The sequence below is a fragment of the Panthera onca genome, chromosome C1 (genome assembly GCF_046562875.1).
Source record: "Panthera onca isolate mPanOnc1 chromosome C1, mPanOnc1 haplotype 2, whole genome shotgun sequence".
Classification (NCBI taxonomy): Eukaryota; Metazoa; Chordata; class Mammalia; order Carnivora; family Felidae; genus Panthera; species Panthera onca.
Genome location: NC_138346.1, coordinates 71,707,946 through 71,953,400, shown reverse-complemented (window position 1 = coordinate 71,953,400; position 245,455 = coordinate 71,707,946). Strand labels below are relative to the sequence as shown.

General features: G+C 39.8%; 1 protein-coding gene across 8 annotated transcripts; it reads right to left on the bottom strand.

The window, feature by feature from the left end:
- Positions 1–18,141: 18,141 nt before the first annotated feature.
- Positions 18,142–236,512, bottom strand: RBMS1 (RNA binding motif single stranded interacting protein 1). 8 transcript variants are annotated; one of them, XM_060626854.3, is made up of 16 exons: positions 158,590–158,608; positions 157,595–157,676; positions 110,585–110,760; positions 62,455–62,513; positions 57,227–57,318; positions 48,037–48,194; positions 45,747–45,826; positions 32,282–32,397; positions 31,336–31,385; positions 31,116–31,209; positions 28,576–28,623; positions 27,641–27,691; positions 24,603–24,713; positions 23,403–23,483; positions 21,564–21,648; positions 18,142–20,808 (listed from the first exon to the last, which is right to left on the bottom strand). In XM_060626854.3, exons 3-15 carry the CDS (start codon positions 110,734–110,736, stop codon positions 21,571–21,573), a joined length of 1,170 nt encoding a protein of 389 aa, XP_060482837.1. In that variant the 5' UTR covers positions 110,737–110,760; positions 157,595–157,676; positions 158,590–158,608; the 3' UTR covers positions 18,142–20,808; positions 21,564–21,570. The 8 variants fall into 8 exon arrangements, with proteins under 8 accessions (XP_060482837.1, XP_060482830.1, XP_060482829.1 ...); XM_060626847.3 differs by lacking the exons at positions 157,595–157,676; positions 158,590–158,608 and adding an exon at positions 236,000–236,512 and having other exon boundaries at positions 110,585–110,757; XM_060626846.3 differs by lacking the exons at positions 157,595–157,676; positions 158,590–158,608 and adding an exon at positions 236,000–236,511.
- Between the last annotated feature and the right edge of the window lie 8,943 nt (positions 236,513–245,455).

Here is a 245,455-nt window from a genome sequence, read left to right as displayed (position 1 = left end):
GTTTAGAGTTGAACTGGCATCCAAGCCAATGATCAAACTCTTATCAAACTTTTCTGTATCATGTGTGTTGTTTATATTTACATTTCTTCAGAAGGATCCTGGTGTTTTCAAGTTAAGTCTATTTTATTGGCAGCTCTGGCTTAAAGTTACTAGCCTCTAAAAATGGCTTGTTTGGATAAACTAGAAAAAGAAAATAAAAACTGATGAGATTAGTATTAAAAATGGTGCCAAACAGTAAATGATCCAGATTGGATTGGATTTGTTCCAGTCGGGCACAGCTGAGACGAGACATCCATACAGCTTTTGAGAAGAAGGGTGAAGTGTTTGGACCACACTCTTCTTCTGAGGCTGAGGCCAACAGTGTAGGGCTTTGGGTCTGCCTTCAAGGAAGTCCTGTGATAGTAACGAGAGATGCTGTCCATTGAGCTGCCTTGGCGTGCAGCTCAAGCACTTGAGATGCATTACCTCATTTAATTCTTACCAGCACACTGTGGAGTGGGTGTACGGTCCTGCTTTAGAGATTTTTTGACTTGTCCAAGGTCACACACGAGTGACAGGATTAAACTCCAGTCTGACTCCAAAGCAATTTCCATCGGGCAATTTCCAAAGCATTGCCTCTTGAGCATCTGACCAACAGTCCTGGAGGAGGTCTGGCGGCTTTCAAGCCATGTGGTATTTGAGTACGATGGAAGCAAGAGCTGCAGAGAGCCAGAAGACCCGGGTCTGAATCCTGACTCTACCACTTACTTGGTGTTTGAGCTCAGAAAAATTCCCTACATCTCTGAACTGTCTCCTTGTCTATAAAGAATGTGTGTCTTGCGTGTATGCTGGATTATTAGAAGACTTTTAAGCCGCTTTTCATTTCTAACCTTCTATGATACCATGGAGCATTCAAGGGTCTTTTAATTCCCCATATTTGAGGTGCACATTCAGTCTTTTGCTCACTTAGTAAACTCATACGTGAGGAAACACTTCGATTTGGAATTCAAGAACTGACAATTTCTGCCATAGAGATATTACTCTTTCTCTGCAAAATTCATTTCCTCTGTGGGTAGTCCCAGTGCTGACTATCTTCTATTTCCTGGGTGGACCTACTCCACTGTGTGCAGAGCGTAGTGCTCTGCTCACAGTAAACCATAGACAGAAAGGCCTCTAGAAATACAAAATGGTATTTCGTAATATTATCGCAAAGAATACCACTAAAGTTGGCGTTCATCTGAAGGCAATAAATGTGCTTCGAGTAGGTTAGAGAACCAAATGTCCAAGTATTCCCCTCCTTATGTGTAATTCACTGTAATATGCTGACAAGTTTTCTCTGAAAACTGCTGTCTACCATTAAACTGTGCCCTCTATTGCTTGTTTGGCTTGTACCCATTCTGTTGGTGAAAATGTATACTTTGGCTTTCCTGCCATGGGCATTCATCTCCTGCTACTCCCCCACTCTGCTCAGCATTCTTGAGGATCAAGTGACATGGGCTGGGCTGTGTGTGGGGAGCAACATTGGAAAATTCCTTTGATGTTGTGCCTTGTGATACTCAATGGCTAAATCCAAGCTTTTGCTATTTGACCAAATGCCAACTGGACTAGTTCCTGAATGAATATCTATGATCTTACAGATAGCTGGATGGAAAAATAAGAAGAAACCACTGGAAAAAAATATTTCAAGACTATTTTACAGGGCTAATTAAGGCAAAGCTTTGATTAATTGGAAAGTGAGTTGAGCAGAGCGTTAATGAAGAGCTAAGGTGTAACATTAAAAAAATTCATTTAATATATCCTGAGTGTCATCTATGTATAAGGAATGCAAAGAGGGTCAAGAGGTCATATAATCCCTCTGTCTAAAGCACCTTCTGGCTTTCTTCAACCCATTACTGTTGAAAATTTTGTTCTTTTTCCTTCTGGTCCTTTTTAATGCTTATGTTTTTTGTTACAATGATGTGATCATACAGAATATATACTTTGAATCCATTTTTATTCACTTAACCTTGTAAGAATTTAATCTAAGCATCATCTAAACTGTAATGGTGTGCTTAAACATTCCTTTATTTGGTTAAAATTTAAGTTGTTTCCACTTGTTTTCCATGATAGGAAATGCTATAAAAAAATCTTTACACAAAGAGAATGCCCCTCATTATTATTGTTAATTTTGTGTTTCTTATGACAAACTCTCATGTGGAATTATTGGATCAAAGAAGACAGTTTTAAGTACTCATTTAAATATTTCATTTAAATACTCAATGCAGAGGCACCTGGGTGGCTCAGTTGGCTAAGCCTTGGACGCTTGATTTCAGCTCAGGTCATGATCTCGCAGTTTGTGGGTTTGAGCCCTGCATCGGGCTCTGCACCGATGGTGTGGAGCCTGGTTGGGATTTTCTCTCTCTCCCTCTCTCTCTGCCGCCCGGCCCCCCACATTCTCTCTCACTCTCTCCTTTTCTCCCTTCCACTCAAAATAAATGAATAAACTTTAAAAATAAATAAATACTCAATGCAATATGCATTGCAGTTGCTTCCAACATATACTTGCACAACCATTGTTTGACTATAAATTTCTCCCTACTATCTCTATCATTATTGGGTTCTTGATTATTTACGTTTGCCTAAAACAGGCAAAATACTTTTGAATCAAAAAAACAAATTTAATGCGCATTATCTATGCAATTCACACAATAACCTTGCAAAGGTTTACAGATGAATAGCTACGGGGAAAGATTAAGTGACTCTCTCAAGACCGTGCAACTATTATCTGAGCTGGGACTTGATCTTGTTCCTTGAGCCCAGGCCCGCGTGCTGCCCTCTTCCACAGCTGCCCCTAAAACCAGGAAGCTTTAGGCAAATGAGCCTCCAAGATAAGCCTGGAGAGGCTCCATGATTGGTATGTATCAAGATGGAAATGAGCAGGACTGTCCAAATGGCTTTGTTCCTTTAAAAACCAAACACTTCCTCAAACTGAGTGAATTTTTGGTTAATTTACACATGCTGTTTCACCTTCCCACATGCACATTAAAAAGATTTTTTTTTTAAAGGAATGTTATTTAATAGTGCCTGAGTGTTGGAGTGTTTTAACTAAACTCAGATATACATGAGTAACTTCAGTGGAAGTTGTTCATGCATATCTGAAGCAGAATGTGGACTTTTGACTTTAGCCTATTAAACACAAGGAAATGCATCGTTAAAATTCCACTCTTGGCTCTCCAGCCAAGATGAGAATTGCCCCGGCCACAAAACATGACAGACAGGTCTGCTACGAGGCCCAAAAATTTGTTGGCATTACAGAATAGGGTAGGCAAACTCCAGTAAATCAAGGCCTCACCTTCATTTCTCAAAAAGCCAAATGAATGAAAGTGTGTGTTTCATTCCTTACAGTGATAAGTTGGGTTTTGCTGGCATGTAAATGTGGAGTAAAGGGGCAGAGTGCAAATGTGGAGGAAATGACAGATGCCCCCCAGTCAGTAGGTGTTTGGATGCCTCAGGTACCCATTTGGAAGGTCATAATGGAGAAATGATTTGGAACCATGTGGCCTTCCTGTTCTTTGCAGGGGTGAAGAGAAGGCAAACCCAGTTTGCAGGTCACAGTCCTGTACGATAGCAATGTCTGTCAGTCCTGGCTCCGCTGAGTGTGGCTTGGGCAGAGCAGTTTGTGCATCTTTCCAGCTGGAGGTTCTTGAGATTTAGAAGGTCCCCTGTAAACTGAGCAGGAGGTTAAATAACGGGGTTTAACAAAACTCAGAGACAGGCTCATCTTACCTAGATTACAAATCCTGTTCATCTCTAATCAGACTACTATTTAATGGACATTAAGAACAAAACAACAAATCACCAATATTTATTTCACAAAGATATGACCCTGACCATGGATAGCAGAAAGGATGCCTTGTTAACATCACCCAACAACTCCATTTAGATAATTGCAAAGAGGTCTGGATTTTCCAAGCGTTCGGACAATTTCCTTTAGAAGCTTCTATAGGGAGCTGAAAGTGCTTTGGTGCATCCTTCTGTCTGAGAAGGTGATTTGGATTCACTGTGCTTTAAGGGGAGAAGCTGGAAGCAGCAGGATGGATTTGTAGAGATGTGGACAAGTGAACGTCTCTCCAGGTCACTTGTCTTGTAACCAGATTATAGTTTTAACCAGTGAGGAATCCTGAAAAACAATAACAGAAAACAGCTTGGAAGCAGCTTTGATTTCAAAATTTCTCAGTGATGTCTCCACTCCACCAACGTATTTTCATAGCCTTTTGCCTGAAAGGCCAGGCAATAAATATGCATAACATTCAGAGCTCTGCCTGGAGCTGGGTTCTTGTTTTGCTGGAAGGCATAGAGAGAAGACATGCTGAGCAGATTACCAGGGGCATTTTCCCCTTTCTAGTGAAATGGCTATTCTCTCTGATGCTACTAGAGTGTTTTCTGTCACCTCCAAACACTACACACTGTGACAACACTGATCTATCTCCAAGGCCCGTACCGTCTGTGACACTCTGTGTAAGGTGCAGGCAGAGTTGGACAAGACGCTGAACCCCTCCCGCCCAGCCCTGGCCAGGAGGTGGAGCTGGGGAGGGGCTGGCCCTCAGTTTGCCTGTTGTTTTTGGAAGCTCTCATTTAGGTTTTTACTACTGGGTGGTCCCCTGGGCCTCCCACTACATTCCGACTATTTCCAAAACTTTCTGAGAGGTGGTGGTTCAACCGAATGAGCATACTGTCCTCACTCACGTGGAAAGCTGTAGGCGCTGGCTTCCTTCTGTCACACATTCTTTCATGTTTTCCCTCTTTATTTTCTTTAAAGTCAGTTTGAACAAAACAGAATTGTGACTCTGAAGTTCTAAGATTCTGGGTACAGTGGTATATACGCTGTTGTTGTTGCTGTTGTTGTGTTGTTGCTTTTCCAGCCCCTTATGTTTCAATGCTCAGTGATCTCCACGCTTTTTGGATGGCTCGCCAGAATAAGTAAAAGATTTTAAGGAGATACTCCCAATACTTGTTATTTGTTCATATATACATGTACTATTGAACTAATATATTCTGTTCATTAAAATCATACAAAGACAAACATTAAAAAAAAAAGGCAGTGGGGGGCGGCGCCTGGGTGGCTCAGTCGGTTGGGCATCTGGCTTAAGCTCAGGTCATGATCTCACACTTCGTGAGTTTGAGCCCTGCATGGGGCTCTGTGCTGACAGCTGAGAGCCTGGAGCCTGCTTCGGATTCTGTGTCTCCCTTTCTCTCTGCCCCTCCCCTACTCATGCTCTGTCTCTCTGTGTCTCAAAAATAAATAAAAACATTTATTTATTTTTTTTTTAATTTTTTTTTAACGTTTATTTATTTTTGAGACAGAGAGAGACAGAGCATGAACAGGGGAGGAGCAGAGAGAGAGGGAGACACAGAATCCAAAACAGGCTCCAGGCTCTGAGCTGTCAGCACAGAGCCCGACGCGGGGCTCGAACTCACGGACCGTGAGATCATGACCTGAGCCGAAGTCGGACGCTTAACCGACCAAGCCACCCAGGCGCCCCAATAAAAACATTTAAAAAAAATTAAAAAAATAAAAACACACAAAGACAACATTTTAAAAGGTAAAACAATATTAAGTTCTTTTATTTTCTCCCTGGCACACACACACAAGAAACTTTTTACTTTTACTATGCTATTAATGTCATATGCTCATTTTATATTTACATGTGCCTGAACTGAGTATGCTTCGCTTGAAAAGCTTGCTTTACCACTTTGTGATAGGATTCAGAAGTTTAATTCTGAGGGCAGTTTATGTTAATATTTGGTCTTAGTGATTATTGTGGCTAAAAACAATTCTACAAAGATAATGGGAGAAGTGCACTGTTGTCTGTAATTACTCTATCCTGACTCATGTTTCAGCCACATCTACCAGCTAATGCAAAGGCTCTGTTGAAAGTTCACTAATAAGTTTCCATCTTCCTTGGCATCAGTCATTTGCTCTTGTAATCCAATCAAAAGTGCTTCCCATTGGCCAAACCCCAGAGCAAGTCAGAAGGCAAGGGAGACTAGTTAATGCACATTTTCATAGATGGATACATGATAGATAGATAGATAGATATACTCAAAGCTCTCTGAAATTATTCATTTGAAAGATTTTTAAATAATTTAGAAAAATCCCACTTCCCAGTTTTAAAAATGTGTACATATCAGAATTTTTTTTTTAACAGAGAAAGCATTGTTTTCAGAAGCAAACATATACAATGATGGAAGCTATTCTAAATGTCCATTTGCAAAGTGTTCTCTCCAAGGCATGAATTTTTCAAGGCAGTCACTTTCTCACTCACCAGTACAATGTCAACATTACCTTGGTTGCACAGATTTGGTGTCTTTATTTTTTGCAAGGCTCACTGCTGGGTTGCATATTCCAACAGCTTCTTGTCACCGTAGGACATTTCAGAAAATGCTGTTTGTTTTTCTTTTTTTTTTTTTTAACGTTTATTTATTTTTGAGACAGAGACAGAGCATGAACGGGGGAGGGTCAGAGAGAGAGGGAGACAGAGAATCTGAAACAGGCTCCAGGCTCTGAGCTGTCAGCACAGAGCCCGACGCCGGGCTCGAACTCACGGACTGCGAGATGGTGACCTGAGCCGAAGTCAGACGCTTAACCGACTGAGCCACCCAGGTTCCCCTGTTTGTTTTTCTTTAAGTACAGTGGCAGAGGGTTCATCTCACCAAGTGACCCTGTTAACAGTTGTGGTTTGTTTCCACCAGGTAGGATTAGATTTTAGGAACAATTTGGGTGAATGGTGAGGGCAACAAGTGGATGGGTTGAAGTTCTTGCTAGGAACTCCTGGTGTGCGAATCGGGTATTCGAAGTGAGTTTAGTGAAGGTGAGTAGCAAAGTGAAGCAGCCATGATGCAACAGTAGGACCAAGGAGCCTTTACTTCCTTCCCCGAAGCCTGGGGTCTGGGGACAGAACAATAACCCATGCCCAGGGAGAAAATTGTTTCTAGGAATGGAGCATGGTCTGTATCTGTGATTTTGGTAGAGGGACTGTATGAGTTTGTTCAGAATGCCCTAACAAAGTACTGTGACTAGCTGGCTTAAACAACAGAAATTAATTTTCTTGCAATTCTAGAGGCTAAAAGTCCAAGGTCAAGGGGCTGGTAAGGTTGGTTTCTTCTGAAGCCACTCTTCTTGGCTTGTAAATGACTCTCTTCCCCTGGGGTCTTTGCATAGCCCTCCTTTTATGCATGTGTCCATGTTCAAATTTCCTCTTCTTATGATGACACCAGTCATATTGGATTAGGGCCTACCCAATGACCTCATTTTAACTTAATCACCTCTTTAAAAGCCCTGCCTCCAAATACAGTCAGTCACATGCTGATGTACTGGGGACATATAATTCAACATATGAATTATGGGATGGGGACACAATTCAATCCATGATAGGGACATGCCAATCCGTGGCCCACAGGGAGGAAGCCTGGGCAATAAGCCTCATTGGATCTTCCCTCCAGCCCACCAGTTCTCTGCATGTACTTTGCACTGGCCAAATTCAGGTGGAAGCCAGAGGACAGGGAGCCTGCTTGATGCTATACCCAAAGGTCAGTGTCCTAGGACATGCAGAGTTAAAAAGAGTAAAAAACAGAATATCCAGCTCACAAAATCACAGTGCTGAGCTTAGAAAACAGAAATGCCATTGGCCTATAGGGTTATCAATAATTTAACATAGAAGGAAAGAAGTAATGGTCAGAGAAGCCAGGGTACTCAGCTTTGGGGATTGCACTGAGATGCTAGCTTCAGAGAACTGCTGTTACTAGGTAGCTTGGCTTTGTGGAAACAGTTTGAATGTCTTGCATAGCACTTGCCTTTGTGAGAATCAGAAAAAGACATCGGCTGTGGGCAAATTAGAGAAAAGTGGTTTCCGTGGACTGAGCAGTCCTTTCAATGCACAGCTTTTGGGATCCTCATTTGTCCTCCTCAGCCAAACACACCCTGCATGACTCTGTGCAGTGACCGTTGTCACAGGCTCAGTGTCATGGTCAACATGTCCTCAGTCCCCTTCTTCCAGACCCTTACCACGGACACCTGGAAGGATACATGTTGATTTGTGGCTGCTTCAAACTGGCAGCCGCTCTAGTTCCACGTGGAAAAAAATCATTAAACTATGGCAAAATTCACATCGATCACTGGCTGTTTTATGAAATCCATCAAGCCCTTTTTGCTGGCAGTTTCTGGCTGATCTGAACTGATCTTTTGGTGGTTCTCCCACCTAAAGGGAGTACTTAGTGTTCTTTTAGACAATTGTTCCTTGTGAGCACCTCTTGGTAACCCCATTTTAAGAGTTTGGGATGACAAACACGAGGTCTGAGTATAAGCACTGGAGTTTTATCTATCCATCAGACAGGCTGCAGCTCACGGTAAGAACAACTCTGGGGGGAGCACATTCACATAGTCACTGCAGATTTGTATGGTCGTTCTGACAATTTTCTGGCAGGTGGCAGCATAGAGTTCTAAAAATGGTACACACAGAGTTCTAAGAGAGGGTACTTCCTCTGTCCCCAGTTGCTATAAACTTGCTGTCTGGGTAAGTGACCGGTTGGGTGCCCTGTGTGCGAGGGACTCTGTTAGGCATGGGAGTGGGTCTGGGGAAAGGGAAGGACCCAAGAAAGACTAAGACACGGTCCCAACTGCTCCATAGAGTGAAGAGGAGGACAGAAGGGTATCCTGTCAAGAGCTTCAGCTTCAGAATAATGTCCAGATGTACCGCCTTCTCTGTCCCACCCTCTCAAGTTCTGACAGTAAATGAGGAGTGGAAGGTCCAGAGGGAGAACTTCCACATCCCTCCCAGGTGGTGGCGATATTAGGCTATTGCTTGGGTTCTTTGGGCTCAAAGGGTTGAGCCTGTGAGAGACCCCTGACAGCCATGGCCAGGCTGGGAGTGGAGACTACTGGAGCTGAAGGGTGAGAGCTGGTAGGACTGAGTGGATGTTGGTTGCGGGAGGCTGGGTGCGGGGCAGGCCAGGAGCAGCCTGGTTGGTCCCGCAGCAGCTGTGGGCATCTGTGGAAACCACCCGAACAAAACCCAGGCACCAGAGCACCCTAACAATAAACTGCAGCTTGCTTGGCAAAGCCCAAGCAAAGCCCTTCTTTTTAGGAGAAAGGAGGGGAACTCTTTTTCAGTGTTCTCAGTGGGAAGCCATTTATACTAGTCATGCACTTGCCCCAGCACTACCCCCTTCCCATGGAGACTGGGCCCCCTTGGCTGTGGTTACTAACCCTGACTGCTGATCTTTGCCAACACTCACCCTCTTACCTCTGGGCTCTTACGACTGCTTCCCCGCCCCCCCCCCCCCCCCCACTTAAATCTTAAGTAGAGGTATTCTTTGTGAGAAAGACAGTTATTTCACATAATCTTAGGGTCTGTGATTACCACTTTGAAAATACTTGGGCATTATCTTATAAAGCCAAAGCTAGGCATACCTCATGGTACAGCAGTCCCCTTCCTGATATACCCTGCAGAAATACGTGTGCACATGTATGAAGTGACACGTACAAGCCTTTTTGATCATTCTTGTCCACACTAGCCAAAAATTGGAGAGAGCTCCCATGTTTATCAGAAATGGAATGGACACATGTCGATATGTTTATACAATTTTTACCACCATACAGTGGTACAAATAAACGCATTACCGCTATGCGAAAACACACGATTAAATCTTACAGATATGGGGCGCCTGGGTGGCTCAGTCGGTTAAGCGTCCGACTTCGGCCCAGGTCACGATCTCGCGGTCTGTGAGTTCGAGCCCCGCGTCGGGCTGTGGGCTGATGGCCCAGAGCCTGGAGCCTGCTTCCAATTCTGTGTCTCCCTCTCTCTCTGGCCCTCCCCCGTTCATGCTCTGTCTCTCTCTGTCTCAAAAATAAATAAAAACATTAAAAAAAAAAAAATCTTACAGATATAATATTGAGTGAAAGAAGCAAGACACAACAAAATATTTACATTTTTTAAATGATTACTTATTTATGAGAGAGAGACAGAGAGCAAGCAGGGGAGGGGCAGAGATAGTGGAAACAGAGAATCCGAAGCAGGCTCCAGGCTGTCAGCACAGAACCCGATGTGGGGCTCGAACACAAGAGGCATGAGATCATGAACTGAGCTGAAGCGGGATGCTCAGCCCACTGAGCCACATGGGCGCCCTGATGCAACAAAACATTTAGTGCACAATTCCATTTATATGAAGTTCAAATGTAGGCAAAACTTAACTGTGTGCTTTCGGGACACATATTTGGGTGGTAAAATCATAAAGAAAAGCAAGTAATGAAATCTTCTACTGTCCATGTAGTGTGACCCGCTGAGTGGAAGGAGGGGTTCATTGTGAAGAGGCATCATTGGGGATGTCTAGGCAGGCGGCCATGTTCTACTTCTCAAGGGCCGAAGTCATAGGGAGCCCATTCTGCAATGAAAATTCGAGCTGTATATTTGTGTTTTATGCACTTTTCTAAGCTTATCACACAATTAAAAAAAAAAAGTGAAAAAGAAAGTAACTCTTTATTGCCTAGTTATTCTCAGGAAGATTAAGTACCGGGTTGAATCTTGAAGGATAAATAAGAATTATCCACATGGAGAAGACTCAGACAAGAAGGGGCAAAGGTGCAAAGTATAGAACTTTTCTGAGATTTTGAAGTTCAAGTGGAGGTGTGGTTGGAGGTGGAAACGAGGTCTTGGGGTGCCAGGTGTTTAGACGCGGTGGGCTGGTAGAGGGATTTGAAGCAAGGGAATGGAATTTCAAGTAGAGGAGGGCTAGTAACAGGGACAAATGCAACAAAGAGGTCATTCAGATAAAGACTGAGGGGTGTCTGACTTGGGAAAGGAGGTCCCTGGCCTCCGGGTGGGAATTGTGCAGTGGGGCCTGGCAGTGGACAAGAGACTGGAGTGGGAGGAGGGTGGGAGGGGAGGTGGGGGAGTGGAGACAGATGTGTTTGGCAGCCCTGACCAATGCTGCAGGGAAGGCCAACAGATGAGGAGGTTTAGATCGGGGAACTCACTATTTCTCCATGGCCATAAAAGGATGTAGCTCTTTCGCTCCCCAAGTCTTGAAGGCATTTATTTCGGACCTCAGAATTCACTCATGGGAAATGAGATGGTCGAACTGGTGAGGAAGCATCGCCCTGCTCTGTGAGGTTGGACTACATTCACTTAGGAGGCGCTGGAAAAATCCCTGGGAGTCTCAGGAGACTGTTGCGCCTGAGTTTCTGCAGGATGTTGGATTTGTGGCCTCAGAGATGGCAACTCAGAGATGGAAACGTCTCTGTTCCCTTAATTTAATGCACACCGGAGTTGGTGGCTGAGAGCTTGCAAGAGACCAGTCTGTCTGCCAGGCCCTCGAGGGACAGCTTCAGGCAAATGGTGTCAGTCAACAGTTTCTCTTCTTTTCTCTGCTGCACTCAAACCATCTTATATGCGTTTTCCTTCTTGTCTCCCTTTCTAAGCCTCTCTTTCCTGCTTCTGTTCCTTCTCTTCTTTCAGACATCCTCTCCTTCTATCTCCTTTCTGGATTTTCCACTTCCACACCATTCCTGCACTTCAAGTCTCTGCTTCGAACCTTTTACCACATTCCGTCTGACAATGAGAGATAAGCAGACTACATGGGGCCAATTTATGGCATCACAGAAGGCCCCCTTCTTTTGGGGGAGCACCTGCCCCGTTATGGCAGAGAGACTCCTGCCCCTTGACATACAGTTCCTGTCTCCTCCTGGGCAGAGTTGGAGGATGACCAACTTCCTCACCACCCCCAGAGTCCCACACAAAGCCTGAGCAGGGGAGCAAGGCTGAGGCATTGGCACAGCCAAGATGGTGATATCGGAGCTGGGAGGCTGGTTGTACACAGGGGAACTGACCAAATGAGTAAATATACCAAATAAATATATCGGGATCCAGGTTACTTGCTGTCAGAGAAGAGAATTACAAACATGGGAAGGGAAAATAAACCCGGAGGTGTTGGACTGGAACTGGAGGCATAAACGTGTGAACACGTTTTTCAAAATATATGGATAATGTAGAAAACACGGATGTGAATGTGGGCATGTGGACACCTCCCCCCACATATACATTCCCTAACCCTGTTCACTGACAGGGCTTGGGAACAGTGACATATCAGTAACAGAGTGCCCCGTGTCCTCACATCTTACCTTCCAACGACCATTCTCAACTAAAAGGAACCAAGACTCTTTGGAGAAATGGCCGAAGCCAGAAGGAAAGCACAAGAGGAGCTTGGGACATCTACTGGTACTGGGGAGCAAGGAAACGCTTAAAAAATAATGGGGACATGTTTTAAAAAAACACAGAAGCTGACATGCACAAGGTCCCACTGACCAAATTAGGGACAATTTGAGCATTAAAACAAATAATGATTGTAACAGATTAGAACCCAGCGGATACAATAGGAAACCCTGAGCCCATCCTCATGTAAATAAGTAAATGAATAAATTCAGTTTGAGGAAGTCCAGGATATTTACATGGTTGCAAAGCATCTCCCCACGAAATACTTATTAAAAAAAAAAAATTTTTTTTTTTAAATTTTAAGTTTATTTATTTTTGAGACAGAGAGAGACAGAGCATGAACGGGGGAGGGTCAGAGAGAGAGGGAGACACAGAATCGGAAGCAGGCTCCAGGCTCTGAGCATCAGCCCAGAGCCCGACGCGGGGCTCGAACTCACGGACCGCAAGATCGTGACCTGAGCCGAAGTCGGACGCTCAACCGACTGAGCCACCCAGGCGCCCCCCCACGAAATACTTATTAACGGCCAAGTGAGAAGGAATAACTTTACTGTGGAGATGCCAGGCAGAAACCACCTTAAGTGATCAAAGGGAACATTGTTGGTAAAGAGAAAAATGGAAATCCTGCACCCCCCAAAGGGATTCGGTGGGGAGAACACAGCCTCACTTTGGTGATACTCCTGCCAAAGGTGCAGGACCACGTGGAAACTTCAACCAACCTGAGGACAATCTGCAGAATAACCGGCACATAATCTTCAATTGTGTCAAAGTTGTGGAAGTCAAATAAAGACCGAGGAGCTATTTCAGACGGAAGGAGACTAAAAACACAGCAAGTAAATGCAACGTATGATTTTGAACCGGACCTTTTTATTATGAAGAACAATGGTGCTCTCACTGGCATTCCTTTCCTTATTTTGGTGGTTGTATTGTCACGTAGGAGAATGTCCTCGTTTGTAGAGGATAACAGAGCACTGGGCTGGTAATTTGCTCTCAGACAAACCAGGCTAAAAAAACTCCTTTGTAGTGTACTTGCCACTTTTGTTTCAAAATTAAAAAATAAAATGGCACAACCATGTTGGTGGAAAAAGAAAGATATGTTATAGGGTGAACACAAAAATCCCATTAGTTGAGGAAGAAAACATGAAAATTTTTGTGTTTATCAGGGGTCGTGCAGGGCTGTGCCTCAACATCCTTGGAGTCCCCTATGCTCTCTCCTCAGCTCTCAGGGGTCGTTTGACAGAAAAAGCGAGATGTATTATTGTTGTTGACAGTCGTTGGAGAGCTGAAGTATTAGGTAATGGCAAGTGTCATGATTCACCTTCCCAAGTCACAGGCCTTGCCAGAGGACTTGAGCCCAGAGGCTTGAGCTGTAGCTGCTGCTTCACGGGAAGTGGAAGAGAACGGACCATGTGTTGGCTATCACTAGAAGTGCTCAGTTAGTGGTAGGACAACTTGTGGCTTACATCTCTTTTTCCATCTGAGGGGCTGAACTTGGACGGGAAAGGAGCATCTGGAATGTTTGTGCTGTTGCAAGACATTTTGTCCTTCAGGATCAGGGCAGAAGGAGGGATGAAGTATGTAAGAACATTTGAGAAGAGACTTAACTGAGAACATTTATTACAAGTTTACAGTCTTCCAGAGTCACTTTCATGGAGTGGGGCTTTGAAGTGCTGTCCTTGGCTTCCATTAAGGGGCCCTACCTGAAACAGCCTTGGGAAAGTGTCCTAGTATTGGCAGATACTTCCCAGTGTCTCCTGCAGAGGTCTCTATACAAAGGTAATAAATACTATCTTTTCCCAGAGGATTTGGTAGGCTTTGCTACCTTTGACAAGAGTAGATGTACTTTCTCCCTTTTCACCTTGGCTGCTAGGAAACTCAAAATTATTGCGGTTCAACTATAGGGACAGTGGAGGCCTTTTGGCTTGCAGAGTTACATTCTGTGCTCTCCTTCTCTCTTCACTGTTAATCTCCCAAGCCCTGATTTTTAAATGTGTTTTATTGTATTTCCTATAAGCTGCTTTAAACTATTGTAAATTAAAGGTTTGTAAACCAAATAAAGGGACAGAAGGATCACTGGAAGAGTAAAAGTTGAAGGAAACAGAAAATTTCCTCTGTAAGACAGAACTAAACATTAGGAAGAAAATTACACAGCAAGAACGCAAGAAGTTCCTTTGGTATTTCTTAAGAAAATAAGAGGTAAGAGGGCCAGGAACAATATTCACGGTCTCCAGCATGTGTCAAAGCACAGTGTTTGACAAGCGGGTACAATGGGATGCCTGCCTAGACTTCTGAGAAGAAAGTAATAAATATAAGAGTTCTCAAGATATTGTGGTGGAGTAGGGAGGCGGGTCAGAAAACCACACAGGTGTTTGCAAATCCACAATCTGGTCCATGCAGAACATCTGACAGAGGGCGAACAAAGTCAAAGTGATGCTATTTAAAAAGTATCCTACACCCTGCTTGATTAAAACAGACCAAACCAACACTTTCTTTTCCTACATTCCAGTATTTTCAGAGCAGGAGTGACAAAGAACATCAACTCTTTGGACATCTGCTCCAAGTCTCATTCTGGCACTAGCAGACCTATTGAAGACTTCATTTGTCTGCCTGACAATTTCATCTCTCAGAAGGCGCAGGGGCCGATGACGGAAACGGCTGCTTTGGCGTGAATTCCGATCAGTAAAAACGGAAACGGTTGGTAATGTGGAAATGACAAGAGTATCAGGAGAGAGTGTTTATGTCGTCTTGGCCCCTCCCGGAACTCCCAAAGCTCTTGATTTAGGTCATGCTTTTGTTACTTCTCCTTGCTAGATTGTCATTCATATGCTTGTGTCTCCTTGCAAGACTGTCCCTGGAGGACCGGGACCACATCATGTCATCTTTGTGCTTTCTGATGTCTGCTGCAGTATCTTTTTTTTTTTTTAATATATGAAATTTATTGTCAAATTGGTTTCCATGCAACACCACCCTCCAAGAACTCCCTTGTGCTGTCCCTTTATAATCACATCTTCCTCTCCCTCTTTAATTCCTGGCAATCACTCTCATGTCTGTCAATACACTTTTGTCTTTTCAAGAGTGGAAATGACTGACTTACTCTGCAGCATCTCAGTTGGCAGGACTAAGAGTGATAGGTAGAAATTACAAAGATGCAATTTGACTTCGTTATAAGCTAGTTTGGGATCTGTTCCAAAAACATACGTGATGCCAGGTAAGGTGGGAAGTGCCCTGTCACTGGAGGTATTCAAGCAGAGAAATTGGATTTAGGGACACTAGATGGTGGAAGATATCTGCAGCCTCATTTATGATCCGAATCTTGTGTAAAAGAGCATTGGAATAACCTAGATCAAATCTCAGCCTCTCAGAATCACATTTAAAATGAAATGAATAATAGCATTAAAGTTTTTATTTAATCCAAAGCCACCTGTTTTCAATTCTGAGCAGCCCAGAGACCTGCCAGTGCTTTCTCGTGCCTCCAAGTCATGAGGTCTGGCAAGGCTTTTGGCTTTCTCCCCTGCCCCCAGCTTCCTTGAGCCTTAAAGTCACATTTGTTACTCCCCGGGTCTGAGCAACAATGCTCTTGGTGAGGAGAGGGCTCTGCCAGCAGCAGGCAACAGTGGTTATCTGTGTGTCTGTTCTTAAAATTACTCTCCGATTCAGAGCCCGGTTACTCCCAGCTGCCTGTGCCTGGAGCTTCAGAATACCCTACCCACCCCCCGCCCCGCAGTTGCCCTCTAAGGCGCTACACTGTGTCTGTGCATGCAGGTCTCCCAAAGGAGAGCTCACAGCTGAAGGTGAAGAACAACATAACCCTCCCTCTAGTGGCTCAAACTAAAACACTCTGGCCCTACAAAGGTCCAGAGCGAGACGCTCTGGAGCCACCTCGCAGGGCTGAAATTCCACTGCTTCTCAGAGTTTATCCTGAACAAAGGGATAGGCACAGAGCAGAGCCTCTCAGCTATGCCAAGAGCTGCCTGCTGGGACCTGTGGGCACCCATCTCCCAGACCCACTCCCCACTGCCATCTGGCACGGGCCCCGGGTGGGAGCCGTGTTCTGTGATGGAGGGGTGGTTGTCTCATCACGTTGCTATCTGAGGGAAGAAACTGCCCAGCTTTTCTTAACCCCTGAGCTCCGAGTTTCCTCCCTCCTCACCTATGTGATATCTTCTGAAGCTTTGTGTGTAGGGAAGGGACCTTTACTCAAGGTAGCTAGAGCTTTTCCTTTTTGGCTACTCGAGTGGAATGAAGGCATGAGTCAGATCTGAACTTTGTTTGAGTCCCACTCAGGCTGGGAAGCACTCACTGCATTTCTACTGGTGAATTTTTAATCAGTGTTTGTGAAATGCAAGAGGTGGAATTCAGGCTCCTGTGAATTTACCTAGTGTCACTGGCCAACTTCACCCCAGCCAGTATAGAGAGGGATATATATGCATCCCAGGGAGCAACTGTCAGCTCGTCTGCCCTCCCTTCCAACCCAAAAGTTCCATCTCAGAGGATGGGCCCAGCCCACCTCAGACAAAGGTGAAATCCTGGCTCCCGAAGATGATCAGAGCAGCCACGACCTTTTAGCTGGGCACCACAGTTCCCCTATATATGAGGGATGGCTCTTTTGAAAGCACCATCACTCCGGTGATAGAAAGGGTGCTCTTGAAAAAGTGTTTACCAGTTTCCTTAAAAAAAAAAAAAATTGTTTTTAATGCTTATTTATTTTTGAGAGAGAGAGTGCGAGAGCACGCACGAGTGGGGGAGGGGCAGAGAGAGAGAGGGAGACACAGAATCTGAAGCAGAGCTCTGAGCCATCAGCACAGAGCCCAACACGGGGCTCCAACCCACAAACTGTGAGATCATGACCTGAGCTAAAGTTGGATGCTTAACCCACTGAGCTACCCAGGCACCCTCAGTTTCCTTTTAAAGGCAGCCACTGGATGTCTCAGGACTCCAGTGACATAAAGCCTTCCTAAAAGAACAAACAAAAATAAAGTTAACAAAACCTAAGATGCTTAGCAGCCCAAATAGCAGATCTTTCCTGCCTTTGGTCACTGGTCACATGAGAAAGCACTGCGACAGTGTGAGGCCACACTTCCTCCTGCCCTGACATCCTTCTCGCTCAAGCACTCATTATCATCAAAGGGCCATATTTCCTTTCCTGAAAGAGCCATTCTGTACCAGGGTTTCTCGGCCCTGGCAAGTTATGTGGTCTAAACTCCACTTATGTACTTCACACCCCACATGGCCCCACGGCAGGGAGGTGTACAGAGATGGGGGGTGTGGGTTCTTATTGCCTACTTCTCTCATCACCGAGCCATTGGGTAGCAGAAAAAGAATACTGTAGGACTACACTAGAACATTTAATCTGCCTTGGGTAAAGGACTCAATTTCCTGTTCCGAGTATTTCCCATAAAGCACCTTACTTAGTGTGGCAAAGAGAAGAGTTCTTCCTCCCCCATGAATGCTGAACAAGAGCTTCTTAGCCAAATGAGGTCACTGAAGGAGGCCCATGGTCATCAAGGCACGGATAAGATCACCCTGAAATCCTTACCCATGTGCTTGCTTAACACGACAGGGCAGTTTTTATTCTGTTCTGGGCAATGACAAATAGCACCACAGTCAAAGGGCAGCGGTAGGAAAGAGGGAGATGGGTCTGGCTTTCTGGTCTTTTAGAACAGACCAAAGGTGGACTTTGGCTGAGAAGGACTGTGGTCAGCTGATGGCTCATGTCTCCAGCTCCTATCAAAAAAGAAGGAGGTGGCAAGGTTTTCCCACTTCTTTCCAAGGACATGTATTTTGAGTACATACCGAATCTGAAGTAATTTTCAACTCACTTTCAGACCAACTTACTGCGCTGAAGAAAGAGATCAGAAGTGAAATGCATGAAATTCTAATCGACAATGAACCAATTAAAAAAAAAAATTGACAGGAAAAATAAAATTTCAGATGTTTTTTATTCAAAGGTTTTCAAAAGAAATAAAACAGAAAAAGCTAACAATCTGATCAAATGTACAGTTCAAAAATGTCTTTTGGCGTTTAACAACAAGTCCTAGGAAAGAAAACTACAGAGTTATCTTGAACCGGACAAATAAGTTACCACTGGCAAGTTTGTGGCACTAGTAAAACAAAAATAAAAAATTAACTCTCTTGATCATATAGATATCTCTATGAAAATCTTTTTTTTTCAATCTGTACAAAAGGTCTTTCTTCATAAATTAATTTTTTTTTATAATTTAATGGCTGTCTACTATGTGATGTTTAACTGATTTTTTTTTTATTTTTATTTTTTTATGTACAGAGGTTATGTTTCCCAAATCTTACCCAGACGAGTATGGCACTTAGTTCAGACATATCTAGCAGCAGATTTCTCCTCCCCTCTAACCGAGCTATCAAATTTCTGTCTTAACTAATGCAAAAATATCAAGTAGTGAGAGACCCAGGTTTATAAATGTATTAGGTACAAGGAGGGCGCTGCGTTCAGTCTGGACTTTCACAAAGCAGTAATATTCCAGGGAGCATAGAACCAATTAATACCACAACTTTAAAAAAGGAAACAAAAACAAAAACAAAACACATTTCTCTTAGGACTATGTAATTTTCACTAGAATCTACACTTCTCAGAGCAGCAAGGACTTTTGAAACTATGAAATGTCACTGACATCTATAATCAAATACAAGCATAAAATTTAAGAACTAAAAAATACTCGAAAGAAATAACTGCTCAGCCCTAGCTCCTGAGCTAGGAGGATTTGGTCTGTGGAAACAGGGAGGGCCAGCAACCTGTCCCAGCACAAAAGAAAATAGACTCTGAGGTAGATAACTGATCACACACCGTTGACCAGACAAGTACACAGTTTTGGAAGACAACTTAATTTACCGTTGCTTTTCAAACGTATGCAATCGTCTCACTAAAAGAGCTTGAAGAACAGTGAATCACCTTAGATGTACTAAAGTAGAAATAACCGTGTATTTACGAATCAGGAATTTCATAGTTTCAAAATTGGTTTCTCTTTACACTGAATACTTGTAGTGATGATGTAAAGTGTGGCACTGCTTGGATCCAAATCTTCCTTCATGCTTTTTTTTTTTGTTTGGGTGTGTCCATACATCAGTTAAAATTATAAAACCTAAATGCAAAGGTACAAAAAAAGGCACATTCTCCTAACCGCAAACTGGTCCGGCAAAAATAAAGAGCACAGAAGATATGACGCTGAGACAAGGTGGAGCAACTGGTTACTGGCTCTTCGGTCTTTGGTGAAGTTACCTTTAAAAGTGCCAAGTAATTTTTATTTCTCAAATTTATGTACTAGAGAGAGCGAGTAGCCAATCGTTTTGCTTCTATTCATATCTCAGCTTAGGTTTGAAGATAAAATCCTTACTTTTAGCTTTTGCCATTTAGTTGCAATAGCAACGTTTTTCGCTTTGCCAGATCTCAGGCAGAATTCTCATTCTAAAGCACTATCATTAGTATAAAGGAAGGACAAAACATTCGGTGACTCCCCGCCCCCGCCCCCCACCCCCAGCCCCAACGCTACCTACACTAAATCTAGAACATCGAGTTAGTTTTTTTTTTTCCTGAAAAAAGGCAAAAAAGACTTTACATTGCATCATACAGCAGATATCCTAAATCAGTCAAACTATCAGAGGAAACTGTTGGCATACAGCCTTACAAACAATTTACCCTATTAAAAGTTCCCCAGTCAGAAAATGTGTTTCACACAAAACATTTTTTCCCTTCTTGCATTTCACTACCTTACACATCATGTGAAAAATCATTAAAAACACCTACTACATATTTAAAAAAGCCAAAATTTCAGCAACTTTTATTGACTACCTTTTAAAAGCCCTATGCTGCTGTTTTACAAGGCATAATAGACCAGCTCATTTGGTCAAAGCGTTCTACATCATTAGTTTGAACTAACTTTTACTGAAACAGCTACAGCATCAAAGGAGTTAAGGCAAATTGGAATTCATAGAAAAGGAGAAGACACTTCACACTACGTTGAAAGTAAAACGGAAAAGCTAAGAAGAGAGACGCGGAGGGCAACACTGAATACAGGGACACTCACACGGCAAGCACAGAACGCCATGGGGGAGGTCGGACTACTTAAACTTCAGAGCCCATTTCATACAGCTGAAGAAAACGCAAATTCAACACAAAAATGGACAAAACCACAAAAATCTGGTCATGCACTTGGATAAGTCTTCATGGTCTTTGTGCATACCCAGAAAATTGAAGTTTTCTTTTTCTTTTCTTTTTTTCTTACTTTTTTTTTCTTTTTTCCTTTTTTTTTTCTTTTTTGCATCATAACATTTGATAAAAATCTTTCGTTTTGTTTTTTTTTTTGTTTTTTTGTTTTTTTTTTGTTTTTTTTTTACTAAAATAAACCTGTTCGGGGGAACAGCTACTAGATGAATTTAAGGGTTTTATGCACCTTATAGAACTTATAGCAAAAATAGTTTTAGTTGATTTCATTATAAATAACGTTTTCAAGAACCTGTGCAAAACTGTCAATAATTTCCTAAAGCACAATTGATCAGAAAAATCCATGATTGTTCAGCCTTCACACCCTTCTTCATGTAAGAACACCCTTCTGTACATCTGGAAGAGAAAAATAAAAGATAAGTGCTTTTGTACATTTGGTATAATACGGCACCTCCTTCTTGTTTTAACGGTGTAGGTGTTTGAGGAAGGCAAGGTGGTGGACGCCTCTGGTGGTAGGCCAATAAACGCTGGAACCGAGGGTCGTTCCGATGCCTTGACTCCACCTGTCAAACCTGGGACCTGCACCAGTTCTGGTGCACTTGCACCAGAACAAACAGAGACCCAAGTGTCTTAAGTTCCACACAGCTATTTTATTACGATCTACATGACCAAGTAAAAAGTTTTGAGACTTGTGGTCCAGGTGAGAGCTGGGAATGCAATCCTCCCATCTAAAGATACTAACATTAAATTCACAGTCAAGATACTGCTAATCTTATAATGCCAGATGAAGCAAAATCTCGTATTTCCTTCAGTTTGTGAGGAGTAAAGCAATATAAATTTGGGTCCGTGTACCATAGGTCAAATTTGATACCTGGTGTTCTGACAGGTTACAGATTTTTAGGGTGGGGAGGGGTAAGGAGGGTGAGAGAGTAACTATACACTTGACTTCAATACAAGGCACTATTCTTTTTGGACAGAACCTGGAAGTTGCACAAAATCACTGATTTAACATTTCAGTAACACTGGATTCCTTGGCCATGATTAAGGCAGTGTGACCAAATCTGAGCTATGCTAAGTATCACTATGATAAAAGAATCATAGACTTTTTCCTTGACGTGAGCCCTACAGTTACAAAGATGTTGCCTTCATACCTCACAGTTACTTATTAGGTTGAAAGGTGTATGGTGAATGGTCATTAGACGTCTCGACGGCCACCTGCTGCTGACCAGTTGCTTCCTACGAGAAAGCAGAACAGGTGACACATGAGCAATGGCATCCAAGCTCTGCTACTCACGTCTGAGCTCCACATCTTAAAAAGCAAGCACTCATTAAAAGTGGTTTTCTTCATATTACGTAGGGTTTTCAAGGTTAATTATTTTCCTAAGGAGTTAACATGTCTGACAGACCCAAAGAACCTCCCACCCCAACGTTTATGAGTTGTCTTTTCATATCAAGCTACAACTTACCAAACAAATATCCCTTGAGGCCAGATGTGACTTGGAATTCAGTATTTTCAGATTTTAGAATCTGAAAAATGGTAGGCACATGCTGTATATCACAGAACATATCCAGTGGGGTCTAGGGCTGCACCTCATAACCAAACACATGAACAGGTCTACACTGAAGGATATAAATATGCCCAGTAAGTGCGCTAGGATTCTTGCTTTCCATAAATTCGGGTTCAGTCTTGCCACAGGTCAGGTTTTTGCTGAAGCGGTTACAAAGAGAATGTTTACTTTCAGATTTTATTGTGTTTCAGAATTGCAGATAAGGGACTGTGGGTTCTGTAACTGTGGCTGTCAATATGTACACAAATTTAAATCAATCAGAGGAGAACAAAACAAAGCAAGAATGCCCCAAATGATCCAAACACAGGCCTAGGGGTGTTTCTGCAACTGGAACTTGTAGGATCTGCCTAGTGGGTAGGGCTGATTGGTTGACGAATTTCCTTGGAATTTTAAGGGTACTGTGCAGAAAAATGCTATGTTTTGTTCAATCGTAATTCAAGTGTCAGTCTTCTTCCATGATCATTATCATATCGGTATCTTCTAGAATAAAAACTAAGAGTTATTTAGCTATACTAACAGCCTCTATTAAAAAAAAGGTATGGTTTGTTCCTCATCCCTATTATGATTCTAAAACATCTGAAATATCTTACTTGCAATTGACTACTTCTTGTAGTTATTATTATTGACAATCTTTGGTACTAGGATTGCAATCTTTAGCTTTATCTTTTTTTTTTTTAACGTTTTAAATTTATTTTTGAGAATCAGAGAGAGGCAGTGCACAAGCAGGGGAGGGGCAGACAGAGAAGGAGACACAGAATACAAAGCAGGCTCCAGACTCTGAGCTGTCAGCACAGAGCCTGATGTGGGGCTCGAACTCACGAACTGTAAGATCATGACCCGAGCCGAAGTCAGATGCTTAACCGACTGAGCCACCCAGGCACCCCTTCAGCTTTATCTTAATTTGCCTGTAAGTATCACTTTACAGGACACAAGATAGATTCCTGAAGGGTATGAAATGTGCTACAACCTTGGGAAAATATTTCTGGGAGTTTTGGGGTGTGTGTGGCCTGGATGTTGCTACACTAATCGGTATGCATAGAATTATCTTTCACAGTTGAAAATAATCCTAGCTATACACGCCCTCTAAACTCAATTCTTTATGCAAATATTTGACTTCTGATGGATCTTTGAGTCCTATCTAATTTACCCATTTCTTTTTTTTTTTTTAATTGTTTTGAATGTTTATTTTTGAGATAGACAGAGAGTCAGTGGGCAGAGAGAAAGGGAGACACAAAATCTGAAGCAGACTCCAGGCTGAGCTGTCAGCACAGAGCCCGACGCGGGGCTTGAACCCACGAACCACGAGATCGTGACCTGAGCCGAAGTTGGACGCTCAACCGATTGAACTCCCCATGCGCCCCTAATTTACCCGTTTCTAAAGCTACTCATTGCCAGAATGGCCACTGGAGGGTCTGTACCAACCTCAACGGGAACCGCCGTTGTCTGCACATGTGTATACTGTGGCAAATAAGCTCCTTGCATAGCTGATGTTGCAGGCATGTACTGAAAAGGAGAATACGGTCAGGATGGGAAATGAGAAGCCATGCAAAATTCTGAGTGCTTGGGAAATTTTGAGATGGGATGTCAAGTATTTGAAACTCTCAAAGAAGAAATTTAAACAAGCCACCGCAAAATTTAATTACTAAGTATGTCGTATGGAAGGCAAAGTGAATGTTTTCTACTTTCTGAATTTGTCAAACTAAAATTCCCACCTGTCTTTGGATTTCCTAACAAAGAAATACATACATGAAGATCCCTAGGGCTTCTCATTCTCAATAATTCAATATCACTAATGTGCAATTTTAGAAGATCTCATCTCAAACGACCTCATTACTTTCCAGCAGCCCCCTGAACTAGTATCTATAGAGTTATTTCCATAGGTGGAGACCTGAGGAGTAAATGATGTGTTGAGTTTTTATCAGGTCACCGCAGAACAGGAAATGGACCCTTGGTTTCCTGATGCTGACAATCATCCTTTTCCAAAGGCCGCAAAGCTTTCTTGTTGATCTCAATGTGTATGAACCTGGCTGAGCCTTCACAAGAAGCTGCTGCTGGTTTTGAATGTAAGCAAGGAAAACATACCTCCCTTTGTTCTTTTCTGCCACCATCGATATGGTCTGAATTAAAAGCCTTTGTCCATCTTACCGTCTAAATGCTATGTTGATATGTATCAACCCCGAAAGTTCATCTGGTACCAGCTCAACCTCAGTACCCAACTAAGTCCCCTGGGCTTCGGAGAAGTAAGTCAATACTAAGACTCTAATACAGTGCCTCCAAATTTCATAAAAGAAGAAGTGAGGAACAATCTCCTGCCTTTATCACCAAGTACCACCTTCATCTTTTGCTTCATGAGACCAGGTCTGCAGTATGAATGAATGACACCAGTGATTAGGGCTCTATGTGGTCAAGTGTGGTTGCCAGATTCTGGTAAAGGAGAGCTACCCAAAGGACAGACATTTAGTTCATCAATTAATCATGTGGAAGGCAATGTTGGGGGGCGGTGAGAAGGGCTCGGACATAACCTTTGATGTCACAGAGCCTGTAATTGATAGATAAGACACAGGCTGCATTAATTTACCCCCTTCCCTTTGCTGAGACATAGGATATTAATTTGCCACCTACTGTTCCGGTGCTGCCTAGTGACAGATGACTCATCTGCTGGGCCAGAGGGCTGATCATAGATGCAGGCTGTAGTGACATGGTGTGCTCCATTGAGGGAGTTAACACGGCCCCCTGGGGAGTCAGGAGACAAGAACAGTGTAAGATAAACTCAAGGAAGGAATGAAGATTCTGTCATTCCTTTTGCAAAGGAAATGCCCTAGTCTGTTGAGATGTGAAGCAAAAATAACCTCTCACACTTGCAAACGATTTCCTTAACAATTGCCTAAAAATCTTCTAGCTAATGCTTCCTAAAACTTTCTTAAGAGCATTCATTTCACTGAAATCACTGCATTGAACATCTTCCCCTTTCCTTTTGCTCAGCTGTAAAGCAGGCCAGTCCAGCAGGAGGAGCTGTAGTAGGAAATGCAAACTATTTTTGGCTGGATAAGGCTACAAAAATGCTTCCTTAATTTTTTTAAAACTAAATGACAGCTGATGTTCTATGCAGCCACAAAACAGCACACATATCATACGGTGTCTTTGTGTGAAAATGTTCTGGACAGTCACTTGACTCAACATCAGGCTGTTAGGATCAAGATCACATTCTTCATTCACTCTGTTTCTCAGAACTTTCAGCTACAATTTGGCACCAAGGGAGGGAAGCAGATCCAGATATGATTAATACTCCAATTTCAGGTTCTTTGCTTTCATTTGAAAAAATTCTGGGCATTAAACATAAAATTAAATACGATTAAATGGGGTGGGGTGGTGGAGAACAAAAAAAGTATCGCCCATAACCCAGCCTCTCCCTAATACACAATAAACAATTTCATATCCTAGGTTTTTGCTTTGAATGTAACATTCTAGTATAAATATTTACCTAACTTAGTGCATAGCCATCATTATCATCATTTTTAATTTTTTTTTTTTTATGTTTATTTATTCTTGAGACAGAGAGAGACAGAGCATGAGCAGAGGAGAGTAGAGAGAGAGAGAGGGAGACACAGAACCTGAAGCAGGCTCCAGGCTCTGAGCTGTCAGCACAGAGCCTGACACGGGGCCTGAACTCACAAGCTGTGAGATCATGCCCTGAGCCGAAGTCGGACACCCAACCGACTGAGCCACCCAGGTGCCCCATCATCATTTTTAATGATTGCATAATGATACACTGATTGTCTAAACCGAAATGCAGTTAAATCCATTTCTGCATTTTCTCTAATTTATCCTATGTGATATTCTTATGGATTACATCATTCCTCTCACTTCTGCAATCACCCAATTACCTGAGAATGCAGTTATTCTGACACATCCTACCAACATTAATGTCACGTTTTTGGTATCATTGCAACTGATCTACCCCTTCAATAAATACGGTGTTATTTATTGATAATTAGAGCACAAATAAGGCAGAGACTGGTATGTGGGCACTTTAATTCTGGTTGCAGGCAGTCTAAACTGGGTAGGGAAAGGCAGATAGAAACCTTCTGCACACACTACCACTGTCTCCTCTAAGATGTTAAACTAAGATATGTGTAGGCTTTGTCTCCAAAAGTTGCCCAAAAAAGATATAGATGTGTGTCAGAAACTGTTTGTTGTTAATGCATGTCATAGAAAATTTCTTTTTAAATTTTTGGTGTGCATCACCAAAAAGTATGTGGGAACATGGAAATGATTCAGAAGCCCAGAATATGCTGAAGGAATTTCCTGCCCCCTTTTCTCATTCATCGGTAGGAGCTACTGTCCAGGACTGTGCACACAGAGACAAATATGTGTGCGTGTTTATATAGACACACACACGTGTCATCGGAGAGCTCATCTCCTGTGTTATCAGCGAAACTTGTTTTCTCTACTTCTTCAAAGTCATCTCAGCAACTTCCGATTTAGAACGTGTCCTTGGATTACTGTTTCATACACATGGTCTCATATTGCATGCTATCCTTCAGGAGCTGTCCTGAGAGAAATTCCTACCTCCTCTTATGGCCAACAATGGTTTGCTTTTCCTAAACAACGGATTTGTTATTATCTTACAAGTACCATGAATTGTTCTGCTTATCAGAATTCCCATTTTGCCTTAGTGACTAAAAGCAGAGGGCCAAATTTGTAGCCTTCTTATGACAAGCATATAGGCCACTGTGTTGGGTGCTGTTAGCTTTTTTTGGTGATTCTGTTCTCCACTTTTATTTTTCAACTGTTATTTACTTATTTTTTTAATTTTTATTTATTTATTTTGGGGGACGAGGAAGAGAGAGAGAGAGAGAGAGAGAGGGAGGGAGGGAGGGAGGGAGGGAGGGAGAGACGATCCCAATTAGGCTCCATGAAACATCTGTCAGGGCAGAGCCCAATGCGGTGCTCGATCTCACAAACTGTGAGATCATGACCTGAGGTGAAATGAGCAGTCGAACACTTAACCCAGTGAGCTACCCAGGTGTCCCCATTTTTCAGCTTTTAAAAGGCATGTTTTAATTCAACAAACTGGATTTTATGTATCTTTGAAAAACACATAAATACACTTAGTGTAACTCAATTAAAAAATGTAATATGCACATAAATATAACAAATGCTCACGCCACTAAGAAATCACATTTATCAAAGAAAGTGTTACTGTTTCAGTATTTATAATTTCTACAGAGAGGCTAAAGTAACACTGATAAAAATCTCTAGCTTAATTTGTAACGCTTTATACCTGCATTAAACAGAATGCAATTAAAAAAAAAGTGAACTGTTTCATCCCAACTACTGTTAAAAACAGTAATTTTAAAACTTCAAAATTTTAAAATTCAATTGGGTGGTCCTCTATAGAACTGGTATAAAGAAGAAAATGGTACCCTGCTTCAAATATGATACATTTTAAGTTCTTACCATTGCAAATTTAATTTGATGTCAAGTACCAATTTGTTTTAAGTCAAGGGCGAGTGGACGCTTTATACTGAACTTGTACATTCGCATATGCCATGCTTAACATATCCCAAATCCCATACCATCTTTGGCAAAGGGTTTTAACCCAGAGAATGGGTTTCTAAATGTTGCAAACCACAAGGCCATGAAGGTGAAAAACTTACAGGGTGCTGTAGGATATATGGTTGAGGTTGCATCCAAGAAGGACTTTGCACCTGGAAAAGGGAGGATTTTGAAAGAAACATTGATTTTCATTGGAATGCTAGCGACTTCTCTAGAGATCTTTTAATCATGTTAAAATCTACAGGAGGAAAATAAGGAAGCAATACTATCAATGATTAAAAAGATCAAGGCAGTTAGAGTTCTTGGCAAACTGGTCACTCTGAATAGGATGAAATGATTATTTAAAACCAAGTTCCACGTGCCCATTCAAGAAGTATTAACTGAGTACCAGGCATCAAAGAGAAAAAGGCAAAGAAGATATGGGCCCCACCCTTAAGCAATTTATTGTCTAAGCAAGGAGATAAACAAGTAAACAACTCAAATCGTGAAAGTGTTAAGACCTAGGCACTTTTGGAATGCAGATGAATGAGAATTAATTCCAGCACATCTCATTACAAACTAATCCTTAAAGTATGTGCTTATTTAAAAAGAATAACGGAATTCAATCCCTCTTTGATACCAGGACATTAGGTTTCAGGAATCTTGTCTGGTGGTCAACAATTTCTAGTTAGTGTGGAAAATAAAAATCTGAAAGTCAGATTTAGGAAATTAAACTCCAGTAACTACATCTTGACATGTACAGTCAAAAGGGCACCTGCACAGTAGACCCTCTGGGTTGAGGAATAAGCCATGAGAGTCAGGTTCCATGGCAGGAAAGAAAGCCTGTGCAGTCTGCCACTCCAGAGAAAAAAATATCAGTCCATTTCTTGATGCCCAGAGCGTTACTGAGGCTACACAACTGTTAAAAAATTAAGTTTCAGTCTCTAATTCTTAGCAACAAAACCCTCCTGTATCTTATCCCCTACTGTTAACTTCAAAGGTTCTATAGAGAGGATATGGGGGAAAGTCATGGGGGGAAGAATGTATTGTGATTTACCTTGATAGCAGAGCCCCGATACTTGTTTTCTCTGGTTTCCTTTGCCACCTAAGGCAGACCAAAGTTAAGTGCTTCTGCCTTGTTAACATTTCAGTTATCTGGACTGCAGTCTTTCCCCACTGGGGTACTACTGGTGGTTTCCTGCAGATGCCAATTTCTCAAATCCAATTGTATAAGCATATGGTGGTTTAGTGGAGAAAGGCCCACTCCAACACGAGTGCGAGGCCTTCACTGAATAAATTGTGGGGAGGAGAGCAGCTCCCTGTAGCCCCCAATTGGGGCAAGATGCTCTCATTTTTGTATGCTTTCAGTGGTCCTAATAATCTAACAGCTTACAGCATTATGGGGTTAGGGAGCTATAACACCTAATCCAATTTTCTTTCTGAAGCAGCAAACGAGCTCCTGTCAATTTCTTTTCCTCAATTTTCCCTAACTATAAAATGGGAATAATAATCTATGTTCTTTGAATTCTTCACCATTGGTTCTCCCCTCCTTTGGGTCATGGCTCCCTCTGAAAACCTGATGAAAGAAATAGAACTCTGTCTCCCGCCCACCGCCCGCCCCCCCCCCCCCCAACCCCGCCAACTAACTGCATACACACAAGCAACATTTTGCAAACGATTTAAGGGAATCTCAGACTACTTGAAGCTCATCTGCTGACCCCACTGTGTCCCTGAATTTATGGGGTTAAGAACCTCAGTTTTACAGGTTACAGCACTAAGTGGCAAATGGAATGCAATTCCACATGCATCTTAGGGAAACACAGAATGCCCAGGAGAAGAAATCAGGCCTTTGAAATGGAATGCTGTTTCCACAGTCAGGTCTCCTAATTTCTTTTTTCTATTCTATGAAACAATTCTGTGGCCGTAATGCTCACTGCCTTACAGTAAAGAGGGAAAAAGGTGGTAGGGACATGCATTAGTAGCTGAAATAGTTATAGCAGCACAATTCAAATCAATATGCACATTTACCCGAGAATAAGCTTACTTGTCCCTAGTTTTAATGATCTATATAAATGGCAGAGGTTTCCAAGTTCGGATTTTTAAACAGAACTACCTTTCATTAGGGAATTGTTAATTAGGGAAAACACATTACAGCAGATGTCACTGAGGCTTCTAGAGTAAGGGAAAATAGAAAAATTTTATGTCCAAAATAATGAAAGAGGCATGAAATCAGCAAATACCATGCCCAGCAGATTGAAGGACCAGCCCAAGTAACATTGAAAACCCAGACAGATAAAAGAAAAAATGAGTGAGAACTCAGGAAAAGGCAGAAAGAAGACCTAAAAGCTGAGGGAAGCTACGAATGCTCCATTAAAACTTCAGTTTCAGTGCACTTAACCACTTCTCTTTATTATTCGAAGCTACTTTTATGTTTTCAGACAGAACCACCTTAATGATATTGCTTATGTTGACCAATCCATTATTTTAAAAAGTATAATGAATATACTCTCATCAGCCCGCTAATCCTGTGTATGTATTAACGATGATGATGATAATCACGGCTAACATGTAGTGACTGCTCAGGATACACCAGGTACTGTACTGAGCTCTTTACATTATTTAGTCCTCATACCAAGCCTATGAGAAAGAAACTATTATTATCCCCATTTTAAAGATGAGGAAACTGAGGCTTACAGAAATAAAATAACACAGTTATTAGATATTGTAGTTCCCTAACCCCAGAAATCAGGGCTACAACATCTAATTCAATTGTTTAAAAAACAAACAAACAAACAAGAATACACAAAAGTTTAGTCACACAGGATCTCAACAGTCAACAAAAGAGAGAACTATATTCCCACGTGTCTGTATTGAACTGTTGTTATGTTTCTGTCTGGACCAAGGCGGTAACCCTGTTAGAGGTACTCTGCTATAGGAGGAGAAATGAACACCACCGGGTTCATGGCGAATAGGAGGTAACCCTGCAATAAAACCGAATCACAGAACAAGGTACTTCATGAGATCTCGGTGCTAAGTTGGGAATTTAAGATAAAGCCTCCCCAAAATAACCTGTTTAAACAGGGAGTCACCTCCTTTTTTTTTTTTTTTTTTTTTTTTTTGCTGCGAATCTCATTGCATTGCTCATTTAATGTTACCTGATGGAGACACATCTTTACTCATTAGCATGTTCACTTGCTCTTTTCTTAGTTCCTGCTGAGGAATAAACAAAGGCAACGGTGCACACCTATTCTGTATTTTACGTAACGTCAACGTTTTTTAAGTTTCAACTTCTGGGACACGTGGTGTCCAACAGCAAAGCCCGCTGTGGAGGAAGTATGTGGGTTCGTCCCAATTCTAAAATGCTATGATTTCAAGGACTGACAGCTGATAACCATTTTCTCTTGTTTTATATTCTCTTACATAAAAGTAAGTCTCTCTGTCAAATAAAAAGCAGCTTATTCTAAATTGGCTATCCAAGCTGCATAACATTGGACTTAAATTTCATTATAAGTGTTTAAAATTTTAAGACATAAAAACGCAGCAGAGATTCACAGCCGGCAAGTTGTCATACTCTTGATGAATCCTAAAGGTACAAACCTGGTAGGCAGATACAGGAGATGCAATATAGGGTGTGAGAGAAGTTTGAGTGATCATTCGGTTTGTAGCAATACTGTATGGTGAAGGATAAAATCTAGAACAAACACAAAAGCCTTTATTAAGTAATCCTTTAAAAAGAATAATTCCCGGAACAAATGTCTGATATCTTCCACCTTCACATTTTCCCTCAAGCCATTATGCATTGATCTTAATGACATACCCGTTTTGTATAGCAGCTGTGGTTGGGTCATACGTAAGTGTCATTCCAGCCTATGGGAAAGAAAAAAAAAAAAAAAGAATCACTCACCGCAAGGGCAAGGTTTACAAATTCCATTTTTTAGGTCATGGCAACATAAAACAGAGATAGTTTACTAGCATTTGATAAAAGTGAGAGTTTCCTTTAGGCAAACATAAACTCAATATGAGCATTCAGCTCTACACCTGCACAGTCTCGTTTGGTAGTTATTAGTTGCACGCAGTTATTGAAACATGGCGTCTCTCCAGCACAGTGGCTATATCTCAAGTGCTCAAATAGCCACATGTGGCTCGTGGTTATCACTGGACAGTGAAGACTCTAAACATTTCTCTGAGTCTGAGTCTCTGAAGACTCTAAAATTTCTACTGGATGGCACCTCCTTAGACATTCTTGAACTAGTAGGTTACTTAAAAAAAATTCATTGAAAATAAATATGGAGAAATGGACATCCAATATTTTTATTGTCTTTTTTTTTTTTTTTTTTAAAAGAACATTACTCAAAAGAATTAGGCAAAAAACTCAACGACAAATACACTGTTTTAATAATGTTACTTGGGATAATTTCTGAATAATTATAAATGTAAACCTTGAAGAGACCATGATGTTAAAAAAATACCAAACAGTTGTTCCATTTCTTCGGAGCAATTTAAAATTTTCTTTTACTTGATATGCAGCTAACTGGGAACCATTAACTGTACCCACCATCTCTCTGTCCATCTGGAGAGTCATCACTCTCTTAGCACCATTTTCACTGGGAAGAGTTTTAATGGGACATCATCTGCATCATAAAGCCTGAATGCTGGCACCTATTTCAGAAGTACAGCGGCCAAGTCAAGATGCTGCATGTGTACCCAGTCAAGTAGGCTCCCATGATTACACACCCACACTGAAGTCTCAAGAAGGGACTTACAAGTCTCACCTCTCCTTCTCTATGCCATGGTCTTCCATTAGGGATGTATTTGTTTGGGTTCTGCCTCTTCTTCTGTCCTCCATCCGCAAACTTACACAATAAAGGTTCTGTAGGAGCTGAATGAATGGGGACAAAAAACAGAAAACAAAATTGTATGTGTGTGCATGACAAAATGTAATTCAACTTTTTTTCTTTAAATTTTTTTGAATGTTTATTTATTTTTGAGAGAGCGAGAGAGACAGCATGAGCAGGGGAGGGGCAGAGAGAGAGAGGGAGACACAGAATCTGAAGCAGGCTCCAGGCTCTGAGCTGTCAGTACAGAGCCCGATGTGGGGCTTGAACCCACAAACCATGAGATCATGACCTGAGCCAAAGTCGACGCTTAACCGACTGAGCCACTCAGGCACCCCCATTTTTATCCCTTCAATAGAAGCTGTGGCAGGTGCCATAAGGGAATTGATAGAACACTTTAAGCCAAAGGTTTACGCAGACCCTTATATGATTATCCGCTGGTGAAAAAGATAGTAAAGAAAATATATTAGTTATTATTTTCAAACCACAGAGTGATGAACACATTTATTCTAAGGAACCAAAGCAATCTTTTCATTCACTTTTATACTTGTTTACGTGCAGACCCACTTGTTTTCAATTCTGTTGATGAATCTCCAAATGCAAATAACATTGTATCACCTCCCCCCACCCCCAAATTAAAAATGCTCCCTTAGCAACTCATCATTCATTCTTCAGAGAGGCCTTCAATTCCCCCAGGAGAAAACAAGTTCCCCTTTATACTATAGCTCATATTATATTTTTAAAAGAAAATTAAATTTTTATTTGTATTTTTATACCTAGCATTTATAACAACTTGGAAGTGTGGTGATTTGTTTGGGGTCTGTTTCCCCCTCTGGAATGTAAGCCCCCTGGGGAGCGGTGACACTTATTTCTTCATCACTGTATCCCCAGTGCCCAAGTATCTGTCATGTTGTAGGCATGCATGGCACCTTGGTTGAACCAATGGATGAATAAAAACAGGTCTCATATGTTTATTTGTGAAGTACAGCCTTGAAGACAGCTGTTGTAAGAAACGCAAAAACACCTACCCAAGCTATTTAAAGTTTTTTTTCTGTTCCTTTAATCATCCCTCTTGGGGTTGCTTTACTGTATATCCACATCATAGAATGATCCAAAGAACAACTCAAGAAATGAACGTAGAAAAGCAAAAGATTCAGAAACTATCACACAGGGATAAGTATTCATTAGCTTAAAAGAAAAAAAAAGGTGGGGGGGAGGTGACGGCATAGTAGTCTACCCATGACTTTTCATTTTCTTTGCTTTTCCACAATGAAAATAGTAGTATATTCCTGAAAGTTGTGCATATTTCGATATGTTTCTGGTTAATGTAATAAAGGCAATCATACCTTCCTGTCTGGTTCTCACATTCTGTCCTTTGTCTACTACAGAACTCTGATTACTACTTTCAAGTTCTGTTTCAAAGTTAAATAACCAGGAAGAGAAAAATATTACTTATGGAAAATTTACTCCTTTCTCCTTTGCCTCTTATTATCCTAATTCATCTCTTATTTTATATCACTGTTACCCACCCACTAATGACAGGGTGGAAGCAAGAGTGCCTCTCAACACTTCTCTGCCAAAAAAACAAAACACAACAAAAAACCCAACTGTAATTCCTTCTCAGTGAGGGATCTAGGCTGTCATCTGGTATGGCTTCCTCCTCTCCCCGGTGTGAACCAGTCCAGAGGGACAGGCTGGAATGTGGGCTCACTTCCGAAAGGCAGCTGTACTACAGGAACCAGAAGTTGAGAACACCACTGTGAGGTGTTTGGGGAGAATACCAGGGAATCTTGGCCCTACCACTGTTTACCTTCTGACTCCACCCCCAGGCCTCAGGCTTTCCTGAACAGGGAACTTCCATTTAAGACAAATGGGCGTGAAGGAAGACCGACTGGGGCCAAATCCTAGACTGCAGATGAATTACTCTGTCTTTTCAAAAAAAATGTACTGACTTTTGGAAATTTCTATACCCACCAACAATCTCAGAAGGTAAAGTAAGTGGATACAAAGGAGCAAGAGGGCTTTCTCATAGGTGATGATGTTTTTAATTCTATAACCACGCGTTTGGCAACAGGTGGAAACGAGGGCCAGGAGAACACTGCTTTCGAGTAGAAGGAAGGGATAAAGGGCAAACCTGCCTGAAAGTTAGGATTTTCCTTCTGCCACACGTGGGGATGTCTCACCTTGAAGTCTAAGGACAAACAGACAGCTCAGAAGCACAATCTCATTCTTCACAGATCTAAAAGTCCTCCTGGCATCGAATGTTTCCCAATGATGTTTTAGAATTTTTACTCCCCATAATCTTGTAGGGCAAGTGAGTAGAATAAACTCTGCAGTGCTAGCCCTTTGTGGGACTTCACTTTGAGGACACCCTTTTATCTAGAGGCATTATAAAGACCAGCTAGCTCCTAGACAGAGATTTAAGAGTTTTCCAAAAAAGATTTTAACCTGGCACACTGAATAATGCAAATGGACCATTTTCCTTCATGAGCATCATTTCTTCCAGAGAAAGAAGGCAACCAAGTTGGACACATTCTAGAAATTCACTCTGGGCTTCCTAAGTAGTCAGGTGTGAACAAAAGTATTTAGGCAGCGATCCCTGGGAGCACCAAAGCTCTACATTTGCTCAAAGGCCAAGTGTCCCTATCTGTGGTAAGATGCTGTCAATACATTTTCATTCTTCTAGACTATGCTCTGCCAAAAGAAAAAAAAAAAAAAAAAAAAGCAATCTCATGCAACAATAAAGCCTGCTAAAAACATCTAATGATGCGGTAAAAGTCGATGAGGTAAACATCAGGTAAGCAATGACACGTTTGCAAATATATCATTCAAAATGAAACGGAATAGGATGTAGTTGAATCTTTCAACAACGAATTATGTTTACTATATGATGTGGTGATGTCACTAGGATATTTTTCTCCCTCCAAAAGCAAAAAGGTAAGTAGTTTAAACAGTTTGATACTGGCAGGTATCCCATATTGTTGGAAAGCAAATTTCTTATTTTAAAGAATTACAACCAGCAGAAATGACAGTTTTTTTTTTTTTTTTTTAAACATAGTTGTTGGCTCCCTGTTTTAGGGAAATGGGAGTGTCCCAGGATTCCATGTGAGGCAAAATAAAATTCTAACAGCTTCTTTCCTCTGTTAAAAATTCTCTTTGGTCTGTTTAGCAGTTGGAACTTATTGAGTGCCTACTATGTGTAAGGTATAGTGTTAAGAACAAGGAATACAATTGTGGCTAAAATAGGGTCTTATCTCACACAGCTCTGGCAATCTAATGGGAACGAGAGTGCACAGAGTCTTATGAAAACCCATTTAGCCATTAATATTGTTTTGAGAGATGTCCGTTTTTTAATAAAAATGCCACCCAGAAGCGAGATACTTCTGATACTGAAATGGCTGTTATTTCTTTTACAGTGGCTGCTTCATGTGCCTGGGTGACATTATGAAAAGCAGGTTATCCCTCTGCGTTCTTGAGATCTTATTTATTACATGAATTGTACCGTGTGCTCCAGGAAAGCAACTATGTGAAGATTTCTTTAAGATATTTATGTTAGCATGAAGCTGAGCAAGGGTTAGAAGATTTCAGTTAGATTTCTGAATTGAAAGCAAACAAATACACCCAGATCTGTGTCATGGCTCACTTATTTTTAAGTGTGTGGGAGACTGTTGCAAAATGAGAGACCCTTATTTGATTAGCATATCCTGTGTCTTACTTCAAGCCAGACCAGAAGTCTCTAGCATTTGTGTTTTGAAGCCTAATACACAGTTTCCAGGTTGAATACTGAGAGATGCCAGGGGATGTCAGATTGTTCTACACATCAGATCCTTCCGGTGGCCTGCTTGGCTGTTCTTTTCAGAAGGGAGATATTGAGGAGGACTGACGTGCAGAAAAGGAAGTGCCATGAATACTAGCAATATGACCATGATTAACAGGTAGATTTGGGCATATCACCTCAAAAATATTCATATGTAAGTCACCCCATATCTTTTACATGGTCAATTTTCTAGATTAGCAATATTTTATCCTATTATGCAAAACAGTAATTGGTAAGAGTCCTAACAAATGATTTGTGACCTAAGATATATTCCTGTATTAAAGTGATATAAAAATTCTATCAAATTAGCCATACTCGATTGATTTTGCCAAATATGCAGAAAATTCTTAGCCGAATTTAATTAATCACCATATTTTGGGTTTGTAAAGGGTGTGCCTCAAAGGGTGTGAGAGAAGGTCAAATTCTCTTACTATCCAAGACAGAAAAGTTACTTATTTATCAGAACCAACAGGAACATGTAATTCCAAAAGCTTGACCATTGTAGTATATAACCTTCCAGAGATGATGCCACAAACGCAAACACTTACCTGATATTTTCTGGCACCTCTTCAGAGCCATCTAAAGTGACTGCATTGTAGGATTCTCCAATGCGCCCTCCACAGGGCCTTGTGAGCTGGGATGACCTTTTATGAATGCCTGATTTTGTGGCACGAACAATCTGGTCCCATCGTAAGGGACAATGAGCTCTATGGGCGATGCCCTTGCTGATTCACTGCCCATCTCTACCAAACAGTTTGCTTACCTATCTTCTGAAGCTCAAACTCTGTAACTATTTAGGCTAAAATGTCTTCCCTTGACATCCACACTAAAAATCACTTCTGGTATGCCTGCTTTGACTAACCACTGTGGCTCATAATTTGGCCTCCTAGGAGTCTTCCTCACCTACCCAATCCAGTGGCTCATAGAATTAGAGTTGTCTGTCGTTTGTAACAGAGTGGACCTTTTCCTCACTGTGTTCTAACAGCTGGAGAAACTGCTACTTCCAAACTCCCATTTTTCTAGTTAAGCAGTATTTATCCTAATCAACATTCTGTAAAACGTGAACTGCCCTCGATAGAAGCTTTTCCATCGGTTGTGGAAAACCAGCCCACTCAGCAACTGTAATTAGCTTTCTTTCTGATAACACTGCCTACTTTCAAAATTCCTCAACTAGCAACACGCAAGGAACTATCTGGGGCTCTTCCTTTAAAAATTTCGACGTAGGGATCTAATACATATTATCCATTTTTTGTGTGCACGTCATCACTTCCTGCCTAGCTTCCTCTTTGTTTCTAACCAAATCCTGCTGTCCTGTCTAAGCACCACACAGAGCGACAGCCTCTCTCCGTAGATGCATGTCCTCCTACGCCTATTTTGTTAGGTTCTCTCCCACATTCCTGACCCTTGTAGAGTGGTTCCATCTCCCACTCAGCTTTACCTATCAGTAAAATAATGATTTAACAACATTAAAGTCAGGTTAAATAAAAAATAAAAATGTAATCCTTCCACATCACTCCAAGTTAAATATTTTACTATTCTATATTTACTGCTTTTCTCAGTCTAAACTTTTCATATTTGCAACGGTAAGTCTTTTTCTCCTACTGTTTTCATTGTGGACCTTTCCCTGTCTTATTATGGAATCTTTTTTTTTTTTTTAAGTGGCTACATAAGGTTCATTTTGACATGGGTTTATGTACAGTTTCTTTGTTGTTGTAACTAACACTATATGAACATCTGTGTGTGTATCTTATTTCTCTCTTTAACCGCATTAGTGCCGACTGCTAAAATGGTGGTCAGGTTGTATGGTAACACTGGCTCCAGACTAGTCTCCCTGGTTTGAATTTTGGCTTTGCCATTTGTCACTTAGTGACTCCAGGCAAGTTATTCAATGTCTGAGGTTTCATACTCTGTGGAATGGGGATAGTAATTGTACTTATTTCAGAGGATTGTTACAATTAACATACAAAATGCTCAGAACAGCTCAATGCACAGTAGCTATTGTTATCATACTATGACGACAGGAGGAAGTCAAATGTTTGAATTACGACTCTTCCTCTCGCCTTTGAATTCTTAAAACAAGTTCTCAGGAGAGGGACTTCTGGTTTATTAATGTTAGAAACATTTTTAGAGACTGGCGTGTTTTCCGTGGACTTTGATTTTTGTGAGATTTTAACAAGCTGGCCAGGGGTTGCTGCCTTGGCTTCACATACAATGAAGAAATGTTCAAGTTGGAGTTAAGGATGAAGTTACTGGCAAATGCCTTTCAGAAAACTGTTTCACAGTAACACTTCCCACCCAAGGTCCTTATGCTTTAATAAAATTTTACTCTGCTATTTATTGTTCCTCCCTGGCAGAACCTGATAGCGAAAAGGTATATAAAACTGATCTGAGGGATCTGCTGTAGGCTGGGTATGATCGATGGAGCCCCATCACCGGCCTGGCATGGCACGCCAAGCATCTGAGGCTGAAACAGTGGCACATTTCCAGTTGAGATCCCTTGTTACTTTTTAAAAGCTAGACTTCCCCTCCACAGTAGAGAATGAGTTTGGGTTTGGAGCTGTAAGACAGCCCTCTCCCCACGGGCCACCCAGGAGTATTCCAGCAGTTTCACGGCAGTGATTGTTCTTCCTAAGAGCACAGCCCTTGGAGCGGCCGTCTTGACAATACACATATTCAGACTCTGCTCTATGTACACACTGGGTAAGGGAGACAGGAACACATCGCAATCCCAGGGGGTGTGATCACATTGTCCTAAAGCTACTACCAGGAGCATCACACATGTCTTCAAGGGTTTCTTTTGTCCAGAGCTGTCAACATTTTCTGTTTTTACAGAGTAACAATAGCTTAAGACAAACATTCAAGGAACAAAATAGGCAATAAAAACCCGTGACAGATTTCTAGCCTTTTCGTTAGAGTCGTAATTTTTCCTCTAAACATTACCTTTCTGCCTCCTGGCATAGGACAATGCCCAAATAATATCACCTATAGACAGAGACTTATGAAATGTGGGTAAGAGCAGTTCTCAAGCCTGCTGGGCATATACCCAGTCTGAAAAGTCAGAATAACACAGAAACAGATGTAAAACAAGCTGAGGTCTTTGGACAGAGCTGGCCAGCAGTTATGTACTTCACTGGAGCCCTTCCATGACAGACGAAGCTTCGGGCTGTGGCAGAACGATGCCAGCACAATACCGAGAATATAATGACTCACATATCCAGGGCTAGACACATTTTTCTCTTTTAAAATTCTTCGCCCTTAGCACACAGGAATGTATTCAGACTCCAATAACATCATGGAGAGGTCCAGAAAGAAAGATGAGTAATCACACTGCATCCTGCAGCACTGAACATATATGTGGACTTTGTCCGTGTGTGTGTGTGTGTGTGTGTGTGTGTGTGTGTGTGTGTGTGTGTGTGTGTGTGTATGCGTAGGCAAAAACAGAAGGCACGGAGCAAGCACTCTAGGATAGTTCCAGCTAATATGCCAACGTGCATTCATTAGTCTTCTCAGAGACTGTACTCTCTTCCAGGCAGGTACAGGAAGAGCATTTTTTAGACAAAACCCTGAATCATGACCATGAGTGACAGTGTTGTTGCCTGGGGCATGTCTCCTAATCTGAACATCTGGTCTAACTAACGAAAACTCCCCATCCCTTGTTTCTAACATTCACTGTGTGGGAAACCACCACCATATGATTTCCCCGTAACAGAATTTTTATCAAGTAAATATTAAGTTATTTCAAACCTCTGTGAAATTCACCTGGATTGTCTGACAAAGCAGTCATTGGTTCTTTAACCTCGGTTCGGAACCTTCCACGCAAATCTGATGTACTGCAAACCAGCTAGCACTCAAAACCAAGATAGAAATCAAGACAAATCCAAATAAAAGGACAATGCTTCAACATTTTCAGGGGAAAACAAGAGACTGGATGGGGAAGGATAGAGGGGATGGCCTTATGAGTAATTTTTTTCCAACACAAACTATTATGTGTATTTAAGAAAGTTTGCTGGAAGATAAAGCCTCTTTGGAAATATGGTAACATCAGGGCCACCTGAGTGGCTCAGTCAGTTAAGCGACTGACTCTAGGTTTTCAGTCAGGTCACCATCTCATGGTTCTGTGAGTTTGAGCCCCGCATCAGGCTCTGCACTGACAGTGTGGAGTCTGCTTGGGATTCTCTCTCTCTCAAAATAAATAACTAAACTTAAAAAACAAAATATATGGTAACATCAGGCACCAAAGCACAAGATTTTTAAGAAGCAATTTCAGAAAATAGGTTGCATTGAAAATCCTGATGTGGATTTTCACAGAGCTATAAACACGTACTACATTATGTACATGCCCCCAGGACAGGGTGGAATATGTCTGGCGCGGGGAATTCAGCCACATCACTCTGGTATGAAAAGAGCTGGCAGAAGAGTGGGTGGCACGTGATAAGTGACAATTTATGTGCAGATCTGACCTCCTGCTTAGCCACCTAGAGACTTTCTTAAGACCGCTACAGTTAAGTTGAGTTCACTGTTCAGTTTGTTAATTTTCATAGTGTCTTTTGGGGAATGCATCTAACGTGGGTTTTTTTCTGTACTTGCTTGGCTCCAATGTCACAGGCAAATTGCCAGTTGTGCAAGAATCTGAGTACTCTGACAGAAACCATCCTGGGTAATTCTGCTTATGCCGGCTCAACAACTTGCATCACTGATTAAACCATCCTCTGACTGTATTTATGAGACGTTATGTCTGCCTAGCAATGAGCCTACATTATTTAGACATTAAAGTGGAGGCTCATTCAATTTACCCTTGCCTGACAATATTTTTGTTTTTCATCTGGCTCTACTGAAAATAATATATGCATTCCTTGGAGAAACCCATGGTATGCAGTAGCCATTTAGGCAATTTGAGAGAGCAGTATCTAATAAACAGACTGGTAGTCAAAGAAAATTTTCGTATTATGTGTACCAAAAAAGGGGAAAAATCCAGAGAAGTTCAAAACTGCTTCAAATTCTGCTGTGGCTCTCAAATCCACTTGGGACTTGTTTTGGGGAAAAGTTGAGTTGACTGGAACTATCCTTCCAAGGCCCACATTATACATTTCAAACTCCTGCCTAAAGGCAGTTCAAACTCGTTTACATGCAAAGAAGTATTCAGAGAAACCCTCAAAATAGCCATGATTACTGTGATGAGCGAGCCCTACGTGAAAAAATGCTCTTGGAAACCACTTGGTAACCTCTGCTGTTATAGGGCGATGCACAGGCTTTCTGAGCCTAGCACAAAATTAAAAATAAAACAGCCCCTGCTGCCAAAGAACTTGCAGTCTAGTTGGGAACTAATACATAGAAAAAAATCAGGAAACGTTAGAAAATGGCACAAAATCAAGTTCTGATTCAGAACAGAGAGAGTGACTTGACTGTACCCCCCCAGCAATGATTCTCTGGAAGCAGAAGGAATCTGTTTCTTACCCCCCAGGTGACACCTGGCACAACTTAGAAGAAACTATTCTCTACTAGTTGCAAAGGTACAGAGACTCCTACAATCATTTACATGTGGTTTGGAAATCAAGGTCTTTTTTTCCTTGAATAGGTATGACCAATAGTCTTTAAACCCACTTCAAAGAAAACAGTTTAAATCATACAACCATGAAGTCCAATCTCGATCTGTGACACCCTGAGATCTACTTCATTCAGGAAACTGGTAGATCTTATCTCATCTCAGACTCACACAATAGCAAAACAATTGTGTGCAGGGGTATTCTTCCTTCTCGAACTTTCTTTGTTGTACGTAAAAATGAACTGAGAAAGTAAAGTGGTCACTGGTAGGTGGATGAGCAGCCCTTCAGAGGGACTAAGAGCATGGGGTCCTGACACTGATGACATGGGGAAGTGAGGAAAACACCAGGAGTCGGCTGTGCACACGTGGTAACCTCAGAAGGCCCTGCGGGGTAGGCTTTACAGAAAGCTCCCACGTATTAAATTTCTCTCTTGTCTTTACTTGGTTGGAGGGTAAAAACATTGCTTTTTATTTTCTTTCAACTCAAGTGCTGTTGATGGAAAACAAAACGAACTTAAAAAACAAAAAGGAAGCTCCTTCACAAGGTTGAGTTCCCTGGAATAGTGTATTCCAGGTCTTTTTATTGCACGCTCCAAACTTGTGCCCTCAGGCACTTCAAGTCCACAGGCAACCCTGCAAACTGTGTGCTGTTGGGTTTTAGCATGCCAAGATGAAGTGCGGTCTGTGGTATCACATGTACTTACAAATAGGTTCTTCCACGAAGTGAGACTTAACTAGATACAGAGAATTAAAGTAAATCTCTAATCACCACTACCAGCCACCCAATGAAGCATGGAATACTGGGGCTACAGCAGAATAAATACTCAACACCAGTTACACATGCACAGCCTAGTGTATGGGGTAAAATGGAAACGTCTTCCAGTTGGTGGTCGGCCGTTAGCACACGAGCGTGTGAACATGTAGTATTGTCTTGGTGAACAGTACAGTGAAATTGATACAAAACCAACAAACATATGGCTGATGTACTGTGCCGGGATGAAAACAGGAAGATGAGAAAAGTTTCTGCCTTCAAGGAGCTTCTGGTTTAGTCAACTGACACATTTAAACATATTAAGGGGACACAGAGGACAACCCAACTGAACAGGGGAGGCTCTCACATGAGGAGGCAAGATTTGAACACAGGCCTGAAGGGTGAGGGTTGGAGAGCCAGGTTAAAGGGAACTGGAGGGAACTAACTTGGAGACCATATGAGAGAAAGCAGAGAGGAACAGGGCAGCATGGCATGTTTGGAATACATCTGTAGTTTGGCCCGGGAGGACGGTACATGGTAAGGCAGAGAACAGAGAGAGGGCTCAAGAAGTAGGCAAGAGCCCTTTCACCTCTGGCCTTCAGTGACATTCTAAGAGCCTGGAAGGGAGAAGGGGGCTTTTCGCCATAAAATGACACAGAGGCCTTTATTTCATCAAACTCGGTGGCCGCAGGCAGGGAGGGTATCTGGGAAAGGAAAGGCTAGCTATCAGGCAGGCAATTAGAAGCCTGCTGTAATGGCCTTGGTGACAGAGAAGGGGTTAAACTAGGTTGCGGTGGGAGGGATGGAGGGGAGAGGGTAGGTTCTAGAAGTTATCAAGAGAAAAAAAAGTAAGGACTTGAATGGCTTTGTACGTGAGAGATGACGGATGGTGCGGAAGGCAGAGCCCAAGGTGACTCGACCCTGAGTTTCTGGCTTGAGTGCCTGGCTGGGTACCAGTTCCACTCACTGAGAAATGGCTAACTGAAGAAGAGCAGGATTAGACGGGAAAGGGGGCTCGTTCCTCTTTGGAGACAGTGAACGTGTGGTGACTGAGACCAGGCAGCCTGAAGCTCAGGGGAAAAGCCAGGGTGGGAGATGAGTGCTTCTGAATGTACATACCAGCTGAAACCTTGAGAATGCATGACGTCTATTAGAACTGTGGAATTTGGGGAAATAGCAACAATTAGGGTTTAGATAGAAGAAACAAGCCCACAAAAAGAGAAGGAAGTAACACAAGATGGGAGGAAAACAGAGAGATGGGTGAAAGAGACGTCAAAGGAGGACACGTCAAAGGATGAGTAATGGACCAGCAGCATCAAGTATAGCAGACAGACAGCATCACAAAGATAGAGAAGCCTCCAAATTGGATAGTCAGGAGCTAAGTGTTAAGGGCTGAATTGTGTTCTCATGGCTCCCGCCCCCCAAAAAGGCTGGCATCCTAACCCTTGGTAACTCATAATGACAGAACTCTTATTTACAAATAGAGTCTTTATGGTTAAAAAGAGTGGGTCCTGATTGAATGACTGGTATCCTTGTAAAAAAGGGGAAACTTGGACATGGAGACAGACATGCACAGGGGGAAGAAGGCATGAAGAAACACAGGGAGAAGATGCTCATCTACCAGCCAAGGATGGAGGGAGACCCCTCCCTCCCTGCCAACACCTTGACCTTGCACTTTCAGCATCCAGAACTGAGACAACACATTCCTCCTGTCTAAGCCACCCAGCTTGTGGTACTTTGTCACAGCAGCCAGCAGACTAATATGGACAGTTTACCACGCAAGACACAAGGAGAAGAAGTCAGGTTGGGGAGGGCTGAGGTATGAATGTAAGGCAGAAATGGGGACTACACTCTTAAAAGGTTTATGTGAGAAAAAAGCTAGAGGAACACAGTGCTTAGCTTAATTTAGTTTCAAGATCAAAGACACGTGAATGATCTCAAACACAAATGGATAAATGGATAGATTTTTCCGGGAAACTATTTCAAATTTAAAACGTATTGGCATAGTTCATAGTTTTGTTCTCTGTATTCTGTGATTTAAAAAAAGGCCTGTTGTAGTAATGGTCACAATTTTTGTTCCTAGTATTATTTGTGCATTTTCTCAACTTCTCTACCAATTAGTCATGCCAGAGATGTTACAAATTGAAAATAAAGGTTTTTGTGTTTTTTTGGAAAAAAAAAATAAAGGCAAAACACTTTGAAATTATAAGAGAGGGAGGGGATAACTGGCAGAGCAAGGTCCTGATGGGACGCGATCAAGGCCACAGCTTGGGACCCCCTGTTTTTTGAGACTTCAGGGAAGGAAGGAGTTAAGAATGGGGATGGAGGTGGTCCTTGTTGGGAAGAGGCAGGAAGTTGATGATGTTTCCACCTGTGATCTCAATTTTACTCATCAAGTAAGAAGCAAAGTCATCTGCTCAGAGTTGACAGGGGGTTAAGGAAGAACCGAGCAGGCGGGTGGAGACTGCCGCCAGGGAAGGATGAGAAAACTGAATGAGGACCAATGATGCTGGGGGTCTGGTCATGCTGGAGACAACATTTACCTGCCTGGATTTAATAGAGGCAGAGGAGGCGGCCTGTTGTAGAATTAATCCAGGTTTAGCATTCTGCAAAGCAGCTGTGACCAAGGTACGGGTACAAGAGAAGTCACGATACTGTTAAAGAAATGGTTTTAGCACTCAAGAACGGAGATGAGGTTTGGCAGGGATGGAAAAGTGGTAAAGAAAGATCCCTCTGTATTTTGGATCAAGTTTAGTGGTAGCTAGAATGAGAGCGATCTTGGAGTGAAAAGCTCGTGAGGTGTGGTATTCTTGGTCATGACAACACAAGGCAGAGAGCTGGGAGGAGGTGGTTAGAATGGACTGGACAGAAGGGCTGTAGGGACTGAGGTCCGGGCTCCATAAGGGGTGCACGGTGACACATGCTGAAACCTTCCACAAGAAAGGCAGGAAGATGGAAAGTACCTCGGCCCTCAACGGACAGGACTGCAGGACACAAGATTTACTGAGGATGATAGTGGTAAGATGGGGAGTTACAGGATGGCCTGTCTACCAGAGAAGGAGGGGCTTCTACAAGTCAGACCCTCTGTCCTACTGGGATGGCTTCCATTCATATTGAAACACCCAATGTCTGGAAGAGACACATTTTTAAGTCTTATTTGTAGGATCAAAGAAATAAGTTTTAAGAGCTAAGTGAGAGTATGTGGTTCTTGATACATCATGTGCTAAAATTATAGAGACATTACATAAAAAACTACTGATAAAATTTTAGATAAACAACATACCAGAAACTCCAGGTGGTGTCTTAATGAATTTTCCATTAAAATGACCAATAACAGCTTCGCACTTTTCTGTTGATTCCATCCTATTCATCCATAAAAATAAAACACACGTTTAGAGATCTCTTAGTTGTCATTTGGTTTTGTGCATGTGAGCACTCTTACAGGTTTACTAGATACAAATGAAACCTAGCAAAAATGTGAAGAAGAAAAAGTGGGTTTATTCTTTTATCTAATTGTTATATGTGTACTTCTGTCATAAAATGGAAACTGGTCTCCACAGAGTACTTTCTGAATCATAAAAGAAATACATTATACCCAGAGAGTTTAATATCAAGCACATCAAATGTGTCAGTTTTTTCTACTTGTTGGAAAACTGGCAATCGATACACAATAGTCTTTCTTGGTCATGATATTGAATTAAAACAGAAATGCCAGCTCAAAATACGACTGTATTTATTATTGCTGCCAGAATATTAGTCATTTGATGACCTTTCCTTTTATATAGTCACAAAAGGACAGACTCAAAAGTCATGATAAGAGCGAGTGAAAATCACAGGACACTCCTTGTATGGTTTTACGTTAGCTTCAGGTTTAAAATTAAGTCAGCAAAGTCAGTTATGTACCTTCTTTGTCACCCTGGCTTCAGAGAATGAGCAGAGGACGGAGCCTAACTTCACAATTTATTCTACATCTGCAGGTGGCTAAAAACGTTTGAGAAACATTTCAGGGAAATTACATTATTTTGACTTTTTTTTTTTTTTTTTTAAATGGAAGAAACACTGAATAATCTATTCAAAATGCACTACACTCCTGATTACCCAGAGAGTTACATCTTGGTTTTAATGGGTAGTAACAGTTTTAAAAAGCAATAGAATTTAATTGGGTTCCATCTTTGGATACAAAACTGAAACTGCTTGATCTGCTTTCTGAACACCCACAGAGGTAAGGGTTTTTAGACGGTGCTGAGCTTTTCACTGTTTCCCTTGGACCTTTGAAGCAATGAAGGGTACACTGGAAATGCAAGTTTTGGTGAGTTTCCACCTGTAGAAATTTTAGTTTTGTTTTACAATTATCTGGCTGAACAGAAAGAGCTGTTAGCTAAAAACCGGAAGAACCGAGTCCCAGACCAGTGCTTGGAAGTCTGGTGAAAATGCAAACATTTCTTCTTTGACTCCATTTTCTTACATGGAAAATAGTAAACAATGCTGTTTGTGTTGATTTCACAGGTCTATGGGAGACATGATGGTCACCAAATAGAATACTGCATATGAAAGTAAAATGCCAGCAGTTTTTCTTCTAAAATAAAAGTCAACACATTGAAAGATATAGATGTTATGTGTTCCTGCACAGTATGAATAGGTTCCTAAATAATGTAAAATCAGTTTTCGTGCATGGGCTTTCAAATTAGAACTATGTCAAAAATCAAAGCTCCTTCTGTTTAAGATTTTTCTGTTGGAAACCAAATTAACCAATACACTGAAGTATCCTTTCTGGGGAGGAAGGTATGAAAATAAGCTGTAAGGGGTCCCTGGGTGGCTCAGTCGGTTAAGCGTCTGACTCAGGATTTCAGCTCAGGTCACAATCTCAGGTTTGTGAGATTGAGCCCTGCTTCAGACTTCTGTGCTGATAGCGTGGGAGCCTGCTTGGGATTCTCTCTCTCCCCCTCTCTCCTCTGCCTTCCCTGCTCTGCTCCTACTCTCTCTTTCAAAATAAATAAATAAACTTTAAAAAAAGCTAGAAGTGAAAGCACTTTTGGATATATCTGTAACATATTTCTTAAAAAAAAAAAAAAACTAATCTGAAGCAAAACTGTAAAATGTTACAACTGCTGTAGCAATTTGTGGTTAGACAGGTGTCCAATCATTGTCTTACTTTCTGAATGTTTGAAATAATCTAATCCATTGACTTTATGATGAATCAAATTTCCATCTAATAAGAAAAAGCCATACCAATTTATTTATGAAATCTAGGAGCCTATGATTGTTACTTTTAAGAAGTTATAGGCATCCTGGTCTAATTAATCAAAACATTAAGGACACATATTTTCAAAACTATTGCTCATGTGGTATTTCCTTGCCCTAAGTCACCGAATATTTAGTGTCCTCCAGTTCAAGAATCCTAATGAACTCCCAAAAGATCTGGAAAAACTACCAACCAAAACTTACACATTTAAATTCATGGTAGAGCTGGCTCCCATAACCCTGCCTCTTCTCTTTTGGCTCGACTTTTATTTTGCAGGAAACTTAGCAGAGGTATTGTCACTGACATGATAAAGACACAGCAGCGTGCTTACCTAGCAAAGCCAACACCACGACTCGTACCACTGGAATCACGTAGTATCCTTGTAGAAATAACTTGTCCAAATGGCTTGAGCATAGTTTCAAGTTCTTGCTCATCCATGGACAGTGGCAAATTAGAAATATATAGGTTAGTAGGATCTTGTTCCTGTTGCTAAAACAGAACAGAGAATTGTCCGTTAATGTCGAACTGAAGTTGAAGTATTTACGTTAACACACTTACTTTTCTTGAGCCACTCTCTCTGCTCAGGTCCTTTTAGAGCGCTACCTAGAGAGAGCATGGGAGCTACAGAACACCCAGGTCACCTTGGACACTTGAAAACAGTGTCTGAAGCTTGGACAATCTGTGCAGGTCGGACATGATTCCACTGCGTCGTTCTTAGCGGATTTGGGGGTGGAATTGCTGGCATGCACTGCGGAGCTGGAGAGGAAGCCCTCATTGAACCACACTCTCAGCTGTTTGCAGCGCTCCCAAAAATAACCAACCTCTCCTCCACTACTATTTTTAGGAGCCCATTTCAGGCACACTATTGCACACAAGGGTAATACTGTGAATAATTCAATCCAGAAACAGATAACGGATTCTGAACCAAGGCATCTAAAGTCCACTGGGGCTTTATCTCAATCCCCTTCCTCTGCTCCATGGCAGGGTCCTTACTACTTACTTTTGAGTTGTGATCACCAACGGGGAAAGGAGAGCCCATAAATTCACAAAGACAAATAAACTCAAAGACATATAAAATGATAAACTCTAGGCAGAGCAAACTTTAGAATCTGCATAAAGGTGAACTCAAGAGTAAATGGGGGAAGGGAGGGTGCAGAATCTCAGGCACCCTCCCAGGCCCACAGAATCAGAAGCTGCATTTTAACAGGATTTCCAGGTAATTCATATGCATATGATGTTTAAGGAGCAATAATCAGATCATTTCCCACTCACCTTTCCTTTGCTCAGACAGAATCAGCTGAAACCAAAGATAGGCAACTGAATTTTCTGAGAACCAGTAACTACTAGGTATATTTACTAAGAGCCCAGTGTTAAATCATCAGAGAAAAAGCTTATATGACAACTGGAATATTTTCTGACCACGTTAGAATCACTTCTAATCACTTCTGCAGGATCACTTCTGCAACTGTAAGATTGGAATTTTAATTTAATTTTAAATCAGGCTTTCCTTTGATCTTACTAACCAAGTGTATCTTTACACACTGAACTATGCAGGCTTATGATTTTTCTTTAATGAGCACTTTTAGTAGTCATTCATTGATATTTTAGCATTAGGCAACAGAATGGCAAACTCATATTTTAGGTGTCCAAAATGCACAGTGCTTTGAAGCATACACATATTTGAATTGTACAAAAGTCTCTACTTTTAAATTTATCCTATCATTAATTAAACCTGAAATGAAACCCGTCCTTTTATGTCATCTGGAGTAAAAGTGAACTTTGACCTTTTGTGATATACTTACCTGGTAAGATTTAAATTTTTTTTTTTTTTTTCAACGTTTTTTATTTATTTTTGGGACAGAGAGAGACAGAGCATGAACGGGGGAGGGGCAGAGAGAGAGGGAGACACAGAATCGGAAACAGGCTCCAGGCTCCGAGCCATCAGCCCAGAGCCTGACGCGGGGCTCGAACTCACGGACCGCGAGATCGTGACCTGGCTGAAGTCGGACGCTTAACCGACTGCGCCACCCAGGCGCCCCATTACCTGGTAAGATTTAAAGTAACAACCTGGTATCCTAGGACCTGGCAAATGCTCTGGTATTCCCAAGCATTCAAGTTATCAAATCTGGAGAAACTATGAGCAAAAAGTATTGTCCCTATGACCTCCTGGTTCTGACAGCGGGCAGCAACATGGAATCAGGCCAGTCCCAAACGTGTGCAGCAGAGGCTCCAGGCCTGGGAGTCCCTGGGGTGTGTCAGTGTGGGTGGATCCAAAAAAAAAGTGAAATTTTTCAAATGCTCACTAGCAAGCCAAATACTTAACCTCATTAACCCTTCACAGACTGAACAAAATGCTAACTATCTTTGCTTTTAGCTGAAATTAGGATCAGCTCAATGTGGAACGACTGATTATTTTATGCTGAACAAAACTTATCTTTATATCTTTAAGGTATAAAAATTGGAAAGTGATTTAATAAATGCAAAACACTAACAGATAAAGTGTTTGGAAATATAAAGAAAAGCAAAACAGTCTTAGGTATGAAAGTTTTCAAATGCTTCTGCAGTAGGGTGAGACGGAAAATGTTCTCTCCTTATTTTCATTTCACTCACTACATTTGCCCCATTAATTGCACAGCTCCTGGGTTAATCATCTCACGTGGGCTCTACCCTCCCAAGTCCCTGAAGATTTCCTGTGGTGCAGAAGGCTCTATTTGTTCCTATGGAAGTCTGGTCCTTAACTGGCCACTACAGATGGAGTCCTTTCTCTGAGGGTGGGTCCTGATGAGCCCCGTAGCCTCCTACAGCCAAATGATGTGTACAGCATATTTCATGCATCCCAGACTCGCATAAAATAGCCTTGACTCCAGTCCCGTCTTCCAGCTGCTTATAGTTAAGTAGGAGAGATAGAAACACAAGTAATAAATGCTATGACAGAGATGGGTACAAATCACAATGGGAGGACGGATGGGGGGGAACGTGTCTTGGGAAGACAGTGAAGACTTTCCGGAGGGCATGACACTGAGTTGAGACTTGGGAAACAAACAAGTCGTTGAGGCTGAAATCAGATTGTGAAAGGCTTTCTAAAGAATTTGATTCTACTTGGTCAGTCACTGCTGTTGAAACTTTCCCATTTCAGTGCTGCAAACAGCAAGAAGGACTATGTATCCTGAGGAGTCGGCAGGCAGAGGCCAAAGTAACCTTGCCAGAGTGCAAAATTTTTTTGAAGCCTTGTGTTGTATCTTAGAAAAAAAAAAAAAAAAAGTCATGTAAATGTTGCAATCTATTCCCTAACTATTTAGGTTTGTTTTAGTATAGAAACAGTATTTCTGACCTCATACTTTCAAGTACTACTGATACTCTGGGGAGATAAGCCGTGTTTATCCTGTGATTTCATGTACTGGGGTGGGGGAGGGGAAGCAGGAGGAAGGAGGGACTGCCGTCCATGAACTGCAGTTAGAAAGCCACAGTCTGACAAACGGGGAGGTTCCAGAAGGATGGAAAGAAGGAAATGATATGATCAAACCTATCTTATGAGAAAAATCTCTGAATCATGCTTAGTCAGATTCAGAATAAAGCTGGGAACCCCCTAATTAAAAAGAATGAAAACCCTCCCTGGGCAAAGATAGGGCCTAAAAAATGTTACGTAAGAAACATATACCACAAATATTGTGGAGACTTCTCTATAAGTTACAATTGTAACAATTAAATGACTAACATTTAAGAATGTTCAGAGGATATTTGTCATATGTGAAGTATTTTTAAAAGGGTTAACAATGTAGGTACAAAATACTTCCTAAATCCATGTTTTAAAATACGATTAAAATATGTGTAAAATACTACATTCTTTAAAGTCTTGATTCAACCTGAAAATTTACCAGTGAAGAAAAAAATAAGCACTAAAATCAGAATCCAGAAAGAAACTGAGCTCTTAACCCATTCATTGGTAAATAGTGAGCTAAAAGTAGCCTAAACACAAGTGAATATTTCCTATGATTTTAATACATTTGTTTTCAACAGCAACAACTCAATTAGTTTTTTCATTTGGGATAATCTTTAAAGCTAATGCCATTTATTTTTCTTTTCAAATGGTCAACTTATCTTGCAAACATTAGCTACAAAGTTGCAGTAATTAAAAAAAAAAAAAAAAAAAAAAGAAAGAAAGAAAAGAGAAGAAACTCCAGGCTGGCAGGACTGGCCACAAAAATATCTAATCCCCAAAGTGTCCATGGATCCTAATTACCACATGTTCATAGTGAATGGAATATATAATACTTGTAGTGAGTGGGGAGTGGTTCTTGAATGAGGGTAATTTAGTTTCTTTAAAATCAGTGACAACCATAACTCTGTTTTATTGCGTACAATGTTATGTCCCAAAAAACAATTATTCTGTAAATTATGGGTGGCCAAACATAAAGTGGGGCCAACAGGCCTCTTTATATCCATCCTTAGGCATGGAAAAGGTTCAATGGCTTCTCTAACAAGTAGAAAACTAGCTCCCACATTGGCCATGAGAGGGATAAATGGCCACTAATGTTCACTTGAGTAGAAAAGCAGGGCTCAGAGGTCCCGTGTGGTGTAAAGCACTCAGTCATCATCTGAAAGAAATTAACAAACACCTCCCTGTGCATGTGGAATGGTTCCTAACATGCAAGAAAGGGACTTGGCAGGAAGACCAGACATCTGTTTTCCCTTGTACTGAATAGGTTCACCAACCAGCCGAGAGCTGCTTACAGGCATGTGAATGCAAACTGCCTGAAGCATGGTGGACTCTGTGTGGAAGGGGGATTAAATTCCTGCTCCTTTGCCTATTTACTGGGGAAAAAAAATGTGCTCGCTCACCACCAGGCAAAGAACATATGATGGCCTGCTGACTCCCAGCAGGCCTTAAGAGGTAGTGCTGAAAGGCCTGGAGAAGTCATTCTATTAACAGATATTACCAATGTTGATTTGGTTGTTAAGTCTTTTTAGCTTGGTATCTGAAATGTTCTCTTCTCTTTACTGATTCTGAGTCTTCTATTCTAAAAACAAACACATCTGAAACAAAGCCAAGATTAACAGAAATGGGAATGGCCTTGAGCCTTTGGCAAAAGCTTTTGATAAGTTTCATCAGGGTACTCTATAGACAGAGCTCAATAAATCTAATTTTTAAATGTCCCATTCTTGTCACTATCTGCTCAAGCTAGGAAGAAAGTTTTTCTCTCACTTAGTTGGCTTCTCTGGTCATCAACAAAATAAACATTTAGTATCTACCCTATGCCAGGTACCAAGAAAGGTACTGAAAGTTAAAACATGAATAAGAAACCATTTCTGCTGCTGAATGCTCTCCACTCTCAATTCTGCACTTCAGTTCTGAGTATCTGGGGAGTCCTTTTTTCAACCCAGGTACCCAATGTGTCAAACAATGTTATATGCTTCCTCACCCTGAACCCCACACCCCACCCCCTGACTTCCCTGGAATGCACTTTAATTTTTTCTAATTACATAAGAAATCAAGACTTTAATATGTAACAACTTGAATTTTCAAAACCTTATGTAGTATCCTGATTAATTCACTAGCAAAAAGTGGATGGCAATGGGTCCCTTATGACTCAACATAGGAGCCAGACCTTAACTTCTTTTAAAAAACTGTCTCCACAAAAGGTGCATGCCAGGTGCTCCTTTATCCAGACAGCATAAAGGGATGAAGTCAATTCCAGATCTTCAAATCCATGGTGCCACGCTACAGAACAATGGACCCTCTAGCATTTAAAATATCTTTTGTAACTTTAATGATATGATAAAAAATAAATCAGGTCCAGGAAACTCAATCTTTCCACAGAGACCTAAAGAAATTCAGAAATTCATGAAGTGCAGGATGTTGGCACACTGCCAGCATCTCTGAACCTACGTACTGTTCCTTCCCGACAGATGATGTAGAGCGGGATCACTCTTCCCAGCCAATTTACACTACCCAAGTCTCCTAAGGAGGCCTTTGAACAGTGCTCATTATCAATCCACAGGAAAGTGGCGTTCAGGTGCACTGTTGACATGTGCCAATCTAGACCCAGTCCAGTTTTGACTAAATGCAGCGTAAAGAGTCCTTCAAAACAGTGGTTATTTCATAGACCACGCTGCTTAATATCACTGGCACTGAAAAGATGCCTAGGTAAGTGCTCTTAGGGTTGCTTTAAAGAAGGCCTTTGCATTTGTAACAGGTTGTTCAATAGCCCTCTTTCTAACTTGGTTTCAGCAGAAGCCACAAAACAACGGTTGGCACTCTGACATTTTGGAGTGAGAAACCAGACCACCTAAAGAGAGCTGCTGAGAACTGGTTTGGGGTGCTTAGCTGACCACCCACCTCCGTCTGGCTACGAGAGATTGGAGAGGCTGAGGATGAACATGTATGTGGAGAGAAATGCTGATGTGTTCTGAGTCTCACCATGTGGGCTGCTTCCCTATCACTGCGAGTCAAGCAAGAGGGGCTTGAACAGACCACTCAGGAGGCTTGATCTGTGTGCCGTGGAGCTTGGTGGATACAATGGATCAATGTCCGACTTAAACCTGAGGAATCTAAAAGGCAAAAGGCTGGCTGAAAGGGCATATAAGCGTGGTTAGTAAGCTACCTACTCTCCCACAGACAGTTGCCAAACGCAGATCAGATGAGGGCCACGCAGGGTAGAACTGGCCCAGCATTGTGTTAAATCCTTCCAAGAAGGCAGCCTTGAAGGGCAAGGAGGTCTTAGCAGAAAGGGGCTGAAGTTAGACTCTTAGATTATCAGGAGCTGAGGCATATATTTACCAGTTTCAAGGAACCATGGGAGAAAGATCAATTAGGGGTGGTGGTGGTGGTGTAAGAGATCTCTGAAAACCTCCCAAAGCATTCCATGAAGGAAAACATTAGCTCTCTGTCTGGCCAGAGAAATTAATACCAGATTAGACCACTGTCAGGTCAAGAAACTTTCCCATCCTGTACCACTGTTCCAAGGTGGTGGGGCGGGGGCATAGGGGGCAAGAAATCACAGTTAGTTAGCTGATGGAAGCACAGGAAAAACAAGCTTGGGAAACAGGAGAGAAACTAATCATGCTCCTATCCTGCTGTAGGCTTACAAATTAGGGCAGACCTGAGCTGGAAAAAGGGAGAAGCTTCAATGGGATACTCAAAGTTTCATGAAAAAAAAAAAAAAAAAAAAAAAAAAAAAAAAAAAGTCCAAACAAGCCAACAAAACCCACCAGGACCGGACATTTAAATTACAGGCATCACACATACAACATCAGTAATGTGTTCTTAAAAATCAGATGTTCAGCATCAAAATGTTAATTAGGATCCCATTCCACATTATTTCAAATAATAAAAAATCATAATGTATTACACATTAATCACCATCCTCAATTTCCTAAAATGTCATTATTTTCCTATTTTTCTACAATTTCCTAAAATGTGAATTAAATACAAATGTGGGTATGTATATACCCACGTAACAGATGGTTGTATTGGGATATAAACCTTTAAAACATTGCTTCCTGATCACCAAGTAATCAATACAGCTGTTAGCAGACAATTGCAGTTTAAGCTGTGATTTCTTTTAGCACCAGTGACAGCCGAGACACCTATCTCTTTTGCTCACTCTCAGCAGTTTTCAAAACCTCTCCATGTGATTCTGACATTTTACAAACTGTACTTAGAACGTAACTTGAGACTCCCTATACAACATCTTGTTTAAAATATCGTATTATTTGGTGTAAGTACATTTAGAAATGGCTGAAAATGTGTCGAAAGGTAATTCTATTCCGTGATGTTTGAATATAAAAAATCAAGAGGCATTCTACCGAAAAAAAATTGATCAGAAAGACCTGGAATGAAAGAAGCAATGGAAGGGACATTTTAAGATAATGAGAGTGGCGGGAAAAGTCATGGGACCTGCCCTGGATATTATCCATGAGAGGATGAAGCAGGAACTTTATAGAACAGAGGAAATGGACAGAGTAGAGGGAAAAATAGAGTTGTTTTTTTGACTGTGTCTTGAAAGTCCTGCTTATAAAATGTACGGTTATCCATTGTTTACAGAGGCAGATTAAACATTTTGTAAATCATTATACAACACAGGTACTGCACAATCATAATGAAATATATTTAAAATCCTCATAATCATGATCTTTCAATAATGCCACAGGGAATTAATTACTCTATAGTATAGACAATCTGAAAATCATGATACTTTATAGATTTGTTTTTTTTTTTTTTTTTAATGTTTTTTTTGTTTTTGAGAGGGGGAAAGCACAAGCTGGGGAGGGGTAGAGAGAGGGAGACACAGAATCTGAATCAGGCTCCAGGCTCTGAGATGTCAGCACAGAGCCCGAAGCAGGGCTTGAACTCACGGATCACGAGTTCCTGACCTGAGCCCAAGTCGGATACTTAATCAATCCAGCTACCCAGGTGTCCCTCAGTTTATTTTAACTTCTTACTCTGGAGTTTGAGAAAATCTGAAATATGTCCAACTTATGTCCAAATATTGGGGCGCTTGGGTGGCTCAGTCAGTTAAGTGTCTGACTCTTGATTTTGCGGTTCGTGAGTTTGAGCCCTGTGTCAGGCTCTGTGCTGACAGTGTGGAGCTTGCTTGGGATTCTCTCCCTCTCTCTCTCAAAATAAAGATAAACAAACATAAAAAAATATATCCAACTCCATTCAAAGCTTTAAAAATATTAAAAGTCAAGGGCTACTTTAGAAAGGTGATTCCTTTCAGTAATTCCTGACATCTTTCATGATGTTGAATCTTTGAGTCAAGGTAAATGTCTATCTTGGTAGGGGCACCTGTGTCCTTCAGGAGCCTCAAGGTCTTAGCAGGTAACTTATCTCTTTCCTAGAACCCTTTAACTTCTATAAATCTTTCCTTCTGGAAATGGGAATGTCCCTGAGGGAATGATCACATGCTACTAGCCAGAAGTAGCAGAGGACAGCACAAAATTACTTTCCTTTGTACTTCAAGAAGCCAGAGAATATAAAATTATCGATCTTTTGAAAAGGATATACAAAATATCAAATTGGTGAGTTTCAGGCTTGAAAATATTTCCCACAGCAATTCAAGGACCACAAATGGAAAAAAAAATGCATATAATTATATGAATTTCTGAATAAGTGCCCCCTACAGGTACTCAGTATGACATAACCTGAGTTTACATTTGGGCAATAAAAAGACTGGGGCATAAACCTCACTTTAACAATATTCTTCATCTAGAATGCTGAAAGTTCATCAGAAACAACCCTTGAGTAAAGCCACTGTAGAACCACTAAAGAGGAGATTTCTAACCTATAAATAACCAGTGTCTAAAAATGTCGGACATGTGTACAGATTCGAAATAGCATTTGTGGCTTCCACCTCACTTAAAGTACTACTGAGGATGTGGGGGCACAGGACAGGTGTTCAGAAGTGACCCACGCTGTCTGGGATGGAGAGAGGATGTTCACAGTGACAGGCAAAGCACCAATGCCAGGCTTCGGAACCAAAGCCAGGGACCAGAGCAGCGACGACTGGCTCTCGACTCACCTTTGCCATTTGAGCTTGAACCCCACTAGCCTTCAGGGCAGACACAGCTTTTTGAGCTGCTGCAGGACTGTCGAAGTCGACAAAACCATAACCTGAAATGCAAAACACACTTCGTTATTAAGCCATTATTTTGTGATAATGTAAAGAGCAAAAAAAAAAAAATGACTCTAGTTGGTTTCCGATGTGGGCAGCAGAAACGAAACCCTGACGTCCTGACAGATGTCTGGCACTGACAGCTGCAAATGCAGCGTCCTTCTCAGGCTGTCTTTCCCTGTCGTCTCTCATGAGCTAGACCAATGTCCCTTCAAAGTAAAAAACAAAACAAAACAGTTTTCCCTTTTCTCAGGTGTCCTATACTTACTGGAAAAAAAAAAAAAAGACATCTAAGTTAACCAACCAAAGTTAAGAAAAGAAAGGGGAGGGAATCAACTTCAGAGAAATAGCGTTTCTAACGATTGATTTGGCGAGAAGGATAGAACAATACTTTGGAACTTAAGACATGACAGGAACAAAAATGTTTATTCCATAGACTAAACTATATTTTTCAAAGAAATTAAGAATACCCATTAAATACCCCAAATATAAAATAATCTAAATTTTAGTACTTGATTAAAAATATGATTACTTGTTTACTTGATTTACACCTCGTGATCCCCCTTCACTTAAAGAAGGGGGTAAAAAAATGCCTCCAGATATCCAAAAGAGCTGTTTCAGCAGTTCATGCTCTAAAACCTAAAACTAAACCTCCCCAAAGAGGCTCTGATTTAAAGCTTATTTACCCATAGCTTTAGAAACATTTTTAACAAGCTGGTCAGCTACTCCTTGGCCACAATGTATCAAAAGCAGAAAAAGGGAAGGGGGTGTCAGGCTAAGGGTAGGGCTGCTACAAAAGAAGCATATGGATGGTACTTACCAGTGAAAACTGGCAACAAGCGATAAAAGAGGAAAACTACACAAACAGGACTTACTCAGTGTAGAGCAATAGCTCCATGCATTTCGCACAATCCAGTGAATATCACTGTACTAAAATAGGCAATCTTTGATTTTTCCCTGTGATCATTCTTTTTTTTTTTTTTTTTTTTTTTTTTTTTTTTTTTTTTTTTAAATTTTTTTTTTCAACGTTTTTTATTTTATTTTTGGGACAGAGAGACAGAGCATGAACGGGGGAGGGGCAGAGAGAGAGGGAGACACAGAATCGGAAACAGGCTCCAGGCTCCGAGCCATCAGCCCAGAGCCTGACGCGGGGCTCGAACTCACGGACCGCGAGATCGTGACCTGGCTGAAGTCGGACGCTTAACCGACTGCGCCACCCAGGCGCCCCTCCCTGTGATCATTCTTAAGTTATTGGCAAAAAGCTAAATTGTATTTAACACACTGCTTAAAAGATCAGGGAAACCAGGCAAAAATACCAACAGAGATTTTATTGGAACTCAAACCTATTACAAAATAAATTTTAAATGAGTAAGAGTATTTTGAAAAACAAAAACACTGTTAGGACGCTGCACAGAGGAAGGGCCAGTCCTATCATTGACGTGTAGATACTGTAAAGATAGTTTAGACCGTGAAGTCCTAGTGCCAAAACAGACCAACATACAGATCAACAAGGCCAAATGCAAAGCTTGGAAAAGGTTCAAAGGTCAGTGTGCACTCTTAGTACCAAAAATACTTTCTGGTAACAAAACAAGTTGTAATGAAACAGAGTAAGCCATCAATTATAGAAATAGATGTTTCAGTAGAGATTAGATTAGTTAAAGCTGAAATAAGAAGCAGCTTCCTTCTATTACTTGGAATTGGACTGGAATAAAGCCTAGTTTGATTTAGACAGTGGAGAAATAGCCAGGTTGGAAAGAAAAAGAAGAGTCAGCTCAGGTAAAAGCAGAGAATGCTACTCAACTACCACATCAGAAATTAGGTTAAACATTCCGAGTGTTATGTAGAAACCTGTAGTTAACGCTAATACGCATCCCTCCGTGGGCACACACAGGCACACACTCTCTCACTCTTGTACGTATTTTATTACCAAACACAACTTGAGCAGGCCATAAATGAATACCCAACTACAATGAAATGATGTAACTCCTACTCATGGATATTTAAGCGTGTCCTCCACACAATTCTGCTGTTGCCAATAAATCACAAGAGACAGAGGATCTCAATTTTGATGTAACTGTAGTTGAATTTATTACCAGTCAAGTACTATTAGTATTATTTTATCTGTTATTTTCTTATTAGGAAAAAAAATCCATAATGGTTGCATGCTAGTTGTTTACATCCTTTTCTAACCACAGAGCTGTTTCATAAATATTTGCTTTAAAACAAACGTAACGGACAGGCATGCAACCACGTGCCCTTTTCCATTTTCTCTATTGTATCACTTTCTAGTAAAATATGAGAGTATGCAAATTTGAACTACAGGTTCTATGGGTTTCATTATAAATATATGTATAAAGATGTTTCTGAAGGTGGGATTCACTAAGTAACACAACACCCTCACACTGGGTCCCCAGGAGGGTTCTCAGCTCTCAGGACCAGGCATGTCCTGCTTCCTGGATTTTCCTTCACACTGTAGTGACTGATCCATGAGAATAGCTATGTTTTCTGTTTTTGCTTTGGCTATTAGGAAACATAGGCAGGCCATTTCTGTAGGAACCTGAGGTTTCCTGCTCTTACCCTTAGTTTCTCACTGGTCACCCATTTTTATTTTGCGTGCATGTGTTCTAGTCCTGTATGTAATTCTGTAAGCATTAATAATTAATCAGTGTCATCATCAATACTTTGTAAGTTGTTTCTTTTTCTTTTTTCTTTTGGTCCTGAATTGCCATATATACCAGTGCTGGCAAGTTTTTAAATACCTTTAGTTGGCTAAAAACGGACAAAAACTGAAATGCAGGAGAGCAACTGATTCGTGAATTTTCGCATTTAATAACTAAGGTACATGTTATTCAGAGCAATGTTTCTCTCTTCAGTGTAATTTTCTTTCTTGGATAGTGTCTATAAAATCTGCTTTGTGACCAAAAAAAATGTTCTGTGACCTCTAAGGTCTCTTAATTTCTAGGTGTAAAATTCTCTGATATAGTCAACCTCAAAAAATTAGTATATAACACAGGAACTTTCCATTTATGTGAATATAATCTCTTATGCATTACCTATTTATCCATCTATCCATCCATTCACCTACCTACCTTCTCAAGTTATCAGTGGCTAACATGTTATTTGTCTTTATCATGAGGTATGTTGTGTTATTTCTTCTCATCTGTCCTAAAATTACTTTTTTTTTCAGGAGCTCTCTCATTCTCACTTCCAGGATTTTATAAACCCATTTTGCTTCCTTGGTCCCCTCACTCCCTATCCACCCCTCACATATGCTGACATCTATCTATTCCTGAGAGTCTGTGTGAAACAAAGAGCCCTAAAAGATTCCTGTCATTGCCCTCGCACAAAGCAGTATCTCCTTTGATTCACTTCAAGAGAAGGTCTTTAAGAGATGTGGCGTATAGAAAATCAGTTCCGAATTATTCCTTCTCTTATTCTAAAAGCACCACAACTCTCTCCACTTACCTTTGAACACTTTCCAACTGTTAAGGCTTTGTATTATGAAAATAGTTTACATTTAGCAGGAGTATTTTTTATTTATACCTTTTCTATACCATGTTGAGCATTTTATGGATTTTGGGTTCTAGGGAATAAGTTCTCATTGGAGAAGAGTGCATAATACGTAGGAATTTTCAGTGCAGGGGCGTAGTGAGGAATTCACCCTTACTTAACTGGGGCAGCTTTGCTAATTTTAAACACACTGATCTGCCATGGAAGATTCTTTTTGGGGGGGTGGGGATGGGAGGAAAGATAGGGTAAAGCCATAAAAGCACTGGTCTACTGCGATTTCTCTCTCAGTTTGAAACAAATGTTTGAGATTAGCTTCCTGTTTTATGCCTGCAAAAACCCATTTTGCTTTATACAACTAAAAGATTTTTTTTTCTGTGTCCTGCGTTCCCAAATCATTTATAAATATGTGAAGTGACGCTAACCTTGGCAACTAAATGTAAACAGTTCAGTCTACAATTTGACTCCCTCTAGTTTAATTCATTTAAAATATTTATTGAGTACCTCTCTACATAAAGCAATGCTTTATTCCCTGTCCCCAGGCAAAACTGTCTTAATGTGCTATGTTGCTTCAACAGGACCTTAGATATTGGCCACAATGGCTTCTTTAAATTTAGGAGCTTTGAAGAAGAGTCAAATACAATGAACCACTTCACGTCTAGATTAAAGGAAATGGCTGGCTTCTAAGGCGAGGCCTTACCATAGGGTTCATTTACATTCTTTGCCTTTCTCAGACGGTGCTAAACCACAGCCATCACCACTACTTGAAAAACTAGGGTCTAATTAATGAGGAGATTTGCCTTCTCTGCCTATTCCTGTCAACCTTATTTCAATTCATGGGGTCAGTAGTTCGACTCAAAGTCAGCTGACTCCATTCTTCCCCTTTCCTAGAAATCACATGCCCATTGTTAAGATGCTGGATCATTAAAAGTCAGAACCGGGGAGCATCAGCACTGCCTACTGTAGACGCCTCCTCTTCCAGCTCATGGAGCTGGATGAGCTCATCCTAATTACATGGAAAACTGAAGGTCAGTGCATCAAATTAATGCAGCAGCATATTTCAAAGGGGGATATGACCTCCCCTCCCTATTACAATTTGGTCAGTGAAAATGGTTCTCTCCTCCCCGCTGCCAATATTGTCAACAGGCATTCAGCACAGAACAATTGGGAGTATTGAAACATGTAATTAAGTACTGCTTAAAACTACTCTATTCTAATTAATAGAGCCAATTTGCACAATATGTAATCTTTTCAGTTCTTTAGTGCAGTCCAATGGTCTTCAGTAAGCAGCTCTAATCTCCTTGGGCTAAGGAAAGAAAAGCTATTTTCTAACTTTACTTCCCTTTTAAAAGTAGCGGCTAAATGCCAACCACTATCCTGCACATTAGCTCCACTGGTGTCCGATCTGCGATTCTGGCAAAGTGCTAACTGCTTAGGGTTTCCAGCCAAAACTCGACCAGGGACAAATGTAAAGGCATATGCTGACATTGTGCAAGACGGGAACTGGGTGACACATAAGACTTGCTTTTTAATAGAATGGAGGTAGTTTTGAAACCAAAGATCAGGTTTAAAATTCCATCATTTTCCTAAAGCTAGGATTTAGTAGATTATCATCCAAGGGAAGATACCTTTGCATTTGTTCGTTGTCTTATCCAAAATTGCCTTCGTGGAGACTATTTTCCCATATCTAAAAGATAAACAGGAAAAAAAAAAAAGGAGAAGTTAAAATCAAGGAACACTTGTTAACATCTAAGTCCAGAGAACACACATACTTTTCAAACATCTGCAAACTTTAAGATACAAAATGTTCTATACTTAGAGGACAGAAAATGAGACTTCTAAACTCTAAACTAAAAAGGGGAATGGCTAGGTCTGCTATTTGAATCTTTGGATTACAGTTGGATGTTGAACTTTGAGGAATCAGAGGTACTTACCTGACAACCTTGGGACCAAAAAAAAAAAAAAAAAAGAAAAGAAAAAGGAACATGAGCTCTGTAAAAAGTTTCTTCTAGTAACACTATGTGAAAACAAAGCCAAATGTAAGGCTACAAAATTACTGAAGTACTATGATCCACAAAGACTTTATAAACTGACATGAGGGGAAAGCTGCCTGCATTATATCTATTCATTTTGGTTTTGCAGACAGCACTGCATGGCTCCACATCGTCACGTGCACGCACGTCCTTGTTTAACATGCCTGATGGTGTATTTAGTGCAGGTCTTTTTTTACCTAAGACTTTGATAGCTATTTATATCTATATAAACAAATATATAAAAATATATAACTAACACATTCATTAATATCTCTTTTAACTGAGCAGTAACAGCTATATAGTATACACGCTAATGTGTGTGTACATGCATGTGTGTATAAGAAATGAACACTAATGAAGGTTTGTATAAATGTGTTCAAATTCCTTAATGTACAGTAGACACTGGGGGAAGAAGGGAAAAAGTCCAGAATGCACTGCTACTGAAGATGAAATGGCAGCATGGCTTAAATATATGTACTGATCCTATATCCTTTATAGTGACTAGACCATAATGTAAGGTGCTGCCATCTATGTCTGTCTTCAAAACCCTAAGGGGAAAAAAAAAAAAAAAAACGCTTTGAAAAATAATTCTTAACAATGATTGGGACTCAGATATGCACATAACTTACTTCATGATCTGAAACCTGTGTCCTCATTTATACATGGTCAATTTTCAGATTTTACTTTCCTATGTTTTACTTTTAAAATTTCACGTTTTCTCATCATCTTGAGGACTAAAAAGTCTTAAAAGCTTAGGAAATGAAGCATCTGTGCAGCACTTTAAACCATTCTGAATACTGTAGGTTTCTAGTTCATGCACTGAACAAGCTGAAATGTTTTTATCAAGAAGAAACAAATGGCTTGAGCCACCTCTTTCCCTCAGTTAATTTTCACTCTGTGTAATCATGTAATCAAATGATTACTAACTAGGCATGAAAGTAAAGATAATTTAAGGTTCAAATGACAATTACATCCAAGAGGCATAATGCTGCACAAACACCTTCAATTCCCTGTAGAGACTCTGAGTATTTATAACAACATTAACACAGGTCACTATGCTTACCAGGAAAAAAAAAAAAAAAGTAATAATTAAAAAGAATCTGTTAATCAGAAAAAATAGGTGATTTTAGCAACCATTTCTCTACGTAGGTTATTTACATGCTTGATATTTACCAGTGCTCTCTCCTTTTGCTCAAGTTTTGGATGAAAAGATTTTTAGACTGCATTCCTGTCTCATACCATTCCAAAAGTACGGAAGAAGAAAGTTAGTACAGCTCCAATTTGGGATAAGGGGATTGAGAGTCACAGAGATTAAGAGACTTTGCTTGAGGTCACAGAGTTCAGGGTCTTTTGTAAACCACACAGAAGAAAGGAAATTTAGGGAAGGTCAGGGGCTGGCCTTCTACCCTTCTGGTCCTGCCCTCCACACTAATGATGGGAAGGAAAGTGAGGAGTGGGAAGTAGGAAAAAAGAAAAGGCTCCCCGTAGCCCTGGAACTCAATCCATGCCACACTCTCTTCGGGTTTCTGTTCTCTCTGGTCTCTTTGCTACTTTGAGGTCACTCCTCACTTCCACATCTATGAAACCCACACCTCTTCTGCTCTGAATTGACTCCCCCACAGATCTTGTTCTACTTCTCTGGGCACTCTTTCCATTCTTCTTTGCCCATTCAGCCTCTTCTCCCTCCTTAACCAAGTACTCTCATCTCAACCCTTCCTTTGCCTAGGAAATCCATCCAGTGCTATGGGGTTGTTTAACGCATCTTCTCTGATGGTGCCTGTCTCCTTTTGGAGTTGTTTGTTGTTGTTGGGGGGTCCCCCCCCCCCACTTTAGTTTTTGTCTCCTCCGCTTTCAACTTAAATATCTTAGTATGTTATTAATTAAGATACTTTAATATCTCATTCAATGTCACCTAATGCCCGATATTTTCTAAATCCCATCCCCAAAGAACCACAAACACATCTTCCCTGTCTTTTTCATTCAATAGCACTATCTCACTCCCAATCTCCCCTCAAGCTCGAGATCTTACAGACACCATCAACTCAGGCATTCCTGAGTCCAGGCAGTCAGTAACTCTTCTGAGTTGTCTCTGATGTGTTTCTAATATTCATCCTTTCCCTTCACTGTGTCTAGACCCAAGCAAAAAACACATAATAGCTCTTGCCTTGCCTCCAGCATCTGGTGCTTCCAACCCTGTCTGCTTTTATTTACCTTAAACATCACTTTAAACATGTCTCTCCCATCCCACCATTATCCCATTCTACCCATGCTTCAACTTGAAGAACCTGTTCAAACATTTTCTCTTCCATGAACCCATCCCTAATCTCCTCATCCAAATCCGTTGTGATTTTGTAAGAAACCAGAAAAGGGATTACATGTACTCAATTCCTACTTATGTTCTAGGCACTGTGCCAGGGACTTTGTATGCATGATCTTATTTAATTAACTTTGCAACAATCTTAGGAGGTAGGTGCTATTATTCCCATTTTTGCAAATGGGAAAACGAAAGCTCCTATAAATTTTAAGCCTAAGATCTCACCTAAAACCCCAAAGCTTAAATGAATTGTGTTTCATTTTTCACTGCAACTTACTCATGAAATAATTTTGAGAAACAAGTTTCCTTTATACACTGAGGGTATGAAAGGAGAGGAACCAAGCAGAAGCCCTCTTTGTATTTTATTTTACCTGCAAAGACCTCTTCTTATCAAGTGGGAGTAGACTTACTTTTCAAGCCAAAGCAGAGCTTCTGTTTGTGTTAAACACAAGAAATAAACATGTGGTTCATGGCTGAAAGAGGGATGGGGGGGGGGGGGGGAGGCGGTGTGGGAGAAGAGATATTTCTAAAATGTATCAGTTTTGCTTTCTACTGCGGTTTTTACCATGATTTGTGGGTTAAGCCTGAAAGACTGTGACTCTCAGGCAGAAAACAGTTTCCACTCAGTCTGTGCTGCTAGTATTCCATGTCGTCTCCCCGCACTGCAGTGGATCAGTGGACTGCCCGTATGGAGTTACCTGAGGGGTGCAGCAGGGTTTACGTCTCATAAGCTGTCTTCTTTTGGGGGCTATCCACTCTTCCTACACTTCCCACAGTGTCAGAGGTACCTCATTTCTATCCTACACTTCCCACAGTGTCAGAGGTACCTCATTTCTATCCTACACTTCCCACAGTGTCAGAGGTACCTCATTAAAATCACCAGGCTGGAAGATGTCACACTTGCCATCACTCAGGCCCTGGCTAAGGTAGCTTCTCAGTGGATGATGAAGTCAGCATGTTGTGGGGAGGGAGTACGGGACAAGTAGTTCTGATGACAGGTGAAAGGATCTAGAACATGGGGATGAACCGTCTATCAAATGGCACCTCAAGAAACAGGGAAAAGTACAGCAGGGCTTCAGAGCAGTCACCATTTCCCACTACTGGTTCTATCTGCAGTAAGATTTACTAACGTGGGGCCAGGGATGGGGGTGCTATAGATGATTAACATTTCGTCTCATTCTATTGTTGATCATCAGGGCCTAGGTGTAAAAATTCATAAAGCAACTATTCACCTACCCTTGTTCCAACATGCATTTTGTTTTAAAAAAAATCATGAATTGGGGCGCCTGGGTGGCTCAGTTGTTTGTGTGCAACTGGTGATTTTGGCTCGGGTCATGATCTCACGGTTTGTGAGTTTGAGCCCCACTTTAGCCTCTGCGCTGACGGCACGGAGCCTGCTTGGGATTCTTTCTTTCCCTCTTTCTGCCCCCTCCCCCCGCAAGCCTGCATGCACTTGCTCCCTCTCAGTAAATAAACTTAAAAAAAAAAAAACAAAAAAAAACCTCATTAATTAACAGGGACATGTTGGGAAAAACAGGCCTCTTGACTGGCAGAATTCATATTCTAACAACACCAAGGAGAAGAGAGCAAAGCATAGACTTTTATGGGGAAAATGTGAATATGAAGATTCTTTGGGTTTTCACCCGATTCAAAGTAACAAGGCTCAGACCACAGCTCTGGTACCCAAAATATAATATTCTTTGCTAAGAGTAGATAATCCACTCCAGAGGAAGCAAAAGGATAAAGAGTAATTAGGAGATGTGACTACAGAATCATTAGAATTTCAAAGGGAGAGGATAATAAGTAAAGACTCACATTTAAACCTATTGGCCCAAGTGAACTTGGCTGATAAAACCTGCTGATAATCTACCAACATTTCTTGTGCTTCTATCACAGCTTTAGACATTTCTCCCCCATTTCCTTTTAAATTTCTTTCATCTCAGTAAGTTTCAGTCTGTACTTAGTACATAAAACTTCATTTTCTCCTCGGCTCCCATCAGTCACTCCTAAGCTCTAACTTTTTATTAATTTACCTTAATTACAAAAGAAATGCATACTTGTAATTAGAAGACACAGAAAAGTAGGTTGAAATGTTTGTATCACCGGAAGTCCTGGGTAGGAATGTTAAAGCACATTAGTGCCTATCTTTAGACTTTGTCCAACGTGCGTGCACATATGGAACACACACGTGTGCAACCTGTGTACACACACACACACACACACACGTGTGCGCACAAACTCCTGTACTAGGGAACTCATGGCTTTTATCACATTCCAAGTTACAAGCCCAGGCTCTGGAAAGTGGAGTCCAACCCACCCACCACCAACAGATGGCGACAGTGGTTGATAAGTTATTTTAACATTGGTCATTCCAGTTGTAAATTTATTTAAGATACCACAGGGTTATGTGCAGTGTCTGTGTTTTGAAATATTTTAGGATCATTATTAAACCTGAAAAGGCAATGAGTATGTGGAAAACAGTAAGAAAAAGTATACACATAATGTGAACAAAAAATATATTTTAAGTTTGACGAAGGTGGGATATTGCTCATGTATAGAAGATGATTGGTTTTTGTTTATTTTTTAAATTTTTAAAAGTTTTAAGATAGAGACAGAAAGAGAGAGCATGAGAGTGAGCAGGGAGAGGGGCAAAGGGAGAGAGAGGATACCAAGCAGGCTCTGCACTACCAGTGCAGAGCCTGACATGGGGCTCGATCTCTTGACCTCAGGATCATAACTTGAGCTGAAATCAAGAGTCGGATGCTGACCCAACTGAGCCACCCAGGCTCCCCATGGTTTTTGTTTGTTTTAATAGCTGAACTGCCAGTGAAGGACAGATTGAGTATGCATCCTGTGAGATTCTGTGCCTGTGCAAAGGACAATAATCAGCAAGAAGGAGGGACAGGGAACTGAAATGACGTATGAGTATACGGCTATCAGTTCAACATCAATACTGGACAATATGATCTAATGAGTTAATTCAGGAGACTAAAAAAAGCAACAGCTTACATTTATCCAGCTTTTATTTTATGCCGGGCACTACTCTAAGTGTTTTAAGTCATTTTAATCTTAACAACCACCTTTGGAGTAGGTGAGGGCTTTTTCCCACTTTGTAGATGTGAAACTAGAGAGCAGAGCACGGGGCCTAGTAAAGGCAGCACAGCCAAGAAGTGGCAAAGACGGAAGACAGGAAGTTTGCTCCGGACAGCCATGCTGACAGATGCAGAAACTGGTTACCAACCACGGGCTGTTCCATAGGTTCAAAGCAATTCCCGTCTTGAGTCTGCATGGCTCTAAATGAGTGAGAGGATGAGGGCAGACTCTAACTGCAAAGGTTTCCAGGACAGATGCTGATAACATTCAGAAGGGAGTTACTGCACTTTCTGAGATAAAATAACACTGTTCTGCTTGGAATAAAATGCCCAATAGAGCATATGTATTAGTGGAAAGGAGGGATGACTGGCTTTAAAGCTTAAAAGGAATAATTCATGTATTTACTGGGTAATAATGGATTTGGGACTATAAGCCATAACTCTTGTCATTTTGGACTTTTGGGGGAGAAGAAAAACAATGCACATGCAAACACACCCACACAGAGATCATACTGCATATGCTGTTTTCTACCTTGCTCTTTTCGCTGCTTTACTTTTTCAGTGGCCTCCCAGGAAAAGAGAATTTCCTAAAATTTGTTTTAGCTCTTCTAACAATGGGTTGAAAAGAGGAAGGAAAAAAAGTATTAGATAACACTCATTTTGCTAATAGAAAAGTTTGTTGGAGAATGAAATAGACAAGTAGGAGTTTTTCAGTGAGGATTCAGAATAACATGGATAACAAAGCCATGGATATATGTTTTATATATATATATATATATATATATATATATATATATATACACACACATATATGTATGTAACATGGATAACATATATATATATTTCCATGGATATGTTATCCATGTTATTCTGAATCCTCACTACCTTGAATAACTCAACTTCTTTATTTTTTCTTTTTTTTTTTATGTTTTCTTTATTTACTTGGTAAAGGAAGTGGTAAGCATTTGAAGATGTGACATTTTACATTTTAAAATTAGGCAACCAATATCAAGCAAATTTTATAAGACTTTACCTTTTTAGCACTGAAGATTTTATTTAAGTTTATTTATTTATTTTTGAGAGAGAGTGCAAGTGGTGGGGAGTGGGGGGAGCAAACAGAGAGAGAGGGAGAATCCCGAGCAGGCTCTGCACTGTCAGTGAGGAGCCCAAAGCAAGGCTTGAACTCACAAACTGTGAGATCATGACCTGAACTGAAATCAAGAGTCAGATGCTCAACCGACTGAGCCACCCACATGCCCCAGCACTGCAGATTTTAAATGTTTCTGCAAGACTCTTCTAAGATCTAAAAATACAAAAGGTATAGAAAGTTATTCTACTTTTCATTTCAGTTGTTTTGCCTTAACGGTCCCTGTTACTTGGGTGTAACAAAGGCTGGGTGTGCCTTTGTGGATAAATGATTTCTGGCACATGGGACAGAACAGAAATCTCCCCATCTTATGCAGCTGAAATTGGAGCCAGAGTTTGAAGGAGGTAAAATGCTTGGCAAGGGAAAGCTGCTACAGCCCTAAAGGTCAGGAACAAACCTGGTGCTGAAGGTGAACGGAACACAGGAAAGACAAGAACAGTCAAGAAAGGGATCAGACCAAGAAACCAACCCACACAGCATGTCTTTGGCATGCCCTTCACCATATAAGGCCTATGAAAAATATACACAATGCCATTCTTGTCATCAAAGGGGGGACATTCTGTTGGGGGAATGTTAGGGAATCTTTAATATGAAAAAAGAACTAAGAGAACTTGAGGTGTTGTCTGATGAATGCTAAATCAAGGAGGCATAAAACATAGGATAAAGGTCAAGTTCATGACGAAAGACTTTGGGGAAAGCAGAAATTCAATAAACAGAAGAACCTGTCTAATGCAACCCGTGTTGGAGGAGTAAGGGACGCTAACTGTGCAAAGGTCCTAGAGGGCCTGGAGTTCCAGGAAAAGGAGTCAAGGAACAGGACAAGGCTGGAGGTGTTGCAACTGCACAGTGATTATGACGAAAGCAAGAGTTTAGTAAGATTAATGAAAATCTGATGGCTAGGATCAGCAGACAGATGCCACATTTTATTATTTTTGTTTTTGTTCTTGGTACTCAAGCAATAACACTCACGTTCAAGAAATTAAAATGGAGGGATCAGAGCAGCTAGGAGATGACTGGAAAGGTTCCAAAGGACAGAAAAGTTTTAAGACAGAGGACTTTTGTGAACTAGCCTTAAATGCTTAACTTGACAGCTGAGAAAAATAATCCATGGTGTCTGTGCTATGGAAAGCCGGTGGCTTGTTTCTATGAATGCAGAGAAGAGGGAGAAAAGGAGCCACTGCAGCTCACTTTTCCACACTGTCCTGGAAAGGACAAGGGGTTCCAGACCCTGTCCCAGACCTAGAGCTTGAGGAGACATGATCTGGCAGAAGCTCTGACCGTCCTTGGGCAGTCTCTGCCTCCGCTACACTGGTTCTGTCATGGCACAGGCTCTGGTGGAGAATAAATTACAGAAGCTCTGGAACAAAGCATCACATTTTTCAAGAGAAAATATATACACCTGCGGATCTGATTTTTCATAACACTAACATGTTAAGATAAACATGCCCTTCAGGAATACAAATAAAATTGGCAATTTGTACCCAGTTTTTGAGGTTTATAACCTCTTCTGACTAAATTTAGAGCCATGCCTGCTCATCTGCCTTTTCAACATTCCTGGGTGGCACAGCTAATCTATTATAATTGCTACACAAAAGTAACCAGTTCAGTCTGTTTATTGCATATATGGCTTGAACTAAATAATTCATAGAGAATGGACATTAGAACTACCTAATTAGAAATGGCTAAGATGCATTTTTGCCATATTCTATGAAAAACTTACACTTCTAAATAAAAAGCATACTATAAAGCATTTGATTTATTACACGGATTTGCTATTATAGTTTAATATCAGATTTGTTATGATCTGCAATCAGGGTAAAGTAGCTTTAGACTATTTTATGGTCTTTTAAGAGCACAAAGCATGCAAAGTGTCATTTACATTATCTTATGACAGAATTTTTGCCACAAGTCACTGTACTATAGCACTCAGGGATGCAGTCACAGACCTACATTAGCGCTCCCAATACTAATATGTCAGAGGAAAATAATACTTCCTGAAAACGGAAACCAGGGGCGCCTGGGTGGCTCAGTCGGTTAAGCGGCCGACTTCGGCTCGGGTCATGATCTCACGGTTCGTGAGTTCGAGTCCCACGTCGGGCTCTGTGCTGACAGCTCAGAGCCTGGAGCCTGTTTCAGATTCCGTGTCTCCCTCTCTCTCTCTGACCCTCCCCCATTCATGCTCTGTCTCTCTCTGTCTCAAAAGTAAATAAACGTAAAAAAAAAAAATAAAAAAAAAAACAAAAAAAAACCAGAAACCAGAATTTTACATGTAAAATAGAGATTATCTATCAGTCTCAAACACTGATTAGCGTCTAACTTTTAAAACAAAGACAGCTTGTTTGTAGAAAGTGGTCTTTTATTTCTGAACTGAATTTATGCACTGACAATGACAGAGCATTTTAAAAACTCTCTTCCTCTCCCATCAAAACCCGGAATGTATTTTCTTTGCTTTGACAATGTCACCTTCGTGTTGACTTCACGTTACTGTATCGTAACGAAGACAGTATTATACTAGAAAGTAGACAGATTTGCAGCCAGAGAGGTCTATGCTCAAGGGATCCTTTGGTCAATGACCAGCTCGGGGACTCTGGTGGAGCAGTTGTCTGGCCTCAGTAATCCTACCCATAAAGCAGAATGGTAACATCTAACCTCACAGGACCACTGCTAAGGGGCTGGCACAGTGCTTGACACAGAATACATACTCAATAACTAATAAATGCTGTGCTCTTCTCCCAACACACTCCAAATAATGGCACTTCTAATTCTTACCACTTGATAGCACTAAGCTAGACTACCTCCTTACCTTAATTTCGACATGATCCTGGGTTGCAAATGTTGAGAAAATGTAGACCTACCACTTTTATCGTGACTTTTCAGTACGGTCATTTGCATAATGTAGCCACTCAATATATACTGGCTGAATATGTGAAACATAAACATGTAATATGATTTTTTTTCCCCTGAAAGTGTTTGGTGTGGGGAACTGAAGGAGGTTGGCAGTAGTAGGGAGAAGGGAAATATTACATTTTGCCTTGGAAAATGAACACTGCCTTGTATTTTATTCCAATTTAGCTTATAAGAACACCAAGGAGGGAAGCGAGGTAATTTAACAGTTTAACACGAAGTAAAAATTAGTACCAAGAAGAGAACTGTAAAATGTTAGCAGGGGGAAAGACCCAAAAAACTAACAGAATTTTTGTTCCTAGATTGTTTTTCATGTTATCTCTAAATTTGTTGCTCTTATAAAGAGAAATCAAAACTAGAAATCTTTCGGACACACACACACACACACACACACAGGGTACCAAAGAACTATGTCAGAATCTGCAGAAACTGAATGCATTAAACTCCAACACTGAAAAACATATTAATGTTTTCATTAATTCAAACTGCTTCATTCAAAACAAGAAAAGCGTGACAGAGACTAAAAGTAAACAATGCTCTCTGAAGCAAAACAGAGTTATCTGAAACTATTAAAACAGAGTGTGCAAATTACCTAGAAATTTCTTTTGATTCGGATACAAGCAAAAGAGGCAAGAGCCAAATTAGACATTTCCTAGACCAAACACTAGTGTTGGCTTTGATCCAAAACACAGCACCAGTGTATTGATTTTCAAATGCAGTAGGTCCATCCTTTTCTAAAGTAAGATGTCTTGACTGCCCCAGGACCTTGAAAAGCCAGTCTGGAGAACAGACTGAAAAGGGAAATGATATCTCTTCTACTCATTTTTAGCTCTAAGAAATCTGGGGACACAGTATAAATGCATTACTGGTATATACACTTGGACAGTATAAGAGAATGCTAATGTAATCTGCCAGCACAGTTGATGTTCCTAAACTCAGATATTTCATTCAAGGGGCACTTGTGACCATGGTCACGGCTCTGAGTGGATCTGATGGAAAAGGAATGTTGGTTTCTCCCACGTGGGTTTCCTACTGGTTTGCCTCTGAGCAAACCGTCCTTAGACACTGTAGCTGAAGATAAGCAGTCATTCCAGAGCCAGAGCAGTGTGGTTCTGAAAGTTTACAGTCTTAACATTTAAGAAAATCAGAGGGGAATAATCTGTATGTAAAAGAATGGAACTAAGGAGAACCAAATGCTGTAAATTACTTCAGAATCAGTTTCACGAAATTACCATATCCCAAATGAAAGGGCTATACCTCACTTTCAAGATGGCTGGAATTCACTGCATTTTCCAGAAGATGTTCTCATTCTCCTTTGCGAGTAAGGGGGCTGTGAATGAAGGCTAGGACTGTTTACATGACTTTGTAATAATTTTCCCATCTTGGTTGTTTTGAGAAATCTTGCACAATAAGAGAGGTACTAATGGAAAGTGAAAATGCCATTCAGATTCTCTAAAATAACAAAAAACTAGATTCAAGAAATGAAGGCTAAAACTGATCTGAAGCAAAATCCCAGAGTGGATTGGTAAACAGAAGGTTAGAGAGACTTGTGAAAAGAACAAATACGAGTGAAGTCCTGAAGAGCAAACCATACACATTCAAGTTTTGTTCTTTCTGGGTTTTTTTTTTTGGGGGGGGGGGGTGCTAAGGAAGAAAGAGCTGCTTGGGAATGCCACACAGCGTATTTTTATTTGAGCTAAATAAAAATCATTATTTGCTCATGGAACTAGATGAGGACACCTGGGAAGAGAAGTTTGGTTTGGATGAGTGGGTACGTAAAGGGTTAAACAGGTGTCTGGGCTGAACTCTGTTGGTCAGTGATCACAGCATGGAGGGAAGGCTCTAGTGCTGTGCCACACGGCTCTGTTCCTGGCAGCACTTTCTCAACACATAAGCAACTACATAAATCAGGTAACTAATAGCATGCTAATTACATATATACATGTTCCAAAGCTGGCAGGGGAGGATGGTGGATGTAAGCTGTCAAAATTAATACTTTGAAACTGTTTCAACAGGCTAGAATAAATCCTTGGCCAAAGCCAACACTATAATATTTAACAGAGAAAAGTAAGTCATTTGTATATGACTTATTCTGGGGGCGGGGGTGGGGGGAATCAACTGTATAAATTTAGGTAATGCTTCAACATATTCATGTGAAAATACATGATTTTTTGATTAGGAACAAACAGGCTCAAGTTCTCTGAATAAAACAGACTTAGGTTGCACTAGAAAAATACATGATCCTGATCATAATGATAAATTATGCTTTTGGGTCTCTTTGCTCACCAATCCCCAAAACCCACCATTATGGGTTAAATTGTGTGCCCCATAAGATGTCTTAGGCTCCAGTACCTATGAATGTGATCTTACTTGGAAATAGGGCCTCTGCAGATATAATCAAGTTAAGAGGAGGTCATTATTAGGGCAGACCCTTATCCAATGTGACAGGTGTCCTTATAAGAGGGAAATTTGGATACAGAGACACAGAGATGCTGTATGATGACAGGTGGGGAACTGAGCTACAAGCCAGGAATACTAAGGATTGGTGGCAAGCCACTGGAAGCTAGGAAGAGGCAAGGAGGAGTTCTCCCCTATAGGATTCGGAGGCAACACAGCTCTGCTGACACCTTAATTTTGGACTTCTGGCCTCTAGAACTGTGAAACAATAGTTTTGTTCTTATAAAGCCACCCAGTTAGTGGTACTTTGTAAGAGCAGCCCAAGAAAACTCCTAAAACTCAAGCTTGCCTATCGCTATACACGTTGCTGTGCCTGCCCTGCTCGGTCTTAATTTCCTGACCTTTAAGCCATTACTTCGCTTGGGGAACTTTAGTGTCATTCTGCAAGACTCAGTTTCATGGTGTTCTCGGGCAGCAAGGCTTCCTGACCGCCCCTCCCCGCACCCCCCCTCCCCCGCTCCCCATGAAGTGGAGTGCTGTGTCTGCACTACGTCCACGGCAGCGTGTCCTCAGTGCATCTTGTGCGGCAGTCAGCAAGCTGCCTCACGGCCGGCGTGTCTGCGTCCTCGTTAGATGGGTACCTTTGAACTGCTTTCCTTTGTGTATCAGGCTCCAGAATAGTCAGCAGTCAAAATTCAGAAGAAAGGAGTGGAGGAATAAATAAATGAGGAACAACAGCCTGCTTTCTACATCGAACGTATTTGTTCTAAACCTCTCCTCTTCCCCAGTCTGGGCGCTTTTCGGAAGAGAATGAGCCCAATAGACAAGTCCAGAAATCACAGCCTCTGAGGCAGGCACAGCTGAGGGCCTTACAGATGCTTGCCTGGAAAGGGAGACTATATATATATATACGTATATATATATATATAAAGGCCTTTCTAAACACGACGTAGAGAGTTGCCACCACTAGCAGTGGTGAAGCAGAGAAGGATCTCACAAAAACTGACCTAGGAAGAGAGGATCACCGGCACTCAACAGAAAAATAAGTGCAGTGAATTCTTCCAAAAGTTAAATTTATTCTAAGATTAGTTTTAAAATGGCCTTTCTTTTTAGGAAGTGGTGGTGAAGAGTGGTGGTTATTTCAGTTTGTGTCCTTTTTGACAAAATATAATCTTAACTCTGTACCGGCTCTCTAACCTTAATTACTTTTGTTTAGTATACTGGCCCTTAAAATCCAAAACCTGGGGCACCTGGGTAGCTCAGTCAGTTAAGCATCCGATTCTTGATTTTTGGCTCAGGTCATAAGCTCAAGATCCGTAGACTGAGCCCTGCATTGGGCTCTGTGCTGACAGTGTAGAGCTTACTTGGAATTCTCTCTCTCCCTGTCTCTCTGCCCCTCCTCCCCTGCTCTCTGTCTCCATATAAAAACATAAACATTTTTTTTTTTAAATTCAAAAACCTGGGGAACCACTAAAACATGCTGGGTTGGTGAGCAGGAGGTTGGTATCTCTGCTTTGAAAAAGGGACCCATCTGGAGGACTAAGAAAATTAATGTCAATAAGAATAATGGTTATGTGGACAGAATCACTGGGTAAAAGAATAATGGCAAAAACATCTTTTAAAAAACCCACAGTTCACAGCATTCCACTCATTTTAATTTTAAGTTATAAACTGGGACAAAAACAGCCCAATAAACTCTGTAAAATTATACAGGAATTTACCATGCCCCCAATAAAGATATATCTGAGGGAAAAAAATGAGACAATGGGGAGAAGGCCTATGGTTAGCTTCCCTCTCTCCAGTTTTCTCCAGAATTCAGCTGAAGTGGGTACTATTACCAGCAATGATGCCTCCTTATACTTCCTGAATTATCCTGCTGAATTAGCAGAGCACAACCCTCACTCCCGACTTCCTGCTTTGTTCAGGGCTTACTTAACCTTGAATGCTTCAACTGTCAAGGTAAAACAGGTTCCGAATGTAAATGTTGTATTATGTCCTTTATCTTTAGAAAGGCCCTGTAGAATCTGCTAGGAGAGGATCTTCGTAAGAGAGCCCAAATCCTAGTGATACTAGAAAGTTACTGAAGACAGGGAGTCAAAGGAAGTCACCAGAAAGTCTCACTACGTAACACAGTCTTACATATATAAACACGTACATATATGCACGCACGCACACAGTTCTTTTCAGGTGAATGTAAAGTTCACTTACCCAAGATGCCATCCCAGGCCCTAGTGGGTGGAGATGGGGGTGGGGGGAGGAGAGGTGGCCTTTCTTTGAGCTTGAGTTGAAAGCAAAACGTAGGGATACGACATGATTATCTCCTGTGCTTACTGGAAAAATACACATAACATTCAATCTATAGGATGATCCTAATAATGACAATTCCCACTCTCTTGTAAGAAACATGGGACTGTTTTAGAATGCAGATAAAATAAAATACAAAGTGTTAAGTAAAAGTGAAGTACCCTTTCTCAGTACTTAACTGTTCAGAGCTCAGCTTAACAAAGTATTTGTTTTTCTTTTACCTGGGTCGGTCCCCACCAGGCCGGTATCTGTCCCAAACTGTATCTGACGAAGGTGATAACTGTCCCCTTAACACCCGGGCCTACACTGGGCACACAATTAATTGCTCCATGACCTTGAACGTTTCTACTACAACACTCTCCCAAAGAAATCAGGGAATGTCTTTAAGCTGCAGCTTGCTTTCTAGATCTGTCTCTAAGCCCTGACACTTCAAAGGGTTTCCAAACCATACACTTCATTTTCAGAAGCAATGCGACAGGAATGAAGGGCAAGTGAAGAAGAGGATGGGGGGGGAGGGGGAAGGAAATAAGCACCTTTCGGTCCAGTAAATGAAAAATTACATTTCCTTCTGGTGGCTGAGCGTACAACACAAAGAGATACCCAATTATAGAAATCAGAGAAAAGTTGCAATGGAAATTCAGAAGATAATAGCCAACCAGCATTTTTTAAAACCAACAAACACTTCAGAGACATGTGAAACCATGAAACTCCTGCACATGAACCTTGAATGGTGCGCCTTAAAGAAAACAGAGACAGAGTGCATTGGTTTTAAATAGATGAAAACTTGAGGGGTCGGGACCTGCTCTAGTCCCATGTGTAATGAGCTGCCCACGTTTGTGTTCGGCAAGGATGATAATTTTTAACACTCAGTTCTATAAATATTTTCATCCTTTTCAATGAGAACAACTACTTTGAATTACTACTCAGAGAGGATTTATCTGCAGTACCTGAAGATTTCCATTTCTCTGACATCATTTTACCTAAGGAGATTTTGCAGAGAAGGAGAATAAGATGTTACTCAGATAACAAGTTACTCTTGAGTAAGCAAATGAGCTAATAAATGGGGAATCGGTACGAATCGGTACGTCTACCAAGTGTGCAACGGACAAGTGGGCAGTTAAGAACCAGGAGAGAAGCGATAGCAAGTGTTTGATTTCTATGATAAACTTTGTAAAGAACTGTCACATTCGATATGTTGTAAGGACTTTCACACACATATCTTGCCCAAGCCTCATGACAACCTGGCAAAGGAGATTAGTCCTGAACGGGACACAGGAAAGGAACGAAGACCGAGGAAGAAAGGGGGTCATCTTTGCACTGCACTGCAGCAGAGATGAACTGGAAAAGGAAGTCAGGTTATTTGGTAGGTGCTCAGTAAAAAGGAGTCTGAATCAGGTTCTTCCTGGAACTCATCGAATAGCCACTTCCAGTGACAATGTGCTTTAAGGAAACTTGGCTAAATGGGAAGAGCTTGTCACTACAGCCAAGACTGGACCAGTGCCATGAAGATGGTGTTGGGCCAAGGAAATAACGCAACACAACCCTCTTCTTTAGGAAAATGAAACCAAAACATTTAAGGCCAAAATCCATCTCTTTAAAAGTCACCATTTTAGGCTACGTTGAAAGCACAAGTTTTAAGTTTACTTTTATATTAGTAGAGACTGGAGATAATTTGGGGGAGACAAAAAAAATTCTAATGTATACCTAAGACTTTATCTTGAAATGGGGGGGGGATAAAGTAAAAAAAAAAAAAATAATAAAAAAATAAAAGGTCAAAGCTCTTTAGCTAATCACATAACAAAAAGCAAAATGATGAAGATTAAAATCTATCATAACCCACAGTGCAGAAGATAGAAAGAAAAAGGCATTTGGAATCTAAAGAGTATGTTTTAGACACAGGTGTTTATTCTCAACAAAGAGAAATGACACGGGACCTAGCTGTCACCTGAAAAAGGGATGAAAGAGTGCGCAGGACATTATTTTGGGGGAAAATATTTTTTAAATCGTGCAATCACTAAGTGGAAACATGCAAAGGTATAAGGATCTGCAGTACCACTGGGCTCTGGTCAGAATGTGGAGGAGTAAGGAGACTAAAGGTGTCACAAATACCCAGGAGCGTCCAGTCCCTCAACTGGTGGAGCCTCTTACTGTTACATCCGCACAGCAAACCTGACACATGACAGGTGCAGGACAGCAGCCTCCTAGGGAACTGTTCACACTGTTGTGTGGGAAAAACGTTAATGTGCTCGAGACAACAGTGACAATCAAGGTCTTGACATAAACCAGCTCCTACCCTTGCTAAAAGAAGAGAAGGAAAGCAACGGGGTGTTCAGCGTTTCTTGTCATTTGCTCTCCTCAACTGCAGAAGGCTCAGAAGGGATTTTCATAAACTCTGAGCTAATTGGCCTTGCAATCCTGATGTAACCGTATCCCATGTAGTTGTGCCAATTAAAAACTTCCCACTCGAGGAGGACTCTTCTCCCCAGGATCTTCATTATGTACTTCTAAAACTACACGTAATGTTAACTGTTCTTGGCTTCTTTTCATTCCTAGGGCACATGTATGGATCAGTTCCCACAAGATTCATCCCACAGGTATTCCATGCATTTTTAAATTATTTATGTCTTAGTGGCTTCATTGCTGGCAAAGAGAACCAGACATTCATTAAAACTATAATTTGAGATGGTCACTGAGTCTGATGTACTTCTGCACAGACTACAAATTAATTCAAGCCTCCATCCCAACTGGGTTTGGATAAGCTGTCCGTCATTCTTTCCTCTTATTTGACACTGGGCAGCTCATGTCAGAGTATAAAATTTGGTTGTTTTTCCTTTTCTAATAGAGATAAAACACACTCTCTCTCAAATCAGCAACGATGATAACAACAACAAAGTAAAGACCCCCAGGTTGCAGACAAAATGGCCAGAAAGGCACACACCTCTGGCTAAAAGCAAACTGGCCATGCTCACAGGGCAGTGGACACTCTGGAGCCAAAGCTTAAAACCATTTCTCTTATGGAAAAGATTGAGAGTAGGTACAAAGATTCTGTGGCAAAGATTACATAGAAATATTATAAGTAATCTAAATATTAATTAAACTGCAGAACAGCCTGGGATGGAAAAGCTATGTAGTCAAGGATATTGTATATCCTTGTTACAATACCCTTGTTACTTTGCCCCAAGCAAAGAGGGAACAAGATACGGTATTTCCTGAGCTATAGACTGTCAAGAAATCATATACAAACATCCCTCCCTTGTTTTCTCTTGAAATACCTCAACCAACTCTATCCAATAGGAACAGAATTCAAACCACAAATGTGACCCACATATGTAACTTTAAATTTTGTAGTCACCACACTAAAAAGAGAAATATGAAATTATTTTCAACGTTTTACTGAACCAAACATATCGAAGATATTATTTCAACACGTAATCCGTGTCAAACATCAGAATGAGATGTCTAACATTTTTCCGAAGTCTGAAATCCAGGGTGCGTTTGACACCTCAGGCTCGTCTCCATTTGGACTGGCCACATTTCGAGCACTCTGGAGACGCCGGTGGCTGGTGGATATCCTGCTGTTTGCACAGATCTGGATGTTTATGTATTGCTGTCTCTTCTGCAGTTCAGCATTTCCCTCGCCATGGGAAATAGTAGCCTGACACCATTTAAATCACGGCTACAGCAACTGGCACCTACTACTTTAGATTTCTTATGGTAGCTGCCTACAGTGGGCACAAATTAGGGCAATAATCTAACTTTTGTACTTTCAAGTGATTTTTCTAAACTTGGCTGTAAGGGAAATACCAATCATTCACTTTGGGGGGGGGGGGAGGGCTAATCTTTGCAAATGTCTGAACAACAAGATATACTTGAAACATCCTGGAAGATTTTTCTTTTGACTTACTTGGTAAGATCTTACGTTTACTCTCACAGTATAAATTATGTCTCATGGCACATTCATGGCAGAACATTCTATAATTCTTCCTTCACCATCCCCAACTCTTGGGGCTTTGGATGAGCTTAAATCATATACTTTAAATGAAATGAATGACACATATGAAACAGGACTGCACATCAGAATGCCATCTCAAACATTTGCTTGGGAAGCCTCATTTCAAGAATAAAAATCTGGGGGCACCCACATGTCTAATCACTGTCTAAAAACAAGGAACTGACTAAATCTGAAGCCAATTGGCCTGCATATCTGAGATCTGCACTTGTCTCAAGTATCATATTTTAACTTTATTCTACACCACATGATGTTAGGGAAAAACCAGGGCAGATACTAGCCTCTAGAGCACCTTTCATGCAATTCAAAAAAAAAAAAAAAAAGATATTCTCTATTGGAGGAGGAAATCACTTACGCACAGGACTTTGTGACTTGAGTGTGAGACAGAGTTTAGCCCCACACACCCCCAGGCCAGGCATGTTTTGTACAGGTGGCAATGTCCCCAACTGCACATAAAGTCCTGGGAACAATGCATACAATAGCAAATCTGGGTAGCAAGCTCTGGACACACCAATGAACTCAATATGTAGGCTGCATATTTCCTATAGGTGCATAAATACTAAGAATGCCATCCTTATTGAATACTGTAAAATGGGGATAACCCCTCCTGATGGACAGGTGAAGCAGGAGACAAGGAGCAGAAATCCAGATTTTCAAAAGGTAAAAATGCTGTTAAAGATATACACTGGAAATTAAAATTTCTGAAGTTAAGTGAGTTCTTAGTATGAATAAACACACGATGAACTTCATAAAAAGGTTTTCTACAAATGTTCATAAGGTACATAATAAATGATTCTGAAAAAGTCCATCTAATGGTATAAATGGGAAAACCGGAACTTGTTGATCACACACTTTTTCATTCTTCTTTTGCTACAATAATTTGATTATAACAGAATATTTAATTTTGCCTGTGTGCTATAAAAAACATTACTGTACATTCTACTGTCCATCTCAATAGGGTTTAAATGAAAATCTACAATCACTTCAAGCCAAATTCACTGTCTCCTAACCAAACCCAATAGTCCTCCTACATTGGAAAAGCAGGCAGAGCATCCTGCTGTCTATCAGTCCACCTATCTAGTGATCTATCTTTTTTCTCTCATATGTATTATAATCTTGTTAAAGACAGGAAGCATGTCTTATTCATTTATATGTCCTGTATCTACCACAATGCCTGTCGCATAACAGGTGCTCAATAAATGGTGGTTGAACTAATGTGAAAAACATTAAACTGTGAAAAGGTAAGGTAGCGGCCATAAGGCACAGACTACAGGATGAACACAGAGAAATAGCCAATAACCACTCACCAGTTAGAAGAGAACAGGAGAGGGAAAGGAAAGAAAGGAGCTGCACTTGTTCCATCATGACCTATCTGTGTGAAGCACTGGTGGAAGAACTTTACACATATCACTCACTGAGTCCACCCCTGCCCCCCGCCCCTTTATGACTGAGAACACGGAGGCCAGAAAGGAAAAGCAACCTGTCCAGGGTCATCCACCTATTACACACGGAGCCAGGACTGAACTTGGCTTGTCTGTGCCGAATCGCATCCCTTTCCCTGTGCTCTCGGCTCCAGGGGAGGAGCCATTAAAGAAAAAGCCAAGACCCAGCTGTACAGACTCTGGAGAAAAGTTCTGTGCTCCACTGTCTAAGTAGCTATCTTTCTTCTCTCTCCTTTGCCTGTCACACATCTCATTCTGTTCTACGAAAACAAGTTTATTTTCATTATGAGCAACGTTACAATCTGAGCATAAACTCTAAATTAATGATCAAGTTACTCTAATAATATTCAACATAAAATTCCAGGAAAACAAATTATTTCAAGCCTTTGAAGTTTATGGTAACAATGGTTTTGTTACCTGTTGTTTTCCCTGTTTTTGATGTAGCTGGAAACAAAGCTATGCTGATGCTCTAAAATTATTTGTGACAATCGAAAATGGAACAACATTCGTAAATTCATTTTTGCCACAGTGCTGGGAACTGAAACACAAGGATTTATTTATTATTATACACCGTGAACTAGCTTAAAACAAGGTTTTCAGTAAAGTGTCCAAAATAGTAAAATAAGTATATGTATGTGCTCAAGTGTATGTACACATCTTTACACATGTGTATACATGTATATATACATATATATATTAAATAGCCTTGTGACTAAAGTAAAATGTAATAAGGTATAACATTTGTAAAAGACTAGTTTTCAGTTTATGGGTTTTCTTATTACACAGAAATATATACATATACATATACATATATATATATATATATATATATATACACACACACACACACATACACACACATACATGTATATATATTTTTTTACACAGAAATATATTTTACTTATTCTTAAAACTTCTTTTAAAACTTTTATTAATTTTTGAGAGACAGAGTGTGAGTGGGGGAAGGGTAGAGACAGAGGGAGACAGAATCTGAAGCAGGCTCCAGGCTCTGAGCTGTCAGCACAAAGCCCGATGTGGGGCTAGAACCCATGGACTGCAAGATCGTGACCTGAACCAAAGTCAGATGCTCAACCAACTGAGCCACTCAGCTGCTCCAACATAAATATATTTTAAAGGCACAAATTCTGTCCTTGAATTGGTCCTGTATGGACAATGATTAATGCTCATCAAATGCTCATAATATTCGAAGCACTATGTAAATCCTTGTCCCTGCCCTTTAGAGGCCTGTACTGTTTGGGTTCCCATCTCTCAATCATATTCCTTCCCCTTCTCCCCTCCTTCCCCAGGTAAATTTGGTGCTCTGTTGTGTAGACCTTAATGAATCAGTTTAGGTTAACTAAATACATGTATTTTAACTTTTTTTTTTAAAGGTTTTTTAACGTTTATTTATTTTTGAGACAGAGAAAGCATGAGTGGGAGAGGGGCAGAGATGGGGAGACAGAATCCAAAGCAGGCTCCAGGCTCCAAGCTGTCAGCACAGAGCCCAATGTGGGGCTGGAACTCAAGAGCCGTGAGATCATGACCTGAGCCGAAGTCGGACACTCAACCAACTGAGCCACCCAGGTGCCCCCTAAATATACTGATTAAATATTAATCAGTAAACTATGAGGAGAGGTTCTTTAGCAATGAGATTACTTTGGATTCTTAGTTTCTTCCAACTTTTGTATGTTTTTCATTTTTTTAATAAGCAGATCTTATTTTTGAGAGAAAATTTAAACCATACCGTTTTTAAAAAACCTCTGCTATAATTTATTAATGGATCAATATTAAAGAACATTAGCCAAAATATTAAAATAGTTGTGAGATTATCATCTGAAGACATATTTAATTCTGCTGAATTCTGCTGGAATTCATATTGAATTCCACTGAAGGATTCAAAAAGGGACATCTTTGGGTTATGTCCTTATGGTGAATGTGAGACTGTGGAACACAGTGGAAGTAAGAATGTCTGAAAACATACTCCCAAGAGGCCTGACACTGGCTTTTGGGTCACCAAGGAGTAATCTAGTAACAGCAGAAACACAGCTGACCTCCAGGTACTTAGGGGAAAAGGAAGAAAGAAAGGGAATCTCAAAGGAAACAATGAAAAATTATAGGAGGCTGGAGAGTGTGAAAAATCAACAACTCCTGGAAAACATGTGAAGCAGATGCAAACGCAATAATGAAGAAATGTAGATAACCAGAATTTTCTGAATTGCAAATTACAAAAGACGGGCAAAACTGTTGGCCACCATCCAGACAAAAAAAAAAAAAAAAAAACAAAAACCCAAAACCTTAAGGTCAGAGCTGCAAAAACCAGGAGTATGCGTCCATCCCTTGATGAACAGGTAAAAAAACCCTTCCAATTTAATCCTTTAGAAAACTGGGATAACTCACAGGTGTTGTCTGAATATACAGAATATATAGATGTTTTTAAAAAACTGCTATCCTAAAACACATGGAAGTCTGAGAGGGAAGATCAATGTCTTCAAGCTGACTTAAGCACCCAACTATTACAGAGGATGACCCTTAATCCAATGATTAAGAACATAAGGACATTTTCATAGCTTACTCTCATTTTTTCTATTTCTCTGTGAAATGTTCATTTTTTAAAAAGATTATAAACCTGGCAGATGCTCTTATAAAGTGGGAAACATTGATTTTCTTAGACTTAAAAAAAGTACACATTTGAGTAGACCAGTAAAAATTGTTAACAAAATCAGGGTCATGTCGAACATACAAGTATTCAATCTTTTTCACGTAATACACTGTGAGAATTTTTTGCATGTCATTAAGTATTTTTCAGAAAAAAGATGTGTAATGATTCTAACATGTTTTAATGGGCACACTATGAATTCATTATTTCTGAACATTTAATTTGTTCCCAATTTTTTAATACTATAAATAGTACTGTGATAAACATCCTTTTACTGATTTCTTCAGCCCTGTGATTACCTTCCTTCCACTCGGCACTGAGCCCTGAGAACTAGTGCTGACACTGAAGCTCATAGCCTGGTACCACTGTCAAGAATAGAAAGTCTCCCTTCTGACAGCCGACAAGGGGCAGGGGAATCTCATGGTCGCCATGAGGTGGGGAGGGTTAAGAGTCCAGAGAGAAATCAGAACTGGAAAAACAAACCATAAATCTACTTACATTGCCACAAAAACAGACACATTAATTAGATAACATCTGAGAATATTCTCCCTGTTCTTGGGGAGACCTAGAGATGGATATCCCTAAATGAAGAGGGGATAAGACAGCTGAGCTAGAGTACCAACTGTTTTCTGTTTTGTTTTTATTTTTAAAACATTTTTTTAATGTTGATTTATTTTTGAGGGAGACAGAGAGAGAGACAGCCAGCATGAGTGGGGAGGGGCAGAGAGAGGGAAACACAGAATCTGAAGCAGGCTCCAGGCTTCGAGCTGTCAGCACAGAGACCAACGCAGGGCTTGAACCATGAACCATGAGATCTTGACCTGAGCGGGACGTCCGATGCTTAACGGACTGAGCCTCCAAGGCGTCCCTGTTTTCTGTTTTAAATTGAACCAGCAGAGTACATTAAAATGACCGAATAATTTTATCTCAGACCTCAATTTCCCTTCCATTCCAAATTTCACAATAAATATTTGAGTGGATAAATGAAATGTGAGCAAGATCTAAAGCTGGAATTTCACCTCCAATGTATGTCTTTTCAAACATTTACAACTAAATTGAAATATATAATGTGGTCCACTAGTAAGATTGAGAAAACTCAATAAAAAATTTACTCTCCAAAAGAAAAGTTCAGTAAACCTGGCAAGAACTTCCTTAAACCCTTGTTCAATCTAGCAATGATACATGAGTTTCATTTCTCAGCCTTATGTTTGATCTCAAAACCTAGTAGAACTGCCTGTGAAATCTAGTGACAGTAACGTGTTATTCAAAGGGCTAATTAAAGATGCCCTGGTTCTGAGCAGCTGCCTTATTACTGTCATTTACAGAAATTTGTCTTAAATATCTGACCCCTTCTCCTTGAAGAAAATGACATCTACTCATGGTTGGCATAGTATCATGCCTTGCTTTTCTTTGGGAGGCAAATTCTCTTCCGAGAGATTGAAAGGTACAAACTTCCAGTTTTAAGATAAAATATATTTGAAAGTTGCTAAGAAAGTAGATCCTAAAAATTCTCATCATAAGAAAAAAATGAACTACGTGTGGTGATATTAATTAGACTTCTGGTGGTGATCATTTCACAATATATACATATATCAAATCTTTATGTTGTACACCTAAAACTAATAGTCAATTATATCTCAGTAAAAAATCACCTGAGACATAGGTTTCTATATACGTTTAAACATCTAAATAGACACACTAGTGCCCCTTGCAGCTACTAAAAGATGCAAAATGTGTAAGTAGGATTCGAAATGTGTAAATGCAAAGTAAGAAAACCCAACCTGGCATTATTTTACACTCATTTCACTCATTATACTCATTTCTTAATAGTGCCAGATGCCTATTTATTTAAATGGTCACACAGAAATAGAAGGTTTTTTAGAGGTCAGACACTCCTTCCACTCTGAAGCATCCACACCATTTGTTCATATTAGAGTCCTTAAGAGGCATATATCAAGTTAGCAGTAAAGAAGGGAATTTTTTTTAGGAAAAATTTTACAGTGTCATCAATCTACTACAACCCAAACAAGGGATCGTCAAGTGATATACGAAAAAATGATTATCTCCTAAGAACAGGAGTAAGGGACCCAAGAAGCCATCATGGCATGGAACACACCTCACAGAAACTGACTGATGAAACCAAATTATGATCAGGAAGTAGGTTACTACTTGGGTCAAAAATGCTCACTGCAGTCAAATGCTGTATCCTAGGAAGGACAGTGCACAGTTCTCACAGGGTAAGGAATTCCCCTTTCTGTGGAACCTCAGGCAAGACAGAACCTTATTTCCAGTGAATACTCAAAGTAAAATCAAAAGTGTCCTTTACTCCTACCTTCAAAAGTTGGCTGTTTAGCATTTCTGAAATTCTCTTTGAATCTCGTAAATTTAAGAAAAACAAAAACATCAAAATCCACATTAAAATGACAAACCCACTTTCGTTAGCATTGCAGCATTGACCCCATTGTCTTACTATAGCCAAATCATAGCAGGGGTTCTGTTCTAGGTTTGCATATGGAAATGGAACAAGTTTATTTGGGTCCCCTGTTTCATTACTAAACCTATCGGATTACTGGTTCTAATTAAGGACTGTGTTACTGGCTATCACAGTTATTAATGTGTATTATTACCATTATAGGACATTCTGACTTCTGCTATGAGTCACCTGGAGTAAAATAACCAACCAGAGAAAACAGGACGTAAGGATGACACAAGATGCCTTCTTGTGAAGCATTTGTGATGGTAAAATACTATTTTATAATTTTTGCTTTGACAGTAGGAGAATAATGACAACTGGAACCTAAAAATAATTCATCCTGAAGATGAGACCACAGTGTATCTATTCTAATTTTCATGTGTGTTATTAATTCAATAAATTCTTTACATAGTATTTTTTTTTTCAAAGTTCAAGAACATAAGCTTCTAGAAACTGGCTTTACTGACTGAAATTAGACTGATGTTAAAAACAATATTGTAGGACTTGCCAACGTATGTTTTATTTCCTACCGTATCTTTTGTTGGCCAAAACAAACAGCCTGGAATTAAGAAAACAGGTACCATTTGAATGGACATTTTTGTTTTTTTAACCTGAATGTTATATTTTCAAAAGGTCAACATGAGGGGCGCCTGGGTGGCTCAGTCCATTGAGCAATTGAGCGTCAGACTTGATTTGAGCCCAAGTCATGATCTCAGGGTTGGTTCCTGAGATGGAGCCCCACCCAGAGTCAGGTTCTACAATGACAGGGCAGAACCTGATTGGGATCCTCTCTCTCCCTCTCCCTTTCCCCTCCCCCAAAATAAATAAACTTAAGAAAAAAAAGTCAACATGAAATCAATAAAATTGACCTATTTCTGGTATCTTAATAACTAATTACTGACATGGTCCTCACAAAAGCTAGTAAAATAGGTAAAAAAAGGTAATTGGTAAGCATTAATACAGGTGGGGCAGCATGTATTACTAAAAAGGCAACAGTTCATTCTCTACAAATTTTAACCTACAATCAAACATTTACCTTTCTGAAATAAGTTCAAAGCCTTACTCAAAGACAGAACACGGGCAGGTGCATTTTTATATTCCTTCCACATCTAATGATGCTTGCCTGCCTTGAGAAGCATTTTAATGTAGGACTCTAACAATATATGGAAACATTAATGTGTTCTATGAAGATGCAAACATAAGCTATTCAAAAGGAAGAGGTCAGAATTTAATGTTCAAGAGGCATTTATAAGGGGATGGCAAAAACTTCACAACTATGACATTTCATGGTTATGTACTGAGTGTTTACCATATGCTAGCACTCAGTCTAAATGCTGGACTAGATGTTGGACTAGAGAGGACAGAGAGGAAAACCCAGTGTTTAATACAGGTAGGTGTTAGGTACAGGGGCTACAGGGTGTCCATCTGTTCCACTTAGCATCATCTTAGTAGCCCATCTATTTAGCACAGTGCCTGACATACGAGTAGATATTCAAATAAAAGTTTATTAAACTGAACCTGGTATACAATGATTCCCCCAAATGGATAGGCGATGCATCATTAATTCTTAACTTAAAACATGATGATGATAGTTATAGTAATAGAAACTTCCTTCTGTGAGTGTCTATGGATTAGTTAGTTTATATGACAGCTAGGCTATGTCTCTGTCTCTCCTAAAAATAATCTTGGAATGTTTGGTACTACCCCTATTTTACAAAAAAAGGAGACGAAGCTTCAGAGAAATTTACCCAAGATTATACAGTAATTTTAGTAGAATGACATAGAAAGTAGAGTCCTTCTTCTTCCCATTGAAAAACCCACATGTTAAGGTGAGTAACCTGTAGGACATTCAGGTCCTATAGACTAGTAGACAAAAACATCAGACAGTAAGTTGCTCAGGAGAGCAGGAGAGTGCTATACCAGACATTGTCACACCAGAAATAATCAGTTTATAAACGGCAGCTGAAAATACAGGAGAAGGAAGGAAGACCGAGTTATCAACATTTCCACGCAGGAAGAATAGCCTGTATGGAGAGGCTAAAAGAATGGGGACAGGGGGAAGTTCTCAAGGGAGACCTGAAACTACCCATTCCTGAGAAAGCCTGTAATAAGGGTCAGAATGTCACAGTCTGTGTAACATAATTTCCATACTAAAGATGAAGAAACTGAAACTTAAATGTTTAGTGAATTCTTAGGATGATTCTGTAACCAACCTTTGTTAGTAACTGGTGGATGCAGGGCTTGAAAACAGGTCTTGTGCTTCTTAAACCAACTCCAAATCATATGCTTTGTTTCTCATTTATTCTTTGAGAAGACAGCCCAGGTAAACTGTATCCCTTTAAATCCTAATAAAAAAGTAGGGAAATGCCCAATGGATGGGCAGAATGGGAACGAATCAGGTTGCCAGAGCTTCCGACTGGTTAGAGTCTCTTTTAACTGTTAAATATTTTGACTGTCACTCGAAAAGGGGATGGTAAGTAGCAGGAATAATCTTTCCCTTATATGCCGTGTGTAAAGGTTTCAGAAGGGTAGATATCAATCCCTTTAACCGTCCAGGCTATGTCAAGCATGGTGGCATAAATAGTATCCTAAGCAGAAAGTGATTGTTCAGAGTAAAGGACTATGGTATTACCTTCACTTTAGACTTCACAGAACCTAGCACAGAAAATGCTCTTGATACATATTTGGCGAATTACTTGATAAACACATTTCCCCCCAATTTCGGAAGACTTCTTAGTCTACAAGGTCTCCTCAACCACGAAACATCTCCCATGCCTGCCCATTTAAAAACAACAACAATTCCATTCTTGACCTCTTTTGGCATGGGTCTTTACAATTCTTATCAGAGATGGGCTATAATATTAGTCACCATCAGAATGTACTTTTTAATTCAGATATGACAACCCACATGTGATGTTAAAAATACTTAACACCCAATAAGACATAGGCACCAACCAATCAAAATGTGCAGCAGCCAGTGGGCCCTCCCAGGGCTGAATGTGGGACCTGTGCCAGCCTGATCACTCCTTCAGAATAGCAGCCCACTTTCTTGTTTTCCTAAATGGAGATTCTGTTCCTTTTGTTCAATTTTTTTCATTAAAATTACATCAAGAATCATATCATATCCTTAAAATACAGACAAATCATAGAAAATATCCAACTCTCCTTCCTATCTACTTCTAAATTTAACCTAGATTGACCTGAATTGCCATGTTATAAACTAGCTTGAGCTTCCATTCTGTCCCTTACTTCTAATTAAAGATAAATAAATCAACACAGAAATGGGGTTAGAGTGAAAACAGACAGCAAGCAAGAGATGCTACATATGAACTCTCTCGATGATTAATGCTATGACTGAGTCTTTCATTTGTTTTGTTTGTTTTAATGTGTATGTATTTATGTTGAGAGACAGAGAGAGAGAGAGAGAGAGAGAGAGAGAGAGAGAGAGGCAGAGAGAGGGAGACAGAGAATCCCAAGCAAGCTCCTCACTGCCAGCTCAGAGCCCGATGCAAGGCTCAAACTCATGAACCATGAGATCATGACCTGAGCCAAAACCAAGAGTCGGAAGCTTAACTGACTAAGACATCCAGGCGCCCCAAGTCTTTCATTTGTTTTAAGTCATTCTTAAAAGTTAAGACTTCAAAGGCAATACAATGCAATGGACGAACCAAAAACAGAGGTTAGTGGTCTTGTGTCCAATTACAAAACCTTCTAAACACTGCAGAATTCTGAACAAAATTTCTTAAAGCTTCCAAAAACACCATAGAGAACTTTTATTTTTCAATTGGGTTCCTCAATCTATTTAAACTAAATGTAATTATTATGCAAAAGTTCCTTTTTAAGAAAAGCTAACTATGCAAAAGAATGGCAACAAAAGAAAACTCATTGTTTGCTTTTCCAGAAGTACTATGAAAAAGAGATCCTCTCTTATTACCAGTGGAAAAAAAAAAATAAGTGCAAAACTATTGGTCAGAGAATGGGTCTTTGCAGTTTAACTTAAATCACGTAAGAAATGATTATCAGAGAAAGAATGAATGACTTCTAACTAAAAGCATAAATCACTTTTAGTGTTAACACAGAGGTGGAGCCATGGATGATTTCTTCCTTTCTAAGGGCCAGCGATTGCTCAAAATACTAAACAATATTCTGGCCTTGGTAGCTGTATTAATTCAAATGGTTTAGTTTCAGTGAAAAAACCCAGCATATTGCTCAAAAGGCATTTCAAACCACATAACTACCAAAGTAAATACAAACCTGCAAAAACATAACATTCTTGAACAATAATTTTTCTAACACCATGCTAGGCTTATTTAAACACAATTTTTACCTTATTTTTAACCCCATGTGTAACAATCATATAGTATCCAATATCTTGATGTAAGAGGACAGTCACAAGAATGGATTTCACTGATGCAAAAGACCAAGTAAGGCTGTAGAACTGGACAATTATTTGTTGTAGAATGGTGGACTAATCTGTTTCCTCACTGAAGGTCATCAAGTATTGGTATAAATAACCAACCCTGAATCAAAGGTTGGTCTGGCCACCACTTTCATCCATGGAATGAGCGATTCTGAGAGTTACATTTTTACTGATCTCTAACACCATATAATATTATCACAGGAATCATAACATTTCTAAACTAAAGAACTCTGCTGCATTTCACGAGTCATATCTGAAATCTAGCCTAACAGCACACCAACAGAGGGGCTCTGATATCCCTGATTTTCTGTTTGAATAGACTGTTTATACTTACAAAGTGCTTTCTCATGATCTCCATCTTAATTTAGAGTTCATGCTTGAGAAAGGAGGCTAAAATAAAGGGTAACAAGTTAGACATTGTCCATTGCATGGAGAAGAGTCAAGGGCAATATTTCTGAACTCTGACCATTCTAAAATAGAACAATGGCCTGCATGGTCATTATCTCAAATTTTACTACCTGAAACAAGTATTTCTAATTGTGATCCAATTAAAGAATGTTAGTATCTACTGCACTTAAAACATCATATGAAAGGACATTATTAAATAAATCTACCCAAAACCAATATTGGATATTTTTTTTTAATTTTAATTTTTAAATGTTTACTTATATATTGGGGGGTGGGGGGGGGAGAGGGAGAGAGGGAGGCAGCGGGAGAGAGAGAGAGAGACAATCCCAAGTAGGGTCTGTGCTGTCAGCACAGAGCCCGACGTGGGGCTTGATCTCACAAACCATGAGATCATGACCTGAGCTAAAATCAAGAGTTGGACACTTAACCAACTGAGCCGCCCAGGTGCCAAGTACTTTTTTTTTTTAAAGGGGTGTATGCATTTGACACTCTAAATAGTCCCTACAGACATTTTTGAAAGGTATCTCACTCAAAACATCCTCTTCACCAGAGGAATGAACAGATTTCTAGTTGATGTTTTTCATTATTTTACTTAGAAAAGTAAATACCACATTTATCCATCCATCTATACATCCAGACATAGAAGCAGCTGTGTGCATGTATGTGTGCATACATGTGCATAGGTACAAAGTGACCTGCTGTAGAAAGGGCTCAAGGGAGCTTATAAACAGGCATACCCTACCAGATAGAATAAAGGTACAAATCAATGGCAAGGAAGACAGGAGGCAAGGGAAAATGAGGCAGGAAGGAAAGGGCTTACTAACAAAGGTCAATTGTTTCAAGTGCCACACTTCTCATGGGTGGTGGTTAAGTCCGAAGAGCTTGTCTAATGACTGTCACCAGGCAAACATAGTGAATGACCTGGAGAGGAAGTATCTGATTGACAAGAAATCTATCCTAAACAGCTCTTCAGCACAAGTATAGTTCACTGATAATTGGCCCTAATGATAACTCTGAAATTCAAGTGTTAAGTGTAACCTGAATCATGATAGAGAAATGTATTCCCTTATATCCTTTTGCTATAAGAATTGACAATTCATATAAAACACATAAAGTAAAAATCTATAGTCAGAAAATTGGATTAATTACTATAACCGATTTCTTGACTAAACTGAAGATAGCTCAGTTATTGATTATTATTTTTTTTTTTAATTTTTTTTTTCAACGTTTTTTATTTATTTTTGGGACAGAGAGAGACAGAGCATGAACGGGGGAGGGGCAGAGAGAGAGGGAGACACAGAATCGGAAACAGGCTCCAGGCTCCAAGCCATCAGCCCAGAGCCTGACGCGGGGCTCGAACTCAGGGACCGCAAGATCGTGACCTGGCTGAAGTCGGACGCTTAACCCACTGCGCCACCCAGGCGCCCCGAGTTATTGATTATTTGGAGATATGAATCCCTGGTTTATTAACGCATTTTGTGCATAGATATTAAATATCAAAAAACAGAAGCAAGCAATGTTCTAGGTTCCCAGAAAGACAAAAAGTAACTCTTTAATTCTCCCTATCACAGGGCTGAAAGGAATCTGCCAAGGGTTTTAGACAGGTTTCATCTCACATCCCAACTCTGATGTTTGTATTGTGTAGGGAAGGGTTCTGAGGGCCAGCCAGGCCTCGCAGGAAAGGGCATTCTCATCAATTTATCGGCGATTCTGACAGGGAAGAGGAATTGAGGTGGCAGGTTGCCACTTACCTGTTTATTCCTTATCTCAGTTCAATTTGCTTGATGTTACCAATGAGGCTTAAAGCAGTTGGTTATTTATTTACCATTTCTTTTTAGATTTATTAATTTGTAGCCTGCCTTATTACCAAAACTATTTGTGTGTTACAGAAATACACATAATAATAGTAAGCAGATGAGAAAAACAGGGTAAGAGAGAAAAAAAATACATATCCTGGGGGAGAATAAAGTTTGTCCCTGAGGCAAATTCTAAAGCCTACATTTTCACTATGGCCTTTTTCAGCACTGAGTAATCCATATTCAGTGATGTATTAGAGAGGGAGAGGCAGAGGCAGAGGCAGAGGGAGAGAGAGAGAGAGTGTGTGTGTGTGTGAGTGAAATATGCACCTCAGAAATGGGACAGGTCCTGGGGCGCCTGGGTGGCTCAGCATCCGACTTCAACTCAGGTCATGATCTTGTGGTTTGTGAGTTCAAGCCCTGCACCAGGCTCTGTGCTGGCAGCTTAGATGAGTCAGGAGGATTGGGGAGGAGCAATGCAGGTAGGAGAGGAAAAATCAACGCAGGGCTGGAAGGCAACGCAGATCTGGTGGGCTGCAGACATACCCAAGGGTCCACCACAGCTGGAGTGAAGAGGTGGTGAGGTCAGAAAAATAGGGGCCGGCGGGCGGGGGGGCAGTAGATAACACAGGGTCTCATAGCCATCGTAAGACTTGTGAATGACATGTAAAGTGAAAAAGCCACTTGGAGTCAATAAGCCAGGACAAGTAAGTTTACCTGTCTTTGGAGACAGGGCCAACCTGTACATTTTGTGCAGATGTGGGCAGCAGTGGAGTACACAGATTTTAGGCACACACCCAAAGATGTTTATCTTTATGGTTCATATTGGTCCATAACATGAAAAGACAGGCTCAGATTGTGACACATCCTGGCAACTGCATCCGTGTGACAGCAGCACTCCTTGGATGGTGCGGCTGGGGAGATACATAGGTACAAGAGGGGAACGAGGGTTGCCTAATTTGCTGCTGTCTGAGATCATGTATGAAGTGCTACCTCCTCATTTCTCTTAAATGTGGTACTAAAATTCTTCCTCCTGGACACGTGTAAGTGTTGGACCCAAGGTGGAAACCTTGGTCTAGCTGTATCAGGGGTCAGAAAACCATTAATCTATAGAATAAGATCAGGGTATTCATGGATCCAATAAAAAAAATAAAACCAGTCCCAAAAAACTCATAACCAATATATCATTGCTGTCTGTGGAAGCTGAGTAAAGACTGGTGCTATTAGAACAGACAGCCAGAGAGGAAAGCAGAGGACAGAAGGAGAGGAAACTCACAGAAACTCTAGCATGATGACCTACTTCCAGAAGAATGTTCCTTGAAGATCAAATCTGGGAACTTGTCAGGAAGTCATAGTAGAGAATAAAACAGACGCACAGCCTACACGAGGTTTAGAATCTAGAACCAAATATTTTAAATTGTGACTTATAAAGCCACCAAAACACAAGTGAAGTAAACTCCTATGGCTAAAACACATCTTCAGGCAAGTTACTGAATGTTTCTGGTCTTCAAACATTAAAAAGAAGGACAACTGTTTCAAGGCCAAAGTGAATTTCAAGTGAGAATGGGTAGAAGAAAAGCACATTAAAACAAAACAAAACAAAACCCTTCCTTTTTCAAAAGATGTCCATCAATCTGAGTTGCTGAAAATCATGATTTTGCGTATTTGCCGATTTTAGTGTTTAATGACAGCTGAGGAACTACTGTCTTTATAGGGACGCAAAGAGAAGGGACTAGATTTTCCTTTACAATGGAAATGCCACTAGATATTTTAAAATATCATCAACCTCAAATGAGCCACTCTGACAAGAATGACTGCTGTACAAACTGACAACAGAAGACCGAGCGACATTCCACATACTGTGATTTTAAAAGGGGTAGTCAAAGAGACAGCATGAGAAGCATTTATTTCTGCCTCTTTCCAAAAGAAGTTTGAGACTGCTGGTAAAAATATAAGCAACACTACAAGACAGAAATGGATATGGAGAGCTCAAGGTGAAGGGGAAAAAAAAGCCAGGAGTAGAGTGTTACACAGGCGAGTCCCCTGCCAACTGCCAACAGGGGATGTAAATTTGGCTCAGGACTACTACTAGGAACAGTAGTCAAAATTAAGAAGGAAATACAATAATTATGAAACTGAATGCTCACTAGAATAAAAGCAAGCCCAGGACTTAGGAGAAGTTCCCTTTGTCCCAGCCTGAGGGCCAGAAGGAACTTCCTCCTGGGGTCTTCCTAAGGGCTACTACCCCCTAGCAATGCTTGGTCAGAAGAGCACCTGGAGTTTGAGATTCCGCAGTGCCTGCGTGCGATTCTACAAGGGCAAATAGCTATGTGGTTCATGTACTGCTTACTCTCCCTGATGACTCTGTTGTATCTAGGGATAAAATTCACACTCCCTGGAACAGTGACTATCAAGTTAGGCTCTTGAAGAGATGCTTTAGGAGTTCCACCAATTTGCCATTTGAATCTTATTATCTTAGCGCTGAAAAAAACCAAACAGGAAATGCAAGCAGATGTGCGGCACAACAACTTTAAAACACAGATAACAGCCTTCACGTTAAGTCACTCCAAATGGAGACGCTGGGTCAATGTGTCTCCTGCCATCTCTTTGTGTACATTTGAGCTTCTTCAAAATGAATCACTGATTAGGAAAGCTGTAACTCTGCATTGGCATTCTGGAAACTCAAGTCTGCGCATGCCCATTCATATAAAATTATACAAGCAACCTACACACACATCACGCTCAAACAAATGACAGACCAAGAGCAGGTACAACTAGTTGGCATACACCCTCACCATGACCTAACAGCCAATTGTATAATAAAGTTGCCTACCATGTTGACTCAGGATGAAGTGACGTCACTACGACTGGTACTGACTCTAAGTTTTAGGTGCTCCTGGTTGGACTTTTCGGTCTATCATGACGCATTTGAATGGCTGTATTATTAGGGATTCAACATAGAAACAAAACATTTCTAGTTCTCTCTAGCTTCTGGATCAAATTAATTCAAGAGGGTACTGAGATAAAATGCACTGTTAAGAAACTGTCACCTGTGCAACTGCTTATGGGTATAAATAAGCATTTTCCTGAAAGCTATACAACTAAAATGGAACACAGAAATAAATGAAGCATGTTAGGTTAACAGAATGCTGTTCTGCAACTGTCAACCGGAAGTCTCAATCTCAAATTTTTGAGTTCATCAAAACTGCCTCATTGTTTTCCCTGGTCAATTTTATAAACGTTACAATTCTGTATTTACAAAATATATACCTAAAAACCATTAGTTTGAAACATTTTTACTGTTAATGATTTCATTTGACTAAGGGGCTTTCCTACTAAAGAAAAATGTCTAAACTTCCCTTGCTGGAGCAGTTCTATTACAGATGTGGAGATAGTGACCCATCAGTCCCTGGAGACTGGGTGAGGCCTATCATTCCAGAGGGCAGACGAGCAGCCTCACCAATTGATGATATATTAATCTAATCTGACCTAATCCTAATAGAATTGAATACAAACATTACTCTTTTCTGTGTGTGCCATGACGAGGTTGGGAAGCTCGGTGATGCAAAAAAGAACTACAAATCCTTTAGGCAATCCTTCATAAATCTAATTTCTTCCAATAGCTTTTGACAAGAGCTGGCAGTGGAGAGGTTAAAGTTAACTTCTTTGGCAAGACAGTGAAGTACAGATATTTCCTACTCATGAGTAAGGACAGAGTTGAAGGTAGAGTTTACATTCGCTCATGAAAAGAGGCAATCAGGATGGGTGGGTGTTTCAGGAGCCAATGGGATTTATCCTAGGACTGCCACCACCTAATTTTGACTCAAAGAAAGTCACTTAATCTTCTCTGAGCCTCAGTTTTCTCAATTTTAACATGAAGAGACTAAAACAGAAGCTCTTAACTGGGACTGAATATCAGAAATTTCTAGGAGTTGGCAGTAACATTAATACATGCCAGGGTATGTTCTGAGCAGTCCACATGCACTAACCCATTTAGTCCCCACACGAACCTGGTCTTAGTATCCTGATTTTGTACGTGAGGAAACTGGGGCACACAGAGGTTGAGAAATTTGCCTAACGAAGTTGCAGAGCCAGGCGGAAGGCTCCAGAACCTGTGCTCTTCAGTATAATTGTACGTTACACTGCCTCTCTCTATTTCTCCGAATCTATTTCTCCGAATCTTCTGACTCAGAATCTCCTGAAGAGCCTGGGCATGCAATTTTTAATTCTGGTGAGCACTCCTTGTTAACAGCCTTGACTAGAGGAGATGTAAAGTTCTGTGATTCAGACTGGAGATGAAATAAATAAATAAATAAATAAATAAATACATAAATAAATAAATAAATAAATAAATTTTTAAATTAAATAAACGCTCAAATTTTTTTGTCTCAATCTGACTCAAAATTAAATGGCCTTTAACAGCTAACTGCATTGTATCAAACAAAAAAAAGATAATGAATAAAGGGATAGTAGGAAAAACTGAAGAAACAAAATGTTAGCTAGCCAGCTAAGCAGGAATGACTTACACAGGGCCATTTAAGTAGATGAACTATTGGAGCAAAAGCTATGCCTATAAAGGAGCCATAACAATAATATTTTCATAATTTATGGCTTAGATTTGGGAGTGACGATGAAACATTTTGGAAAAACCCCTGGAAAGGATCTGTGCTCCTATCCAAATGGGCTGGCAGCATAATTTGTTTCCAGGATCACAAATGACTGCCTCTTCACTTCATCTTTAAAGAAACAGTCCTTATGTTATCAGAGACTGGCCTTTTTGCAAAGTTGGAAGTCTGAAACTATGCATGTAAATGGGGATACTCAAATGGTTTCTCATAAAGGTTCTCTCACATTTGACACTTAATAGAGGCAGGAAGAAGCTATGGCACAAAGAGAAAATAAAGCAGACAAGTGATGCTGTTCTCATAGGCAATTTAGAGAAGCTTAAACCTGGGATAGCCAGGTCAGTGAGTACAAAGACAGCCAGGAGAAAGAGCCCATGTCCATTGGCAGAGCCATGAACTTGGTCAGGTTTGTTTGTGTTATGAGTGTACTTCCTCACTAATTCTAGATGCCCCATTTAAGGAAACTCAGCCTCTTCTCCTCCTACTCAGTCCACATCTCTCTTAAAAAATCTCATCTTTAAAGTCTCCAACATGAAACCACATGATCCTATCAAGGGCATGGCAAAGCACGTTATCAAACAAAAAGCAACCTTTTAAAAAGTTTAAGCCCCTAATACTCAACTAGAAAAATTTAAAAAAACAGTTACATGTTGCAGGAATATATAGACCTTATTGTTGACCATGAGGGCTGTATCAATTGAAAGTTTCTATTATACTCGATTCCACTGATGAATAAACATGTTTAATCACTAGTATCTCTTCTGCACTGAAGATTCACTAGTTTGGAACTGATGCACTATTTATTTCCATTTAATAACCACACCAAAAGCACACAAACTCATAAAGCAAATGGGCACTCAATCTGAAAAGCTTCCTGTGAGTGGATGAGAATTTCCAGGCAAGAATAAAAATAAGCTCTTTCTCCTGATCCCCTTATCTGCAATGGTACTAAACTCCCAGTTTCCTACACTCAAAATCTTACACTCAGCTTTGAATCATCTTCCTCCTTGGAGCCACTCCCAGTTTTACAATCCATCAAGGGCAAATCCTAAGGCAGCATGTATCCCCTAGCTTCCCAGTGAGGTACAAGCCTTCCTCTGGCATTAAAATCCCCCACCGTACGGTCCTAGTGAAAAAAAGGCAGGCAGCCAGGCTAGTTCTGGCTTTAAACCTGAGTTTGAGCTGCTCATTCCCACCCTGATCAAGTGCCAAGCTTTTCCTGATGCCCCAAACCACATGCAGTCACTCCCTATTTTATAATTTCTGTAGCACTTTCTTCTCTCTCTCATGATACATCACATTCTGGCCCATATGATGTGTGAAGTTTATTTTCTATGTGAGACAAGAACCTCCTTGAGGGCCAGAAATATGCCTGGGGCACCATCTAGCAAAACCAAAAGCATGATGCTTAATAAATAATGGAATTTCCCACTCACTTCCAATTGTTTAATTTCTCCTCACAAGTGGCTTGGTCTTATGTTTGAAAGAGGTTTACACTTGTAGCAAAACTGTAACACTATGTTGTGTCCATTATTATCTAAAACAATGTTGTTTGGATTTGTCAGACAGTGGTCCCTAAAAGAATGTTTCTTTCTGTACATGCGCTAACCCCAGGCATCAAGCAGATGACAAATTACATACCTCCTCTGTGCTGTGTGATCTTGGGGGAGCTGCACACTCTTCAGCTAACCAGGAGCTGAATTTTGTACAGCTAGCTACATTAAAACAGACTACTTGGTTAGATGTCAAGAAAAACTAATTTCTCCTCTAAAAACGAATTCCTCCACTATTCCTCCTCTGCCTTTACTTTGAACTTTGACCCTCTTGGCTATTCATGTGGACTTAAGGAAAGCTGATTTTTTTTTTTGAACAAAATCTTACTACAACTATCACAGCTGTGTATCTCTTTTAGGGTTCTGGAGAAGGGAGCCCTTTTTGTAGCCTGTGGTAAACAGAGGAACATGGATGCTAAGGAAGGGAGGACGGAGATGATGAACTGGCCCTTAGAGCGTATCTGGGGAGGGAGGACATAGAGCGGTTCAGAGGATGGGCTCTGGAGTGAGACTGTCTCAGCGCAAGCCATGGCTCCACCAAAATCCATTGTACTCCTGAGTCATAAGAGAAAGAACCCTCTTTCAACTTCATCTTTAAAACAAGAATACTACTACTGCTCAGAGAGTTGTTCTTACAATTAAATAATCAAACTACTTGGCACAGTTACTGGCACACAGTAAGCACGCATCTGATTAGCTGCTGGCATCATTCAGGTGTTTACACACTGTACAGGGTTTTTTTCATGGACATTTGTGGAATGAAGATGAGGAAAAGTGAAGAAAGAGGTTATAAATTTCTAAGATCCGTGGTAACCCAATAAAGAAATTCTAAGTCAAACTAAGCACAAATGCCAAATCAAGATTTTAGAGGCTTTTATTCCCAATGATACTATCGTCGCCTTCATATAATGTTTAAACACCCCAGCCTACTGCTACAGAACTCTAAGGTTCCTATAAAGGAACATGGAATGAACATAAAGCAAATTCCATCTGCTCACAGAGAGAAGGAGTGGTTGTTCTTTTAAAAATTATTGTGGTTATGGCCATTATCTTCAGTGCTGGCTTCCCAATTAGATGCTGCTAAAACTAATATTAAAATAGGTGTGCCGACAGCTTGTGCAGTATTTGGGCAATGCAGGGGAGAACGGCTTTTAATCATGTGTAGGAATAACAAAAAGAAATCCTAAAGAAAAATGTCAATTGACAATAAGGAGGATTGGTTAAATCTTTAAAGATTCATGCTTACCAAGCCAATGTTACACTGGAGATAAATTTGAAAACAGACATCACTGAGATTTTCTGCCAAAATATCAAACGTATGCATACAGTAGGTACTTGGCAATAATTAGCATCTGCAGTTTCATGTACTCATGACAATGAAACTGGAAGTCTCTTACCTATAGTTAGTTTTAATTTTGCTGCAGTGTGTATTTGAATCATGGAGGGGTTAGGCAGAGGGAAGTGAGTCATGTAGTCTATCACCCACAGTCCATATTTCAAGATTTTTGTTCTAATTGTGTAGCAGTAACTCTCAAGAAGGGATTAAATACTGTGTTAATTTCTGAAAATTTTCCACCACCCAATAAAAACCAACTGATAGTTCTAATGATAGAAGTGAAGGAAGAGCTAAGAGAGGTCTAAGAAAGACATGGATCTCTCCTAGAAAGTAGGTACCTGTGTGGAATTTTTTTTTATGCTGAAATTATTTTTGTGAAATTCTGGGATTTCCAAGTCTTCAGACTATGTCTTGGTATGTCAAAGATCTATTGTGCATGCCAGAATTCTTTCATACCATGAAAGGAAATCAAACAGTTAACATGCTGAACAAGAAAACCAAGAGATGAATGAAGACGGAGATGATTCAGTTAAATACACTGTTGGTCTGAAACTCTCAAATCTGTTTTGACTGCTGTTTTTAGAAAAAAAGATCACAAATATGAAATTTGGCTCAGTCTCCAATACATCGTGTTTTGCTCTTTGAGTACACAGAACCTTACGGGAATTTTGACCATAAAGAGAGACTTAGATTACAATTAGTAATGCAACATTTTGACTAAGTAATTTGGGATGCCTTTAAAAGGACGAGACAAAGTCTGAAAACTTCACATCTTAGATCACACTTTTCATCAAAATGCCCAAGTTCCTCAGCGTAAGTCCTCATTGAGTTATTCATTATGTGACATCCTACTACGCTAGCGATAATAGAAAAATGCCAAGTCCCTGAAACTATTGCTATTGGTATTTTATGTTTTAAGAATATTTTAGGGGCGCCTGGGTGGCTCAGTCGGTTAAGTGGCCGACTTTGGCTCAGGTCATGATCTCGCGGTCCGTGAGTTCGAGCCCCGCGTCAGGCTCTGTGCTGACAGCTCAGAGCCTGGAGCCTGTTTCAGATTCTGTGTCTCCCTCTCTCTGACCCTCCCCTGTTCAGGCTCTGTCTCTCTCTGTCTCAAAAATAAATAAACGTTAAAAAAAAAAAAAAAGTTAAAAAAAAAGAATCTTCTAGACCAAGAAAGAACTCTTGAGAGGATAAAAATTAGCTGTTTTATAGCACAAAAACATTTAAAACTTAAAAGAAATTCTGTTATTCATAATACAAATAAAATCTGTATATGGTCAAGAAGCTATACAATAGTAATAAAAACAAAAGTGGCATGCATTTTCTATGATTAACTTCAGAAAACTCGTCATAACTCAATTTCACTTTTTGGGAAGATTTTACTTAAAAAAGTGTGCCAGTGAATAAAGAAAGGTTTTTTTTTGTTTGTCTGTTTTTAAAGAGACGCACCAAATGAGAGAACAAGTATTTTTCTACTGCTTTGTTTCTGTTGACTTTTCTTTTTCGTTCCTCATCTTTCAAAGGAATGAGAAATAAAAATTTGCTAGATAACAGTTTTCAGTACTCTTGTAAAATGCAATTAAAAAAAATACTAAAAATTCAGATGGCTTTGGAATACAATACAGCTCAACGAATACAATATAGTTCAACAGGTTCAAATCTCAATTGTCTGAGATAGACAATACCAAACAAGAAATGATCTGTTGGTCTTTCATTCTCAGTGTGTGTGAGTTACATAAAACACCACCACAATCACTAAGACACTACTTCAACTTGCTTGGAAGACAACACTTAAAGAGTAAATTATACATTAAAGAGAGATCATCTCCTTGTATCAGCTTCTAATTTAGCCCTACATCAAGAGCTTTGCGTTTGGGAGACTCACACGCCTGACTTTAGAATGATGCTTAATGTAGGCAATAAAACCTTTGGTCTGGGTCTTTCATGTCTGTATAGCTATCGGAATATTCCAGTATAGAATCCATATGTGGAGACAGAGGCAGAGAGAGGGATAGAGAGGAAGAGAGAGGGAGAGACAGAGAGAGAGAGAGAGTGCACCTCGTGAGCGTTTCTTCTCTTAAAAAATGCAGTAACTCGGTATGTTCAGGCTTCTTGGACTGAGTCATTTGGGAATACCTGAATGACCTTGGATCACCTGGCTCAACAGTCTCTCCTCAATGTGGAAGTGAGAACCAGCTCTCTTTTGGATGGAATGATTTTTCCTACTTCATCACAGGATCGTTGTTTTGAATTTAGGGTCCTTCTCATTTCATGTCATTTCTGTAAATTTCAGAAGATTTCATATTTACCTGGGATTTCAGGGTATTAGATCTAGCAGGCCCGTTGTTACTTTCAGAGTACAGACCAAAGGTAACATTATTGGGTAAAAGTTGATTAATATTCATCACAGAATGAGTCGCTTTTAGTTTTTACCCTAAAAGTAACCTAACCATTTTGGATTAAAGGGATGATTACTCCATTTGTAGAGGAAAAACACCTTTAGCAGATAGATTTCTAAAAAAAAAAATTTAGAGTTACAGAGATAAAGATGTATAGGGAAATAATATAAAAGTTTCAAGTTGCCCATTTTCCTGATAGTTGCCCTAGTTTTTTTTCCTGTGCTTTTTCCCTCACTTAATACAACTCAAGTTTTCCCTTTATTCAGAGCTAAAACCTTACAGTCATTTTTAATCATGCTCAAGTCCCGATATTCCTATCTCCTATGCAGTTCCAGTACCTTCTCCTCTTCTCATTTCCTACCACTGCCCTAAGTCAGGGCTGCATCATCTCTCACCTATAAGAGTCTCCTCCTCCAAGCCAACCTTCCTACTTCTGGTAGAATTATAATTCTGAGAGAGAGAAAAAACAAAACAACTCACTGGATTATGCTTCTCTTCTATTACATGCACTTTGTAATTGAAGAATAAACACCAAATTTTTTAGCCTATTATTCAAGGTCTAACAATATGCCCCCAACCTGTACTTCCAGCCCCATTTTCGTCTTTACCCACACTCTCCACTCTGGTCACCAGAAGCCTTGCCAACTAGTAATTGTTGAATGACAGCTACACATTGTGCTCTTTTTTAAAAATTTTTTTAATGTTTTATTTTTTATTTTTGAGAGAGAGAGACACAGAGCATGAGCAGGGGAGGGTTAGAGAGAGAGGGAGACAGAATCCGAAGCAGGCTCCAGGCTCTGAGCTGTCAGCACAGAGCCTGACGCGCGGCTCGAACTCACAGACGGTGAGATCATGACCTGAGCCGAAGTTGGAAGCTCAACCGACTGAGCCACCCAGGCGCCCCAGTGCTCTCTTAAACACCCAAGTGCTGTCCCACCTCTTGGGCTCTTTCTGAGGCCTGGAGGACCTATTATTCCACGCTGCATGAAATTTTCCCTGTCCTTTAAAGTCGAGATGCCTTCTACCTGAAAGCAATCCCAATCCCCTGGCAGTAAGGTGAACAAAGCCTTCCTCTGACTTCTCACAGAACATCGCACTCATTACAACATTAACTTTGTTCTGTTTTCATTAGGGTTGGTTGTTTATGTCTACCTTTGTGGACCATCTTGCTTCTCTGTTTTGCCTTTGTAAAAGTTATATTTGAAAAAAAATACGGCAAACTTGCAGAAAACAGAAAACAAAGGGACGGGAAATAAAAAGTATTGGGTATTACAACCAGGGACATGGATGACATTAAAAAAAAACATTTCCTTTTAATTAGTAACAGGCTATAATATTGTAAGTTAGACTTAATTTCACATTTACACTGAAATCATGTTTTATTGCACTTTGACATGCATTAGATATCTATTGAAAGAAAGGACAAAAATAATGGCTGACCAAGATTGGTTTGGGAATGAAAGAAAGGATACATAAGAGGAGTGGAAATATCTTTTGGTTTTTTGTTCATTTGTTTGTTTTGTTTTTTTTAATAGTATATTTGCCTTTATTTGCAAGGCTGCTTTATCATTTTTTTAATGTTTGTTTATTTTTGAGACAAAGACAGAGCATGAGCAAGGGAGGGGCAGAGAGAGAAGGAGACACAGAATCTGAAGCAAACTCCAGGCACCGAGCTGTCAGCACAGAACCCAAAGTGGGGTTTGAACCCACGAACCATGGGACCATGACCTAAGCCGAAATCTGATGCTTACCTGACTGAGCCATCCAGGCACCCCAATACCTCCTCTTTTGTTTTAGTATCAATAGACTCTTTCTCCTTCAAAATAAGTTGTGGATACACTGAGTTTTCCAGACCTTTTCATGAGATGTCAATACCACAGTAACCTCTAAGCTACCTAACCACAGCCAACAGAGACTCACACATCTACTCCTGCTGCAAACCAGGAAGAACTATACCAAAGCTTACATACAAATACTGTTTCTAAATCTTAAAAAAAGATAGTTTGGACACAATGGAAAATTTTACATGCTATAGTCATTATTAAGACAAGAAATAAATCATGAAACCGAAACCAGTCTTTTTTAAAAAGTGCCAAAAAAAAAAGAGCCTCAAGAAGGAGGCGGGCAGTTATGTTAACTATGTTAACATAACCCACTTCCCTGGCTTTTGCAGAATTCAGGATCAGAAAAGCTGTTTGTCGTTTTTTTTCCACCCTTAGTTTTAAATGTAGGATTACATATAATTTAAGTTTATTCTACTAGTTAGGGTTGTGAGGAATAAAGGCATGGGCATGAGGGAGACTAATATTTGCTCAATGACGACTGTGTTCTAGGCAGCAGACCAGCTCCATTCCTCAAATTACTTGATTTAATCCTAATCACAACTTCGTGATATAAGCCATATTTGACCCATTTTACTGGCTCCTAACTGAGAATTAGGTACTTGCCTACCACTGTGGTTGGGAACTCTAGGGTACCAAACACTTGCCATACTGACCTCCATGATTTTATAACACAGGTGAGAAATCTATGAAGATGACACACTGGGGTTACATGGCTGGCTCAGTTGGTAGAGCATGTGACTGTTGATCTCAGGGTCGTAAGTTCAAGTCCCATGTTGGGTAGAGAGTTTACTTACAAAAATAAATGAATAAAATCTTTAAAAAAAAAAGATACACTGTCAGCATCATATCTATCATAGATACACTGCCGAACAGTGGAACAGGCTCTTGGAGAACAGAACAGTATAAAGATGGCTGACTGTGAGGAAGTGACACATAAAAGTTTAGTATGGTCCAAGCATGAAGGAGGCAGGATGGGCTTGACTTAGCCTTGAAGAATCAAAAAAGGGAAACGGGGAGGCCCCTGAGGTGAGGCAGCAGCAGGAGCAAATCATTCTCACTTGTCACAATGTGGGGGTGGGGGGGAGGGAAGAAAACATTTAATTCTTCTGGCAGTGAGAAGGAAGAAAGGTCATAGAATCTGCAGGACTTGGTGACTGAAAGGGTAATGGGAAATAGTCACCACTGCTCCAAAGCTTCAAGTTGAGAAGAGTAAATTTAGAAATGTGATAGCTTGGAGAGGAAGGAGATAGTGTTGAATCTGAGGTGATAATATGAGAGTGGAAAATGTGTAGAAAATAGTGGCCTTACAAGAAGATGAGGCTATAGAAGAATGAGCCAAAAAGTAAAATCAAAAGAGCAAAAAGTTGAGTAGAAGTGGACAAGGGTAGAAAAGAGCCAGGGAAAATAAGATAGATAGAAGATGCCGGTGTAGTTTCCTTTAAGAACGTGAAGGCAAAATGCAAAGGGTTAAGGTAGCAAGAAAGTGGAAGCGACAAGAGCCCTCAGCCCATCTGTCTCGAAAAATCACCTGAGAAGTCTGAATGAGAGAAATAAAATGGTAACAAAGTCAGGCAAAGTATTTGTTTGGCTGGATGTTAGAGAAGGGAGGGAATTAAGACCGTCTGAAGGTCACGGGGTAATAGATTAATCCCTTCTGTTACTCAGATCATTCCATTTCCTAAGCTTGCTTGTTAACTGTGCTGATGTACTTTCCGAGCAGATAACCTTTCAGAAACAGAAGCAAAGTTGCAGCAGCCTGCAATAGTCACGAGGCTCCAACCAGATTTCCTACACACCTGCCACAACTTAGAAGTTACCTGGTCTGCTTTTCTCATTTAATACTCCTGGAAAATGTATCTACTTTCAACCCCTATCGCCTTACCACTATGGCCAGGCACATCTCCGCCTGATTCTTGATGCAGGTCTCCATCCGTAACCAGTTCCCTCCAGTCTGAGCCCTGTCCCGTGACCATGTTGATCTATACTTTCCAGGGTCAGGAGTCTCTCTCTGACTGGGGTGAGGCTGCTTTCTTACTCTCGTTTCTTCTAACATAGGATGTATATATTCGACTCCAAACATAGCTTTTTAAAAATATTTTTTGCTTTCCTCTCCTGTTCTCACAGCCCTTATATCATTCTTGTCTTAGACTTGTGCATTGTTTGTATGGAACTAGGTCACTACTACAAACATTCTTAGATATCTTTTCCCGTCTTTCTGTTGGATAATACTCTAAAATAAGCCCCCCAAGTTACTTGTTTCAATTGTTGCCCCTCCTGCAGTTCATCCCTTAGGGTCAATTTATAAATATAGTGCTAAATTTTTAATTCTAAAACATTTTTTCATTTTTAGACTTATGAATTTACACCCATCTTTTCTGAGAAGTTTTGATACCTACTTTCTAAAAAATCTCTAATTATGTCCACTGGGTTTTTTAGGCTGTGGATGAGTCACTTTTCCCATAGGATGAGTCACTTCCATGTCACCAACTAGTATTCTTTATTGGAAACAATTAAATCCAGAACAGGAATGCCCTTTTTTCTCTCTCTCTACATTCTAAGACACAAAATCGTCAGCAAGTCAAACTGGTACTTTTCAGAGGCTCTGTGGTAAATGGAATGAAGCTCTCAGCAGATACTGGTGTATGTATGTCTTGCCTCTGTATAAAACATATCAGGAGCACTATCATCAGAGGTAAGTATCAAACCAGGGGTTTTGCCGATAACAGGAAGGAGTGACAGTGGCAAATGTTTATTGCTGTTATTGATAATAGCGAAGAGAGTGAACCACATTAAGATAATTCACACACATTAAAGAGACCAAGAACAAAAAAAAGGAGTGAATTGTCTAGGAAAAGTGAGAAAATGATCTTCTACTGCACTTGGAATATGATTTGACTCAATTAAAAAAAATTACTGGCCTAATTTTTCAAGTACATACTTACTATGCATAAAACATGGCATTCCTCTATTATTTTATGGTTATTTAACCTCTGTCCCCTTGATATTAAAACTCACCTTACATGATTCAGAACTAGCTGAGGAACTATTTGTCTTTTGAAGTCCTCTCTCCTCTTATACCTCAAGAACTGGAGGGCTAGCTTCATTCTTTTGTTTCCTCCAGTTATATTTTTAGCTCCTTAGACTTTATGGCGCTCTATCTACCTGTAATTATGCTGCAAAAGCATAAGAAGACGCCAGTAAAGACGAGCAGCAGACAAGATAGCAAAAGGCCTATTTGTGGTCTCGAACAGCTGCAATGGGGCAGGGCACGCCTGGCCAAGTTCCCTCTGACTCTGGCCAGGAATGACAAACCCCACGGGCTGGACTGGCCTTCGGAGGAGTCCCTAGCACAGGACATTATTTCATTATTTCACTGCCCCTAAAGCAAAGGGCTTCAGTCAAAGTCCAAGAAGGCTGATCAAAAGGGTAACCCAGGAAAGGCACAGGGAGGGTGCTGGGAGTGGTGGCCTTAGAGAAACCCTCCAGACCCTGAAGAACTACCACCCACCACCCCACCCTCCTCTCTAAAAACAAAACAAAGCAAAACCACCACCACCTCCTTATGGAAGGCCAGATGTTACTTTTAGTTCCAGTTTGGAAATACTGCTCAAGTTCTGAAACATTTTTTTTTTTCTTAAAATGATAAGCAATATATCTGTATTTTACCCAAGACAACAGAAATGAGATGCCATTAATCAGATGTTTAGAAATGGGAATGTTTTTCAGGGAACAGAAACCATTCTCAAGTGGACATTTTCTTCCGCAGTTATGTAAAACTCCTTTTTTGTGAGGGGACATTACTGTCTTTGGGTAAATAAAAGATGTTGTTTGTGTAGGCTTTTATAGCTCAAAGTGATTAGTCTTTACACAATGATCCCTGCACTCTGTATACTGCTTCTGGCTCCTTGATTTAAATTAGCGCTTTCTTACTTAGTGAGTTAACGTAATTTGCAGCAAAGCAACATATTTATATTCTGTTCATCGACCACATTAGCATATAATGCATATTTACTTCAGAACTTCATGCACACGAACACATTTCTTCACAAGACTCAGAAAGGGTGGCAGCGAGAAGAGAAATCGGAATTCTGGAAGCAAGAATTCCCAAAGAGATAAGGGTGAACAACCCAGACCACAAAGCTGCAGGTGCTAGTGAGAACACACTATTATTTCCTGGCCAAAATTAACTCTTACACACGCTTAAAATACAGTTAGATGGTAACTACCTTTCCAACAAACAGTAACAGCTGAAGTTTCTCTTGTTATGGGATAGACCGGCCTCCACAGATGCTTCCTCAAAAAATGAGCAGTCCTAAAAAGGATCCAGCCATACGTTTTGAAAAAAATTCTCATTTTACTTCTCATATGCCAATGAAGTCCAATTCTACTGCGAAGGTGTTCCAGTTTATTTTGTTACACAGGCATTTTGCTGATGTTAATGCTGTGTCCAAAGACTTAGAACTTGGAAACTGTCATTTTGCCGATAATGAGGATTTACACTTGTACTAAACCTCTCCTTTAACACAACCGATGTCACTTTAGAATACGATAAAGGATAAAAGAAATATCTATCAGCTAAAAACAACCAAGAGTAACCGGTACTTACGGCTGGCACAGCTTCACCAGGTCCTGGTCCGTGGTGTTGGGAGGCAGTCCCCGGATATAGAGGTTCGTTTTGCTTAGCTGGTCCCATCCTGAGTTGCTGCTACTGCTGCTGTTGTTATTACTGCTGGTGGTGCTGGGGCTGGGAGGGGCCATGGGGTGGGCTGGGACCAGAGACTGCTGAGAAACAAAGATGAGGAGTGTCAGAACACTAGCTGCAAGGTATTTAGCACCATTCAGAGGCTATAAGAGCTCCACAACAGAATACACATACAGATCATCTTAAGCGACTTTAATATATATATTTTAATTTACACCTTAAAAAAGGTCTCTCCATTCTACAGAAAAAGCCCTCTCCTTCAACATGCAATGAATTGTAGAATTTTATTCAGTAGAATGTTCTCCATGTGTCCCTTGAATAGGACTAAATTTATGTAAGATTAACGTATTCACACATTTTAAGGAACACATCTACTGAGACTCTAAATTAACTTGCATGAAGTTGTATGATAATAATCATTTTACTGTACCGTAATTTTCTAGTAATTCAGAAATCACTAGACTTTTGAAAAGGTTTTCAAATTCTGAATAACATTTGATTGAAAGTTGCCGATAATTTTATTAAGACTCTTGGGGGAAAAAGATGACTCTTCGAGTGTAAGAAAGTTTGAGTTCAATCACAATGCTGAAATAAGGAAGCCTGCACCTCGTTCTAAGTCTGGCAAACAGCTCCACTGAGACATTTGGATTAAGATTCACAGGCATGCTGCCTTTCGCTCTGTAAGATTCACAGGCATGCTGCCTTTCGCTCTGGCTAAGCCTGTGAAATTTAACCCCTGTGAGAACGGTGTGGTAGCTGGAAACCTTCCCAAGTCGTGCAGCAAGGAACAGAACTTGGGTAAAGCCTGAACCTAGGGCTCAGTGTGGTTTCACAGTCAGTAGGCACCTAGGAAGACTGTCTGAAACCACTCGCACCAGATAATTCTCTGTCAACCAATCGAAAGACACCACACTTCTCTGCCCCTGTGCCACACACATGACTTTTGAGGAAGTTAAATGGTTCAGTCTGAGACGGCAGTGAGCACACCCCGAAGTGTCCTCAAAGCAAATGCTCAGCAGTTTCAGACCCGGACAGGAATTTTGTCACCTCACATCTAAATGATAAATAGACTAACCTAAGGACTTTACTTATACTGAGTAACAGTTTGAAAATATAAAATTAGTCCCTAGATATTAAAAATATTTTCAAATCTTACAGCTTGATTTTTACAACCACAAACAAAAATTTTAGGCACACCTCTAAGACACGATTAAATCCCACTTTGGAAAGTTCGAAAGCAGAAGACTCCTTGCGATAAATGTCACCTTGTTACCTTGTCGGCAATCTCACCTGTTCACTACAGGTATCTGGCTCTGCACCCAGTTTCTGCCATGACTGTCCTGACTCCACAGTATCCCATACACCGGGGTCTTCATTAATCTACACATGTAACCGTTTCTTCATTCCCATACTATGTATTTTTTTTTTTCTTCTCACTGCCCAGGGGCCTTGCCAAGATTTTTATGAAGTCCAAACACCGCTAGATCTCAAGCGATTCTCTTTTAGAAGGACAATAGCAAGAAGGGTTAACAATGGTCAGTGTACAAATGAAGGCTGAACTTGAACTGGGAATATCCAAGCTGCTTAACCCAAGAAAAAACATACCCGAGATCATATCCTATCAAATGTATTTGAGTTATGCCCGTAAGAAGCAGTTGAACTCCCATCCTTTTCTCTCATCTCTGGTTTTTCTCTAGGGGATAAAGACTCTGCTTTCTAGAAGTAAAACAAAGAGTAAGCCTGTCCCTTGCTCTGCCTCAGGTGGCACCTCACATCTCCCAGGCGTGCCACACAAAGGCCTGTGTTCCTTCTCCAAAATCAGTCGATACAACTTGTGCGAGCTGCTACTTGCAATTAGCCAGGCACCCCCTATTTCTCACTTCAGTCAAGTACAGAGGTGCGGGGAAGTGAGACACACATTTGCCTCCCTGTCCCGAGCCTTTGATTTGTACAAAGAACTTTTAGCTAGGCAAGGCTGAATTTTTTCTTCAATCGTCTTTGATCAATGTCGGAGAACCTGTCCTTGCCACAAAACACACGGTCACTCACAGTAGGACCCAGTATGTTCAGTGCAGCTGGTGGGGGATGAAACATGGTCACCTGGGATCAGCCTTGGACAAGTCTGCAAGAAGCTGTGGATCCGCTCCACCCCCACCCCTCTGGGGCATCACACCAACATGAAGCAAATGAACCATCAGATGGTTTAAGGACTGCATGCCAAGTCTGCATCGGCTCTAACCTCTTCTCTAGGGGGGAAAGTGGAGTGCCAGGTGTGGACCTGCAGAAGTAAAAGACACATTTGGGGGTATGATTTAGCGAGAGATTATTTGGACATGAAAGGAGTAGGTTTTTATTTACGTATTTATTTTTGGCAGAAGCAAAACCATAATTTACATCTTGGAATTTACATAGCTGATTTAATATGTCTTTGACGGGCCTCCCTATTTATTACAGTAATATTTTCTCACTCTGGGAAGTCGGTGTGGAGCCTATACAGCCTGTCCCTCCCTGCTTCCCCTCTAGTCTGTCCAGTGGTGGAAGAAAGTCTCTAACATTCTGATCCCAGGTGGGAGAAGGGGGTTTCTGAATGCGCCCTGAGGGGGAATGCCCTCTGGTGAATCTTATACAGAACAAGTTCAAATTCAAACGTTATCCTGATATCAATTATTTCTCAGAACTAGCTGAAGACAGACCAAGATACCTGGAAGAGGGAAGCATTCAATTGTTCTAGGTTGCCAATGTTCTATTTTCTGGTGTAGAAAATTTTAGATCAAAGATTAGGTTTATAAAACGCATAGAAATTAACAACTTAAATCCTAATGACAACTGGACACATGTATAAAGAAGAAAATTCAAACATAAAAAAGCTGGGTTTATTTGCAGAATAGGAAACTTGAGTCTCAACAGGGGTTGGACGTCAGGGCTAGAATGTGAACCCAGGTCTAATGGACAACAAACAAAGCCAGAGCCCTCAAACAGTACTCTACATGGTACACCAGAACCGTCTATATCCTAAATGTGCTATTTGTATTATTTCATTTTTCTGTGCCCATTCTCCCTGCAATCTAAAATATTAAATTCAAGTTTCTAATACCACTGGTGGCCATATATATATATATAATATATATATATATTATATATATTTCTTTTTTTTTTGAGAAAGACAAAGGTGCCCTTAAGTTAATTTAATGAGTACACAGGTAGCTTGTGTGTGCGTGTGTTTAACAAAGTCAGCTTCTAAAAGGTTAGTTTTTAAAATTCTACTTTATATTTTCATTAACAAAAGAATTCTGCAAAAAAATTTTTGAAAGCTACAGCACATTACAGCTGAATACCAGAGTCAGCATTTTAGAACAGCTAGACTTAACCAGGGAAGACTTACATTCCGACTCCCAGATTAAAACGCAATTGAAATGTAAACACTGACAAGTCTTTAAGCACAACTTCAGAGCTCTGATCAATTGAAAACAGTGACACTGTAGCTATGTGCTCAATCACACAGAGTAAACTTAAAAAAATATATTAAAAAAAAATGCTTACCAACAGATGGTATTTTACCAAACTCCGTTTTCATTACTGGTTGTCTTTTTATATTTTGCCTCTCAAAACCCCCACTCCCTGGAATTTGACAAGGACTCTGTCCCCATCCCCTGTCCCCTTGGATGTCGCTAATTTATACAAATTGGACCTAATTAAGGAACTGGGTGGGTGGCTGGCTGACCACAGGTAAGCGCTGACCCATCCCACAAGAGCCTTGCCGTCTAGCTCAGCCTTCTCTGGCCTAATTTCACTGCTTCACATCAGGTCAACAAGCTACCCATCAAGTTCTCTATCCAAGAGCAGGGAAAACAAACTACTTTAGTTTTCACAGCAACATTACCTGGGCTTAATTTGCATGCCAAAATTGAGAGAGAAACAAGGTTGGTGAACAAGCGGAATGGCTGCGCATGCAGACCCTCACTGCACTCCTTGCAGGAGCGAGCATGGGCACCAGCGGGAAGAGTGCTTGTCAGCAATCAGGGAGGACTTCCTGAGTGGATGGCTCTGAGGCCGCCATCCCACCAGTAAGGCCCATTGGTCTCCCACCCTCACACAGGATGATCAACAACAGGCACATGGCAACTACACACACAGCAAATGAATCTATTTCCCTTTCCATCACATCACCCCCACTCCAACGCCACACTAAGTACACTCTTCTGTATATAAAAAAGTCTAAAGGGTGTTTACAAAAAAAAAGGCAAAACTCACCATGTGTGACCTAAAATATTTAGTAATCATGCATTGTTGTAGATTTCTGCTCAGCAAAGATAATGAATAAAAATGAAAATCTGACATTATAATTCTATTGCCTTGTTTCCTCCCTAATACTAATAGGCTACAAGAATTGTGCTCCCACCAACCTCACAATTGCAGTCATCTTCCCTTCCCCCTTATTTTCTAACTTCCCTGGGGACTCCAGTACATTCTGAAGGGAAACCTAGAATCTACCTCTTAATTGCCTTCAAGGCTTCTTTAAGGCTATCATCCTTATAGCTTACAGAGGCTATGATCCAAAATCCATAAGCCCCATCTCCATCCTGCCACCCCCTGCGCACACAGGCTCACGAATGCACACAACACCACCACCATCACCACCCCAAACAACACATCAACTACAATCCAGAAGCAGCATAACCATTACAGTTGCTCCTGAGAGCCGACAGAAGTTATGGAACAGTCTCATTTTCCACCAGGAAACAGCACGTTATCAAACCTGACGTGAACTGAGTACCATGTAAAGACACTACATACCACACTAACTCCACACACTGGTTCTGCTCCTCTGCTCCATAAGCTTTCAAGGTATAAAAGAAACTTAACAATTTAAGGGAGGAGCATCCAAATGGGCCAGTTTCACCAGTTAGGGTATTTTCTCCGTTTCCTTTTAGACATCTGACTGGCTCAAAGAGGGCCAGGAATAGTGGCTGTCAGAGATAAAGTTCCTGGCACAGGGAGCTGGGAAAGTACACACAGCTGAGAAGTGGGAGGTGAATTAGTGAAAGATGAGAAACTGGCCAGGAAGCAGATGCTCTTCCGGGTAGGCCAGGATGTGAAAGATCACCTATATTAATGAACAGCGATAGGGCCCCTTCACACACGCAGGCTCTTACTTCTCCATAATGTGGGAGAGACAGCCAAAGGGCAAATATCAATTAGTCCCATTTGATGCCAGGATATCAGGGCTTGAAATCACATGGCTAATTAGTTAATGAAACTGGTTTTCCTAGAGCCAGTGTCCCTTCTTTGAAAACAAGCTTTGTAGCCTCTAAGACTATGAATCTGAGCAACAGATTTATTCACTAGTTCTTTCTTGGATTATGCTTAAAAAGGAGAGGGCCATGTTTTTGTGTTAGCTATTAAAATAAAATCTAAAAATAAAAATCTCCAATATACTTCACAATTAGTATTCTCCAAGACACTAATCAAACTGATCCTTGCATGTAAAGCCCCGTTCTTTGCATAGAAATCTCCTTACCTAAGTCCATGAATAAAGCATCATTTCCTTAGGCTTCGGATAAAAGAAACAAATTTAAAACTTGCATTGAATAAGATAAATATCTGTTGTATACAACATGACTGAATGAATGGACAGAGACCATGTTGCAGAAGTGAAAATAAACCAAGAGAAAAGTACTTATAAATAAAAACAACAACAACAACAGCATAGAAAGGCTTTTAGGGGTGGAGGTGGTGTTTGTGAAGGAGGTTAAGAAGAACGAACAGGCAGGTGTTGAAAATCCACGGTAGAAAACATACCCTAGATATGGTGTGTGAATTCTGAGGTCAAATTTTCTTTCAAGATCTCATTAAAAACAAAACAAAACAAAACAAAACAAAAACTAGCTTCCTTATCCAAATATCTCTTAAAGATCTGGTTTGTGCTCCAGCATGCAAATCAGCTCAGTGTTTGGTTCTCTCCAAGGTTCTGCCAAGAACACCACAGATGCCCAAGTTGCCTACTGAGAACTCTGGGCCAAGGAACACACCAGAGTTCTTGTGCTATTTGTTCCTTCCAGGGTTTGTAACAGTGTTTATAAAGGGGGAGAAAGCTAAAAACCAGCATGAAACCCCCGTAAATACAGTCAACAAATCTTTGACAAAAGAGCAAAGGCAGTATGATGGAGCAAAAGATAGTCTCTTCAACAAATGGTGCTGGAGCAATGGGATGTCTGCATGCAAATTAGGGATGCCTGGGTGGCTCAGTTCGCTAAGCGGCTAACTCTTGATTTTGGCTCAGCTCATGATCTCATGGTTCATGAGACGGAGCCCTGCATCCATCTCTGCACTGACAGAGTGCAGCCTTCTTGGGAGCCTGTCTGCACCTCCCTCGCTCTCTCTCCCTCAAAGTAAACAAACATTAAAAAAAACAAAAACAAAAACATGAATCTAGATACAGACCTTACACCCTTCCAAAATTTAAAATGCAAATCTGTAAAGCTCCTAGAAAATAACAGGAGAAACCCTAGATGACCTCAGGTATAGTGATAACTTTTTAGGTATTATATGAAGACAGACTCCATGAAATAAGTTAACTGATAGGGTAGATTTCATTAAAATTAAAAACATCTGTGCTGCAAAGAAAAATCAAAGAATGAGAAGACAAGCCACAGAATGAGAGAAAATATTTGCAAAAGACAGATCTGATAAAGCACTGTTATCCAAAATATATAAAGAGCTCTTAAAATTCAACAATAAGAAAACAAACAACCTAGTACATGGGGTGAAGGTCTTAACAGAAACCTTACCAAGGAAGACATACGAATGGAAAATATGCATATGAAAAGATGCTCCACATCTTATGTTAACAGGGAACTGCAAATTAAAACAATATAAAGATACCAGCGTATAGCTATTAGAATGGCAAAAATCTGGAACACTGACAACACCAGACGCTGGGGAGCACATGGAGAGACAGGAATTCTTGCACAGGCTGGCAAGAATGCAAAATGGTATAGCCACTCTGCAGACAGTTTGACAGTTTCTTACAAGACTGAACACACTCTCATTATACCATCTGGCAATTGTGCTTCCTGGTATTTACCTAAAGGAGTTGAAAACTTATGCCCACATGAAAACCTGCACCAGACAAATATAGCAGCTTTATTCACAATTGTCAAAACGTGGAAGCAATAAAGATCCCCTTCAGTAAGTGGAAGGATGTACCTGTGGTAAGTCCAGGCAATGGAACATTATTCAGTGCTAAAAAGACATGAGTTATCAATCCATGAAAGACATGCAGGAACCTTAAATGCATATTACTAAGGGAAAGAAGCCAATTTGAAAGGCCACATTTTATATGGTTCCCCCTATGTAACATTCTGGAAAAGGCAAAACAATGGAGACAAGAAAAAAGATCTGTGGTTGCCTGGGGTTGGTAGGACAGAGGGATATACAGGCACAGAGGATTTTTTTAGTTAATGAAACTCTTTTACATGATAGTAAATGGTAGAAACATATCATTATACATTTGTTCAAACCCATGGAATGTACAACACCAGCAGTGAACCCTAAGGTAAACTCTGAACGCTTTGAGTGACTCTGATGTGTTTATGCAGATTCACCCTTGGGGAAAAAAACAGTACCATTCTGGTGAATGATGCTGATAATGGAGGAGGCTATACATTTGTGGGGGCAGGAGTATACAGGGAATCTGGGTACTTCCCTTGCAATTTTGTGGAAACCTAAAACTGCTCTTAAAAAAAACAGTCTTTTAGACAGACTGGAGGCATTGGATGTAACTTATTCACCAGAAAACTGTAGGGAGAAGAAAGTAAGTGAGGAGCTTAGGCAATCAGCTCAAAACTTCCCTACCAGAAAACACATTCATCAGGAAGGGAAAACTTTTTTTATAATATGTTTTTTTTTTTTAATTTTTATTATTGAGGTATAGTTGACATTCAACACTATATTAGTTTCAGGTATGCAACATAGTGATTTGACACTATACAATGCTCACCAGGATAAGTGTGGTTACCATATGTCACCACACAATGTTATTAAAAGATTGCTGGTTATATTCCCTATGGTGTATCTGTCATCACGATGTATTTACTTTATAATGGGAAGTATGTACCTCTTAAATCGCCTTCACCTGTTTCACCCATCCCCCACCTGCCTCTGATCTGGTAACTAACATTTTGTTCTTCACATTTATGAGTTTTCTTCTGTTTTTCGGTCTGTCTGTTCATACGTTTTGTTTTTTAGATTTCACATACAAGTGAAATCATGGTGTTTGTCTTTCTGACTTATTTCCCTCAGCATAATACCCTCTAAGTTCATCTATATTGTCACAAATGCCAAATTTTCATTCTTTTTTAAGGCTGAATAATATATTCTTGTGTGTGTGTGTGCACATGCGTATCACATTTTCTTCCATTCATCTACTGATGGCCACTCAGCTTGGTTCCATACCTTGGCTATTGTAAATAATGCTACAATAAACACAGGCGTGCACGATATACCTTTGCAAGTTAGCATTTTTGTTTTCCTCAGGTAAATATCCAGAAGAAAAATTACCAGATCAAATGGTACTTCTATTTTTAGTATTTTGAGAAACTTCCAAATGGCTTTCCATAGTGGCTGCACCAATTTACATTTCCACTAATACTGCATGAGGATTCCCTTTTCCCTACATCCTCACCAACGCTGGTTATTTCTTGTCTTTTTGAAACCAGCCATTCTCACTGATGCAAGACACTATTTTGTGGTTCCGATTTGTATTTTCTGATGATTAGTGATGTTGAGCAGCTTTTCTTGTGTCTAGGAAGGAAACACTTTAAACAGCGGGCTCCCAGCTGTATAACCTGCCTCACATGTAATGGTCTGGTATGGAACAATTTCTAAAAGACAAAAGCAAGAGTTCAACAAATGGAAGATTGAGGATGAAAGTGTCTAGGACAGAAAGGTTGAGGAGGGCTTCAAGAGGGGTAGATATGGTTGAGTGAGCTGAATACTGGTGGCAAATGGCAGTCTAGAAAGAAGGGGGTATGTGGGGAGAGGAGAAGAACCAACAAAAACAAAGACAGGGAAGATCACTGTTCGTGAAAGTGAAAAGACCAACCTTGGTTGGCTGAGAGGGCATGCTAGGACAAGCTGATGTTTGGGGAGGGGAAGGGACAGGAAGATGGTACTAGAAAGGCAGGAGAATAATCTAGTAATTGAGAGAGAATATGGACACGATATCACAGATTACTATTCAGAGTGTCCCAGGTAGAAAAGAAAATTTAGAGATGGTCAATGAAGAGGGTAACTCACGGGGAAAGTAAAATGAGGAAGTTCTTGCCCATCCTCTCTATGAAAAGGTATATAGTAAAGGCAAAAAAAAAAAAAAAAAATTAGTGGATGAAATAGTCTGCATATCTGGATTCGAATCATGCCTTGGCCAGTAACTAGAACATCATCTGGGAGCAACTCTGTTCCTCATCTGGGAAATGACAGGTGAGACTACAGGATTCCCATCTTCCCTTCCAGCCTGAGAATTCGAAGGCTGGGTAATGTTTCTCCAGCTAAGACATATCAAAACAGAACCCAGCCAGGCCCTTGGATACTCTGCTCCATCTGCCCAACAGCCAGAGAAATGGAGCAGGAAGCTAAACGGGCAGACCCCGGAAGGAAGACTTGTACTCTGCATCATGCAGCTGGAAGACACAGCAAGCACCCACCTGGCTGCCATTTTTCCTACCCTGCTCAGGCCAAGCACTGATTCCCTGTTTAGTCACACATGATTCTGAGAAAATATTATAAATATGTAAAGCTATACTAAAATTAAACCAAAGCTTAAAGGAACAGTTGTTTTTGTTTTTTTTTTAATGCCATAATATTCAGAGTTCCCCAAACCAGGGTGTTCTTAAGGTGAAAATATTACAGCTGAAATCGCTTTAATAACACCTCTGTCAAGACTTTATGCTGGTTAATGGGCTGGCATCTTTTTGTCTCAACATGTCATTGGTACAAAAAGTTACATTTCAATTCTGTTTAATCTCTTCTACAGAAAAGGGTCATGCAATAGCTCCAAGACCATCTTAAAAGAAAATTCAAAACAATAAACAAATTACACCCCAAGAAACCAGCTATTAGAACTCGGTAAACCTAAAATCCTGCCCAACTTCAGGTGTGGAATTAATTACCCTTCTAGATTCTGAATGCAGGTATGGAGAGTGGGTTTTTTTTCCCTCCTTCTGAGCCCCAAATGAGGAATTTTCAGATCTGTACCAGTTTTCTTCCTCAACACAGAGCCTTGTGAAAAAGACAAGAACAAACTCTTCTTTTCCTTTTTACTCAAAATAACTTGAAAAACAGAAAACTTCCTAAGGGAAGTGCAGCATTGCCTTTATCATGACAGTTCAGAACACCTCTGCAATGTTCTGATTTCCTGCCTCACCCCAATGGAGTTAGGATTCCAGCATCGACAACTTCCTTCCAGCTGTTTTTAAAAATCTACGTACAGTACAGTTTGTATTTCTTGTAAGTAGAGACGTACTGCTGAGATTGCAAAATTCTCAGGGTGGGAGACATTTTAAAATATTCCTTTTTCATATTAAACAATACTTATTGAAAGTATTGTAAAGTTGTTAACTGAACATTAACGTTAGAAAAATTATACAAGTCAGCTTACCCAAGGAAATCCCAATGAATTTATTCACTTTTTTTTTTTTTTTTTAAGATGTGAATTGCCACGTGAATGAGCATGCAGCATCATGGGTTTCATAAACTCAGCCCTAGAGAAAAAAAGCATTATCTGTACTTTCAGGAAACTACACAAGTAGTATTTGAAATCTCATAACAATTTTAAAAATGAAATCTCACACTGTTGTCATCTATATATCGCCAAAGTAAAACATCATCACAGGAAAATTTAATACAATTTTTTTTGAGTTGTATTAACTCAAAAAATTAATGACTATTCATTTCTTTCTCATGATAAAATCCTGCAGCTTACATCTGATACACAGTAGGTAATTAGTGTAGAACAGCTCTTTATTATGTTTCTCTGTGTATCTCTATGTAAATGTCTGTGTATATATGTGACTGTGTGGGGGTAAACAGAAGGAAGGAGCCGGTTGTCTCTAAGATACATTGTCTCTGATGTATCTGAGATATACTGTATTGCTGTCTCTGAGATACCTAGTCTCTAATACAAAGCACAGTGGCTTTAAAAAAAAAAGAAACTTTTTTTGCCTGAATTCCACCTCAAAAATGAAATTTTTGCCTGAGGCGAAACCATATAAAAATGAAAGAAAAATTTTGTGAAAGTTATCTTCCTTTACCATTGTCAATGCACCTTCATGTTCTCTTTTCTCGTCTATTTCCCTAAAAAACAAATGCTGGTAGCGACCTACTAAATTAATTTGAGACCCCACTAATACAGCCCCTAGCAGGTTAAAAACCAAGGCTGTGTTGCATTTCTGAAACCTTGATGTACTTTCGAACCACTACTCAGTCATTTCGGGTGAGGTCAGGATTGTGCATTTCTACCAGGCTTCTAGGCAATGTCCGTGCACAAGGCAGGACTCAAGACCGTGCTCTTGGTGTGTGAGGATGGATTTTAGAAAGGTCTCCTTCTGGCTTTAAGAAGGAACAAGCTACATCTCTTCACTAAAAGAGATAAAAACTTTTGATTTCCAATTCAGTATCTGCTCAGGATCACAAAATGTTAGAGTTGAGAGAAGACATCAGAGATAATGCAATCTAGTAATTCTCAATTGGAAGCATAACAGAATCTTGAGAAATGGTTGTGGGGGTTTACAGTATTTTAATTTTTATCAAAGGGAGCTGGGCTTTAATAACATTGAGGAACAATGATCTAATCTAACCCCTCAACCCAAAGAAGTCAAAGCATATATCTAAGGTCATACAGCTAATTCAAGGCAGAACTAGGTCTCCATTCCCACCACTACTGTCAAAAGGCACCAGCCCTTCTTTGTTCCAAGGATTGTACAAAAAATGATGGCACATGTCAAGTTTTCTTAATGAGTTTTAAAAAGGGAAATTGATATGGTAGTCTTATTAAGGCATCACAGAACAAGTATATATTTTGTATGGCCTCTTTTATCCCTCATATTTCATCTGTCAACTTCTAGATGACTTACTTGGATGCCCATGTCTGTGTTACGACATTTAGATTCCCGCTTAAAAAAAAAAGAAAAGAGAAGGAAAGGAAATTCACAGCATCTATTACATTTATAATCCAAAACTCCTAAAAAATTGTTATGAATGGCACCATTTCTATCTGTACATATTAAAACTTTGTGAATAGCATGCATCACCATTATCTGACCATCTATCTACAAGAAGATACAAAAATCAAACAGATTAATTACAGCAGCTTGTTGCCTTTCTGTCAGAGAAGTGTATTTAGGGTCAACTGGCAATTTAATAGGCTTAGATTAGAAACCTTTGAAGAATCATCAGAATTGTCCCCTCACTGTCTGATTTCCTTATATATTCACAGAATTCATATGCTTAAAACAAGTAACTTCAGCCTCTCAGTTTCCTTATAAAGAGAAAAGAGAGATCTGTACAACTTTTGTGTATTCCGGCATTGGCTTCCATCCTGAAGTTTGCCATGATTATGTTCATATTAATTCTCTAAGGTGAGCTGATTTTCCTCAACAGTCCAAAAAGGTATGCAAACCTTGCTCCCAGCAGCTCATTGGTATACTCTGGAAAGCTGTTACTTACTGTCTTGATCTGACTAAGCATTTCCCCATTTTTGCAGGTACAAGCTTTCAGACATGTCCTATCTCTCTTTATCGATACTGCATATTCAGACTGAGTACCCACAGCTACTTAGAGCTTGAGACCGGCCCTTTTTTTTACGGAGCCAGCCCATGCACTACTGTCTAATCATTTCAGGAGTGATGCTATCAACCTTGAAGTACCAAGACACGTTGGAATCTAACCAACTCCTGGCAAGGTTCACCCCTCTCTTCATCTTTCCTCAAGGAGATAAACTGAAGAAGAAGTGCATTCTGCGGTAAGTAGAATCTGGGAAACGGTTTCAATATTTACAAAAACCAGATGCAATTTTGTTTTTCTTTCAGTCTTAAATTGTTTCACAACACTCTTTGTTTAGAGTAGGGAGTTATTACTCAAGATGAAAAAGAGTGAGGCTATTAATCTTCCTGAACACCTTTTTTCTGTTGCTAAAGTTAATCACAATGCACCAGCTCCATCACTGCTACCAAAATGAGCTAAATGTACATATTGCTAGTTATTACATTTCCAGAGGAAGTTTCTTTTCCAAGGAACTTGGGCAATCAAGTTACAGCTCTCTGGCATGGAGACCCAGAACTTCCACGTGTGTGGCGGGGTCAGATGTGGGGATCACATGCCCCACAGCAGCATAGCACGTAGACGTTACACTTGGGTTCTACAATCCCTTTTTCTTCTCATTATATTTGGTTTCATTATAATAGCATATAAAATATCTTTTACCTTTGAGGCACATAATCAAACATGCAATCTTTCACTCCAGTCACAATTCCAGATTAACCTAATTAGTGACAGGTATCCATATTGGGTCTCACAAGTCTCTGGCCTTCCAAATGCACAAAACAAGAAAACAACACCATCCATTCCCACCAACCACAAAGAAACATTTACGAAGAAAATCGTGTCTAAATGGAAACTGACTTAAGAGACTCACACTCAATGACCAGTGACAGGAGACCAGCTCTCCTCACCTCCCCACCTAATCCAAAGCAGCCAGCGAGCATTTCCAGCACAGGAAAGGGAAAAACAGGCCAGAGCCCAAACACCGCTGTGGCCCCCTGCCCAGACAGAGCAGAGAGGAACAAAGGCCCAGGTGTGGCCTGCAGCTACACCAGATCACTGAATTCAGTGAACACTCAGCAGTGGAATCAAAACTTCAGAGCACTCCTACATTATCAAATCACTTTCCTAAAAAAGAAATAAATGCCAGAGGGGAACACAATTTTTAATTTTCTCTTGCTCCACAGAGACGTCACAAGCCCTAAAATTCACGTTCTTTGGATGTTTTCTTTACATTTTGGATCCAGATCTAATCTCAGAATGGTACTCTCTTCCCAATTTAAAAATCAGAGCATAGAGCAAAAGAATGAACTAAGAAGAACGGTGGATTTTATTTTAAGGATCAGCATCAGGCAATGTACCTTCTCACATGGAAGAAAAATCAGGAACGAACAGGCAGCCTTCCTTGCCTGCACCGTGGCCAGGAAGCTGATGCAGCAGGCCCACACCTCAGGGCAGTGGAGGACTACAGCAGCTACCCTGTGCTCCTCTCTTGCAACCCAGCAGTTGGTTCTAGTACAGAAGAACTGCTCAAAGTAAAACGTCACCCTACTTTCAGAAGAACTTCCATCACCACAGAAACTGAGAAGATACAAATCTAAAGGAGAGTTTAGTCTGGCTGGATATGTTTTTTAAAAGGCAATTCTGTAAATTATAAATATCGGGGTCAGAATTTATCCATCAAACCTTGGACAGGTCACCTCACTCTGAGGTCCCTGGAAATACATGTGGGAATCCTGCCTGAATTACACACTAGCTACATCTCCATTCTTCCTTACTGCAAAACCCAATTCTTACCTTGCAGTGACAACTGATGTGCAAATCCCTGCTAGCGGGCTTTCCAGAAATAGATAGAAAGCCAAGACCAATGTTTTCCCCTTAACTGAAGGGGGTAGGTTGTAGCCATTTGCTTACTCATTTTAGTTGGAGCTATAATATTTTATCTTTTTCTTACTCTCAAAGTAATCTAGGTAATCTTTAAACATAGCTAGATAAGCAAAAACCAAAGGGAGGAAAACCATTTTAAGCCAAGACAACTTAACTGAAAACATTTTTTCCCCTAGAGAAATGTGTGTTATTCATAGTACTAATCATTAACATTGTTGACCATTTATCACGTTTCTGGTACCAAGCTAAGTGCTTTGTATATATTGTTTCATTTAACCAAAACAGGGTAGGCATGATTATCACCATTATACAGTTAAGAAAACAGAAGATAAAGGACTTTCCCAAGGTCACTGAGGAGGTAGCAGTCTGGTAGTGAGATAAGGTCTGTCTGACTACATGTTTAGGAGCTAAGCAGAAGGGAAAATGGTAATAAGGGACGTATGCCATTAAGTTTCACTGTTTCGGTGGCCTGGTTGATACACAATTGCTCTAATTAAGGCTTTTGGTCATGGTTACTGCCACAGTTACTAAAAATCTTTCTAACACCCATCAGTAAAACAAAACCAAAAGGTTTGGCTCAAGAAAGTGGTTGCCAAACAGCGAAACTCAGTGACACGTCCTTCTTTACTCCAAAACCAACAGTACAACATTGCTGTGAAGGAATATTGCTGGAAAATACTCAGGCAACTTGCTTTCCTTTAGATCTTCTCAATATAGGATATGTAATCTCAACACATGTTTAACACTTTCTAATATGATATTTCTACGTTTGAATTAAAGAACAAATCTCCCCCATTAACCTGTAAGCCTTTTGAGTACACATGGTCACGCCCTGTCTGATAATCCCACTCTGCACCTCGGACCCAGGGCTTTGTGCATTTGATGAGGAAATAAATAATAGACTGGCATATGTCAGAAAGCATGTAACTGTGGCAGGGATTAAAACACTGTATGCTGAACAGCTCTCTGGTACAAGGAGGTAAGAGGAGTCATCAAGAGTAAGATGGGGGAGGAGCCTAAGTATTTTGGAAAGGAGTCTGACATCTAGGCAGAAATACATCAATCATATCATTTTTTTTAAACTGAAACAAGACCTCTACTTACACTGGAATTCTGTTCTATTTCCTCTCTAGACTGAAGCATCTCGGGAACAATGTCCCAACTCTATGACTTTTAAAATTCCTAGTTTAGACTTCAAGACACCAGGGACAGTAGACAAATTATGATTGATAGTGAGAATTATAATTCAGAGAAAAATAGGAGTCCTAATAATCTTAATCGTATTGCCTCTGGATACATGAGATCTGTGGGAATCTGTCTTTTCAAAACAGATTAATCAGAATTACTATAAACCTTCAAGAAGATGTAATCACTTTGGGATCCTACTGCCTTTGGTAATGGCCACATCTGGTCAGGCAGTTGTTATTCATTCTTGCCAGGATTCGCTTTATTAGACTCTCAATTGAAAAATGACACCTTCGCTCCAATCCTTTTAATTGATTTTTAACCTTAGAGAAGTGTAAGCGAGAGAGTTATTTAGAAGACTAACTTCTTAATGGAGTCATCTAAGTGGTCTGGTAAAATTCTTTCGGATGAATGATACCCCCGCCCCTTCCAGCAGGGCTCTAAAAAAAAAAAGAAAGAAAGAAAAAGAAAAACACTACTCCTTGAGATGCACTGCACCTCTTTATATAAAGTTAATTCAATATAAGTGTAGCCATGCTAATACAATTTAATGTAATTAGTTTCCATGAGGAAATTTAAAACTCAGTTTGTACACTAACTACAACATTATATACCTGCATTAAGCTATTCAAAAGTTAAAAGATAAAATAGAAGTGGAGAGAAAGTGGGAAATGGCTGTATTAGTTTCCTAGGGCTAGCGTGGCTTACAACAACAGATATTTACTCTCTCACAGTTATGGAAGCCAGAAGTCTGACATCAGGGTGTCAATGCTCTCTTGGAAAGCTCTAGGGGCAAATCCTTCTTTGCTCCTCTGGTTTCTGGCAGCTCCTACTGTTCTTTGCCTCTTGGTGGCATAATCCCAATGCAGCCTCTACGTCACATGGCCATCTCTTTGTGTCTCTCTGTGTCTTACCCTCTTTTTATAAAGAGACTGGCCACTGGATTTAAAGCCTACCTTAAATCCACTTTGATTTCATAGCAAGATACTTCAACTAATGACATCTGCAAAGATCTTATTTCCAAATGAAATCACATTCTGAAGCTCTTGTTAGATATGAATTTGGGGACACAGTATTCAATCTACTACAGCAGCTTTCTCTAAAGGTCGATTTTGACTCTCTTAACCTTACTTTTAAAAACTTGGGATACATAATCAATACACGTAAGAGTGCTGCACCTGGCTGGCTCAGTTGGGAGAGCATGCAACTCATGATCTCAGGGCCATGAGTCTGAGCCCCGTGTTGGGTATAGAGATTACTTAAATAAAACTTAAAAAAAAAAAAACAAACAACAACAAAAAACGTGTAGGGGTGCCTGGGTGTCTCAGTCGGTTAAGCGTCCGACTTTGCCTCAGGTCATGATCTCACAGTCTGTCAGTTCCAGCCCTGTGTCGGGCTCTGAGCTGTCAGCTCAGAGCCCAGAGCTTGCATCAGATTCTGCGTCTCCCTCTCTCTCTGCCCCTCCCCGGCTCACACTCTGTCTCTCTCAAAAAATAAATAAGCATTAAAAAAAAAAAAAGTGTAGAGGATTATTTTACATAAGCACCCACCAAGTTATATTACCAATAATTCTTTAACCATAATTAGATCCAGAAAGAAACTTATGGGTCATCTTGCCCAGCCTCATATCCAAACTAAGATGTTTTCCTATGGTGTAGAAATTGGGGGTGAAGGCAGGGCATCATTACAGACCAGCAGATGCCCCAATTTGACATTTCTAATTGCTACAACATATAAGTTGTCATAATTTAAATCTTTAATGATAGCTATTATCCCTCCAGTGATATTCCTTTAAGGCTACAGACAAATGACAATAACCAACAACTCTGGTCAAAACAACTTCTAAGGAGGCAATATAGCAATTAGAGTTGAAAGGATGGATTCGGAAATCAGACTGCCTCAGTTCAGATCCCACCACTGCCATTCACTATGACCCTGGGCAAATGATTTCACATCCGCACATTTCATCTCTTCATCTGTTAAGTGAGGACGATAGCATCTATTCTAGCTTGCAGAATGGTTACAAAGATTGCACAAGTTCATCAGGGTAAAATGCCCAACCCACAAGGAGTGCTCAGTAACTGCCAGCTGCACTTGGGTTCATCTTTCTCAATATCCAGATGGCCGTGAGGGCTCAGCCCAGTGCAGGCACCCCTAGACTGAATCTTAAAACTGACTAATAAGTAGTTTTCTCAGTCCTTCTCCTGCTACTCTGAGGCTCTTTTGCCCATAAAAATGAGGAAAAAAATAGAGAAAACTAAAAACAAAAATGAGTTCAAAGTGGAAGTTGCTGCAAAAGGCAGGTAAAATGGGGGGTAGGGAAGTTGGGGAGGATTTCCCAGGAAAAGTCTCCCTGGAAAAGCTGGCCTGATCAAATCTGATCAGTCCTCATATTCCCTGGACTTTTTTACTTAGGTTAGGTTTACCACTTGAAATTCTAACTAGGGATGCATTAAGTTACGGCCCCTCTTTGAAATACCAGAACTTCCAAGCTACAATGTGGGGAGAGAGTCATCACTTAGGACAGCTGAGAAAAGCATCGGCAAGACAATTTAAAGGCGGGCCTATGTTCCGTTTGAGTCAACTTGAATAACTTCTGTTATTCTCAATCTTCGGAGAGAGAAGAGGAAGAGTACAAAAGGCCATCTGATTTACATTTTTCATTATGATTATTAGAAGTGAGAAAGCGATTTTTTTCCCTCTACTTAATGTACCACATGACAATGCTTTGCTCACAGAGATGCATAACTGGAGCTGTCACTACCAGTTCTGAAATTCCATTAGAACACTACGGGCTTTGAAGGTAACCTGGGGTTCTAACTACTATTAATAATACTTCAACAGGAAAACCTGAGAACTAAACTACCAAATCCAACGCTTCTGTGAAAACAAACCAAAAAAAAAAACCAGTGTCCTAATTAAAAAAAAAACTCACCGTAGAGATGAACTTTTGGATTAGAACTTTTAATGTCTACGCAGTAGGATGATCTCATTTTTTTATCTAAATACGTAATTTTATTAAATGTAGGCAAAGCTATATTAATGGTCTAAGCAGCGAAGTCAGTTTGTTGGCTAATACTCATTTATGGCCAAACCAACCACACATGCCTTTTTACACACTTAGTTATACTCCATTTCCCTCAGTATTTTTCACTGAACTGTTAAGACTTTGATTATTTATTCCTTTTAACCCTCCTTTTGTTAAACTGCGCCTATTTTCCAGTGTGCTGGTATCTTCATGCTAATTGTTATTCTACACAGATCACCATGCCTCCTCCTGGACATCATCTGAAGAACCGAGAAGCATGTTTCCTACATGGCATACAAGTTGCTGTTTTCAACAAATTTTATCACAGGATATTCACTGTCTGGCTTTTCAAATCCTAAGACTGCCCTCATCTCTTGATTTTCCTGGTTGCTTTTCCTTTTCTAGCTACTCAATAAACCTATATATAGTTGTCAATACAGAAGTTCAAATTATCACAATCCTGTCACTCGCTACAGTAAGCAGGGCTGGGGAGGTGGTTAACAGTGGAGAAAAGGCTGAGGCAAGTAAAACTGGACTACAGTAACCATTCTTTTTATCACACTGATTCTCTTTGTATTCCTTCCCTTAGGAGGGAGGAGGAAGAATTGGGAAAATCTCAAATTTTAGCAGGAGCTTTTTATTAGTAAATGTTATTTCCTAATATTAACAGTAACTGCTAAGTTTTGTGGACTGTGGCTAAGCAAGCAGAGGAAGTGTATTTGAAAATACAAGGAGCAGGTGCCACTGTCTGATGGGACAGTCCTTCACCTGGCGATGATTATACATCCATCCAACTGGGGCAGGAGATGGGGGTGGCGGTGGGGGTCTCTGCAGTGGTGTCAGCCCCGTCTGTGATGTCAATGGCAGTCTTGCCCACTTGGGGTGTACAGCAGAGAGGGTAAGGAAAAGGGTCAAAGAAAGACAGAAAATGGAAACTGACTCTCATCACGCACTATATTTCAGGCTCTGAAATGTTCAAAATTTCTCCTCCCCCCCAACAAGGCAACATACAGACAGAAATGGTATCTACTTCCCCCAAGCCCCCAACACACAAACACACCACAGGGAGTTACTTTAAAGAGAAGAGGAGAGGAGAGGAGAGGAGAGGAGAGGAGAGGAGAGGAGAGGAGAGGAGAGGAGAGGAAAGAAAGGAAAGGAAAGGAAAGGAAAGGAAAGAAAGGAAAGGAAAGAAAGGAAGGGATAGAAAGGAAAGGAAAGGAAAGGAAAGGAAAGGAAAGGAAAGGAAAGGAAAGGAAAGGAATCCATGGCAAAAATTTGACAGGAAAAAAAGAAAAAGCTTGTCTGTATCCTGAATTTCAAAGATTTTCATCTGGTCCTTACGGCTTCTGCTTGACCCTGGAATCCTAGTTGGCTCAACACAGTAACAGACGCCTGCGAAACCACTTCCAGTTTCTTATAGAAATTCAGAACGGCTCAAATGCATCAGCCCAGCTAAGTCCAGTACTCTGGCCAACCAAGTTTCCAAGGGACACGCGTGGTTAGTTTTTCTGACGTCAGTCTTAAGAGATGTATCCCAATTTTTCTTTGGACCCAATTTTGACTTGGTTACTCATAAATTTGTCATTCTCTACTTGGCACCCATTTACATTTCCTGCCTGCATCATCTGTGGACTTAAAAGATCACTGCTTTATAAGACAGCTCATTCTTCATCACTGAAAGATTCAAACAAGCAGAGCTTCTCTGAGGATTATTTTACCCCAGTGGTCCTTAGATTTCAGTGAGCTTCTAAATCACTTGGAGACCTTAAAATAGCCCCATAGTGTCTGAGGATGCCTGACGCAGTGGGACCCCAAAATGTACATTTTTAATGAGAACCCCAGGAGATTCTGATGCAGGTAGCCCTGGGACCACACTTTAGGAAATGCCTCTAAAAAGGGTAGAACCAAGATAGTGTGTCTTTGAAATTTAAGAGTCCTGGTGTTCCTCCTACTGGGGGGTGGGGGGAGAAGTCTATTCTATGGTCTCTACAGCTGATCTGAATCTTCCGGGCACTGGGGCTCTCCTACTCCCTTATGCCCCAGCACCCTGACTTTGTGACTATGCAGACTATGCCACTCCCAAAGTGGCCACCATCTTGTCCCCTGCTCTCCACAGTGTCTATCTTTCAACTCATCCAAATGACACTTGATCCTTTCACTAGCCAACAGGAAAAGGCGTCTCCTGGTTCTAAAACTGCACACTCTCTGGCCACACCCTCCAGATCCTCTTTTGCATCAGCTGATCTGAGCAATTTCCGGTTCCTTGATCTGACAGTTCTGACCAACCCTCCCTCAGATGTGAGAGGGTTTCCTGGCTCTTCACTAATTGACATGCAGAGTTCACTGTCCAGTTCTAGGTTAACAACTCTACGTACGTACTTCACTGGGTACAAACAAATACAAACCCTCACCTTGGATGATGCCCCTGGAAGAGGTCTTCCACAGTGCCCCTCCTACACAACAAGACCTTTCTGTTCCTATTCAGTCATGCAGTGAATTCCACACGTGTTCATTTTACAAACCGTCTCAATCCTTACTTTAGTTTTTGTGACTGTTTGTGGCCAAAAACCTCAGAAGGTGGTTGCTTTTGTAAACCCAACAACCTCATTTTGGGCAGAAATGTACATTCCCTGACACACAGCGCTGCAGTCACTGATAAATTCTTGCTGAAATAATGACTAATAAATAAGTATGCTCAACTTCACACACTGGATGTGTTTCTGAAAAATTCTACATGACCAAATCCAAGCTTTAAATGCAGCAAGGAAACAGGACTTTAAAAGAAAACTTGAGAAGAAAACCAGCAAATGTTGTGCCCCGAATATATATTTAAAATGCTACGCTACATAGACTGAACGTTACAAAGAAATAGAGGTTCCAGTGCTCAAAAATATGAAGTAAACTAGTTGGTAATGAGAAACACACTCAAACAGAAGAACAACTCATCAATTAAGCAAAATTCATATATAATTTACAAAAGGAAGAGAAATAACTGATTTACTGTTTTTGTAAAGAGAAAAAACTAATTTATTGTTTTTTAAAAAAATTGCTGGCATTCAAGATGTGTCCTAGGTTTCAAAGGGAAAAGAAAAGAAAAGCAAAAAGAAAAAAAAAAAGAAAAGAAAGAAGAAAAGGGGCATCTGGGTGGCTCAGTCTGTTAAGCATCCGACTTGGGCTCGGGTCATGATCTCATGGTTCGGGAGTTTAAGCCCTGAGTCGGGGTCTCTGCTGTCAGTACAGAGCCCATTTGGGATTCTCTGTCTCCCTCTCTCTCTGCCCCTCCCTGGCTCTCGCGAATACTCTATCTCCCTCTCAAGCAATAAATAAACATTAAAAAAAAAAAAAAAAAGAAAAGAAGGGAGAAAAGAGAAGGTTGAGAATAACCAAAGTGAGATACCTCTAATGGAGCCTATGAACATCTTTAAATTTTTGTATAAGACTCAAGAGGCTTTATCATCACTTCATATTTCCACAGAACTACAGCTCTATAATAGCTTTCAAAACAATACTTGCAAATGACAAGAACCTTGCTGTTATGAAGGACTTACCTCATAACTACAGTAACTCATTCCCATTCCAAGTCCCTAGAGGTAACCTGATGCCTTAATGGGTAGTGGTGCAAATCATCCTCTCCTCAATAGAAAGGGCATTACTGCTTCTCCACTCCGCCTACACACAAACCCCAACTGAGATGTAGCTGATAGAAAACCATCGCATCAGAATTCTGTCTTAATGTAATAGCAGGAACTGAAAAAAAAGGAGACTAAGCACAGTGATCATCTTCCTGGAAAAGGCAGACCTTAAATTTCAATTTAAAGAAGAGAGGAATGTGAACTTGAAGAGGAGAGAACAGAGTTCTCTGGCCATTTTGATAGCTTAACAGAAGCTTGGAGGAGAGGAAGGAAAAACAGACTGCAAGAAGCAAGGAAAAGACTTTTGGCTGGAATGCCAGGTACAGACTTGGGCAAAGCCAATCAGAGGAAGGAGCATGTTAGTTACTCAAGGTCCTTGAAGACTATGGTTCATAATGGACATTTCCATAGCTATTTTACATGGTTAATTCTGTAAAGAAATTTCTTTTATCCTGTAGGTTGAAAACAACAACAAAAAGTTTCCTTATATGTTGTGCACAACAGGGCCACCAGTATAATACTTCTTTTTGAAAGTTAGTATGATCATGAGTCATGAAGCATTTTGGCTTTATCTTGGGCCCACTATGGTGCCCAATTGATGAGTTTTGACTAAGATGAATGAATGTCTGGTACCAGGTCGTTATGAGATGAATTGCCACCCCCCCAAAAGATAACACTGGAGTTCTAACCCACAGTATCTTAGAACATGATCTTATTTGGAGATAGGGTCTTTACAGAGATAATCAAGTTAGGATGAGGTTACTAAGATGGGCCCTAATCCAATGACTAGATCCTTACAAAAAGGGAAAATCTGGGCATAGGCAGGAGCATGTCATGTAAAGATTGGGGTTAGGAGAGAGGCCTGGAACAGATTCTTCCCTCGCACCTCCAGAGGGAGCATGGCTCTGCCAACACCTTGATCTTGGACTTCTCTTTCAGGCCTGTGAGAAATAAATTTCTCTTGTTTAAGAACTCAGTTTATAACATTTTGTTACAGCAGCCCTAGCAAACTAATTACACAAGTGCAACAGTAGTTTTGCTTGGACCAGGTTGTTCTGATAATAATTAGTAAAATACAAACTTAGCCAAAAATTATTTTTAAAGAAAAAAATTAACATGTTACTCCCTGGATGCTATTTCTATTTTACCATGGCTCTTGTCTACTCACTTCAGAATTACAGCCAAGCCTTAGCGATTCAAAATACAAAAAATGACTAAGGAAGTATTGATGACACAGATACATGAAGGATGCCTACCCAAACAGAATCAAATAAAATACTTAGTCAAGACTGAGCCTTTAATCTAAAACCTTCTGGTCAAAGCTATGAATCAGACCTACATTCACTTGGTTTCCTTCTTTGTCTAACCTGTTTTGATGGTGCAAATAAGTATCATTATTATCTGGTTTGAGTTTCATTTTCTTCCAATTCCTTCTGTGTACCTTTTGGTAAAAGAGCCAACAAAGGATTCTATAGATGAGGGGTCTGCAAACTACTGTCCACAGGCCAAATCCCATCTGCCACTTGCTGGAACACAACCATGTCCATTTGTATATGCATTATCTATGGCTGCTTTTGAGCTACAAAGGCAGTGCTGAGTACCTGTAAGAGAGACCTTATGGACTGCAAAGACTAAAATATTTACTATCAGGCTCTTCACAGAAAAACATCTGCTGAGCCTAGCTACCCACAGTGCTATGAAATGTATGAGCAACTCCTATGTAAACCTTTCCTGACTGTTTACCTTGATTGTCAACAATCCCAATTCCACTAATATTTTCCATTCCTAATCCACACATTGAACTAGAGAACGATGAAAAGAAGATCCCCTTTGAACTTGAAATAGCATCTTTTTTGCTTGAATTTGTCTTAATGCTCTCTAGTTTTCCACATCCCTTTTAAAGAATTAAAACCAAATTTGGCAAGGAATTGATGCCAGGAAAGTGGAAGATATACTTTCTTTTCTTCTCTACTCTGCCTTAGTACCCCAGTAAGCAGCTCAATATGGTCAGATAAAGGGTAGAAGAAATCTAAGGTGACAATCAACACAATGACAAAATTGATCAGACAACTCAGAATCTTATTTCTACCATGGAATCAAATCAAATGTACCCAGAAATCAAACAGTCTAAATTCAGGTCATCTGGAACATGACAGCTGTAGGTTAAACATGTTGTTACTATGAACTTCTTAAATACCTGCCCTTCATATGGCATTAATTCCCACCTTATATACTTATTTATATACCTGCCCCAGAGCCCCTATTGGACTGTAAAGTTGAGAATAGGACCGTTTATGTATTATTTTCAAGGCCTAACATAGCGGTTGGTCCATAATGGACTCTAAAAAATTAAATGAATGAATAATGATCCAAGCTGGATTTGTTTGAAAAGATCCCAAACTGCACTGTCAGGATATATGGGTTCTAGTCCTGGTTTTGTTATAAATAAGCGGTGTGATATTGAAACATTCTGACCTCTAAAATAAGGACTTGGAAAAGCTGGTATCTTAAGATTCTTTTAGCACTAATAGTCTACGTTTGTTTTTGTTTTTTTGTGGTACACATGATATAACAGACATTATTTCATATCACTTCATCCAAAACACTAGTATCATCACATCACTGGATTCATTGAGGGTTAATTTTCATGCTGTAGACACAGAAAGAATCGATGATGGTCTCCGACAGACACTTGCCCACAAGGCAACTGAGAACCTTAAAATACATAAAAAGAGAAATGTTCCACGTGAACTACTGTGACTGAAATATCTTAATTATAAAAAAGGGGAATAAATTGGTCGTTCACATTTTTCAAGAACACAGAGAAGCATGTCCTGGAGGGGCCTTCCGCACAGCGGGGTTGTAAAGTCTTCACTGTGGTTTCTTCTATACAGGAACTTAACCTAGAAACCACAGAGCAAATTCTGCATGCTGTAATAAGTCAGGCAGGAAGGGGCTAAAAATATGTAAATTTGTCTACCCACAGCCAATTATACCAAAAAAAAAAAAAAAAAAAGAAAGAAAGAAAGAAAGAAAGAAAGAAAGAAACGATAAAACAAATTTAGAGGGCAAGGGAGGGCATTAATAATTAGAATGTGTGGGTTTTCTAGATCACTGATATTTTAAACTAGATTGATTTCCCAAGTCAGTAATCATGATTTCATAAATGCTTCAAGAAGCAATAAAATAGGTGGAAAAATGAACCCTAAGAGACAAGAAATTAAAAACAAAAGAGATGATAGCTGGTAGATTCCAGTTTATTTTGTCTGAATGTAATGTGAAGCATACCATCCCTAAAAGCCCACTTATTCAGAAAATGATTTTTAAAAACCTCATATGAAAACACAGTTACAAGGATGTGCCACACTTGGAACAGCCAAGACTTTTAAGGTAAGGTGGTGGAGAACTAAGAATCAGAAGACTGAGACTTTTCAAGCTGTGAGACATTGGACAAATCACTCACTGTCTCTGGATTTTAATTTCCTTGTGGGTCAGTTAAAGAGGTTGCACTAGATAGCATCTAAGATCCTTCCAACTCCAAATGCAAAAGGCTCCTTAAATAAATGTCTCCTAAACATTCCCACAGAATATAGGTAGTAACTATTCTAGGACAAGTAGTTCCAAGATCAAGTAATCCTAGGAAATGATGAAATGCACAAAGCTGGACAAATGTCTTTATTGCAGGACTTCTCAGAGACTTTTTTATGCTAATTTATACCGTTACTCTCCCAGACAATACCATATAGTATGTAGTGTTTCCCAAGTTTCTTTGAACACTGAATATTTTAATTCTTGGAACACTTTCAACATTTAATAGAATCCGAGTATCTTAGTGAACACAATTTGGGGAAAGCAGCTTTAAACAATACACTTCATGAATTTAAAATCAGACGCTGAAAAGCAAAATGGTCACATAATAGTTTAGGGCATCCATTTCAGAAACCGTAATATCACTACAGTGTCGACATGTCACAAAGTACTTTATCTTACATTAACTCATTGACCCTTCACTCTAGAAGTCAGGGATGGAGAGAAGAATCATTTCCATTTTACCAATGAGCACTCAGTTTCACTTCTAGATCTTTCTCATCACAAAGTATTTTCTGCTAATGAACAGAATGATCCATCTTCCACCACTATTATCATTCCAGGCTTTCCTTGACCCATCTTCCAACGTGCTCTTGTGTAAACTGACTTGTTAGGTGACACTCTAAGGAAAGAGAGAAGCAGACAGAGCCCCTGTGCCAAGTACTGTGCTAAGAACTGTCACATACATGATTCACCTAATCATCTCAATAACATTAACTATTACATCTAGTTTTGCCTCTGAGGAAAGTAAGACCAAGAAAGTTTAAGCAATGTGTTCACAGGGAGCCTGGGTGGCTCAGTCAGTTGAGCATCCAACTTTGGCTCAGGTCATGATCTTGCGGTCTGTGAGTTCGAGCCCTGTGTCGGGCTCTGTGCTGACAGCTCAGAGCCTGCAGCCTGCTTCAGATTCTGTGTCTCCTTCTCTTTCTCTGCCCCTCTCCTGCTCATGCTCTCTCTGTCTCTCAAAAATAAATAAAAATGTTAAAAAAAAAACATTAAAAAGAATTAAAAGAAAAAGAAATGTGTTCTCTGTAACTGTGAACTAATAAATGATAAAGATCCACACCCATATCCACTTTTTTTTCTGTAAAAGCAATACATGAGATCCTTCCCGCTGATGGAATGGAGAGAGAAGCCCTGGAAGCTGGGTAAGAATCCAGGTTATATATCCATTCTCTCAGGGATTTGGAGTGAACAACTGAAACTGTCCAGGTTCTGTGAAATGAGGACAAGAGGAAATACCTCACAGAGGTGATGTAGAATAGAGACGATGAAATGTAAAAGTACTCAGCCATAGGTCCAGTGCACAGAGAGGACCCAATAAATTTAGCCCCTTCCCTTCAGAACTCACATGCTTTGTGAGGAGAAATAATTAGATAGTTCAGATGCTAAGACACTAAATAGAACGAAAGGCAGAGAAAGACATATGGGTGTATCTGGAATGGTGTGTAAAGGCTCCTGGAGGAGAGGTCTTAACAAAGCGGTGATGGTGAGAAAGATAGCACTGACAGAGCCAGAAATCCACCTGACTTTCTACTCTGAAGTGAAAAAGAATCTAAGCTTGGACCCAAGAAGGAAGGAAGGAAGGAAGGAAGGAAGGAAGGAAGGAAGGAAGGCAGGGAGGGAGGGAGGGAGGAAGGGAGGGAGGGAGGGAGGGAGGAAAAGGAAAGGAAGGAGGGAAGCCGGCCGGCGAGTTGGTCCAACAAGTGATGGAGTTGGGATCCACACCCATTTCCACCTTTTTTTCTTCAAAAGCAACTCAGATATTCTGAAACAGTTTGACAGTGTATTTTAAAACTTAAGCTGGACTTGTGGTTCAGTTAAAAAAAAAATCAGTATTTTATTTTGGTTTGTGGTTCATGGTTCGTTGAAGTCTGTTTGAAATATGATTTGATTTACACAAATATTATAACAGTGAAGATAGGGAGGTATAAACTATACAAGAGCCACATCTGTATAATTATAACCACCTGAGCATTTACTGCCTGCCAGACACATTATCTCATTTAATCCTCCCAGCAGCCCTACAAGGTAACATCCTGAAACTGCTCCACCTTCAAGATCTTGACCCCAGAACGTCCTCTCAAATTTCTCCTTCCTTCACTCCAAAGGACTTGTCTTTTTATCTTATTACAACCTGCATGCCCTTCCCTGTTCCCAAAGCTTATTATGTCTTTTCATTTCACCTGTCTCTTTAACCTCCATAACAGTGCTCTCAATTTTTGTACAGATTCACCTTAGCAATGCCAAACCCTCTTTACCCAGATTCTTTTCCCCCATTTATTGCTGGAAAAGGGTCAAAATATCTTGCCAACTCAGACTATTGAACTCCCAAAGGCCCTCACTACAGCTCAGTCATCTTTTTACTTGATTTGAATACTCACCAAATTCCCAAAAGTAATATTCCAAATCTTCTGTCATACTCTTTAAGCCTAGAATTACAATCCCTCCCCCACCATCTCTTTTTCAATCTTAACAGATGACCTAGCCTCTTTACTGAAATGTAAGCTTTTTAAAGGACTGAGTTTCACTGTTCTTCCTACTTCTCCTTGACATCCCTAGCATTCCCAACCTCCTCCTTCCAGTTATCATTGACCTGAAACTCACTCAGACCCCTTTCCTTTAAGACTAACCTTGCGTCAATCTTTCTTAAAGATCTATTTCCACCTATTCCCTCTGTTTTCTATTATCTTGCTCTACCCTACATCCATAGTCAAATACTAAGATAACCCTCCCTCAAGGCTGTCTGAAGGGACTCTTTCCTTTGGACACCTAATTTCTCTAAAGACACACCCTCCTCCCTTATTCACTCCTTAAACCCTCTGGAATGTGCTTTCTACAACCCTCACACCTGCCTTCCCTTCCCTGCCCCACCACACACAAACTACTCTATTGAAACTTCTGTTTCAAAGGCTTTCAAAGACCTCCCAATAGATTATTTCCAATAGCCTTTTACTCAGCCTCTGTCTTCCCTGACCTCCAAGAAACCTGTTAACAGAGCTGACCATCTTTTCTTGAAGCTTTGTTCTTCTTGGGCTTTTGTGACACTCTGGATTCCCCCAACATTTCCCGCTACAGAATCTTTGTTTCCCCAGGTCTATCCAGACTCCTCTGGACATACTGTTTCCCCGGAGTGCTTTCACCTATACGCAGTGCTCCAGCTCTTAAGTTTCAGGAGGTTCTGAGTATTGTGTCCACAGCTCCAATTCTACCTGGGGAGGGTAATGTGTGACAGGGTGCTGGGCAAACCGAGCTCACTGGCTTTCCTCAGAAATTTTTAGTGTGGTAGGATGAACATCCTAACCCCTGAAGCACCCTGTCCGCCCATCTTCCATACTTCTGTTGAAGTGAAGTGGGAGATCTTTTAACAAAATGAATGTACTTGCCACGCTATAGATGGTATTGATGACTACACAGCATAGATGACATGTACCATCAAGGAAAAGATTTGCTGTATAAATGCTGCACTCCAGAGAATGTGGGGGTCTAGTCAAACATGAAAATCCATGCGCCCATGTGACACAGCCTCTATACCGACTTTAGGGCAATCCCAGGAGGAGAGTAGTAAAAAAAAAAAAAAAAAAAAAAAAGTTTACAACCATCTCCTTGCTGCAAAGTGTGTTCATACAGTGGTTCACACTGTGGGCGCTACTAGCCCTTGAGGCTGGACGATTCTTCCTTAATGAGACTGACTTGCACACGCAAGGGCCTTTTGCATCCCTGGTGTCTGAGCATTGGAATTTAGCACACCCTTCCCCCTACTTATTTTAACACATAAAAAAATGTAGAAAATCTCTGTATCAGAATGGTGGGGTTCTTCCTTACCACTGAGACCAGAGCAAGCAAGGCTGCAGTGACTTTTCATTTTCCTAATCATCTAAAACTAGAAACCTAGGATCTTTTACTAAGCAAACTCCCATCCAGTCAACAGCCATTGTCGTCAATTTTTGTGTGTGCAGAATCTTAAATCCATCCCATCTAATACATCCACACTGCCACTACTCCCTTTTACAACTTTATTTCAACCAGGGCCCCACCTGCTAAACTCAGGCTCTCCCATCCAGCCATTCTAGCAAACTAGACCCTATCCCCCTCTGCCCTCCAACCTTTACCCTGCAGTCTGGCCATCCTGAATTGCTCACTCTTCCCCTAATAAAGCCCATGCTTTCTATCTTCCATCTTTGTTGTAATGTTCCTTCCACCTGAAATGTCACCGTCCGTGATGTAACCAACGATCCCATCTCCTGAGTTAGAAATTTGGCATCATCTTTAAGTTCTTCTTCTCCTTCCACATGTGGTCATAAAATCTTTTGGAGGACACAGATCCCTTTGGCAAGCTGATGAAAGCTGGGAACCTCTCCCCAGGTTTTACATTTTACATACAATTTTAGGGGCTTTATGTATTCAAATGTCTATAAAATTTGGTTGTTCCTCTTGTCTACAATTTAACTGCCTTCTTCTGGGTCCTCACTATCTCCCATCTATTTTAACAGCTAGCTGACTGGTTTCCCTGCACAGCCTCTCCCCTGATGCAGTGTATCCCCTGTATGCCACCAGCTTACTTCCTACAGAATGATGTCTGTTCCCAAAACCACTTAAGTTAGGTTACATACTCAATAATTATTTAACTCTATGTTTTGGAGTCTGTTAAACTTCCAGTTAAACTAAAGAACACATCCACTCCCTTGGAATTGGTCTGACGCATCTGACCTATAAAACTGAGAACACACAGAGAGAAAGTAAAGACAATGTCATTTCTAGAATCTTTCACTAGGTAGGATTGGTTTGATCACGAATGGTCTTCCAAAATGGCCATTTGGGGCAGTTGTCTGAAGGGGGAGAGACAGCTTGTCTTCGAACACAGCTGAAGGAAATTCTACGTGATGAGAATGACATGAAGAAAACAACATGATGTAATAATCTGAGATAATACAAAACACAAAGCTACATATTTGCGCTCAGCCTGCGTACACAGCACCGAAACAATGAGACTTGAGCAGATGTTGTAAAGTGACCTACCAACTAGCACGGTAAGAACCAGACAAGGCAATACTGCTTTCCTTCTCTCTCTCAGCCCCCACCTCTTCCTTCCTCCCTCAGGCTCCCTCCTCCTCTCACTCTGGAGCCTCGCAGCCTCTACACGGTGCACATCTAAAACTCCCCTGATATACTGAAAATCCCCCTGGGTTACACAGTAACAACAGCTTCTAAAGTGCTGACATTATCTGAACAGTGTATTTCTTACTGAAACCTCATGTTCCATTATAAATTAAAGACGACTGTAAAGAAGCCACACCTCCCACTCCACTGCCCTTTCAAAAAGCTAAAACTAAAAAGGAAGTATGTGATGAAGATAGTCATGAGCATTCATAATAAAATAAATCCAAAGGATTCTGACATAAGTAGAACAGTCTCGTTTTTCACATTTTACGTAGAAGTTAAATGTGGGGGAATCTGCCCCCAAAGCAGCTATGTTTAAGTGCAACTGTAAGTCAAATGAAAACAGAGACGATAATGGTCAATTCCTCAATATTTAGGATAGCTACTTTCTGGAAAAATAATCTAGGATAAGAAATTTCATATATATAGCTACATTTTCCCCTTACTGACTCATGTAGATAAACTGGTGTAGATAAATGTTTTTAAAACATCAGAACATACAAAGCGTATTTTAAGTGTGTTTAAAATAGGAAAATATTGGGGTGCCTGAGTGGCTCAGTCAGTTAAGCATCTAACTCTTGACTTCAGCTCAGGTCATGATCTCATGGTTTGTGGGTTTTGAGTCCCACATCGGGCTCTGCACTGATAGTGAAGAGCCTTCTTGGGATTCTCTATCTCCTCTCTGCCTCTCTCTTTCAAAATAAATAAACTTAAAAACAAAAAGAAAGGAGTCAGTTAAAAAAATAAAATAGTTGGGCCCCTGGCTGGCTCAGTCGGTTAAGCATCCGACTTTGGCTCAGGTCATGATCTTGCACCTCGTGAGTTCAAGTCCCGCGTCGGGGTCTGTGCTGACAGCTCAGAGCCTGGAGCCTGCTTCAGATTCTGTGTGTGTGTCTCTCTTTGCCCCTTCCCTGCTCTCTCTCTCCAAAATAAACATTTAAAAAATTACAAATAAAAAAATAAAAATAAATGAAACAGGAAAATACTAAGTTCATAAATATAAAAAAACTATGCATCAGTAAAAGTGATTTCCAAAAAGATGCTATTAATAATTTTCAGTAAAAATAAGAATAGAAATTCATAAAACATAGGAAAGGACCACATCTCAAGGCTCAGGCACAGAAACAAATAATGCCTATATGCTACTTGCTGAAATTCTCAATGACATCAATTTCTTGGATGTTCACAAGTTTTAGACATTAAAAATAATACAATTTTCTAAGTTTTTTTCATTTTTCATTTATTTTTTTCTTGACAACCAAAGAATTATATATTTATTGTGGGAAGCAAGGACTGGAAGGTTGAAAAAAATGTAAACAATCTCTCAAAATAAGTCATTAGTGATTCTGCCTACCAACAGGAAAATATTTGTTAATATTTTGGCAATTTCCCTCCAGTCCTTTTTTTAAAATTCATTTTTGAGACTGTAGCGTATGTACAATTAACAAATATGAATATAATCTTCTACTATAGTGTTTATACTACAGTCTTTTGAAATTCTATATGTTTAAATAAATAAGGTGGAATCAAAACATCATTCTATTTATTAGGGTACTACTCTGTATCACATCAAGTTTTTCTGTCCCTGATGCCATTTAATAAGTGTTAAATAACAATAGCTATATTGATGCTAAGTGAAATAAGTCAGCAAGAGAAAGACAAATATCATATGATTTCATTCATGTGGAATTTAAGATACAAAACAGATGAACATAAGGGAAAGGAAGCAAAAATAATATAAAAACAGAGAGGGAGACAAAACATAAGACTCTTAAATACAGAGAACTAAAGGTTGCGAGAGGGAAGTGGGGGATGGGCTAAATGGGTGATGGGCATTAAGGAAGACACTTGGGATGAGCATTGGGTGTTATATGTAAGTGATGAATAACTGAATTCTACTTCTGAAATTATTATTTCACTATATGTTAACTAACTTGGGTTTAAATGTAAAAAATAAGCAAGCTTAAAACAAAAACAATAGCTATATTGGTTCATTACCTGAACACAGAATTTAGTTTGCTCCATTTAATTTTTCACCTTGTCTTTACTCCAGAAAAAAGCTTGCTTTCTTGCTCATGGTAAGTCTATCCTATTTCAAAATTTACTAAGCTTTTAGAATGTGTTAAGCAAAGCATTCTCTACAGATGTGAGTTTAAAAACAAACACCCACCAAACACCTACAGATGTCCGAGGACAAAAAAAAAAAAAAAAAATGTTTATTTTTCTGAGTAATGCAGAGATGGCGTCTTTGAAAACCAAATATACAAACAAGACAAAGGAAAGAATTCAGGAAATCATCATGCATATACTAATAATCAAATCTGTTCTCAAATTAAAAGGTAGCAATTCTCACTGATAAAAGTGATCAATGCTTTTTTTTCCTTCTCCAAACATATATTTGCATAAATAAAGACATGAAGATTGAAGGCTTTCTTTCCCCAAAGAGAAGGCAAACTCTGCTAATAAGAGCACAATACAGAAATAGTTGTTTTAAAATATGGTGGAATGCACTTTTCTACTTTTGTGGTTCCTTCCTTCCTTCTTTCCTTCCTCTCTTTCTTTTTCTTTCCTTCCAGTGGTTAAAGAATCTCATCTTCAAGCTCCAGGTCCTTACCATTTTGGAGGCTGTCCCCACTTTCTAAACATAGTCCATTCTTAGAGGCTGTGTCAAGTTCTCCTAGATCACACAGAGCCTCTCAGGACCACCCGCTGTTGCTTGCTCTGTGGGGACATTAATAATAATAGCACCTCCCAGAAGGATTGACAGCAACAACCCTGTGGAATGGGCACTACTCTCTCCTTAACAGAAACAGAGACGTAGACAGGTTAAGGGGAAAGCATTCAAGTGGGAGAGCCAGCACATAAGCCAGGGTCTTTCAATTAGGCTGAGCAACAGTTAAAGAAGTTACAAGGGGAAATCTGCCTTATCATCAGGGTTCAAAGTATAGGCTACGGGGCAAAATTTTAGTGGAAAAAGTAGGAATAATAGGGCTTATCATTATGATTTTTTATATTTATACGATTTATATGATATTTTATGAATTTTAGTTGTAAGAAGTCCAGGAGACAGGGTTGCTGGACTGAGCGAATAAAAATACACAATACTACACAATATTTGGGACATACATATACTAAGAAATTATTCATGGTTTACCTGAAATTCAAATTTAACTTGGCATTCTATATGTTATCTGACAACCCTAGAGTAAAGGCCTTTACGAAACAAACAAAAAAACACGAATAAATTACAGAGCTACACTTCCCAAAGCTGAAATCTGGGACGCTCTGTGTGCCACATGTCTTTGGGAGGCCAAGTAAAGGGAAGTGTAGTGGGGCTACAGCTGGGCTTCCTTCTCCTTCTCCTGGTGGCAGACACAGCCTTGATGGCAGAGACCTAGCTTTCACCAGCTAGGCCACTGAAATTCACTGCCTCCAAATTCCTGACCCTTCTCTACTTTCTATGGATGTTGTGAAGATTAAATATAGTTGAGGTTGGGAGGGAATATCATCTATATATCTTTAAATACTTATTTTTGGTGGAGTGCTTTGGAAACATATTCTCAGAAACGTGGGAAAGACAGACTCCCCCCCCCCACCCCCCCACGCACACACACCACCAAGAAAGGGCTTGAAAAGTATTGCCAATAGATGGGAAGCCCAGTTGACATCAGTCTCTAAAGGAAAGAATGAACGAAAACAAGAGATGTGTTCAAAACCCGAAGTGAACTACAGAAAATGTAGTGAGCTGCCAAAAGGGATGCCCAGCAGAAAAAGTGGGTGATCACAGATGGAGAATTCTGTACTTTTCAAATGGCTATGGATACATGTTTAAAACACAGTTCCTTGATTCATAAATTCTACTGAATCACCAAGACGCTGAGATAGCTTAAAAAAAAAAAAGTGTAGGACCTTACTTACGCACGCCAATTTAATTTTCTGCTACCTTCCCCTAAACTGCCAATCTCTGTGGCCTGAGTATGTTTACCTTCTTCTCAAAGCAACAAACCGGGAGTAGCTGAGTGTTCATTTAAATATTTCTTTTTTTTTTTTAAGTATTTCTATGCACAACTTTAATCTTCAAACTTAACAAAACCCAATCTACTACACATCGATTGCTGTGAACAGAAAGTGCTTGAAGAGGATTAATCAACAGCTTTGTATGTCATCCTCCAACAAGGCCAAACACTGAATCACTGTTGGATTCTTCACGTGCAGCTACACCCAGTTAATCTTCAAGAAAGCAGCAAACTATGTAAATCTACTTAAACTGGGGAGATAAGTACTTCACTCATCAAAAGTTAGCAACACTTAAAAAGTACAGCTATTTGCTGGCAATATCATTTGTAAAGAAAAAGACACACACACAAATTCTTGTGTTCACCCTTCTACCTCAAAGGCCCCAATGCAAATCGCTAGGGCATACAGCAAGAAAGGAATTGCTACCTGCCAGTTTGTAAAAGCCAAATTACAGGACATAACTGAGTCAACTACCCCGAGAAGGCAGTTCTAAAGTGGAAGTCACAAAACATGGAGAGAGAAGTGGCTAATAAAAGAATTCAAAGAAAAATCGAAAGATTCATTTTCTCTATTTCAAGGCTGTAGCATAAAGCATTTTCTTTTTTTGAAACACAATAAAATAGGTTCACAGCTACAGAGGTCCTGATAAATGTTTTTTGTTTAGACTGTGGGGGCACTTTCATACAGACTGGATATGCTTAAGAAATACTGTGTATCTGAAAGTCATAGGCAACAATAACAGGATGTACACACTTCTCCACCAAGACTTGAATAAACCATCTTTGTTCACATACTGCCTACTGGGTTATCACTTCACTCAAAGCCTCTCACTTTGACCTGAGCCAAGCAGGTGTACTTCTAATGTGCTCCTAGGCCTGCGATGCAGGAAAATCCTGTTTATCCGAGATGATGACAGACATCAGTGCTTTTTGATGCCCTCGATATACTACATGGGGCAGGAGGGAGATGAGCACTGAACTAAAACTGCCTGACTCCTATACATGTAGAAATACAAACTTTTTAAAGACATTGTACAGTCTCCACTGAAACAATACTTTGACACAAATGCTGCTTTCAAATATCACGAACCCATCATCCATATCATCCATTCACCTCATTCTTTGCTTCCAACCTCACAACCTCCACCCTTTCCCTTCAAAAAAAAAAAAAAAAAAAAAAAAAGAGGCAGGAGGAATCCCTAAACTGAACTTTGGAGATGAGAAAGGCAATAGGCAGTGATGCAGATGAGCTCCGTGTGAGTTTCTATTGACATGTGCACATAAGCAGGCAGTTGCAGTGTGGTGGTTTTAAGAGATTGACTGCCAGGGTCTATCTAAATCCTGCCTTTGGGTTGTACAGACTGGACAAGTTACTTAAGCTATGCCTCAGTTTTCTTAACTGCAAAGGAGATATTATTACCCGCTTCATAGGACTGTCAAGATGACTAAAATTAGTTAATCCACCTAAAGCACTTAACACATTGACCAGCAGGCAGTGAGGTGCTCAGTGATGGTTAGCTACTACTAACATATATGGAAAAAAATGATTTTCATATCATTTTCCAAAGGTGACTTTTAGGTATTCCTCATATTCAACTTTTTCTTTAGGCAAATTATTTGAAATCAGCTATATTTCTAGATTAAAATCAAACCACATTAGACACCTAAAGTTTACCTATTCTTTCATCAGAATGAACAAATTAATATGAACTGAAAGGTGCAAGCTTAACATCGCAAAATCTTACAAAAAGCATTAATTGCACTTCTCGTTTAGACGAAGCCAGGATGAGATCACAAAGTCACTCATGGTAACCAGGTCCCCACGTTGGAAGTGTGCTTTCCCAGTGAATGGCTAAATACTAACAAAAGAAACCTTTGACTCAAATACCACTGGTACCCGGGGTCTTGTGTCTGTATAATGCCTACACATTCATTTCTTTCTTTGCCTATAGAAAAAAGAAAGTCTGTTTGTTTTTCTGATTCAGTCAGCCCTTTTAGTCTCTGAATCTAAGGAGAGCCCAGTGAAAAGAAGAGCATCTTATCAGCGTGCTCCAGACCAGCAGGCTGTCCCCCTCTACACACAAAACCTCCAGCCCCTCACAGCAAAAGGGCCTCGCCCTCAGAGCCTTTTCCCCATTTCAGAGCTAACACCCCGCCGGGTTTTGACAATAAATAAATGAATACACAAGGCCTTTACATAATTAGCCATCTTTTCAGGTAGAGAGGGGTGGGGGGGGGAGGGTTCAGGAGAAGAATATTTATTGTGAATTGGCATCATGGGTGAAGCTGATGTAAGTGTGCTAGATCCCAGTACATTTATTTTAAATGAGGCCACACGAAATGACTTTAGAGATGCCTGGTTTTGAATCTAGACAATTTTAGCATTATACTTCAGACAAGTCAGAAATGCACTTTTTTTTCACGAAAAAAAAAAAAAGAGAGAGCGCTTTTCTTAAACCAGGTAAAAGTTACATTGACTTGGGCAACCAGGGCATTCAGACAAGGGTGTGTTTACTGCCTTTTCAAGGGAAAGCTAACAAGTAAAAGAACCAAAGACTGGAAAACAATACTTTGTGACACCATAACTGTTTGATCAAATTAGCCCTACTTTGACATGTACTTATGCTAAGACATACCCCCCACCAAATGACTTTGAGAACAAAAAGGACTAAATATAATCAATAATCCTGTGAATGTCTTTAGGAAAGCCACCAGGCATCACCAGGCATCTGTCATGATCTTAACAGAGCCACGGTCTGGATGGAAGGATAGAGTTCACTTGTATCATTATTGGGATAATAACTTAATTGATTTGTCTCTGTAGCTAAGGATGTAGACAAGAGATTTATTATGGAAGAAAAATATCTGCAATCGTGTTTTTGTTTTCTCAACAAGCCTCTTTCCACTGACCTCTAAATCAGTTTAACCTTTTCTAAACAGACCTGCACATTTTTTACATAATTTAAAGCTAGGTTTTGTTATTGCTGCTGCTGAAAGGCTCTGTGAGATTTATCACAACATGGCTTCAGTAACCTTCTTTTAAAAACAAAGATGAAAAACAAAACAAAAGGCCAAAACTATAAGCTCCCAGCTCCACTCCTATTTCCCGGCAGGGGATTTCGATCTGACCACTAAAGTGCCTTTGGAGTTCAATCTGTTAAAAAATGTATGAAACGGTATTAAAATAGGAAAAGGCATGTGTATGACTCAGGCTTATCCAAGTATCTCTGCAACTAGGATGTCACAGGATTTCCCTGTGCTTCTGAAAACTAAAAACCTTGAGAAAGTGACAGAAGTTCCTGTTTCGTCTTTTTTTTTTTTTTTAATATATATGGGGGGGGGGGACGCGCGCGCGCGCGCACACACACACACACACACACACACACACACACACACACACACTGGTCTTCCGGGTTTGCTATGAATCAGGCAGGTTCTTTCAGGTTCCGAGTGAAGACTGTTGCAAACCAATGTTACCACTTATTATCGTACTCTTCTACACACAAAGGTTTCAGGGGGAAAAAAAAAAAACCCAAACTTGTTGCAGAGCTGGGAGAAGCCCCTGGCCCCGCGCTCTCCGCTCCGGCTGCCTCACCGCCCCTTCCCCTTCCTCCTCGTCCCACCCGGCCCGGCGGAGACGAGGGCATCTCCCCTGCTAAGGTCACCGGCCCAAGCCATCCCCGCGGGCCGCCTCCTTCGGAAACAAGGTCACCGCCCAGTCCGGTCCCTCCGAGGAGGAGAGCGGTGTCCGGCCGAGCGCTGGCGCCCTTTGTAAAGCCGGGCGGCCGGCCTCGGCGCGGCATCCCGGCCGCCGCCTCACCTGCTTGCGATAGGGCGTCCTGCAGTTGCTGCTGCCCCCGGGGTTGCCGCTGCTGCTGGGGAAGATCATCGCGGCGGGCGCGGGCGGCGGGCGCGGGCGCGGGGCAGCCTCGCCGCGAGGGGGAGGGCGCAGGAGGGGCCGGCCGGGGCCGCGGCCGCTCTGGGAACTCCCTCTCGCCGCGCGGCGGCGGCCGGCGGGGGCTGCAGCTCGGGGCTGACTTCTCCTCCGCCCTCAACCTCCGGACTCGCCTAAAAGTGCGGCACGACGGCGGCGGCGGCGAGCGAGACTCGGGCAGCTCCGGCGGCCGCCGCCCTGCGTGCCATGGACGGGAGTTCGCGCGCGGAGCTGGCGGCGCCGCGGACTCTCCCGGCGGCAGCGGAGGAGCAGCGCCGCCGCGTCCCCACCTACCGCGGCCTCAACCACCGCCCCGAGAGCGCGCCGGCCGGGGGCGGGGAGGCGGCCGCGCACCGCCTCGCGCCGCGCCCAGGCCCACCCGCGCCTCCCCGCCCGCCCTCTGGGCGCGGCGCCCGCAGCCCCGCCGGCCGATCGGCCCCCGCAAGCTCCCTCCCGCGCTTGGGGCCGGAGCCGGGGCCGCGCGGCCAGGGGAGCCGCCGGCGCCCCCGCTCCGGTGCAATGGTTGGGTCTGGCTCCCCGCGTGCCGCACATTCCTTGGAGTAGCCACCCCCCTCCTCTTTTCTTTTTTTCCCCTCGGCTCTTTGCCTAAGCACCAGAGGCAGCTTTGCACCCCTGCTCGAAGCCCCTTTTAAGGGTATGGCTTCGGAGAGCACAATGACACCTGGGTAGGAACTGAACCAGTCCCGGGTCTCTCTTTCATCCTTCCAAACTACCACCCACCCCCGCCCCCGCCATCTCTCCAAAGGGTGCGGGCAGTCCCTCGTACTTCAACAAACCAGCCTTCCACCAAACCTCTGCAAATCCGCGCTTCCCCAATTCACAACGCTAAAATTTTAGCACGGGAAAACAGGTCTACACTCCCAACCCTCTTAACGCAAATACGCTCGGTAAAGTTCTGCCAGAGTTTACAAGCTTACCTTCAAGATGACAATGTCAAATAGCAAAAATCACTTAAGGCCAATGGTTTGGTAAGCCTTCCTTTAAACTGGAATAGTGTAATCCTTCTATACGTTAATTACTAGATGCCACACAAACGTGCTCTGAGAGGGCACAGAAACTGTAAAAGAGGGACGGGGGTGGGGGGGAGTTTCCTTTGTTTCCCAGTTGAAATTATCTAACTCGTCTCAAGATGCCCCTTTTCTTGATCACTTTCACTTTGGTGTATCAAGCCTAGAACCTGTGCATTGCAGAAGGCTTCTACAGCAAGTCCCACAGGCAGAGCCCGCAGGCTCTGGACAGGCCACTGAAGTAGGCTTGCCATCTGTCACGATGGCCAGTTCAGCTGTATTACAGGGTAGTATCAGGGTGGTATTACAAAGTTCTTCCTGGCCGCTGATCTAACGCCTTGGAAGGGGCCATCTGCCATGAAAATGAAAAATCCTAACTCCTCTAAGAAGTAAAGGCACTCAACTTCTGGCTGCCATAAGGAAAACAAAGTGAGTCTACTAGCAAAGCTGTGGCTACTGAGCCCCACATTGTGTGTAGAGATACTACATTAAATAAATAAACTTAAAAAATTAAAAAAAACTGAGGCCAAAGGTTTTTTCAGCAGCAAAGAACTGAAAATATCTATCTTCAATAACCTGCTGGTGACTTAGCTACCTCTGTACTCCAAGATGCTCCCAATGCTCTCCAGCAGAAGTGATAACTCGCAAGTTTAACCCAATTTAAAACAACCATATACACAAAATACACATACACGTAGTCCCTAATTCTTTTCACTAAAAACAAAAAGCAGCAGCAGCAAAGGACCTTATTCTAGACACAGTACTAGGTACACCATAGACAAGTAAGAACTTGCTAGATAAAATTCACAGAAACATATCTGTCCTTTTAAAGTGCTTTAAAAAAACACAGCACAACTAACATTCAATTGCGTGTTAATATATATGCTAGAACTATTTCCTCCTACTCCATAGATTTATAATTGTCTCAGCCGCTGCTTTGCCGTCACCTGTAACTAGGACACTTTACTGCAAGTTATTAACCACAGGTATAAAATATAAGGTTTTAGGTAGAACTGTTCAGGTTATAGGTACCTTTTCCTGAGAACTTAATGCCCAGGACCCCAGCAGTTGAGGCAGGTCATCTATGGAAAAAATTCCATGTACAACCTCAGTTGTCATGATTGGTCTCTTAGGAAACCACAATCTAAACCACAAAGAACAGCATAGATTAATTTTTCTATGGCTCTGCTCTAAGGTATTTTTGATGTTGTGCTATTCTAGAATGCTAAGATTTGATTTGAAACCCTGCAGTAGTTTTACAGGGATAAGGCAAACTTTCAAGTGATAACAAACTTTAAATTAGAATACTAAAATATACTTAGAATATTTTATACTAAGTAATTAAAGAATACATTAGTATTCTTATTAAATATAAATAACATTAAAAGAACTCTATTTCTAAGAATAAAAAGGATATCTAAATATCAAAAATATATAGCATCTTATAATGATGAATGGCATACAAGGAGAGGCCATTTTTTAAAACGGTGTCTACCAGCCAGGGTTCAAAAGTTTCAGACTTAGGTAGGTACTCTTAACTAAGTAAGGCATTATAAAGAAAGGAGAAGATAGCCCCAAAGACTATAAAATGTAATGAAGTGATGCTTAAAGCCCAAATGATTCCAATGTAAAAGAAATAACAGATATATGAAACCATGTGTATATACATAATCAGTTATAGATATTTACAAGTGCTTAGTTGTAAATGATTACAGGGATAGATCCTAGTGAGATTCATCTGGAAAAGTTTATTGACCTTTGAAAGAAATATGTTTTAAGACAGACAAATGAAGGAAACATTCCAGAGAAACTGCAAGTTATCATGGGAAGAACATTGGAATCTGTCCTGTAAATGCTCATTCTCCTGAAAGGGAAACTGAGACTTTGCTACAACACCCTCCACCTCCAGCTCAGCTGGTGGGTAAAGTTATGAGAATCTGACCCAGGAGCAGCCAATCCAGAGACAGGCCAGTGACCTATGACACGGCTTGGATTGAGAAAAAGGAGCAGAGCCAATCAGATTCTCACCCTTGGGAATTTGATTCAGAAAGCTCCAAGGGCTGAACTAGTGAGGAAAGGGGCAGAAACTGCAACAGCGCCAGGGGGTAGAATTGAGGCGACAAAAAGCCAAAGCCATATGTAAGCCAAGGTTATGAAGCAGCAGAAACTATGAGTAAACAGGAAGCTGACTGGCAGCAAGCAGAGTAAAGCAGATGCCAGGAGCGGGTGAGCACTTGGCTGTGAGATGATGAAGGGAGCAGCAGTCCCTGGAGCTGCTGTGGCTTCCAATAGCCAGCCCCTCCGTGTGTATACTTTAACCCCACCCCCCTTCTTCAGATGGCTTAAGTGAATCTGTATTTCACAATCCAAGGAAGAAAATTTAAACAGCCAGACAGATCTGGCTTCCCATTTCAGCTTCCCACTTACGAGCCACATGGCTTGGGACACGTTAGTTAACCTCTCTGAGTCCCAGACTCCGAACAGATTGTCTTAAGTATATATACATTATACCAACAAAAGGGCCAAACTCAATAAATGCCTGTTGTTCTTATTGTTTTTCTAGGTTTTATAGTGGTGGTTTGTAGATTTAAGTGGGTGTACTGTATAAATAACTGATGCTTAGCAAGTCTGGCTGACCATCAAAGAGCCAGAGCAAGGGTATATAGCTGGAAAGGACAACAAGTAAAAAGAGCTTTCTTATGACTGTGTATACCACAGACTTCACTTTTAGAGGTTAAAAAAAAAGTGTGGCAAAGGTCTGTTTCAATAGCCGAGGTGCCCTGAAGTTTTTCTCCTACATTTGTTTTTGTCCCATTTCCTTTAAAGAAGTTATGTATTGGACCAGAACGATTTCTGTATGAATGGGGAGACTGTGAGCCAGCATCAGAGATCACACTCTGTAAGGCAGGAGGAGTCTGCAAATGAGGACAATAAGGATGGAGTCATCCATCAGCAGAGGCAGAAGCCTGCAATCTCATGGAAGACATAGGACCTGTGACTTCCAAGCATTTATATAACTAGAATTTGAGAATCTGAATTTAGGAGACATTTGTCCTAAGAAACAATCTGAAAATGTGACTTTCATTTACAAAGCTCTGACAACAACCCTATTAAGTGGGAAGGGTGATTAGGCTCCATTTACAGATGACAGGGGAAAAAGAGTAGGACTGACTGTCCTACCCATAGCTAGTAAGCAGCAAGCAAGTGTTAAAATCTAGATCTGGCTAGGGTTAAAAGACTTCATCCTGTGCTCCTTTAACTCTATAATGCTGTATCTCCACAAAGCCTTATAAGTAATGTTCCAGTTCCCAGGTGAGTACTTGTAACCCCTACAGCACCCGAATTGCTCTACACTAATAATGCAAGGCATTAAGTGGTAAGCATCAGCCAAGTGGTCTAGACAAGTATGTGCTATGGGAGTCCGCCAGAGAGAAAGATCAATACAGGATACATAACATGGGTGTGGGAAGCTCAGATGTATAAATGTTTTGTTTGAGGGACATTTAGAAAGAAGCACTATGCAGATGGTCTGAAAAACAGAACTTGAGATAGACAGCTTGTATGAGAGAAGATGCAGATTTGGGGCAATCGCTGCTGAAATCATTGCTAATCGATGAACTCCCTGAAGGGAGCAGATGACAAACGATCAAAAGGCTAGGGAACCCCCTCATTCCAACACGCACATTACTGAGCCCCACAGCAGAGAGGAGCCTTTGAATGAAATTACTACAAAGAAAGTATAGTGAAGAAGCTAAGCTTTGCAAGAAATAAAAAAATGGGGACAGAGAAGATGTCCAATGAGGTAAGAAAGAACACCTCTATCAACAAAAGAATAGATTTATAATAGATTCTATCCCTATATCACTGCTTAAAGCACTTCAGGCACCTTTTTTTATTTGGATCACATTAAAAACAGAAAGGAATTGAGGGAAAATTCACCCAACATTATTTCAAATTACAATCTTTAATGAATAAAATATAACCACATGGTATTGGTTAGCATAAGCAGTTCACACTAAAAAATTATTTACATTTGAGAGTCTCTAGGTTTAAAAGCTCAAAAGCCTCTGGCTCCCAGCAAAAGAGAAAAAAAAAAAAAAAAGAAAGAAAAAATATGAGGTCAGCAGATTCTTTAAATTTCTTTTCTTTCCTGGTACAAAATGGAGTTGATAAAGTACCCAATTTCTAAAGTAGCTGCAATATTTTCTATAATTTACTATTTTGCTTTTTAAAAACCTATGATTCTTATTCTAGATTTAAAGCCTCCCTAGACATACATAAAATCATATGTATATAAAAATGAAACCACTCTAATAAAATAAAACTATAGCTCTACAGCTATAATCCTAGAAGGTATACAGAACAACATAAACATAGCCTGATGAGTCTGACCACAAGCAATAACCTGACGATCCTTAAATCTGTTCTGGGGAACAAAACAGAGCAGTCCTTGCCCTACTACTGCTTCTCTGCATGGACTAATAAATAATACCTGTCATTTATTGAGTGACTACTATATTCCTGGCACTCTCTCAGCATGTCCTCTGCCCCATCTCTCTGTAACACACACGCAAACACACACACACACACACACACACACACACACACACACACACACACACAGAATCATGAAGAAAGAATGATTACCCCACTTTACTGAAGAAAAAAAATGGAAGTACTGAAGCTTAGAGGTTTAAGTAACTTTCCCAAGGCCACAGATCAAATACATAATGGAACTGAGGTTTGAACTCAGGTTTCTTTGACTCCAAAGTCCTCTGCCTCCAACAATACTAATGATGGTTATTAGCTAAGGATCAAGTGCAAACCCCATACGGGAAAACTTAAGAGCCCACACCTCAGCGTATATTGAGGCTTCTGCAATTACCATCTATGTGACCTTGTGCAAGTCACTTAAAAAAAGCTATGGAAAAGCATAAGAGACTCTTAAAAACTGAGAACAAACTGAGGGTTGAGGGGGGGTGGGAGGAGGAGGGTGGGTGATGGGTATTGAGGAGGGCAGCTTTTGGGATGAGCCCAACACCTTTTGGGTGTTGTATGGAAACCAACTTGACAATAAATTTCACATATTGAAAATAAATAAAAAAATAAATTAAAAAAATAAAAAAATAAAAAAGGCTATGGAGGGGCGCCTGGGTGGGCTCAGTCAGTTAAGTGTCTGACTCCTTATTTCGGCTCAGGTCATGATATCTGGGTTTGTGACTTCAAGCCCCGAGACCCGTGTTGGGCTCTGTGCTGACAGTGCAGAGCCCACGAGGAATTCTCTCTCTCTTCTTCTCTCTCTGCCCTCCCCTGCACGTGCACGCTTTCTCTCTCTCGAAATGAATAAATAAACTTTAAAAAGAGGCTATGGAATAATGTTGAGTTTTCATTCAGTTAAATATGTAGGCAAGCTTTTCAGTATTAGAATATACAGTAAATGGTACAGACACATACTCTGACATAAACTAGCTCCTAAATCTCTTTTAACTGATGATTACTGGGGCACCTGGGTGGCTCAGTCGGTTAAGTGGCCGACTTCAGCTCAGGTCATGATCTCGTGGTCTGTGGGTTCGAGCCCCACATCGGGCTCTGTGCTGACAGCTCAGAGCCTGGAGCCTGCTTCAGATTCTGTGTCTCCCTCTCTCTCTGCCCCTCACCCCCAGTCTCTCTCTCAAAAACAAACATGAAAAAAATCAAACTGATGGTTACTAAGATGTAACTCCTCTCTTGAACCAGTTTTATTTTCTGGGATAGTTGGTAGGAAGGAGTTGGAAGAGATACAGGAAGAACTATCTTCCAGAAGCTAGGATGGTATTTAGGTGGAAGGCACTTCCGGAAACCTGCACTGGAACTGAAAACAAACTTTCCCTTGAAAAGTAGTGGGAGACAATATTAGTGATTAGTTTCATTGTGGGATTCATAGATGCTTCTAGGTCAGCTAAAATCCTCATCACCATTTAGGACCTTCCTCTCTATGGAGAAACATCCTGCAAATCTGAAGCAAATCGTACATTAAAAAACTTTTGGATATAATCTGTTCATAAATTAGTTACTGCCTTGCTCTTATAGAATAGTTTAAAAATTCAAAGCTTACTCATATTTCAGGAATAATGGTTCTCTGTGAGTTAGATTTCTTTCCAAAGTTTTTCTATAAAAATAGGTATATGTGTGGGGGTGGGGGGGGTGGCGCGCCTAGGTGGCTCAGTGGGTTAAGCATCTGACTTTGCCTCAGGTCATGATCTCAGGGTTTGTGAGCTGGGAGTCCTGCATTGGGCTGTCCCTCTCTCTCTGCCCCTCCCCCATGTGTGCACGTGCTCTCTCTCTCTCTCTCTCTCTCTTTCAAAAATAAACATTTAAAAGTTTCTTTAAAAAAACAGGTATATGGGTTCTTATTCTTTTCAAAAAAAATACAATCTGGGACCCCTGTCCCAGGGGGTTATACAAATTAAAGGTTATACAAATTAAAAATTTGTATAGGTTTGAAGGTTATACAAATTAAAAACTAAGGATTTTTGTTTTATTTTGTACTACATTGAATTTGCATCAAATTCTATAACAAAATAAAGGAGAGTCAACTATTTGGAAAACCAGGACAAAGAGCTCTGTTCATTTACTGTGGATTACTGTTTTCCTAAATTACCTGGATGGATGCCTCAATCCTCTATATTCTTGCACTGTGGAAATGTAGAATTGGGGCTATTATTCTCCATTCTATAGCAAGCCTATAAGAAAACAAGTGTTTGTTTTCAGAATACTTCAATTCAATGAACTGTCCATGAATTATAGTAAAACATACAAATTATGAAGGATATTAGGTGATCTCTGAAGTTACAGTTTTCCTAAAGAGATGTAAGTTAACATAGTCATTTATTGTATGCCAGCAAACTATGGCCAAGGCAAAGCGCTGAGGCGAGGAAGGGAGAGGCTTCTGTGCTGTGGAAACAGCAATCACATCCACCTCTTGCTACTTGAGAAGAGACAGAAAGGACTTAGGGTATCAACAGAATTTGTAGAAGTAGGGCCAAAAAAAAATCTCTAAATAATGAAAAACAAAGTTTGAACCTGGAATGACCATATCCTTTTCATAAGTAAAAATCAACTGTTGAAATGACAACTTGGAGTACAGAGTGAACAACTGTACATGGGACAAACAAAATCCTTATGTAAGCTCAGATTCACAAAAGGTTATCCTAAGACTTCCCCAAATGTCTGGGGGACACAACCAATGTTCATCCAAAACCTGGGATCCATAGCGCAAATGAGGTTTTCAAGCCTTTAAAACACAGAAGAAAAAAACCCAATGAAACAATTTCCTTTCTCCTCTGTTGCTAAGATTACCATTAAACTATGTCTAGAGGATGAGAGGACAATTAATTATGTCCAAATGGAGATGCTGAAAAGCTTTTCATTCTCCACTGAATTATAAATGTAAAGGTTCAAATAAGAAAATAAAGAATTAGAAATGAATTTCTATTCAGTTGAATGTGTACGATGGCAAACTTTTCAACATTAGAGTATTTCGTTAAAAGTTCTGGAAGGGCTACATACAGAGCTTATAAAAATTCCCCACCCTAAGTGTCCTTAAGAATGACTAGTTCTGGGTTATCTAATACATGGGGCAAACTGATGACAAACCTGTCACAAATTGATACTCCCCAAGCGAAGAGAAGGCGAATGAGGAAATTCTGATGTTGTCAGGACAATATGACTGATCATGACATCAGCAATTCCTAATTCCAAGCTATAAAGAACACTCCCAGAATGCTGACAACATATTAAATGGATCCTCCCAGAACCACCCTCCTTTCAGCTTCCCACCTAATACTTGATCTCATGGCAAATACGATAATGTTTCAACTAAAGGATTATTAATTTTTAAAATCATGTTAGATTCTTCTAAGCTGGAGGAAGCAGATAACTTCTGAAGACATTTTGCAAATTCGTTTTATATATATATATATACACACACATACACACACACACACACATACACACACAATTTATATAATATTTTATATATGTACAAATTTATTTAACACTTAAAGAAAAAATGAATATATAAAAATGTTACAATTTACAAAATGCTTTATTGTATGTAACCATATTAAAATCTCAGGGAAGGAGGCAGGGCAGGCATTCTCTACTTTTTTTGAACAGGTGAGACAGCCTCAACTAGGTTAAACAACATGCCCTAGCTCATGAAGCCTGGAAATGTAGAATCTCAAGGTAGGAAAGGATTATTAAGGGTCAGTCCCTGTGCCTGGCATATAATAATCATTCAATAAATATTGCAATAATGGAAGGAATTCTACGGTCTCTTCTTGGACATCCTGACCAATAATAAACTCATTCCATCTACCCATATTTAGCCATATCTATTACAAAGTTCTATGTTTCATGGCCTCCAAATCTGAACCTATCCCAGGACAATGTCTTCTATAAGATGGTATAGTGTTTTTTCTCTGTGTTCCACACTTCCCTACCCATAAAAGTGAGGGCAGAGTCATCTTACTTTGAGCTTTAAAAGTCTTATAAGATGACTTAAAGAGTCTGTAAATTTCTGATGAGTTTCTTAACCCACTGTCCTGTATATAGTAGGTTTTGTTGGAGTCACGAATGGATGAGGCAAGTCAGCCTTCTTATACACACACATACACAAGTAGCACAAATAATGATTTTCAACCATTTTTCAAAACCATGATTATCTGAAGTTAGAAAGAGCTGAATGTGAAAAAGGGAGTGATCAAATCTTTAAAAAAATTTTTTTAATGTTTACTTATTTGGAGGGGGTGGGGCAGAGACGGAGACACAGAATCTGAAGCAGGCTCCAGGCTCTGAGCTGTCAGCACAGAGACTGACACAGCACTGCAACTCATGAACCATGAAATCATGACCTGAGCCGAAGTCAGATTCTTAACCAACTAGCTAGCTACCCAGGTGCCCCTAGAGTGATCAAATCTTAAAGAATAAGTTTTATATGGGCACCTGGGTGGTGCAGTCAGTTAAGCATCCAATTCTTGATTTCGGCTCAGGTCATGATCTTACGGTTCATGGGATTGAGCCCCGTGTTGGGCTCTATGCTGATTGTGCTATGCCTGCTTGGGATTCTCTTTCTCCTCTCTCTCTCCCCATCACCCACTCTCTCTCTTTCTCTCTAAATAAACATTTTAAAAAAAGAATAAGCTTTACAAATTATGATTAAACACGATGAATTTTCATCCTAATTTTTAGATCACTTGGGATTATAAAAGGGGTTGTAATAAATGGTGCATTTTGCATTTGTGTGTGACTTATTAAGGAAATAGAAGTCCATAACCAAATGGTTTCTTTTGACCTAAACTGTTACTGTCAGAATAAATCTTTTTGCTTTACTTCTTGGGGAAGAGAAAGGTCCTACTCATCTCTCTCAGATCAGTGTCCTCGAAATATTTGGATATAAACAGTATAGCGTGCAATCTAAGATGCAACTGATTGTAAGATGCTTGATAATTACATGTCAACATTTGAAAAAAAATGGACAACAGTAATTATAAGACATCATAAATTATAAGATGGATCCTGACTTCAGAGACGTTGAAATGTGAAAAAGGCGAGTCTTAGACTCTGTAGAGATGGCATACAGGTACATGAACACAATGCATGCGCATGTTCTTTTTATTCATAGCCTAGACTGGAGAAATCTATTTTTTCAAACACTCATTTTTAACCTTCGTAAGAACACAGAGCTACTAAGAGGTTACAAGTCAATGACGAACAGACTCCGTTCTTCCAAGGCGATCTGACAGTATGTCTTACAAGCGGTGAGCACAGTCTCCCAGTGTCAGAATGAGAAACTTTACCCTTATCTCACAAAGGCATCCATTACAAAAGAACAAACTCAACTGTCTGCTCCTCTCCTCAGCCATCTCCCTACAATCATTTCAAATTACGCCCACAGTGTTTTATACCATGCATTTATGTAATAAGAAAGGGTAAATGGAGATGAACCTCAATCTGTAGATATTTACCAGATTTCTCCATTCCACACTTCTTGCTATTGGTGGTGCTTTAGAGTTGTCAGTTGCAAACAGGACTTCAGACCATTCATCCTGGACTGTTACGTCTTTATCAGGTTTTACTCACACAGATGTATACAGAGACATACACACACATTCCCAAGATTAGGCATCAGTACAGTTTTGGCACACGGCATCAATTCGAACCTATGTGTCTTACAAACGGATTTCCATCTTTTTGCAGGACCTGGAGTGCCAGTTCTCAGTCTTCTTCGGGTTTCAGATCGGAAAAGTAATTTTTATGTGAATCAGGTAAGTCAATAACCTATAGTCTGGACCAACCTACAGTCTCCATAAGCTTGGGAACCACCTATGAATTTCACTTATCTGTAATGTTTCCCTTGTAGTAAGAGAAAACTGTAATTGATTTCACAATGAAAATCATCTTATAGGAATTATTAACACATCAAACTGCTAGTATATCCTAAGCCCCTAACTCGGGGCCTAGAACATATCAGGCATTCAAATATTGGTTCAATGAGTGTATGAATGAATCAATGAATGAATGAATAATGTCTTCAAATGCAGGTAAGTCCTATTCGAACAGACACTATAATTTCATAAAAGTCCAACCACCTTATATTTTTGAGACATGTTAATTCAATGACAAATTATAAATTCTAATTTATCAGCCAAACTTCTTAAGTATTAGAGAATATCATTCCAGAATCTGTAATTCATGATCTCTTGAGTGATTTGAAAATATATGCTATTTTAGGGCCTCTTTAAAGAAGTCTTAGAATTAACTTAAGCAATACTGAGAAGTATATCAGGTTACAAAATATTGCAACTCACTGAAGAAACTGATTTCCCCTGTTTCTACATCTCTCTGCCCCCTTTATTTAAAAACTCATAATTTAAGTTTTTGATGATTACCAAATTTTTTAAAAAATTTTATTTTAATGTCTATTTTTTAGAGAGAGAGAGAGAGAGAGAGAGACAGAGAGAGACAAAGCACAAGTGGGGGAGGGGCAGAGAAAGAGGGAGACACAGAATCTGAAACAAGCTCCAGCTCTGAGCTGTCAGCACAGAGACTGACGTGGGGCTCGAACTGACAAACTATAAGATCATGACCTGAGCCAAAGTCGGGCGCTTAACCGACTGAGCCACCCAGGCACCCCTGATTACCAGATTTTTTTTTAAAAGTAGGTGTACAGGCTCTTGTAATGGAATATCATGTGATTCTTTTCATTGTGTCACACAACAGTTTTAATAGTTCTATCAGTACCTAAGAATGGACAAATTGTTGATAATTGTTGAAGCTAATGTTTCTACTTTAAAGTAGGTTTGGGGGCGCCTGGGTGGCTCAGTCGGTTAAGCGGCCGACTTCGGCTCAGGTCATGATCTCGCAGTCCGTGAGTTTGAGCCCCACGTCGGGCTCTGTGCGGACAGCTCAGAGCCTGGAGCCTGTTTCATATTCTGTGTCTCCCTCTCTCTGACCCTCCCCCGTTCATGCTCTGTCTCTCTCTGTCTCAAAAATAAATAAACGTTAAAGTAGGTTTGAAAATTCCCATAACCAGAGTATTTTTGGGTGATATCAGTGTATTAAAAGCCTGTGAGGTTGATTTTCAGAGGATCCAGAAACCAAAGCAAATGGATTTTGGGAGCTCCAACACCCTACAAAGGACTTTTAAATAACTATTTTATCCACCCATTTTTACCCTTTCCTCCATGAATCTCTCCTAAAAAAGAAAAAACATTCAAAAGTTGAGATATGAGACTAAATCTAGATGGTACAAAGGTAATAGTGAATCTGTTAGAAAAATACTACAAATCCAAGTGATTAAACAGGTAAGATTCAGCCAGTTTCTACACTTGACAGTGAGAACCCATGATTTCTAAATTAGCAGCATTTCTTCGGTTCTTACTGACTCTTCTTTTTTTGTATCTTTTATCTATTAGTTTCCTCAAGCTAGAAATGCTGGGATGTCTTCTGTTTCTCCCCCTGACTGGTCCCTATTAATTCCAAATTGTTACATATATTACTTCCAAATATCTTCTTTATGACCCCTCTGGTCCTCTCTTTCTACTTCCTAAAATCTCCACATCCAATGCAAATTTCTGAACATCACTTATAAAGCACTCTACTTCCAACTCCTCTCCGCCTTTACCTCTCTTCCAATAACTGTTTGTGTTTTGGCTGCCCACGAACTCACTCTGTTCTGGTTCTGAGTTTTGCCAGGAAATAGCCTCTGTTTTTCCATCAGCCAAACCACATTCATCCCTCCCTGTTTACTCTGTTGAAATCACAGCTCATGGTTCCCCCTCTGAGTTTTTCCTACTCTCATTTATTTTCCAAGATCTCTCACTATATTTTCTAACGACCGTAGTAATGCCTGAATTAGGTCAACTTAGTGTCTTTACATTATAAACTCCTCAGCTGATGAAACTATGGCCAAGATGTGCCATGTCCTCTCCACTATTTACTATACTGAAAGGCATTTTCGGAGAGCTCAGCAAGTCCTTACTGACCTGGCTTCACCATAAGTCAGCTGTTCTCAGCGTCTTTTCTAGTCCAGCACACCTGAAGAATGCTATATATACTCCCATCAGTCACTGTGTCTTACTCTGCACAATTCAGAGTCAGAAATGATGAGGACACACACTCCCATCCTTATCTGAACAGCGTTGTTATAAAGAATGAAACAGAGAGTGGTTACAGGAACCCAGAAAAGATAACCATTTAACTTCAGCACTCGTGTGCTCATGTGCGTGCATTCGCTTACTCTCTCCCTTTATTCCCCTCCCTCCCTCTCTGCCTCTCTACCTCCCCCGCTTTGTGTCTGTCTGTCTCTGTTTCTCTCTACATACACATGATATATAACAGATGTATCTATATACAAATATAACAATACATATAACAATTTATATAGAGATATATAAATATCAATATAATAGATACACCTATAACATACTATACATATAAAGTTTTGCTATGAAAAGAAAGAAGCCTTCCTATAAAGTGTATGAAAATTACAGCCTCTTGACCTAAGAAGGCTTAGAGATGACTGTTTTCTCAAGTGAGCTTATGTTTATTAAAACCCAAAATGGTACCAAAATATGTTTTAGAATGATTAGAGCAGCTGGGAAGGACTTTCCCCTGATGACACAATTTTCCTTGAAACTCCAGTGGCTGATTCCTCTGACTTCCCACACCAAGAGGCACCTGCCTCTTCCTTGCTCCTCTTCAGTGCAAAACAGCACAGCCCTCAAAATGCACTCCATCTCCATCTATCACCTATAGGCTGCCATTGCCACTTATAATATGGAGTAGTGGACAGGCATTCACTTTCAATAAAAATTACCACGTTCAAAAGATCATTCTACCACTTGCTAGTTTAGCAATCTTCATCTCAATCTAACTGTAAAAAGGGAAAAGGTAACAGTATCTCCTTTACAGTTTTGGGAAGAAGCAAGTAAGACACATCAGTTTGTTAAATTACAAAGACTAGTTATCATTTACTTACCTTCAGAGAATTTAGCACATAACTAAGAGCTTTTTGTAGGTGATACCACATCCTCTAAAACCCCAACCTCACAGATCCTTGAACTCCACTCCAGCCACACCTACCTATCCACTTTGCCTCAAGGACTAATGTCATTGCATGGCATCAAGGTCTGAAATTACCATTCTTCCATCTATCCTGTACTCTTAATAGAAAAATAATAGTATTAGATAACACTGTTTGAGTGCACAATGTGCCAAACATTGTTATTAGTATTTTACAGGCATTGTTTCTTTACTGTCCATAACACCTGTATTTCTTAAATCCCAGATGTAGAAACTTCAGCTTCCTCTTCATTCTGTTTATGCTCCCATTCCTCTGCTTTATCATGTCACTCCTGTTACCAACAGCACCCCTTCCCCACACTTCACGTACTTGCAACCAATCTAGATCCCCAAATCAGGTATCCCAAGTTTGTTATTTCTAGTACCCAGTATCCACAGCCCTTTTAATCTTTCAGATGAACACTTTAACCATCAGATTTTTCTATTCCTTCTCCTGAGTTGCTAACAACTACAAATCATAACTACGCCTATAGGCTTCATTAATAATTCACTAGCATTCATTTTACTCATTTCCAAGGGGCTCCCTACCCCTTCTCACAGAGAATTAATCCCAAACCTTTTCTTTCTTTCCCTCAAACTCTCAATCTCACTCTTCATTGCCAAATGATAAGGTAGAGATCATTTAACATTATTTGCGTGAACTTCCCTCGTTCCTTCTCCAGTGTGCGTGCGTGTGTGTGTGTGTGTGTGTGTGTGTCCTTGATTTCAAATGAATTTCCTTATTACCTGCTCTCCCCATCACCCTCACCTGTCTCTCCAACTCAATTTCTGTAATGGTTTGCCCTTTCTTTCTTTCTTTCTTTCTCTCTTTAATTTTTGGTGGGCTACTTAATGTTTATTTCACTATAAAAGTAATATATTAATATATTTTTCTTTTAGAAAGAAGAACAGTGCATGCAATGGCTTCTTTTCCCTGTAAAGTAACTTGCTTGTGCCTTCTTTACCTTAAAAAAAGAGAAATGCTTCCTTGGTTAAGCTGTTTTATTCCTTCTCTCTTTCATTGCCAGAGTTCTCTGAAGACTGTTCATCAGTGGATGTTTGTTTGTTTTCACTTCCCATTCTAGTTACGGACTACGGTAATTTGGCTCATGCCCCCCACTACTCACCCACCATCACCTCTTCATCCTCTTATCCAACGTGATTTAGTTCTGTCACCCATCTTCAAGGAATTCCAAGATGTCACCCCTTTTGGTCATCCTCCTTGGTCCTATCTGTTACCTTGCTCTAGATTTTTTTCCATATACAAGTTTACTCACAACTAGCGCTCCAGTAATCACTCTGGACAAAGGAGTCCACATCTAGAAATCCAATCTTAGCTTTTCTCTAGGGATCCAGACCCATGGTTCAGACTTCCTTGAGCCTCTATTTCCCCTAGTCAGCATTCACTGCTTTAATCTGGTGTCACTACTGAAATCAATATGCTCCCTTCTATGGCCACTTGTGCTGTACTTTGATTATATCTGTGTGTTTCGCTGGAAAGCAAGCTTGTCAAGAGCTAGGGGTCTATCTTAATGCCTTGCACACAGTTGCAACTCTATAAACAAAACTTATTTTAAATGTATTGACTTATGAATCTAGGAAAAAGTACCGTTTTCATAAAATTAAAGAGAACATTTTCTTCATATGTATGTAGCACTTTTTATTATTTATTTTGTTTTTGTTTTGTTTTCACACAGAAAACTTTCAGAATCTGAAAAGCACCTTTACCCTAAGGAGGGAAAATACTCAAATGCATTTGAGAATGCTGATTGTTTCCAAAATGCAGTGGGGATGGAAGCCCCATTAACTGACAACTTTGGATATTCATGCTCTAGGAAAAGATAGCTGAGCAACTAAATTTTAACATGCTTTAACCCAACATTTAGTTGAAAACTTTTAAATAAAAAGAAAAATTACACATTTGGGTCTAATTATATTTGCTGTCCACTTATAAACTATCATTTAAATGGCAGAAACTAGCAACGATTTTATTTACGGAAGGAACTTCAAAACCATTCTTTCCTATTTAAAAAGAAAAAAAAGCAAGCAAAGGAGGGAAGAATTGAGAACTCCTTCCTGGTGTTTACTGTGGTACCCTGAGCAACCAAAAGTTAAAAGATGAGTAGCTATAGGTAGGCATGGGATTTTAAAAACTGTCATAAAAGGGATGGTTGTGTTAAGGCAATAGGGAATTGAAAATCTATCTATTCACAGACAATTAAGATTAAGATCTGAAGCTCCCAATTATCTCCATTTCAAAAAGTTAGGCATTTAGCTACCTAAATGGGGCAACACAGAAGTAAGGGAATTTAAAGTATCTTTTATAAATAAACAAACATTGAAAAAACACCGGCGGGGGTGGGGGGGGTGGGGGGGGGTGCTGGGTGGCTCAGTTGGTTAAGCATCCAACTTTGGCACAGGTCATGATCTCACCCACATTGGGCTCTGCGCTGACAGCTCAGAGCCTGGAGCCTGCTTTGGATTGTGTCTCCCTCTCTCTACCCCTCCCCTACTTGAGCTCACGCACTCTCTCTCTCTCTCTCTCTGTCTCTCTGTCTCTCTGTCTCAAAAATAAATAAATAAATATTTTAAAAATAAAGTATCTTTTAATGTGATAGTCTGGACTCTCAAGTTTAAACATATAAAATCCTTCAGTGCCTCTGTAAACAAGTAATTTTTTACTATTATTACAGTGAATATTTTTTGAGCCAAAGGTCTCTTAAAATTTTCAAAATATCTTAGGGCACCTGGGTGGCTCAGTCAGTTAAGCATCCAACTTCGGCTCAAGTCATAATCTCGCGGTTTGGTTCATGAGTTAGAGTCCTGTGTTGGGCTCTGTGCTGACAGCCTGGAGCCTGGAGCCTGATTCGGATTCTATGTCTCCCTCTCACTGCCCCTCCCCTGTTCGTGTTCTATCTCTGTTTCTTAAAAATAAATAAACATTAAAAAAAATTTTTTTTTTTTTCAAAAAATCTTTCCCCTTCCAGCTGCCTTTTAGTTATTTGGTATATTGTTAGCTCATTACGATGAGTTACTCTTTAAATCTAATGATGTTCTTCGTCTGTTCATTCAGAGAGAATATATACAGGGAGCCAACCATAGTCCAACTGCGGGGTGCTGGGCCTACGGAGGAAGGCCATGAAGTCGCTGGGGGCCGTGACTAAGCTGAAGTTGGCAGGATGCAGAAACAATGAGACAGAAGAATAGTGACTCACAGGGCAGGGGTTTTCAGCAACACTGAGACTCACAGGAGTGGAGGAATGAGATGCTGGCAAGAAGCAAAATAGCCAGACACAGAAACCAGCTGACAGAAATGGTGGAATTTGAAGAGGAAAACTTTAAACCTGCTGTTCTTGAATTTGTGCCTTGAACTGAGAGCGGTCATCCAGTTGGTCTCCATGAGGCCATAGCTACTATGGTTCCTGCCCTTCCTGAGGCCTAGGAAGGCAGATTTCCAGGGTTCACGTGAGGTCTGGTCTCAGAGCTGAGATTCTGATGCCCTTACGTATTCTCAGAACCATCACAACCCTATTACTTAACACAAACAATAGTGGGTCTCTATTACTTGCAATCAAAAGCATCTTAGTAAACGAACACAAACAACATAGTTGTATAAGAAATTGCTTCTTGGAAGTTACCACTTAGCAATATCAAGTCATTTCAAGAGGGAAATAATATGATGTCAGGCAGTACCAGCTGCTTATTAAATTACTAAATTATTTCCACTTTCTTTCAAATCATTTATTACTAATGAAATTGCCCTAATTTTACCTGTATGATCAGCACGTATCACATTCATCTTTCTTATCATCCCAATTAAAGTGTTGCCTGGTGTCCAAAAAACAAAACAAAACAAAACAAAAAAAACAAAACAAAACAAAACCAAAAAACCAAAAAAACCCCAGAAAATCTGAGTTATCTCAAATTCTGTAAAAGAATTTTACACCCCTCCAGCCCCCCCAAAACCCACATACAAATTAGACTAACCTTCATCAAACTTAAAATATGTCTTCAATGTTTATATATTTCAGTGTCTCAAGAGATAATGTTATTTGCTACAAATTCTTCTAAAAAGTGTATGTACTATGTATTGTTTAAGTAAGTCCGTCTTGGAGATTCTATTTTGGTTTTAAATCTATGTTTTAAATCAAAGGAGACATCTTTTTGCTATTAAAAGCCAACAGATTTTTGATAAGATGGTCTTAAGGGTTGTGTTATATTTTGGGAATGAGCACTTCCTTTCCATATTTCTGCTGCCGCCTCATTCCCTGGTGACTTCTAAACAACCTAGGGTCACAGTGGCCTCTCTTTAATTAGTATCTCACTAGAGGGAGGGGAGCATGTCCAGAGGAAGAGAATGCACAAAAACATTATAAACAAAGGTCTTCAAGGCAACTTAGTGATTTTGTCAGGGAATGAAAACAGCCTAGTTCCTTCTCTGTTACCAAAGTGGGAAATGGTTTTGATTCCTACAAATTGAGAAGTCTAGAATTTTTATATATGCTTATTTGTTAATTCTAGCTTAATGTGTTAGACTTTATCTCTACTTTGACGGTCTTGATTGAAACCTATACATTCGTGGTTTAGACAGCAAAAGAGTGATCTGTGACATAAACAACTGACTCAAGTAAAAACTTTCCATTTAAGGCATGATTCTATTTGGGTTTAGCAATATCCAAGTTATATTCACACAACATTATCTTTTTAAAAAAAATAGAAAAAATTAAAAAAATTAAAAAGTACATTATTTAAGAGAATAAAAGTCAGTAATATCTATCCAAAAGATACTTTTAAATGGATATTAAATATCTAAAGCTGTATCTCTCCTATTTATGTGTGATCAATTAATCTTATAAGTCAGGAACAAAGATTCTATTTAAATTAGGCTTCATGAAACAAATGAATGAATGAAACTGAATCAAAAATAAATTTGGCCTGAAACTCATGAAAAACACAATTTAAAAATTCTGAAAAGCCTAAATATGTACATATGTACGTATATGTACGTATATCGACATCTCTATCTATCTATATATATGAGTGTGTGTAGACACATAGGTAAAGATTCCATATAACATAATCCTACAAGGAAATTATATTTTCAAGATACTAAAGGGTAAAGTTTTTGAAAATTAATATGGTTATGTGTATGAAGAGGCAATGCTTTTAAATTATTAAATTTTCAGTTAAAAACACGGACTCTGATTAATGGTTTCTATTGGGTACCGTTTACAAGAAATCACCTCAGCGGGGTGCCCGTGTCCAGTTTCATAATCACATAGTACACTCGCCCTACAGGATTATGTTCCAGGCAAGTTCGCATGTTAAGTTGAATTTCATTCTCTTCAGGAAGTGACTTTTACTCAAGATTGAATACAGCTGTTAGCACAGACCACTGTTCCAAAAACACTTCTATGAGAACTGGAAGAAAACACTACTTTAAGAATTGCAAATTCACTTTCATTATTCCAAATCTGTGCAACTAAATGGGAGGAGAATCTTTGGTCTCTGTTAGTTAAATTAGGTTTTCATAAATATTCAAAGGAAAACATGCAGGGTGGTTGGAAGATGGCTGTAAGACTTACCATGTACTTTGTAGCCTATGTATTTTAATAACCAGACCACCACTTTGTTTATAACAGATTTAGTGCTTCATTTTTTGTTTCAAAAATCAATGTTATACTAACACTTAATTTTTTCTCAAGTTTCACTCTCTAATACGAGTTGGTTTTCTCTCTTTATATTCACAGAAATGAAGTCTGGCAAATAAAGTGGGGCCTCAACAGAGGAAACGCTGCCAGCTAAAAACACCGGATGTAATCGAGACCACAAGAGACACATACTGGGTTATAAATGTCGAACTAAAAAGAGGTATTGGAAAGAAACAAAGTCGAACTTTTTATTGGATAGTTTAATTGTTTTTATGAAATCTTACTAGTTCATAGTTTACTCCCAAACTAAACAAAATCTCTGGGAATTATGATAATCCTGGGTTCCACTTTCTGAAGTTTTAAAAGGAAAAAACAAATCTATGGATTCTTTTTTTTTTTTTTAAGATTTTATTTTTAAGTAATCTCTGCACCCAACGTGGGGCTGGAACCCCCAACCCTGAGGTCATATATATGATCTACCAGCTGAGCCGGCCAGGCACCCTGAAATCTCTGGATTCTTACCTCCCATCCCTGGCCTGGAAGAAGAGAGGGATGAGGGTCTCAGCCTGCCAGACAAGACAATGCAGTAAAGTAATCTGGATCAGCTTCAGCAAATAGTGGAGAAAACAGCATTTTGTAAGAATGTCTTTGCTGACAGCATTACAGAAAATGTCCTTTAAAAAGAAATTGGAATTAATCTGCCTGTGAATGGATAGATAACAGAGTAAGTTAATGAGCATCATTAACTCTCTCTGGTGAGGGGTGGGGATAGGAAAACTTCATGTACAAAGTCCATAGTAGCTGTTTTTCTATTCCCACCCTTTGACATGCTTCCTTTAGGTAGAGTGCTGGTGATAGCTACGTTGAATATTGTTTCCCAACTGGCTATGAAAATCTAAATGTGAACTTTATTTAAGAGGGAACCATAAGGTTTTGACACCTCTATTTTTTTTTTTTTTAATTTGGCTATCAGTGCTTTCCAAGCTCCATATTTTAATAGCTATCTATTGCTCTCTAAAAATGTTTGCAATTAAATACATATATCTGTTCAAAAAATATTCTTCAGACAAAAATTAAAAATTCAATTTACTTTCTAATCAGGGATCAGGATATTTTAGTTGTCAAACTATAATAATTTTTACTTCAGACTTTAGTTTTTATACTTCAAAAGTTAAGAGGAAATTTCCTTTCCATTTTTTTCATAAAATATGATTGAAGTTTCTTAGGAAGGTTAAAGTTTCTCATAAGAGATGAAAAAATCCTATCATAATTTACCCAGGAGAAAGCATACATCTCAGTAAGAATCAGTCATTCTTGAAACTGTGTTCTGTTATATATGTCAGCCATCTTATTATTTCAAGCAAGCTCTTTGGGAAAGAAATGAAATCTTTTGCCACTAGAGGGAGATCAAAATTCCCTTTGTATCAATAAACGTCTAGAATGAATTTAACTTCTGAAACAATAAAATGTAATTGTAGTGCATTTCTTCTTTATTAAACAATAAGACTAAATCAGGAATTACATTTTTAGGGGATATATTTTCCCCTTCAATTAGAATAATTACTGTGGATTTATTTGATGGTTATTATGCATGGCACATTTATATTAAAAAACGATGTTGAAACGTTAATCTCCAGGAGTGTACAGCCCAAGAGTTTGGTTCTAATTTCTTACCCATCGAGTATGGAATCTTTTCATCTATCAAGCTTCAGTCAATAATGGTTGTGACAGTGGCACAAAAACAGACACTCAGATCAACCGAACAGAATGGACCCACAAACGTATAGCCAACTAATCTTTGATAAAGCAGGAAAGACTATCCAATGGAATAAACACAGTCACTTCAAGTGGTGCTGGGAAAACTGGACAGCGACATGCAGAAAAATGAACCTGGACCACTTTCTTACACCACACACAAAAATCAACTCAAAATGGATGAAAGACCTAAATGTAACACAGGAAGCCATCAAAATCCTTGAGGAGAAAGCAGGCAAAACCTCTTTGACCTTGGCCACAGCAACTTCTTACTCAACACATCTCCAGAGGCAAGGGAAACGAAAGCAAAAATAAACTATTGGGACCTCATCAAAATAAAAAGCTTCTCAACAGCGAAGGAAACAATCAGCAAAACTAAAAGGCAACCAACAGAATAGAAGATATTTGCAAATGACATATCAGATAAAGGGTTAGTATCCAAAATCTATAAAGAACTGATCAAACTCAACACCCCAAAAATAATCCAGTGAAGAAATGGGCAAAAGACATGAATAGACACTTCTCCAAAGAAGACATCCAGATGCCCGACAGACACATGAAGAAATGCTCAACATCACTCATCATCAAGGGAAATACAAATCAAAACCACAATGAGATACCACCTCACACCTGTCAGGATGGCTAACATTAACAACTCAGGCAACAACAGATGTTGGAGAGGATGCAAAGAAAGATAATTTCTTTTGCACTGCTGGTGGGAATGCAAACTGGTGCAGCCACTCTGGAAAACAGTATGGAGGTTCATCAAAACATTAAAAATAGAACTACCCTACGTCCCAGCAATTGCACTACTAGGTATTTTTCCAAGGGATACAGGTATGCTGTTTCGAAGGGGCACATGTACCCCAATGTTTATAGCAGCACTATCAACAATAGCCAAAGTATGGAAAGAGACCAAGTGTCCATCGATGGATGAATGGATAAAGAAGATGTGGTATACATACAATGCAGTATTACTCGGCAATCAAAAAGAATGAAATCTTGCCATTTGCTGAGGATTTCGGCTGAGGTCATGATCTCATGGTTCATGAGATCGAGCCCTGCGTTATGCTCTGTGCTGACAGCGTGGAGCCTATTTGGGATTCTCTCTCGCTCCCTCTCTCTCTCTCTGCTCCTCGCCTGCTTACAACTACGTGAATGAAGCTAGAGGGTATTATGCTAAGCGAAATTAGTCAGTCAGAGAAAGACAAATATCATATGACTTCACTCATGTGAGGACTTTAAGATACAAAACAGATGAACATAAGGGAAGAGAAGCAAAAATAATAAAAAACAGGGAGGGGGAGAAAAACATAAGAGATACTCAAATATGGAGAACAAACAGAGGGTTACTGGGGGGGGGGGGTGTGGGAGGGGGGATGGGCTAAATGAGTAAGGGGCACTAAGGAATCTACTCCTGAAATCACTGTTGCACTATACGCTAACTAACTTGGATGTAAATTAAAAGAATAAATTAAATAAAAATTAAAAAAAATAATGATAATGGTTGTGATAGAATGTTCCAAAGATGGCTGCCACAATCCCTTCATTCTGCATATGCTTTCCCAATATGAATTTGCCCTCTTGAGTCAAGACTTGGAACCTATTTTTAACCCCGTGAAAGTGGGATGGTCCTGTGACTAAAACGGAAGAGTGCAAAAGTATTGCTGAGTGACTTGCAGGTCTAGGCCTTAAGAGCCCTGAGCCAATTGCCACGTAAGGAGGTCAAGGCTAGTCTGCCATCCAAGAAAAGAGCCTACGTGGAAAGAGAAGCCCTGCAGAATGAGAAGCCTGGCAGAGGAGAATGGAGGCACTCCAGCCAAGAGCCAGATAACTATAAGGTATGTGACTATGGCCATCTTGGACATTCCATCTGCAGCCAAGCTCCCAATTGCATGCAGCTGTGTGAGTGACTCAAAGTCATATGGAGCAGAAGAGCCACACAGCTGATCCCAGTCAACCCAGGGAACTACACAAAATAACAGATCATGTTTTAAATCTGAGATGGTTTGTTCCTTAGTAACAGATGACTGAAACAATAACACTAGTAAATACATTCCTATGGTGCTCTATAGTTTTTCAAAAGCCCTTTCACATCCACGGTCTTCTATGAGCCTGACCAGAGGCTCTGTTTCCCAGCATGAGACTGGGTCAGAGATTAAATACCCTGTCCAAGAGCTGCGAGTGCGAGAAATTAAATCGAGTTTACATTTAAAAAAGATGTTCTCCTCAACACATGTGACATTGTGTGTCAACTACACGTCAATAAAAACAATTAAAAAAAATTGAACTGGATGTATTTAAATATGAGAAATCATGAGGTACACCTAAGTGACGGAGATAATAAAAAGATCTTTCTCATAAGAAAATACAACACCTTGGGGAGTCTGGTAGCTCAGTCGGTCAAGCGTCTGACTCTGGATTTCGGCTGAGGTCATGATCTCATGGTTCATGAGATGGAGCCCCGTGTTGTGCTCTGTGCTGACAGCGTGGAGCCTGTTTGGGATTCTCTCTCGCTCCCTCTCTCTCTCTGCTCCTCCCCTGCTTACACTCTCTCTTTCTCTTAAAATGAATAAACTTAAAAAAAAAAAAAAAAGAAACTACCACAAACACACCTCTAATTTTCTATTTTCCATCTAGTATACTAGTAATTATCAAATAACCAAGCACTGACTTAAAACTATTCTTTCGAGTGTTTCTTTTTAGTAAGAACTGATCAATCCAAACAATTTATGTATTTTTACTTGCCCAAAGGATTCAAAAAGCAGAAATAACCTTTCTGAACCTGTGCCTCTTTATACACACTTCCCTTTTTGTTTCCATGTTCAAGAAATGTTAATCATTTAAAAGTGCTATGCACAAAGCACTGGCATCTTCAAGCGCTATTTGTTAGAAACTGGATTTTTAAATCTGAAATAACTCTTTAAAAATCCTTGACTTTTTCTTCTCATTACATTCAGCTGTCTGCTTGGGTTCCAGTTCAACAAAATAATCACTGGATATCAAGCCCAGCTCCTTTGCATTTTGGTCCCTCCACCTCTTCCTTTGTCTCCTCCAGACTTACCGCAGAGACTGCTCATGCAAGTGATATGGACACACAGCTCCAGCAAGAGAAAAATACTGGCATTTATCCTTTGATGGTTAAGTGTTGGTGGGCAGGGGGTTGTTTGTGGCAGGAGGAATGGTTTCAGAATTCAAGAAAGGCCTAGTTCACTTAGGCAAAAGTCTAAGAGTAAACTGAGAGGAAGATGATTGCTAGAAATCAGTTTTTCAGAATAAACTGAGTGGTCCATATCCAAGGTAGAATAAAACTCAAATTCTGAAAACCCTGGATCCAGACTGATAGTCCTTCAACCTACTAGTCAGTTTCTTTTCCAAAGAGGCATCTTGTTATCCTTCGGTAGAGAGGTTCCAACTGCCCGTATAACTTATGCCTTTTCCTCTTTTCCCCCAACAGTCAGTGCAGATGAGATTGAGTGCAAATGTAACTTACAGAAGCTGGAAGCTGGAGGCTGTTAGGATTTAACTGAATACATGTAGATTAAGCATCTTCCACTTTATACCTTTTCTTGATCTTACACTAAAGACTCAAATCCTTCACATGGCCCACAAATCCCTGGGAGCTTTGATGCCTATCCACTCCTCCTCCTGCACCATTCCCTTCCTCACCCACTTAGTTCCAGGTATTCTGGTCTTTCAGCTCTTCTATCTGTAAGGCAATCTATCCAGCAACATGTTCCACACATGCTGTTCCCTCTGCATAGAGTCCTCCTCCTCTACTGCCTGGTTCATCCTTCCTATCTCAACTTACAGAGCTCCTACCAGAAAATCCTCCCCACCCCCGCCCGCAGAAGAGGCTAGACCCTCCTGTTGCATAATCGCACATAGAGTACAGGGTACAGCTCCTTTTCCGGACTCATCAAGTTGTAATTTAAATTATTATTTAAATATCCATCCTCCGTTGAAACCTCCTTGAGAGAAGGGATCATATCTCTTTTGTTCGTTGCTTTTTTTTCACCAGTGTCATGTATAATGTAGACACTCAATACTATTTATTGAATATGAATCTATAATATTTAAGAAACAAATATATATATATATGTATGTATAAACATATATTGTTATAGGTGCTTCTAAAGGTACAAAAAAGAATCTGACAGTTTCAATAAGAAAGAGACATGCACAGATGGCCAAGTGGCAAAGCAGAACCTGACCAGTAATAGATGGAGATCTAGATAACATACAGTGGGAGAACAGGGAAAAGGAGATTGACTCCAAATGGTGACTATAAAGAGCTCTGTGGGACAGGTTCTCAAAGGGCCTGTGAGAATAGGTAAGATTTACACACATTTTTCTGGCCCACTAGAAACAGTAAAATTCACAAGCGTTTGTCATTCTCACAAACACTTTTCTATTCTCTGCTTTTTCTTAGCAGCTGGTGTCTCAAATGCCTTCTAAACTCTAGGAAATATAGAAAATGGTAGTTTCATAGAACATTGGCCATGATTAACTCAAAGAAATGTCATTTTAATGCCACACTATTCGACAGAGGTGTAAAGACTGATTTAACCCCTTGCAACAATGACAGTGTGGCATCTGTGGGGGAATTCAGATTAGGAGCTGCAAATCAATCCTGACCAAGAAAAGTTCTTAGCTAGATCCAGATATAGGGATATAAAATGTTTGTGAGAGACAGCATAGCATGTAGGACATGCAGGTAGCCTAATGGCAGTGTGTCCAAGAAAGAGCCAGAGTTTTGAGGAAAGTTAGGCTTGCTGCAGCACTACAGGGAAATCTCTGTGACTCCTTGATGAGTCATGAGAGTGATTGGGAAACAGGACTAGCATTTCATTTAATGGTTTGGAATGCTGGACAGATATGCTAAGTAGCCTGCCCAACTACCTAGAACAAAGCAGATTTAGACCTGGGACATCACCCTCATTGCTCAATACTCAAGCAACTCACATCATGAAGGAAATCTAATGAGATAAGCTATGAGCTATTCTTCCCTTCTGAGGTTCGAGGTTCCTGGCTAACTGGCTGGATCTCCTGGGTGAGTATCTACTCTCACGGTTTTGATACAAAGATAGGAAAATATGCTTAGGACAATTCTGTTGACAGAATTCAAGTTTTCAGCAACCAAACTTCATTTTTAGCTTTTTTTTTTTTAATTTTTTTTTAACTTTTTTTTTTTTTTTTTTTGAGACAGAGAGAGACAAAGCATGAATGGGGGAGGGTCAGAGAGAGGGAGACACAGAATCCAAAACAGGCTCCAGGCTCTGAGCTGTCAGCACAGAGCCCGACGCGGGGCTTGAACTCACGGACCGCGAGATCATGACCCGAGCTGAAGTCGGCCGCTTAACCGACTGAGCCACCCAGGCGCCCCTCATTTTTAGCTTTACAACTAGAATTGCTAAAATCTGGTCCATGTAGCAAATATTAAGTGATATTAAGGTATACTTTGTTTCCAGGTTTTACATAAATTATGTCAACATTAGATAGAAAGCAGGCTTCCTTTACAGAAGATCCATTTGGCAAATAACACGACTTAGACCAATTTTTCTGGTTCTGAATCCTAAGAAATGTGGCTTGGCTTTGAAGACTGTTCTTTTTTACACCACAGCTCCACAGTGCTATCTTAAAGCCTTTTTAGCAACTATTCATCATAACTGAATTTTAATTCCCAGTATATTTCAATATCAATCTCTCAACATGAGGCACTATAAATTTAAAAGCAGTCTGGAATATCCAGGAGCATGCCTGTGCAACTGAATCGTGTTTCTTACGTACAGAATTGTGCAATCCTCGTTTACTTTGGGTTTTATGATAAGGACTCAGCTCCTAATCATTTTAATCTCACGTTTTTTATGACCCCTTTGTTTAAAGTCAATATTTTAATTGGTATATATCAAGATCTGAACATACCCTGAATTAGAAATTTTTGTTTAAACTGAGAAAAGGGCACGTATTACTTCAAATGTCTTAGATATGAGCAAAGTGACCTAGTTTTCACCTAGTAAAGGAGTTTGTAGTCAAGCGAAATTTTTAGAAGTAATGAAACAATACTCATAAGAAAAGTGCAGTCACTAGCTCATGAGAAGTGTTTAGCTAACACATGATTTTAGTCCACTTAACACCACCTATAGCCACCTCTGTGATCACTGCTGCAGGCAATAGATATAAATTAAATTCAAAGGTACTTCAAAAACCTTACTCTAGTCAATAGTTCCAGTCCACCCAGTTATCAACTATTTCATCAACGCTACTAAAAACCAGACATATTGGACACGAGCTTGATCTTTTTCCCTGTTGCTCACCCCAAACAAACAAGCACAAAAGAAAGAGCCTTTGAAGGAGACAGCAAGAGAAGAAAAACAGCAACATAAGTTAGGAAAGTCTACAATAGTGTTTTCCATTAAAATTTTCTATGATAAACATGTTCTACCTGTTCACTGTCCAATACGGTGGCCACTAGACACAGGTGGCTACAGAGCACTAGCAATATGGCTAATGTTAACTGAGAAACTGAATTTTGTATTTTAATTAACTTTAAAATGTCACACATAGCTAGGGGCTTCCATATTAGACGGCAAGGGCCTATAATTTACTAAATCCCTGAAAAATGAAGAAGCAAACTATTATATACCATCAGATAAATGTGGCAATTACTTTATGGCCAGCAGCAGTCTAGAATTATTTTTATCTGATGATTAACTAATGATCCCTTCAAATCTTTATTACTTTAGTCATGAAAAGGATCTTTGACAAAAAAATAAGGAAAACTATTGTCAAGGAAGGCCAGAAGTGATGGAAACAGGGCAGAAAGGACAAACTCAATCCTGAGTCCTGTGGTTACTGTTCTGCCATATTACCCAGCTTTTAGAGAAAAGATATTTAGATATTAGATATTTACATATTAGATATTTAAAGGGAACTGATAGGGGTGCCTGGGTGGCTCCGTCGGTTAAGCATCCAACTTCGGCTCAGGTCATGATCTCACAGTCCATGAGTTTGAGCCCCACACCAGGCCCTGTGCTGACAGCTCGGAGCCTGGAGCCTGCTTCAGATTCTGTGTCTCCCTCTCTCTGACCCTCCCCTGTTCATGCTGTCTCTGTCTCAAAAATAAATAAACATTAAAAAAAAATTTAAAGGGAACTGATATTTTGGCCAGGACAGTTCAGCCTGACCCAAACTTTCTACATAACCAGCAGAACCAAACAGAACTGAAAAGAAAAGTTCTGTTCTTTCTGGAAATAATTAGGATTATTTTAAACTATCCCTATGCCTTAACTAGATATCCTACCGGAAATACTCTAAGGAGATGCAAGTCTTGTGGGGCAGGGATATGTATATGTAGGTATACATATATAAATATATATACATTTGAGTTCTTTCTCACTTTTTTTGGTATCTCAACACTTCTTTTATTATCATACCCTAAGTATGGCCCTGAATGCTTTTCCTCATTTAAATTTCATAAACATTCTCTGAGGTAGGTAGGTGGAGTAGAAAGTATTCTCAGAATAGCCATCACAAATCCCTTCCCTTCCCGTAGTCACCTGCCATTCCACCCATCAAGGGGTGGACTTCATCTCATTTCAACTTGAACGTGGGCTGGCATGTAACTGGCTTTGACCAACAAAATATGGTGGAAGTGACGCTGTGCCTGGCAGCTTCCACTTTTCCTCTTGGGAGTTAGCGACTACTAAGAAGTCCAGCGGTTCTGAGATGACCATCCTGTGAGAAAAGGCCAAGCTATCAAGACAGAGAAAGGATAAGAGCAAAGCAAGAGACACTAGCTATTCAAAGTGAAATGTTCACAACTTCCTAGCTCATCCGAGCCACCAGTTAAATGCAGCTGAGTGAGTGAACCCAGTTGAATACACAGCCCAGTGCCCCACCCAGCTGATAACATGTAGAAGGGCCAACCCTGACCCTGTCCCAATTCCTGCACCACCAAATCATGAGAAAGAATAAATTATTGTTGTTCTGGGTTGATCTGTTATCCACTCCATACTTTAGTACCAAACTTATACTTCTACTTTTTATTCTGAATAAAAGAAATATCTTGAAAATTTTGGTTGTCCACTTTCACCCATGTTTAAATAAGGCATATCTATGAGGGTGTTACTGCCATCACTAAGTTAAGAAAAAAAAGTAAAATTAAAAAGGAGCTAACAGAGTAATGGGTTCCTGGACAACTTAGCATACATGTTTATACTATTCAGAATGAATGAATGTATTTAGCAAAAGGATCTTCAGCTAAGACCTTTAAACTGAAATTTGAAGGACGATGAAGAAAAAACGGCCAGGTTAACTGAGGTCAAGCAGCCAGGCTGTCCATCTCTGGAGTACATCCTAGAATCTCACCCTGCCCTCACTCTATTTCTTATCTTTTCCTTTTTACCATGAATATGTACTTCGATGATGGGATTAGAACTTTATGTCATTAAGAGATGTAACTAGGTAAGTGCTAAGTTTAAACATTAATCTTGTTTCCACTTTGTTTCCCTTTCCCTACAATGAAATGATGTTGGGAAAATGTTTTTAATAGACAAAATCAGTATGGTATGAAACAAAATAGGTGGAGAAGTCTAAAATGCAAAAGGAATGCTGGCCAAGGCAAAACCTGCTTGAGAGTTCCCAGTTCACTTAGACTGAATCCTGAAACAGTGATGTTAAAGGGGGAAAAAACTTACATAAAAATAGAATAGCAAATTGGCAGCTACTATCCTAAAGGCCATCATCCCAGACTTTTAGGGTTATTCTTAGTGACACTGATTTAACTTTACCACAACGACCCGCTTAGTTCTTTGTATAGTTTGTGGCTCCCACCTGAGCCCTTCTAAAGGCATTCTGGGAAGGGAGAGGTACAGAGCACAGCCTGATCTCATTTCTCTTACAGTCTCTCTGAGTTTAGCACAATTAGCAAGAATGGAATATAATCCATAATAAAGTGATATATAATCCATAAAGCGAAGTCTAACCTAATGCCTCACTCAATTTGAAAAATTGCCAGATCTGTCAGAAATGCCAACACTCCAATCCAGTATTCACTGCACAGAATCTTCATCTTTCCATCAGTATGTGCCAGAGTAACAGATGTTGAAATATGACCAATTCTGTGGCTGACAAATGAATCTTGAAATGTCTATATCCACATGAACAAAGGCATCTCATGAATACACTTCCTCTAGGTCAAACTCCCAAGGGTTTTTGGACAGTGTCTCACAACATTTTTGTACCTTATAATATATAACAGGAAAGATTCAAATTTTGAGGGCTCCAGGTACAAAGGAGCAGTCCATACCACCTGCAGTACACACTGCTGTCATTCAGGAAAAAAATGACAGGCATTGATTATTAAGGGATGCAAGTGATACTTTATAGTTTTTCTAAAAACAAGTTCCAGACCAAGCCCTGTGAGATACTTCTCCATTTAAGGGATTAAGGACACATAAGTAAATTTCTCTGACAGAGTTTTCAAGAGCTGACTCCAAAAAATGCAAGAGAACCACCACTTTCACTCCTGTGATCAGCTGAGATTTTTGACGGGACCTGGACAAGAAATAAGAAACGCCTTAGGGTCCTGCTGTTCCTACCATTACAGAAAAGGATAAGCTACTTTGAAGTCAATGCCCTCTCTGACTTCCTGTCAAGTCCTTTTTGCTTCTCAGCAGCATTGAAAGCATTCAGCACTCAAGAATACTCTTTGCGATCACTGTAAGGGACTCTGTAGGGGAATCGAGTTATATAAAGCCCATTGTTTATGCAGATGGAAGGCAATCTTTGGAGAATCAATGCTTTCCGGTAAACTGGCAACATAAAGGAATTTTCCTTCTTCATCAGGAAGGCTGAGCACATGGATCCAGCCTCATGTCTGAGGAGGAACCCAACATTTCTGGCCTGAAGAAACTGGGTCCAAGAGGGGGTGCCTGGGTGGCTCAGTCGGTTAAGCGTCCGACTTCTGCTCAGGTCATGATCTCAACGTTCATGAGTTTGAGCCCCACGTTGGGCTCTGTGCTGACAGCTCAGAGCCTGGAGTCTGCTTCGGATTCTTTGTCTCCAGTCTCTCTCTGCCCCTCCCCCGCTCATACTCTGTCTCTCTCTCAGAAATAAACATTAAAAATTTAAAAAAAAACAAAAAAACAAAACTGGGTCCAAGGTATAATTCTGATACCAAAACCAATCCAGCATCCCTAACTTCTGGATGCTTCTACCTCAGTTCCACCTTCCACATACACTGACTAATTGATCTTTCAGTCAATCGGCTCTTAAGCCAAGGAACACCAGAGGTATCTTCAGAAGGATCCCCATTTACCATAGTCTTCTCTGGTGAAACACAATAGTCGCCATCTTTACTCCTGGCAAAGCCCACCCCTGCTCCTCACTTAATCCCCACCAAAATCTGTTTGCTTTAAAACAGCCTGTTCTGTGATATCCCTAGATCTGCTGGTATAACAGCACTGCTTTCCATTTGCATTTCTTTAGTAGGTTGTTCACTCCAGGTCCTCCTCTCTTATATTCTTTTGAGGGGTTCTCAAAGCATAGACACATATGTGCACATTGGAGGCAGCCAATTTCTTTTTCCAAGAAATCTCACATATAACATTTTCTCACATTCTTTAAGCTCCCATCTTAGGCTATTCATCAGTCTGCAATCATTTTGGAAGATGACAGTTTCTTCTTATCTTTTTAATTGAGATATAATTAACATAGAATAAAATACACAGATCTTGAATGTTTAGTTCATGAGTGTTGACAACTGCATGCAGCTGTGTAACCAAAACTCAAAACAAGACATAGATCATGTCTGTCCCTAAGAGAGTTACGTCATACCCCTTTCCTGTCAATCTCCTTCTCCAACCACTATCTGACATCACCATAGATTAGTTTTGCCTGTATTCGGATTTCATGAAATAACACAATAAGGCCTTTTTCTTGTGACAGGCTTTTCCACGCAGCACATTTCTGAGATTCATCACTGTTGCTTGAATTAGTAGTTTATTCTTTTTTACTGCTGAGTAGTATTCCATTATAAAGAAATTTGATTATTCATTCTCCTTTTAATGGACATTTAGACTGTTGCCAATTTTTGGCTTTATGAATAAGACTGCTATAAAAACTGCCTATGTTTTTATTTCTCATTGGTAAATACCTAAGAGTCAAACTGCTGGGTCATATGGTAGATGTATGTTTATCTTTATAAGAAATTGCAGAACAGTTCTCCAATGTGGTTAGACCATCTTCTACTCCCACCAATGACTGAGAATTCCAGGTGCACCACATCCTCCCCAGTGTTCAGCGTTCCCAACCAGTCTTTTTTTCTTTTAGCTATTCTAGTGGATGTGAAATGGCATCCAATCGTGGCTATAATTTGCATTTTCCTGATGTCTAATGATGTTGAGCACCTTTTATGAGCTTATTGGCCCATGCCCGTATCTTCTTTTGTGCAGTAACTGCTTAAGTCTTTAATTGAGTTGTCTTTGTCTCATACATTTGTAAAAATTCTTTATGTATTTTGGATTTAAGTCTTTTGTCATACGAATACATGCTGTGAGTACTGCCCCAGTGGGTACTTGTCCATTCATTTTCTTTTTAATTTTTTTAATGTTTATTTATTATTGAGACACAAGAGAGAGACAGAGCATGAGCAGGGGAGGGACTGAGAGAGAGGGAGACAGAATCTGAAGCAGTTTCCAGGCTCTGAGCTGTCAGCACAGAGCCCGACACAGGGCTCGAACTCACAAACCGCGAGATCATGACCTGAGCCGAAGTCAGACGCTTAATCGACTGAGCCACGCAGGCGCCCTCCATTCATTTTCTTAAAGGCGTATTTTGGTGAGCAGAAATGTTTAATATAGATGATGCCCAATTTATCATTTTTTTAAGTTTGTGATTTGTGATTTTTGTGTGGTGCCCAAGAAATCTTTGCCTAATATGAGGTCACAATCACATCCTCTTTTGTCTTCTAGAAGATTTATGGTTCTAGGTTTACATTTGGGTCTATGATTCCATTGCAACTAATAATTTAAAGTATGGAGATAGCTGTCAATGATCATTTTCTTTCCAGAATAAGAATTTTATTTATTTACTTATTCATTCATTCATTCATTCATTCATGCTATTCAATACTATCTCGTGATACTATATTTACCATTTACCCATAATTTGATAAATAGGTGCATCCCGGTACATTTAAATATAATTTTTACACACCTTAGTTTACATGCAAGTTGTACATGCCCACACCATGCTAATTTTATTTTCTACTGCATTCAATATTCTAGTTGAACTGGCCATCCGAACTCTGAAAAGTATTACAGGGATAGATCACTTAAATTACACATCCTACAGCAGCTAGACACTGCACTACATAAATATTTCATTTTTTTTAAAGGCAGGAGCTCAGATATAAAGACTCTTAGGTTTCTAATCAGAGTGAAAGTCTTATAGTCTCACTCATAAGTACAACTATTTAAAATGAAATGTTTATAAGTGTAAAATATCTATAATTTGTTCATGTACTCAAAATGGGATAGGAGGTAAGAAATGGGCCCAACTCATGTAACATGAATTCAGAAGGCAGGAAAAGACTGTCTGCTATGAAGAGGGCTAAGAGAATTCATGGGCATTTTTTTGCTTGCTTTTTTTCTCTTCCTGCCTCCCACCCCACCCTTTTTAAATCCTATCTACCAAACAGAAACAACCTTGATTGATGTTTATAGAAAATATAGCTCTTCCTTTAGACTTAGAAAGAGCCACAAAGGATTGGAGACTATCTGATAATATGTGCTACAAATCTTGAAAAAATAATTATTTGAGAATCAGTTAAGTGTACTTTCTCTACCCTTTTAATTCAATTCAAATTCCAGTCAGTGTTCAATTTAACACAGGAAACAGAATATTGGGATGAATAAGAGAACTGTACCTTACCATAAAGCTACTGGTAAGTTGTCCACTGTTTTCTACCTAACTTTCCCAGACACTAACTAATTGAGGATATCTTTGACCCCAAATTCCCTGTAAGGAGAACTGAAAGACTACTGAATTTCTTATTATGGATGAAGTACCTTGATTTCCACCAATAAGTTATACAACCATGTGTTTTATTTTTAATTGTACAAGAAGGAAAGTTCTTTGTGTGTGTGTGTGTGTGTGTGTGTGTGTGTGTGTGTATGCACGTGCAAGGGCTAAGTAGAAAAATGAGAAATGTAGAGAATTCCTTTTTCTGTTGCTAGGAAAGTTACTCTACCCTTGCTTTTTCAGGTAGAATGTACACAATGTCATCCTGAAATCGTTAAGTGATAAACTGAGAAGGTCCTAAATCTTTTTGGAGAGCGGACATTCTGTAGTGCTGGAGGATGGAGAGGAGGAGGGAGACCAGATCAACACTGATGGGAAACACTTCTTTATAAGAATTTTATAAAATAAAACATATTCTATTCTCCACAGCGGGAAAATTTTTAAAGCATGCTGTGAATTCCCAATGCCAGTAATCATTGGATATGTAAACATGAAGTACTTGACTACCACATATATAGAATCACAAAAGTCTTAGCTAAAGGTACAAATATCTTATTAGATATTTAGTAATAACTAACATTTATTAACCACTTACTAGATGTCATACACGAAGTACTTTGCATATCTTAATTCCTCTATTCAACATGATAAAGCCATAAAATAGTTACCATCTTTATTCTAAGTTTACACACCAAACTAAGAAACAGAGAGGGTAAGTAATTTGCCTTAGGTCACATTCCAACTCAAGCAGTCTGACTCCCATGGCGACTGTGCTGTGGACTGTATTGTATCTCCCATGCAAAATTCATTATGTTGAAGCCCCAAATTCCAGTGTAATCCTAGTTGGAGATAGGGGCTTTCAGGACAAAAGTAAAGTTAAATGAGGTTATAAGGATGGGGTCCTAATCCAGTAGGACTGGTAACTTCTCTCCAAGGGCATGCACCAAGGACAGACCATGTGAGCATACAGCGAGCAGACAGTCATCTGCAAGCCAGGAGAAAAACTCTCATTAGAACCTAACCATGCTGGCACCCTGACTTCATACTAGCAGCCTCCAAAAATGTGAGAAAATAAATTACTGGTTTTTAAGCCACTCAGTTTATGGTATTTTGTTATGGCAACCAAAGCAGACTAAGAGACTATGGACATCACTCTTCCCAGACACTTCCAAATAAGGAGAGAATCAAAGAGAAGAAAAAATCTAATTTTTGCCTCACCTATAATTTCTTTGCAAACTAGTAAACTTACCCTTCTTTCATAGGGTACCAAAAGCATCTAAGACACTGAAATCTTATTGGATTTTATTACTATAAATATTCATAGAGTTTTAAAATATATGCATCAATACATGCAGGTGAAGACACGTTTACTATATTGATCTTTGCACAAGAAACATCAAAGCTTCTGATCGATATAAATGTAAAACTTTTTGGTCAGATTTTTAGCATAACTAGATTTTCAGGCGATGACTCTGGAATAAAATGGAATACGAATGAAGACCTTAAATGGCTGCTGTTACAGTGTTCCTGATTTATTAAAAATAATCACAGAGCACTACTGGTAATGCTAAATCTCCAGCATTCCAATCTAGTGCAAGGAATTATCAGTGTCTAAAAGGTCTTTGTCAACTTCAACATCTATACACATTTAAGTGGTACTGAGCAGATTCCATAATCTGATCTGCTTTTAACTGTGGAAATCAATGCAATTATTAAGAAGCTATTTAAATAATTCATGTCGTAAGAGAAAGCCTTCAGAGGGCCATAATGTGTTTGCATCTTAACGGTATTTTAAATAAAGTTGTGTCTTGCTCCAGTGCACACTGGTAAGCAAGACCAATCAATCCCCATCCTTCAGTTCGGAGGCAGCAATGAGAAAAATTCTGACAGTTTAGAGGAACAGCTGGGCTATCTGGCTTTGACAAGTAAGGGAGTTAAGGGAAAGTTTCTTCCCCCAATATCTCAGAGGAAGATGGTATCTGCCTTTTCATTCACCCTTCTGTCTTCTTGTTGGTGTTTGAAACTCTGCACTGCGTTGGAGATACTATTCAGTGATATCATTGCAAGGTCATTTAGCCATATTAACCAGACTAAATGTCTGTTCATCAGCCCCAACAAAAAGTACGTATCAAGTGCCAAGTTGTTATCTCTGGGTAAAGATATCTTTGTGCAAGTATAGTTTTCTCTCTGGAAGTTTTTTAACGTTATACACTTCCTTGGTGTTGAAATCAGGGTGAATGTAAGTAGTTAGCCTTCATAAGATGTTAAATTTCAGATAAATATCAAAGAATATGAGAATATTATTAGCAAAGACATCCAAAGTTTTCTAATCCCCGTTTCATCCAATACCTGAACCATCTGTATCACAGCATCTCCCAAGTTGTGACACCAGTCTATTTCAACCCTTCTTGTTCATCAAACTCATTGCCATCTTCTCTAGGACTGAACAACTGCTGTTCAGGCAATTATGACAGAAAGTTCTTCCTTATGCTGAACCCAAATCTCCCTACCTTTCTACCTATTATCTGAACTAGCCGTTTGGTACCACTCAGTCAAGAATATGCCTCTTCCACCTGCTATCCACACTTGAAGATAATGATTATTGCCTTTACAGGTTCCCTCTTCTTCAAGTGACACATTCCCAACTCCTTCACTTTTCTCATGTTCCGTCCATGTCCGTGTTGGCATCAGTAGAGGGGTCTACAATCCCAAACTTCTGAAGATCATGTATGCAGGAAAACCCACTAACACGATGTCCATTACTAAAAATTACCTCAACTATGAGAAACTGTTTCTATTATTAAACGATTTAGCACATCTGGGTTAGCTCTTCTATATTGTTTGAACATCACCGTTATACCCTTCATCTCTTACACTGCTTGTCCCTCAAGTCTAGGTGGTTTTCCTCTCTTAGGTTGGCCCACAAAGCTTTCTGTCATCTGTCCTTGATGTCCATTCCCATCCTTTACTCTCCAGTCCCATCCTTAAATATTGCTCTCCACTCCCACTACACCTGGCCACACCAAACTTCTGTTTCCTGAAAGCTCCAAGCTTTTTCCTTCCCCTATGTTGTTATCCACCTATAACACTCCTCCTTCTCTTCTTTTTCTTTTTTATATTTATTTTTGAGAGACAGAGAGAGAGAGAGAGAGAGCCTAAGCGGGGGAGGGGCAGAGAGAGAGGGAGACACAGAATCCGAAGCAGGTTCCCGGCTCTGAGCTGTCAGCACAGCCTGATGCGGGGCTCAAACCCATGAACCGTGAGATCATGACCTGAGCTGAAGTCGGACACTTAACCGACTGAGCCACCTAGGCGCCCCCCTCCTTCTCTTCTTCATATAACTAATGCTTACTAGGGGCAGATATCCTTAGAGTGGAGAGAGAGTACATTAAACGGTACAATTAACTGCTATAAAAAATAACCTCAAATCTAAGAACGTAACACAATAAAAGTTTATTTTTCATTTATATTACAATTCAATATTGTTTGGAGGGGCAGTGTTTATAGGTGGGTGAGTGAACTGCACAGTCTTTCAAGGTGCCAGACTCCTTCCTTCTATCTGATAATGCTGCCATCTTCTAAATCCAGCCTCCAAGGTCATCTTAGAAAGGGAAGAAAGCAAGCGAAGGATTTCGCTTGTCGTACACAGAAGTGTACATCACTCCTGCCCACATTCCACTCACCACAACTCAGTCACAGGGCTCCACCCTAACTGCAAAAGAAGCTGAGAAATGCAGCTGCCTGAGGAAACTGAAACAGGATTGCTAAATCCATAGGCCTGTTTCTAGATGATTCTACTTTGTTGTCCATGAAAGTCTATGGTTACTGATCTCATTGCACTTACTGCTATGGCTGGGGAAATTACGCAAGTTAATTTGGTTTTTTTCCCCAACTAAACTATAAGCTCCTTGAAGACATCAATGTGGCTTTTACCTTTATATTGTTAGTATGTGGCACAAGACATTTCTGCCACAAATGTCATTTACACTTATGAGTGAATGGATTAATGAAGGAGTCTTGCCTACTCTTCCTGACATTCCTAACTAACTTCTGATATTTTGAAGACCCAAAGATCAACACACACTGCAGCATAGCTCCTTTGACCATGGGGAGGGGTGGGTGTCAACAGAGGCTAGAGTGGTCTCACAGTGGATTGGATGATGCCTTTGGCAATTTCAGAGAAGATTAAACTATGTCCTTTTCCTTTAGACTATGGGCTCTCCAAAAGCACAAACTAGGTCTTACTCACCTAGGAGTCCTTAGCACTCAGCACTCTTAGAAAGTGTTGAATGAATAAATGCAAAATATTGTTATAAATAGGGTAGTCAGATCATAGGCTGTATTAACTTTAATTTCATGCCTGATAACAAAATTATCAGGACCAACCATGAAATGCCAAAAGAGTTAGTTTTAATAAGGTTTATAGAAATTATCTTTATATCCTTTTATAATACTTTCTACTCTGATATTCTTTTTGTAATACCAATTTTAAGGCTAAGAAATTTTTGAGAAAGTTGCATTAATTTTTAAACAAAGTGAAATGGTGAAAATCACTTAACTACTTGAACTTAGCAACCCTGACCCCCGGCTTTTAGGAGTGGTGGTTTCTTCTGAAGATGTATAAAGACTGCCTTCTTCCTTTGGATTTATTCATTACAAGCTGAGATATCATCATTAGGAAACTGCAAAAGCAGGAAAGGCTGTCTTCCTCTTCCATTCTATAAATAAACAGGAAGACAAAGATAAAGACTAAAGTAGCTCCCAAGCCAGTATTTTGAAACTCATGTTGACCTGCCTTAAATGCCTTTACTGTGAACAATTTTCAAGGGAAAAACAAAAACAAAAATTAAAAACCAAAAACACTCAACTAATGTCTAAACTAGAAAAAATGAATTCTTTCCTTGACATATATTAACTCTTAAACAGTGAGGATCCTTAAGTTTATTTATGTCAAAACTCATTTAAATGTTTGCTCTTTGGATGTTTGTTATTGTGCTCAAAATATCAGAGATTAATGAGTGTCCACCTTCCAGTGCTTTCATAGTTTTTATCTCTCAATAAATAGAATAAATAAGCAACAGGTCCAAAAATATACAGTGGTCTCCCCTTATCCACAGGAGATATGTTCTAAGATGCCCAGTGGAAGCCTGAAACTATGGATAGTACCAAACCAAATTCTTTTCGCACACACACACACACACACACACACGCACACACACAAAAACACACACTCACTTATGATGAAGTTTAACTTATAAATCAAGCATAGTAAAAGATTAACAACGATAATTAATAATAAAATAGATCAATGAAAACAACATACTATAATAAAAGTGATGGGACTATAGACTCTCAAGATCTTACTGTACTGTAAGTACAGTACATGGTGAGAAGAGGTGTGGTGAATGTCATAAGCATTGTGATGTAGCATTAGACTACTACTGACATTCTGACAATAGGTCAGAAGGAGGATCATCTGCTTCCAGACCAGGGTTGACCGTGGGTAACTGATGGTGCAGAAAGTGAAACTGTGGATAAGGAGGGACTCCCATATTTACTTTAGAATGTATAGTGCAACCCACATCTAAACTGAAACGCAAAAATTAAGAATTTATCTTTTTTTTTTGTATTAAAGAAATCCGTTTCTTTATTGGTAATTTGCAAGTCTACTTAAATCCGATCCATCAGACAAAATATGAAAATGAAAATTTTAATGCAGCATTACCTTGAAAAATCATCTTTCTACGATCTCCATCTATTTTTTTTCAAATTGTAAAACCTTAAAAGTTCAATGAAAATCAGATGGATAAAACCTGGATAAAACCAAACTTGAGGGACACCTGGGTGGCTCAATTGGTTAAACTTCCCACTTCTGCTCAGGTAATGATCTCTCAGTTCATGAGTTCAAGGCCCACGTTGGGCTCTGCATTGGCAGTGCAGAGCCTGCTTGGAATTCTCTATCTCTTCCTCTCTCTCTCTGACCCTCCCCCATTTGTGTTGCCTCTCTCTCTCAAAATAAATTAACTTAAAAAAAAAAATAAAAGCAAACTTGAAGCCTTAAAATAAGCTGCTCAGAGAATTTGAACATCAACCTTGGCAGGCCTAGAGTCCCTGTTGTCTAGACTTGCATGAGGATATGACTAGAAAATCGTATCAATTATTGTAAGATGGCAGCATGGAATAAAGGGAACTGAGAGGATTTGGAAAAGAAGATACACAGTTTGATCTAGAGGCATCTAAGCCCCAGGAAATCCCAAAGCCCTCGTATCTCAAGGCCCCAGGACTATCATGGAGCCCAGCTAACAAGGATCCTCTTCCAGTTTGGGTGATTTTACCAGGTCGGTACATTATGGGCTTAAACGAAACTTACCACAAGAGCAGCAGTCTTCAGTGTCAAGTGGTTGGTTAATGAACACCATACTGTGCGCCATGTGATCACAAAGCTAAGCACTGGATGATACAACTAGGAATAAGACAAACACAGAACATGCCCTCATGGGGCTTAGAGCCGAACAGGAAAGATACACATTTATCAAATAAGTTCTAATGTGATAAAAGTCTTCCAGGAGAACTTAACGGCTATGAGATCCCATTACAGGGGTTCCTAACTTGGTCAGGGATGTGAGCTGTTAGGGAAGGCTTCCCTGAAGGCGTGATAAGTAGTGACATTTATACCAGCTCAAGTCACTTAATTTGGTAGTGTTCTAGTATCTTCATCTATAGAAGGACATCATCGTACCCACCATACAGAACTCTTGTAAGGACTCAATTGCATAACAAATGAAAGCACTGACCATAGTGCCTCGCATGTGGCAAGTTATCAACATATGTTTCTGCAACTGTTGTTATTATTACGATGCTTATTATTAATACTATTATTAGCTCGAAGGTGTAAAACTTAGCCAGGTAAAAGGAGGAGAGGAGGAACAGCAAGAGGAACACTCCAGACAGTGGAAAAAATAAAAGCAAAAACCCTGAGACCAAGAAGGTTGTGGACCTTCTAGATGGATAAAATTAGGAAGGACATGCAAACAAACAAACAAAGGGATCTCCATAAGGGAAGATCCTTCTGGATCTTCTCCAAAAGTTCCCCCTCTCACCCTGACCATCCTAAGAGCATCCTCCCTTGACTCTGCTTTCTCTTCCAGGTACCATATTATAATCTTTATTTTCTTTTTTATAATGTGCTGCATTTTCCAAGTTCCCTCTTTCCAAATCTAAATTCCAAATTCCCTCTTTCCAAATTCCCAAATTTAGTACATATTAATGTCATAATTTTTTAAAAAAGAAAGAAAGATTTTAAAAGAGATCCCATCATTATTTCTCTTTCCATAGCCACCTAACTTCTGCAAAGTTTGGCTATTATTCACTGCCCTCTTCTGTCCCTTCTCACTCCCTCGGCAACTCATTGCTACCACTCAATTGACACAGCTCTCTTGGGAAAGTCTTAAGATAGAACTTCAGCATTTTGTTTCTAAAACACAGATCTGTGCTCTCACTCATATGTTTCAAGTATTTCATGGCCTCTATCTCCTATAAAATAGCATCCAAACCTCTAAGCAAAATCACTCAAATGATCCACAATCTAAGCCCAATCAGTCCTTCCATGATCATTTCCTGCCATTCTCCTCCATTACCAGCCTGTTTTCCACCCTCTCCCAGCCACACAGAACTTCCTTCAGCATGTACTCTGAAGCGTCTCTGCCTTAGCCCAGCTCAGTCTTTCTGGCAAGAGCAGTCTTCCGACCTTCCTCTAGCAAAATTCTACTCCTTCTTCTAAACTCAACGAGCTTCAATGTCACCTCTTTTATGAGTTTCTCCAACCCTATCCACCTCTCCCCAAAACACAAGCAGGCTGCCCTCCAAAGAGTGAAATGTTTACCTCTCTGCTTATATTATGAGTTCCATTAAGGAAGAAGCTATATTTAATTTATCTTTGCACATAGAAGCACCCAGCTCATAACTCAAAAAATGTCATTGCTATTCAAACTAAAGTAATATTATAATGGTTTTTGTTGAGGAAATCACATGAGAGGTGGGATATTTACAGTGAACTAAAGAGAAAAGAAGCAAAGACACATGCAAAGCATTTCAATTATTTCTTGCAACCTTATGTGAGTATTTACCAATTTGGCAGAGTTATTGAGGGCTTGCTATTTGTCAGGCACTGTGCCAGGCACTGCGCCAGGCACTGCATATACAGCTGTGAATAAAGCAAAACCCCTGTCTTCCCCTTCACAGGGCTAAGGATCTACTTGTGAGATGGATCCTGAAGAAACACACACATAAATACACAGTTACAGACTGTGGTAAACGTCATACGGTTAAAGAAGAGGAGACGATGAAAAATGGCAACTTTGAGGCTCCAAATTAAATCAGGGAATGAGGAACACCCTCTAGCGGAAAGTAACTGTGACAATGAGAAGCACAGGCCGAGGAGGAAGTAACCGTGCAAAGAACGGGAGAAAAGGCATTCTGAAAGAGGGGAAATGTCCTGGAAGGTCCTGAGGCAGGGGGATGGGGAGCATGAGGAAATGAAGGAAGGCCAGTATGCTGGGAAGCTGGTGAAGAAGAAACATGATGGGTCAGTTCCTCTAAGGCATCCTGGTTCTATGAAAGAGACTGTGCTTTCTTCTCGGGGCACCTATAAGGCACCGAAGATTTTAGGCATACAGTATTGTCTGTTTGGGGCTGGGGGTATAATGGCATCAGGTTTACATTTTTAAAATATCACTCTGAAGTGAGGAATTAAAATTCCTTTTAGGTAGAATTACTAGCGAGATGGAAAAGTTGCCCATTTATTTGATTTTTCAGTACATTTGAGGTAATAGTTATGTGAACATCCATCAGTCAAATATTTGTCTCTAATCATTCTCAAAAGTTAAACCCAATCCACCCCTATAGCTCTGACTTCCCTGAGAATTCTTTACCTTCCCTGAGAATTGTATACCTAAAGAAAAGTATTCTTTAGGTGTACAAAGTTATAGTACAGAGAGATCCTGGTTCCTAGAATGCCACATGGTACATGCCAACAAATGTTTAATCAGAGCTGTCATTCCAAAGTGTGTAAATCCTCTGGTTGAGATAAAGACTGGTATATGACATGGACTAAACCTCAAATTTTTCATTTTAACTTCAGTTGAAGACTTGGCCTTTTCTACCTGAGCTGACACTTCTAAGAAACAGTGAAAGCCGGTGTTTTTGTTTGTGCAGAAATGTCACAATCCTTCCCTCCGTTGAGAACAAATTCACTTAAGTTACAATTATGTCACAAAAAGGACATAAAGCACAGTAGCATTAAAAAAAAACTTTTTTTTAATGTTTATTTATTTTTGAGAGAGAGGGACAGAGACAGAGCACGAGCAGGGGAGGGGCAGAGAGAGAGGGAGACACAGAACCTGAAACAGGCTCCAGGCTCTGAGCTGTCAGCACAGAGCTGGAAGGCGGGGCTCAAACCCACGGACCTCAAGATCATGACCTGAGCTGAAGTCAGCCGCTCCACTGACTGGGTCACCCAGGTGCCCTGAAGCACAGTATCGTTTCAAGAATGTTTTTGTGACAATTTGTTAAACCAAAAGAAATACTACAACCAGAAAGAGGGAGAGGAGGGAAGAAGAGAAATATAGTTGCAGATTGAACAAAAACGAACGGAACATACTTGCACACTTCAGCATATGGACTTAGGCTGGCAAGCAGCAGTGGTGACTGGGCACTACTTACAGCTTGGGAAGGAAAACTGTGAACACACATGGTGAAGATATATCCAACATTCAGCCAAGACAAGAAAAGAAAGAGAGCACACGCAATGTAGTATAAATTCCTTTCCCAAGCTTTTAATGTGCAGCAAGTTACCCAATATAAAAATGATGTTTGGGAAATGGATGAAAGAAAAGGAAATCTAGACCAAACAAAGCAGGAGACAGTGAAGACCTCCAGGTAATATAAAAGGAGTGGAATTTAATGATTTCAGAAAAATACTCTGGAGAAGGTAAAACAGTAGCTGTAACATTCATAGTAAGAACACCTGTAATGAAAGCTAACCCTTATTTATCAGGTTACTAGCTCTGTAGTGGGTAGTAATTTTATTTCCATTTGAAAGATAAGGAACCTGGTGCTAACTCAAATATCACTAAGCTGAAATGTGAATGGGAAGTCAGCTCTGTCTGACTGGAGCTTGTGCAAATGAATTCCAGGTAGCTCTGTTGTTGCTTTTAATCTAGATCATTAAAGCTTTAATGAAATACAATACAGATTTCCACCTTGTCTTTTCAAAAAAATTTTTAAGTTTATTTATTTTGAGAGAGAGACAGTGAGAGGAAGAGAGGCAGACAGAGAGGGAGAGAGGGAGAATCCCAAGCAGGTTTCATACCATCAGTGCAGAGCCCGACATGGGGCTTGAACTCACGAATCATGAGATCATGAGCTGAAACCAAGAGTCAGACGCTTAACTGACTGAGCCACCCAGGCGCCCCCACCTTAACTCTTTTAATGACAAGCTTTCTAAATCATATTTTAGATTTTCCTTCTCTCTTAAACCCAATATCCTAAGCATGATTTAAGGTTCTCTTAATGATACATAATATACTGAGCATAATTTAAACATTAGCTATCATGTTCTGCCTAAGAGCAACCTCAAGAGATACTAAGATATGCAGGACTATTTTGTTCCTACACCAAATGGTACCCAAAGCTCTTTGAGTTGTTCCTGTTCATCACATTCTGACTAGTCTAGTCCTTCACTGCCAGGTTATCAGCTCTAACTGCTAGCTGCCATCGGGCACCAAGTTCTAGTAGCAATCTGTCCGCACACCCTTCCCCACAGTTCAGCTGCTTCTTGCTTCTCCAAACTCCTCTTGCACCATCCACTGTCTTCTGAATTCCAACCAGTTCAATTTGACACATTTTCCTAAAGTCTATTCTGCCCTGTATTTGTTCTCTGTGGGCTATTTCATCAACAATAATAGTGGAGACGCTGTGCCAAACCAAGAAAACTTGTACTTCCTTTCCACAAACTTCAGCTATCCAGTTCCCAGGGGCTTTGTGTGGCTTAATAGAGGTTGAGAAGACTAACAATCCTGTGAATCAGTAGCAGTGTCCTCATTTTCCAAAATGGTAAACTGAGGCTCAGAAAGGTTAAGCAACTCTGTTAGGCTTTCACAGCTAATAAGTAGCAGAGCTCACATTTGCACATGGTCTTTCTGATTCCTAAGCTTCACTGCCACAAATGGGGGGAGAAAGACACAACAATTTTTTGCCATATGAATGGCCTGAAGAAATCGCCACAATTTGCATTTTATCTTTAATATAAATTAAGTATTGAATAATATCACAAATCCACACTGAAATTATAAAACACAAACCAGATTCAAAGCACAAACCAGACATTTACTAAATAGGCGGCATATAATATTTGAGTTGTGCGTGAATCAGTGCTAGCCTGAATATCACACTTTCACATATCATGTGACTTCCTAAGTGATTTCCTGGCACTCTTGGGTGCAACCCACAACTTTCGAGGCAGATTATTGCATAAAACAACTATGCAAAGATATAAAGATTTCTCTAGTATATACTCATTATCTTTTAGAATAAAAATATTGCTAGCATCAATTTTTGCATATCATCACACTCCAGCTTTATTGATCACTTTATTCAGAAGCCCATTTACCTCTCCTATTTAGACCTAATTCTGTTACAGCCTGGTGGTCCAAATTCAGTTATTTATTTAACCAATATTTATTAAGTAGATACTTTGCCACAAATACTCTGTGCTGCATATTATGTAAAACAGCAGACAGAGGTAACTCTTTTTATGGTGTATAACCCTGGATGTTTACTTAGGTACAGAGATTGTAACTGAATTAACATGCACCTTCATTTATTCCCAGTAATCCTTAAAATCGTCAATTATTACAAAGTTCAAGAAACTTCCGTAGGAGTTGTTTCATACATGAAATTACATTTTAACAATTTACTAATTGTTACTAATATTTACTAATATTGGAAGCTCAATTTACTAATTTGAGCTCAATTTACTAATTGACTAATTACTAATTTACTCAATTTACTAATATTGGAAGCTACTAAAGTCTTTACATGGAGTGGAAAGGTCTTTATACAGCAACCGCACCAAAAGAACATCCTTAGACCTGTTGTAAGCACTGTTGGTTATGTCTTGGGGTCCTGGGTCTCAGAAAGAAATCTCCAGAGAAACTTTTAAACACAAAAGCCACATACACACGATATGTACATGGAGTTGTGGAAAAATGGCTTCTTGGATGGGGCAGGTCCTTGTGTTTCATTACTTTCGACTCACACAGCCTTTATTTGCTGCTTTGACTCTTCTAAGCCACAAATCAGAGGCACCCTAGAAAAAGTGCATCAATTTCAACAGCTCCTTAGAAGTTCAGGCAGCACCTTTCATAGACAAGACCTAATACCCACCATGTGGTCTAACTGTTTTTGTGATGCAATTATATTTTGAAATTGTTTGGCTTTCAGTTGATCAGCATTTTTATTCCAAACAATCCTACTAATAGACTATCTATGGCACTTTAGAGACTTTTCATTCATGTAGCTTTGAGCTTTGTCTCTTTTCTAACATTGGCATATGTATTCCTATTTTCCATAAGTATCTACTCTTTCTTAGGGTTACTAAATTGTTGCCTCCCTTCCAAAAAATTCTAGTAGACTTCCCAAGTACATGACATTTAGTTTCATCTTAGAAAAATAAACAGGACACCGGTACTGCCATTCTTCCTGCTTATAAGATTTGAGTTTAATGGGGAAGAAGTGAGAGCTTTCCCCCTAAGGTCAGGAACCTGACAGGGATATCCACTCTCACCACTGTTGTTCAACACAGTACTAGAAGTCCTAGCCTCAGCAATCAGACAACAAAAAGAAATAAAAGGCATCTAAATTGGCAAAGAAGAAGTTAAGCTTTCACTCTTTGCAGATGACATAATACTCTACATGGAAAACCCAAAAGACTCCACCAAAAAACTGCTAGAACTGATATACATGAATTCAGCAAAGTTGCAGGATATAAAATCAATGTACAGAAATCGGTTGCATTTCTATACCAATAATGAAGCAACAGAAAGAGCAATCAAAGTATCAATCTTATTTACAATTGCACCAAAAAACGTTAAGATACCTAGGAATAAACCTAACCAAAGAGGTAAAAGATCTGTACGCTAAAAACTATAGAAAGTTTATGAAAGAAATAGGAGAAGACACAAAGAAATGGAAAAATATTCCATGCTCACAGATTAGAAGAATAAATATTGTTAAAATGTTTATACTACCCAAAGCAATCTACACATTCAATACATTCCCTATCAAAAAAATGCCAGCATTCTTCAAGAGCTACAACGAATAATCCTAAAATTTGTATGGAATCAGAAAAGACCCCGAATAGCCAAAATAATGTTGAAAAAGAAAGCCAAAGCCAGAGGCATCACAATTCCAGTCTTCAAGCTGTATACCAAAGCTGTAATCATCCAGACAGTGTGGTACTGGCACAAGAACAGACACCCAGATCAATAGAACAGAATAGAGAACTCAGAAATGGACCCACAAATGTATGGCCAAGTATTCTTCAACAAAGCAGGAAAGAGTATCCAATGGAAAAAAGACATTCTCTTTAGCAAATGGTGCTGGGAAAACTGGGCAGTGACATGCAGAAGAATGAAACTGGACCACTTTCTTACACCATACACAAAAATAAATTCAAAATGGATGAAAGACCTAAATGTAAAACAGGAAACCATCAAAATCCTAGAGGAGAAAACAAGCAGCAACCTCTCTGACCTCAGCTGTAGCAACTTCTTACTACACACGTCTCTGGAGGCAAGGGAAACAAAAGTAAAAATGAACTATTGAGGCCTCATCAAGATAAAAAGCTTCTGTACAGTGAAGGAAACAATCAACAAAACTAAGAGACAACCAACAGAAGATATTTACAAATGACATATCAGATAAAGGGTTACTATCCAAAATCTATAAAGAACTTCTCAAACTCAACACCCAAAAAACAAATAATCCAGTGAAGAAATGGACAGAAGACATAAATAGGCACTTTTCCAAAGAAGACATCTAGAGGGCTAGCAGACACATAAAAAGATGCTCAACTTCACTCATCATCAGGGAAATGCAAATCAAAACCATAACGAGATACCATGTAACCCATCAGAGTAGCTAAAACGAACAACTCACGAAACAACAGATACTGGCGAGGATGCAGAGAAAGGGAACACTTTTGCACTGTTGGTGGGAATGCAAACTGGTGCAGCCACTCTGGAGAACAGTATGGAAGTTCCTCAAAACATTAAAAATAGAACTACCCTACAACCAATAATTGGACTACTAGGTATTTATCCAAGGATACAAAAATGTTGATTTAAAGGGGTACATGCACCCCAATGTTTACAGCAGTGCTATCAACAACAGCCAAATTATGGAAAGAGCCCCAATGTCCATCGATTGATGAATGGATTATGTGTATGTGTGTGTGCTTGTGCATGTACATGTACATCTATCTATCTATATACACACACATACACATACAATGGAATACACATACAATGTGTATGTACATACATACAATGGAATATTCGGTGACCAAAAAGAATCAAATATTGCCATTTACAACACTGTGGATGGAACTAGGGTGTGTATTATGCTAAGCGAAATAAGTCAGAGAAACACAAAAATCATATGATTTCACTCATGTGGAATTTAAGAAACAAAACAGATGAACACAGGGGAAGGGAAGGAAAAATACGATAACAGAGAGGGAGGCAAACCATTAAGAGACTCTTAAATACAGTGAACAAGCTGAGGGTTGCTGGAGGGGGTGTGGTGGGGGGATGGGCTAAATGGGTGATGGGCATTGAGGAGGGCACTTGTTGGGATGAGCACTGGGTGTTATATGCAAGTGATGAATCACTGGGTTCTACTCTGAAACCAATGCTACACTATCTGTTAACTAACTTGAATTGAAATAAATAAATTTAAAAATTAAAAAATAAAAGATTTACATTTAAAATGCTTTTACTTGATCCTCCATGATCTTTTTATTTATTTATTTTTTTTAATTTTTTTTTTTAACGTTTATTTATTTTTGAGACAGAGAGAGACAGAGCATGAACAGGGGAGGGGCAGAGAGAGAGGGAGACACAGAATCTGAAACAGGCTCCAGGCTCTGAGCTGTCAGCACAGAGCCCGACGCGGGGCTCGAACTCACGGACCGCAAGATCATGACCTGAGCCAAAGTCAGACGCTTAACCGACCACGCCACCCAGGCGCCCCCTCCATGATCTTTTTAATTGCGCAAATGCTTAAATGATTAAATGCACTTTGGAGAAACTTTAAATCCATAATTCTTAATGGCATATTTCAAAAAACTGCAAATGATACATATGCTTATCTTTAAAAATTTCAACAGAAATACAAACTAATATAAGCATTACATTTCTGCCCTATTTTCACATGTTTTCCTTTCTTCAACTCATGAATCACTATTAACATTGACCAAACTGTATATTATTTCATATGATATATGGTTAATTTTATTGCCTCAGTTGATCAGTGAGCATTTTATGACCAAAGTTATCAGTAAATAATTTATTCCACTTTTCCATTACTTGAAAAGTAAAGTTTCATAACAGTGCCTGACACTAATACTTGAAGCATAGCCCCTGACTTACTGGATAGATGAGATAAGATTTAATGCATTTATCTTCCTTCTAAAAGATCAGCTCGTCAATATTGATTGAACCCAGTGTGCACAAAAGTATATATCAGGAGAGCAGAACTTCCTCTGAACACTATTTTATTTCAAGTTTAAGCTTACCAAGACATGGGAGAATTTATGGCTTTTCCTACACCAGCATCATTAATTGGGAAGAATCCTTAATTACAATCTAACACATAATTAAATCCATTAACCTTGTGGGTAAGTTAAAACAAGAAGGCCCACAGAAAGTGGAGTCTCCCTAAAACAGGTGATGACCTGAAACAGGTGATCACCCCACCCCCAACTACTCCATCTTAACCCGAAGCAAGGCAATCAAGGTGAATGTCCTGCATCTGGTCATAAATTTGGGGACGCATCTGCTTTCTGTGGAGAAGAGGAAATCAAGGCCACTTAATGACTCTGGAAGGCACCAAGTGCGAGCAGCAGAAAGGAAAGGAGGCGGTGACCACATCTGGGTACGTTCATCACTCAGCATGTTGCCACAAGGTAAGGAAATCAACAAAATGGTGGCATTACCAACATCAGAGATAGGCAGGGTGGCTGTGGCTTTGTCTGCAGTTCTAGAACTTTATTCGATCCAATTCAAGTAAGTGGAGGGGCAGGGTGCGACTTCCCATCCCTTTCCTTTTACTTTTTTAAAGTCAGCACTATGGTCACCGACCAGCCCGAGCCTGCACCCTCATCACCTCTGGAAGGGGAGCCCCCTGTGGCTGGTCTGGCTCTGTGAGAGTTCTGGGGCTGCTGTGAACACACAGGATGACCAAGACTGTGGAAGACACCCTCCCTAGCTCACATCCATCACTGCCACTCACTGCCTTTCTCCCTGAGTTATAACCTCCCTTCTCACTGCTCTATATAGTCTATTAGGCCCACGCAAGTATTTGCCTACAGCAAATGACTCAGAAATTCTTCACAAATTTCCAGTAGAAAAGGGGTCAGAGAAAGGAGAGAGTTTAATTTCCCTTGGACTGCTGTTTCTTTTCTTCTAGGCATTAGCCGTGTGGCCTTCTGCTTAGCTATAAAAAATTCCTCGGGCTAATAGGCAGCTGAATGGAATCACCACTGTCACCTTCTTGATTTAATAATTTTTCTATATTCGGTTTTCTATGACAATGGAAGGCAAGTGGCAGAGCTGATGATCTAGAACAACAGATAACACATGTCATTATTATTGTTTTAGCTATTATTGTTTTACATGCTCTACCCCCACCGATTTCCTTCCCAAGCTCTCCTCCACTTAGCCCAAAGGGCGCCAAACTTGAACTGGCATCAAATACATCTGGGAGAGCGTATTCAAGTGGCCTCAATGCACATTGTGTCGTGAGGAAAACCAATCTGTTCTGTGCTGTTTACCACAGATAACTAGCAAATGGACACTGAAGAGTTTCTGCTTAATGTTTACTGAGTTCACAACTGTGCTAAGTACTATAATGAAATAGGAGGGTGATCTCTGCCCTATATATGCTCTTTGCTCTTTGCTCCTATATATGCTCTTTGCCCAGGGGTTTCAAGGTAGCAGCCCTGAGAAAACCTCTTGACCTGTAATTTACATATCACACTGGTCAGATCAGGGCAGGAAAGGGTGGGCTGACAAAGAGGAAGACTGGATTTCTGAGGACAACAGCAGTGAGTAGACCCAGGAGGAACTTGACAACCACGTGATTTTTGAGATTCTAGTACTGAGTATGGAGAAATGACACTCTCAACAATAAAAATATTTGGCAAGAAAAATAGAGAATGTGAACAAAAGATACACAACATCATATTAGCCGTGGTCATTTGCTAGATTTAGATAGACATTTCAGTGGAAGAATGAGAATCTGAGCAGAATGGCAGAGATTGGAGGTTAAAAGGCAATCTAACACTTGCTATTTATACATTAAAGGAAAAGCATGGCAAGGAAATGGGCTTTTCCTGCAGAACTGAGAAGAAAACAGAGCGCACTGTCAGGAGAAGAGAGGTAAAGAAAACAAACAAACATGATCCATAAAATTAGGCAGAATGCTTTTTTTTTTTAATGTTTATTTATTTGAGAGACAGAGCACAAGTGGGGGAGGGGCAGAGGCAGAGGAAGACACAGAATCCGAAGCAGGCTCCAGGCTCCGAGCTGCCAGCACAGAGCCTGACGCAGGGCTCGAACTCACAAACCGTGAGATCATGACCTGAGCCAAAGTCTGTCGCTCAACCAACTGAGCCACCCAGTCGCCCTTTTTTTAAAAAATTCTGATAGAACTAGGGTTTCGTTTCTGCGAACAGTAGCTTCCCATAAGAAAGATGTTATCTTTTCTACAAAAAAGAGGTTCACAAAGATGTTCAGAATGGTCAGGATGGTGAATCCAATGCCTATGAAAGCTGATTCTCACTCACTTGAGCTATTTAATCCAGAATCTTTCATTAGATATCTACTTTCATTTCATAATACGCCTCTCAAAAAGCATCAGTTTGGCTGCCACAAGACTACATATTTAGGGCTGAAAAATGATTCCTGCCAGCTGGGAATGTCACCCGGAGGTTTAGCCAGGACCCTTTCGGAATGAGACGGATGCACTTTCAGTGTGGTTCCAAGCAACCCAGAGGGAGGGTCACAAGAGGGTTTTTAATCCAATATCTTCTATTTCACTCCACAGTTACCCCTTTTTCTCATTCACAAGTGTTTTGTCTATTATGTTGTCTTCCTTTCTCCTCTATGGTTATGAAAAAGAATTTAAATTTTGTGAAACTGACTTAGCAGTTAAACCATCTACCATGAACTTTAAAAAAAAAAAACCCCACTTTGCCTATTTTACAAAATACTAAAGCCCCTTTGAAAGAATACGGAGGAGAGGTCCTCTCCTGCATGCTGGTGGACGGATAAATGAAGACATCCCTTTCAGAGAGCGACTTTCCACTCCTCCTCTTCCAGAATTCTCCTCAGAGAAGCTTCTGCACATGTGCACAAAGAGATCCAGATAGGGACATTCACGGGGATATTTCCATAACAGTGAAAAAATGTGCATCAATCTAATTATGCATCAAAAATTGAATAAATTATGACATAAGACAGAAAATTACTAAGGAATAAAATGAATAAAATATATAATATGCAATCAACATGACATTTTTCAAAAACCTAAGTCTGAATGAACCAAACTACAGAATGATACTCTATCACACAGTATGCTATCATAAACGTAAATTTATTTTTTTAATGTTTATGTATTTTTGACAGAGAGAGAGAGAGAGAGAGGGAGAATGAGTGGGGGAGGAGCAGAGAGACAGGGAGACACAGAATCTGAAGCAGGCTCCAGGCTCTGAGCTGTCAGCCAGAGCCCAATGCAGGGCTCAAACTCACGGACCATGAGATCATGATCTGAGCCAAAGTCAGACACTTAACTGACTGAGCCACCCAGGCACCCCATAAACATAAATCTAAAAACACAAAATAATCTAATACCACATATTGTTTTATTAACACACATAAATGTAGGAAAAGTAAGGACATGAATGTGAACACTAGTCTCAAAATTCACGATGAGAGGTACCCCTGACGAAGTAGGGAAGGCAATATTTTATGTCTTTCATTAAAAAGAAAAAAGGAAATTAAGCATATGAGGCAAATGTTAATAACTATTAATACTTTAAGGAAGATACATGAGTTCTTATGTTATTTCCTTGCAGCTTTCTAGATGTTGATTTTTAAAAATAGTTCACCTCTGATTACCTTTTATTTTAAAAGTCATACATTTTCTTAAATTCATTCAATTGCCTATTTGCTCAATGTATTCAACAAACATTTGTTGAACATGTCATTAATCCTGGGATATGAGGAATACGAAAAGATCGTGCCCTTGTAAGGCCCACATGAATGGACTAAATTCTTATTTAGGAATCTTGTCACATTCTGCAATGTAGTTTTCTGTATACAGTAAGGAAGGATTCCCGCTAGGTTTGCAATTGCCCAAGAGTAACTGCAAGGTGCTTATTTGCAGGATAGCATACGACTATAGTGCCAAAACTATAATTATCAATATTTACCTTTAACTATCTTCTTGCCATGAGTTTTTAAAAGGGCATTAAAGCAAATGAGTTTTGAAGATGTTCCAAAGTAAGTTATTATCAGACAGACAATTATAATGACAAAAAAGTCAAATAAATTCATCTTTCTTTGAAGGTTTTCCAAGGAGACAGATTAATTGGCTAACCTGTCACTACTAATGACAGCAGAATGTGATAGGGTGAAACTTGAATTTGTCATAGTTGCTACAACACTACAATAGCACTTCCAACATCTTACGGCTCAATTCTGTAGACATTCAAGACTAAAAGTATTGCCTATTTCGTTTTTCTCTAAGGTAGCTGTATATAGTCTTTGCGCAACAAATATACATTGCCATCTATACTGAAAAAATCAGTCCTCAATTTGTTGGCTAACTCAACGGTAACTCAGTTATTGCAACTGACCAACTCAATTCTACATTTTTTATTCAACTTTTTTGTTTGATAAAGATGAGAAAGGCACCACTCTCAGTCATCACCTGTCATTCCCCAGGTCTACAGTAAGGCTACCCTATTATTTACTTTCAAAGAAAGACCAGGTCTAAGGGTATGAAAAAGTCAAATACTAACCAGATCACAGCCAGTATCAGGAGTAAGGAATCATCAAACATGATGGATCATCATGGAATCATCAACATGATTGATCAACATGGAATCATCAAAACAGGCTTAATCAGAACCCGAGTGAGGACTGTGGGACTGGATTCTGTCTTCTCTCTAATGTCTTCTGATAGTATCGTCAATCATCAAAGTTCACAGTATAGCCATAAGATTAGGAGGCTGGTACAGATTACCCCAATTTATTTATGCCTGGGTCTGATCAACCAGTATGGATCAAGATGCCAGGTAAATAAGTTAGGACTTCGTAGGGCTACAGTATCTCTCTCTCTCTCTCTCTCTCTCTCTCTCTCTCTCTCACACACACACACACACACACACACATTCTTACACTTCTGAATTTGAATTTTTACCTAGTAATTATGTTACCTAGTTTCCATAAAACCTCCCTCTTTGAGTAATTCTAACACTTATCAGAAAAGGGTTTTTTAGGTGCCTGGGTGGCTCAGTCAGTTAAGCATCCAACTCTTGATTTTGGTTCAGGCCATGATCTCATGGTCGTGAGATCAGGCCCCACATCAGGCTCTGCAGTGACAGAAGCCTGCTTAAGATTCTCTCTCTCTCTCTCTCTCTCCCTCTCTCAAAAAAAAAAAAAAAAAAAAAAAAAGGAAATGACTTTTTTGCTTAAAGTGTATTCATGTGTTATCATCATATGGTATGTATACACTCAAAGTGTTTTATCATTTTATTTCACTTATTGTCATTCCAGGTGAGTGAGATGATGTCTGTCAATCATACCTAAAAAAAACAAAAGTTTCTAAAATCATTTCCTTTTATGACATTAAATTTACTCAGTAAATTGTATCATTAAGTTCCAGAGATTCTCAGAGTATAGCTAACTGTAAATATAAAATATTGTTTGCTTTCCACTGATGCTTTATCAAATCCTAAAGAGGAAAAAACTCTAAATCAGTCATCCATGCAAAAATGAGACACCAAAGCGGCTATCAGGCTAATTTTAAGATTTTTAAATTTGAGAACTGGATCAGCAAGGCCTCAGCTTTTGTTTCTAACTGAAGTAAAAGTACTCATTCCTCACATGTTAACACAGTAACCAAAACCAGTAAGTATACAACATCCACAAACCCCCCACCCCACACACGCCTCAAAATGAAGGCCCAAATTTTACTTGGCTATACCTATGATGTGGTCAGACGCAGTATCTGTTTTAGCTGAGTTCTGTGTGTTCAATCTTTACTATAAACAAATCACTTAAGCGAACCTAAGAGAAAGAAGCTAAAACAAACAAGCAAAAACCAGGTGAAGCTCTGACTTCAAGGGAAGCAATGAGATAAAGTGAAGTGGTCTGGCTTTGCAGTCTGACGCAGGTTTCAAATTCTGGTTCTGCTCCTTCCCTGCCTTATGGCCTTGGGCAGGTGCTTGACCTCCATGAACCTCGGTCTCCTCTTAGGTAAAATAGGATAAAAATTATCTGTCACAGATTGCTGTGAGGATCAAATAAAATGATTTCATAAAGTACCTGACAATAGTAGGCAATAAATAAATGTTAATACTTCTCCTCCGGTCTCTTTTCCCAAAGAAGAAGAGAATCACCTAGGGACAGACGCATTAAAGGCATGCTGGCAACACTCATGAAGGAGAGAAACAGAGAGTCTGTTAACAAGTGGAGATTATAATTCAGGAGGGCATTCTAGTACACACGTGTGAGGGCAAAAAAATGGACGAGGACTAATTGCTATGAGAAATGCCAAGGGATGCAGCTGACCAGTAAGCGTGTAATGTAGAAGTGTGGCCATTAAGGAAAGGACAGGGTATTTAGTGAGAGCTAATGAGAAGAATCAGGACTTTTGATTAAACACCACTTGGATTCCTGATTGTATTACTTGAGTGCCATCTCCGAGTGAACCTTAGGCATAGCAAGCAACCATGATAAAGCAACTACAGTGGGACCTTGTTTTCCAAACCCCAGATAGGCTTAGCAGAATTAACAGTGCTAAGGCACCGGTTGTCATCCAGACTGACACACCTTCAGGTCTACATGGGCATCCATCCTAACCATCTTCTACACGAAATTAGCTTTCTGGCCCCCTGTGTACTGGCAGGCCGATACGCAGAACCTCCGGGCTTTCAAATGCCACGGGATCAGGTGGATAACTGCAACCTGAGCAAGTACTGTGTTTCATCAAATCTAAGATGCCCCCTCATCTTAGAGGATGATCCCTCAACAGCAGGATACGCCATTATTTTATGCGCCACTTAGAAATAAAAGATGCTCCAGGAATCTGATAGAAGAGCACTACAGACAACTGGGACACCCAAGAGTCACATCCTCCGGGGAAGGGCAAACAAGAAATAAACCTACCATGCTGAAAGAGAACCATACATGCAAGGAACGGTGCATGTCTCAAGCTTGTGACTAGGTGAAGAGAAGAAATCTCCGCTGAGAATTTGAACTACCAACTGGTCCTACACCCACACAACCAGTATGGCACAAGAAAACCTCAAACAGAGAATTTAATTTCAAGTGGTTTCAAATTGAGAGTGTCCCCAGGTGGTTGTCCCAAGTACACAAAAATCCACAAATCCCCTCTGGAAGGACTGGACTTTAATCCAGGCTGACAAGCACTCAAACATGCCACCAACTACACAATGCACTCCAATTTCAGGGAAGTTAAAGTGTTGGGGGATGAGGGGAAAGAAATGTGTGCATTTGGAATTTTTAAAACACAGTACCTGTTTTCTTAAAAAGAATAAGACAATGTTATTTCTGGATCTGGGTCACTCTTCGAGTATTTATTAGTATATATCCACTATGGGCATAATAGAGGTTTCAAAGCAATTGAAGGCATGACCCTTGCTCCCAAGCGGCTTACTAACGATCTCTCTGGAAACAGAGATTCATGTCTCTATCTGATTTACTTTTGGATTATTATGGTTGCAGTGCTGTCACAAAATGGTTAGAGGGGTAAATGCACACGCCCCTCATCCTGGGTCTGCTTTTTATCATGGTCTAGCATTGAAATGGTGTCTTTACAAAATCAGAAGTAAACCCATTTTCATTCCTCCAATTTCAGCAAAATTGATTAAACAAGATACTTTACGATTACTTTGATTAGCTTTCACTTGAAAAAAACAGTATTAGGTGCAGCATGTGGGATATGCGATTTTGATCATTTAGTTAAAATTTATAGCATAAGTAAATATGATTAACTTCTACATTGGATAGGAAAGCTTGAAGGAACCTTACCTTTAAGGCTTTTTTTAAAAAACCTGTAAATGTCAGAAATCATTACAGCAACTTTTATTCATTAATTCAGCTTTGAAAAGTGAACATCTAATTTACTGGGCAAGAGAGATCTGAACTCTTGCATAAAAAGAGGTAGCAGGGCTAGCTTAGTAACAACCCACTGAAAAATTGTTAGCATTAGTTCTGTCCTTACCCATGACAGAGTTAGTATTTACCTGTGCTGCAATTACTACGTGCACATATGCCAAAACCCAGCCCCGGGGAACCTTACCCAAAAGTCTCTGTCGGATGCCACTTCTTGGGAAATGTTCTGTTATCACCACCCGAAGGAATATAGTCTCCTCCAAAGACAGTCACTTGGTTTCATGCCTTGGTACTTTTCTAACAATACCCTCAACCCCCACTCTGAGTCCTCAGCAAGACATGTTCAGAAAGTCATTTAAAACAGACAATATGCCTGACTTGGTAACCGTTCACAAGCAAACATGAAGACTCTCAGAGAATAAACTATATACAAATTATACACATCATAAATGTTTTTAATGCCTATTTATTTGGGGGGAGGGGGCAGAGGGGCAGAGAGAGAGACACACACAGAATCCCAAGCAGGCTCCGGGCTCTGAACTGTCAGCCCAGAGCCTGATGCGGAGCTCAAACTCACCAACCGTGAGATCAAGACCTGAGCCGAATTTGGATGACTGCGCCATCCAGGCACCCCCAAATTATACACATTATAGATACATACTCTCACACTGCACATGAGCTGGCTCACACTAGATCATTCTTTCATGGCTCTTCTCCAGGTAACCTTAACCTTAACTCGAACCAGAGACCTCTGTCTGTCTCCTCCGACACGAAGGACCCAAAAGTTCTTGCCTGGGTCTGGTCCTCATCCCCTGAGTCCTTGCTGCCACCACGGCCTTGACTCCCAAGTTTCCTTGGACTCTGCCCATACAAGTTATGTGGTCCCTGATAGCAACTCGGGGCTGCAGGGCTTTGAAGGCTTCAAGCATTTTCTACACTCGTCATTTTGCCAGTAGATGCTAGCTTCCTCACAGTGGGACAACCCTCTGCCAGAATCACTACCCATACCCAAAGGTTTCTAGTTGCCCACTTTGGTATGCGTCCTCTCAAGACCAGCTTTCTTCAGGGAGTTGGTAATCTCAACATTTAAATCGTGACCTTCTGTTTTCTCTCAGGATCTTACTGGTCTCCCTATAACTCTCTCTCAAGCCACAGACTTATGCAAACAACTTGAAAATTATTCCGGGGAGGCACTGAGAGAATTGTCACAAGACAATGTATATAATTACATTCTAGAATGTAACTCCATAAGTGAGTGAAAGAAAGATTTCAAAAAAATACAGTTATGGAAATGAAAAGCTGACCTCACAGTGAATAGATAAAGCCATGAAAAGTAGGGAGGAGGGATGGGTTATAAATTTCTGAAAGGAGGAATGAAAAAGAAAATTCTTAATTAAAGATGCTCCACCTGCATTGGCAGCATCTGAAGCCTAATGCAGAGAACTATGATTTTCGTTGAGTGTGGTACTATTGGACCAAGATGGTAAAATCACACAGATACATTTTAAATCCATGAGGTGCAGGTGTAGACGTAAAAGAAAAACAAATCCAAGCCGGTGTTCTGCTTGGAACAGCTCCCCCTCACAATCCCCAAATACTATTCTGTACACCCACTTTCCTTTTACTTTCTAGCATGTATTAACTACATTATAGATTTTTTTCAACGGTCAATATAAAACGGTGTCATTATTCATTTCCTATGGTGCCCCATACATAGGTATTTTCTTGATTATATGAAAAGGGACAATATTTATAGATTAAATATGTTCTGTTCATCAACCACATCAATTATTGTTCTCTTTCCTTTTTTTATTGTTTACTCTAAGATACATTTATACTTAATTGCTATATATTATATTTTAACAATAGTGATTTGCATACATATACATATAAACTCCTTGGAACACTGCCTGGAACACGGCAAATATTCAATAAATGTTAGCTGTAATCATTGTCATTATTATTTTTGTTATTGTTGTTAAAAACAATTTACCTTAGTATAATGAATTCTAATTATATCACAGCTTATATCCGCCAGGACATTCCTACACTGTGCAGAATGGATTTACACAGTACTCGAGACATAAAGTGGATTCCAAATTCATATAATGCAAGAACGTAGAATCACTTTAGCTAGGTATCTTTTGTACACATCGCAGGCACATTTGATTTTATACTTAAATATTTTTGTGATCAGTAGTGAAAAGAGCTGTTTAACACTAATTTTAGTTGAAGTATATAGAAGGCAACTCAGCTAGGGGTTTTCAAGAAACCTTTGACAAGATTCCCAGAAAATCAACTTTAAGATAATAAAGAGCCTTATTACGCTTGGACTTACCCTCACCTTCAACCCATCCTTCATGCACCTGCTAAATTAATCTCCCTAAAATGTTGTCATTCTTCAGCTAAAAAGTTTTAATGGCTCCCATTGCTGCAAGGACAAACGAGAACTTTTTGCTTGCCTCACCCTCCTACACGGTTTGCCAGACAGAATCCACACTGCTCCTCCTATTAGCTTCAAATATAACAAGGCTTTTCTGCCACCAACATCACTCGTCCTCATCATTATTTCTTTCAAGGCTGAACACAAATGTTGACCCGTCCACAGAATCTTTCTGATCTCCCCTGAAGAGAAGTAAGGTCTGTTTCTCCAGTTTTCCACACACCATTCCCCTCATACCATCCACGGCCCTCATCTTAGGTTGTTAACAGTTACTGATCATGCAGCAATTCCTCCAGCTGCACTATACTCTCTCCAAGAGTGGGGATATGTCCGACCTTTGAATCCTCCATATGTGTCGTCAAGAATACTTGTGCAAAGAACATTATTATGGAAGGATACGTAACCAGAAAATAACATAAGAATCATAACATAATTCCTTTAAGTTCCAAGAATGGTCTCTCTCGGACAAACGTTGGGCTTAACATTTTTATATAGCATTTAAAAGAAGCATTACACATCGAAACAGCCACATCTAAATATAACTCTCTACCCTTTCGTCACACTGACATACTGAGCTGATGAGGACAAGCTGTGGCAAACTGGATAAAAGAGGTAACTGATGATCTCCAGTATCTATAAAAATCAGACTAAAGTAGACATCCCACTAAACTATCAGTTACAATTGGAACAATATTTGGAATTCATTTTGGACTACGTGAAAAGTAGCTACATGAACCATAACCCAAAAGAGCAATTAACACTGGGCATGGGAAATTATTTATTGGAAATAAAATTAAAAACCTAATGTCAATATGTACAAAATTCAAGTGCATCCAGGATGCTACAGGAAGTTGTAACTACTGCCCTTCCAATAAAATGAAAAACAACTAAAATGACTCAAAGAATAGAGATATTTCCATGCAAGTATAATTTTAAAATTAGGATTCTTCAGTGTGGAAAAATACTAATTTGAAGGAAATATTTTTAAAGTTTATAAAATCATAACCAAACTCATTCCTCAAATCATGGAAAATTAGGAACAGAGGAAAGATTTGAAATGTGTATTTCCTTGGGGGGAAAAAAAAAAGCCAAAAGTACTTCACAAATGTGTGTGGATTACATAGCTCTCAGTGTCCTAAACACATAAACAGGCCCAAGAATTGTCTAGTCATACTCACAGATGTTAGATCCATTGGTTATTTAAGAGATATTTGGGGTATCTGGTTGACCTCATCCAACTGTCATCTAATGCTCCAAAAAGTTCCTCCCTTATTTCTCAAAGTAGGGTCAGAATCATGTTTGGAAAAATCCTTGGTCTAACTCAACATAACCTTTCATATATTCTAATTGTAAATGGAAGCTTACCAAGTATTTTGAGAAGTAGGCAGATGGGTTTATCCTGTAAGAGAAAGTAAAGGGCTATAAAGAAAATTGTTTGCACTAAGGGCTCTAAACCCAGTTTCGTTTCAGGCCAGGGTTAGGGGGAGGCAAACATTTAATTTTTTATTGAAAAATAATACTTTGGATAACCTTTTAATTTTTTGAGGTGCTCTAACACTCAGCCATTCAAATATCATGATGCAAACCTTTCATATTTCCAATTTTTCCAATTTCCAATTTTTCAGGTTGACAGTCCTCTTCTGAAAAAAAATTTTTTGGCCATATAACAGGTTAACTTTCTGTCAAGTGGTTCAAACCTCTCTAGGAATATGCTTGACAAATTCTCAAATTTTAGACAACAGACTAGAAAAAGGAGGCAAAAACAGTTGGAACCACTGGTCTAAACTGAACTCAAACCTTCCTCTCTGTATTGAGTTTTGTGATATAGCTATGCTTTATTTTTGTGTCAATATAAACGAATTTTCATTATTATAAAGCCAAACATCCCTGGGAAACTGATAGGAAAAATATTACAGAGAAAGCCCAGTATGTATTTTACATATTTTACATATATACATATATTATTAAAGCACAGAACTATAAATCAATCTTTTAAATATTTCCCCTTTCCAAAAGAGAGAGAGGAGAGAGAGAGGGGGAGAGAGAGAGAGAGAGAGAGAGAGAGAGAGAGAGAGTTATCGCTCCAGTTGTGTATCTTGTTACCATCTTGTTACCCCTTGTTATCATCAATGCTGAAGGATCAACTCTTCAGGTATTAGCTATAACTATTAAATTAGCCTAATCTAACTTTAATAAACAAGATGTGGACTTAACAGTCTATGTTTGGTTTCATTTAAATCTATGATATTCTGCTGCCTCTTTGCATTTGATATTTTTAGTAAATGCCTGAAAGAAGGAACCAGTAAATATATTTTGTACTAATTTCTAGTGTAAAGTTATTTTCAAACAAATAAAACTTCGTAATAAACTTAAACACAATCTCCTTTGTTTATGTCAGCTTACATAAAAGTCCAAAGAGCTGAATGCATAGGCTCAGTTGCAAACAAAATAAAAATATTAAATTCTCTGACAGTCAAAGAAATAATTCTCATTCAGTGATCCCTTTATTATTGCTATCTTTGGTTTCCATGGGGGTTCATGTGAATAAAATAAAGTAAAATCCCACATGCACTTAGACAGAATTACAAATGAATGTTCTCTATTCCTGTTTAGGTTAAGAGTTCCAAGAATGACTATCATGTGAGTATAATGGCGGTCTTTTAGCAGTACCGACATAAAAGGGCCGTTCAACTGTGTTGTTTAATTGTATATATTCCAATGCTAGGCAACTCTCCAAGCCTTATTGTAAACATTGTATAAGGCCTGTAAGTTCAGCAAAATAATGGAGTTCAGGCTTTTCACAGTGAACTCCAAGTGACAGTTGACTTCTCTTCAGGATTTTATATATTGTTTGCCATGATTAGTGCAGATTGCTTTGTCACATAAAACAAGCTGTCATGTGGATCTCAGACCAATGTTATGTTCTAAGAGTGTCATTTTTTTACCCCGTGAACACTGACTCGGTGCAGTGTTTTGTCTCCATGTCTATAGAAAAAGGTAATCTATTACAAACTGATGTTACAGTTGGGTTAAGGTTAGTAATACAAAAGAATGTAATAGAAATAGATAATCAATAGCTATACTGAACAGGTATTAAGTATACTGATTACTGTGTTACAGCAACAGAGAAATTTTAATTTGATGAATATTATACTTTAAAAGCACTTTTAGGCAAAAATTCATGTTTTTGTACACTCTCGAAGTAGTCACCAGTTTCTAGCCGGTAGTGCCATGATTAAGGAGGAAAAAAAGGCAGAGAACCATAGGATAAAAGGTACTACAATACTACCCTTTCGTTTTGTAAGAATGAGGCTCATTTACTGTTCAAAGGACATTGTTTATACATTCCAGACTTCCATCTTATAATTGCTCTAGGATTTGTAAAAAGGAAATCTCAGCAGGGCAGCAAAATTTATTCAAAGCAATAGCTGCACATAATTGGTATAAAATACCAGAACAGTCTGCTCTGAAAACTCTTCTCAGCAATGCAGATTTCCACTCCTTCAACTCTCTTTCTATATTCAAATAAAGTTTGCCTCCTTCTCTTCCACTACTTGAACCTTTCATTCTCCTTTCCAGCTCACATATTTTTTAAAAGGTCCTACAAAGAATTTTCAACACAAATGACATGAGCAACTTTGATGCCCATGTAGTTTTATTTGTTTACCTGGTTACTATGACAACAGGGAAGTAGGATGAACCCCTGTTGTGGAAGAAAAGTTGGTTTTATCTTTCGTACTTACACAGAACTTCATGAGTTAGTTATGTGTTTTATCACTCGAGAGAGAGGGGGAGAGAGAGAGAGAGGAGAGAGCGAGAGGGAGAGGGAGAGCTAAAACTTCATTGTTGTGTGAGGATCATCTCAAGAACTGAATTAAATGAACAAAAGAAAGGAAGCTTAAGTTTGAATACTATTATACAAATTGAGAATAAAGGAAGGAGAGTCCAAAGTGTGATACACGCCATACATAATTAATTACAATCACACCCTTTCTCTAGCACACTGTGTCGCTGTTCCAGAGTGTGAGCTGGGGTTCTGACAAAATTCCTCCAAAAATGAAATGGAAAGAATAACGGCATCTTCCTATTCAAAGTGCCATTTTCATTTTAAAAGTTATTTCAACAAGTTCTTACAAAGCTTACAATAGCTTTGCTAATTTACCACCACTTTAAAATGCCATTAGATAGGATTTTAGCAGATGTTTCTTTACTGACATGAAGGAGAATTTGTGGGTGATTTTGTTGTTCTTTTTGGAAAAAAAAATCTCCATGGAACTGGAAACTTCACCTCTCAATATTAAAGATTAAAAAATGTTCTTGAGTGGCGATGTTTGCACACAAGGTCAATGTACTTAATGCCATGGAATTGTACACTTAAAAAATGGTTAAAATAACAAACGTTACGTTATGTGTATGTTACCACAATAAACAAAACAAACATTCTTGAGTATGTAGAGCAAAAGCCATTTTCAAATTTTGTCATACTGAATTTAAAACTTGTTCCTTTTAAAAGTCACAGTCTTACATATAATCCTCATGTCCTTTTAAAGACAGATGAAATAAAGTATAATGTGGAAAAAGGTAGCCAAAAGGTAGAGTTGAGTAAAATAAGAATAATCAGAAAACAAGTATCTATGAACTTAACACTATGAAAAGTATTTTCAGCTGTATTACAGGTAACATATGATATTATGATGTGATAATCTGCTTTTCCTTATGGAATATTTATGAGTATCAAGTGACTATTTTTTCAGATAAACTCCAAGAGAACTCTCAGATCAGATGTAAAGACATCTTATCATAAAGCTGAATACACACATACATACATACACACACACAATACATACAAATACACATACATATATCCAATAAACTCAATGAAATAAGCAAAAAAATTAAGCCACTACATATCAAAACCTTGAAGATATATATGCCTTCAGTATATATTCAGAATGTCATATATTCTTCTAGCTGTGTACATATTAATTTCCTGTCTTCATTCTTTGAATATTTCTTTGTAACCAATTCCCATCACATGGAAGCAACTAGTATGGCAATTAAGGATCAAATATCCAGAATAACTACATCATAGAAATATATTGTTTTTTAATTGAAGTAGACATCTTAATGGTAAGAAATCTGGACACAGGTGTCATTTAAAATACAACTCACTCTAAATAAATATAACCTACATTTGTAAAGCATATGCTATATAACATAAAGGGTTCTGGTATATTTTGCTTTGCTTTTATTATCCAAAGCCTTAGGACCTGCTCCATCTTGGTTACTTCTAACTTCTCTCTTTACAGTCCAGTGACCAGTATGTGCAAGGCTCCTATATATGGAGGCTAGTAATCTGAAAATCTGAAAATGCTATATACCCAACTTTTTACTTCAAAATGGATTTCATACAAGAATTAAATCAGGTGGTGCACATTTATTTAACAATTTGTTATGCACAGCGTCCGATATGAGAGTCACTATCCAAATGTGGCCAAAAATGTTAAATTCAGTTCCTCCATGGCACTTGCCAACTTTCAAGTGCCTAATTGCCCCTATGGGGCCAGTGGCCACCATATCAGAGTGAAAATACAGAACATTTCTATCATCACTGAAAGCTGTACTGGACAGGGCTGCAGTACAGGGTTGTTCCAAACAGCAAGCTCCCCAAATTTACTTGAAATGAGGTGTTTTGTATTACTTTATAATGTCACTTCAAACTATTTAATATCAACACTTGCTTCACTGCTTTCGGCATCTATCCGTTATGTAAAGCAAGGTACAACTCTACTAGCAGCTAATGTCTTAGAAAGTTATCCACTATAGGGTGGCTTAGTCAGTTAAGTGTCCGACTTCAGCTCAGGTCATGATCTCACAGTTCGTGGGCTCAAGCTCCCATCAGACTCTGTGCTGACAGCTCAGAGCCTGGAGGCTTCTTTTTAAAAAAAATTTTTTTTTTTAACGTTTTATTTATTTTTGAGACAGGGAGAGACAGAGCATGAACAGGGGAGGGTCAGAGAGAGGGAGACACAGAATCTGAAACAGGCTCCAGGCTCTGAACTGTCAGCGCAGAGCCCGACGCGGGGCTCGAACTCACGGACCGCGAGATCATGACCTGAGCCGAAGTCGGCCGCTTAACCGACTGAGCCACCCAGGCGCCCCGAGCCTGGAGCCTTCTTCAGATTCTGTGTCTGCCTCTCTCTCTGCCCCTCCCCCACTCTCTCTCTCTCAAAAATAAATAAACATTATAAAAATTTAAAAAAAATAAAGTTATCCACTACTGATAGCAACAGGTCTGGTAAAATGCTTTGCATATGGCCACTCTACTAAATAATGTTTATCTTATTTGACTAATAATGCAGATTTTTAAGAAGGCAATAAGTAGCACTGCTAAGTAAAAGTAACAAAACTATCCATTAAGATAAGTAATAAGCGGTCATTCATTTATTCAACAAATATTTAAGGAACTCCAAACCTCCTCTGGCCTTTCCACCCTCTTCTATGCCCTGGGAGGCTGACTTATAATGCCTTCCCCCTGTTCCTCCTCCCTCCAGGTTCCTACTAGTTCCAAAAGAAGGCACAGGCAGGAGATCCCAACATAGGAAGGGAGTGAGGGATGTCTGCCCAACATGGGTTGGCCTTGGTCCTCCAGTGAAGGTCACTGCTCCTCTCTGAAAGCCCTCTTCACAGGGCTATCCCTCTAAGTTCCAGTAACAGCTTCCAACCTAGCTCTTCAGACCCAGCTTAGTAAAGGTGCCCATCTTTTGCTGGCCTCAGAATATGTCATTATCTCTTTTTCGTTTCCCTAATTTCTGCCAACACATTTACAAACATTCTTGTTTATTAAACATCCTTTAAATACCAAGTTTAAGTATATGTTAAGTATATACTGTTATGCTTCCTGCCAGAGAACCTTGACAAATATAACACTCATCCTTCCACCCACAGTTCTAGGCCCTGGGAGACCTCCAGCTAATCCTAAGAAACTACACTTCTTAGAAATGTAGCCCTTTTAAAAAAATTTAAGTGCTTTTCAATAACAATGCCCCATCCTTTTATTATTTATAAAACTACACTGATAGGGGCACCTGGATGGCTCAGCTGTTTGAGCATCCAACACTTGATTTCGGCTCAGGTCATGATCCTAGGGTCATGAGATCAAGACCCGTGTTTGCTCTGCACTTAGGGTGGAGCCTGCTTAGGATTCTCTCTCTCACTCCCTCTGCCCCTCTCCTTCACTCTCTCTCCCTCTCCCTCTACCCCTCTCCCCCACTCGTGCTCTCTCTCTCTTTTCTCTCTCTAAAGAAATAAAATAAATACATAATTATACTGACAAGAGCAGACATTTTAATGTGCCTTCCATTTCTAAACGCATGATATTCACTATATGTAACTTAAGGCAGTCATTGAGTATTTCATTTTTGTACTTCATGAAGTGCTTATATGACAATGACAAACTAGCTTAATAGCAGTGATGGAGCCTGGGCGTGAACAAGGAGTCCAATAGTAAAGCTAAAGATTGAGAAAATTCTTTAGGTGATTTAGACTAACAGCCCATTTTTATCCTAATCATATGTGTACTTTAAGCAGAAGCATTCCATCCCTAAAGCATTCTGTCTATGCTTCATATTTCTCTTTGTCATGTTAGACACAAGATATGGATTCAATTTTATCAACATTTATTAAGTACCTACTATACACAAAGCATTTAATAGGCACAAATATGAATAAGATATATTTTCTGTCTTAGAATCTTACATTCTTATAAAGGAAACCATAGATATACAAATTACTGTTAACAAAACGTTATGTTAAACTATTACTACTTCTTTAATTTCATGCTACACTTTTTCTTTCCTGATATCTTCCAACATTTTCCATTTTTTTCCATTATAACAGGTAAGTGATATTACATTCTAATGCAAATTTATTATACAGTATAGTCTAAATGAAATCCCACTTAGTGGGATTTACAATATAATAAGAAAAGGAAAAATCGAATTAGTAAACTCTCATGTCTCATTTTAAACATCGTAAAAAAGACATTTTATAAGCTGCCTAACAGTGAGTACATAACCAATATAGAATTTGATATGTCTGCCTCAATTTCTGTATATTCTGCCTTTATATTCTCTGCCTGTATATTCTTAACAATCTGGGTGAAAAAACTGTGCTTGAAATCTTCATCATATGTTCAGGAAGTTAGATGAAAGCTACTAAAACCAGAAACTTTTGGTTTAGGAAGTAAACGTGGACCAGAAAGGAAACTCCCTGTCTATGGAGGGATAAGAATTACTCATATGGTTACTGGAATCCTAACTTTCCTTTTATATTCTAAGTTACTCTCATTGAACACATATGGTTTTTGTTGTTGTTGTTGTTTTAATTTTTATTTATTTTTTTTGAGAGAGAAAGAGAGCGCAAGCCAGGGAGGGGCAGAGAAAGAGGGAAACACAGAATCAGAAGCAGGCTTCAGGCTCCAAGCTGTCAGCACAGAGCAGGACGCAGGGCTCAAACTCACGGACCGCGAGATCAAGACCTTAGCCGAAGTCGGACACTTAACTGACTGAGCCACCCAGGCGCCCCGAACATGTATGTTTTAACTTAGGCAGATAATGCACAGGATTTCTAAAATGTCAAGCATGCCCACCCATCTTCCACTGCTGAATATTAAGTAAAGGAAATCCAAACACAGGCTACTGCTGTGTTTGGGGAGTTCAGAGCAATTTATGCACAAACATTATTCACAGTAAAACGTGCTGGATCAACATGTTTTAAGGTGATTGGCTCAATCCACCTCAGAGAACTTTGTAGCCCGAGGAGTCAACTGCTCTGTAAACAAAAACAACAATAAAAACAAAACACCTAAAATGTCTAAAAACATATGTGTCTCCCCAACCTTTAAACATACCACCAGTCTGGAAACCTCCCTAACTGTGACAGTCGTCAACTAACAATGGTCCACAAATAACCAAGTTTTCCTACAGATCATACAAAGGCACTAACAGGATCTTAAATTGCCCACAGCCCTTTCTGCCATTTCCTTTTGTGCATCCCACGGCTTCCAGGGTTTACCAGTTATGGTTCCACATACTCACAGGAAGAAACACAAAAAGGTTTGAACCAATCAGTGCAGAGAATTCTTGAAACAGTGAGAAAAAACAATACTAGCTATGGTTGTACCTTGCTTTACTCAACCATGCATTCCTAAGATGTTGGGTGTAAACCAAATATAACAAAATAAACTCATCCTTTCCAACTGACTTAAATCATTCCACAAATTGGTTTTCTTGGTATCTAATACATCTTTAATAGGGCATGGTTCCTGATGGCTTTAACTTTAAATATACCTTCTGTCAAAGACTTAGGTACCTGTAACAACCTCTGAAATATGTAAATGAACCAAGAATCATTTTACCAGTGAGTCTTTTTGTAAACTGTGGAAAAATCATTCTCTCTTATTTGTTTAATATATCCCAATTTCTCCTGTATTTGATTTCTCTAATGCATGGCATAAAGCCAGGCATGATATTTTCAGCTAGTGTACTTGAGGAGTATATGATAAAACAGGATGAGGGAAAAGCTGTGTCCAAGCGGTATAACGGGCTTGTCGATGCCACCTACTGTGCATTTTGTGTTTCCAAGGTTCCCCACATAATTGACGAAAAACAGAGCTGCTGAAGCCTGATCATATGATGAGTACTGAAGGCTTCCAACTATGTTCAAATATCTCGTGAAAAAACAAGACACGCTGGAGACTAGTGGGGTGTGCTTGACATTAGGAAGAAGGCAGTTCCCATCAGAGTGGTTGACCTTCAACAAAAAAGGAGATGTTTAATCAGAGTCTCTCTGTTTTGTTTGTTTGTTTGTTTGTTTCCGGTGGTGACCAAACATGTCACAGCAGGTAGTGATGGCAGGACAGAGAAAGGTTAGCAAGAATGAAGTAGTTCAGCGTCTATTTTGCTAACATGGGAAGGCTCCAGGCATGCTGAAAAAGTGAGAGGGTCATGGCTCCAGACTCAGGGCTATAAAAACAAAGACCCTCAGGAACATGAAGGAATCCAGAAGCAGAACAAAGCCACGAAAAGGCCAAACACCATGGAGGATGAGCAGAGCCCGGCTATGGGCTTCCCAGCCAATCTGCAAGGTTAGAAACTTGAGAACAAAGCAGAATCAGCTCTGGATACTGTTCTGGCAAACGAGAAGCAGCAGCCACGCCAGTGGAAGTAAGTGCAGAAGTCTCGCTGGCCCTCCCTGCTGGGGTGACCTCGGACACGGTGACCACTACTGGTTTCTGATCAGGCACCAGCTGGCGACACTGGCCCATTCACACTCATCGACTTCTGTGATTAACTTCCTGGAATGACTGCTAGAACTGTGTGTGGCCTCCCTTTTCTTTTCTTCCTCTCTGGCCGCGGCACTGACCAATCATGTGAGATCAGGCCTCACCACCCCCCCTACCCCGACTCGGACCCTCTGAGCTCAGGTTCTGTCTCTCTACTTTGGGTAGCTTTCCTCATCAGCACAATGAGTAGCCGGGACCAGATTATCTTAAAAGTTGATTCCAGTTCTAACATTCCGCGATTCCTGGATGTTACAAATTCCCAGAATCTCGTCTATTCAACCTCCTGCTCAACCTAAGCTAACCTAGCCAGAACTAATAAGCTTTGAAAGGTCTATGGAGTTGTTCTTGGCTGGCTGAATACAGCAATAATCAAAGCTTAAAAAACTTAAATAATAAAGCATGAAAAAATATGTATATGATTTTTAAAACATCTAAGAAAAAGTTTGAAGGTGCCAACGTTCATGGGGCAGTATGTCCTGTTGCTTAGAAGTTCATACCTAAGTAGCACTTCCCAATCTCTGTTTTCACAGTCTCCAGAGCCGCTTACAAAATCACAAGTGGTGACAGAAAATTCTCCAAACAAAACCAATTTTCAATATATTATTATGCATATAAATATATAAGACGAGATGATGGCACGTCATGTCAAATAAAAGTCTCAAAAGGAGAATAAGAAGTATTAAGGAGAAATGCAGTTATACTTTGAAATGCATTCAAGAAAAATCAAAAAAAGAACCTCATCTGTTCTTAAATTGTGTTTTAGTAAGCTACTTTTCAAAATTAATTTTGATCTCTAATAAATATTCTCTCTCTTTTTAAAAAATTCTTTTAAGTTTTATTTATTTTGAGAGAGAGAGAGAGAGAGAGAGAGAGCATCAGCAGGTAAGCAGCAGAGAGAGGGAGAGAGAGAATTCCAAGCAGGCTATGTGCTGTCAGTGTGGAGCCCGATGCAGGGCTTGAAGCCACGAACCATGAGATAATGACCTGAAATGACCAACATCAAGAGTCAGAGGCTTAACCAACCGAGCCACCCAGGTGTCCATAAATATTCTCTCCCTTTTCTTTTTTTTTTTTTTTTTAATTTTTTTTTTAACGTTTTATTTATTTTTGAGACAGAGAGAGACAGAGCATGAACGGGGGAGGGGCAGAGAGAGAGGGAGACACAGAATCGGAAGCAGGCTCCAGGCTCTGAGCCATCAGCCCAGAGCCCGATGCGGGGCTCGAACTCACGGACCGCGAGATCGTGACCTGAGCTGAAGTCGGACGCTTAACCGACTGAGCCACCCAGGCGCCCCAATTCTTTCCCTTTTCAAAAAAAGTTTTCTTAACAGAGTTTAAGGCAACTATCATACTATAGATCTTGAAAAAATTATTGGAACGAGCATTTAAAAAATATTTTCCATTGTATTTTACTGTCAATTACTTCAAAGTGGTAAGTTCATCAATAAATAAGAATAGATATATTTACAGTTTGGAAGATATCAATTCTCCAAAAACTGACATATAGATTTAATGCCATTCCAATAAAAATCTTATATTTATTTTTATGGAAATTGAAAAGCTGATTCTAAAATTTATAAAGAAATTCAAAAGATCTAGGATAGTTAAGACCACTTTGAAGTATATACACTTAATTTATTGCTATAGTAATTAAGACCCTGTAGTACTGACACAAGGATGCATAGGGAATCACAGAGAAAGTCCAGAAAAAGAAACACATAAATGTGGTCACCTGATTTACAGCAAAGGCCACACTGAAATTCAAAGGGGAACATGAAAATGTCTTCTCCATAAATGGTGCTGGATCAGCTAGATATTCATTTGGGATGGGAGCAAAAAAGGAATCCTGATGCTGTCCACACTAAATGCAAAAATTAATTAGAAATGGATAGCAGACCTAAATGTGAAAGGTAAAATACACCTTCTAGAAGAAAATATAGGAATATAATCTTCATGACCTTAAAATAAGCAAAGATTTCTTAAACAGACACAAAAAGTAATATTCATAAAAGGTGGGCAAATTGGACTTCATTAAAATTAACAACTTTCATTTATTAGAAAATACTAAGCAGACACTTAAAGGGAAAACTGGAAATTGGGATAAGATATTCTCATACATATACTGGTAAAAGATTTGCATCCTGGCTATATTTAAAAACCTACAAACTGGGGCATCTGGGTGGTCAGGTGAGCATCCGACTTTGGCTCAGGTCATGATCTCATGGTTTGCGAGTTCAAGCCCCTCGTGGGGCTCGCTGCTATCAGTGCAGAGCCCACTTCAGATGCTCTGTCCCCCTCTCTCCCTGCCCCTCCCTGGCTCTCTCTCTCTCTTTCACTCTCTCCTTCTCAGAAAAAAAAAAAAAAATTAAAACCTACAAACCAATAAAAAGGACAACTCAATATAAAAAGTGAGCAAGAGGTTGAGTTGTATATTATGTAAGTTATATTCAATAAACCTAGTATTTTTTAAAAATGAGCAGAAAACTTAAAAGACATTTAAAAGACAAAAGATAACCAATTAGCCAACAGATACATGAAAAAGTTCTCAATATCATGAATCATCAGGGAAATGCAAATTAAAACCATAATGAGATACCAGCTACCGGAGGGGCTACAATTAAAGGCTGAGAATTCCAAGTATTAGTGACATATACAGCAAATACATTTCTCATGCTTTGCCAGTGGGAGTAGAAAACTGGTAATATCTACCAAAGCCAAACATACAAATACCCTATGACATACCAGTTTCTCTCTTACAAGTGCGTGCATATATTGACCAAATGATATGAACAAAAATAATTATAGCAATTTTATTCATACTAGCCCCAAATTGAAATAATCAAAACACTCAGATAAATCAATTGTGGTATACCCCATGAAGGAATTACTATTAAAAAAAGAATTGGGGCTCCTGGGTGGCTCAAGTCAGTTGAGTGTCCAACTCTTGATTTCAGCTGAGTTTATGATTCCAGGGTCGTGGAATCCAGCCCCACATTGGACTCAGCACTGAGCATGGAGCCTGCTTAAGATTCTCTCTCTCTCCCTCTGCCCCTCTCCCCTACTCGCACTTGCTCTCTCCCTCTCAAATTAAAAAAAAATTTTTCTAAACAAAGAAAAGAACAAACAACTGCTACACATAACAACATGACTGAATCAATCAAAGCAAAATAATAATGAACTAAAGAAGTTAGACAAAAAAGGATACATACTATAGGATTTCATTTTTATGAAGTACAAGAATAGGTAAAACCAATATATAAAGATAAATGTAAGACTAGTGGTTACCTTTGGGGAGTACAAACTGGGGAAGGAAATGAGGGTGCCTTTTGGGTGCCAGAAATATTATATAGTGATCTGGGTGGCCACCCAGATTAAGGAATACCTTAATCTATATATTTAAAATGCATGTCCTATATGGGGCACCTGGGTGGCTCAGTCGGTTAAGCATCCGACTTCGGCTCATGATCTCATGGTTTGTGGGTTCAAGCCCCATGTCAGGCTCTGTGCTGACAGCCCAGAGCCTGCTTCAGATTCTGTGTGTGTGTGTGTCTCTCTCTCTGCCCCTCCCCCCACTCATGCTCTATCTCTCTCTCTCTCTCTCTCTCAAAAATAAACATTAAAAAATTTTTAAATGTGTGCACTGTATGTTCTACCTCAATAAAAATTTTAAATAAACACACAAGTAAACAAAATTATCCCATTGTGCTCCATGATGGCACAAATCATGTCTTATTTACATATTTGCACCTCCCAGAGCCTAATACGATGCCTGCTCAGTGTTTGCTGAAGTTGATTAAATTTGCCAGGTAGTTCCAACTACATGATCTTAACTACATCATTTTAAGTACAATAAGTCTGAGTTGTCAATGGTAGAACTATAGCTTAGTGCTTTCTGCAGATTCCTTTTAAATTCCCAATTCATTCATATTTAAAATATCTGGCTTTCCCACCGCCCCCCCCCCACAAAAAAGGGAGACAGGAACATTTGCATATTGAAAACCAGCCCCATTTTCAAGGTTTAACAAGATTCAAATCAAAAAGGCAAAGGACGAAAAACAAAGAAAGGTGCTGTCGTGGCGCCCTAGAAAGCAGATGTTCATTAGGGCCCAGACACACAGATTACTATCACAATGTACTTATCTGCACACGCTATCGTCAGACCACACAGTCAAATCAAATTTTGAAGGCTCAAAGGATGTGCACTGAAGAACATCCTGTACTGCTGAAACATGAATTTGAATTTTGTGACAGAGATAGAGGGGTAAAAGAGAACTCCACAGATCACCCACTGTCATTTAAAATCCTATTTATATGTTAAGAAATCATCTATTCCTTAAAAAAGCAATCAAAATCAGCATTTAAGATTTCTGCTACTAAAATGAAAATCTGAGGAACTACTACCAAATAAGAAACATACCTTGTTTTCAGTCTTTAGCAAAGTAAAAAACACACAATACTCTTGCAATTATTTCTAGATAAAGAATCAGTTTGTGAAATATCCAAGAAATAGAAAAAAACGATTCTCTGTGACTTTAAATATCAGTATGGGTGAAGAAAAATGTAAACAGTTTACCATTTCACTATCTCATAATTAAATTCTAATCTCATTAAGAGTAGCATTGGTCATCAAAATACTTTCTATTATGCTAATTATGTTCTCTTTTGTTCAAAGTATTACATCATGTCTGCACTTCTGTAACAACATTTATACACTGCCAAATAAAATTTTATTTTAAATTTCCACATAAAATTGGATAAAGATTCAGAAGGAAAATCTGATTCAAAGAGGCAATTGTAGTTAGCAAATTCTTAATCATAATCTGCAGCATTAAGATTCAGTAAAGATTTTTTTTTTTTTCAGTCAGGTTAAGTTAGACACACTTGGTCCCTGATTTGGGAAGAGCTTGTAACGCAACAATCACCCCGGTAGACCAGTAGCGTGGCACACACACCAGTAGCTAGTCAGAAGTAAGTCCAGACCGACACTACTCTTAATGTGCAGTAAGAAAAACTGGGGGCAGGAGCAGGGGAGAAGGGAAAAGAAGAAGGGAGTAGGGGAAAAGGAGAAAAGAAAGAGGAAACACCCTGAGAACGCCGAAACCCATGGGCTTTTCCCTCACACATTCCCACTTTGCAGGCTCTTCACTCCAGAAACAAAATACCAGGGGATCCATGGTCCGAATCATCCTCTTAAGCACAGATTGGTTCCGTTCTGACTTCCTCTCAGGGTAGGATTCTTAACCTGTGCTCCACAGGCTGTCCTGGTAAAGATTTGAGGTTAATGGGAAAGTGCCATCATCAGATTCTCAAGGTTTAGAGTTCCCCTATGAGTTATGAACCATTGTTGGACTGGAACTAGATGAAAATAAGAGAAGTGATGGAACTGGACAGTTTGTTCTTTGTCATTTTGTTTCCTTCTTGTTTCCAGCCTCACAAGGTGTTTGCTTGATCTGATGCTGGAGGAGAGCGAGCAAAGCAGTGAGGTTGTAATCATCTAGTCAATGAGGGGCAAGGGATGAAACGCAGAAAGCCTTGGACTGCATTTTTTAAAGTGAGTTTTGGGGCTGGAGGTGGAGGGGGGAGGGTGTTATTGCTGAGGCCAGCATAAGAAAATAGGTGAGTAGGAAGCTAGTGTCCCAGGGAATAAGGAATAAATCAGGCTCCCAGGGCCTCGCACACAGTGAGAAGCTCCAGAGTCCACACCTCAAAGGACTTCACAAGCCACACCTCCCATCTCTTCTTGGAACCCAGTCCCCAAGTCCTAGAAGCTCAAAGCCCTACTGAAGGACTGCAGGGATCTCTTGTCTTCCCACAGCCTGTCAGGGGAGTTAGGAAAACCTACTCGCCCCCCTAAAGGATGCAAAGATGGGTTCCTGGAACCTGGAATTTCAACTGTGAATACTCATGCACCGCGTCCCTCCCACAAACATTGCCCAAAAGGGTGCTTTGGTTCTATGATGAGATTAGCACTGGAACAAGTACCTGTGAATTATAACGTGGATTACTTTTACAGGCTCTTAAAGGTTGGCTGTGGGCCCTACCACTAAGGATAACAATTTATGTATGAAATATGTTAGATGAGTTTCAAGTTCTACATAACTGATAAGTGAACTTTTCAGAACAAACTTGAAAACAATTCACTTGTAGGTTAAGTCATACCCAATCACTGAACAAATCACATAGATCTCTAGAAAAATATCATCTTTCAGCTATAGAATTTTTGCTATAGAAAGTGTTCTGGTAGCCAATTCCTTTTGTGTTGCTGTTGTTGTTGTTGTTGTTGTTGTTGTTGTTGTTGTTTAAATAAAAGTGCAAACAATCACGTGGAATGAAACCTAGAAGAGGCTGAGATTAGGAACCTCTTTTCGTTAAGGCTTCCATTTTTAAAACAATGAAATTAATCAAAGTTGTGCTTTGCAGGAGGCAAAGAAAGTTTTTTGAATATATCAGTTAATGACCTGAAAATAAAAACTGCCAAATTTGTCTTTTTATTAATGTCTGTATTTGTCAAAAGCCTATTCACTGATGAATCCAAATGCTGTTGAGAAGACAAAGGTAAAGGTGATGGTATTACAAATTTTTAATAAAATGTCACTCTTGCTTACAACCAAATATTTTGAGACTTTACAAGCAGCTAGTATTATTCTATAGGTAAGGAAGGATTTAGAAGTTCTCCAGTACAAATATACTACCAATGGTAACTCTCAAAATCACCATGTTTAAAAATTGTTAAATAAGGGAAATGGCATAGTGTCATTTGAAGAGCTTAAGCATAATAAAAATGGAAGTTTAAAATCTAAAATTCACTTTTGGCAACTTTGATTTCTCCCCTCCCCCAAGAAACTCAGGTTAAGAGAGCACAGTATTCCATGATGATGTATCCATCCAATTCTTCCCATTCTAATTAGTAAAATTTTCAATTGATTAAAAAAAAAACAAAACTGGTATCATCTAAAACAGATCCACACACTTTACTTTTCCTACAAGATCGGTAAAAATTATTTGTGATATCTGTGAAAATATTTTTGTTTTTTTGCACAAAACCTTTCCCTGGAATCACTCTTCATCTGGGAGGAAGCCCAGTAGCACCTGTTGTTCAGTGGGCAGCCAGAGAGGGGAGGGTTCTATGTTCCCCAGTGAGGCCAGTGAGGCCAGAGGACAACGTGACTCTCGAAGCACATCGTTTCATTTGCAGAGACGAAGAAAGCTTATTTTAGAAGAATTAAAGCTAGAGAAAAAAATAGTTATACCTATGAAAGATCATGAATAATAAAAAATCTGTTATTTTCTAAAGAAATAACAGCTCACATAGATACGTTATCAACTTGTAGATTGTAGGCACACAATGATGTAATTAGCAGCATAACAAAACATTTTCTCCCTTTGCCGTGAGCACACCTAATGAATTAGAAGAAATAAACATCATTTCAAATGGTTTAAAACAATAAGAGTAACAAATCTGTGTAACCATTATGTCATCACTTAAGCATGATATTCTCAGCCTGTCACAACCCAAATAGGTTGGCTTCGTAGCACATTTATAAGCCTAAAACTTGAAAAATAACAATGTAAAATACGGTAACTGCATATGAAACTTTGTGGGGAAGGAGTTAACATAAAGTACCAAAAAAAGTGTTATTCTTTAACATTCTAAGCACTCATAAAAGGATTATAAAGCACAAGAAATACAAAATAATGCTGATTATCAATTCAAGACATTTTCACTCATTAATCTAAAGCCCCAATTTCTTTCTAAAATTCCCAGGTTTATTGTGGCCTTTATATGTCCTTTACTTTTTCTCACAAAACACAATGGCAGTGTTTTTAATCTCACAGATGTATATCTCAGGGCTTTCTCTGTCGCTCAGACTTCTGGTTGATACGTTACCTTCCTGGGTGTACTATTTTGTAAATATTTTTCTTCACTTATTTCTTGTATTGTGTCAATTCTGTCTGTCCTGGTAGCTGATGAGATGCTAGAGAGCAAGGACCAGCTATTATAGTCCCTAACCTTTCCCAATTTCAAGTGCAGAGAATGGTGCTCTGGGATCACTCAGAAAATACAACCGATTAGTTGGTATGTCAGTCCTTCATGAACCTCAGCAATTTTTCAACAAGCTACCAGCTGAAAACTTTAACCTAATTCCAGAATACAGATGTTCCAGCCAATGTTAGAAATCATCCACCAGGCATTGTGTTTAAAATGCCAGAGTGTGAAAAGCAAATTAACTGTTTATATTAGCATCTAATCTCTTTTAGGATTTAGGTTTTCATATTTATCATCTAGAAAACTGTTCTCCATCCTCTAAAATGACAAATGCATCCATTTAAGAATTAGCTAAAAGACAATGTATAGAGAAGGACAGCGTTCAGTTCTGTATGTTTTCTCCCCCAGGAGGACTGGGTGTTGATTTTTGCCCCCCCCCCCCCCCGCCTTTTTGTCTCTCTCCCTGTCTCTCTCTCTTTCTCTCTCTCTCACCAGCTTTGACACACTTCTTTTCCAGTGCTTATTTGAAAAATTAAGATATTCATATAATTATGTTAAGGAGACAAAATACATTAAGAAAAAGTAAGGAATTCAACTATGGGAGATATGTGTTGAGTTTGTTATTAGCTTAACCATCACCATCCCCTTTACACTTCCCCTTCCTAGGAAGAAATGTTTAGTTTCTGTTACCAAATTAGTGTGTGTGCTCAAGTTTGCATGTATGTTTCACACACACGGTTCTAAGAAGACATTTTGCTGTGTATCACCCGGCCAAGCTCCCACTGGTAAAAGTCTGTATCATCCAAGTGCTGCCTTCATGAGGCACAACCAACTTCCATCAGGTTTGACTATCCACCCATTAAAACAACAGAGAAAAAAAAGCCAGAACATTTAAATTCATTCCACATAAAATCTCCAAGTCCAATGTTCAATTTTGAACATATGGTTTGATCCGACACCAAATACTATGGCATTACATTTAAATCACTCACATACCATTACTACATTTTATTTAATAAAGCTACGTTACATTAAATATAGTACTTCTACTTCAGAGCAACTTGATACCTTCCTGCTCATTCCTCTAACCCCAATGAATGGGATAACAAGCGAGGTAGCTGAATGTCATGTTTAGGGTTATGCAACAGTCAGTAATTGAGAGAGGACTAACTCTGAACACCTCAATGCTAGTTTATATTTTAGTTGTTATCCATTAAATGAATACATGTTTTTACCGAGTCTGAAATACATTTCTTTAAGAAGCTGATTTTCTTGAAAACTGAGCAGGAAGAAGTTTCAATTATGTTGGTGGGGGCCAATGATAGGAAACAAAGACAGGCTCTGAGTCACCAATTCATCACATGTAACATTTCCCACCTCAATATAATACTATGAGATATTTTTTTCTGGCACCATAGGCTTTAATGAAGAATGTACAAAACGGCACTTTTGATTCCATAAATGAAGCACTGACCAACTGATATGTGATTCCTCCCAGGGATCTTACTCAATCCATAAAACAATTTAAAGTTGTCAAAATGGTAACAAAATAAATCAAAATGCAAATCAAACAATAATGAGATTGCTATAGAAAATCAGACTGGATTATTATATTTGTACATTTTGGTCTACATTTTTTTCCTGGTCTAAAAAAATTCACATGTACTTACTCTGAATATTAATAGTCACTAACAAGCATTTATTTAGCACCTACTGTTTTGTGAATCAAGCAAGAAACTAAGGAGGTGTTGATATCCTTTGCAGAGAGACTTACAGTGGGCTAGAAGACCGTGCTTGGGGAGAGTAAACATTAGTGAGACTAAGCATCCAATAAAAAACAAACTGGACAAAAAAATTCCTCATCCTTAAAAACAATGAACAATATTTAAGTGTCTGTATCATTTTTACTAAACACTTATCCTTCCATTGTACGTATTTCTCTCACATGATTTTTACTGGTTAAGTAGACATGGGGAGAAATATTTTATTTTCTGGAAATGCTCAATTTAATAAAAGAAAGAAAGACCCTTTTGTCTTTAGACCCATAACTTAAAATTTTAGTACTCATTAAGTAAGCTGGGGTAATTTTAAAGTTCCAATAAACCATTAAACCAAATACAAAGTCTGAGCAATATATCAGTAAAGTTTTAAAATGTTTTTTCTTGAAACTGCATTACATGGAAATTGCCCATATTTGAACTTAAACTCAAAACCAAGATTGCCAACCATGTAAGGTATATCTAGTTATACTAATACTAAATGACTGAAAACTTTCCTACTTCACTTCTCTTTTCCTTTTCCTTTCCAGTAGCTTGAGATTTAGCTCCCAGCATATAAAAATATAATAGATGCTATGGAAAATCCAAAAGAAACAGCTATCTCGGGGGAAGAATGCTACAGTACTGCATTACAATGCATGTTCATTTTAACCATCCCATGACCTTGAGCGTTCCAATACCACTTCTAGATAGCCACACTATCTCATTCACCAAAGGAACGAAGGTGTGTATTCAGGGTATAAAATACTACTTGGCTGTATTGATCTATTTAAGCAAACTTTATTCGCTGTATAAACGCAGTTACTTGTTAGGACACAAAGCACCCTAAGTTCTAATATCATGCCTCTGTATCTCCAAACCACCCTACTATACTCAGTCGTTCCATGTATCAAATCATAAACCCTAAGCCCTAGAGAAACAGATTGACACAATAGTCATATGGGTACCAAGTAAAAGTTAAGGAATTCAACAAAATGTTAATGCACACAAAAATTCAATACAGAAAAACTACTTTGTTCTGGTAGCCTTTATTAACACAATCCCAAATTATATCACTCATTATTTTTCATATTTTGAAGCTAGGTGATATGTTCTTTAGCATACACTTATATAAAGATAACTTTAAAAGAAGCTTTTGTTTTAGAAAGACTTCTTTAGTGTATAGACAACAATACTGTTTATGCATAAAAACTTAAAAACCAAGCTTTCAAAATGGTATGTTTTATAGAAATATCTTTCAATAACTATGAACATATATCACAAATGTGTAAACTGCATTTAGTTGGTACAAAATATTAGCTAAGCATGTAAAGAACATTTTGTACTTTCCTTTCTTCAAAAGAAATAAGAAGTATTTCAATTCCCATATATATCTGCATACATGCATCGGCAGTAATGTAGGTTGTAGGATCTCTGAAATAAACAGACCACGAGGAGTGACTTTATACTAAGTGAAATTAATACAGCCAATGTTTGAAAATGTGCACATACAAATCTTTAGGCTAAAATATGTTAAATTATCAGATTTTTTTTCCTGTGTAGCTGAAAAGTGGATACCAAATTTAATTTTTCATAATATACCATGGGTCATTTATAATTCAGAAAATCCTTCAGAACGGTATGTGCTTACATTTACGAAGCTACATCAAACTACCTCGTAGAATGAACGTGTCAGGTGATAAAGAAAGCCTGCTGGGATAAGACCACCCTGACAGAGAAACACAAAAAAACCCAACAAGCATGTAAAATCAGGTTACTTCTAATCTATGTTACTCCACACTAAGATATTAAGAAAATTTCACAATCTCCTCATTTCCGCCCATGTCCGCCCTTCCACACCATCCTCCGATTTACTTTATGTGTAATGCAGCTGTACTACTTTTCTAATGATTTCTGTCAAATGATTTCTCTTTCTGTCAAAGTACAAAGCATGCTGATATGGTCACACTGTAATAGAACTGCATAGATTTTTGTTGTTGTTGTTGTTGTTGTTGTTGTTGTTTATAACTGGAGAAGTGACCAAGATGTCTTTATGAGGAAAAAATACTAAATAAAATTTACAACAGTCTCTAATTGGATGAGTAACTCAAGAATTATTTGACATATGTTAATTTCTTAACATAGGAAAACAAAACTCATTCTCAAGTGTCATTTTAACTGGTATGTATTCCTCCTGCTGAAAAGAAATCCCATCCATGTATTCTTTCTTGATTCAAAACCATCACATCCGTCTCCTGATTGCAAGTTTAAGTCAAATATCACTTTGTAAACAACCATGCCATTACTTAGTTTTTGATATAGTTTCCAAACGGAAGTTTCAAAACAACCCTGACCAGCAAACACATCACTGTACTTTAAACAGACTGATGTTTTCTATCGCATGTTTCAGGAAGGTTAAAAGACACACATAGGCAAGGATCATCACCGTAGACAACAGATTCTAAGTGAGAATATTAATTCTTTAGGTAGACTAGGCAACACTTGTTTTTAAACTAACTACCAATCAAACGAAGTCACTTTTTTTTTTTTTTTAATGACTCACACTACCGTGTTACCAGCAAATACGTCAAGGAGAAAAAACAGAGCTATGCGTTTCAAACTGTGCTTACCTAAAATCTGCATCTGGTCACTTTACATTTTAGGAGATACCCCTTTCTGGGATAATCAAGATACGTACAGTAGGGAATTTAGGTTTAATTATCGAACTTTAATACCACGTTATATAGGTCAAGTCGGTATGTGTGTCTTTCTCCTGAAACAAAGAAATTCCGAGTAATAGGATTTCAAATTTCATAGTAGAAACAGCAAGATATGTTTTGAGAATGTCACTTACAGTAACACAAATCAATATTAAATGCTTTATGCAGGAAGCACACTTTCAGAAAATGGGCCCTAAAGCTTTCTGGGATCCGACCCTAATTACTGGAGCAGGCTCTTGCCGTTTGTCTCTCTCTTCAATTATTTACGGGGCAAAAAGAGCCAAATGGCAATGCATTAGCTATATTAAATGCTATGTACTTGGTTTCTAACTTACTAATGGTACATAAAAATTACTAAGGTGAATGTGCCTGTAGAAACATGGCCCTTTTTCTTCTTCACCTGAGTGTATCTATTTATTATTCATATAGTTAAGTGTTGAATAGGCTGTCCTTTAGGCACCCGATGCTGCATAATTTAAACAAGTGCATTAAACATATATGATATCTAAAAGGTAGTGCATTGATTATACCTCAAAATTTCTTTGAACAACCTGTATTTACAATGTATCTCACAAAAAATGAGCACCTCCCTTGGGTCTCTGAAAACCAATATGTGGGGACCACACAGAAATGAATGAGTATTCTTGCTTCTACCATCTTGCTGCTTTCTGGCCACCCAAAGTAAGATGAGAATTGAGGGGAACAAAAAGGAGGTCCTTGATTACTCGAAAATTTCTGGTCTCAGTGCTGACAAGTGTCCTTTTTTACATGAGAAAATACAGAGCTATGTTGTAGGTACATAACGCGAACCACACACACTGTAAGAAAGAAAAGCTTATCAAGATTGAATCAGAGATTCTTTGCATCAGGCCAGGAATGTCCTCTGCCAGCAAGGAGGACATGATTACAACCTACCAAAGAAAGTTCAGACACTGCATCCATACTTGATTCTTTTGTGATCTAGAAAGGCACCTGGGGTAGTGATAGGAGATGCTAATCGCTGAAGAAGGCTGCTGCATCCAACTTCAACCCTCCCAAATTATGGAAGAAGCTTCCAAAGCAGTGAAACCCTCCCTCTTCATGGGCCCACCATATATATATACATATATTTATTTTAATGAGTTCGGAATGCCTCAAATCTCACTGAAAAAATAAGACAGGCCCACTAACAAGGTACCCGGGGTCCCCAGAAAGTCAGTCGCAATTTGTATGGCTACATGTCATCAGCTGTGTTACCTAAGAGTATGTCAAGGCCACTTTTGAGAAAGCACCACTGGAAATCGAACTGTGGTCAACATATAAGGTAGCATTTTTCTAAACTAAATAAAGTCACTTCTTTGCACTGAAATCTGCCCATTGTCCTTCCTTTGCAAAACCTACAGGATAGATTAAAAGGAACATCAGTGAACGGGGAGTGAACTTTGGCCACTTTTTCACCCAAAACACCAGCGTAAAAGTAGAAATCAGTAACCAGGTGAAGTGCCACACCGCACAAAGATCAAGGCGAGAGGCGGGCGCGCAAGGCCGTAGGCGGGGAAGAAAATGTCCCGTCCCCCCACTTCAAGCCCCAGTCATCGCGCGCGCGGGAGGTTGAGGGGCCTCCCTGGGGGCCCCGGGGCTGCGCACCACTCCGAGGGAAGGCAAGAGTTACTGCTCGCAGGGCGAGGCCCAAGGAGAAGCGGTCTGTCGAAAAGCCGCGCCGCCCGCGGGTCCTGCCGCGGAGCCCCAGGCGTCGGCGGCTGAGCAGCCACCGCTCGGTGAGGGGCGCCGCTCGGCCCCGCGACCCTCCCCGCCTCCCGGGCCAGGAAGGGGCTGGCGGCTCTTTCCTGTCTAGTCTCTCCCCCCACGGCTTTCTGTAACCCGATCCCCGCACTCAGCTCCCCGGGCAGCCGCAGCCCCGCGCGCCGCCCCGCGCCGCCCAGGCCAGCGCTATAGTTAGCAACCCTCCATCAACTCCGCCGGGGGTGGCGGGGGCTCGCCGCGCGCGCCCCTGCACGGGCCCCGACCGGCGCGCGCGCCCCCGGAGCCCCCCGCCCCCGGCGCCCCTTTACCTTCGCTTGAAGATACTGGGGGTAGTAGTAGGTGGCGTACTGAGGGTACATCTGCTGTTTCCACACTTTGCCCATGAAGCTGGAAGGGAGCCTGCCGTGAGCCTGCCGTGCAGGGTCGCGGGCACTTTGGGGTTTCCAAGTCTCGATCTCTCCTGCCTCTCCCTTTCCGGCGGCGGCGGCGGCGGCGGCGGCTGCCGCTGCTCCACCTCCCAGCCCGGACCAGACGTCGTCGTCGTCGTCCTCCTCCTCCTTCTTCTCCTCCTCCCAGGCAGAGAGAAAGACACTGCAGAGCGCAGAGGGCACCCTGGACAGGGCGCTCCCAAGGAGTTGCCTCCCGGAGCCCGACTGCTCCGAGGTTGCCAAGGGCTGGAGCGCGGGCCGCTCTCCGCTCCGGCGAGCAGGCAGAGCGGGGCTGGGAGGTGATCAGTACAAGTGGAAGGTGCTGCTGCGGCGGCGACGACGGCTTCGCTCAGTGCCAGGCGGCATCTGGGGTGGGTGCGCCGGATTGGGAGAGGGGAGAGGGGCTGGCGCGCCGAGGCGGTGGGGGGAAGGGCGGGCGGGGCGGGGCTTGGGCGCCGCGGAGCTCGGGACCCGCTGGAGGTGAGGGCTGAGTTTTAACCACTCCTCACTTCCAGGGCTCGCTGTTGGACGAGCGGAAACCTTGGGAACCCGGGTCGCTTTGTGTGGGCGATGGGAGGTGGGGGGTGACTTGGGGGACCCAGTTTAAGAACTGCAAAGTGGACACCTCGTTTCCTTTCTTGAGTTTTTATCGCCGTAAGGGGGAGGGGAAGTAAGGAGAAAGCGGAGGAAATCTGATCAATTTCTCACTCCCTCCCCCCCCCCCACCCGCCCAATGATTTTTTTTTTTTTTCGTAAGAAATCGAAAATGATTTAGTGTCCAACCACAAAGCTGGAGTCGGGACACCTGGGTTCTGTTCTCCCAACCCCCAGGCCACAACACTTAATTTTCTAGGTGACCTTGGGAGGGTTAGTATCCTTTGGTTTGGTTTTCCCAGATGTGAGGGGTGAAATCGTGCCCTCTGCACAAGGGGAGGCAAAGCTCTCTCAAACACGCACACACACCTCACAACAAATAGATGGATCGTTCTAAGGGGGAGATGCCGCAAAGAGGCAGAATGTTATTATTAGAGGACACAATATAGACATCAGCTCTTCTCTGCCTCTTTCTAATGCTGCCAGACAGTCTGTCAACTCCCACTCAGGAGCAAGGAAACTCCTGAGTTTGGAATATTTTAAGGCCATTTTGAAAGTCACACTGGCATATTGTTGCAGCGTGCTTCAGTGACATATAAAATCAATCTCTCTCTTTCTGCCTGTCTCCGTCTCCTAATTGTCACAGTTCTAGACAGCCCCAGACAGCAGTGGTTCAGTTCACTATGTAACTGGTTATAATTTAATGGAGTTAATTGGTCCCTGAAGCAGCCTGTAGAAGACTTTTATATTCTAGCTCAAAAAGAGATAATACCAAAATGTACAAATAGAGTAAGTAAAGAAGCACCTCCAAATTGGAGTCCTTGCACATCTAATAAAATGTAACAAAAAATTCATTTGTTATTAAATAGACCTTGATTACTTTGTTTTGTCACTTTTGTTTTCTGAGAGTCTGTTTTCCTAACAGTGCAAAAGGTAAACCAAACTGAAATGGAATGCATGATTTCGTTAAAGTTACATTTTTATACCATTACATTTCAAAGCAGGTTTAGTTAGATACTTTAAAACAAAGAAACAGTGTCATGAAACCCTTACAATCTTTACATGATTTGGACAAATTTTAAGGTTATGCATTTTGACAAAACAAAATAAGTGTAATCTGATATGAGAACATTTTGGATATGCTAGGAGGCAAATCATGTATTCTTTAAAAAATTAACAGTTAACCTATGTAAAAATCCTATACAGAACTAGTATTTATTGGGTTTCTGATATATGGTGGGCACTGTTGAGGTTATTGTAAATCTGAAGGTCAGAATGGTTCACTATCTGGCTAGGCAACGTTAAAAAGTTCCTTACATGTTTCATTGTGGGACTCTTTAATGTTTTAGGGAAGAAAACTGACATGAACTAACTTGTGCTTTAGGAACTTGTGTTTGAAAGGCTTGAGGTGATAAGGGAAATTACCAAACTTAGACTGTTCTACTTTTTTCTGGATGATGACAATTCAGCCTGTGTTCAAGAACACAGAAGCACACACACAATTACGTGGACACTTGATTTATGACTGAATTGGTATTGCAGAGCAGTGGAGAAAGAATGAGCTTCTCAATAAATGATTCTAGGTCGATTGGCTATCCATATGGAAAAAATGAAATCGGAGCCCTGCCTCACAAAAGGGAAAGAAAAAAGTTCAAGTGAATTAAAGACTTAAATTAAAAAAAAAAAAAAAAAGATAAAATGGGGCACTTTGGGTGGCTCAGTGGGTTAAGCGTCGATTTCCGCTCAGGTCATGGTGTCGTGGTTCATGAGTTGGAGCCCTACGTCAGGCTCTGTGCTCATAGATCAGAGCCTGGAGCCTGCTTCAGATTCTGTCTCCCTCTCTCTCCGCTCCTCCCTCGCTCATGTTCTGCTTCTCTCTCTGCCTCTCTCTCTCTCTCAAAAATAAATAAACATTAAAAAAAAACTTTAATGATAAAGCTATTAGAAGACAATGTAGGGAAATATGTTTATAGCTTTGAAGGGAAAAATTCCTTTAATAAGGTGACCAAAAGTGCAAGATTGATCAATTTGACTATATTAAAATTATGAACACTGGTTCATCAAAGGATTCTGTATAGAAAGTGAACAAGCAGGCCACAAAACAGTTATTTGTAATCCACAAAACTATAAGGAGTTAATATGTAGAATAATATAAAGAATTCCTTGGTATCAATAAGAAAAAACAAAATAAGCGAAAGACGGATGCATATTTCACAGAAGAGGAATGATAAATGTTCCTATAACTTTGAAAAGATACACTCTATAATAAAGGAAATGCAAATTGAAATAATAAGATACCATTTCACACTTACCAGAGCGGCAAAAAATAGTACTGAAAATGTTAAGTGTAGGCGAAGAAGTGGAAAAGGGGGAACTCTTGAAAACTACTTTCCAAGGAAAGTGTGAATTGGTACAACCACCATTTTAGAAAACAGTTTTGCATTGCCCAGTTTCATTTGCGTGTATACTATGGCACAATAGTTCCACTTGTACATACATACCTCAAAGAAAGTATTCAATATACGCCCCAAGAGAAATACACAGCAATGTTCACAATATACTAACAACTCAAATGTCTGTCAACCATTGAATAGATAAAAAGACTATGGTACTTGCACACAATGGAACACTTTACAGCAGTGAAAATGAATAAACTACAGTTAAAAGCATCAACATGTATCTTTTCAAAATGAATATTGAAGAAGCAAGTCAACATAAAGCATCATTCCATTTGTATGGAGTTCAAAAACAAAAACTAACAAAAAGTATATTGTGTAAGAATAGGTACATGAAATATAAGGAGATAACAGAAAATTCAGAATGGTGGTTATCTCTGAAGGAGAAAGGTGAGATATTCAGAGAGGCACCAAAGGGGACTGGTAGAGATGGTAACTTTTCATGTTTTGCACTGGGTTGTGGATATGTAGGAATCTATTTCAATGTTTTCTGTAAGTGGTTCAGAGACTTTTTTGTATGTTTGCTGTATTTTATACTAAAACACTTTAAAAACAAAACTCAGCTTTTAATTTTACTCATGATCATTTTCAAACAAATACAAAAGCAGAGAGAATAATGAACCAGCTTCAATACTTATTAACATTTGTAATTCTTGTTACACCTGCACCCACACCCACACCCACTCACACACTCACCCATACACCAACATGCTTTTATTTTTCTGGAGTATTTTAAAGCAAATCCCAAACATCATGTCATTTCACCTGCAACTACTTTAATATCTACCTCAAGCAAATAAGAACTTTTAAAACACAATATCATGATCACATCTAACAAAATTCATAATTTATTAAGATCTACTAATACTCTGTTCTTTCATTTTTCTCTGATTATCTAAAAAATTGCATTTGTAGTTCATTTAAATCAGACTGAAACAATGTCCACATATTAAATTTGGTTGGTGTCTCACGCAAGCCTCTTTTAATATATAAAAGTTAGCCCCCACTCACTTTTTAAATTGATGTTTGTTTGTTAAATAAATCATGGTGTTTGTTCCATAGAATGTCCCACATGGCTGATTTCAACCTCTTGGTGTCTTTTAAAGTGATGATTAGTTCTAACAAGGGAAGGGAAGCAAAAATAATGTAAAAACAGAGAGGGAGATAAACCATAAGACACTCTTAAATACAGAGAACAAACTGAGGGTTGCTGGAGGGGTGTTGGGTAGTGGGATGGGCTCAATGGGCAATGGGCATTAAAGAGGGCACTTGTTGGGATGAGTACTGGGTGTTATATGTAAGTGATGAATCAATAAATTCTATTCCTGAAATTATTATTACACTATACGTTAACTAACTTGGATTTAAATTTAAAAATACTACTAATAATAAAACATAAAGTGATGGTTAGTTGTAGAGGTTTAATTACATTCAGGTTCACTTTTTTTGGCAAAGAATGCTTCATAGATGGTGCTAAACATACACAGGTGATGTGATGTACATCATATCACATCAGGAGACACATAATGACTGATTGTCTCATTTTTAGTGATACTAAGATTGATCAGAAGTTTTGGTATTATCAGTCTGATTTATCCATTTAAAAGTTCTATGGTTTTAAGAGTCGTTCATCTATTGGGACCTCATGAAGATAAAAAGCTTCTGCACAGCAAAGGAAACAATCAACAAAACTAAAAGGCAACCAACGGAATGGGAAAAGATATTTGCAAATGACATATCAGACCAAGGGCTAGTATCCAAAATCTATAAAGAGCTCACCAAACTCTACACCCGAAAAACAAATAATCCAGTGAAGAAATGGGCAGAAAACATGAATAGACACTTCTCTAAAGAAGACATCCAGATGGCCAACAGGCACATGAAAAGATGCTCAACGTCACTCCTCATCAGGGAAATACAATCAAAACCACACTCAGATATCACCTCACGCCAGTCAAAGTGGCCAAAATGAACAAATCAGGAGACTATAGATGCTGGAGAGGATGGGGAGAAACGGGAACCCTCTTGCACTGTTGGTGGGAATGCAAACTGGTGCAGCCACTCTGGAAAACAGTGTGGAGGTTCCTCAGAAAACTAAAAATAGACCTACCCTATGGCCCAGCAGTAGCACTGCTAGGAATTTACCCAAGGGATACAGGAGTATTGATACATAGGGGCCCTTGTACCCCAATGTTTATAGCAGCACTCTCAACAATAGCCAAATTGTGGAAAAAGCCTAAATGTCCATCAACTGATGAATGGATAAAGAAATTGTGGTTTATATACACAATGGAGTACTACGTGGCAATGAGAAAGAAAGAAATATGGCCCTTTGTAGCAACGTGGATGGAACTGGAGAGTGTGATGCTAAGTGAAATAAGCCATACAGAGAAAGACAGATACCATATGTTTTCACTCTTATGTGGATCCTGAGAAACTTAACAGAAACCCATGGGGGAGGGGAGGGAAAAAAAAAGAGGTTAGAGTGGGAGAGAGCCAAAGTATAAGAGACTCTTAAAAACTGAGAACAAACTGAGGGTTGATGGGGGGTGGGAGGGAGGGAAGGGTAGGTGATGGGCATTGAAGAGGGCATCTTTTGGGATGAGCACTGGGTGTTGTATGGAAACCAATTTGACAATAAATTTCATATATTAAAAATTTAAAAAAAAGAGTCGTTCATGAGTGTTACCTCAACCCATTATTTCATTAGGTATTACAAAATTATGGTTTTATAATTTTATCATTTTTTCTGAACTTGTTAGTTGGAAATTGTCTATGGAGAAGAATTTTCTTCAACTCTTTGGTTAACTTGAAATACAATTAGCACAGGCAAAGCAAGATACTTCCTTCTTCCTACTTACCAGTTTTGAGAATAATGAATTGATGCCATAGGAAACTCCAAACCTAACCAATTTTAAGTAATATTCTGAACTTACAGCTTTTTATATGTTTTCTTTATTTCAATCAATCACAGTCATTATTCTTATTGGTGCTTAAATTGCCCCATCTTTGGTCAATGGAAGACTCTTTGAATTGACTCCTATGTCTTTTATTATTATTATTATTATTATTATTATTATTACCAGATCCCAATAGTCTGATCAATTTTTTTTTTTTTTTGCTTTCTAGCATGATAAAATTGTCCCAGGTTTTTGTATAGTTTGTGTCCAAGCCTGGGTCAGCTATTTCTCTAATAAACCCATGTCAGCTTGCTGAGAAAAAAAATTTTAAATAATAACAAATTCTTTAAAATGTGTTCTTCATACTTATCACGTTTGGTAGAAGGAGCTCATGAAAGATTCTTAATGAATTTGATGCCAAGATGACCCTTAGGAGAGCATGAGCCATTGAGTGATGTTCCCCAAGAGAAGCTGTACATTTACACCTTCGCTAACATTTAAGAAGTATACTCTATATTCAGGACACCCATAGATACCATTGGGGATGTAGTTTACTTGGTGTTTGCCTGCACAGAGCTTACCATCTAGTGAGAGAGACACAAATGAAACAACATTAAACTGTGGTAAGCTCTATGAAGAAAGTATAATGAGAGGAGAGCAACTTTGTGGCAGTTGGGTTAGAAATTTTAAGTAGAGTTGTCGGGGAAAATCTCTTCAAGGAGACATGCTGGAAGAGAATGATGTGTCAGCCATAAGAAGCTTGTATGAAGTGAAAGATGGGGGACTGTGTCCCTGCAGAAGCAGCAGCAAGTTAAAGACATTGAACCACCAATTATCCCATCCAAGATCTCTAATCTGGTTTCACTTATAACCAAGGGTAAACATTTTTTTATTATACTTAATCAGAAGTGGACCAAACAAGTTAGCATTCATTAATGCCTTTGTTCTCATGCCATCTGCCTGAGTATTGAAATAATTGAAGGATAAAATTAGAAATTTTGCAACAAACCCCCCTGTAGTAGAACATCAGCAAATTGGAAACGGGATTTAGAATTTTTAGAAAGACTTCACACAGAACTTGGAGAATTACTGACTGTGAGTTCTCTTGCTTCCACACTAGATAACTAGGTGATGTCTGTAATACATTTACTGAATATTAAAACAGAAAGGCCAGTTTTTGCAAGGTGAAAGTATGACTGACATATATGTTAGAAGTCTGAGTGGGTTAAACAAATAAGAATGTATATTCAAGGGAACCAGTGGTTTTACTCTACAATAGAATTTTGTCATGAATAAGGAATTGTTTTACAGTCTTTAAGAGGTTCAGTATAAATCTTCTAGCTTGCTATTTCTTAGATATGTGGCTTTAGACCTTGTTTTGTAGACCCCTGCCCTAAGAAACTAAAATCTTATTATCTTTCTAAGTGGAATATTCTTTAAAAATATTTTTTCATCAGGGGTGCCTGGGTGGCTCAGTCGGTTAGGCATCTGACTTCGGCTCAGGTCATGATCTTGTGGTCTGTGAGTTCAAGCCCCGCATCTGACTCTGTGCTGACAGCTCAGAGCCTGGAGCCTGCTTCCGATTCTGTGTCTCCCTCTCTCTGGCCCTCCCCTGCTCACGCTCTGTCTCACTCTCCCTGTCAAAAATAAACATTAAAAAAAATTTTTTTTTAACTTTTTTTCATCAAAACAAAACACAAATTAAAAATTTCTCAGAATGTGTCCTGTATCTCCCACCAGAGTTTGGGAAGCACTGTTCAGTTCACACTTTTTATCACAGCTCACAACTCCTTTCTTGACCAGGCCCTTCCCATTTTTCCAGATTCATCTCCTTCCACTATATTACTTGTTGGCTTGTAGTTCTTTCCTCCCCTCCATGCCTGCTCCTTTCAACTCACATTGTATTGTTGTGTTACTTCAGTTTTTTCTGATCCGTCTGCCAACCATACCTTTCACCTTTCTTCACCTGGTCCACTCTATTCTTTTCCTTATGACTCAGCCCTCTCACAACTTCCTCCCATCATGTTGGATCAAATGCCCATCCTATGGAACCCAGTCTGAGCCTCTCTCCAAGCACCAATTATCTAATTATCTGATCAACGTGCAAATCCATTGGAGGCACATGGAGAAGTGTTTCAACACTAGGAATCCTCCAGAATTTGTAGTAGTGAATATTTTTTTTTTATTTTTTTTTTTTAACGTTTATTTATTTTTGAGACAGAGAGAGACAGAGCACGAACAGGGGACGGGCAGAGAGAGAGGGAGACACAGAATATGAAACAGGCTCCAGGCTCTGAGCGGTCAGCACAGAGCCCGACGCGGGGCTCGAACTCATGGACCGTGAGATCATGACCTGAGCCGAAGTCGGACGCTTAACAGACCAAGCCACCCAGGCGCCCCAATGAATATTTTAAAGTCCTCAAAGATCCTTTCCAATTTAGACATTCAGCGATTTTGTTACTTGCAGGAATGACAGCAACAACCATCCACCCGTCCCCTCTTTGGCCCAACGTATTTTGGACAGATAAAAGGAACACATATATTTCAAACAGTAGGTATTAACTTTAGAAAAAATTCCTCCAAGAAGTGAAATAGACAAACAGTACACATGATTTATGATTTAAAAATTGTTTTTGATAAACGTATTAATGAAAGCTAAAAATGGGCACGGTTGAGGAAACTCCATTACGGTGAATATTTATTAATGTTGATAATGGCAGACTACTAAGTCCTAAATTTAGCAAGTAATGCATGGAGTTGGATGCTGCTATCTAAGAATGTGATGGAACTAAGGACTCAGTTGACTATCAAGAACGTGCATTCCCCAAAAAGCTCTGCTTGGAAAGGGTGGTCCATAAAGATTTCACCTCTTTCTCACTTTAACTGACCTAAGTCAGATGATCATATCCACCAAGGGACAAATGAAATAATTTAGTAACTAATTAATTCATCCAATGAGCATTCAGTAAGCACAATCAGTATGCAAGAGACTATTTGTTGATGAACTCTAGAGGCAAGTAAAGATCTGGACCCTGCCCTTAAGGAACCATGGCTCGATTATTTGCACTCATTAGCTCATCTTAACAGTATGTTTGTTCACAGATTGCTGATAAGTATTACTATAACCTTTGATGACATCAAAACTCAAAATATTTTAAAATGTTCAAGAGTCAAGGGTGTAAGCCAGTGGAATGGGAAGGAGACAAATTGCTCTCACTTTATTGTCTGATTTCTTTTCTATAGCTCAGGAGTTGTCAAGCCACATTTGTTAGACATTTGGGTTTCATGCAGATCAACATTTCCTATAGACAGATTTTAACTTTTGGGCCTTTGCTTTCCAGGTTTATAAAATGCTTCTGACAAAAAAATGATTTAACAGGATAATT

Bases quoted from the DNA above. Each gene is read 5' to 3' on its own strand.
- RBMS1 (XM_060626846.3), bottom strand. From the start codon at position 236,074: ATGGGCAAAGTGTGGAAACAGCAGATGTACCCTCAGTACGCCACCTAC. The intron at 110,761-235,999 runs GTAAAGGGGCGC...TTTGTTTCTCAG, and splicing joins CCCAGTATCTTCAAGCGAAG to CAGTCTCTGGTCCCAGCCCA. The intron at 24,714-27,640 runs GTAAGTTTTTCA...CTGACTCCCCAG, and splicing joins CATATATCCTACAGCACCCT to GGGGCCGTGTTAACTCCCTC.